Raw genomic sequence first — 257,587 nt, 5'->3', positions numbered from 1 at the left:
GAAGTAGCGCGAACTTGTGCTTGCCCTATGCCCCAACGATGGGTCGTGACAGGATGAAAGAAGAAGATCTGACAGGCTGCAGATTTTTAACGACACGGTGAATGTAGAGTGAAGCTCTTTCTAAAATCGCTGTAATACTGATAATTTGTGGCTAGTATTTCATCATTATTCAAACAGATGTCACTGTGTGTTTAATATTTTAGATTATACAATACAATATTATTATTGACAGTGGTTAGTAACGAAAATTGTATGTGCGGCCTGTCAATCACGGCCCTGGTTAATAAATATAACTAATAAAATACTATTTATATCATCCTACCTGTATTTATTATGTTGCCCTTAATAAATATGTATAGATCATTATCTTAATATGATGTTAATTCATTGCGACTATTCTATAAGTATATTTGAGGGATTTTGTTTTAATTTTATTGAACTATTGTTGATTTCAGTTAGTATTTGCGTTTTGGCAGCATTAATCTTATAGGTATACAATATAGTAAGTAAGTAATGAAAAAATAACATTAAATTCATTTTCAAAAAAACATAAACATGTATGCTTTCTTAATACCGAAAATAGTAGTGTTTTTTGATTTTTGAAATCGGTATTTCGGTAACGATTTATAATTGAATAGCGGTTTTGCAATCCCTAGTTATGTCAACATAATATTCTAATAATAATAGCCTGTATGTAATATTGTATTTAGTGGCCATACAGGACGCCGAAAACTGGTGTGATTGAAGAACAGGCAAGCCAGGTTAAAGTTCTCTACTGGCATCCACAGCACGTGGCCGAGCCAGGTCTAGTGTCGCCTCTTCATTCTCAGGGTGACGAGAGGCTGCTTGGTTTACTCTCTTATCTCCTTGTTATTCCTAAAGTCATACCAACGCAAACATCTGTTCTCGATTACTCTGACCCTTGGTAAGGAGCCATGATTCGGTATCGTAACAGGCGCTATTTGGTCTCAATCCCAGACACTCGACGTATAGTTGAATGTTGCTCCAGCCATTCCCATTTGAATAGTGAGCTCTCTGCAGTCGCAGGACAGATAAACAATAGAGCTGTGATTATATCAATACTTTTGGACCTGACCATTAATCGATATTACGCAGGTACTTTTTTTCTTAAAGCCGTGTTGCCACGATCCGAGTTCACTAAGACCGAGCGCACTCGTACGAGACATCTTCATACTAATTACTCACATCCAAGCTACTCGGACCGCGTCCTTCTCATCCGAGTTAGCTTGGATAGAAGTAATTAGTATGAAGATGTATCGTACGAGTGCTCTCGAATGGCACTCGGATCGTACTTGGATCGTGGCAACGCGGCCAGTATGTACGTAATAGTACGCCCAAAATACTATAATTTTGAATATCGTACTATAATTTAATATAAAAGTACTATAATTTCGCATTTGCCATTTCGCAATCGAGTCGTTTCTGAAAATTTGAAAATCTGCGGCCCGCAGCAAAATTTTTTTCTCCAAAAAAACGAGCTGACCATGAAAAATAGGGAACCTGCGGCCCGCGGCGAAATATTTTATCTAAAAAAAACGAGCCGACTATTGTCGGCAGCGGTGAAATATTTATAAATCCTATTAAATTCTCCGTTAATTTTTTTCTGAGAAACAAAAACCCTATACATTTTCAACAGATGACAACGCGTACTATATTTTATCCCCAAATACTATAGTTTTGGAGGCTCTGTACTATAATTCCACTTTCAAAATATGGCAACACTAGTCCTGCCATGTCATTTTCATTTCTTCCGTTAAATGATAATAAATTCCAGTCGCGGATTTCGGTAGTCTCCAGTGCATTTATTATTATATGTACGTTTGCATTGTTGGTTGATATATTGTGATTACTTGATTAGAGTGACCTATGTACCCACCTAATTAAATCCAATTCATTTGCACACTATTCGCCCATAATTATTATGTATATAAATCCAACAAAACAACACTCCGTATTCATTCATTCCTCTCGAGTTCTGGTAGAGTCCAGTGGCCAAGAGACTAATTTCAACCATCGGAAACCTGTTCCACATTAGGTAAGCAACAATATTTAGTTAAGTAATTATCTTTCAGCTAATTTGGTTTATTTTTCAGTAGGTTGTGTTGGGTTTTGGTTTTGTGTTATGTCTCAAAACACCTTAATCAAAATGGCAATATGGTGTATTATAATATTACCAATTTTCGTACTTCTTCATTCCGCTATATCAGGGATTCCCAATCATGTGGTCGCGGGCGCAGGTAAAGCACTTTTACGTGCGCCCATTGACTCATCTGTGCATTATTTATAAACAATAAAACCAAAATACAGATTGCGACTCAGTGACGATAGGTAATTCAATTCAATTTTTTTTTTTTTTTTTTACATATTGTGGACATTACAAATTATAAGTTTAAGACGTTCACAACATGACGTGAAACATTATTATAAAGAAGAAAGAAAAAGAAAAGTAATAAAAGGGAAATAATCTAACTGACTGTTTTAAAAATAGGAATATCCACATATATTCCTGACTACTATAGCGTAGTGGTAAAGTGGCGCAGGTTCAAATCCTGCTGGGTGTATTTTTTCAGCAATATTGGTGCACTATTTATGGCAGACACCATATCTTTGTATACCCACGATGCCCACGTGGCTTAAGGCTATACCTCAATTGAGGCATGGTCTAAAAAAATCGTCCTAGGCGAGTCGCGGATTGCGGGTCGCGGGTGCAAATGACGCATGCCGAACGAAATATAATTTGTCATATAAATCCAACATGCGTCCATTTAATGTTCTGTGTATTGTTCTATTATTAACAATAATAATATATTCATTGACATGTTTTCTTTTTAAAGTAAATGGGTAATGTTTTTAGTCATCTTTACACGATTTAAGAATTAATACTCCCGTCGCCATCACGAAACAAAATGACGTATTGACATCTCGACGTTCGCTCTGAGACTGCCAGCGAGTCCAAAATTTCGTCGCGCCTATAGTTGAAAATTATTTGCCGTTTCACTGAAGTATCACCTTAACCATAAGAATAATAAAACCGAAAATACAGATTGCGACTCACTGACGATAATTCATTTTTTTTTTTTTTTTTTTTACATATTGTGGACATTACAAATTATAAGTTGACAACATGGCGTGAAACATTATTATAAAGAAGAAAGAAAATTAAAAGTAATAAAAGGGAAATAATCTAAGTGACTGTTGTAAGAATAGGAATATCCACATATTATATTCCTGACTACTATAGCGTAGTGGTAAAGTGGTGCAGGTTCAAATCCTGCTGGGTGTATTTTTCAAAAAGATTAATGTGCACTATTTATGGCAGACACCATATTTTTGTACACCCACGATGGCCGCGGGGCTAAAGCGCCGGTCTATAGTGTCGATGGTCCCAGGTTCGAATCCTGGGTCTGGCAAGTACACATTTTGTTTTTCAATTTGTGTATGAGTCAGAGTATGTACCTAATAGGTTGAGCAAGTGGCTGACATCCATTTCTCGTAAAAATAAAATCTGTTAATACAAACCTCCACGCCCTTATGGTCCTATTTGGATCGGACATGGAATAATAATAATAAATATTTATGGCAGATCTTACAAGCCTACCTTCACCCTTCGCCACTGCTATTCACGATCGTGGGAGACAGTCAGGCCAGACGGTTGGCCTGAGAATCGGCTGATGTAATTTGAGCTTGCAATCTGTTAAAGATAACCGCATGCTATTATTGAATTGGTTTATTATATTATCTTTGAAATGACAAGCTAGTGTTTGTATATTTTCCGTTTTACAATCAAGAATAACTTTATTGAGGAAGTTGTTTGAATAAATGCTCTGAAGCTCATTGTCTGGAAGATGATAAACAAAATTGCATTGGATAAAATGTTTACTGACAGCTGATATTATTATAGTGGACAAAGATAAAGACATTATTTTTGTTGCCCAAATTAAAACACTGTAAGTGTACTTAACTGTATTGTATTGTTAGTTACATATCAGAGTCTTACAGTGGCGCACCCAGGGGGGGGGGGGCAAGGGGCCTTGGCCCCCCCCAAAAACATTGAAATTGAAAGCCAATAGTTAAGCCAAGCCAACAAATAAAAACACGGCAAAAAAATGATTTGAAATTCTCCAGCACCCTCTAGAAAAATTTCTTAGATTTTAATTTCTAACACAAAAATTTCGAAACACTAATGTTGGGTTTTTTTAGAAACTCAATCTCTAATGAAAATGTCAAAAAATTCTCGGTGTCCACTCGAATTTCGAAGTGGGCGCAAAATTAACATAAAAATATTAAGTATGATGAAAATATGATATACGTAACTACATGATAAATAATTCACGTGTATCATTTTATATTACAATTATTTTTAGTGTTTCTAGAAAAATAAAAATGGTTTTTTATCCAATATCCTGGCACCCCCCAAACATGAAAATTATCAGAATGATTTTAACCATTGAAATTGAAAGCCAATAAACCTTTGGGCTTAGACAAATAAAAACACTGGCAAAAAAATGATTTGTAATTCTCCAGCACCCTTTTTAGAACAATTTCTTAGATTTTAATTTCTAACACAAAAATTTCGAAACACTAATGTCAGGTTTTTTTAGAAACCCAATCCCTAATGGAACTGTCAAAAAATTCTCGGTGTCCACCTGAATTCCGGAGTGGTGTAGGTCATGGCTGAGGAGGGCTGACAGGGCTCTCGCCTGGGGGCCCGGGCTGTGAGGGGCCCGGCGTGTCGGGTCGACCAGATAAGTGAGATAAACACATCATAAATTAGCTTTAATAATAAAAAAGTCGCCTGCGGCGCTATTTAACTTCCTGGCCATGAACATTTTCAATAATTGTGCAATATATTTTTTTATTGTTATGTGTCGATACTCGACAGCTCAGTGGATGTATTGAAAATCGCCAATTTGAACTAAAGCACAATTTGAAAAACGTTAATGTAGTGTTTCACACTGCCTTTAATCTTAGCGGTAGGTAGGGGGCCCGTCAAATATCCTAGCCTGAGGGCCCGTTTCAGGATGTGGGGACCATGGTGTAGGTACACCTAGTGCAGGGGTCGGCAAACTCTTTTGCCAAAAGAGCCAAATATGATATCACAACGGTTAAATTTTTTTTCGAGAGCCATACATATATTTTTATAAATATGATTTATTTCAGTGAATGTTTAATTATCAAGTGAAGAAGATTTTGCGAATAAAACTAATGTAAATATAAGTTTTTTTATTGTTGAAATTATAAATATAATTTTTTCAGAAAATGAGTTACATACAATTTTCACTCATTCCTTAAAACTAATGTGAACAATGACATTCCTTGTATTTCTTTGGATTTCTCATCGGTTATTTAGCTTCTCTAAATATTGTTCATGTTGGAAAATGATTGTTCACATATATTATGTAGACTCGAATTCGGAAAGCTATACCATGTATTAAAAATCGTAATATTTACCATATTATGTGTTGTGGAATTAAATTGCATTTTTCTCTCTCTAAATACTCAATTTTGGTGGCAAGACCTACAAATTTGGAGCTACATAACTCTTTGCTTGTTAATCCATCAAAAAAAATCTATTTCAAAGTGCTTGTGTCAATATGAAAGGAGAAAAATTTAATTTGTCGACTTTTGCAATGGGCGGATTTAAAACGACAACAATTAAACCTTTTTCATAAAAAATGTGAATTGGGAATTTGGCAAAGAGCCACACGCTAATACCCAAAGAGCCGAATGTGGCTCGCGAGCCGCGGTTTGCCGACCCCTGACCCAGTGCAATAGACAACGAGAAATTAGGCTGTGAAGAAGAAAAAGAGCCTATGGGACTAATTTTCATTCTCCTCCTTGGCCCCCCCCCAATATTAAATCCTGGGTGCGCCACTGGAGTCTTATCTTAGTACTATACAATATCAATGCTTCAGCCACATAGTTAAGTACACTATGAAAATATTAGTACCTACCTAGCAGTGGCGAAGGGTGGAGGTAGGCTGTTAAGATCCGACATAAATAGTCCACAATAAACTTAGTCAGTCATACGTATTTATTTGTTTTCATTGAACTGAGTCTATAATTTACAGATGGCGTTAATTAGTTTTTTTTAATTCATAGTAATAGTAAAAAATAATCGTCTATCTATAAAATATCTAAAATTATGCAATTAAATCAATATTAATTTTGGATATTTTATAGATAGAAGAATATTTTTTTATCTACTGTGGTTTGGTTTATGCAGGGCTTGATGAATTTAAAAAAACTATCCAACAACGTGTATAATATGTATTCTTAATTTAACGAAAACAATTAATAAGGTTGACTGAAAAAGTGTGCACAATTTTGTCGAATTGCCCATAACATTTATTTTAAAAAACTAATCAAGACTATCTGCAAATTGTATTCTTAGTTCAATAAAAACAAATACGAACAACAGACAAAGTTTAATGTGCACTATTTATGTCGGATCTTTACAGCCCACCTTCACCCTTCGTCATTGCTAATTAGTATAATTAAAACAATATTTTATTGATCATTTTATACCCATTCTAAACATGTAGGTTATATTATACGTATATTTACTTTCATATAATACTTTTTTCTTTTCTTTTGACCATGTCTTAAGATCATATGGGCCTCCACAGAGTGGAGGTTTTGTATTATAAGATTATTGTTATTTTTACGAGAAATGGATGTTTGCCACTTGCTCAACCTATTAGGTCCATACTCTTGACTTAAACACAAATTGAAAAACAATATCTATATTTGCAAGACCGAGGATTCAAACCTGGGACCCATGACAATATAGGCCGACACTTAAGCTGCGCGGCCATCGTCCACAATAAGTTCAAGCATTTCAGTTTTTTTGCCGTTGACGAGCCTCATGATCCACTCTAATGCCGTGGGTCCCAGGTTCGAATCCTCAGTCTGATAAAAACACAATATATTGTTTTTCAGTTTGTGTTTTGGGTTAGAGTATGGACTTAATACGATGAGCAAGTGGCTAACATTCATTTCTCGTAAAAACAAAAATCTGTCAATACAAACCTCCACTCAGTGGAGGCCCTTATGATCATATTAGGATCGGACATGGTCAAAAGAAGAACAAAAGAAAAGAGTTTTTTAAATTATGTATTAACATATTATATTCGATATAGAGTAGGTATGTTATATTCTAAAATCTTTTGAATTATTCGTTGAATAAAAGAAATCGTTTATTATATAAGTAGACTCAGTACAAATTTATATGACGGTTTTGTGTAGCTTTTTGTGCTCAAAAATAATAGTTTAAACTAAAAGATTATAAATACAATAACATTTTAATAAAATAACTAATAATACTGACTATTTATATCGGCCAATGGGTAGCCATATAAAGCAAATTCTATTGGATAACAAATATTATTTTGTTGGTGATATTGACCATCTTAAATATTAAATTCACCTCTAAATAAATAATCATTGTGAAGTATAATTGAATCATGTTTACATTGTATTTATGTAATGGCCACCCTTATTAATTAAGCATATCTACTTACAACATCATTGTTGCAATCAATGTCATGAAAGCTATTATTTGTTTATCTTGAACAGGTTTTGAAACTAGAATACTCTTGATTCACTAATTATCATATTTAGTATAAAAATACAATACCTAATTACTGCCTGAGGCAATTCAATTGTCGTTTTGGAAAACATGCTTCCACTACCAATATTTAAATCAATATATTATTTATAACTAGCTGAAGTACCCGAGGTCGCTTCATTGATCGATTTACGTTTTATCTTATTTGACAAAACAATAATATAATTTGAAAAAAAATAGACACCGGACAGGACTAGAATCTGTATCCACTGGATTCACGCCTGTGTGATTTTATTAACCTACGGGCATCCTTCATTGGCATGTTCTCTTAATCTGTCTTAGTGTCTTATTCATTGAATAAAAGAAATCGTTTATTAAAACATTATGTTTTTCAATATTAAGATATCTATAACATACTAGGCAATACAACTCAGTGCCAAAGGATTGAGGTAAGGCTGTTAAGATCAGACATAAATAGTGCACACTAAACTTTGTCAGTCATACGTATTTGTTTTCACTGAACTAACAAATTCAGCATAATAGTAATTCCGATTTTATCAACTCAATAATACATCTATTTCTTGCATCTGACCATTTTAAATTCATCTGAGAAAATACTCGTTCGATATAGCATTAGATGTTGCTATACTTCAAATTAAATTAACTTCAAAACGTGTGAAATTGTGCATCCACCACATTTTTTTGTCTTAATCTAAACGTTTTATTTATATTTGAATAATCGTGAATTTAGCTAATATTCTAATAGCTAATTTCAACATCTGGTTAAAATTGATTGGGAAACACTGCTCTTATATCATCATTATTTTCTTGGTTTTCAGAAAATGAAGTACTTACTGTTGGCAGTGGATATAATGAAGAAGATACCATCGATGTCTTGAGATCTAGCATCTTGCTGGAAAGGAAATTGCGGGAGACCTTTCAAGGAGTCAAGATTACAAGACAAATTCTCGAAACTGAGGAATCCATCCAAAGAGCCTTTTCATATTATACTAATATTCAAATCATGGATGTCATCATTGCCGTAGGTGGTTTAGATTTCAGACTTGACCGTATTATCGTAGATGCTTTGAAAAATGCGAGGCCAAATCGTGTACCATCAGAAGTCTTTAATAGCATGCTGCCTAATATATATGTGTCGCTGAGTTTCAAAACCCGCTATAACACCTTTTTGAAATAATTGAGATATATATATCAATGGATTCGTAATTAAAATCTCTACATGAAGATTTTATTGTCTCTTTCAAAGTCCGCTACGATTGACTCATTTATGAAAGAAAATCAATGTGTCAATCAATTCACGCTATAACACTATGTGTTACTTTCAAAATCCACTATAACACAACTGACCAATAAGAAGCGAGAATCAGACGAAATGCAACATGTCTTAAAATGTGTGACGAACTTATAAATATGGTTAAATCTCCAGTTAATAAAGCTAGGAAGAGGTTGAGCCATCCAAAATCTTGGAAATTCAACGAAATACGCCGTAAACGGTAAGTTAAATTAGACATAAATGTGTTAAAAATGCGCGAGTCATCATCTGAATTTCCAGTGGCGTGTAACTCAATTATGAACTGGTTAAAACTGTTCTTTTCTATAATATATTTTTATAATTTATAATAATAAGTTTATTTTTCTGTATAAAACTCTATAAAAACCTTTTGATGGTTAAACGTTATCACCTTATCACATATTCACCAGTGGCAGTGTTATGTTATTTAGAATATTTTCAGTATGATTTTGTGAAAAAAACAGTTTGTTTGTCAAGCACGCCATTGTTTTAAAGAAAATAATTAGGTCTACAGTATTTATTATTCAAATGGTTGTTCTGATGTAAAATTTGATACTTTTCATAACATGTGAGCACCAAACCCCATACAACCGATTTATTGGTCAGGCACTATGCGCGATGATAAACCATGTAAATTATTATATTTTGGAGCATTTTTCAATTGCGCCATTCACAAACCGCACTTGTATGTTATCAATGTGTAGGTACTGTGAAATGTTTTATAATTTATTACTTATAATAACTTAGTTACTTCATTCAGTACAACAAAAACCTTTCGCATTCAAGTTCAAGTGGTGATGCTCTCGCTCAGTGCGGTGACAGATTATTTGACTCACTTATTTACATGTATTACTCAAGTAAAATATAAAATAAATAAATGAAACATGTTTGCAGTCAAATTATGAGAGTACCGCGTCACTCAAATTTTTTAAAACCAATGTACTTATATATTTTATTTTATATTATTTTTGTGAGAACGATAAAATATGCTATACATACAGTGTTTTTATATTGCAGTGTATTTTTATTGAATTATTTTTACAGGACAATGAAAAATTGTAATATTTTAAATAATTTTTAATGATTCCTAATTTTTAATTACCTATGTCTTTATATTAAAGTTTTCCTTAAATTTGTGTTTATGTAATATAGGAACAAAATTAGAATGTTTTTGTTCATTTTGAACTGCTATTTTAGAATATGTACCTACTTATAATACTAATTTTAAATGAATAAAACGTTTATTAAATAAAAATATATACCTCTTTTTCATCCTACCACGCGCCACCAATGGAAGATTCCAACTTTAAGTTGTCAAAAGTTTCCCTAACAAAATACGCTATAACCTTCAATGGGTATTTCAAAAACCGCTATAACACTATGTTACTTACAAAACCCGCTATAACCAAACATTTAAGTCTTTTATTTAATTAGTGGACTAGAATACAATATAAATAGATATGCAAAATATTTCCAAAAATGATCTATCATTGGGCAAAAAAAGAAAAACATCGATAATCCCTTTATCCATAAACTGAGTATTAAATCTTTGAATCGTGAGAAGGATGCTACTGTTAAAACTGTAAACCATGCTAAGAGCCAATCCAAAAGTAAAGTTGACGTCGGTCAAATGCAAAAGAGTTCACGTGATGACAAATTGGGACTCGAGGCAGATCTGAAGATCATTTTTGGAACATCGGATGATTTGAACCGCCAAATTGAATATTACTCCGTTGAAAATATTCTAGGAACCGTTTTGGCTAACGATATACCTGCGTTGGATGACGTGTCTTCAGTTCCGATATCCAAAGTCAATGGATTCGCTTACAAGACTACAGGAAAAAAATCTAAAGTTGAATGGCCTTTGATCGAATTGAATCCTGGCAAAGAGTGTCCTGCATCAGCATTTGTGAGTGTCAGCATAGGAGACACTATTCCTTTTGGCGCTGATGCTGTTATACCGGTAAGCAATAAATTAATAATAATTAATAGGTAACTACCGTATGACTCTGAAAACGGTAGATTATTTGGTTATAACATTAGAATAGCTCGCGATAGCCGTTATCGACGTGTCGGTTTATAAAGTTATGGGTTTCAGGCTCGAATTAAACAAAATTTATACGCAAAGTTGTACCCTGACTTACGCCAATTCGACTTCGTCGAATCCACCTATCGTGTAACTTATATTACTGTGTTACGCAAGTTCATGGATATTTATAGAATATTTGGATGAACAATCACAAATTCGTCTAACACGTCTAACGAAGACGGTGACTATAAACAAGCCAGCATGTATTATTTGATTAATTATTTGTTTAATTAAATTAAACACGGTTTTATAGTACTTCCAATTTTTTAATTAAATTTTGGACCGGCTTCGTCCTCTTCAAAGGAACATTATCAAAAATAAAATAAATCTATGCATTATATTTGTCGGATCTCCACCTGCGAATGTATAACATGTCCCAGCCACGTAAAACGCCTCTTCGTGATTACCTCAATCATCTCGATGATAATGTCCCTCAGCGCTCGAAATAGAAAAGTTAACGAACCGGAGCACTCGACAATTTTTTGAAGATATTAACATTACTCATAATTATCAAATTACATATAAATTAACTAGAGTATCTATTGTATAAAAAATAGTGTTCGATTTTTTTTGCTCTTTATCTAGCTCAGACCGTCAAATTATTTTTCCACGAGGCGGAGCGATAATTTTACCGATTTCACGAACCGGAACGGCGCTCCGGTGCGCTCCGGTCCATTTCGAACCCTGATGTCCCTTTGAGGAGGACGAAACCAGTCCAAAATTTAATTAAAAAAATGGAATAAGTACTATAAAATTGTGTTTTATTTAATTAATCAAATAATACAATACGGTTTCATCATGAATTGACAGTTAACACCATAAAAGAAAAAAAAGCCAGCATCTTTCAATTTCAATCTGCCAGTTTGCAAAATATTACTTTGCTCTGGTTACGAAATCAACCAAACTAAAAATGATCCAGCGGGTATATTCTATACACAAGGCTGCTTTCGTTCCGCTACGGCAGCTAAATAGAATAGGAAAGTATCGACTTATTAACACTTATTGTAACAATTACAATAATTTAGTTATAATTGTTACAATAAGTACTATTTTTTTCTTCTTTTATTTTGTTAACTCAATTCATGGTGGAACTGCATTGTTGTTAATTTAATAAAACGCATTTTTTTGTAGTAGATACTTGTTGAAATGTTGAAAATGTCCCTCTGAGGCGGACGAAACCGGTCTTAATTTATTGATTAAAAGTGGAATAAGTACTTACTACAAAAAAAATGCATTTTATTAAATTAAAACAACAATAAGTACTATGTTTCAACAGCACCTCTCGTGGCTGTGATAAATTTTAGAACGAGATTGACAGTTTTCACGGTTAACTTATTGTAATTGTTACAAGAAGTGTTAATAATTCAATACTTTGCTACCTTATTTAGCTGCCGTAGCGGACCAAAAGCAGGCTTGTATATAGAATAGTTCTGCTGAAATAATATCAAGTATTTTAATACTAAAAAATAAGTTTCCCTGTTGTTATCGTCGAACTATTATTTGACCTGCACTAATATGTATGTATCTTTACCCACTCTTTTTTTTCAGCGGAACGAATGTTCAATTTCAGGAAATAAGATAAAATGTGACTTCAGTGAAAAACATGCAGCTATTGTAGAAGCTTCAGGTATCGGCGGTCGGAAATACCAAAACATATTGTCCAAAGGCAGTTTGATTGGACCATTCGAAAAACTAAAAAGCTTTACTTGCCAATCTGGAGATGAAAGCCTTTTCTGTCTACTCAAAGCTAAAAGTCAATTTTCTCTCAATAGAAGGATGACAGCAGGGTGTAGTTGACTCACTGTTGAATTCTGCCACCAGCAGAGAAGTACTGCTCAGTTCACTCGGGTAAGTTTTCTTTCTTCTCTGTCATACATGACCGCCCCTACCCATCGCTAAGGTTAAGAGCAGTGTTCCCCAAATAGTAACCTTTAAAATCTATCTTAATTACACCTCCGCCCAGTAAGTGATTTTCACGCACCGGACGAAGGCCTTTACTCATAAATAATTTTTTACGTAGTTGAGCAAGGAATCAGATTAGATGTTTTATGAAGCCGTTTCTAGAGGTCAGGGTTACGTTTCGACTTATAACTACTAAATGATTATTTTACACCGGGAGAAGCCCGCCTGTAACAGGGGTGTATCAATTCTTTATATTGAACATACAAAATATATGTAATTTAAAAACTTAAAATCTTTTTTTTTATTAGCATTTCATGTAAAAACTACTAGTTAATTTCGATAATTTTCGATAATTAAATTAGATACTTTCAAATTATGTATGTTATAAGGAATGTTACATTCTCAAATCTTCTGAATTATTAATTGAATAAAAGAAATAGTTAATTAGTCGATTTTGGTTTATTGTATTTAATTCTATGTGTTTACTTAATGTCTCCCCCACCAAAAATTTATTGACACTTCTCACTAGGGTAGTTTTATTCAATATTATTATGTATTACAGGGAATTGAATATAATGATACAGGACATGGGCGTAATAGAACTGGATCCTGATCGAATTAAGACTATATTGGAGGAGGCCTTCAGAAAAAGTGATGTCATTATTGTAACCACACAGAAACTATGTTCACCGGACAAATATATTCTTGAATATGTCCTGCTTGAAGACTTCCAGGCTTCAATCCATTTTACCCGCTTGGAGATGAATCAAAATGCACCAACCATCTTTGCCACATGCATTTTTAACGGGAAACCCAAGTTGATATTCGGCCTTCCTGGAAACCCGGTGCTCGCATTTGTAACCTACAAACTGATTATACTGCCATCATTGGTGTCATTCATGGGTGTTAAACACGAACAATTGAATACAGATTACGTCACTCCAAACAATACTCTCCACACTCTTATATCTAACCAACTTGAAAATGCCATGACATCTACTAAAGACAGCAAGTGGGTTAAAGATGTTATCTCTTCCTGAAAAGTATTCCCCAATTGAGTAACTTAGTCGCCGAACCTGCTCTGGCCTATTTTTTGAATACAATTAGTTTTGAATGTATATACGTAGGTAGGTGCTACATCGATAGATCTATCAGCTTTCTAGGTGCAAGTATTAAATTCCATTCTGTTTGGTCAAAATATCAAAGTGAATATTGAGTCGAATCGCTAAATGCTCTCTACGGATACTCTTTAAACCACGATTTGTAGCATACATTCAAGTCGCTGTACAAACGTCACCCACGCGTGGTGATAATTGCTCATTTTTGGTCCGACTATTTGACCGATTTTATTAGTTAATAATGAATAGGTAGATACTTCTTCAGTTACTTTTATGAAATCTGAACCAAGAGATCCGAGGAAGTATTATTTGATGAATCCAGATCTGTGGAAATGTACCTGCCTGATTACGCAAAGACCAAAGAGAGATATATTATAGTTGAAAATTGCTATTCTAACCTGTCATTTTTACTGAATATTTTTTTTTTTTTAATAATCCAGTAGCGCCTTATATTAAATTTATTTTCGTGTGGCTTTTATGCGGTTAATATTAATTTTCACAGTTTTCGTGATAAAATAAACAATTATAAGATCCTCAAGTAGGCACAAGTTTTTAACATAATAACGTAATTTGAAATAATTCAGCAACACATGCTCGCAGTTTTTAAATTAATGTAGTCATTCAAATCAATATTTACCGGCGACGTGTACAAAAAAATATTTAATTCAGCTGTAGAAATTCTATCTTATAATCTACGCATAGTGCGAAGATGTAAGCGTGCTGAATGCTTACTGATTCGCACTTATGGTTCGTTTTGTGGAAAGTAGCAACAGTACTACATGTCTTTTTTTATCTCCTGTCAATTTTTTTTTACCAGCGAATCTGAGAAACTCTCGTCTCGTTTCGAGGACTCAATCTTTTACATATAGATAATACTTTATTTATAGCACAGTAATATAATTCAATCGTAATGAAGCAAATAATGTGAATCTGAAATTGATTACTGACATCTTCAATCAATTTGTCATCACAATCGTCGAGTTGGATCTGAATTACTTAAATATTTCTATTTCACTCACATTATGTCGTAAAATGTAAATATTCACAATGACTACGAAAATCCATTGACACGTTAGGCTGGCCTAAAGTTTTGCCATACTTAGTTTTTTAGTTATTATATTCCATATAAAAATTTTATGCACTACCAATACAAATAATGATGGTTTCTTTCATAGATGCATGCTCTGTTTATAAATCAACCAATAAATTAATCTGTGAAATAATTATTAACTTAGTTGAGTCGTCAATTTGTAATTGTTTCATATCGAGATATTGGCTTCAAAACGGTTATTATCTAATCTAATCTTGCTGTATGTTTTTAGTTATTAAGTTACCTGTTACATATTATTCTGTAAATGTTATGTTCCATCCAAATAATGACAATTGTTTCTTTTAAATTATGTGCATGCGGCGTTTATAAATAAATCAATAAATTACTTAATAAAATCATGTAAATTAATTAATAAGTGAAGGCCTATTACAATATAATTTTATTTTAAAACAGTTATTCAGTAATTCGATTTATTTTTGAGACCATCTATAATCTATACATAAATTCACTTGGTTTCATATGATTTTATTTTTTTAATTATTTACAGTTTAATATTACTTACAAATTTTATTCATTATTTAAAAATTAATTTGTTCATACATATGTAAGGTATATTAATAGTAAGGTATATTAATTAATACCAGTGGCATGTGGTTCATTATATGCTATTAATACAAGAATATGTCGGAGCCACAAAATAATCTGTAGTAAATAGTAGATATACTTGTATCTGTATCTTGTAACAGCTTTCCTACAAGCAAGTTACCCCACGCCACTGATTAATACTTTGAGAAGCTCGTGTGAAAAAGTTTCAATTTTCTGAATAACTCAGTTTACTTCTCAGGTTTGGACATAATATTATTCCATGTAACGTGTTGTAAGAGTAAAATTACCTGTGGCAGATATCACAGATGTGTGGTTTCAACCTCCTCAGTAGGCATCATCATAATATTACAATATCAATCGGTCCTTTTCGCCTGAAATTCTACTCTGCTGTACATTTAATTTCAATCTTAAAACTCGATTAAAACATTACTATTACTTATAATTCGCACTTACAACTGGTTACAATTATTAGGATGACAATATGTTTATCATTAAATAATTTTACACAAATGTTATTAATTTTTAATTATAAAGATTTTACAAAATTATGTTCGATCAATTTTATTTACCTAACAAGAGGTAATTTATTGATTTTAACAAGTATTGCAATAATCAGTTTCATTTGTTCATCTAAAAATATATTTTAAAAATGATGTTCTTGATACCGCTCACAGAACATAGCACAAATAGATTTATCACTTTCAACTGTCTGCCAGAATTACTACCAGCTTCACCAAGTTTTTGTTTCTTAATTGGTGCAGTCGTTTTTTGTGGGTAGAAATGAAATTGTTAATGTATTACGTAATTAGTTTGGTTCTTTACGCAGAAATTGACACCAGAATTGCTACCATCAGATGAGGAATTCTCGCTACAGTGGTCTCGAGCATTGTAAATCGATCAAATTGAGAGGTTCGCGGCGCGGCATTCCCGCCACCTTATGAGGTCAGTGCGATAATATTATACGAGACACATAAAGTCTAAGGACCGACCTATGCAATTATTTATATTTAAATTGAATGTAATGCTAATTTTTATACAATGCGTGCTGTCATTTATTATTATAGGTATTTTTTCTCTTTAAAGAGTGCCATGCAAGATCATCTCACGTACCAATGATTCGCCACCTCTGGTCTAGAGTCTAGACGAAACCATCACAGTTTTTTTCCCCGATTGTGGGGAATTTACAATTACAGCTGGTCGAATGTGGATATTAGGAAAAATATCCATAAGGCATATCCTTCAATTGCCATACACCAGATGGAAATTTCGCGAGCTAGATGTCTATTCAAAAATATTAGATCTGGTAACAGTTGCCAACTCAAAATTTAAAATATCAGTAGATTTTGGAAAATCCAATAGGTAAATTAGATAATATGATTTAAAAATGACTTTGATGCACTTCAGAATTTATGGTCGTATAGTAATTGAACCACTGATAACTAAAAGCACTTAAAAGTCACAAAATTCTTTTTGAAAAATATATTTTAAGCCACAAGAACTTTCTGCCAATTGATGCAAACTCTGAAAGCAATCGGCACTGTGTCACCGGCATACCGCAGGTATATTGCTAATAGGTTTCACATTAACCAAAATACCCGCATATTCACCTTCAAAATAGCTTCCGAGTAGGTACATGTTAAATAGCAGAAGTGACAATATACACCCCTGTCTCTTTTATGTCTCCACTGATTTCGTTTTCGATCTTAAAATTTTGCTGTTCGCCTTTTTTGGTAGAGTGATGAATGTAGATTTCAACCATTTTATTAAACAAATCAAGTAGAATTTTTAATACATCTATCATTTCATTGTAAATATTATCAGGGCCGACAGCTTTACCACTTTTAGAGTTTTGTATTGCGTTTATTATTTCTGCTCTATTTATGGCTGGGGCTCGTTCACGCTCATCAAAAGTATAGCCGATGGGTCCCCATCATCATCCAACAGTTTTTCAATATATTCGTATATAGACGTTCGACTTAATTCGTTTGATTACTAAAGAACATTGACTCATAGAGTAATAATATACTATATAGTCCAGTGGTCCGCAACCGGTCACATTAAAGGAATCGTATTTTCGTTGGAGATTTTGAATTTCTTTGCATTGGTCGGACATCCGTTCTTCTTCAGCTGTACAAATAATTCTTTGGATGGTGCTATGCAGTGGCGCACCCAGGGGGGGGGGGCAAGGGGCCTTGCCCCCCCCCAAAAACATTGAAATTGAAAGCCAATAGATTAGACAAATAAAAACACGGCAAAAAATGATTTGAAATTCTCCAGCACCCTCTTTAATAAAATTTCTTAGATTTTAATTTCTGACACAAAAATTTCGAAACACTAATGTCGGGTTTTTTTAGAAACTCAATCTCTAATGGAAATGTCAAAAAATTCTCGGTGTCCACCCAAATTCCGGAGTGGTGTACACCAGTGGCGCACCCAAGGGGGGGGGCAAGGGGCCTTGACACCCCCCAAACATGAAAATTATCAGAATGATTTTAAACATTGACATTGAAAGCCAATAAACTATACCTTTGGGCTTAGACAAATAAAAACACGGCGCACCGGTGGCGCACCCAGGGGGGGAGCCAAGGGGCCCTGCCACCCCCCAAACATGAAAATTATCAGAATGATTTTAAACGTTGAAACTGAAAGCCCTATACCTTTGGGCTTAGACAAATAAAAACACGGCAAAAAAATGATTTGTAATAATTCTCCAGCACCCTTTTTAGAAAAATTTCTTAGATTTGAATTTCTAACACAAAAATTTCGAAACACTTATGACAGGTTTTTTTAGAAACCCAATACCTAAGGGGACTGTTAAAGTCTACCCGAATTCCGGAGTGGTGTAGGTCATGGCTGGGGAAGGCTGACAGGGCTCTAGCCTGGGGGCCCGGGCTGTGGGGGGCCCGGCGTGTCGAGTTGACCAGATAATAGAGATAAACACACATCATAAATTAGCTTTAATAGTAAAAAAATTGCCTGCGGCGCTATTACACATCATAGCCATGAACATTTTCAATTACTTATATAATTATGCAATATATTTTTTGATTATTATGTGTCGATACTCGATAGCTCCATTATTAAAGTATTGAAAATTACCAATAATTCACTGTATAACTAACCTTAATTTGAACTAAAATACAATTTGAAAACGTTAATGTAGTGTTTCACACTGCATTTAATCTTAGCGGTAGGTAGGGGGCCCGCCAAATATCCTAGCCTGAGGGCCCGTTTCAGGATGTGGGGACCATGGTATAGGTACACCGAGTGCAATAGACAAAAGACCGATAAACGAGAAATTAAGCTGTGAAGAAGAAAAAGAGCCTATGGGACTAATTTACATTCTCCTCCTTGGGCCCCCCCCAAATATTAAATCCTGGGTGCGCCACTGGTGTTATGAATAAAATTCACCTGTATTGAGTTTCATTTTTATTTTGGTTGTTAGATGCAATGAAATAATCAACTGGGAAACGACAGAAAGTGAAGAAACGCAAGAAACTGACGTAGTATTCATCAAAATTAAGTAAATTTTCAAAATAGGTAAAACTAATGTTATTATTAATTATACTATAATTTTTGCTTGATAATAAAACCATAATATTACTAGTACATTTAAGTAAAAGGCTCTTGATTTTAAAATAAACAACTCCTACTTTGATTCTGGATATAATATCTGGAAACGCATTCAGAATAGATTCATTGACAGCTGTGAATTGTGTTAGAGAAACCCATAAACATCCCCTGCGCACACTGTCGGTGAATTCCCGATCCACGGACTTGCTGTATCTGACGAGATTCATCTATACCTACATAGTTTCATACTTTTCATTCATATGCTTGGGTAATTTCCATTATTTTGATTCCGTGTAGACTTGGTATTATGACGTTTGTGTAGACATAGACAATACAAGTCATAGACTAATAAGTTACCATATAATATTACTTTAGGAATTCGGTGAAAATAAAATAGGTATAGGTAATATAATAGGTCCATTTACCTGGATCACCCAATGTTAAAACTCCAATTTTTTTGGGTGCGTTTGTTTGTGCATCGTTAGTGCACGTTTGTGCACGATTTTTTTTCGTTTGTGCACCTATAATAACCGAAAAATTCCAATTTCAAATTGGGTGTTCCAGCTAAACGTTGGGTCACCCAATGTTGAAATTTCAACTTTTTTTGTGTGCATTCGTTTGTGCACGTTTGTGCACGCGTTTCTTTCGTTTGTGCACGCACATTAAGGGGGTTATTCGGATTTCAATTTGGGTGACCCAGCTAAATGCTGGATACTTGTGTCACTAAACTTTGATTTTTTTCAAAATTTAAATTGTAAACACTAGTGCGTTGGTAGTGAACGTTTGTGCACGATTCTTTTTTGCCTTTTCATCTGTATTCAGCGCGCTATTTAATTTTTAAGTTTGTATGCAAAACCTGACTGCGTGGGTTTAAAAATATTTTTTTAGTAAAATCTCTTGTCGCATAGCTAATGCGCAATTCTGCATACTTTTTTAATTTTTTTTCTCATATAGTGCGTGAGATATTTGATATGAAATATTTGATGAACGTTAAGTCGAACCACCCAACAAACTTTTTTAACTTTTTATTAGGTCATCAATTTGTCTATTATTGGCTTACGTTTGTGCACATGCTTTTTTGGTACTGTTCGGTTATACCGGAGGCAGCGGAAAACGCATTTTGAAAATAGCCGATAAACTGGATTATTTGTTAGTTTGGGTTAGTTTAGGTTCGGTTAGGTTGGGTTAGGTTAGGTTAGGTTAGGTTAGGTTTGGTTAGGTTAACCTAACAAATAATCCAGTTTATCGGCTATTTTCAAAATGCGTTTTCCGCTGCCTCCGGTATAACCGAACAGTACCGCTTTTTTTGATTTCGAGATTATATCTTGAGAGATATTTTTTTTTAAAATTTAGTGACTTGATACTTGAACCATTAAATTTACTTTAAAATTGTTTTGTTAAGTGCATACGATTACATATATTTTTTTAAACTTTTAACATGATTTTTCAATTTTTTATCTTTTACATTAAGCTATAAATTTGATTTTGAATGGCCGTCAAGTTTTAACATCAAACATTTTTTTTCCACATTTTTTAAATGCACAGCTTTCAGTAATTTAATTACATGATTTTTCATGTATTTTGTATTGTTTTTCCATGTAAATTACGCGAAAAATTCCCATTTTTCCATTTTCACTAAGTACCCCGTCAAAATATCCCGAACAAAAACAACCGCATCCGTTTGGAAGATCCAGTCAACAGAGTCTCGCAAAATAGCCAAAACGGTGTATGCTCTCTAAATATTTCGGTTTATAATAGATTACTTAAAAAATAATATTTTGTATACACAAAAGTGGCAAAATTTAAAAAAAATCATTATTAAACTTAAAATTTGTCTTTTTATTTATGATTTTGTTAATTTCATAAGCAAAAACGCAGTAAATAATAATTATACTTACCTTTTGTTTTTAACTTATGATCCGTAATAAAAAATAAATAAGTTATAATAGGTACAATAATTAGGTTGGTATGCATATTTTTGAAAAATGCAATGTATTTTTATGCAACGATATTTTCTTCAAAAGATAATATTGGAATGACATTCCGTCAATTAAATGCGCGGAACTTGACCAACTTCACAGAAGGAAGAAAAAACTGTTTTAAAATAAAACGGACTGGTTTAGGAAATTTGAAAAACACTTTTAGTATTTTAATGTTATAAATGAGTAAATCTGGTCATTTTTACAAAATATTTATTAACATAGAATATAGAGGAGTTACATGGTATGCTTTTGTTTTTTTTTTTTTGAGATTTGAGCTGGGAGTTACAATGTTTGAATTAAAATAAACAGCACCAAGTTTTACAGTAACAGTATCTATTGCTTGTCTACATTATGTTGGAAAATTCAATAAAATTGCATAAATAGGGGTAATAAGCATCACATAAATGAACGAAATAATATTTAATTCATTTTCATTTTCGAGTTAGCTTTCAACTGACAGATTATTATAAAATTACTGATAATCTGCCACCATACTTGTTTTAAAGAACTGAAGGTATTCTTACTTATTTTATTTTATTTCATGCCTTTCTTGATACAGTTGAGGGGAGGCTGCAAAGAATTTTGGTTGCATAATAGTACTTTAATTTATTCGTATAGGGAGCTCTTGCTATTCTTCACTAAAACGCAGTTTGAAATTAATATTTCCATTTATTAGATCCATTATATTGCAGTGCTCGAATATAAGTCATTAGTTTTCTTCCTGGTCGTACCTATGGATTTGTAAAATCTAATACCAATATTTTTTTTATTAAAATGATGGCATAAATATGTGACATGGTATGGCTTAGGGTTTTCCTGGGTTCTTTAAACGCAGTTACATAATCAGCATGAACACGTTTTTTTTATTTCTCAACCTCATTTCAATTACAGAGCGAATCGTTCAACCTCAATTTGAGTGTGGTCCTTCTACTTTTTTTACTGTACATTGGTGCACTGCACGTGGCATTGCAATTTAAATTTAATAAAGCATTGGTGAGTACTAAATTTTTTAATGGTTTTTTTCCCTGCTCCATCACTATACAGAATAGTGGTTTTATAGTCGTCGTAGAAAGAGGCAGAAGAGGAAGAGTAAATTATTGACATATTACACTGGAAAGCTAATTTGCAGTAAGCCCACTTTCGACTTCAATCAAAACATTGCAAAGACCATCAATCGTTTTTGGTTGCAGAGAGTAAAATTATGAATGGCAAGTTTTGTTTTAAAATATGCGCTGGACACATTAGATTTTGGATATATCAAAACGCATCGTAGGTCTATTGTAAACACATATTTTTCAGTAATTTTGTCAGATTCCTTTCACTTCTGGCGTAGGTATTTTTTCTTTTCTTGCTGAACAAGGTATTTTAGCCATCTAAATTATTTGATTGACTGAAATAGTTTTCAATTCAGGTATTCAAATTTCGGACTTAAACTTCCATACTATGTTTAAAATGTTCATTTGTCCCTTAAAATGGTCGAAATCAGTGTTTCTAAACCTTTTTACAGCTGCGGATTACTGAAATTATTAGAAACGTATTACGCACCGCTAACGTATAAGGAAAACATATTATATATAATATATTATAATAACGTATGATAGCAGTTAATTTCGTCACGTAAAACAATTAATATATTTTAAGGACAAAAACACAATGCTCAAATACTTACAGTTGCACAGGTTTTTAAAAATTTTAGCATAAACATTTGGATGCCAAAAAATCGCGGACCCCCAGAAAACTTTCTGAGGACTACTGGTCTAAATTATACATTGGCATCATTAAATATACAACCAAACCAGGGCTCGAAATAGACCGGAACGCGCCGGAGCGCCGTTCCTTTTCGTGAAATTCTAAAAGATATCGTTCCGGCTCGTGGATTCTTTGAAAATTGCGTTCCGTTTCATGTTATTGAGATAATATTGCATGTAGGTACGAGTATATAGTTTTTAAAGTTGTAAGAACTGATTCGTGAGAATATGTTATGTTATTTATTAACGATTAGTCATAAAAGGTCTATAATATAATATAGGCTGTTCGGATTTCAGATGTGTTCCAAATTTGTAATTATTTACTCTTACAAGCAGGGCTGAATTTACAAAAAGGGCTACAGGTCCGGGACCCAAAATTAGTAGGTCTACAGAACCCGAAAAATAACTCCACAATATTGAAACAAGTTATAAATTTTGGCGGTGTCTTCACAGCCTTTCTAGTGTTTATCATATTGAAGTTTTCGTATTTTTCTTCACCAATAACTTTTGTAAGAAAATCACAGGGAATAATTTTGGTTCAAGTTGTTCTGTGTGAAAATGGAGACCAAGCTATACATACAGTAGCGCACCCAGGGGGGGGGGCAGGGGGCCTTGGCCCCCCCCAAAATATGAAAATCATCAGAATGATTTTACATATTGAAATCGAAAGCCAATAAACTATACCTTGGGCTTAGACAAACAACACGGCAAAAAATGATTTGTAATTCTCCAGTACCCTTTTTAGTAATATTTCTTAGATTTTAATTTCTAATACAAAAATTTCGAAACACTAATGTCAGGTTTTTTTAGAAACCCGTTCCCTAATGAAATTCTCGGTGTCCACCCGAATTCCGGAGTGGTATAGGTCATGGCTGGGGAGGGTTGACAGGTCTAGCCTGGGGGCCCGGGCTGTGGGGGGCCCAGCGTGTCGGGTTGACCAGATAAGTGAGATAAACACATATCATAAATATATGTATCAATAAGGTTGACATATCAATAGTAAAAAAAGTCGCCTGCGGCGCTATTATACTTCATGACTATGAACATTTTAATTTATATAAATGTCCAATATATTTTCTGATTATTATGTGTCGACAGCTCCATTATTAAAGTATATGACGTACTGAAAATCGCCAATAATTCACTGTATAAGTACCCTCAATTTGAACTAAAACACAATTTGAAAAACGTTAATGTAGTGTTTCACACTGCCTTTAATCTAAGCGGTGGATAGGGGGCCCGTCAAATACCCTAGCCCAGTGGTCGGCAAACTCATTAGTCAATAGAGCCAAATATCAACAGTACAACGATTGAGATTTCTTTTGAGAGCCAAATTTCTTAAACTTAAATTATATACGTAGATAGTTTAGTTAAAGTCCTAATTAAATTATAGGTAGGTACACTGAATAAAACTGAATATCATACGTAATAATGATCTTATTTATTAATAAAAATTAAATTGTAAGTAAGGTATCCATACAATTGAATCGTGACAATGACTGACAATTTCAATGTGAATAATGGCCTTGCATCTCCTTGTAAAGTTTGGGTAAGTCAGGTTCGTATGTTGTTGATTTAATTTTAAGCACGATTCCAGGTTCTCATCAATAAATCGATTTCTCAATTTACTCTTGATTTCCTCTCTTGGAAATCTTTTTACTAACCACAAAACTTGCAATATTAACATTGTTGAAAGATTTTATTCAGTACCTAATTAAATACAGAACTTTATTTTTCTTGACTCTTCTCCTCAGCTGCTTTCTTCCTTGCATCATCGACAGAATATTTAGCGCAAAATTACTAGTTTTTAGTTGTAGTATCTCTCTAAATTTGAATGCGTCAATTTTTCCCGACACATAAATACAGGTCGGGAAGCCATTTAAGTTTTGATTAAATGCGAAGTCTCGGTCTACTCAATATTACATTTACGGTTATCCTCTTCCATTTTCTTTGCTTCTTCTTTGTAGTCATGTCAAATATGACAGAGAGCATCTGTGGCAGAGCCGCACTCAAAGGGCCAAAGAGCCGCAGTTTGCCGACCACTGCCCTAGCCTGAGGGCCCGTTTCAGGATGTGGGGGCCATGGTGTAGGTATACCGAGTGCAATAGACAAAAGACCGATAAACGAGATATAAGGCTGTGTTGTATTGAGTAGGTTGTGTATAATTTAAAGGCAATAATACTTTTTTTGTCCATTTTCAATTAATATGTTGGATATACTGGTGAATACTAAAGATAGATTAGATAAACTTAACCAAAGTGGAATTTATCTATTAAGTTGTGACTCTTGTGATGCCAAATATGTTGGACAAACGGGACGATCCTTTAATACTAGGATCAAAGAACATTTAGCCTGTGCCAAAAATGGTAATGAATCTTCAGCTTTTGGAAATCATTTAAGTTTAAATAATCACTCTTTTAATATCAGTAAAAAGTTTAAAATCCTGCATTTGAATGAGAAATCTATAAAATTGGATAAACAGGAAATCCTAGAAATTAATAGGTATAAATTTTTGCCAAATTCTAATTTGTTAAATGATCAATTATATTTTGTGTCTTCTCCATTATTGTACCCTATTTAATATTTGGGATTGTCATAACATAACTTTATATATTGTACATTATTTATTATTTTTATTGAATTGTGACTCATATTTTGGTTGTATTTGTTTTTTATTTCATCTCACTTCAATTGATAATTTTATTTTATTTTTTATAAAAAAAAAAAAATATTGTTAATTTTGACTAATTAGAATTATTTGTTGATATTAATGTTATTGTAAGTGTAGATTGTTTCATATTTTGTGGTTTGCTAATATTTTAAATAATTTGTTTAATGCCCCTGACGTAGTATGAAATATTAATGTCCAACCTCATTAGTTTTAAATTAGTCTGTTATTGGGAAGGTATTATTGGACGGATAATTATTATGTACCTATTGTTATATTATTTCTATCGCTTTGAATTTTGTTTGATTAATATTATTTTAAAATAAAAAAAATGGTACTGTTCGGTTATACCGGAGGCAGCGGAAAACGCATTTTGAAAATAGTCGATAAACTGGATTATTTGTTAGTTTGGGTTAGTTTAGGTTCGGTTAGGTTGGGTTAGGTTAGGTTAGGTTAGGTTAGGTTTGGTTAGGTTAACCTAACAAATAATCCAGTTTATCGGCTATTTTCAAAATGCGTTTTCCGCTGCCTCCGGTATAACCGAACAGTACCAAAAAAATGTATTCAGTTGAAAATGTCCCACTGAGGCGGACGAAACCGGTCCTAATATATTAATTAAAAGTGGAATAAGTAGGTACTATAAAAAATTGCGTTTTATTAAATAAAAACAACAATAATATGTTGGAACCTAAATATTAAAATACCAAAAATCTGCAACATTCTGCGAAAAGAACGACTACACCCACTACGGTGGTGATGTAAATCAAAAGAACATTTTTTTCGGTGGAATTCGGAATAAATATTGTATTGTTGTTTTAATTTAATAAAACGTAATTTTTTTTTTAGTACTTATTCCACTTTTATTAAATAGATTAGGACCGGTTTCGTCCGCCTCAGAGGGACATTTTCAACTAGTTGAAAATGCCCCTATGTATATCGCCATGTATTGTGAAAATATGTAAAAATATTTATATGAAGAAGAAAAAGAGCCTATGGGACTAATTTACATTCTCCTTCTTGGGCCCCCCCCAATAATAATTCCTGGGTGCGCCACTGTATACATATATCAACAGACGACGTAATAAAATAATTACTGACACCTTATTTTATCAACTAAAAGTTGAAACGGCCAACTACTATACTACGGCCAATTTTCATATATAAAAGTCACCCTATCTATGTATTAATTAAATACTTATAAAAGAAATATGTACATATTATACATATTCGGCGTAAAAACCTCAAAAATGATAATCATGCACGACTATTGTCACTCGATTACTAATGGTAGGTAGGTACCTACCTATCATATATTTTTTTAACTTCAATGTGACTAATCGCTGGCAAGCTATATTATTTCGTCTAGGTATATTATAGGTTCGAAATGCTTGGGTGACTAGGTACAATGAAAAAATGGCGTTGCAAAAACCTTTATAACAATTTGTAGTCATGGGACATCTCTCAACAGCAGCCTCAAAATGATTGATTCCTTGCTATAATTAGAAAAGAGACGATCTTCTTGGTTTTTTTATCTTCACAGAATTATTAAACTCATTATTTCGTTCTTCCAGTCAGCTTTGGCTGGGTACCTAACTTGCCGACAACACCGAGTTGAGTCCTCCTTTCAGCGATTAGGAATGCAGTATATGTATGGATAGAATAGTTATCTACCTATATTATAATATAAGTACTCATATTTAATTTGATTTATTACGGCGTATTGAAAACCTGTGTTGCTACGACAATTTTAAATACCTATTAAAAGTTATATTTCTCCTGAAATGTCATAGTTCTGTTTATCGCTGCTCTGTTTTGTCACCGTTTTTTTTCTTAAGTTCTGTTTATTCATGGAACCATTTAAGAGTGGTCTCTTCGGCATGAATGTTGTTTGAGTTTATCATAAAATATAATATAAGAAAGCAGATAACGTCAAATGTTTGTTTCGCGCCGATCAGTTGGTAATATTTTTGAAGTCACGCTTGAGAGCGAAAAAGGCATAAAACGTGCTAATCAACCATTTAATAGACTCTTCTTTACTCCTACCTACCTATGTGTTTTGTATGAAACGCAAATGCCGCAATCTAGAATTACATCCAAAGAATCATTTTTCTCGTGTTCTTGAAAATGAAGTGAATATTATTGTTCACACTAGATAGGTACCTACCTACTCATATTCCTCATGTCCCAATTTAGTAAAAAATGTAGGTCGGTACCTATCTTCATTAAATTTCTTTGATTAGATTTCTATAAACGTCATATTGTGACCAGTTGAGATACGTATCTTTTGATATGAAGTCTTGATGCTTAAACGTACTTGTAATGTCATCGGGCAAATATCGAATAGTAGGGCTTGTTTCCTTCTACAATGAGAAAATAGTGTAATGAAATAGATAAGTAGTTATTAAATATTTGCAGAAATTGGAGCTTTGTCAATTTTATTAACTGCTGTTTTTGAGCCTCGTCCATTTAACCTGAGTTTTTAATCTAGCGGTGTTTCTTCTTGTAGTATTCTGTAAAAAACAGAGTCATTTTTCCCATGATAATACCATTATTATCTCACGACTGTTAAAAAAAATGCACACATTTTTTAGGCATATCAACGTCACTAGAGTTGCATGGGATGTTGCAGTTTGTGTAAAAAGATAAACAATCAGTAAGCTACATAATATCGTTGTTAGGTAAAAAATACAGCAAATCATTAATAATTAATAATATTATTATGCTGTGTTATAATATAAATCATTATTTTTAACTGTTTATGTGATAGCAGATCGTAAAAACTATAACGAAGTGATCGTATACTATTTTAAGCCTTTAATCTCCAAGTCGTATTTTTAATACAAATTTTATAAGCCCCACATGCCTATACGCTGAAATGATTCATTATTTTTCTATGTTGCTTAGAGAAGCTTCATACATCGATTGGCGTACGCCGTAGCGTATCGTTATACCTTATAATAGACAAAGGGTTAAGTTGACGATTATTCCGTATAAGAAAATATAGTATATTATGAATTCTGCAGCAATGTGAAAATAGATTACGGCAAAGCAATAATTCCTTACGGGGCATCCCAAGTTTTGTTTTCTCAATGCAGCTCGAAGACGGTGAATTCCCATAACACGGGTAAGTACTGAACTCGCCATTATTTTTTACTCTAGTAGTCTAGTATGCTTAAAATTTAATGACGTCATTCTTTAGTTTCTCATACCTACTGCTTGTGGTTGGTCATGCGACTTCGAAACATTTTGATTTTTGATAATAGCGTAAAGATAAACCTTCAACATCTCTTATTTCATAACAATGTAGCGTTTTGACTGTTTAGTTTCGTTATAATTATTACATTGAACTAGCAAAAGTTTTGTGATGTGATTTTACTTCATTTTATGACATATGATTAACGTAACCAATGTCGTTATTGCCTAATCTAAATTATTTTTAGGTGATCAAGTTGTATCCCGAACATTTATTACCTACCGCATGAGATGAAAAAAATACTCATTCTTCGCCTAGAGAGAGTAAGTAGTAAATACTTTTTTACATTTTTTAAATAGATTTTACTAGAATGTCACCATCAATTTCCTAGGGAAAACAGTCTATTGTAGAGAAAAAAACTATCAATTATAATCGGGATGGCGAACCCTTTTGAGTAGGTATATTAATATTATACTAAATAACTAAATGAATACTTTTTAATCAATTTTTATGGGTAATGATACTCTCTGGTGTTTGCTTTTCTCCATCGCCAACCACCACGTCTCGACACACATAGTCGAGCGTATACCATGGTGTACCGAACGTTGGGCGTTTTTCATAGCTGTGCTAAGAGTGACACCTGTAGAATCTTCCCGATATCTCGATTGGCGTGCAAGAATGCATGATTTCTAGTCCAATTTAATCTATTATGGTCATGCCTCAATAAAAAAAGACCTTGCTCATCATATGACGTTTCAAACTTTTTGAAAGAAATAGTGCCCCATAGAAACCAAGTTACAATAACCGAGCGGGTATTAAAACTTACTCGTTTGTATACATTGATATAAGTACCATGATAATACACTTTTTCATACAAAATCACAATATTAAAGTGGGCAAGTTTTGCAGAATAGGTCAAAGACAAAAAATCTCGAATAATCCTTTTTTTGCAACGTGGGTAAAGTTAATATTTAACTACTTGCTACAATATAATATAATATATATATTAGCATTTTGGAAAGAAATGTTGTACAACAATAACCCTTATTGCGATGTAAGCAGGGTTAATTTTTCAACCACATTTATCCACATTTTTATGTCCAGAGAGAATGATATTTGAATGAATGGATGGGACCTGTCGGATCTTGATTTCTATTAGCATCGTTTGCGAGGGTCCTTTCAATTTTTCAAATTGCGTATTCTCATATAAATGTTTGTATTCTATACAGGTGCCGTACGTAAACAAAAAGAACTGATGACTTCATTAAAATCTTGGATGCGGGCCGCACCGCGGCCAACATCGATTATTCTAACTCGGAGAAAGATCAGATGCGGTGCCTGGACATGCTCGCCACATACTGCGTGCAGGAAGCTAACCATGAAAAGAATATAAACATGAAACGGGATCTGTTCACCAAAGCCATAAACCTATACACCACTGCCGACAAAATCATCATGTATGATCATGTAAGACGATACCTACCCACTTTCATTACCTATTTTATTCAACCTAGTCAAATTTTGTTCAAATTTCTTTATATATAATAATATGAAGTGAACTTTACAATTTACAAGTTCAATCCATTCACAACATGACTTGGAAAAACAAAATGAAAACAACTGATTTTTCATTATACAACAGCCGAATTTACTTTACCGGCGAAAATGCTGTACATCTGTATTTTTTTTTTTTTTGCAGAATCTTTTGGGCCGAGCATACTTGTGCTTGTTGGAGGGTGATAAAGTGGTGGACAGTGGATGCGCAATTCGATTTTGTGGTGAATCAATCTTCCAACAACATCCCCTCGCTGTTCTGGAAAGTGTGCATCGCTTTCAATAAAAAAGACTACCGCAGCGCTCTCGGCTTCTACAGGGAAACTCTGAGAACCAACCCCAACCGCCTGGCTGTTCTCCGTCTCCGTTTCGGCATGGGCCATTGCTTTATGAAGCTAAATAATCAGGATAAAGCAAGGTTTGGGATACTTACATTGTTTTAAATATTTTTCACAGCAAACGTCAATCTGTGAAATGAGAATATACTCATCTCTCATTTAAAATAGTTCAATATAATAGTTTAAATATTCAGTTAAAATGAATATCTAGAATTTTTCAAAATTGAGTTTGCATATTTCATCAAAGATCCATTAATTCTCATGTTTTTTTAAGTTTTGTTGATTTACGGATGAATGCCATGTGCCAAGTGCAATTTTGCATTATCTATCTTATATTCAAATTCTAAATAGTCATGACTCATGACTCTGGATCCAATTGGTAATGCAAGTGGCTAAACATCCATTTCTCATAAAAAAAATATTTTATATTTAAAATATTTTTTCCAATGAAAAACCATTATAGTGTAACAATAATTTAACCCTGATCATCCACAGATACGATTTCTAGTGCGCATGAATTACACAACTGATAAACATTCTACGAATAATGTTTGCTTTATAATAATTATTGACCTAAGAATAAGGTAGTATTATTTTGAAATACGCCATTTCTATTGGCATTTCCCAGTGGCTAAGCCACAACATACGACCGTAGCCATAACCATAATCTAACCTAACCGAAAAAAATATTTTTTTAAATCGGTACATGTTCAAACACGGGCATTACCATGATCTTACTCCCTACTTCATTTATCATTTGTCAATTTATGGCTACGGCCGTATGTTGTAGCTTAACCACTGGGAAATGCCAATAAATATGGCGTATTTCAAAAAATAGTACCTTATTCTTAGGTCAATAATTATTATAAAGCAAACATTATTCGTAGAATGTTTATCACATTTGAATGGTCAAAGACATAGCTTATAATTAGTATCTTTAGAATTATCTTCAAATGTGTTAATCGTGCCAATTTTTTAATAATAAAATGCCTAATTTTTGTTAAATTTGGGATCACAAAGATTATTAAATATAATTTTTTATCGTAAATATGTCACTATATAATGTTAACATTAATTTTACTAATGGTTTTAGTAAATGCGTTTATAAATTAATGAATCTAAAAAATATTAATACCACTGCACATGGATGTACCGAAATATGACTATATTCTAAAACATTAGAGCGAAAAGTTTAAAAAAATACTATTTTATGTAATAAAAATACTTTATGCAGTCATCAAATGTTTAAAATAAATATAAAAGATAGATTATCTAAAACGTTTAAGGAATGTCCAGGATTATGCTCTGAATATACCTAATAGGTTGAGCAAATGGCTGACATCCATTTCTCCTAAAAACAAAATCTGTCAATACAAACCTCTACTCTGTGGAGGCCCATATGATCCTACTAGGATCGGACATGGTCGAAAGAAAAAAGAAAAAGAATACCATAAAAGCTCCATTTTTACCTACGCTGAGCATGTGGGCCGTTAAGTCTCTGTAAAGAAAACATGAAGAAATTATATGAACCTATAATTATGTCTGATTAATAAAATTACATACTTAATGTAAATATTATGATATAAATTTCATATATCACATGAGTATGAAATGAAATTTATGAGGAAAAGAATAAAATCCTTTCTACATAAATTTTAAAAAGATCTCATTGCTCCATCTATCTAGTAATCATAATAGTAATTCAAGAACCTTGTCTATCCGCTTAATTCAGCAGGGTGAAAATTTTTCTCAGTTCAGTTCATTCAGTTGTCTTGTAATTTGTTTTCAGGATTACAATCCAAGTCCAATAACAACACAGAGAATCAGGGGTTGTGTGCGGAGAACTGTTACTAACTTGCACGAGAAACCGCGACCAGGCTACGCAGTTTGCACTTTCTGCATTTGTCCTGCCGCACTTTGGCCTCGAGCAGATGTATATCATTTTATCAAGGGGATTCAGAGAATGTATGTATATTTTATATCATATTTGTATAGGCGTACAGTTAAAAATATATTTTTTACTGGCCCTACAATCCGATGTGGATCTCGGCTGCCTCATGAAGAGGTCTCATAACAGATATTTTTTACAAGAAATAGATGATGGTTTGCTCAACCTATTGGGTCCACAGTTTAACAGTTGATATTCCTAAATAATACACGTGATTTAAGAATGTAACAGTCTTCATTGAAAATATGTAACTTGGAACAGCCTCAGTAAAATACCCATTCGAAAAATCTTGGATCTTCTCAAGCTGACTCAGCTGGCATGCGATAAATCTAGGGTTGATTCCCATGTCATGTTCTAACATTTTTATCAATTAGGTTTGTTTCTGAACCTGTTTCGAAGATTGATGAATGTTTCATTGTTAAATCTTGTGTAACATCTTGAAGAATCTATAATTTAATTTAAACTATTAAAAAGTACTAGTATGTCAGTACAAAAATTCGAAGAGATCCTTATGCTATCTATGAATCAAAATTTGTATATAATAGAATATGACCTGGCATTCACCACTTAAGAAAATTGCTTTACAATAATTGTTTTGTTCACCCATACGCACTTGCGGCAGGCCGCATCGCGGTTAGCCGGCATACAAAAAACGATATGCGGCAGGCCGCTGCGGCTAGCCGCGATGCGGCCTGCCGCAAGTGCGTATGGGCACTAAGCTTTTTATCAAGTCATCATCATCAGCCGGGGTCGATCTACAGTTGGATGAAGGCCTCCCTTAGCTTCCTCCTTTTTTCTCGGTCCATAATTCTTTACTGCCACATACATCCTTCTTCTTGGTCGTTCACTCATGGCTGAGGATCGTGACCACTTTTTAATTTTGCCATCCAACTTTATTGCTGAGTTTTTTATTATTTTTTTATCAAGTATGAGGACTGAAATTTATGTTCTAGTCTATATTATTATAATGTTGTAATTATTATTGTTAATACTGTATGGTGGGCGAATTTAAATAATTCATGCAAAGCCAATGTATAAATATATTAAGTTGTTTTATTGTATTCAACAATTATTCCTTCACTGGGCCTCCCAATGTTTCAAAAATGTCATAAAGGTTCAACGTCTACGAGATAATAAAAATTCTTGGATCACTATACGCTAAATCTACCTTTCAATCTTAACGAGATGTAGCTCGTGCACATCTCAAGAAAGTCACCGATCAATTCCCAGATGACATCGAAGCTTGGATTTAATTAGAGCAGTCTGATTTGCAGTTCTATCATCCCATTTTTTATTAATATACAAGACATAAACTTTCATTTTTAAAGATATAATAATTATGTATAACCATCTTATTCATTTTGTCATGTGTCTTTCTTTCATCGTTGATACTAGATAGATCAATATACACTTCAGAGAAGAGGTGTTTATTGTCTGCATTGTGAAACTTGTAAAACAGTTTAGAGATTCACACAATTCACCAAGCATGTCTTTATAGCGAGCAGCAGCCATATTGTAGATCCAATTCATGGTCCGAAATATGTGTATCTATATGACAAGGGTGATCGACTAAATTTCATGGAGCAATTTGGGATAAAAAAGTGTATTCCAAAAAAGTCTATGTGGATGTTAATCTGTAAAAGACTTGTTTTCGCAGGGTTTAATTGAATTTTAAAAACTAACCCAACACCATCTGTAAGTTGTCTTATTTCAATGAAAAAAATATGCATGACTGACAAAGTTTAATGTGCACTATTTATGGCAGTTCTTAACAGCCTACCTCCACCCTTCACCACTGCTCTCTATGCCCCAAGGCTTTCTATGCAATGTGCTGCTCACCCATCTAATGGTTAAACAATCAATGAAATGTAAAACAATAAATTGTTGACTACGTAGTATACGTTTATACAGCAAATACTTTAAGTAATATTCTGTATAAAATCTATATCACGTTTGCTTAATCTTATCAATGCTTTTTTGTTTGCAGTATGAGAATTGTTTAAACAAATTCCACGCTCACCATAATGTGGATGATTTGATTTATATGGCCCGAGCTGTGTCGTATGCGAATCGACTCCAGGAAGCCAATATAGCTTTGCTACGAGCCAGATGAGTTGGCCCGTGTAACGGCTCTCTACTCTACACCATGGTGCTCATCCTGAGAAGAATGTCCGCCCACGTTTTGATTGGTCACAGAAGTTTATTACTTTTAATACTTACCTATGTAACTACCTACCCACATTGATTTTTTCATTTATAACATTGATGATTCATTGTAATAATATATTTAGACCAAGCAAAGAAATTACATGTTACACCTCCTTACATTTTTAAGTTTAAGTCGACCACCCAGTTAAGTACCTCTTGGATTGATGATTTTTAATAGATAGGTAGTTTTAAGTATTTTAATAAATAATTGATGTTTTATGATAAATGTAATTTCATTTTTTCACCCTTTCCTTTGCTCAGCTGTTAAGTTATAAAATATTATTATATTCGCAGAAAGCATTATATTACTAATTACACTGCTCTAAAGGGATCTTATAGAATATACTATATCACAATATTTGTGAGGGTGACATTCTTAATGAACATACACAATTTTAAAACATATCTGCTCGAATAATGGAACCACTGGAAGCTGTGTCCCATTGTATTCTGACCAAGCCGCAAAGGTCAATAATACTAGCATAATTTGTAAAAAGCTTCAGTCACATTACGGCTAGTTATGCCGTAATTGGATATAATACTAGTGACTAAATTGGTAAAGCACGTCGGCCAGAATTCGATGTATACAGGTTCGAATCCTGTCAGGTGTCATATTTTTTCAAGTACCAATGTTTCTGAGGTGTTTTCAAACAGTGCAGGTAGGTAGGTATGTTGTTCTTGTCGGTTTATAGGAAGCCAGCGGCAAACAAATTTTGAAAATAGCTGATATAGGTACCTACTGGATTATTTGTTAGGTTAGGTTTTCATTTTTTTATTCATGAATTTTGCCAAAATCACCAATGAAAATTGGCGCGGTTCCCGCCTGGCTTCCTGTAAACCGACTTGCACCGATACCGGTTATTACATACGTGAATCAGTGCCCCGCAACCTTTTCTCACCCACGACACGCCACAGGTCTTCGCAGAAGACAGTGACACACATGTAAAACAATTTATACACCAAAACATGGACCCCACATCCTGAAGGGGGACCACAGACTAGGATATTTGCCCCTCCTACCTATCGCTAAGGTTAAAGACAGTGTGATATTCTAAAATAGAGTTTTTAAAATGGTGTTTGAGGTAAAATTAATGGTATTGAATGTTTGTATTTATTAATACATCCACTTGAATTATGGTTAGTTGTCTGGTTAAGAATATTTGTTTGTCGAATATTGACACAATAATAATAAATAATTATTGTAACCTACGATCGAATGTTTTAAATTATTAATACCAGCGTAGTAAAATAGCGCTGCAGTCGACTATTTTTAATATGTGAGCAAATTAGTAATTTGTGTTTATCTTACTTATCTGGTTGACCTGCCACGCAGTCCCACCCCTGAGCCTGGTCCCCCAGGCTAGAGGCCTATCAGTCCCCCACCCTGTGTATTTTTTGACTTGATGTTTGAAAGAACAACCCGAAGTTCTTGGTTATACTACATTCTCGAAATTTTTAATTATAACTTGAGTTGAAAAACTTTTGCACACATATATCGTAGATACGGTAGCTGAACTGCAATAGCCTAGTCGGAAATCCAAAAGGGGGGACATGCTCGTCGAAGGTCAAAATTGAGTTTTTATTGTATTTTCAAACCATGATCCTGGACACTCCTTAAACATTGTAAATAATCTATTTATATAATTTTGAAGCCTTATTATCCTTTATAGTTATTTTAAACATTTGATGACTGCATAAAGTATTTTTGTTACATAAAATAGTATTCTTTTAAACCTCTCGCTCTAATGTTTTAGAATATAGTCATATTTCGGTACATAACTGTGCAGTGGTGTTAAGATTTTTTACGTTTATTAATTTTTAAACGCATTTATGAAACCATTAGTATAATTTATTACGAGATAATTTTTGTAAAATATTTACGATAAAAAATTATATTGATAATCTCTGTGATCCCAAATTTGACAAGAAGTAGGCATTTTATTATTCAAAAAATCGGCAAAATTAACACATTTGAAGATTATGTCTTTGACCATTCAAGTGTGATAAACATCTTATGAATAATGATTGCTTTATAATACTTATTGACCTAAGAATAAGGTAGTGTTTTTTCGAAATACGCCATTTCTTTTGTCATTCCCTAGTAGTTAAGCTACAACATACGGCCGTAGCCATAAATTGACAAACTATAATTAAAATAGGGAGTAAAATTATGTTAACGCGCGTGTTTGAACATGTACCTAACCGAATTTTTTTTTATTTTTTTTTAAACGGTACATGTTCAAACACGCGCGTCAATATAATTTTACTCCCTACTTCAATTATAGTTTGTCAATTTATAGCTACGGCCGTATGTTGTAGCTTAACCACTGGGGAATGACAAAAGAAATGGCGTATTTCAAAAAAACACTACCTTATACTTAGGTCAATAATTATTATAAAGCAATCATTATTCATAAGATGTTTATCACACTTGAATGGTCAAAGACATAGCTTATAATAAGTATCTTTAGAATTATCTTCAAATGTGTTAATCTTGCCGATTTTTTGAATAATAAAATGCCTAATTCTTGTTAAATTTGCGATCACAGAGATTATCAATATAATTTTTTATCGTGAATATTTTACAAAAATTATCTCATAATAAATTATACTAATGGTTTCATAAATGCGTTTAAAAATTAATAAACGTAAAAAATCTTAACACCACTGCACAGTTATGTACCGAAATATGACTATATTCTAAAACATTAGAGCGAGAGGTTTAAAAGAATACTATTTTATGTAACAAAAATACTTTATGCAGTCATCAAATGTTTAAAATAACTATAAAGGATAATAAGGCTTCAAAATTATATAAATAGATTATCTACAACGTTTAAGGAGTGTCCAGGATCATGGTTTGAAAATACAATAAAAACTCAATTTTAACCTTCGACGAGCATGTACCCCCTTAACCAAAATCCAGAAAATAGCCAATGGAACATCGGCAAAATAAAGTTTTTAGAGTCCCATCGTTTCTCAATTCAACTAATTCCTCTCAAATTTATAGAGAAAGCGGTTCTATAGAATTTTCGGCATTGGTTGCGAAAGGGTTTCGAATCCAGTCGTATTGGTTGTATGAATGTAATGATGAAATTTCTTTTGCAGCAAAGTTAATTGTTTTTAAGACGGATCCAAAATTAATTGCTTGTTTTTAATGGTGGTCTGGTAGGTCCTTTGATACATTTGTAGAGATCCGTGTCTTAACTCCTTCTAGTTTATCAGAGCACGTCAATATATTATTTTCATTCTGACTTTGCATTGTTTTATTAAATAGTATTTCCAGTACCCTAAACAAACATGAAAGGCGCATCTCATGTGACAGAAGATTTTGACGTATGATAGGCATCGACAACAAACTTAATATACTTATATTCATAGACAATATTTGACAAAATACTATTATTCGAATTTGACTTTGAAGTCCTTGAGATAGGGTTTGCTCTTTCTTCTTCGCGTGAGGATATATTCTACTAATTTATTTTTCTTTTTCTTGTCGTTGGTCATTTCTCCGTTTTCATTTACTGGTCATACCCGCGCGTCTGTTTTTTATGTATAAAGTTTGGCATCACTTTGTTCACATTATGGATTTGACTTCTTACTTTGTTTACGTGTTGCTTCTGACAGTTCATTCTAACTATCAAAATAATTATCTTGGACGAACGTTAAGTGATAGTTAAGTGAACGTTAAGTGATCAGTGATTATGGCGCAACATCTGAATGACCGTGAGGAGGATATTCTAAAAGCAATGGACACCAGACGGCGCAGCAGAACTGCTACAGGAGGAAAAGTTCAACGTACCAGCGTCGATTAAGATGCTGATGTTTGAGGTATCCTCGTTACGTACCTTATTTCAGCAGGGGGACCGGCAAGGAGTGGCACAACGCCCAAAAAACAATTCTTGGCGGCCCCTACGGTCGTAGAGTTAGGTCTAAATGACAAGTTGCGTCGGTGCGACCACTCGTGATCAGCTAACCATCTGACGAAAAGGACCATCGCGGCCCTCCAGAATGCGATTTTTTCCCAACGGGACAGCTTCTGAAAGGGTATGCAAGGGTTAGTGGATTGGGCAACTAATCCTCAAAACAATTGGTAAAAATAATAGCCGTAGCCCGCATACCTTTTGTGCGGATACCACCATTGGTAAGTCCTTCTTTACTTTTACGGAAAGATTTTCAAACGCAACAATCAGCAGCGGTCACTCTCCAGATCGAGGACTTAAAGAACTCAGGGGTTCTAGAAGAAGCGGGTCAAACCCCTGGTTTTTCTCTTTACCCTGTTTCTGATCAAGAAAGAAGACGGGGCCCTATGCCCTGTTTTCAACCGAAAGCGTTTGAATGCGTTCCTACAGCGAAGGCCATTCAAACTAATTCACCATTACGAGGTTCCAGCCGTCTTACAAACAGAAGACTGGCTAGTAATAATAGATCTAAGCCAGGCGTCCCTCCAGGTACCAATGGCTTCTCAACATCGTCGATTCGTTCGACTACCCTACCAAGGGGAGCTCCTACGATTCACGTGACTCCCGTTCGTGCTGCCAACCGCTCCAATTATGTTGGCATCCCTGACCGATTGGGTCGCCGAACGCCTACGAAAGAATGGCTGAGAATATTCACTTACCTAGACGACTTCTTAGTAGCCAACCAATCCGAGAAACAGTCTCGATTCAGGTGGAATACAGGATAACCTTCCTACAGTCTTTAGGATGGTTTATAAATATTAAAAGATCCTGTCTGAACCCAAGCCAACAATGAGGGTCCCTGGACATCACGTAGGACACACACAACAAGCGGGGGTTTCTGTCGCCGGAGAAGTGTGTAGCACTCCGTCACCATCAGCTGCTAATGCAGGTACAAAAAGGCAGTTGGTCCCCCAAACAGGCACATATCCAATCCCTTCTGGGGCGACTCAACCTCACATCCTACCTCCATGAGGAAGGTTGCATTGCCGACGGCTACAACGCTCCAGTCATCAATATGGTCGAGGTCCCATCCTCGCCAATTGATGACGATCCCACCACAGGCCCAACGGGACATCATGTGGTGGCTGTAGGCGATAGGATCCTCAAAGTTGACATAACGCAGGAAAAGGCAGTTGGTCCCTCAGACAGGCACATATCCAATCCCTTCTGGGGCGACTCAACTTTACATCCTACCTCCACGAGGAAGGTTGTATTGCCGACGGCTACAAAGCTCCAGTCATCAATATGGCCGAGGTCCCATCCTCGCTAATTGATGACAATCCCACCACAGGCCCAACGGGACATCTTGTGGTGGCCCTAGGCGATAGGATCCTCAGATTTGACACAACGCAGTTACAAAAAGGCAGTTGGTCCCTCAGGTAGGCACATGTTCAATCCCTTCTGGGGCGACTTAACTTCGCATCCTACCTCCACGAGGAAGATTGCATTGCCGACGGCTACAAAGCTCCAGTCATCAAAATTGTCGAGGTCCCATTCTCGCCAATAGACGACAATCCCACCACAGGCCTAACAGGACATCATGTGGTGGCTCCAGGTGATAGGCTCCTCAGAGTTGACACACATCAATCACCTCCTGACGACAGACGCGTCTGACACAGGCTAGGTAGCCCAACTGAATGAACACACCTATCAGGTACGTGGAAACAAGACCAGTTAGCATGGCATGGCATTCCAACAGGAAGGAGATGTTTGCAATTCAATCTCAGATACAATCAATCATAGGATCAGATCTGCTTCTGCAGACAGACAACAAAACAGTGGTGGCATACATCAACAACGAGGGCGGCACAAAATCTGTCACCCTCCCAAACCTATGCCGACAGATACTAGTATTTACCAGTCGAACCAACATCACGTTTACTGCACAATACTTCCGCAGAAATTACAACTGCGTGGCAGATCATCTCTCCCGCAGACAACTCATTCCCGAATGGCACCTCATCAACACCGCAACCACCCCCCTGTTTCAAAGATGGGGTGTTCCCGATGTGGATTTTTTCGCAAGCGAAACAGCACATGTCATTGCAACGTATGTGTCACGAGACGTTACAGACAGTGGCGCGCTGTTTCACGACGCCTTCAGCCGAGTGTAGGACTTTAGATTGGCGTGGATATTTCCCCCACCAAACATCCTTTCACGAGTCCTAGCGCACCTGAACTCAGCAAGAGGGAAGTACTCACTAGTGGCACCAAGCTGGAAACAATGCTTATACAATGCCTCACCTACATACGACACTAGTTGGTATGGAGACCAACGGTCCACCTCCAAGGACCCGGGACCTGTCCCTTTAACTATGGATAATTTCGGGTGGGGTGGAAATAACATCAAATTGAATGGTGGAAGAAAGGGCACTTCTTACTTCCAGATGGCGGCCTTCGACTCTAAAAATAAACCAGCTTGGAACAAATGGAAGACAATGACATGGGTAACATGAACCTAATGGATCATAATAGCCCTCAACCAATGGAATTGGCCAGATACCTAGGCTACATGCACAACATGGAGGGTTTGTCGTACATAACCATCCTGGTGCATAAGTCAGCCATAGCCACATTTTGCAAACCGATTATCATTGTAGATATCAGCATCAACGTGGTAGTACAACACAATATGTTACAGGAAATTTCGGTTATGATAACTGAAAATATGAAACCCATCAAACCACCGGTTTGGGATCCAGGACGAGTGGTAGATCATCTTAGGAAAACAACACCGGTGGAGTACAACCTATTCGAAACCTCTCGCAGGACAGCCACCTACTCGGCTGCTTCTCGCATCGGGACGAAGGGTTCATGACCTCACACTACTCAGTAATAGTAGACAATGGATTAGTGGAAAAAAGTGGCCACAAATTGTATGGCCAATGTTTGGCTCAAATACAGATACCGCCAAGCATCGTCAATCGGAATGGAAGCTAAGCGCTTCCACGTGTCAAAACATCGACCCAGTATTCTGGTTACGGAAACTCGTCTGCATGTCAAACCCAGGGGTCGAAATGGACCGGAACGCACCGGAGCGCCGTTCCGGTTCGTGAAATCTGTAAAGTTATCGCCCCGTCTCGTGGACAAAATAATTTGACCGTCCGAGCTAGATATGCCATATAATAAAAAAAAAAAAAAAAAAAAAATCTAGCACACTTATGTTTATAAAATACACATAAAATTTGATAACCATGTTAATTTTCGAGCGCTCCGGTTTGTAATCTTTTCCATTTCGAGCGCTGGTCAAACCTAAAGAGAGGGGAAGGTCGGTATATTTCGGAATTATTTATATCTTCAAGAGGATCACCAAAACCAACCACCAGGACAGTTATAGGGAATTGGATATGGTCAGTACTGTTGGAAGCAGGGGTACAAGAACCACCAGGTAGTGTCCGCTTAGTAGTGGCTTCCTTAAACTGTAAATATACCCAATAGATGATATTTTAAAGAGAGGTAACTGGCGTAGTGAGTCGACATTTCACGACAACTACCAGAGAACGATGGATACACCACCATCAGAAGGGGAAAAGAACCCATTAACTTCTCTATTCAACATATACATGGAAAGTCACGATGGTCTATACCTCGTCAATGAATCATTGTCACATACAGGAATTTGGCATACCCAACACCAGGTGATAACAAACAGATATCTCAAGGACTTCAAAGTCAAATTCGAATAATGAAAGGAGTTTTACCTACCAATAAAACTCTTATTATTCATGTTGACTTTGAAGTCCAGGTAACTTCTACCTGGTTCCTTGAGTCATATCATAATGAACAAAGTGATGCCAAACTTTATACATAAAAAACAGACGCGCGGGTATGACCAGTAAATGAAAACGGAGAAATGACCAACGACAAGAAAAAGAAAAATAAATTAGTAGAATATATCCTCACGCGAAGAAGAAAGAGCAAACCCTATCTCAAGGACTTCAAAGTCAACATGAATAATAAGAGTTTTATTGGTAGGTAAAACTCCTTTCAATATTAAATTTAATAATTAATAATAATTATACATGATTCTTATGCTGTCATTCGAAACGATAAGGTGGATAATAACTACTTATAATTTTGTTTATTGGTTGTCTTATTATTAAAGGTACTTAAAATTGGGATTTTTAAAGTACCTAACTAGCGTTGGATATAAAGCTTGCTCGTCATAAATTAATGCATAACGAAACATTTATGAACGCACGAGGTCTAAAGATACAGTGAAAGCCATCAATAATTTGTAAGATAAATAATATAATATTGTGACATTGGAGTGGTGAAAACAGTTTTTGGTGACAGCTATGACTGTTGCGAATGGCTTCGCAAAGTATATTTTGACGACGCACCAATAAAAATATATACAGGTGCTTTCCAAATTGAAGCACGAAGATGTTGATTACCATGGATTATGTATAAATGGAAAACAGATAGAAGCCGTATTGGCTGTTTTGCGAACGCTTTTGACCAGACCATCCATGCGGATGCGGTTGTTTTTGTTCGGGATTTTTTGACGGGGTACTTAGTGAAAATGGAAAAATGGGAATTTTTCGCGTAATTTACATGAAAAAACAATACAAAATACATGAAAAATCATGTAATTAAAAATTAAATTACTCAAAGCTGTGCATTTAAAAATGTGAAAAAAAAATGTTTGATGTTAAAACTTGACGGCCATTCAAAATCAAATTTATAGCTTAATGTAAAAGATAAAAAATTGAAAAATCATGTTAAAAGTTTAAAAAAATATATGTAATCGTATGCATTTAACAAAACAATTTTAAGGTAAATTTAATGGTTCAAGTATCAAGTCACTAAATTTAAAAAAATAATATCTCTCAAGATATAATCTCGAAATCAAAAAAAGCACGTGCACAAACGTAAGCCAATAATAGACAAATTGATGACCTAATAAAAAGTTAAAAAAGTTTGTTGGGTGGTTCAACTTAACGTTCATCAAATATTTCATATCAAATATCTCACGCACTATATGAAAATTTTTTTTTAAAAAGTATGCAGAATTGCGCATTAGCTATGCGAAAAGAGATTTTACTAAAAAAATATTTTTAAACCCACGCAGTCAGGTTTTGCATACAAACTTAAAAAATAAATAGCGTGCTGAATACAGATGAAAAGGCAAAAAAGAATCGTGCACGAACGTTCACTACCAACGCACTAGTGTTTACAATTTAAATTTTGAAAAAAATCAAAGTTTAGTGACACAAGTATCCAGCATTTAGCTGGGTCACCCAAATTGAAATCCGAATAACCCCCTTAATGTGCGTGCACAAACGAAAGAAACGCGTGCACAAACGTGCACAAACGAATGCACACAAAAAAAGTTGAAATTTCAACATTGGTGACCCAACGTTTAGCTGGAACACCCAATTTGAAATTGGAATTTTTCGGTTATTATAGGTGCACAAACGAAAAAAAATCGTGCACAAACGTGCACTAACGATGCACAAACAAACGCACCCAAAAAATTTTGGAGTCTTAACATTGGGTGATCCAGGTAAATGGACCTGTTAAAGTGTCTAGAAATAAACCAGCGGCACTCCTTTATTCTAGTTTTTATTGATATGGGGCTATTAAAACGTCAATTATTCTATCTTATATCATACTTTATTATTTGACAGATGAAACATGACGTCTCGCGCAATGATGTGATCATAGCCGACCATAGTGACCATAGAATAATGAGTATGGATTATTTTGCTTGGTGAAAAATATTCTTTCGCGTTGTGAATTGTACCTACTCCTTTTTATATGTGATTAGCTGTCAAAATTAAGCTTAAGATTTTTAAGTGTGATAGGTACGTTACTTTTGTTTGGTATTAAATATTTAGTTTATTTGAAAACTATTTTCCAACTGTTTGAATAGTTTTGGTTGATGTGAATTTTGACTAACGCGGAGTGCGATTATTTTATTTTGTTATGCTAAAGAAGTATAACTTCTAACGTGCGTACATAAGTACACACACTTATTTTTTTTTAGTATACTTTACTCTAGTTATGTGAAAACGCTGGCAACCTTTTTGATTGCAACACTTATATTTACGGTTATCTGCCTACGTATCTTGGGAAAATCCCGACATCCTAGTATTACCAGAATTATAATACAAGTACTATAATAATTCTAGGTTTGGATAGGTACGTGGGTATTTAGTGTATTTACGGATAATGTTAAACGTAACATTTTGAACCATTTGACATAAAGTCAAAAGCAGTACTTATAAAATTAATTTTTTTCACGAAAACGGTGGTTATTCTAAACAAGAAGACAGTAGTTATAGGTACCTACCTAAAGAGATTCTTAAGTAAAAACACAGCATCAATTTAATATTATAACATACTGGTGTTTGCTATTTGTTACCTACCTTCCATAAATCAAAAGATTCATCCAGATTATTGAAAATTTTCTTAAGAAAAGTTGACAAAACGTGAATGTGTCAATATCTCATAATGTGACTTTGGCAAATACCTAGCTGTCTTTTTGCTTTTTGGGACAGTATACCTAGTACCTGTACAAAAAATACAATAATAATTATTTCACTATATTGGTAGGTACTATTAATTATTCCTAGATATTATCCAGATTATGTAGTAACATTAATTTTGATATTGGAGCCAGAAGAGCTGAACAAACTGTCGACCCTGATACAGGATACTGGATATTAAAAAAAAATCTGAGTTATAAAAATAATCGGAACAAGTAAAAGGTATATCTAGACCAGTGTTTCTTACATTGGGCAATTCAGGGGGTAGAAGAAGGGGAAGCTGTGGTAATTACGAATACCTATGGGATATTGTGCGCTTTTTAGACGGAGCGACATTATCAAGAAAGCAACTGAATAAACAATAATAATTATTAAAGCAATAAGATTAGCACAGGATCGCTCCAGACGGAGGGAGATTGTTTTGCAATATTTGTAAATTCAATGATCACTATCCTCTCTAATGAGAGCATGAAGTTTTATTCACTTTTCCGTGTTTAATGCGAATGTTTGTAGGATTGTTGATTTTAATAAATAGGTATGTTTATAATTCGGGCATTTTATTTACAAATCTTTCCTTACTATTCGTGGGTATAAATAGAGATACATTAAACAATGTAAGTAGCTACCTACCTAGATCTACACGGAGGCGTTAAGTATTTTTTTCTGAAAGGGGACAGTGTCTGAATACGTTTGAGAATCTCTGCAATCTTGACTTTGATTCTGGGTGGAATGTATTATTAAATATATATTTTTTGCTTTTCAACCGAAGACAACGTGTACTATAACTGTGGTGAAATACCTACTATAATTTTAAATATGTACTATAGTTCGATGATTAAAAAGATGGCAACACTGTTACCGCCGGTCTTTCGATATTCCCCTGATTCCTGTCTCAGGATTCAGGAGCCGGCGATTTTCTTTCCTGACCTCATTCATTCCTCAATCTTCCTTTGTTGTGCATGTCCTTTGTGTAGTTGCGTCCTGTGAATTCTCCAATTTCATTTAAATTCATTTCAATATTCGTAAATATATTCATTCATTCGCCCAAATACCCACCGAACCTATCCTTTTGAAAATTTTCTCGTGTTGTGGATTCAGTGAACAAGAAGATTAATAAATCGGCAAACCGTAAGTTTACATGTCTGCATACCTATTTTTTTGTGGCAGTGATGTATCTACTGCCGTATCATTATTGATTACAGTCCTCCACTGATTGATGAAGCCCTCCACGTAGGTGTTTCGCTCACCGATCCAGCGGGCCCCTGGTTGCTCTGCACCTTTACCCGCATCTTATTATTCTTTTGAATGTAGAGTAGGTAGGTAGGTACTTAAACATTTTATAACTTTGCACGTATTAGGTACTACACTTGCCGGATTACCTCGTATAAAATTTAAACGTTTATGGGTAATTCAGGCGGGAATTCCGCTAATTTTCATAGCCGATTACGATTATAGACAAAATTCATGAATTCAAGAATAAAAACTTAACAAAACAAAATTATCAAGTATAATATAGGCTATTTTCAAAATTTGTTCGATTTGATTTTGTTTCCTTAAAAATTATTAAATTGAGATAAACTCCATACTGGTTTTATGGCCGAGTTCTTTTGAGACCAAAAATCAAACTGCAATCTGCTGTAACACAAAAACATAAACCTAAGTACCTACCAAGATTGTTTTGGATGCATTAATGTATCCATAAATATAGTAAATAAATAGACGGAGTGTGTATATACAAATATTTAAAAAATAGTTGGGTATGAAATTTAAGCTAGTCCAAGAGTCATCGCTGAGAATATCTGAACACATCATAACGGTAGTTGCTCACTAATATGTTACCCCATTTTCAATCATTTCCGTGCTTGACTGCCTCCTTACCCAATTATGTTTGTTGCCTAATCTTGGCTTATCCATGAGCTCTTTCAAGCATTTTCCTTTTCTCTTGAACTGACATTTTTTTTTTGTTTTGTTGAGACATTTTAACTTGTGTAGGTAAAGAAAAATACCAGTACAAAACATTGAAATCACGAAAAAAATTCGAAGGTATTGTACTGCTCAAGTATGCAGTTCCTTCTATAGTCGACTTTAGTGCTATTGTATGTACTTTTGTAAATCATAAAAATACATTATTAATTTTATTTAGGTTGAAATGTTGAATTCCCGAGATTTTGAGTATTACAAAATCCAGCATGACCGCAAACCCTAATTCCCATTTTACTCTATCCATTATAATAACCTTATAATTATATATTTGTCTTGAAGTATCTGTAACCCATGAGAGTAAATATTATGTATGTACCTAAATGTGTAGGAGAAGACATCTTTACTGGGGTAGGTGAAAAAAAGATACATTATGTCAACTTAAATTCTAAATTTGAAACATAAACTGACGCGAGAATAAAGGAATCGTTTATTTCGATCGAGTTTTGAAAGAAAACGAATTCTAGGATACTCTCATAATAGTTTGACGGTTACTAAACTAAGTCGCTTCCAAGACTTGACAGGTGGCGCTATTATGTGGTAATAGTTTCTAGTTGTAAATAATTATTGGTCTCTCATTTTCAGAATATGAAGTGCTTAGTCTTGGCGTTGAAAAATGACGAGGACAAAAAAGGTATCATGGAGTCGGTCACGTTTCTGGAAACCAGTCTGCAAGAGACATTTCTGACGCAAGGAGCTGAAATTAACATTATGACCATTGTCAAGGATGAAGAACTCTTTCGAAAAACGCTTATATGTTCTTCAAATACTCTAATGATTGATTTCATCATTACCGTAGGTGGTTTTGATTTAGAATCAGAGTGTACTGCTATGGAGGCTATGCAAGGAGTCATCAAACAACCTAATGATATTCTCTTTCAATGTTTGGGTGCTTTGCTACCTGATACATGTCATGGATTTAACTACGGTATCCTAGATGGCACACTTATCTTCAACTTTCCTGGTCGTCTTGATTTTGTAACTGAATATTATACTGTGTGTAAAGCAGTGTTGCCACAATTACTCACATTAGTGAAGAAATCATTGAAGATTACCCAAGATTTGGCCACGGATGAAGAAGAAACTATGAACCACGATCGGAATCAATTAAAAAGTAAAGTTGATATTAGTAAAATCAAAAACAGTACACTTGATGATAAATTGGGACTCAAGACTGCATTGAAAGTCATATTTGAAATGTCATATGACTTGAACCTCCAAATCGAAAATTGTTCGATTGAAGATATTTTAGGATCAGTATTGGCTAATAATGTAATTGCACCGGATGATATTCTCTCAGTTCTGATATCCGATGTTGATGGATTTGCTTTTATTGCTATTGATAGAGATATAAAAGTAAAGTGGCCTTTGATCGAATTGGAACCTGGCAAAGAGTGTCCTGCATCAACGTTTGTGAGTGTCAGTATCGGAGACACAATTCCTTCTGGTGCCAACAGAGTTATAACGGTGAGTACCTCAAAAATTAAGGTTATACCGAAATGATATAATTATTGTGATATAGCCAACATTTGCACTTTTGCACAGCTGCATTTGCACTTTTGATCTATGCATGTTTTGCCTATCTCAGCAATAACAATTCCAAGTTTTTCATTGCATACTATGTAAAACGTTTTATGTCCACACATTTGGAGTGAACCTATTTAGTTTACAATTTTCTATGGATGTATTTGTGTCTATAGAAGCAAAAAATTGGGAGAAAAAAAATCTTTTGAAGGAGGTCGACCACCTTTCAGATTTATAGGAAGGACGCAATCAACTTTTTGTTTTAATAATGGGCCACAAGAATCGTTGCCAACTTCACGTTTTTTTTGCAAGACTAAGGCATAATTTTCAAAATATGTACCTATCTGGCATAATATGGCATGTAAACCGCATTCAGTTTGAAATTTCTCATAAAAGGCTGTAATATTACACCAGATTTGCTTGGAAATCAACATGCTCCCCTTTTATAACTTATTTCTTAGAATAATAATAAATGTAACATTACCTGATTCGAAGAATTTGGAATATAAATATGAGTGTGATAAGATAATTCTGTTTTGCCATTGAAATTATTCAGAAAACGCAAGTTAGAAAACTCCACAAAAAGTATCAAAATGGCTGCCATTATTAATGTTCATTGTGATTACTTATCCGACTGCAGTTGTTATAAATAGTTTTACTATAATATTACAGGATTTTTTAATTAAATAATAGTGCCGAAGTATAAAATTATTGGTTGCCTGTCTACTCATTGTGAAGGATTGATTGTCTTTTTTCTACCCCCTGAAAATTGGCAAATAAATGTCATAGTAGAAGTTCTCTTCAAATGAGCCTGAATTGCAAAGTCATTTGTAGCTAATTTCATATGTGGATCGGTGCTTCTTTTTTGTTTCAATTTCATACGTAAAGGCTCCATCTCTATAGAACGACCTTTGGTCTGATCACATTTCATACCTACATTATTTTTAGTTGTATGACTTAGGTACCTACTTATTATTTGTGAACTGAGTACTTCTTTAATCTAATAGCGCCTGTACACGTGCATGAATTTACTGCCAACAGTATCGTGTAAATCAAACTATCGCGACAAACACAAAAGTGCTGACAATCTCATTCATCAAGCGTTGTTGTTGTGTGGTGCTATTTGACAGGTACAGGTGAAAATCGGTAAACATCTAAAAGTTCTGCGCAGTTTGTATTTTTTCCGTCAGGTCCGCCACTATATTTCTACTGCGCATGCGCAGATATCATTCTATTTGTAACTATAGCGTGAGAATTCTATGGCCACTGAATTTTTTTGATCCATGCATGCAGTTTTGCAACATACACGATACTACGTATTTACACTTGCATTTTCTTGTTATTGCCACGATCATATGTACTGGATAGCAGGCTAATGGACTATTCAGCTCATGGCTCTGCTGGAGAAGACATCGAAGGTTGTGAATTTGGTCACCACACGTTCGTCCAGGTATGCACCCGGCCTGGTTTTTCCTGAGGACTTGCATTATTGGGTCCCTTATTCTCATCATGAGGATGTTTGCCAAAATCTTTCCCGGAACGCTGTGTAGCGTAATGCCTCGCTAATTGTCGCAGCTAAGAGCATGAATACTTACAATAACCATTTATTTTGTTTTACTTACTATAACTCCCCCCCACCCCTCTTTTTCAGAAGGAATATTGTAATATAAATGATAATCACATAACATGTAGATGTGTTCATGAAACCTACTATTATTTAAAGAACAATAAAAAGAATGCAGGTGTAAATTAATTGAGCTTTGGCGTCTTCCCTCATCAGGCATATTCTCCTGACCCTTATATTTGCCGATAACTAACGGAATACACCACTTTCATGAATACTTACAATAACTCGTAGTATATAACTTACAATAACTATTTGTTTTGCTTACTATAACCCCCCTCCCCTCTTTTTCAGAAGGAACATTGTACTATAAATGGTAATCTTATAACATGTAATTATGTTCATACTGATTACAATATGGGTTATCATATAAAGAATGCAGGTATTCGGAAAAATCAAATCATTATATCCAAAGGCACTTTGATGGGACCATTTGAAAAGGGATTACTCGCCCATCTGAAGATACAATTACTTCCTGTCTACTCCAAGCCAAGAGTCTCTTTTCTTTCAATAGAACGATGCCAAGAGGGGGTTGAAGTTGAATCTTTGTTGGATTCCAATAACATCCACAGAGAAAAGCAACTTAGTTTACTTGGGTAAGTGAATAAAATTAATTTCTAAAATCTTCCTCTATATTGCATATTCTTCCTCCATCTTTCCTCGATGTTAATGATTACAGAGGCCAATTTCAAAACATAATGTATTGAAGTGTGCTGTAAGGTTTTTGAATGCAAACGTCGTTCTGAGCGTGTCGAAAATAATGCTGTGTATCATGCAATAATTGAGTCGTATAGTTCCTATATACGATAAGTCCACTTTGATATAATGTTGGCAAACTAAATATTTTCATTTAAAACTACTTATGAAAACCTATGATTGAATTTATATTATGGTGGTGTGTTGTTTTTATACAAATATTCACAATAAAATTAATCATTTTTGTAGCAGTAAAGGAGAAATTGAGAAAACAGTGATGGACTTATCGGCATTTGGAACTAACTGTCAAATTTATCGTATTTAGGAATCCAGTAGGTGTGACTTATCGGTCTTTGTTTCTCAACGCTAACGATATGTGGTTGACAAGTAAAGGGTAAATAAAAAAAAAAAAATATTTCAATAAACACAAAAATAATTTGTAAGAATGATTTCATTCATTGGTGATGTGAGAATTTTCGTCAGTTAAATAAAACTCGTATTTTTTTTAAATTTATTTATTATCATAAAACCTAATATATTAGAACGAATCGAAAATAAGTTTTGTCTTCTCTTCATCTAATAGACAAATGATTAGTAAAATAAAATCAAAAAAAATATAACATGGTTAGTAACAACACCCCCTCAACGATACGCCACTGCGCACTTCGTTGATGAATTTTTCTAGCTCAGTCGGTGAGGGGTTATTAATAATAACGCTGTTTCCTTTTTGAAAAAGTCGGTAATGACTTGGTTTTATTTTCTTGTATGTAGCGTCTAGTAAATAATATTTTTTCACAGGCCAAATGTAGGTGAAGGCGGCAGACAGGAATACGTGACGACCGATGACTGCGAACGCGAGAGATGTTTCCCACCCGTAGGTAAACGGGATGTGAAACTCTCCCCGGGGAGTACTTCGGCGTTCAAGAAGCGAAGAGATGCGCGGCGAAAACTGGTGAGACTGGTCCAGAGTGTTTGAAGAGAGGCTGCTAGTAGAGATGAGACTTGTTCCCGAGGGAGGATCCGGTAGACTGATAAAAATCTCTCGGATGCGCCCTCTTTTATAGCAGCCTCCCTTATTCTAATTGGTCCAAAGAGTTTGAGAAGGGGTGACCAAAGATTTTACTATGTCCGTTAATTCGTACTACGTAATATCTCTTGTTTATTTAATATGAATTTACTGGAGTGTCAGAAGGACCAAGTATCAAGAGATAATATATTCTGTGCACGTGGATGGTTATATTGACGTTATAAAATATCGTCTATCTAATTCTATGGATTTTATATGAATTTATTTAGAGCATTTAAATAGCTATCTCCGGCATAAACTCGCGGTTTTAGTCTTATACCAGGAGTAAACACACGATTTGATTAGCGTTTAAATTACATGCATTTACAACTACTTACTAGGTACCTATTGACATAATAATAGGCCCTGTAATTGACATCCACCGACCTTCACATAAACATTTGTGATTTTACGATGTAAACTTGTCTGTTGCCTTTACCCTTTACAAATACATATTAATCCTATATTCATATAATCAGATATAATTATTATGAACACAAAAATCGAATAATATTTCCTAAAAGTTGAATTTAAGGAACTCTATGATGCTATGATTTGTTTTCGCGCGCTTAATTCTTTTCTAGCGGAAATATTTTTGCGTACGTACACCGATGCACACATATACCAATGCATCGGCCGGCCGTTGGTGCGTCGCTATGCCCGTTTATCTGCGATACGGACATGTCCCGACATGTTTGGCTTTCTGTTACTATGCGCGAGACATTTTTGCGTACACACCGACGCACACACACCAACGCGCTGGCTGGTGTTGCCATGTTATACATTGATTCTATAATTATTAATTTAATATTAACGATTTTACGGATTGAAATATTATTCGATTGGTGTGTCCCACAAGACATATTAATTATTTATATACACTTTTAATACTAATCACTCGCTACCGCGTTCTTCTTCTTTATGTTAACAGTTATTCTTTTTCTTTCATACTATTACATAATATATTCTATATTTTACACTCTTATAATAATCTCTCGCTACTGCATTCGTCTCTTTATATTTAACAATCATTCTTCCCCTTTTATACTAATATACAGTTACATAATACATTTATATCTAACACTTTATAATAACATAGTCACAGGTTTTTATTTTATGGAACAAGGCAATTAACATACATCATTCTTGCATACCATATTACCTTGTTCGTAGCTATCGACGCCCCGTTCGATATGTTTACATACCGAACGGGTAGCGTAAAACCTGTGAACAGATAAACAATTATATATGATTAGACAAGGAAGCGTTTTAGGCGTTTTACTAAGCCGTATAGTTAGAGATCAGGTTTACATGTCGGCTTATTACTAATTAATTTATTAAGCGAAGAAACCTACCTACAGGTAGGTGGTGACATTAGGTAACTAGATTTTTTAAAGAAAGAAAAAAGATTTTTTAGTTAAGTGATAGTAGAAAAAGATACACAAATGTAATTACCGTCTTCGCTCCTAAGCAGAGCATATGAACCTTCACAGAGTGAAGGTTATATTAACAGACCCTTTTTTTTTGAGGAATGGTTGGCCATTCGCCCAACCCATTGGGTCCTTGCACTGGATCAAGCATATATTGAAAAACAACATGCACTTTTAAACAAATGTACCTATTATGTATAATTTTGACACTTTTTTACTATCAATAATGTAATCACAATATTTTTTTTTTAAAAATAAACGTATTCCGAGTAATTTTTAACAGAAAAAAATGTTATAAAGAAATCTTATTAAAAAACCATTATTTGAAACGAGGGAAGTTTACATTCACACAGATTTTATTTTGTGCAGGTAGAACAATTACAAAAAAGTACGGAAATAACTAAAATAAAAACAATTGTTTAATTCGAGAGAAATTCTCAATCACCCAGTATTTACCAACATTTAATGCAAAATAGTCGTATTTTAAATACCTTTACCGATGATCCACGTTCTTTTTCCATAATTCCTAATTGATGAATCGTTTCCTTGATGTATTTCCTTCCACTTTTGCAACATTTTGGGTAAGATCAGACATTATTTTGTTGTATTTCTACTAAAAACTTGAGAAACTTTTCATAACGCGAACTGCTACAACGGCCATGTTGATTTTAGCAAATGCTCGATGCTAATTGGCTGTCTACAAGGTTGCATGGACTTATCGGCCTTTGGAACCAACCGCACCGTGGATTTATCGCTGATAGGAATTCATCGTGATTTTGAAACTCTTTTCATATGAATTTATAGCCTTTAGGAACCGATCAACTGAACCAAATTGTGGTGCGCTGGCGGTAGAAAAAAATGTCATCATTATCTCTAATTTTGACCAAAAGTGCACTTATCGTATATAGGAACTATATGACTCAATTAACCTATTTGATTGCCCGTAATGGTTGATATTATATTTTTCATGAATTGTCCGATATTTGTAGGTGTGCAAATAGGATATATTTTATAATTACTTTCATTAATTTAATTTCCTATAAAATTATAATATTAACATAAAACTATTGATATAGTAGATTTCCCCAAGTATATAAAATAGCGACTGCATTTCCTCTTTGGATTCCTATGCTTATTCGCTGTCTCAGATACTCTGTTGGACGGCAGTTTCCTGTGTTATAAAATTACTTGTATAGGTGTTTCGATGTTTTACTGCAAAGATATTGTATGCAACGTTCCCTCTAACTTTTCGTTTGTGTGCGGATTATCAACACATATAAGCAGTGGCGCAACTAGGGTTAGTATCTCCTGGTGCGGTAAATTCACACCCCCCCCCACACAAACACACATACAATTTTTCATTAATACTTATATTTTTAAGGTGTTTATTAATTTTAGTGATTTTATATACCTTATAATAACACTGACAATGATAATTTTTGAAGTAAAGAAAAAGAAGTATTCGTTGATAAAATATAATTTTGACAAAAACTGGACATTCAATATTTGCACTAAGCCATCGGTTTGTTGTCATAGGTAAAAGTATTTTGTTTTTTAAATATTTCATGTTATTATGTATTGGCTACTGCAATCATATAATACTGTTTTTCTAATAAAAATAGTAAACCCTAAAACGACTATCTAGTTCTGAAATATTTGTATCATTAAGAATGCGCGATTTTAAGCTAAACCCAAAAGAAGGTGCACTTACCTGTTAGCAGCCTGTTCATAAATGATACAGGACTTATAAAATGTTCGATAGTTATAATACCCTTTACGACGTATTTAAAAGGTACTGTAGCTGATGATTTGTATCATTTCGCCAATCAAGCTTTGAAGATACAAAAAGCAATAGTAGTCCGTAGTCAACCATCTTTGTTAGTGTATAAAACTAGTCAATTTTGAAGATACATGATTTGAAAACACCTCGGGTACATATTGCATTAATTTTGGCTTGTCGAGGTATCAATTGAGTGCCCTAATTACTAATCGCGACACCCGGACCATTCCAAATTTTAGTTATAAGGTACATGCACTTGCTAATAATTTAAGAAACTATTTCTTTTAGTCAACGAATAATTCATAAGTTTTGAGAATGTAACATTCTTTATATTGAACATACAAAATGTGTAATTTAAAAACTCAAATCTTTTTTTTATTAGCATTTCATGTAAAAACTACTAGTTAATTTCGTCGTAATTAGATACCTGAGCTGTTTTCAAATTATGTATGATATAAGGAATGTTACATTCTCAAATCTTCTGAATTATTAATTGAATAAAAGAAATAGTTAATTAGTCGATTTTGGTTTATTGTATTTAATTCTATGTGTTTACTTAATGTCTCCCCCACCAAAAATTTATTGACACTTCTCACTAGGGTAGTTTTATTCAATATTATTATGTATTACAGGGAATTGAATATAATGATACAGGACATGGGCGTAATAGAACTGGATCCTGATCGAATTAAGACTACATTGGAGGAGGCCTTCAGAAAAAGTGATGTCATTATTGTAACCACACAGAAACTATGTTCACCGGACAAATATATTCTTGAATATGTCCTGCTTGAAGACTTCCAGGCTTCAATCCATTTTACCCGCTTGAAGATTAGTGATGATGTACCAACCATCTTTGCCACATGCATTTTTAACGGGAAACCCAAGTTCGTATTCGGCCTTCCTGGAGACCCGTTGCTCGCATTTATAACCTGCAAACTGATTATACTGCCATCCTTGATGTCATTCATAGGTGCTAAACACGAACAATTGAATACGGATTTCATCACTTCGATCAATACTTTCAACAATCTTATGTCTAACCAACATGAAAATGTGATGACATCTATTAAAAACAGCAAACGGTTTAAAGATATTATCTCCTAATTATTCCCCAATTGAGTGACTTAGTCGCCGAACCTGCTCTGGCCTATTTTTTGAATACAATTAGTTTTGAATGTATATACGTAGGTAGGTGCTACACCGATAGATCTATCAGATTTCTAGGTGCAAGTATTAAATTCCATTCTGTTTGGTCAAAATATCAAAGTGAATATTGAGTCGAATCGCTATATGCTCTCTACGGATACTCTTTAAACCACGATTTGTAGCATACATTCAAATCGCTATACAAACGTCACCCACGCGTGGTGATAAATGCTCATTTTTTGGTCCGACTATTTGACTGATTTTATTAGTTAATAATGAATAGGCAGATACTTCTTCAGTTACTTTGATAAATCTGAACCAAGAGATTCGAGGAAGTATTATTTCAATAAAAAACTTTGTAAAATCATGTAAATTAACTAATAAGTTAAGGCATATTACAATGTAATTTTAAAACAGCTATTCAGTAATTCGATTTATTGGTGAGACCATCTATATCTATCTATACCTACATAAATAAATTCACTTGGTTCTATACAATTTTATTTTTTTAATTATTTACAGTTTAATATTACTTACAAATTTTATTCATTATTTTTAAATTAATTTGTTCATACATATGTTAGAAGTAAGGTATATTAATTAATACCAGTGGCGTGTGGTTCATATATGCTGAAGATGCGGAGTATCCCCAAGAATATGTCGGAGCCACGAAATAATCTGTAGTAAATAGTAGATATACTTGTATATCTGTATCTTGTAACAGCTTTCCTACAAGCAAGTTACCCCACGCCACTGATTAATACTTTGAGAAGCTCGTGTGAAAAAGTTGCAATTTTCTGAATAACTCAGTTCACTTCTCAGGTTTGGACATAATATTATTCCATGTAACGTGTGTAAGAGTAAAATTACCTGTGGCAGATATCACAGATGTGTGGTTTCGGCCTCCTCAGTAAGCATCATCATATTACTATATCAATCGGCTCAAGTCCTTTCCGCCTGACATTCTACTCTGCCGTACATTTAATTTCAATCTCCAAACCCAATTAAGTCATTACTATTACTACTACTACTTATAATTTGCACTTACAACAGGTTATAATTGGGATGACAATATGTTTATCATTAAAGAATTTTACACAAATGTTATTAATTTTTATAAAGCTTTTACATCTTTGCTATTTTCATTAATATTTTTTTTTAACCATGTCCAATCCTAATAGGATCATATGGGCCTCCACGGAGTGGAGGTTTGTATTAACAGATTACGTTTTTACGAGAAATGGATGTCAGCCACTTGCTCAACCTATTAAGTCCATACTCTGACTCATACACAAATTGAAAAACAATAGGTGTAATTGCCAGACCCAGGATTCGAACCTGGGACCCACGATACTATAGGCCAACCGCGCGGCCATCGATCAGATTACTAATAAATCTAAGATATTATCTTACAATTAATATTGTATTATTCATTATGTAAGTATGTATCTAGTTATTAATAACACAATAATTTTATGTGCCTTTGATATTGTCTAAATACATTTTATATTTTCTTGAAACATATTTGTTTTTTTTAATCATTTCCCAGCAGATTTTCAATGTCATAAAGACGAAATGAATTAATCACATATAGGTATCTGTGCGTTACGTAGTCACAATCGTTTTAGACCGTGCCTCAGCTGAAGTATAGCCATAAGGCTCGATTTAAGAATATATTTCTCCAACGCCATCACAAAACAAATTGACGTGCTCACATGTCGACTATCGCTCTCTGACTGGCAACGCGGCACATACTGTTGAAATTATTTGCCGTTTCACTTATGTAGATTTTCAAGATATAGCTAAAATTAATGTTAAGTACATAATATATTATTAATTATTATAAGTACTATAATTTTTGCTTGATAATTAAAACACCATATATCCACTACATTTAAAAGGCTTTGTCTGGCTTATTTTAAATAAACATTTTTTTATATTCGTGCATGGCGTGAATATATTTTGGTTTTCAGTGGTAAATCGGATTTGATGTTTTTGTGTTTTAGTTAGTTAAGAATTTGAATCCTCTAATAAACTTTTCGTATGAAAATAATTAATTTCAATGGGATTAGAAGTAAATAAATTCAAAATAACATTTATGAATAAGTACTTTTATTTTGATATCAAGTTTTATAAGAAGGTACTTACATAATATAATAGTATGTAAAATAAACTTCATTGAATACTGAAAATGAAAGCATATCCATGAGTTTTAAGCTAGTACAATATAAATCATATTATTAAATTTGTTGAAATAATAACATTTTGTACTTTAATAGAACAGGTCCATCAACAATCATTAATTGAACTAAAATCGAATTTAAACGATACTTTTAAATAAGATATTTGAATTTGTTAATTAGCTTATTTTTTTAATAATCTCAGGGCTCGAAATGGAACGGAACGCACCGGAGCGCCGTTCCGGCTCGTGAAATTTGTAAAATTATCGCTCCGTCTCGTGGAAAAATTATGTTGACCGTCTGAGCTAGATAGGCCATAGAATAGAAAATCTGACACACTTATTTTCATAAAATACACATACGATTTGATGACTATGTAAATATCTTCAGAAAATTTGTCGAGCGCTCCGGTTCGTAAACTTTTCCATTTCGAGCGCTGAATAATCTGCTTGGTTTTCTGGATTGTCTGTAGCTAAATCATGCATCGTTAAATTAAAAGACCATAATTATTGTCTTTTATAAAAATATACCTACCGATGTCTTCAAATACGGGTTGGCAAGCATTGTTGCAGGTCAAATGCATACATATGAAAACCCGGGTTAGTGTAGTGACATAATTCAGTTGCCGAAAACAATAAACGAAAGCTTGAATGGTAATGCAGTTTACTGCATTTTCATTTATTTTAAAAACAAAAAATGTTGTGTAGCTTTCACTTATTATTTTCATTTGTTTTCACTTTTTCCTTTTGATTACATCATTAAACATTTCAACAATTTTCAACAATTAGTGACCTTAAAAAGTGGATATACAGCCTTTACATAACAAATTTGATAATAAAGTGCAAATATAAAAAGGTGTTATAATCATATATATTATGGTCGACATTTATTATACAAGCGATCTGACTGATATAATTAGCTCAATCAAATAAATAATAAATACCTACATTTTGCATTTAATAAATATTTGTTTAAATTTTAACGCATGCAATAATATCTCAACAATGCAACATGTCGTTTATGTCCACAAAATAATTGACGTTCTGGATAATGAGTCCATCAGCGCGGTTTATCCAAGAGGAAACTCGATTTAAATTAAAATCTGTTTAAACTTAATCGACAAAGAATGAATACATATCGATCGTTGTAGAAATTCATCATCATTTCCCGAAGAAACTATGTGGATACCACGTAACTTCAACTCTCAGCACACCGGCAGGAGACCAGCACCTTCAGAAGCAACAAGCACCGGATTTTCATTCATTTATAATTCTCATCCATTTGATACCTACTAATCGTCAAACACAAATATACGTACAATTAAATAGTGTTTTTGGGTCTTGTGACTGGCCGCGCAGTGTTGTCAACCGAACTATAATTATAGTACATTTTGGTCCGCGTATTATTAAAAAAAGTATAGTACGTCAAAAATACCACAATTTTGGAAAATGAAATTAATTGAATTCGCCGGTTAGGTTATCATAATAACGTGAAGCGAGGGATGTAGTAAGTATATCAGTCTATGAACGTAGTCTTGCGTTCATGGCCCCCACATCCTGAAGCGGGCCCCAGGCTAGGATCTTTGACGGGCCCCCTACCTATCGCAAAATATAAAGGCAGTGTGACGCTCTATATCACTCCCCTCCATTTTGCGTGTGAATTTCAACTGTCACTTTGTGTTTTGTTATGGTTTTTTCGTCTGGATTCGGGATGGAAGGTGGATAATTAAGGCACCGGAATTGTGCATAGAAGCGGCGAGTTTATTTAACGTTAATATTATAATCGTTACATTTTTAATAATTTAATTCTACGGAGGACGAAATCGGCGTGTTGGCGGTTTAGCTGTTTGTAGCGATCTGCGCGCCATCTTGTGATTTTTTCAACGAAAGCCGTCGTCGAAAAGAAAGCGACGTTGCAAATCTCCAACGGTTATATTATAATCTACTCTACGGCATTGCCGGCTCGGCTCTGTTATTATTATTTAATTATTTTCGCAATCAGCCGTTATTATTTGTTGGCTTCGATACCGATTCGGGCCTCTCAAGATACACAAAGACATCCCCAAATGGGGACCATACGGGGGTGTCACATCTACCACTGCGTTTTCCAAATGTTGTAACGCGGTAAAATTAATTTATACCTATATTTAGGGTTTTTTGTATATTTGAATTATGGAGTTGTTGAGTATCGATACACAATTAAAAATTGTATCGTACAACCACATAATTTTAAATAAGTAATAGTAATATTAAAGATAAATAACTTTTTTTTATTATTCGGGAGAATTTGTGATGTGTTTAAAACACTTATCTGGTCGATTCGCCACACCGGGCCCCCAGGCTAGAGCTCTGTCAGCCCCCCCTTTGTGGGGGCCATGCTTGCATTGTATACTCTAAAAAACTAACGTGACAGTTAATGCCAGCGGCCGGCGGCGTACCGCCGGATAGCATTTTACGGTCGTAAGGCGTTTAAATAAAGCAGGGCATCGGAATTTATCGAATTCTCCGTTATGTCTATGTGACAAACAAAAATCTTTACGTCCTATAGTTTTTGCCGAAAATGTCTTGGACCGCGTAGGTACTATAATTCGATGACAAAAAGATAGCTGAATTCAACAATGGCGACTGACAGATAAAGACGGCGGACGACCAGTCACAAGCACCGTATTTTTTTCCATTTTTTCAAAAGTGTAATCAATTTGGAGGATCTGCGATTCTGTCAGAACATAAGAACAAATCTGAAAAAGGTGAAACAATGATTATTAATGAAACATTACTTAACATAACTGACTACAGATAGACCATAGACTAGACCATAATGTAGTGGAATTTTGTACCATAAACTATGAATCCCAAGATTCTCGTGCTTTTTGTACAACATAAAATGTTATTTACAATACTCCAAACGATGATCAAATGTTGTTCAATCTCAAAACTTGATTTGCGTACGGTAAGATTTTATTTATTTTTGAAAAGATCATTACATTTCTATTATTCCCTTGTATGTTTGCTAATTTTTTTTTTGACATCGGGCAGCACAGATTGCAGGGGTGAACTTTTTATTTGGCAACGTTGTTCTTTTCTTATTTCTGCCAACCGTAGTGCAGCCATAGTTTTTGTACTAGGTATAATAATTTTGCTCGCGTACTATGTAATAAGTAGGATAAAAATATGCATAGTATGCCTAAAACAGAATATGTTTTGTTATTAAATTTCAACAACGTCACCTTGAAATTGCGCAAATTTGGATTTCTCCTAGTGCGCATGAATTATATAAGGTAAATTTAATTATTGTTAAAATTATAATTTCCGTCTGCTTTCACATGAAGCCTATTGCATCGTGTTCTCTCGCTCGGCGTCGCCCTAATTAATCCATACCTATTTTCAAAACTATCGAACTTCACGCTTATGTCATATGTTTATAGAAAATTGTTTTTAAAGAAATCTCACTTTGCACTTGCAAAAGCGGTTTATTAATAGGAAGGTAGGTACCTAGTATGGCACTGAAGAGAGATAATATTTAATTACTTACAAGTACCTACTAATTTACGCCAGTTGTATTTATGATATAAAATAAATAATAATAATTATAAGTTCCATTATATGTTCAAGTTAAGTTACTCCATGTTGCCAAAGGCAAAGGTTATTATTCTACGGCATTTTTCGAAAATTCAATTAGACCTTCATCCAACAATGACCTTAAAATTTAATCTACACTGATAGATCGAATAATTCCATCTGTAGTTATTTAGGTGCCATTATTACATCAACTAGTTGAGACTGAAATGCTAATTTGAGTGTGATTTCATGATTTTCTAAGACGGAGAACCTTTTATTGTTTTCTATAATCCATATTTCTTTGATCCTATCTGGATCGGACATGTTCGAAAAAAAAATTTACAATATGTAAAATATATGTGTCGCTGAGTTTCAAAACCCCCTATAACACCTTTTCATTTTGTTAAGAAAATCAATAAAAACTTCTCAGTTTATGGATAAAGGGATTATCGATGTTTTTCTTTTCTTGCCCAATGATAGATCATTTTTGGAAATATTTTGTATATCTATTTATATTGTATTCTAGTCCACTGATTAAATAAAAGACTTAAATGTTTGGTTATAGCGGCTTTTGTAAGTTACATAGTGTTATAGCGGTTTTTGAAATACCCATTGAAGGTTTTTGACCTTTTTTGGGAAATTTTTAACAACTTAATGTCGGAATCTTCCATTGGTGGCGCGTGGTAGGATGAAAAAGAGTTACATATTTTTATTTAATAAACGTTTTATTCATTTAAAATTAGTATTATAAGTAGGTACATATTCTAAAATAGATCTTTTTAATGATGAGTATGTTGAGAAATGATTTTCGGCACACAGGTATAACATCACCACTGTTGGATATCCGCACAAAGTATTTAATTGAAATATTTTTACGTGCACTGTCGGTCACTCTTCTTTTTTTAACCTCGGAACTTTTGCAAAATTTTAGTATGAAAGAATCCTGCTGGAGTTTTCAAACAGCTTCAAAAAACAATCGCACGTCTTGATTGCTGATTTCCATGCATTTAAATGCTTTTGTCGCATGTCCACAAGTAGGAAATTTAGGCAAACTCTTCGATTCATATATGAAATTTAATGAAACAGTTAATTAGCTAAAATTTGCAGAGAACGTATTTAGTAACTTTTTATATTAATTTGTATCTGGGTATCTGTAATATGGGTATCAATATTTAGCATTAGAACGAGAATTTTAAATGATTTCGTGACAATTTATTCTTTGTAAAAAATATATTAGAGAAAAGAACAGTTTTAACCAGTTCATAATTGAGTTACACGCCACTGGAAATTCAGATGAATACCCGCGCATTTTTAACACATTTATGTCTAATTTAACTTACCGTTTACGGCGTATTTCGTTGACTTTCCAAGATTTTGGTTGGCTCAACCTCTTCCTAGCTTTATTAACTGGAGATTTAACCATATTTATAAGTTCGTCACACATTTTAAGACTATAAATCGAAAGAATATCAAATCAACAAAACAGCACTCCTACCGCAACTCACAACATAAATGTACTGGCGGCCGTGTTGCATTTCGTCTGATTCTCGCTTCTTATTGGTCAGTTGTGTTATAGTGGATTTTGAATGTAATACATAGTGTTATAGCGTGAATTGATTGACACATTGATTTTCTTTCATAAATGACAGGCAATCGTAGCGGACTTTGAAAGAGACAATAAAATTTTCATGTAGAGATTTTAATAACGAATCCATTGATATATATATCTCAATTATTTCAAAAAGGTGTTATAGGGGGTTTTGAAACTCAGCAACACATATAACAGCTGCGTACTCTTCATATGATTCGCATACTTATATCATCCGGTGTCTGTCTGTTTTATAAGGTTTTGGAGTAAACCTACCACAATGAACCTTTTCCTGCCAAATAATTCGTTTTAATACTCATTATATCTCTGGCATACTTTTGTCTATGCTAGTGTCGGCTCTGTGTTTTATTAATTTTCGTTGGGTAATCCTAGTATTCCTAGTTCAGGGCATGTATCAAATGATAACATCACGTCAATACGATTTGTCTTCAAGTAGGTACGCATTACACTTGCTTTTCCCTCCACCACCCGCCACGTCTCCACACCCGTTATACAGGCGTATACCGTGGCGTAACGAACGATAGGCGCTGTTCAAATTTGTGCCGAAAGTGTCCCAGGAGCAACTTCCCAAGACCTTGGTTGGCGTGCACTAGAGTGTGCGTGATCCCTACTTCCATATAATGTATTACGGTCAATTCTCGATGTGAAAAGACCTTCTCGCTCGCCATATAATGCCGCAAACTTTTTAAAAGCTGAGAAATTTTCCCTCGTAGATACCAAGTCGCAATGGCCGACCGGTCCAACTGAGGGTCAGACCGATTTGAGAAGCTCTTCCCTTTCAACCGACATATCCTCCCAGAGGATGTGATCGGCATCCTGCAATTCGCCACATAAGCAAGTCGGAGATTCTATTAGGCCAAGCTGACAGAGCTTGGAGGCAAAACCACCGTGTCCGGTTAAGAACTGAGAAGTCCAATGGTCTGGAGTCAATCTGGTTATCTCCATGCGCCATTTTATACATTTTATACGCATTACACTATAATTTTATTTTGATATTATATACCTATACATCATAATGTTATATTATTTTGAACACACATCACAAATGCGTCTGCATTAGGTTACATTTTTAACAATGATCTCCGATGCAAAAGCGTTACGATAAATAGACTTATAATACCTATGAACCCAGCCCGGGCCGATTATTTTCATTTTACGTTTCGTTCGTCTGTTATTATTACTTTAGTTTTATTATTGTAATTACATAATTTTCTACACATATTACTACATTGATATTGATATTCTCGATAGGTATTTGGATCAAAATATTATTCTAAACTCAATAAAACAAGACACGAAGAAGCAGGTGTAATTTGTATACTATCTAGGTAGGTATTCTTAGCAGCTTCTTAGAGCAAAGAAAATATTATTTCAAAAAACTTGGTGATGGTTTCTTAAACTTTGACGGCTAAAATTATTAAACATCGATACATGCTTTGCCTACTGATTCCCTAAATGCTGGTTGTCCAAATTCGAAGAAAAAATATTTGTCAACCTAATATATTTTAATATATATTAACCGAATCCCAAGGATTCAAACAATTGCACTTTTCTGAAAATTAAAATTTATGAACTCATATACCTAGTAATGTTGGTGCGTAAGTATTTTCTATACATAATCATTAGAAGTAATGGTCAATATGGGTTTATGATAGCTGAAATAAGTTATGTAATTTTTGGAATGAATTTTGTCGATGTGGCGAGCGAAGATCAAATCGATGCACGACCCACCACGAGTAGTTGAGATAGCTGGATTCGTTGCAGAAGTCCGAACGTTTTTTCCATGAAAGTGATGAATTAATGTTGATTTTCTTTTTTCACTTTTTACTGCACAGATACGCCTCTTCGACTGATTACATCGCATTAAATTAGATCAAAAATGATATTCACTTGTATTAATAAAATAATATGTAGTAATAAATAAAGGGGAATATATATTCGCACAATTGAATAGACTGTTTTCACAAAGCGCTGACAACATTTAAAAAGATGTTCGTCACATCGGAAATGGATGATATTCAAAAATCAACTACAACACTCAAATGATCGATTTGCAATAAGGAAAAAGTAGTCTTCACGTATCAATATACTATTGTAACCAATTAATCGTAAAAGAATACAAACACTAAGAAAATTAGGTTTAATGATTTTAAACAATATTTTAGCAAGACATAAGTATGTATTAGGTACCTACTTTCAGATTCAAATAATACTATAAGTAGATACCTATTTAAAAAGCGACGTTAATTAAAACTTACGTAACTGTGCCGCAGATGCCGTCATGAGCTTTTATGATTTTTTTTACGAAAACAATTTATTCCATGTAGACAATTATTATAATAAATATCTTTTTCTGTCGGCGCATAGGTTTTTCGATCCAATAATTGTTAATAATTTAAAATGCTCATAGATTTTGATGCATCATTATCACAAACTAAGATTATATTAGGTAATATTAGGTTGAGGTAGTGACATGGCCCGGCTCACGGCTAGCTCAATAATGCTACCGGGCCGTCACTGAGGAGACTAGTGATGAACTAGGAGAGGTGGATCTCCTTTGTAGTATCACAACTTTTGAATTCCCGAATAAAACTCTCAGCTGGTGTGGTGCCGAATTTATTCAGGTACTAGAGTTCACGGTCACACAATAAGGTTAACTGTCATTGTTCCCGTAATTAAATCTCATTAAAATATCAGCAAACTATTTATCTGTTCACTATAGGATCTCTGTGAAATCTTTCACAAGTTCCCAAAAAGTCACACCTAATTCAGAGAATGTATACGCAGATATTCTTTGGATATTTTTGATTCATGAAATATTTTCCCATAAGAAAGAAAATATGAATTATTCTTTGGTCACACAGTATTAGGTTTATAAAAGAATAGAATTATTTTATTGTTGTTTATAAAGTTTATTTATGTTCACAGTGTATTTACAAATATTTATTTGTGTTTACAGACTTGTTTACAAAAGGTTTGCTTAATGTTTACAAATTTATTTACTAAAATTTGTTTTTATGTTTATGAATTTGTTTACTAAAATCTATTTTATGATTATGTTTACTTAATAAAGTTTCAAAAATTTATTTTATAATCCCGAAAAGATTTGTAAAATTTATTATTACAGACTGAGTTTATTAATTTGTTTTTATAAAACAAATCCGATCGCGTAATTTATCCCGATTACGTCACCTCGTAGGATGAGTAATGAAAAATAAAATTACTCCACGTGTACGTCACTACCGGCAGATACGTGCTATTCGCGCTGCGTTTTAGCGGCCGACGTCACTACCGACAGATACGTGTTATTCGCGCTACGTTTTGCCCGTCGAAGGGGACTTACTGGTACGTATGAATCGCGAATGTACTGAGAACCATGTCTCACAAGCTTGCAGTGAGGACTGCTGCTTGTTGAAGATCGCTGGTGAAGAGTGTAGAAACTAATGATTTTACGGGAAAAGTGGTCGCCTTTTATACCCTTCGGATAGAGGTTTAACAGGAAACAGTCCGTAAGGGATAGCAGATGTATATCTTTCTCTCACGGGATGAATTTACGTATATCTCCCGTTCCTGGCAACTTTTTAATAGAGATATCTTCTACTTTAGTCGGGTTAAATTTACTCTACTTTATTTCCGCAAAATTAAGACTCAATAGGGGTGTTTTAAGCACCCTCTAGAACATGTCCCTTAAATGCGCAGTTGGGATGACGTAACAAAATAGTTGATTTTATATGATTTTTCGTGTTCAAACGAAGGGGAAAGTTTCTAGCTTTCCAACGAGGTATCGGAATAAGTATTCGGGTACTAAATAAGGGAATGGCAGTCTTTAAATTTAAAATGTCAAAATGAAAGGTTGACACCCACGTACTAGTCCTTTCCACCACTCTTGGCCTTTTTAGGCCAATAGAATTTTACTAAGTTTTAATAAAACTGTTTGAAGCCGCAGAAATTTTCTCATTCGATATCTACCTTTTGGGGCGAATATTATTACGAGAAAATACTATAATATTATACTTAACATTTCAACTTAAATATATAAATGCTTAATCCTAACAAGATGTTATACATAAGTAGTTACTAACTTATTTAATCTTGCATAGTGACTTTTATATAGTAATATGGATGTAACCTTGAATCTATTTTTACCTCGCGAGCTAGCACAGCCGGGCCGTAAATTCTAGTCGGACAGAATTCAGTTAAAGTTCAAGGTCACACGCCAATTTGTATTTTTAGTTACAGTATTTAATTCTTTTATTTACCCAAGATGCGATTAAGATTTATTATTATTTATGGGTAGAAACCCATCTATGCCAGAATCTTAAGTTTTTCCAATTGTTACTTTTACAATATTCGTTATAGTCAGTAAGTTATAGCATTAACAAAATCTATAATTATAATTACGCGTCTATAAGTATAGGTACGCGTTTACAATATTTTTATAACGGTAGTTAGCTTCTACCTTGTATTGATAAAATTAGTATAAAAATTCTTTATTCACAATTATACAATATATAAATTCATAAATATTCAATTTTCTTTTCCAATTTTCATACACTTCCATTATTGCTATAAAAGTTATTGAAGCATGTACTTGCTAAATTTTACGTAAACAATCTCTTCCATAACTTATTTTCTAAGTTTAATGGAGATTTCCCGGAAATTATTTTCAAAAAATACATCGCGCTAATCTACGCGACGTGTCATCTCGAGGCCTGTGGTCACAGCGCTCCGATTACACTGGAGCACTCTTGATTTTCGGAGGCGAAAATTTTTTACGTAAAATTTTATTACATTTACAAAGAAAAGGTTAACAACATACATTTTACTTCCTAATACTAAACGATTACGCTAGTGGTTACCTGTTCATGGTCTTTTTGACCATTTCATTCTTGATTCTTCCATAGTTTAGAACCATGGGACTTATATATCCTGTCTGAACCGTGTCGTGAGGTTGTCGCAAGGCTATTGAGAAGTAGAATTGACTACAAGGCTAGATTTGTATAGTTATGTCGTTAAACCATACTCTGCCATAAACACTAACTGAAGGTCGGCGTTTCTGCTCGTGTCAGTAGGTTAGGTCAGGTTAGGTTGGGTTAGGTTGGGTTAATAACAACTCCCCCTTCAGCGAAACGCGGTTGCGTAGTTCGTTGAATTGTCTTAGCTCAGTCGGTGAGGGGTTATTAATAATAAAGATGTTTCCTTTTTGAATGAGAGTACGGTTATGACTCTGTTTATTATTTTCTCTGCAAATATACACGTTCGGTTTTCCAATTACAGCGTACAATACTTCGGCAATGTAGGTGAAGGCGACAGACACGTGGGTTTTTCGGACGAAGCGCGAGAAATTTTCCTACCCGTAGGTAAACGGGATAAGATATTTCGCCGGGTAGTACTTCAGCGTTCAAGAGTATGAAGAGATGCGCGGCGAGACTGATGAGACTGGTCCAGAGTGTTTGAAGAGAGGCTGCTAGTAGAGAAGATGTTGTTCCCGAGGGATGATCCGGTAGACTGGTAAAAATCTGTTGTTGTTGTTGTGGTATGTTTGGCGTGTAGGGCACCGGGGCAAGCCCCATATCCCTTTCATCTGTATGATGGCGTGTGATGGAAGTCTCCTCCCTTGCGGGTTTTTCTGTATTGTCTGCATCTTGGCTTGTTGGTTAGGATTAAAATTGTGTTTCTTTTTCTTCTTTCTTCACTCTTGTCGGCGCTCGTTCGTTTCTATCTGTACTTTGGTGTGGATCTAGGTCCTTTTGCTGGTTAGTCTTTTCATGAGTTCGTTGGCGATATTGATGGCGTTCTTGAGCGCCATCAGCGCTTCATTGATTTGGTCTGGCTCCGTGGTTCTGTTGGTTGTGTTCATCCAAGCTGGTTTGAATGTGTTTTGCGGTTCTTCGCGTTGTCTGGGCTGTTGTTGAAATTGCTTGTCGGCGTTTGTAAACGCATATCTGGCGTGTTTGGGGTGCCTTGGGCAACCTCTGTAGTTGGCCGGGTGAGGGCCACCACAGTTGGCGCATTTGGCGGGATCGGTCGTATTCTTCTTCTTGCAATCCGAGGTGAGGTGTTCGCCAGCACATCGGACGCACATCGGAGTAGCGTGGCAGCAGGAGGCGGAGTGGGCAAAGCCCTGGCAGCGATGACACTGTCCATCCGCCGTTCTTCTGCGTAGCGGCTCCACTTGGATGGATAATCCGAAGATGGAGGTGAGCTTGTATATATTCTTGGCCTCGCCGCTCTTCTCGACGTCGAGGAGAATCAGCGGGATCTGTGTCTTCTGGCTCCCTTGGGTCATCCTGAAGGCGTTCCTGATCGGGTATCCCAGTGAAATGAGTTCACTGCGAATTTCTTCAGCAGTCGTCTCTTCAGGGATACCTCTGATCACTATCTTTAATGGTTTTTCCTCTTGGAGGTTATATGAATGGTATTCAGTCTTGTCTGTGTCCATAATCCGAACTGCCAGCCTGTAAGAGTCTGGGTCTGGCAGGGTGAGTAATATTCCTGTTTTGATATTTTTCGCGTCAGAAATAGTGACACCAGCGTCTTTCAGCTTGGCCATTGTATTCCTGAATGCTTTTTTATCATGCAGAATAATCGGTGGGGTTTTGGGCGGTCTGTCTGCTTTTTTGTCCTTCGTTGGTACTGTCATTTTGGGGGTTGGCATGTCTGGCTTTTTCGGTGTCTGTGTAGCTGGTTTTTTGGCAATTTTGAGATCGGGGCTTTTTGTGGCTGGGCGTTTGCTTGCTCTTTTGATCTTTTTTCTTTCTATTTCTTCGTCTTCTTCGAGGTTGAGGCGATCGTTAACGGCTCTTATTTTTTTGAGGAATTCATCATCACTCATTGTGGTCATGGCTGAGGCTGCATTTGATTTGGCTGCGGCTGCGTACGTTTTTGATTTGTCTGATTTTATGCTGGGAGATGATGGCACCGCTGGAGTGGTGTCCATCATTTCGGGGCTGGTCTTGGTTTGGGCGGTGGATGTTGAGGGGCCGCCTGGGGCCTGGGCTTTGGCAGTGGCCAAAGTGGGGGCCTGAGCGGGTTTATCAGCTTCCATGGTTTGTGAGTCGTCGTCAAAGTAGTCAGAATCATCGATGTCCAGGTCCTCGTAGTCAGCGTCGTCCTCCTCCGTGTCGGCTTGATTAGGGGTCACCAGCTTGATGGCATCGATTTCTTCTGGGACTCTCTGCATGTTGGATTTTGTTTTCTTTTTGCTCTCAGGCTTGTCTCTCTGTTTTTGGAGATCTGGCAGTGTCTCGTGTGGCGGAATCCCATAAGCGATGCAGAGAAAGCCGTAGATGTAGGCAAAATCTGCCGCTCTCAGCTTCCTCTTCAGCTCATGGATCTGCGTCAGGTCGGTTTGGATGTTATCGTCGATCTGCGCATGTGAGTCCGGATTCAGCAAACCGGTAAGCGAAGGAATCTTGCTCATCTTGGCTCGCTTAGTCGAACTGTAACGCAGTATCGGTAACAATATCTGAATGTGTCTGTTCTGTTAGCCGCTATGAAGGCTTCAGAGAAGTTCCAATTCACTCGGCCGTCGATAATTATCTCAAGAAAGACAATCAGAGGCGGCAGAAATTCATTAGATGTCCTCCAGATGGGCGATGATAACGGCGCTGCAGCATCCAAAGGTGGCGGACTGGATCGGCGATAGTGGCGGAATTATTTCAACGAAGGTAAAAATCTCTCGGATGCGTCCTCTTTTATAGCAGCATCCCTTATTCTAATTGGTCCAAAGAGATAATGAGAAGGGGTGACCAAAGATTCTACTATTATCGTTAGCTCGTACTACATGTTACCTCTTGTTTATTTAATAAGAATTTACTGGATTGTCAGAAGGACCAAGTATCAAGAGATAATATATTCTGTGCACGTGGATGGATATATTGACGTTATAAAATATCGTCTATCTAATTCTATGGATTTTATATGAATTTATCTAGAGCATTTAAATAGCTATCTCCCGCATAAACTCGCGGTTTTAGTCTTATGCCAGGAGTAAACACACGATTCTATTAGCGTTTAAATTATATGCATTTACAACTACTTACTAGGTACCTATTGACATAATAATAGGCCCTGTAATTATCATCCATCGACCTTCACATAAATATTTGTGATTTTACGACGTAAACCTGTCTGTTGCCTTTACCTTTAACAATTATACATTTATGATAATAACAATTTAGTCTTAAAACTACGTCTTATATAGTAATATGAAATAATATTTTACTATTTCCCAAAAATAGCAAAATATTACTTCTTCAAAGAGGCAATTCGCAATGCAATGTGCAAGGCCATACCGATCGGCGGCATGTTCCCCGCATTGCCCCGCTTTATATCGCTGTCTCTTTCCCGCGCAGCTATATAAAGGTCATGATTTTAATTTATTTTGTTAGAAATCGGCGGAGCTTCCGTCGGTTGTCATCAAGAATTTATTCTTTCTTAAATATGCGAATTTCCTTATGATTTTTATTACAGACGACAGATACAAATATGATGAACACAAAAATCGAATAATATTTCATAAAAATTAAATTTAAAAGACTCTAATGAAGTGATAAGTTTTTCTTTTCGCGCGCGAAACATTTTTGCGTACGCACACCAATGCATCGGCCGGCCGTTGATGCCCGTTTATCTGCGATACGAACATGTCTCGACATGTTCGCCTTGGCACCTCTGTTACTAGGCGCCTCGTTATAATTTTAAGTATGGCCATTCGCAGCATTCTCACATACTTACACCGACGCGCACACAAACCCACGCGTTGGCTGGTGTTGCCATGTTATAAATTAATTCTATAATTATTAGTTTACTATTAACGAGTTTACGGATTGAAATATTATTCGATTAGTGTATCCCACAAGACATATTAATTATTTACATACACTTTTAATACGTATCACTCGCTACCGCGTTCTTCTTCTTTATGTTAGCAGTTATTCTTCTTCTTTCCAACTATTACATAATATATTAATTATATTTTACACTCTTATAATAATCTCTCGCTACTGCATTCGTCTCTTTATATTTTGACAATCATTCTTCCCCATTTATACTAATATACCATTACATAATAAACTTATATCTAACATTTTATATTACATAATCACAGGTTTTATCTTATGGAACAAGGCAATTAGCATACATCATCTGTCATTCGGTATTACCTTGTCCGTTTCAAATTGTGTCCCGTCCGATATATTTACATACCGAACGGTGACGTAAACCTGTGAACAAATAAAACAATTATATATGATTAGACAAGGAAGCGTTTTAGGCGTTTTACTAAGCCGTATAGTTAGAGATCAGGTTTACACGTCGGCTTATTCTAATTAATTTATCAAGCGAAGACACCTACCTACAGGTAGGTGGTGACATTAAGTTAGATTAGGTTAGTAACAACACCCCCTCAACGATACGCCACTGCGCACTTCGTTGATGAATTTTTCTAGCTCAGTCGGTGAGGGGTTATTAATAATAACGCTGTTTCCTTTTGAAAAAGTCGGTAATGACTCGGTTTATTTTCAGTATGTAGCGTCCAGTAGATAATATTTTTACAGGCCAATGTAGGTGAAGACGGCAGACAAGTAAACGTGACGCCTGATTACAGCGAACGCGAGAGATATTTCACACCCGTAGGTAAACGGGATGTGAAACTCTCACCGGGGAGTACTTTGGCGTTCAAGAAGCGAAGAGATGCGCGGCAAAACTGGTGAGACTGGTCCAGAGTGTTTGAAGAGGGGCTGCTAGTAGAGAAGATGTTGTTCCTGAGAGAAGATCCGGTAGACTGATAAAAATCTCTCGGATGCGCCCTCTTTTATAGCAGCCTCCCTTATTCTAATTGGTCCAAAGAGTTTGAGAAGGGGTGACCAAAGATTCTACTATGTCCGTTAATTTCGTACTGCGTAATATCTCTTGTTTATTTAATAGGAATTTACTGGATTGTCAGAAGGACCAAGTATCAAGAGATAATATATTCTGTGCACGTGGATGGATATATTGACGTTATAAAATATCGTCTATCTAATTCTATGGATTTTATATGAATTTATTTAGAGCATTTAAATAGCTATCTCCGGCATAAACTCGCGGTTTTAGTCTTATGCCAGGAGTAAACACACGATTTGATTAGCGTTTAAATTACATGCATTTACAACTACTTACTAGGTACCTATTGACATAATAATAGGCCCTGTAATTATCATCCATCAACCCTCACATAAATATCTGTGATTTTATGACGTAAACCTGCCTGTTGCCTTTACCTTTTACAATTTTACATTTTTAATGATAACAATTTATTCTTAAAACTACGTCTTATATAGTAATACGAAATAATATTTTACTTTTTCCAAAAAATAGCAAAATACTACTTCTGGCAAAGGAAATCCGGTGTCAATGTGCAAGAGTATATCGACCGGCGATATGCCCCCACTTTGCCCGATTTATATCGCTGTCTCTTTTCCCGCGCAGCTATATAAGGTCATGATTTTAATTTATTTGATCAGAAATTGGCGAAGCTCACGCTAGTTGCCATCAAGAATTTATTCGTTCTTAAATATGCGAATTTCCTCATGCTTTATATTACAGACGATAAATATACTAATTATGAACACAAAAATTGAACAATATTTCATAAAAATTAAATTTAAGCGATTCTACTGAAGTTATTGCGTAGGCCCGCCGATGCACACACACCAATGCATCGGCCGGTCGTTGGTGCGTTGCTATGCCCGTTTATCTACGATACGAACATGTCCCGACATGTTTGGCTTTCCGTTGCTATGCGCTTTGTTGGTGTTGCCACGTTATAATTGTAAGTATGGCCATTTGCAGCATTCTTACATACTTACACCGACGCGCACACATACCCGCGCGTTGGCTGGTGTTGCCATGTTATACATTAATTCTATGATTATTAGTTTAATTATTAACGAGTTTATAGATGGAAATATCATTCGATTAGTGTGTTCCACATAACATTTTATACATCTTATTATAACCTCTCGCTACTGCATTCGTCTCTTTATTTTGACAATCATTCTGGCCCATTTATACTAATATACAATTACATAATAAACTTATATCTAACATTTTATATTACATAATCACAGGTTTTATCTTATGGAACAAGGCAATTAACATACATCATTCTTGCATACTATATTACCTTGTTCGTAGCTATCGACGCCCCGTTCGATATGTTTATATACCGAACGGGTAATACAAAACCTGCGAACAGACAAACAATTATATATGATTAGACAAGGAAGCGTTTTAGGCGTTTTACTAAGCCGTATAGTTAGAGATCAGGTTTACACGTCGGCTTATTACTAATCAATTTATTAGGCGAAGACACCTACCTACAGGTAGGTGGTGACATTAGCTTACGTTAGATTAGGTTAGTGTTACCACCTACCTGTAGGTAGGTGTCTTCGCTTAATAAATTAATTAGTAATAAGCCGACATGTAAACCTGATCTCTAACTATACGGCTTAGTAAAACGCCCAAAAACGCTTCCTTGTCTAATCATATATAATTGTTTTATTTGTTCACAGGTTTACGTCACCGTTCAGTATGTAAATATATCGGACGGGACACAATTTGAAACGGACAAGGTAATACCGAATGACAGATGATGTATGCTAATTTGCCTTGTTCCATAAGATAAAACCTGTGATTATGTAATATAAAATGTTAGATATAAGTTTATTATGTAATTGTATATTAGTATAAATGGGGAAGAATGATTGTCCAAATAAAGAGATGAACGCAGTAGCGAGAGGTTATAATAAGATGTATAAAATGTTATGTGGAACACACTAATCGAATGATATTTCCATCTATAAACTCCTAAAGATAAACTGAATAATCTAACGCAAACAGCGTAGCATCAGCCAAACGGCCAGCCGGTGCATTAATAGGTACAGGAGGACCTCAACTTTCGCACATAATTGGTTCCTGAAAAGGTGTGCGAATGTTGAATGTTCGAAAGTAGAGGGAAGTAAAAAAAAATTAAATTGTGTGTATTTTGAAATATGTATTTATCAAGTAAATATAAGATGTTTAAGAGGCATGTTTAAGTGGGGTTTGCGGATGTTTCCCTTAAAAAGTTATCAAGAGTTAACTGTTTGCCACTCTTCTTTTTCTTATTTTAAATGGTAAATTATTAACTTTACAATATTGCTTAACTGCTGGCACTAAATGTAAAGTGAACCAATCTTTTAATATTAACGCAGTAAACCCAGTTTTTTTTTTATCTTTATTTGATTACTGGAAGCAATTCTTTATCCTTCCCTTTCAATGCCCTGGGATTTTCTGGTTGATAAATTAACATTGGCATCAATTTTAAATCACCAGCCAAGTCTCCACCAAGAAGCAATGTCAATCGGTTTTTAGAAGGTATATGCCAAGGGGCAACTGATTCTTCCTTAGATAAGAATGTACGACTAGGCATTTTTTTTCCAAAATAAACCTGTGTCATCTACATTAAATATTTGACTAGAAGAATATTCTACATCTTCAATAATTTTGGATAATGAGGAAATAAATTCTCCGCGAAAATCAGCCGATTCTCCAGTGAATTTAATATAAACCAATCGTTACTTACTTGAAAAATCGTGTTAGAATCTTCTTTTAATCTAGCCTTCCAATCTTTGTGCAAACTAAGAGCCTTCGCTTGAATAATTGAAATATTCAGAGGGACATCTTTTTGATGTTGGTCGTCGATCCATGATGACAAATATTTTTCCATTTCATCCATAACTATGCCGTGTCTTTTGGAAACAACCTTTAAAGATATATTTCCACAATTTTGAACGTATTCCTTAATTTTATTTTTATTTTTCAAAATTGAACATATCGTAGTAGACCTGTTTGTATCATACGAACGTCCGATTGAAGAAAAAGATTCACCGCAATCAGAACGTTGTGTGAAGTTTATAAGTCCTTGATTTCTCTTTGTTCGTATCAACACTGCAGTTTTTCTGTTTCTCACTCTTGTTTATAAATCTTTAGGGTGAAATATTTCAAATGAATAAAATTAGCAAAACGCACAACATAACACACCCGCACGCGCTCCTGCGCAAGACAAAACCTATCCTAGCTAGCTCACAAGCAAAGTGACGAGTGCGAGCAGGATGCAAGTGACGCAAGAAATGCACTTGCTTGTGAGCGAGCAAGAAGGGGATATCTTAACCCCACGGCCAACGCGACGTTTTAAAAAAACGATTTTTTTTGAAATGTGCGAAATAGCGAATTGTGCGAAAGTCGAACGTTCGTAAGTCGAGGTCCGCCTGTATATGCATCGGCGTGCCTACGCAGAAATATTTCCCGCTACGCGAGAACTAAGAACGCGGGGAAAAAAAACAACTTATAACTTCATTAGAGCCTTTTAAATTTAATTTTTATGAAATATTATTCGATTTTTGTGTTCATAATTAGTGTATTTATCGTCTGTAATATAAAGCATGAGGAAATTCGCATATTTAAAATAATAATAAATTCTGGTAACAACCGGCGCGGGTTTCGCCAATTTCTGATCAAATGGATTAAACTCACGACCTTTATGCAGCTGTGCGGTGTAGAAACAGCGGCTAAAAATAAGGCAATGCGGGGGAAATATCGTCGATCGATATACTCTTGAACATTGAAACCGAATTTCCTTTACGAGAGGTAGTATTTTGCTATTTTTTGGAAATAGTAAAATATTATTTCATATTGCTATATAAGACGTAGTTTTAAGACTAAATTGTTATTATCATAAATGTATAATTGTTAAAGGTAAAGGCAACAGACAGGTTTACGTCGTAAAATCACAAATATTTATGTGAAGGTCGATGGATGATAATTACAGGGCCTATTATTATGTCAATAGGTACCTAGTAAGTAGTTGTAAATGCATATAATTTAAACGCTAATAGAATCGTGTGTTTACTCCTGGCATAAGACTAAAACCGCGAGTTTATGCGGGAGATAGCTATTTAAATGCTCTAGATAAATTCATATAAAATCCACAGAATTAGATAGACGATATTTTATAACGTCAATATAGCCATTCACGTGCACAGAATATATTATCTCTTGATACTTGGTCCTTCTGACAAACCAGTAAATTCTTATTAAATAAACAAGAGGTAACATGTAGTACGAGCTAACGATAATAGTAGAATCTTTGGTCACCCCTTCTCATTATCTCTTTGGACCAATTAGAATAAGGGATGCTGCTATAAAAGAGGACGCATCCGAGAGATTTTTACCAGTCTACCGGATCATCCCTCGGGAACAACATCTTCTCTACTAGCAGCCTCTCTTCAAACACTCTGACTTCAAACATATGACTATATTCTAAAACATTCGAGCGAGAGGTTTAAAAGAATACTATTTTATGTAACAAAAATACTTTATGCAGTCATCAAATGTTTAAAATAACTATAAAGGATAATAAGGCTTCAAAATTATATAAATAGATTATCTACAACGTTTAAGGAGTGTCCAGGATCAAGGTTTGAAAATACAATAAAAACTCAATTTTGACCTTCGACGAGCATGTCCCCCCTTTAATTGAAGGATTGTTTTCCTCATCTCCGAGCAAATCATTAATAAAGTCTTGCATATTATCTTCGCTTTCGTCACTTGATGTCCATGACAAATCTTCTTCCGATGACATAGGTTCGTATTTTTTTTTTGTTTTGGTGTACTTTAATATTTTATATTATATATTTTTTATATTATATTTTCAAATATGTAATATGCAAATACACCAAAGATCAGCTTTAAATCGAAATACCTACACATCATAGATTTGTTATCAATTGTTTGTAGGTGACATTGAGAAGTTACTAACACTAATATAATATTATTTTCGCCTTACCTATATAAAATTTTGGTGAAAATCTACCTACTTTATTGACTTAAAGGAAATGAACCGGGTTTCGCCTTCCGGCATCTTCAGGCGCTGTGTATACTCACCAAAGGTAAACACACACTGACAACGAACACTCTTAATCAGTGCTGCCATATTTTGAAAGTGGAATTATAGTACAGAGCCTCCAAAACTATAGTATTTGGGGATAAAATATAGTACGCGTTGTCATCTGTTGAAAATGTATAGGTTTTTTGTTTCTCGGAAAAAATATAACGGAGAATTTAATAGGATTTATAAATATTTTACCGCGGGCCGCAGGCTCGTTTTTTTGGATAAAAAAATTTTGCCGCGGGCCGCAGATTTTCAGAAACGACTCGAATGCAAAATGGCAAATGCGAAATTATAGTACTTTTGTATTAAATTATAGTACGATATTCAAAATTATAGTATTTTGGGCGTACTATACTTATTTTATATCGTACATAGTACGTGGACCAAAATTATAGTACAAATACTATAATTATAGTACGGTTGGCAACACTGCTCTTAACTCTAGCTTATATCCCTATCGTATTAATAACAATACACTCGATAGCATATTATAATAAATTGTCAAAACCTAATAATAGATCATTATTCTTTATAAACAATAAAAATACTACACTCAAGAGGACAAATCTTTATCTATATATATAATCTTTATATCTATAAATCTTTATCTATATATAATAATATATTTATGGACATATTATTATGCGATGTGATAGAAGTCTCTAAGCGGATGAAATGGCAATAGGCTAGAAATGTCGCGTGGAGAGTACCTTGACATCACTGCTGGACAAATTCCGTCATACAGTGGTACCCAAGGGTACCCAACGCCGTAAAATCCGCTAAGTAGACGTACTTATAAAGTTTGGTGGTTGTACGTGGCAGTAAATAGCTATGGACCCGGGACCGAGAAGGGTGGAAGGAGCTAGGCCTTCATCGAGCAGTGGATCGATCCCGGCTGATGAAGATGGTACGGCAATATAATATGCGAAGAATTACATAGGTACCTACATCGAATAATAAAGAACTAGTTTAATACGATAGGTATTAGGTAAGTACTTACCTATATCAAAATATTATTCTAAACCCAATAAAACAGGACACGAAGAATCAGGTGTAATTTACACACTATCTAACTACTCTTAAAAAATATTATTTCAAATACTATCCAAACAGTAATTTAATATTTATTCATTTTAATCGGTCCATATCGTTAGGGGTGCCATAGACTGCGGTAATATGGATAGTCTATTACCAACCTACTTGAAATCAAATCGTATTGAAGTGAACTAATTATTTTTAAATTACCATTGTCTATTAAGCCGCGTTGACACGGTCCAAGTACGATCCAAGTAGACTTGGATAGGAATAATTAGTATGAAGATGTCTCATCCAAGTGACAGCTTCATACTATTTATTCATATCCAAGTGCACTCGTATGTGACATCTTCATACTAATTATTCCTATCAAGCTACTTGGACCGCGTCCTACTCATCCAAGTTAACTTGGATAGGAATAAATAGTATGGAGCTGTCACTTGGATAGGAATAAATAGTATGAAGCTGTCACTTCGATGAGACATCTTCATACTAATTATTCCTATCCAAGTCTACTTGGATCGTACATGGACCGTGTCAACGCGGCTTTAGTTTAGGCAACGTTCTTCAAAAATCGAATGTCATCAAACGTCATTTCGCATTCTGTAATCTGCACGTCTGCGGCGCGCCGTGTTGTCCATTTTTTTATTTCTTAATATTCAATATTCATACTCAACACCATAGTTTATTAAGTCAAGTCTATGATATTCATAATTTCGGCTTTTTGGATACATCGAATTATTGCACTATCCATCCAGTGGACAAGAATATCAACCTCGACCAGTAAGTTTATTGTTTTTCTCATCCCTTTTCCATGGTATTTTATAATTTAATACCTTAGTACACATACCTACCGATTTACTTATTGTTAATAAAAAAAAAAACTAATTAAGTCTTCATCGCTTCCAAACGACTGTAGTATTGTTGCATATGCGGATGATGCGCTTCTCGTTGTGAGTGCGAACGGCCGCAATGGTCTTGAGCTGGCTGCTAACGAACGAGGCTTTGGAAACCATAATGACCTGCGGGTCTATTCTATACAAAAGGCTGCTTTCGTCCGCTAAAACCGCTAGCTAGGGTATGTTTGTATCAAATTATTAACACGTATTGTAACAATTACAATTAGCTGGTATGAATTGTTGCAATAAATGCTATATTTTAACGGCATGCCCCCTGCCTGTGCTGAAATTTAGAGCATGAGCGAGAGAGAGACAGTTTCGACTGATTAACTGATCACAATACAATTACAATTATAATATTTCAATATAAAATGTATGTAATAAATACTAACACATTATCACGTTAACGGTTGATAGTCGCCTTTGTATAGAATAGACCCGTGAGGTCTTAATAACAAACTTACGTTTGCTCTGCATAAAACAGAATCTATCATCTTCAAGCAGTACCTATTGCCAACCGTACTATAATTATAGTATTTGTACTATAATTTTGGTCCGCGCACTATGTATGATATAAAACTGGTATAGTACACCCAAAATACTATAATTTTATATATCAGAAAAAATATTTAAAAAGTACTAAAATTTCGATATTTCCGTGCGATAAATTGATGCAAAGTACTATAATTTCGCAATATAAGAAGATTTGGAGAACTTGGAAAAAAATTGCTCGAAAAACGTAAAAAAATCCCTTGACTTTGGTTTAAAATGAAATTTCTTGAATTCTTCGGTTAGTATTTTTGGTCGGAAGAGGTACCTAAATAAAAAGGGGTCTCGGAGTAAAACCTATATATTTTCAACAGATGACAACGCGTACTATATTTTTTTCCCAAATACTATAATTTCGGAGGCTCTGTACTACAATTCCACTTTGAAAAGATAGCAACACTGTCCTCAAGGGAGCAGCCAACCTCAGTTCAAGTCCACCCACCATCCGTATGAGTAGTACCTATTATAGAGTCGAAGATAAGGTCACGTATCTAGGCATTTTACTGGATGACAAATTAACATTTCTGCACCACGTCATCACGTCGATAGCTGAAGCCAAAGCAGCTTACCATCAGGTCTCCTGGCTCAGTGCTAGTAATTGAGGCCTTAATTTCAGATCTCTTAGAATAGCTTACGATGTCATTATTATCAGTATTCCTAGTTTGATTTAATTAATAATTTTTATTTTCATGAAACTAATTTGCAATGACTGAACAGCAGGCCGATGTTAGAACTTGCGAGTCGTGTGGTCGACAACCGTGTGGGATGACAAGTTAATATCGCCCGTTTCATACCGTATACCATAAGTTCGTATCATTGAACCTGAACTGAACGAATCAAATGGTACCGTTGGATTTATTTGATTTGGAACCGTTTGGTAGAATGTCCACGGAAACGCTTTTCTGACAACTAATTAGTGTTGCTAGTACTTAAAATTAATTCATAATATATTAGTCTCTAAAACAGAAACATATATTTTATAGAAACGTCAACTTGTTATGAAATTCTAACCTCCTATCGTGGTCTACAATAATACAAATTTGACAAACTGTCGTATTCATTCATTTTAAATACACAAAATATAAAGAATGCTTCATAAATAGGTAGCCATTTAGTTAATTTATAAGATTTATAGGTATGACGAGTTTTTAAAAATTACTTTTGATTAGAGCTTTTCATAATTGACGACTTGTTCATGTCGACAGTATGATATTGTGACTTAGACGACAATCGAACAAATATTAAATTCGTTAGGTTATTAGATTATTTAGTTAAATAATAAAGATCATTCCGGGTTGATTTAACACAGTTTGTAGTTTAGAATCTCCGTTACAAAATATAAATAAAATGAAAATAAATTCTTTGTCTGACATAATAATTATAGTAATGATATTAAATCGAACTCTTTGCATAGAAAATATGGCTGGATTTTGAGATAATAAGACCAAAAGCGGCGTCTTGTTAGCGTATGGTTACTTATGAATAATAGGTATTAATTATTAATCTACAATATACATAATTCAAGTGAACTCCTATGGTGTAAATATCTAACATATTAATATGAACACCTCACGATATATAAATGCCGAATAACACTTTGACAGATTGCCATTAGTCTATGGATCGTCCGAATTGGTTTGACGTTTCATGTCAAACCATTTCTGATGGTCCGAGAACGGTTTGATTTTCAATGATACACTGAACCAAACGTCAAATCTCAAACCATTTCCGTTCAACTACAATTTGTATGTATATTGTCTATGGTTTAATTTGATTTGTTTCGTTCAGGTTGAAAGAAACGAACCTCATACTACCTATTTTTGAAGCCACTCGCTACGGACTATTTTAACTCGCGAGTGACCAGTTGGCAACATCGCCAAAACCGAGAAAATCGGTGTCTATGGTACGAGATGAAACGTCAAAAATGAAATGTCAAACGAAATCATTATTTTTGTTGGTTATGTTTGTGTATAATTCCTATAATATTCGATTGATGTAGTATAATATGATATAGATATATGTACGTAGAATATAACCTTACATAAATGCGAAACCATATAATATTATTACACTGTAAAACAAGATTTAACAAAATAAACACAGTGTCTTCAAAAACATTTATTTATTCATTACAAACCATTATAAAACATTAACATAATTAATTGAACTCAAGATAACAGAGTATTTAGTAACACTGTGAATAATATAATAATTTGGCATCTTTATTGTTTATAAATTGGTAATGCCGTGTTCTTTCCGTCAGCGAACTCGAAATATCAAAATAAACATGGAAATCGGGTAATAGGTACATGAATTCACGTCCTTCGTCGTGCAAAAGTAGCAAAAGAATGGAGAGGTTTCAATTAAGTGATCTTAATTGAAATGAGGTAGGTAAGGTTATGTCCGTCTCAACATTATACCTACCTACGACTTTTTAATTCTCCATGGATATAATATTATAAACGTAATAATGTGTCAAAATATAACATACATCTTCTATGTCTTTGATTAATTTTAATCTATACAACCATATTCATTTTTTCGCATTGTAAACTCTTCACGCTTGTAGGTAGGTAGTAACATTAAACTTAAGATACCTAATAAACCTATATGGCGTGAGAATTTGTAAAATATATCTCACAAGCTCTTTGTTTAACCGAAAATTACATATAAATATTGCATCACTGAGTGAAAAAGCATTTTGACATACCTAAGTTAACATAATTATTTGATCTGTTTCGCGGATGATTACGTGATCCTAAAAGTGCAGCAAAAGTAACTATTTATGGGATTGACATATTTTACAATAATTGGGTGAACGATACAAATCTATAGCAATGCTTTGGCGAAATATAAAATAATAATATGTAGGTAATTATTCTCGCGAGCCCAATAATAAAATACTATCTTTTCGCAACCTAACCTTTCACTTTTATTAAATTTGACAGTTCAAAACTAAACTGCGTTATCGGCGCGAGACATCAGTGCGCATGCTCACATACTCAACTCGTATGGGGGACTATGGTCACGAGTGCCCTTTGGTATGGGTAATAATGTCGACACGGATTATGACTAATTCAGGTAGTGATAAGTTTCGACATGCCATATTTCGATAACCTACGTTACTTTCGCGAATAACTACGATGTTTCACACGACTCGCAAGTTCTAACATAAGGCCCCAGATTATGACTAATTCAGGTGGTGATAAGTTTCGACATGCCATATTTCGATAACCTACGTCACTTTCGCGAATAACTACGATGTTTCACACGACTCGCAAGTTCTAACATCGGCCTGCAGCTCAACTGAGGGTCGGATGTACTCGAGAAGCTCTTTGTTTCAACATCATTGGTTTCAACCAACATAATTTATTATGGGGACTGCAATTGGCATGCTCTAATCCAGCGAGTTCCAAACTGGGAAGCGCGCCTCCCTGGGGAGTCGCGGAGTGTTGCAAAGGGAGGGGCAAAATGTTTAACATAATATAATTAATATAGCCACAGGTTTGCAGTTTGCAAATGCAAGGTTTATAAAACGAAAACAGTCCTATAAAAGATTGTTTTCAAACCTGTCTGAAAATATGGAGACTAATTTTATAATACCCCACATCTATACTATTGTGAAGCGCGCTGGCTATCTCGTGAAAAATCAAATAAAAGGGTCAATTCATGATGTTGAAATTTGAGGCAAATTTGTTTAGGAACGATAATTTTGTTGTTAAACTTGTCTATTTGGTTGAAATTAAAAAAAAAAATGAGTGATTAAATCAATGGGAGGACCACTAATGCATTCACTGATTTAAAAAGACAAAGTGAAGGCATTCATAAAAAAATTGGAGCTTTGGAAATCAAAATTACAAAAAAAATAAGTTAGCCATGTTTACTTTTAAATTTCTGCGCCAGGTATATTGAAGTAAACGAAAATCTATTTACTCAGTTCTTGGTTAGTTTGCTAATGCAATTTTCACATTATTTTTTTAATAGAAAAAAAGTTTTTTTTGCCTTTACCTTTTTCATTTTTGTATGAGTACATTTTTGACTATTTAAAAAGGTGTCTGTATTATTCAATGAAATAAAGGGGGGGGGGGGAAGCGCCAAGATTATATTTTTTTCAAAGGGAGTCGTAGTAACATACAGTTTAGAAACCACTGCTCTAATCAGTCTAATCCTAATGGCATCTCATACGCGGAGTTTAGAAAAAACCACTGACTAATATTACAACATTGTAATATTGTTTCATTGTTGTTCTTTTTAATTTTCAGAAAATGAAGTGCTTAGTATTATTGCTATTGAAAAATGTCAAGGATGAAATTGACATCATGGAATCAGTCACTTATCTAGAAACCAGTTTACGGGACACCTTTCGAGGAGCTGAGATTAACACTCTAAACATTGTCGAAGATGTGGAACTCATTCAAAAAACACTTCAATTTTTTTCAAATACTTTAAAGATAGATTTCATCATTACTGTAGGTGGTTTCTGTGTAGGATCAGAGTGTACTGCTATGGAGGCCATGCGAGGAGTCACCAAACAACCAAATGATACTCTCACACTATTTTTGGATGTTTTCCTACCTGACACATGTCATCGATTTAACCACGGTATCCTACATAATACACTTATATTCAACTTTCCTGGTAGTCTTGAGCATGTAACTGAATATTATACTGCGTGTAAAACAGTGTTGCCACAGTTACTCAGATTATCGAAAGAATTGAAAATGACCCAAGAATTATTGGAACAGAATAACGATGAATTTCAGAGCCAATCTAAAAGTAAAGTTGATGTCGGCCAAATCCAAAAGAGTTTATTTTGTGTTGAAATGGAGCCCAAAGCAGCTTTGAACATCATATTTGGAGCATCGCATGACTTGAACCACCAAATAGAATATTGCTCCATTGAAAATATTTTAGGATGGGTTCTTGCTAATGATATAACTGCATCAAATGATATTGCTTTAGTTCCGATATCCAAAGTAAATGGATTTGCTTACAAGGTTACTGAGGATTGTGACGGGTGCTATGTAAAATGGCCTTTGATCGAATTGAATCATGATGTGAAAGAGTGTCCCACAAAATCATTTGTCAGTGTCGTCATCGGTGAAACCATTCCTCCTGGCGCTGACTGTGTTGTAAAGGTTAGCACTTAATGATTTTTTTAAAGAGATGTATTGACTTGTCAATGACCAACTTTCTTATATATTTAATCATACAGTGGAAATGAGTAACTTCCCGGAAACATGGAAGATGTCAAAAGTTACTCCTAGTGGAAAAATACAGAAACCAATGGTAGCTGTTATGCATAACATGATTTCTCAAAAATTGAGTCATTTATAATGAATTCACAGCATGGGTTTAGATTAGGCTGATCAACGGAAACTTACCTGGTGGAATTTATCGATTATGTATCGTCAGCACTAAATGGAGACCATCAGGTTGACCGTTCATACAATGACTTCTCAAAAGCATTTGACAGAGTCGATCACTTGGATTGTTATTTCAGGAATCGTCAACATTTGCCATTTGGCTACCATTTGTAAAAATGCACTTCAAATGTTGGGCTTTGCCTTGTGTACTTCCCGGGTCTTTTCGGATGTTGCTGTATTAAAAGTTCTTTATAACTCCTTAGTTTGAAGCAGGCTTGAATATTGGTTAATTGTTTAGGCTCCGCATCGGTTGAAGTTCGGCCTTATAGTGGAGAGGATTCATGAGAAAATTTTGAGATGTTACCGTGGCTTTATCCGTGCTATACTGTGGTCTATACACTTGAAAATCTGATGTATGTAATGAGGTTTAGGCAGAGTTTCATTGAACTTTAAATACTAACCAGCACCATCTGCAATTTGTATTCTTAGTTCAATAAAAACAAATAACTATGACTGACAAAGTTTAGTCTGCACTATTTGTGTCGGATCTTAACAGCCTACCTCCACCCTTCACCACTGTAAACTATAGTGTATAACTACTATCGTTTGACTACTTTGACGTCATATCAATTATACATAATAGGCACCTATATGACCTATAGTCAATACAATACCGACCATTCATAACAATGATGCTTTAGTGCTAAACATTGTTAATTTGAAATTGATGACTCGTGCTGCCAACCGTACTACGATTATAGTAAAGTTATAGTATTGTACTATAATTTTAGTCCTACGTAGTATACGTATGAAAATTAAATAAATTATACTTTTGCACCTCACGTCACAATATTATTATTGAAATAATAAAATCCTTTATTTTAAACTTAATTAGGTAGCTATATATTTTAATTATTAAATTCATTATATTATTAAATATGTCCAGACAATAATATTCCTAACATCAATAAGAAAAAAAGTTATATTATTATAATAGTTTTATCCAACCAAAAATAACACCGAATAGATCGCATTTTTCAATAAGATAAGTTTCCAGTGCACCGTCAGAAATTTTCAATTAAAAAAAATCACCAGTTGCAGCCATAGTTGAGTATTATCATATTATGTTTCACCATTTGATAGAAAGCATGTACATTTTGTCAAGAGCTTCTGGAACGCACCGTTTTTGTGAATTCTTAAATTAAGTAATGTCTTTTCTCTGCTTTCTTTTTCAGATTAATGATTGTAAAATATCTGATGATTACATAGATGTTTGTGTTAGGGTATCAAATAATATGTATAATATCAACAAAATAGGTCTAGGTGCTGTTAAAAATCAAAACATACTATCCAAAGGCACTTTGGTCGGACCATTGGAAAGGGGGTTACTAACCAATCTAAAGATGAAAGTTCTTCCGGTCTACTCCAAGCCAACAGTCTCTTTTATTTCAATAGAAGAGGGTGAAGAAGACTCTTTGTTGAATTCTGTTACCACCAGAGAGATGTTACTCGGTTTCTTAGGGTAAGTAAATAATATGAATTTCTAAATGCTTTGCCTACTTTATGTAAAGAATATTGAATATTTATTCGCTTTATGACTTGACTTGGTAGATTAAAAGTTACTCATTAGCGACGTTGTCAGTCCAGACAATCCTCATTGTACCCTGATAGTGCCACATCTCAATAGCCTGCACTCTATTATTTGGTACTTCTGTGATATTTCCAGGCATTAACAACTGAAAATGCGTCACATCAAAACTTGCACAAAAATTGAACATTTGGGTCGCATGTGGCCCACAGATCGCTGGTGGCTGACCAATGTTTTAGAGCAGGGTTTCCCAAATTATGTTCCGCGGAACACCAGTGTTCCGCCGAAGTTGAATAGGTGTTCCGCGACAATTTGGAAAGGTTTTATACACTTTTGAATTATTTTCTGAAAACTAGTAAGGACGTTTCCTGGGTTCAGAATCCATTTTCCGTTTCCTATGAAAATCTTATTGATTTAATTAGTGACTCTGATTTGAAGATCAGCTTTTAAATGATTTCTGGGCGAGTCTGTCAGAAGAGTACCCCAATTTTTCAAAACAAGCTATTATTAATTGTTTTCATGGCCCCCACAAGGGGGGGCTGACAGGGCTTAACCTGAGGGCACAGGCTCTGGGTGGGCCCGGCGTGCCGGGTGATCAGATAACTGAGATAAATACACAGCACAAATTTGCTTTAATAGTACAAAAAAAAAAAAGTCGCAACTCGCAATCGACAACTCCGTGATGAAAGTAGATGTATTAAAAATAGAAGAAAATAGTTAATAATACAAAAATAGAAAATTTTACGAACCGGAGCGCTTGATAATTTTACGAAAATATTAACACTGTTACCTATCTAATTCTATACATATATGTATTTAAAAAAACGATTGTGTTAGATGTTTTTATAATATGACATATCTCGCTCAGACGGTCAAATTAATATTTACACGAGGCTTTTGTTATCTTCCAATGTATTTTTGCTTTACAGGGAATTGAAAATATTACCGCATAATTTGGGTATGATTGAACCGGATCCTGATCAAATTAAAGCTGCATTGGAGAACGCTTTCAGAAGAAGTGACATAGTTATTGTAGCCACTCAGAAACTACAATCGCCCGACAAATATATTCTTGAATACGTGTTGCACGAAGATTTCCAAACTTCAATTTATTTTACCGGGTTAAAGATGAATTCAAATGTACCAACCATCTTTGCCACATGCATTATTGACGGAAAAACCAAGTATGTTTTGGCCCTTCCTGGAAACCTGTTGTTGACGATTGTAACATACAAACTGATGGTTCTACCATTGTTGTATTGGTTGATGGGTGTTAAACACAATGAAATTAAAACTAAAGATTTCATCAGCTGTGACAACACTCTTCACACTATACTATCTGAGCATATTATGAGAACTATTCCCGATTTAAAATGGTTTCAAGATGTGATATCTTCCTGCAAATCTTTCCATGATTCTTTTGTATAAAATAAAAGCAAACCATTATGTTCTCAATGAAAACAATTGTATTACAACTGAACGTATACGCTTTTTACATTTTCACAACTTTTTTTACAATTTTTGCAGGCCATCGACAAAAATATATTGACACATTGAACATATTGTCTGGTCTATGTTATTGCTATATGTTTTTAGTTATTAAGTTACCTTAGTTGTTAGATATTCTGTAAATTTTATGCTAATTGTTTCTTTCATAGGTGCATGTGGCGTTTATAAATAAACCAATAAATTACTTTGTAAAATCATGTAAATTAATTAGTAAGTTAAGGCCTATTAGCTTAATTGACTTTTAAATTTATTGGTGAGGCCATTGTTACATCGATTCACTAAGTTTTATACGATTTTATGTTTTTAATTATTTACGGTTTAATATTATTTACAAACTTTATTCATTATTTTAATACTAATTTGTTCATACATCTGTTAGAAGTAAGGTACCTATATTAATATCAGTGGCGTGTGGTCCATATATTGTCGGTGTTTTGTAAAAAGGGCGAATTAACCAAAATGCTATTTTACAGGAGGATTTTTAACTTTTAACATTTATTTGTTAATTACCGGTGGATGATTATAAATATCTTACTAGTTTATAATAAAGCTTAGAAAGAATACTGTCATTATAATAGGCACTATTATATAATATTTTAAAATGCCTAATATGTCACATTCGCTTTTTATTTGTAATACTAAATGGATATTCGCCCTTACGATTATCGTTTTTAAGTACTTTCCTGTGGAGATACAAATTCGCCGTTTTTACACAACAACGCTAGTGGGGTACATTAAAATCTCGATTTCGCCAAAATGGTTGAATCGCCCTTTTTACAAAACACCGACGATATGCTGTAGTGCGGAGTATCCCCGGAGGATATATCGGAGGGCACTTTAAATTAATTTTGTAATTATCGTGTTAATTTGCATTTGAAAAGCAATTAGCAAAAACACAATTTTGTGCAGCCCGTAAGCATTGGGATAAGAAGTACGATAGTATATCGGAGCCATGAATCCTACAATGCCACATAACATACCTACTACATGATGTGATTGAATTGGTCTTTTAACTCTTAGCAGATAATCTGCAGTAAATAGTAGATAATATACTTGTATCTGTATTTTGTATGTAATGTAACAGCTTTCCTACAAACTTGCAAAGTGCAATTTTAGAATAACTAAAGTTAATAATATTATTCCATGTAACGTGTTGTAAGACTAAAATTATCTGTGGCAGATATCACAAATGTGTGGTTTCGGCCTCCTCAGTAGGCATCATCATATTACTTGTATATCAATCGGTATAAGTCCTTTCCACCTGAAATTGTACTATGCCGTACCTACATTTATTTTCAATCTTCAAACTCAATTAAATCATTACTATTACTACTTATAATTTGCACTTACAACAGGTTACAATTGGGATGACAATATGTTTATCATTAAATAATTTTACACGAATGTTATTAATTTCTATAAAGCTTTTACATAGCTATTTTCATTAATAGATTACTAAATCTAAGATTATCTTAAATTAATATTTTACTATTCATTATTGTATGTATATAGCTATTAATAACATACAATAATTTTATGTGCCTTTGATATCGTCTAAATACATTTAATATTTTCTATGAAATATATTTGTGTTTTTTTTTTAATCTTTCCTGGCAGGTTTTCGATGGCAAAAAGATGAAATGAATTAATCACATATCGCTGGTTTGAAGATAAAACTCATTATGTAGGTACCTAACATTTCGATAGTCCTGAAATAATGGGGTTTGAACATATTTTTTGCAATAACAATTTCATTTTCAAATTAAAATTTTCTCCCTTATTCACATAATATATGAAATATATTTGTTTTTTTAATCATTCCCAGCAGATTTTCTACGGCAAAAAGATGAACTAAATAATTAATCACATATCGCTGTTATGAAGATAAAACTCGTTATGTAATATTATGTAACATATTTTTTGAAATAACATTTTTATTTTCAACTTTACATTTTCTCCCTTATTCGCATAAAATGTACAATAAATCAGAGAATACAAAGAATATAATCAGATTTTGTAAAAAATAATTGGAACACAATGATCTTTACCTGGCACAATATGTTTGTTAGTAAAGCGATGGTATTTCTATAATTTGGTAAGGGTTTTTGCAATATTTGACCTAATAATTAAATTTTAACTAGTTAGTTAATTAATAATTAACTAAATCAGTGGTTTCCAAACTTTATGTTACTACGCCTCCCTTTAAAAAATATATAATCTTGGCGCCTCCCCCCCTTTATTTCATTAAATAATACAGACACCCTTTTAAATAGTCAACAATGTACTAATACAAAAATGAAAAAAAAAATATAAAAATCAGTGGCGGCCGATGGTCTTCAAAATAGCATTTTCTGGTAGTGCGCAATGGTTTACCTTCTATAAAGAGAAGATCTTTTTTCACCCTGTCACGACCCAGCATAGGGCAAGCACAAGTTCACACCACTTCCCTCGGTCCATCGCCAACTCTTCATCAACATTTAAACAACACATTTCAACAAGGTCAACATTTATTATGTCAATACAAAATTCTTGTGTTTAGCCAGCGTTTAGTATAGTAATAGAGTAGGCTGTGGTTCGGCTTTATCCGCTCGTGTTCGGTCTTATTTGCTCGGGTAATATGATTATAACATGTATGAATTTGACCGACAGGTCTACCAATAATTAAAGTTAGCCGTTGGTAACTGTTTTAACACGTTTAGTGTAAAGAATTCCTAACGTGGTAATTTTGACCAGTGATAATAACGAAGTGCTAAAGTGATAACTGTTAAGAATAGACCTGTGGAAACAGCGATTATTATGTATTGTGTACCGCAGAAATTTAATTAGAAGGCGAAAATATTGGATTCATCCGTCAATTAGGCATATATCGATGCATAGTGCATCATTTATTGCAGCAGAACTCATCCAGCACCCAGATGGATTCTAAAATTGCATTATAATGAGTCCGGACTGTTTTAAGGTAGATACTGTTGAAGTTAGTTGAACCAAAAATGACACATTTTAAGAAAGCCATCAAACCAGAAGAAAACCTGATGATTACCTTAAGGTAAGCTGATCTATATTATGTGTAACCAACAGATTGGGTTTTAGATAAAGAATAAATGACATTTTATTATAGTGACACCTACAATAATTACCTACTGCACCATGTTTATAAGTACTTAGGTATCTCGTAACCTACTCTGTTTAGTATTATTTATTGAATGTCAAGCACATCCTGATATATTTACTGTAGGTACTATGAAAAAATTACATATTTTTATGAAAATATAATAAGATTAAAAATTAATATAAAGACGACAGTATTGTGATCATTGTTAAGGATTGCACCAATTAAATTTGGGAATGCCTTCAACCGGAATATATGCCAATTCCCAACAGAGGAATGTGGAAAAACCATTGCCAAGCGTTACTATGAGCTGTGGGATTTACCCAATTGCATCAGTTCAGTGGATGGCAAACATGTTCGTATTAAAAAAAATTAGGCGGGTCCAGCAATTTTAATCATAAGGGATATTTATCTGTCGTCCTGATGACCAGTGCCGATGCAGACAATTTATTTATAACTATTGATGTAGGAGACATTGGACGGAACAGTGATAGTGCAGTATTTCGGTCATCCCAACTCAGTACATGGTTGGACATACCGAATGCCACACAATTACCAAATGGTAATCCGGAAAATCCCTTTCCATATTATTTTGTAGCGGATGAGGCATACCCTTTAAAAGAGAACATCATGAGGCCATTCCCTCAAAGGGTCCTAACGAATGAACATTTAACTATAAATTGTCTCGAGGGAGAAAAAGTGTAGAATGTGCATTTTACTTTGTGTGTACTAAATTTTCAATTTTGGATATACATACCAATAAGGGGTCAGGAGATAGTTGTTGTTTCTATAATTAAAGCTGCGTGTGTTCTGCACAATTTTATTAGAATTAATGAAGGCAAATTCACAACACCTGCGGTGTTCAAATCTACCTGTGTCGATGTGCCAGTAATCAATGCAGTGCATCTATTCTATACACAAGACTACTTTCAACCGCCTCAGCAGCTATCTAAGGTAGGTTTGTATTGAAGTACACCCGATCCTCTTTTTTTGCACGGTTTCGAAATAACACAGTTTAAAAAAAGTAGTGATTATTTTTTATTTACACTGTTTTTTTTGCTTTAACATGGTTTAAAAAAACTAAAAAGAATAAAAATACTTATATATGTACATATTTATCAAAAAATTGCGTTGTAATGGACCGCACGCCACTGATGCATACATATGTTGTCACCGGATTCCGCCCAAATATACAGATGTACATACATGGCCCCACTAGTCAGTCACTTTGGTTTCGATACGAGAGACGCGCCGAGTGCTTCGGCGTTAGCGTCATTAAATATTTCCAGCGATGAGTGATTTTTCGCCGGCGAAAAACAGCGGTAAACGGGCACGTTTATTGTCAAGTAGTGACACTGAATAAATATATTTTTCTATGCTAAATTTAATTTAAATCGAAAACTATGTATTTATACGTAAGTATAAATATTAAATAATATATTCGATTTATTTTTGAGTTCAAGGATTTCATATTTTGAGTTGATTTTAAGTAATGGAACCTATCTACCATTTTTGTATGGGTACCTTATCTTTTTTTACACGGTTTTGTTTTGCTCGGTAGTCTTTGAAATGTATCCCCCGTGCAAAAAGAGGATCGGGTGTATTAGCACTTATTATAATGTTTACAATAAGTTAGCCATCTAAACAGTTAAAACTGCCTATCTCGCTCTAAAATTTAGCATAGCCGAGAGAGGTGCTGTTAAAACAAAGCGCTTATTGTAACAATTACAACTAACTTATTGTAATTGTTACAATAAGTGCTAATACTTCGATCCAAACCTACCCTAGATAGCTGCCGTAGCGGCCGAAAGCAGTCTTGTGTATAGAATAGATGCGCAGAAGTAGTTATTAATAAAACTGCTTATGCTTTAATAGATGAACTGCAAACACATTTCATGAACAATCCGTGTAATCACTGTTCGCCTTTATGAATTATTGAAATGGCGGACTGTTACCTGCCACCGAATCAAGTTATCATCTACAAAATAATGTATCTCTATCTGTGGTAATACAAATGTTGTTCGCCAAACCTATTCCATGTAATTTTCTATCGAATTCAACCAAAAAGTTATATTAATTAAGATATGTCATTTAAAACACTTCATAAATGTATATTGTTAAGCTATTCATATTAATGTAATGAAATTCTGTGTAACTTATTTACCAATAACTGCCTACTATTTACTCTTATAATTGTTTTTATATTTATCATCTGTCATTTATCATCTATAATTCACACCTAATTTTGGAATGAAATAGCCAATATATTCTTTGTAAAAAGTAATATTATTTATTGTTTTTTTTTATAACAGTGATGGACAAAAAGTTTAAATACATCTTCACAAATAAAAATCACATAGTATTGCCCATTTTTTTAATAATAAAATGCCTAATTCTTGTCTAATTTGGGATCACTGAGATTATCAATATAATTTTTTATTGTAAATATTTCACTATTATAATGTCAACGTAAATTTTACTAATGGTTTTATAAATGCTTTTAAAAATTAATAAATATAAAAAATCTTAACACCACTTCACATGGACGTACTGAAATATGACTATATTCTAAAACATTAGAGCGAGAGGTTTAAAAGAATACTCGCAACCGGCACGACAAACAGGGCGCCGCGAATCTGTCAGTTGGATATGGATGGGCGCGAAAAGCTCTCTCTTACATCGGACGCCGAACGAGAAGCATCAAGCATCTCCAGATTCTCCAGCCAAGCCGCAAGCCCCGATCCTCTATCGCAATGGACGCCGAAGAGCATTAAGCATCGCCTCGGACGCGGAGCAACAAGCATCCTAAGCTAAAAGCATTCCGGAGTATTCCGGACAGCCCAGCCAGCATTTCCCGCCAAAAAGACTGCATCGCCACGCCGCAAGCACTGACCCTCGCCTCGGATGCCAAGCATCAGCAGCCCAGCCGCGACACCACGTTTGCAGCCCGCCAAAGCGCCAATTACCAACCGACCGCCAACGACAATACCCTGTATCAACAACTTAAAATAAACCAGCCTCGACACCATACACCGTGCGTTTCTGTCTCCCACCCCCGCTTTGGCCTTGACATTATCACGGCCTGCTATCTCCGCTTAAGAGCGCGCAGAAGGCCGGTGATAGCGTGTATTGGTGGATAAGACGGCGCTTCCATCGCATACGAGTCATCAACAGCAGCCGCAACCAATGCCTGAAACTGTTGCCTTTGGAATGGCAACATGGCTACCATATCTGGTTGAAAACTAACCAAGAAACTAGCGTGTGCGTCCAGTGCCACCTTTTCTGGACTAGATTTTCGGCCTTGCCTTTCTATATAGGCCAAAAAACTCTCATCAACCCGTTGTGACAGCGTCAATGTCCTTTTCGGATGCTTGGCTGGGAGTGGTTGGCTTGTGTAGTCTGTTGCGGCATCGTTTGTGCGCCTAATCACCCCAGGTGAAGCAGTCACGGATACAAGTGGTTCTGGGGCAGTAGAGCACGAAGACCAGTTCCCTTTGCCAATCTCAACGAGAGGCTCTGCATCTTTTCTGAATTTGTACATGTGTCTTTCACAGGGGTTATGTCTTGTCGATCACTCAGAAGTGCTCCAAGTGGTCGTAGACATTTGCCTGCATTATCTTCCTCACAATTCGAACCTACTGAGTGAGACGATACCATGTTGTTCATGAGTAACGTCTTATACGCGGCTTCAAATCCTGAGCAAGTCGGCATAATATTACGCACCCCCTGACTTCGAATAGATCCTCCATAAGTTCTCCAGGGAGTCTTGGTTAAAATGCCGAAGGAGCAATGATTTGAAACCGCGACCATTATATCTCCATATATCTCGTAATGCCTTAATAGTAAAAATCCAGTTCCCCAAGGAAGGTGGCTTACTACATTTACCATTGTCATCAACAAAATCCATAGAGCTGAGTATGGCGATAGCCTCTGACTAAAATTTCAAATGGTTTGACGTTTCAGTCAGGGCTGCCCGTAATTCTTTACCTTTGACGGCAATTGCGAAACTACTGTTGACAGAGCCAAAGAGTTTATCAAAGAAAAGTAAAATTCGAGCTGTTTCGCGTGCTTCGCTCGGGATATAGTTGACATCTGAAAATAAATAAAGTCAATTAGACATAGGTAATAATATTGTTATTAGGTATCTACTCGTTTCACTATACAAGTATGTCGCATTCGATTATATTGTTATAATGAATTATTAGTTATGAAAATATTTTAATTAGCTTAGTTATTTTAAATTTTCAGATGTTTACATTCATAATATGAGTACCAAATTATTTACCGAGAGTACACTGCAGGGAAACGTCAGATTTTTTTAGTCAACACTTGAAAGCGTCTAAGCGACACTTTTTGAGCATAGACAATCATGGAAAAATTGCTATTATATGGCTAAATCGCTATTATAAGCGTAGACAATAAGTACAAATATAAAAATCTTTTACAATGAATAAAATTAAAACATTTTCAATTACCTAATAAAATTCGCCGTTTTCAAAAATCAGTATAGCGTATTAGAGTTCGCCAATGCATTTCATAAAATTTAAATAATTATAAAGTAACCTTTGACACAAAGACACTCGTACTTAAACCTTCGTAGCGTTTTTGCCATATAATAGCGGTTTTTTCCATGATTATCTATGCTCGAAAAATCTCGCTTAGATGCTATTGTATTATATAAGTATTGAGATAAGAAATCTGACGTTTATCCAGGGTGAGCGGTCGTAATATATAGCCATCAACTGAAATGGCATAGGTATGCGAAAATCTTTTACATGTAGGTAATCAAACAAAGTTAATCTGGGAAATCAGAAAGCACAATTCAATTTCAAACATCATTCAGTAATAGGCAAATAGGTGCATACCGGCAAAATGTAGCATTATCGCACCCACCGTGTGACTAAAAATCTCACTGGCAAATTTGACTTTCATTTTGGGAACCTTATCATGCTCTACATGATAATCTGTCAATTTTGGTAACACCCTCATATCGTTTTTTGTAACATCACAATGATATACTTGCTGTAGGTGTTCCCATGTTCCAACTAAACTTTGTCCCTCAATTTTGCACCTTATAGATTTACCAATAAATTATTTCTCATTCCTTTAAGTAAATGAGGAGGATCAAATAATGGTATTACTTTTTTCCCCTCAACCTCAAAGAAACTATTCTCTTCCTTCCATAGCGATTTACGGTTTTCATCGCTTAAATACGATCTTTTTGTCTGCTGGATGAGTTGCTTAATGGCAGACTCATTACTCTTGCCTTGATCGCAAACTGTTGCGATAACTCTCAGTCCAGTTGAGTTGACAGCTTTAATAACGGCTCTCAACTGTAACATGAGTTCATGTGTTTTTGTTGACCCTGTACAAAATGTGTAGGCAACAGGTTGTTTAAATTTACGGCGTATGCCCTTTATCATGAAAACAAGAACATGATCAGCAATTTGATTGCTCCTTCGATTATTGCCAAAGTCTTCGAAGCCTTCGATTCTGTCCTTCCTTTCATCATATAGTAAACGGGGACTCAGACTTATTTCATCAAAGAGCAATGTGCAATATCGATGGTGCGGTGGTATTCTACGCACCATCTGTTTGAGGTGGGAAAATAATTGATCATTTATGCCAGTGGAGATTGGTACTATGTTAAGAACTTTCAGCAATGTTCGTGTGGCAGGCAACACAAATATCTTGGATAAAAATCTGTATGGTTTGGGCTTTGCTTATAGATTGACAGTGAAAGTATTTTTTCGTAGAAGCTGTCATATTCTCCGTAACCTGCATAAATGCTGTGTTTTTCCCTATTACTTTCGCTGCATGGAGTCTACTTCTAAAACTCTTATTTTTTTTTAGTGCCCTCAACATCTGCCTTCGAAAATCTGTTGCTGTTTTATGGAGTACTCTTTCCTTGGGGGTGAGTTGATTAGTGCGAGACACTCCGACACGTGCCAAGAGACTATCATATGTTTTACCTGGAATATTAAAAATAAAAAAATATTTATTTACTTATTTAATGAGAAGTCTGTAAGTTTTAAATTTTATATAGTGAGCCTTTAACCATTGACAAAAAAACTAGAGATATCAGTTAGTAGGTAGGTAAGTACCTATACCTAGAATGTTTTCCAGAATTTCTTATAGGTACCTAATCCTTCTCACACAATGTCTCTAACATATTTTTGAATCTAATGAATACAGAAAATTGTATCATCTTCACTTGGGGATAGAAATTACAGCATCCTGGCACCCAGAATGCAACATTGGCATTCATGATAATCTGTTTCCGTTATTTTAAATTTTGTTAACTATCTACCTACCTATATAATAAGTGTTTTTTCAGTGGGCCTTTTATCTGATATTATGAATGTATGTCGCATCTTTTTTTTAAGAGATATGGATTTTAATCACTTGCTGAACCTATTAGGTTCATACATAGATAGGTACATTGAATAATAAATGTGAATTTTCCAAACTTGGGATTCAAATCAAAGATATTATGCTTATAAATAGGTACATGTCAGTATTTATTTAGCGCTGATAAGGTTAGGGTTAGAATCACAAAATCTTACTTACGTTTCTTGTCCAGTTTATTCGAAGTGGTAGACCTCTTCACTAGCGGTACCGGTTGTTGATGGGCCAAAAACAATGGTGTGGATTCCAGACGTTCAACTGAAATCATAACATAATTACTATTATTAGTAGGAAAAAATAGGAATTATTTCAATTCGATTACGACTCTGGGGAACGACTCAAAATTGAGTTATCAACAAAGGTTGGAGTGAGCTCGGAGCGGTGGAGCAATGGGGTTTTACCCGGATCACCGAAAATTTGTAGTGCCCACTGCTCCGGAAGCTTTTTTTATTATTAGGTAAATGGGGTATGGGTGTTTATTTGCATAATTAAATAGACAGTTTTCACAGTCCCGACAACATTCGAAAAGGTTAAATTCACATAAAAAATGGTTTCACAACTCTACTGTCAAATTCCACACTACTGTCAAATTTTTTTATAGTACTTAGATTTTAACTATGAAAACAAATAGTCACTATTGTCAATAGACTATTGTAATAGGTAGGTATATCCTTTGTAGGATATAAACACATATATCTTGATAATGGTCTCTGCAACGAGCCGAAAACGTTGAGGAAACAAGGAAGAAGGTAGAAGTACACGCGGTGGAAACCCACGATTATATTATGTTTAAAAACAACCGTGCAAGTCTCAAACATTATCTATCTATATATATAAAACAAAGTCGGGTTAGTTACACCATTTATAACTCAAGAACAGCTGGAACGATTTTCATGATCTTTGATTTGTTGGATTTGTCGGATTTGTCTCCGCCCCGAACAGCAGAATAACTATTAAAACATCGGATAAATCACGGAAAAAATAAATTATGAAGAAAATTCATTTTCTCATACATTTCGTATGGAACGGCTTTTTTGATGATATTCCGAGAACTGATTGACTGATTTCGATAATTTTTTTTTGTTTTTTTCGGCCTCGAGAAGTTTTCTCGCGCATTGGGAAAGTAAGAAAATCACAAAAAAATTGAAATCCGTGTACAACGCCATCTCTGATACATGAGTATTGCAATTCAGTCAAGTCCATCAAATACATCTGCAAATATGTCACTAAAGGCAGCGATATGGCGGTTTTTGGCATTCAAACTCCCAATACCAACGATGAAATCACGCATTATCAAGTTGGTCGATATGTGAGCTGCAATGAAGCAATTTGGCGTATTTTCTCATTCCTCAATCATGAAAGTCACCCCACTACTGTACATTTGGCGGTGCATCTGGAGAATGATCAACGAGTTTATTTCAACGCATCGAATGTTGCTCAACGTGCTGAAACACTCCAGCGATAACATTGACCAGTTTCTTTTCGATTTGCCAAAGCGATCCGTTTGCACGAACGTTGCTCTACTCTGAGATGCCACGTTATTACACTTGGTACGCTTCATCGAAGAAATTTCAACGCCGAAAGCAAGGCGATGCGGTTCCTGATCATCCGGATGTGCGTTCTACTGGTGCTCTTGGTCACATTTACACAGTTCATCCAAAGAATGATGAATGCTTCTACTTGCGGTTGATGCTGGTGAATGTTCGTGGGCTGACATCATTTGAATCACTTCGAACTGTCAATGGCTAACAGTTGTGTCAACAATGTCGATAGCTCAATTTGCTTGAAAACGATACTCATTGGAACATGACAATCGCTGAAGCAATTGTTTCTGCATCTCCAAGGCGGATACGCACATTATTTGCTATCATTAATTCGACATGCTTCCCATCGAATCCACCTGAATTGTGGAACAAGTGCAAGGATGACATGTCAGAAGACATTTTACATCGAATTCGTGTCAGTTCAGGGAATCTGAATTTGATTTGATTTTTGCACATTTATTGCACTCAATTCATTTTGAGTATTCATTTTAACTTAATAATAAACTGAATTTAATTCAGCTAATACACAAGATTTATTGATTCTGAGGCGGTACGAAGTTCGCCGGGTCAGCTGGTATTTAATAAAATATTGAAAAATGGACTTACATATTCATTGTTATTCGAACTAGCCTTCAATAATCCGGATAGTATTCTGTTTGGAAAGACGACATTTGTTTTTGAATCGTAAACGTTAACCGTCTTCGGAGATTTTAATTTAATAAGAAAATGTTAATTTAATAATGAATAATCTGGAAATTGTACAATCAAAAGGCTATAATATTACACAGGTATTTAAAGTAAACAACACCTACTTTTATTCCAGATATATCTGTGAACGCATTTAGAATAGTAATGACAGCTGTGAATTGTGTTGGAGAAACCAATAAACATCCCCTGCACACATTGTCAGTGAATTCCCGTTCCATGAACTTGGTATATCTGGCGAAATTCATCTATAGCTTCATACTTTTCATTCATATGGTTGGATAATTTTCATTATTTTGATACCGTATAGACTTTGGTATCGAGTATCGACTGATGATATAAAAATGACTGAAACGACAGTTGGTACATTTTATATTTATGTAGACATAGACAATACAATTCAAGTCAAGGCTGTGTAAATTATTTACTATAGTCTATAGAATAATAAGTAACGTTGAGGACACAAACAAATGCACCCAAAAAAAGTTGAAATTTTAAAATTGGGTGATCTAGGTAAATGATCCTGTTGAGGGATTATTTCTAGGTAACGCGTTATTTTGATCTAATATAAATGATACTTCATCCAATAATGAACTAGGTATGCATATTTGGATTTTAATTCTATAATCTATGGTAGTATGTTTGTTCCATTCAAAATACGTCAAAATAAAGTAGTCGCCTATTTAAACGTCAAAATGTTTAATCACAGAAACGAAGTCAAAAAGTACAAAATAAAATGACGCTCTTTAGCGATACGGCATCTTTGAAACTCGAATTTAGGGATAATGTCTGTCGAGGGTGTTTGGTTGTTTCACCTAATAAGTTATCGCAAATCGACGATAGACTAGCGTACTCCTTCACAGACTTATCCAGAATATTTGTAAGTGAAAATATTCGATGACTTCGTTGTCAGTTTTGTAACGCTGTAATTGAAATAACTATTATTATACTGTATTGTATAATTTACAGATATCAAATGGAACCAATTTGCCACACAGACTATGTGGCGAGTGTTTAAAATCTCTGACACAATGTTTAAATTTCAAAACTAAATGCCTACATGCCAATAGAATTTTATCGGAATTATTACAGAACAGTACCAACAACGATGGCCAGGTATGTATATGCTGATGTATTTGAACTAAAACGAAACACAGGGCTTGGATACAAGAATACAAGACCAAGAAATGTTTCCATACTTTTGTATCAATCACAGACAGACTTGCACAAAAAAAATGTTTAGATTGGTCCATTTCGATAAAATACATATCCGTAATAATTTATTTGGTGCTTTTTACTGGTTCTCCGTCATCGTAATCTGTCAGTCGCCATTTTGAATTTTAGCTATCTTTTTGTCATCGAATTATAGTACGCGGTCCAAGCCATTATAGTATTTCGGCAAAAATTATAGAACGTGTAGAAAATGAAAGTTTTTTGTTTGTCACATAAACATAACGGAGAATTCGAGAAATTCCGATGCCCTGCTTAATTATAACACTTCTTACGACCGAAAAATGCTAACACCGGCCGCTGTCATTAACTGTCACGTTAGTTTTTTAGAGTAGGTATACAACGCAAAACCACGTACATGTACTAATATCGCACACTGAGATCTTATATTATTTATATTATACACCGTCCCTCGCTTCACACCCCTAACCAAACCGGCGAATTCAATTAATAAAAATTTTCAAAATTGTGGTATTTTTGACGTGCTATACTTTTTTAATAGTACGCGGACGAAAATGTAACTTTTCGAATAGTACGCGAACCAAAATGTACTATAATTACAGTTCGGTTGGCGGTGGCGGAGAACCAGTAAAAAGACCCATTTATTTAAGTATTGGTTCTTAATGCAGCAGGAGGGTGAGGTTAATAAAATTCAGTGGGTCCCACTGACTTAATTTGACCGAAACCCACTTACCTACTAGTTTCAACCGTGTTGGTTATTTTTTTTAATTCAAATTACCCCTCCCTAACCAAACCATAATAGATAAAAAATATTCGGGTCTTGTTACTAGTTGTACGCCCTCGCACGCTGCCATCTGTCAGTGAACGCAGTGTTACCAACCGAACTATAATTATAGTAACCCCTCTTTAGCAATCGAGACCTTAACCTATGTCTGAAACTGGGTATGGTACGTTATGTTCTCTCAATTCTTTTTTATGGTATGGAAGTATGGACGCTAAACCAAGAGATGTCACGGTGACTTGAAGCTTTCGAGATGTGGCTGTATAGACGCATCCTCAAAATTCCTTGGACTGACCGGGTGACATATGTTGAAGTTCTCAATCGAATGGGGAAGGACCGAGAAGTTCTACGTAGTATCAAAACCAGGAAACTACAGTACCTCGGCCACGTTGTGAGAGGACAAAAGTACAGTATTCCCCAACTTCGTCATTCAAGGAAAGATCAATGGTAAGCGTAGCAGAGGACGGCGCCGCATTTAGTGCCTTAAGAACCTCCGTGATTGGTACGAGTGCAGCTCCACTGAACTGTTCCGGGTAGCAGACGACAAATCCAAGATCGCTTTGATGGTGGCTGACCTCCTCTAGGGGATGGCACAATAAGAAGAAGTACTATCATTTTGGTCCGTGTACTGTTAAAAAAGTATAGTTTGTCAAAAATACCACAATTTTGAAAAATGGAATTAATTGAATTCGCCGGTTAGCATTTTTCGGTCGTAAGAGGTGTTTAAATAACAAAGAGCATCGGAATTTCTCGAATTCTCCGTTTTCCTAATTTTTCTATCTATAAAATATCTAAAATTATATATGATTTAATGGCATAATTTAAAATATTTTATAGATGGATGAATATTTTTTTGACTATTATCTATTATGGCTTGGGTTACGCAGGGTTTAATTGAATTTTAATAGCTAACCAACACTATATCGTCGGTGTTTTGTAAAAAGGGCGAATCAACCATTTTGGCGAAATCGAGATTTTAATGAAAATACAATATGTACTTCACTAGCTTTGTTGTGTAAAAACGGCGAATTTTTATCTCCACAGAAAAGTACTTAAAAACGATAATCAACTAAAATTAAATTAATTAAAATTACGAAATAAAAAGAAAATGTGACATATTAGGCCTTTTAAAATATTATATAATAATACCTATTATAATGACAGTATTCTTTCTAAGCTTTATTATAAACTTGTTAGATATTTATAATCATCTACAGGTAAAAAACAAATAAATGTCGAAAGTTAAAAATCCTCCTCCTGTAAAGTAGCATTTTGGTTAATTCGCCCTTTTTACAAAACACCGACGATATGTATGCAATTTGTAGTCATAGTTCAATGAAATCAAATACGTATGACTGGCAAAGATTAGTGCACACTATTTATGTCGAGTCTTAACAGTAACGTCCCGTTGGGCTTGGCGGGTCATGTGTTGCTTATGGGTGGCAAGTGAAGTAACAAATATAATCATTACAACTTTTGAAACCAGTGGTGGTTTTCTATGAAGCAGACGATGCTGTCAATTCATTAGAAAGTACTGACATATCAATTTTTAAAATTCTTAATGGGTCCTCCAAACTGTCAGCGCTTCAGACCTCTACATACCTAAAACCACTGCTGTTTTAGAGTAAGTTTCGTGAAAATGCTCTAATCCTCAGTAGTAAACTTTCGGTTTATTGCGAAGAAGAAAACGAGTCGCATCTAAAAAGAGAGCCGATGCATTATTTAAACACGCCTGCCGTGCAAACATTGCCGCCATGACAGGTACGTCACTGAGAAGTCTTCTATATGCGACTACAGTGACCTTTTGTTATCGCCGATTTCTTGTTGTCGGACTATAAGTATGCAGATATTTTGAGATGGCATTCTAAGTCTGCCTAAGGGCGGCGCTTTGCCTAGGGACGTCACTGGATCTAAAGGCCGGTTCAAATTAGTCGAATAGTTTAGTCAAGTGAAGAGTAATTTGGTAACTAAACGTGTATGAATAGACAAATTTAGTCGAGTCAGTCCATTTTGTTCTAATTTTTCGGTCGAGCAGCGGCCCCCACCACCTCTCACTTAATACCAAACAAGTTGCAAGACGAGTCTGAATACGTTATCTTTAGTCTAGTACATGGTTTCCCAAACTATGGGTCGCGACCCACCAGTGGGTCGCAAGCGAATATTGAGTGGGCCCTCGCCACTGTATACATGAATTAAAAAAAATAGGAAGTGATAAATTTGATATTTCATTCAGCTATTTATAATTCCTAAAAATTGAAATAAACTTAAGTTACGGAAAATATTGTGATAACAATAAGGTGTAGGTATTTAAGTAATAATTTTTATTTATTTAAGTTGTGTTTCTTATTTCAACAGTCTTTCATTCATATTTGGTAACACTTATAAAAAATATTTTTTTTATTTCAATTAGAACAAATGAGACAGCATTAAGTAGTTCCACGACTCGCCACTAGGGAATCTGAACATTACCAATATTTATGCCCTCTTTTCTCTAAGACAGCTAAGAGGTGGGTCCCAAGATTAGAATTTTTGAACATACCAACAGAAAAAATCTTTTTTTTGAAAAAAAACACCCATAAAAATCTTATCTAATTGCAACGAATTTTAACTAATGGTTCATACAATACTCTCTGAAGCGGGGACGTAGGTTCGAATCCTGCTGGGTATTGTATTTTTTTTTAAATTATGTGTGTTCAATAAAAAGATTGTTGATACTGTTCGGTTATACGGAATACAGTGGAAAACACATTTTGAAAATAGCCGATAAACTGGATTATTTGTTAGGTTAACCTAATGTCACGCACTGATTTTTCCGCCCCTGTGGGGGGCGCTCCCATAGGGAGTAGTGCCTCCCAACCGCTCGGTCTGACCCTGGTAGTCAATGTGCCACCGGTGGAATGATTACGACCCTCGACAAAGTCGAACCAAAACAGGCGATATTCATATATGTACAAGTCCCGCAGTTTGCTCTGGCAGGTCCCACTACTTCTCAGGGTGAACTGCGGATGAATAAGTCGGTCACAGACCATGTATAATAAGGTAATAGAATTAAATTTGGATTAAATATATATTGGATAAAGGGGTTAATTAAGTTAGATTAGATGTAATATAAAATTTCATTTGTAATTATAATATGTATTGTAAATTGTAAATTGATATGTAATGCAAGGGTTAACGAGGTAATAAAGGGGGACTTATGGATGGGCGTTAGTAGTATATAGTAGTTAAAATAATTAAGATAATTAAGGAATTAATGTAATTTAAGTAATATTAATATTAATCATATTATGTACATCGATATCGCTATATGTTTGGTTGATAGTCTGACATCCGTCAACCTTATATAAATGTGTAGCATATGGCGGTATCGGTGATCGGTGTGAATTTGTAAGAAATACAACCACCCCTAACGGATAAAAAGGCAAGATTATTAAATCCAAAATCAGTCTGTTTTGTGGGTTCCGGGCGACGCCTTGTTGCCTCGGGACCCTTACGATCTCGTCTGCATAACTAATTAGAAATAATTAGTTAATAATAATCAAGTTAATTTTAAAATAATTAAACAATAATATTCGAATTAATTTTTAACTAATCAGTAATAAATGTGGTTATTTTTGTGACTTCGGATATTAGTTGACTCTTGTTTATTGAGACTTTGAACTGTGAACTTCGAATATTAATTGATTTGACTTTTTTTCTTTTTTTTACTAATTGTGGTGTATGGATAATAACAATAAATCGAGTTTCTTTTAATTATTATAACCTTTGGGACTTTCGATACCAATGTGAATGATACCTTTGGACTATAATCCTTGATGAAGGAATGCCATAAGGCCAAACATATTCTAATAACAATAAAATACGAGTTCTGAAGATTTCATCTGGTGTTTAATTGACTTTGTGTCCCGTGACTTTTTGGTTACTCCACGTCTATGAGATTCCTGCCTGTTCCTCCACATTAATGAACCTCCACTTCCAAGTGCCTGAGCTAGTCAGGAAGTCGGAGGCCTTCACTAACCTAACCTAACCCAAACTAACAAATAATCCAGTATATCTGGTATTTTCAAAATGTGTTTTCCGCTGTATTCTGTATAACCGAATAGTACCAGATTGTTACATGCTTTAATCCTGTGAATTATTGATTGAAAAAAAAATAGTTAATTATTCATCTTTTGCTTTGTTACGTTGCGCTCTGTTCATTTAGTGGTAACTAAATCATTCGCCACTCAACTAAACTACTACACTCATCTGAACCGGCCTTTAATAGTCTACCTACACAATTCGCCACTGATTTGTATACGTAAATAAATGATATAACATTTTCACTCAAGTTTCCTTTTATAAATAATTTAAATATTATTTTTATTTTCAGTTTGATTTGAACAATTTAAGAAAAGAAAGTAAAAAGCTTCTCAATGACTACGTTTCTTGCGGAGATTTTCAAACTTATTTCGGCATTGACAAAGATTTCCACCAGTCCAAGTCAAATCCTATATATGGTCTAAATGCCGAATACCAGAGACCATCCGTTCATTACGATAATACAACTGAATATTGTAACAATGAATTTCCGAATCCGGAGCAGATTTATAAGACTATTTCAAGCAATTTTTATGTAATCGATTCATTTGACGATCATTTAAATGATGAATCGAAAGCGGAAGATTCAGGAATCATCGAACACGATTCAGAACCGTTTGAAAATGATTTCGATGAATCTATCTCAAACGAGACGCATCATGATAATGTATCAAATAAAATAAACATTGATATAGCGAATGAAATAGTTGTTGAAATACAAGAAGGCGATTGTAATAATATATCGGATGATACGAAACATTTAAAGTTAAAACATTTAAAGAAACGAAAGAATAAATCCGTTAAATCAGAAATTCAAAGAGCCCTCGAGAAAAGTCTGCAAAGAAGAACTTTGCGGAATAATATGAAAGCCGTGAGAGCTTCTATTACCGGCTCGAAGAAATCAAATAGTAAGCGGACCAATTCTGACGTCTATTGCCCGTTTGATGAAGGGAGTGTTAACATTGTTAAGCTAACGTTGGCGGAACAGATCGGTGAACTGGAAGCTGCCAGGGCTTCAAAGCATTACATCGGGTCTCCGTATAAATGTGAAATGTGCGCTAAAGGTTTCGTGCATGAGCTCACTTTGCAGAATCATCTAGTGAAACACAATGAGGTTAGTTAAAATGTTTCTTTCAATTAACGCTCTAATTTGTTATCTTTCTGTTAAAATTGAGTTATTCATTTATCAAAATTAACTACATGGGGTATGAATGAACCCCAATGCCGACTATAGTCAGACTGGGGCACTGAATTGCGAGGTACGATGGTGGTACTAGTTATTTATTATCTTCTTCACTTTATTCACAGTTAATGAAGATACTCGTTTCAATATTTTGTTCAAATTAATCAACGTATTACCATTTTATAATAAGCAACAACTTACACTATAATTGAAACTCACAGCTTCGTGCTGCGGCCTTGAATAAACCCATCAGCTATGTCATCATCATGATCTGGAACGCGACAACCCGAGGTGGGTCCTTGCTTCCTCCAATAATCCTGTCCACCTACCCTAAGTATATGGCAGTCATTAGTAGCCGGATTTGGATTGCTGGTTCATATTCATTGACGTCCTAGCCAGACAGACATTACCTACCCTTATTTATTTCAGATCTTCAAACCATTTGATCTTATCCATACAATTTTATTAAAAGCATGTTGGAAACCAGGTGCAATCGTGAGATAGGTGCTGTTCAAAAATAATTTTATATTGTGAAACGAAGCATTGGAGGTCACAAACTAGTGCAGCAAACAGCTTGCAAGGACTTAGGGTTTTAGTCGTAGTGCACAATTTGGTCTAAGGGATCTTGTCTTGCATTTCAGTCAGCCGGATCGTTTGTGTGTGGCATTTGCCAGTTGCGCTACGTGTCGCTTCACAGTCTTCGCAATCACCATTTGGCCGTACACGAAGAGAGGCTAGAGTGCAAACAGTGCGAGAAAGTGCTCTCTGGGAGATCATCAATGGCGCAGCACGTGGCCAAGCATAGAGGCCTGAATCGTTTCCCGGCTTGTAAGATTTGTGGAAAAGTTAGCAAGTAAGAACTATTCACTCGTAACAAAATCTACTGTGGGGCCCGTCAGACCATCCAACGTGGTTGCGACAAAGGCCAATTGTACTGCAAATTTATAGCATCATACCAGTGTCAAAGGGTGGAGGTAGGCTGTGGAGATTCGACATAAATAGTGTACAATAAACGTCAGTCATACTTATTTGTTTTCATTGAACTAAGATTACAAATTTCAGATGGTATTGAATAATTTTTTTAATTCAATTAAACGCTGCCTAAACCAAGCTACAATCTTATATTTATATAATATCTGAAATTATGTATGATTTAATGGGATAATTTTAGATAATAATTTATAGATAGACGAATATGTTTTGACTATTATTATCTATTATGGTTTAGTTAGGCAGGGTTTACTTTAATTTTAAAAATTAACCAATTCCATCTGCAATTTGTATTCTTAGTACAATGAAAACAAATAAGTATGACTGACAAAGTTTAGTGCACACTATGTATGCCGGATTTTAACAGCCTTCCTTCACCCTTCGCCACTGACGATTATATTGCACTGATTGTGTGCTGTGTGGTTCCTTAAAATAATGGGAGATGTAATGCAAACCATGAAAAACATATTGGAAGGTTTTAAAAGACGTCTGACCACTTTTTGGTGGGATGATGAAAAAATTGAATGTTTATGGTATTAGGTACCAACTTTATAGGAGGACTTTTGTTAATCTTTTTCTGTTATTTTAGATTTGGCACGTTTCTAAATTATAGATGCCAGCATAATGTTTCTATTAATAATTAACAAGAATTTAGATATTATTTTGTTCATCCTTGAATGAACTTTTCATCTAGTCCAGGGGTCGGCAAACCGCGGCTCTTTGGATATTGGCGTGCGGCTCTTTGCCAAAATCCCAATTCACATTTTTTACAAAAAAGGTATAATTGTTGTCGTTTTAAATCCGCCCATTGTAAAAGTCGACAAATTAAATTTTTCTCCATTTCATATTGACATGAGCACTTTTGAAATAGATTTTTTTGGTGGATTTAACAAGCAAAGAGTTATTTTGCTCCAAATTTGTAGCCACCAAAATTGAGGATTTGAAGAGAGAAAAATTTAATTTCACAACACAGCGGAGCGCTCTAAAAGATCTACATAATAAGATAGATACTACGATTTTTAATACATGGTATAGCTTTCCGAACTCATATTCGAGACTACATAATATGTATGTGAATAATCATTTTCAAACATGAACAATATAAATAGCATTTAGAGAAGCCAAATAACCGATGAGAATTTGGAGTCGCGCCTAAAATTGAATATTACAAGTTAAATACCAAACATACAGACACTCTCCAAAGAAATGAAAGGAAGTTCATTGTTCACATTAGTTTTAAGGAATGCGTGAAAATTGTATGTTACTCATTTTATGTAAAAAATATATTTATAATTTCAACAATAAAAAAACTTATATTTGCGTTAGTTTTATTCGCAAAATCTTCTTCACTTGATAAATAAACAATAACATTCACTGAAATAAATCATATTTATAAAAATATATGTATGGCTCTCGAAAAAAAATTTAACCGTTGTGATACTCATATTTGGCTCTTTTGGTCCAAGAGTTTGCCGACCCCTGATCTAGTCGATAAATAAATGTTTCTAGAAAAATGCATTGTTTATAATTCTATACCATTTGAATGTGTTTGTTGTGTTGTCAGCTCTCCGACGTCACACTACCGCCATCTTAGAAGTCACAAACCTGTCCCGTACAAGTGCCCCCAATGCCCTAGAGTCTTCAAAGACAAATCCAATCTCCTCGATCATTCCACGTAAGTATTCTAAATCACACTGGTTTAAATAAATAAATTTTTCATAAATATGAATATAACCTTTGAGAACTTTGAGGAACTGAAATGTGCCCTGGTATCAGGAAGGACGGAAGAGCTCGGTAAATCGACGTAAGAGCCTAGACAATGGATTGTCACTCAGTGGAGAAAAGACGATATGACGCGGGCCACCGTGAAAGCCTCAATTAATATTATTAAAAAAAAAGAATGTGTTAAAAATATCACTAAGTTGACATTCCCAATTTCCTAATGCAAGCAATGCCTGTCACTTTTTGATATGCATTTTTTTTAAACTACAGGCGGCGTTCGACTTTTGAACATTCCACTTTTACATAATCCGCTATTTCGTACATTAGATTTTTGTTGATAATGCAAAAACTGTGCGCCTCCATGCAGTCGCTCCTCTCACCTCCGATCCCCGTCACCATCCCAAATACGTAAAAGGGTGGTATTCAATTATCCCTTGACAAGTTTATAAAGAAAACACCTGATTGCTAATACGTCTCCTTAACTTTATTATACCCATTGATAAAAAAATATTTTAAAGTACACTTTTTGATGTTTATTTTACATCCCTCTACTTTCGAACGTTCAACATTCGAACGCATTTTTAAGAACCAATTGCATGCAAAAGTTGAGGGCGTATTTCTTTCTTTCTTTCTATCGACCATGTCCGATCCTAATAGGATCATATGGGCCTCCACAGAGTAGAGGTTTGTATTGACAGATTTTGTTTTTTACGAGAAATGAATGTCAGCCACTTGCTCAACCTACTAGGTCCATACCCTGACACACACAAATTGAAAAACAATATGTGTACTTGCCAGACCCAGGATTCGAACCTGGGACCCACGGCTTTATAGTCCAACGCTTAAGCCGCACGGCCACCTTGGGTGTTATTTACTGATTAATGGTGAACTATGCATATATACTGAGTATGTATATACTTAGTAATATCGATATCTTTGCATTTAGTTGTAAATAACTTCCCCTTAGTGATCGTCACCGCCGTCTTCTCTACATTGTTAACTTGTCAATAGTAATTATGCTTGTAATAATCCAGATTAAATTGAGATTAGATAAATATCATAAATGAATGTCGAGCACTAAAAACATTTCACTCAAGGTACAGCCTCCGCTTCACCATTAGTCGTTGTGATAAATTTAAGAGTTTGTATTTTTTTTTGCAGCCGTGTTCATTCCGGAGTGAAGCATTTCGAATGTGAAATATGCCACTACAGTTTCGCGACCAAGACCGGCCTGAAGGCGCACTCCGTGAAACATTCCAACCGGCGGGACTTCTACTGCGTCGAGTGTGACATTAGATTCAAGACGCAGGCCTCGCTCACGCACCACCTGAACGCCTCTGCCAAGCATGCCAACCCCGATTACTTGAAGTAATTATTACCAATCATCAAACATTATTTTGTGAAATGAATTCTTCTCGCTTAGATTAGTAGAAATTTCTTATCATCTATTTCGGCTATTTTTCAGATTTCAATGTGACCAATGCGAAAAACGCTACGACACGGCGCTGAAACTCAAACTGCATGTGGAGTGTTCGCATCTTCATATCTACAAGTATCCCTGTGAAAAGTGCCCGTCCAAGTTTCAAACATCCGGTGCCTTAAAGCATCATAGGCAAAGAACGCACGAAGGCAAAGTGTTGCCAAAAAAACATGTGTGTAACCTTTGCGATAAGGCATTTACGGTAAATATCCTCATTTTTTGTCTTCCTCAGATACTTAACAAGCAAATTGTCATCGGAATCGTGTTTATTGCACGTTTATCGCCCTCCGAGCTGTTTAATAACCAACACTTTTCAATTTTCGTACATACATGGACATAAAGTGAAACCCCGATTTTAGGTTTTTTGAAGGGAATGCTTAAGTATTTAAATTTAGAAAAGATGGTACTTTATCAAAGATGTTGAAATCCTCCTTCTATAGAGATGTCTAAATGTATGAAATTGAAGTAAAAAAAGGACTATTGGTCCACATATGAAACTAGCTACACGTGACTTTGCATAGCAAGCTCATTTGAAGAGAACTTCACACTTCTAACAATAATATAACATTTATTTGCCAATTTGCAGGACATACAAAAAGACAATATGTCACAATGAGTAGACTAGCAGTTAGTAATAATGCACTTCGGCACTATTATTTAGTTGAAAAGACCTAACGGCACGTCGTGGGTCCCAAGTTCGAAACCTGGGTCTGGCAAATACACATATTGTTTTTCCGTGTGTGTATGGAGTCAGGTAGGTCCACTAATAGGTTGAGCAAGTGGCCAACATCCATTTCTCGTAAAAAAAAAACAAACATCTGCTAATACCTCCACTCTGTGAAAAAGGCCCATATGATCTTGGTAAGATCGGACATGGTCATGGAAAATTTTTTTGTAAAACCGTTTACAACTGCACTCGAGTACGTAATCACAATATAAAAGTGACTGCCATATTAAGTGAATAAGAAAATCGGAATGGGAACTGAGCGATATTCATATTTGTGGAGTTTACCAACTTAACCATGCTTCATACGCTTGCTAAATAATTTCAAATGTCATAACAGAAATTACATTTAAGGCTCCCCCTATTTATCATCAAATTTTTTTGTACTTTAGGACGGCCGTCCATAGATGACGTCACATGATTTTGGCTAAAAAGCGAAAAATGTTTTTTTTTTTAATACATATCCTTAAATCCCCAATCGACGATATACATAATATTTGTTTTCAGATCCTTTTCTATTTTTTGTTTACTTTGTGACATCACATTTCCTTTGACCCTCCCCCCCTAAGTGTGATGTCATATATGGACAGCCCCTAATCCTTTTCGGTAAATTTACAATTAACTATTGTCTAAGAAATAAGTAATTATTTGGTTTTTTATATCTGACATGCTTTTTTCATATGCATTCTTTCAAGAATTCATTCTTAGAAGACTGTCCGCCATCCCTGATATAAGGTCTATCTCAGTGGTGTACAACCTATTTGACAGGAGGGTCGTAGTGGGTGCAAGTGTTGAAAAATAATGATAATATATTATACTACACTAGACACGCATTTTAATTATTTTTAATTTAATAGTTAGTTGTAGTAGATAGTTAATAGACTCATACTGAACATATTTTATATGTTTCTTATTTATTTTAGTATCGGACAACCTTGATGAATCACATTCTTATCCACACCGGGGAGCAGCCTCATGTGTGTGACATCTGCAGTCGGCCGTTCCGCCAAAAGGCCGCCATGCAGACACACATCAAGTTGGTGCACCTGAAAATCAAACGGCATGTCGCCAAGAGAAAAGGCGCCAAGACTGCGATTTTAAACAATGAAAAAGAATAAATTATTTTCAATAGAAATTTCATTTATTTCAGGTGGTGCATATGAACACCACGCGGCTTTCAAATTAACACTTACCCACTCCTGTAAGTTACCGTTACGAACCACACATGCTACTGTGATGGTTTTAGATAAATTTTCCAGGCATAATATATTCAATATGCCAGTGGCGAAGGGTGGAGGTAGGCTGTTAAGATCCGCCATAAATAGTGCACATTAAACTTCGTCAGTCGTACGTATTTGTTTTTATTGAAATAAGACTACAATTTACTGATGGTGTTAGTTATTTTTGGAAATTCAATCAAGCGCTGCGAAAACCAAGTCGTAATAGATAATAGTCAAAAAATACTCATCTATCTATAAAATATCTAAAATTATGCAATTAAATCATACAACTTTGGATATTTTATAGATAGAATAATATTTTTTGTCTATTATGTCTGTTTTAGGCAGGGCTTAATGAATTTATAAAAATGAACCAACAATTCTAACGAAAACAAATAAGTATGCACAATTTTGTCGTATCGCCCAAAATATACCAAAACTATTATGGTTTGGTTTAGGCAGGGTTTAATTGCTTTTTAAAAACTTACCAGCATCATCTGTAAATTGTTCTTTTAGTTCAATACAGTAGGCTCCGATGTCGAAGCCGAAAACCTTTGCGCATAACATTATTCTCTATGACTGCAGCTTTGTCCAAAATAATTAATAATTAGATAATTTAAAAAAAATAATTTCTATATACTTAAATAAAAACTGATTTTATGGAATGACTTTTAATGTGTATAAATGTTTAGGAAAATACATAATTTAAACTCGTCGCTCAATTTTATGTTGTCAGTGAGCTATTAATATTTCATCGTATTAGTGTATACCTATTCATCAGTAGTAATATCGTATTATCTTATTTCCTGTAAGTATACCTGACAAGTATGCTCTTTTTCTCTGATCTCCACAGCCTACCTCTTTTTAAAAGTCACCCTTCGCCACTGGTTCCTTGGTTTGGTTTCCATTCCTTGAGATTAAGCGGTTGTCCCAATTAACTGGTGGCCCAAATAAGCAGAATCTGTATTTTAAAATTGACATCTCATAATATTATCTCTTAAAAATGGTCTCACGCATTAACATAGGATTAGCATAATATTTGGCCAGTATATTGAACAAGTTTTCATATCAGAAATTACCATGTGATATTATTTTTAATGTACATAATTCATTTTGTGATAGTCTGATTTATTTTAGTTTTAAGGTATTATCTACTTGTAAAATACAAACCAAATAGATATTATTCGATTTTGAGTTTGAAATCTTTGATTTTTCGTTTTGTTACTTCTTAAAATACTACACTCGTTATTATCAGACTTTTTTACAATAAGACAGTCTTCTTAGAACAGAACAAGCCTAACTGATTTTGGACATTTTACAGGAGAGCACTTTTAAACTTTTTTTGTCATTAATCTGAAAACTGTAAATATAAGAATATTGATTTACATATATCGTCGGTGTTTTGTAGAAAGGGCGAATCAACCATTTTGGCGAAATCGAGATTTTAATGAAAATACAATATGTACCCCACTAGCTTTGTTGTGTAAAAACAGCGAATTTTTATCTCCACAGGAAAGTACTTAAAAACGATAATCGACTAAAATTTAATTAATTAAAATTACGAAATAAAAAGCAAATGTGACATATTAGGCCTTTTAAAATATTATATAATAATACCTATTATAATGACAGTATTCTTTCTAAGCTTTATTATAAACTTGTTAGATATTTATAATCATCTACAGGTAAAAAACAAATAAATGTCAAAAGTTAAAAATCCTCCTCCTGTAAAGTAGCATTTTGATTAATTCGCCCTTTTTACAAAACACCGACGAATGATAATGCATTAGTTAAAAGCTTTGCATATGTGAAAAAAAAACATTAAAAAGTATAATGTTACATATTTCGTCAATTTTGTCCCAAAATGTTTTTAAGATTGAAGTTAAGCTTGAAATGATCTAATTCTAAGCTGGTAACCTTTTTTATGTTCATAATTCAGATACAGTCCTACAAACTTATCTGATGAACGGTCAATAATGGAACTACAAACTACCATGTCGACCGTGTTTAGGAAAATGGGCGTAACCCTCACAGAACAAATTTTACATTAGGGGCAAAAAACGTTTTTTGAATGATTTTGGTTTAATATTTAAAAAAAAATAGTCACATACACTGGGTGCATGATGATTGATGATTTGGTGTAATATCTTTTCGATCTAACAATAATTAAAGAAGTTATTACAGAAAAATTATTAAAATTGAGTGTAAATGCTTTTTTCCCTAAACTAAAACTTAATTAAAGCTCAATTAAAACCTGAATTTAGATAATAATTTGCCATTTGCGGTTTATTTCCTTTTTACAGAACGTGTATTTAGTTGTATACATTGTTAATATCTAATAAAACCACTTTTCGAAAAATCGAGGATTACGCCCTTTTTCCTAAACACAGTCGATATGGACGCCACATTGAAAATCTCATTCGAATTTCAGATTCTGTCCAGTTGCGAGTCTTGATTGGGTAATTTTCGACCGTGGCTCCCCCATCAATTCTTTAGATAGGTTTGTAGGTCTGTACGCTTGTTCTAATTCCATATAGAGAATCAAAAAAGGATTTTTTTAGTACAATAAAAGTATTTTCACAAAAAATCAGTTAGGCTTGTTCTGTTCTAAGGGGACGAAGTGGTCAGACAATAGTCCAACCTATTGTATACAAAATTAATGGGAAATGCGTTACTCTCTTATGTGATTGTTGTATTTGAATAAAATACCAAACTTTAAAGGCTAAACTATATCAGTTTCACGAAAATAACCCTTTTTTTTTACAAATGTATAACGTGGCCCAATTTTGTAGTCTGAAGCCAATAAAACAATGACATTCGATATAAGTATAGTGAGTTCTCGACTTACGAAACGGTTTCGTTCCGCCGTCTAGGTCATAAGTCGAATTTCATTATAACAGGCGAGTGCTTACTGACTTGAGTTGGTGTACCTTCGAAGATCTATTGGTGTCTGAGTCCGAATTGTCAATTTTTTTAATTGCATCATTGATATAGCTAAAAGCTGCAGCCATGTCTTTTAGCACAATATTTTTGGATTGTTCTTCGAGTTCATCTAATTCTTTTAGTGCTACATAGTATTACATTCTGAAAGAATATTTCCTTACTTCTGGAATAAAACAGTTCAACAGTGTCAAACCAGTCTTGAAAAAGGCATTGCGTGACCCATGCCGTTTTATTCCAACGATAATGTAGCGGTAAAGTAGACTTATCGATTCCCTTGAAAGCTCTTGTATTTTACAACATTTTAATTAGGTCGTATTCTTATTTGTCCGGTGGTTGTTTATCCGGTACAAATCTTGCAATCGATTGTTAACTAACTTCCCGACTAGCTAGACATTTGAAGCTTTTAGAATATATCAGAACACGATGCCAATGCATTTTTTTAATACTTTTAGCCATCTTTAAGTAGAATTGAATTCATCTTCAGTTAATTCTGTTTTGTATGAAAAGTTATTTCGGAAGAAATCCGTAATCCAATCTAAAATGACATTTCAGTAGTATTTTTATCAAGTACAAATTTTTTTGCTAGTCAAGTCAAGTTTATATAATTCCACAGAAAATTTTAAACGTTGTATATAAAAAGTTCTTTTTATCTTGTAATTATTTAGAATGATAAATCAAAAATGGCTTCTGTTTATAACCAGGATATTTCCACTCAACAAAAGCGTTACACAATCTTTACATGCTTTAAAACCTGGCTCGCACTTTACTTTATTTAAACCGCGAATAAATAATCGCACAAAGGGTGACTAACAACACATTTTAAAAATTATAGATGACGCAATCGATTGCTATATCTTTTATCCGAATATCTATCGTAAGTCCAAATGGTCATAAGTCGAGAACTCAATGTATGTATAAAGTTTTTTCATATCAAGTTAATGTTAAATTTAATGTACATAATATGTTCCTTTTGTATAATTGAATGTAAAAATATGTGTTGTGTTTAGTATACATCAATATTTTAAAATTTTGTTTTGACATTCGAAAGGTGTGACAGGTCTTGTATGAAATCGTCTAAATAAACAAATAATTTAAAGTAAAAACAATGTCTTTTAATTATTGTCTACCTTCCAAAACCTTTTCATATATTATGACTTCAACTGCTGCTTTAGATGTCTTGTACAGCCAAGGAATCTCCAGGGGCTATATAAACGTACGGAATAATGTATATAGTGATGGAACATCTAGCGGAAAAATTCATAAGCCGTCGTGCGGGTTTGTTATTTGCAAAGGTATCCAGGAAGGCGACATGATCTCATCCAAACTATTCACCGCTACTCAGGAAGATCTATTCAAGCAACATAGCTTTAATTAGAAAGCATCGTGTCCTGATGGTCTTTTGGGTCTTTCACAAAGACAATGTCAGTGACTAATTCGCTGATGATGGCGATTCTTCCATTGGTAGAACCGTTGTTCTCCTCTTGAAGTAGCTTGCAAATGAAAGTCGTAAAGTAGGTTTAAAGATAAATGTTTTGAAGACAAAAATAAACTGTTTTGCTGTACTATAAACGATCCTCATCAATGGCACTCAAATCGAGCGGGTCTATCTTAGCAACAAATGTCAATTGACCGTGGTATGTATGATATGAGATTGCTCGCAGAACCAAACTGGCATGGATTGCATTTGGGCACTTGATTACTTATCTTCAAGTGACCTCTCATTGTGCCTAAACGGTTCAACCAATGAGTGCTACCAGTGCTCATTGAAAAGAGATCTGAAAACTACAAATGTATGTATGTATGTAATAGTGCTGACCTACGAATAAAAAAAAGAAGGAATGATCATATGTACAAATCACGGCAATCAGAAAGGACGACATTGCGTAATACACAAAATTACAAACACATACGAAGTTAATACACACACACGTACAGACGATGTGATATTTGTTTACGCAAAATCGTCGTTTTTGTACTGCAATGAATCAGTATGTTCCTTCCTTTCTTTTTTTATTCGTTGTTGCTGACTGTCTGGCCAATGTCATTCTTCAAGCATATACGAGACGCATTGTTGTCATTGTATGGTGCTATTTGATGGGTTGTGAAAATCAGTAAAGGTCAAAATGCGCTGCACGGTGTAATTTGTATTTTTTCCGGCAGGTCCGCCACTATAATGCAAGTTCCAACTATCGTGTGAAAATTCAGAAGCATCTGAACATTTTTGATCCATGCACGCAGTCTTGCAACTTGTACAATCATACAATACACACATCAAAGACATTGCACGGTGCCTGGAGTCTAATCTCTTTGATACACGTGCATTTTCTTGTTATGGCCACGATAATACATACTGTCAGCGGTAAATCCATGCATGTGTAAACAGGGTATTACTTATAATAAGTGTTCGCATTAGCGATTCTGAGAGTGTATTAGGAACCAATCAAATCAAGCGTCAACACGATTGAGTTGGTAGCTGAATCGTTCCGTGTAATTCCATGTAACCTAGAGAGTGCCATGAACGAGTTATCTCGCCAAAGTTTGTATGTACTGTCAAGCTTCAAGCGAGATAACTCACCACTTCATTGCTTCAAAACTAAAGAATCAAGCGTTTTTCATATTTATTTTTAAATTAATTATTTTATTCCAAAAATAGCTGGCCGAGTGTCCACAGCATAACCCCCACAAGGGGGAGGGCTGACAGGGCTCTAGCCTAGGGGCCCGGCGTGGCGGGTCAATCACATATTTAAGATAAACACGCATCAAAAATTTGCTCTAATTGTAGGTAAAAAAAGTCAACATTTCACGAGAGAGAATTTTACATTTAAAAAATGAGATCGTTAGATGCATTTTGATTGTTTTGTGTTAATACTTGACAACTACATAATTCAAGTAGATGTATTAAAACTACAAAAATCCCTAAAAATAAACCGAAGGCCCTTACTTTTACCTCTAAAACAATTTTGAAAACGCTTCTATTGTGCGTCACATTAAACTTAGCGATAGGTAGGGGGGCCCGCCAAAGATCCTGACCGGGGGGCCCGTTTTAGGATGTGGGGGCCATGCTCCACAGTGTCAAAGGGTAGACGGAGGCTGTTAAAATTCGACATTTATTGTATAATATAGCGCACACTAAACTTTGTCAGTCAAATGTATTTATTTTCATTGAACTAAGAATACAAATAATTGCAAATAGTGTTAGTCAGTTTTAAAATTTCAATTAAACCCTGTGTAAACCTAGTCATAATAGATAATAGTCAAAAAATATTCGAGATGGTGTCAGTTTTCCTTTTTCATTACCAAACCAAAATCGATAAAAAACATTCGTCTATCTATAAAAATAAATGTCTAAAATTATGTCATCAAACCATCTATAATTTAAGACATTTTATAGATAGGAGAATATTTTTTATCGATTATGGTTTGGTAGGAGGGCTTAATGAAAAAGGAAAACTGACAACATCAAAAAGTAGGTAGGTACCTACTTATGTATTTTAAATTTAATAAATAATTAGGATTGAAAATGTGTCCACAATCTTTGTGGGATCACCCATAGCATAGTAAAATAATTATTAGGTATGGTTTGGTTAGCAGGGTTTAATTGAATTAAAAAAAACTGATTTATGTTGAATCTTAACAGCCTACCTCCACCCCTCGCCACTGAATCTCCGTCTAGTAAAATTTTCTTGGTAGAGAAAAGGTGAAAGTCGACGATCGTTGAGTCTGTAAGCCTGCTGCTGTAATAAGTCTTTATCATCGCAAAAATAAACTAAAATTTCTTTGTCTCTATCATTATGGTTTTTTGTAATTACATATTCGATATTAATATTTATTATCTATGGTAGTAGAATATTTATTCTGGCAATGTTTTTATCAACTGTCACCGTGAGTAATCTCCGCTTTCGCTATCTGTCAACTTATCCTGGGTAGGTGTGGTTCTCGCAGTTTTAATCATCCCAAACTGAAATGTCGGCAACTCTGAAGCCGTACCTGAATGCGGTGAGGCATACGCTCGCCGCCGCCATGTGCCTCGACCACTTCTCTTCCCGGGTCGTCGAACGGTACAACAAACCGGAGATTGAGGTTAGGTCCAGCCGCGAACTCGTTCTCAACCCGGTCGTGATCTCGCGAAACGCCAACGAGAAGGTGCTCATAGAGGCGTCCATCAACTCCATCAGGGTCAGCATCATGGTGAAGCAGGCGGACGAGATCGAGAAGATTCTGTGCAAGAAGTTCATGAGGTTCATGATGATGCGAGCGGAGAATTTCGTCGTGTTGCGAAGAAAGCCCATCGACGGGTACAACATCAGTTTTCTCATCACGAATTTCCACACGGAGCAGATGTACAAGCACAAACTTGTGGACTTTGTGATTTATTTCATGGAAGAAATTGATAAGGAGATCAGTGAAATGAAACTGGCGGTTAACGCGCGGGCGAGAATCTGCTCAGAGGAATTCCTCAGGCGATTCTAACACATCCTAGCCGCATAGACTATTTCTTACACATTGTGATCAACATTTACATTCAAAATTTGCAAGCTGTCATCAAAATTTCATTGACAACACGCATGTACAGTTCTGCCAAAGAGAGTTCAATGTGACAGGACTCGCAAAAGATATATATATATATCATCACCACGACTAGATAACTTCCTACGATGCATATAATTATATAGCTATGTCTACATTCGTGCATTTTTTTGGTTTGTTAGATGAACACGTTGCATGGCATGCGTGAGTGTGCACATAGGCTTGTCTCAAACCAGTTTTAAGATCGCCGATGAAAGTGGTGGCGCACGTGGTTCCACCACCATTGGATTTCTGTTCAACATCATGACTCAGTGTTGCCAACCGAATGATTCTGCTAAAAATTTATAATAGGTTATACAGTAGGCGCTCGCTAATCCAGCGTTCACCAATCCGGCACGTCCAATAGTCCGACTCAGCTCTCCTGCTCTATAATCCGGCAGGTTTCACATTAAACTGCCGGATTACAGAGCGGAGAGCCGTTCGCTCAGCAGTTCGGTGCCAGACCTTGACAGATTATTTATTATTTCCTATAGAAATCCAATAATCCGGCATTTCTGATAATCCGACATAGGTGAAAAAATACGAGTGTCAGATTACCGAGCGCCTACCGTACTATAATTTTACGCCAAGTAAGCCGAAATGACTAAGTATAATTTTGAAGGATTCAAAATGCTAGATATTCTGTGTACTATATTTTTTTTCAGAAATATATATTATAATTTTTATATCTTTTTATTATAATCGGCATCGTATAAAAAGATGGCAACACTGCTTCTCTTAAAAAATTGAAAACCAGTTGACGTACAAATATAGTTGTAGGAATGCATGCAACCAATGTTTTCTTATATCACTGCATATTGTTATCATTTAAATATTTTTTAAATGTTTGTTTGACAATCAAATCTGCGTGACGAGGTAAAAGTTTGTCATTGTGAAAAACGACACGATAAAATAATGTTATTTGTAACAAAGTACTTAATCATAACTTGAAAATAATAAATAATCTGTTCTGGTTATCATAATATTGATAATTCACTTACTGTCACTGTTTGGTATTCAATAATGTAGACTCTACATTATAGAATACCAAACAGTGTAGAGAGTATCGAAGGTCTCCAAGATACGTTAAAATAATCCGTTTTTATTGAAAACAATAAGAAATGCTTCAACAAGCGCACACGTCACTATAGGATATCCATAGACAGTAGCGGAAGGGGCACTGGAAGTAGGACCAATTGTTATCAGCAAGTTTACATAAACTTTGGCTTGTATCTCTAGAAGGCAGTGGTCCAACACATTCAATCTAAGGCATGCCCAAAACTACTTGCGTGTTAAAAAAACAGAATTACAAATTGAAGGGAACTCGAAGATATGTTGACATAGTTTATAAAATTAGTTTTCATGTCATTTCATCGTGGCAATATTCAGTTACATTGTAAATGTCACAAAGTAAACCACAACTGAATATTTATTTAATAGTGTTAACTGTCAATTCTTGGTGGAAAGACATATTAATTACAATAATATGTCAGTGGCGAAGAGTGGAGGTAGGCTGATAAGATACAACATAAATTTTGCACACTAAACTTTGTCAGTCATACTTATTTGTTTTCATTTAACTTAGTTTTTAAAATTCAATCAATCCCTGCCTAAACCAAACCAGAATAGTGTAGGTGTGCTATGGGCGAGCCAACAAAAATCGTGCACACTTTTTCAGTCATATTTATTTATTTTCGTTGAGTTAAGAATAGATAATTATTATTTTTAAATTCATTAAGCTCTGCCTAAACCAAACCATAATAGATAAAATAATATCGTCGGTATAGTGGCAAAAGGCGTTAAGTCAAAAAACCTTGTTTTGAGATAATCGTCTTTTTCTAAATTCAAGAAATTGAAACCTTTCTATTTAAATAGTTTAAACATTTTTACCTAAACTTGCTACTTTATGATATTCGGTAATCATTTATGAATTCGATTTGAGTATTGTCAAGTCTTTTTTATAGTAATAATAATTAATTTTTTGAGTTTATTTACAAAAAGGTGAATTAACGTTTTTTGCCACAACGATTTTTGAGTTAATAGAATAGTCAAACATAAAATGTTGTAGTTGAGTAGTAATACATTGGACTCTAATAATAATAGAAACTGGCCAATTTAAAATAAAATTAAAATTAAAACAGAAATAATATTAGGTTGGTGGATACTATTAGGTAATAATATTAGGTAGGTATAGAAGTAATTTGATATTTTTGTATGTAAGATTAGTAATAATCTTATTTCAAATTATGATACTTTTCATCTTTATTAAATTATTAAACATAAATTTGTGTAGCTAAGTACTAGGTAAAAATAATAAAAAAAAATACATTTTTATATAATTTATTTATCAGAACATTGGATAAGAGGTGGATAAACGGTATGGGGATGATGATTACACAAAAATAATTTATGAAAACAATTAAAATTAACAATCACTCTATAAAATTAATTAAGAAAACTTATAATATAATTAAGAGATCATTTCCGCTTCATCATAGCCAACCTCGAAGGGTTCGAGAACAGTATTTAATTTATTTATTAGAAACATCGGATAACAGGTGGGTAAACGGTATGGAGATTTAAGAAAGAAATTTGGCAAATACTTTCTTTTAATTCATTTTGATAAAATTGGTATGATTTTGAGTCCTTGCGCAGTTTGCCGTCAGCAATTTGTACCCTTTGGGGTTTTGGAGCAGCACTGTCTGCATCCCTAAAATAAAATCCTCTTTGCGCTCGAAGCTCTGTCTTCGTCTTCTTTGGCCATATCCGCCCCTTAATTGGAGCATATGGACACCACGCGGCGCCTCCAAGAATCCTTGTCGCTCGCCAGTCTTTTTGCTCCATTCCAGATCAAACCAGCATCCAGTAGCTCCGCCGTAAACACTCTATAGATAGTATTTAGCGGCCTTCCAGGACGCCGGAGTCAGGTCGGCTTGAAGAACAGGCAAGCCAAGTTGAGGTTCTCTTCTAGCATCCGCAGCACGTGGCCGAGCCAGTTCTAACGTCGCCTCTTCACTCTCAGCGTGATGAGAAGCTGTTTGGTGCATTCTCTTATCTCCTCGATCCTAAAGTCATACCACCGCACACCCAGTATTCATCGCAAACATCTGTTTTCGAAGCTCAGTATACGGTTGCCATGAGCCTTCGTAAGGTGCCATGATTCGCTACCGTAAAGCAACACCATAAGAACGCAAGCGTCAAATAGGCGGCATTTGGTTTTGACCGAGTACAATTGTGAGTCCCAGACATTATTAATATTGTCTCCATCTACAACATTACTTTGGTGTGCATCATCTAAAATATAAATAATACATATGCGTTAGTAAGGATGTCTTTCCGATTAAATAAAAATACGCCATAGAAACGTGATATCAGTACACAAATAATCAATAATTGTAGAGCAAACTTCATTTTGAGGTTATGTTGAATTAAGTTGCTTACCTTTTACATGCTCCCTTATTTTATTCTGTTGCCCATACAGAAACATAATATTTTCCAATCTTAAATTATACTCGTCGATAAAAACGATTATACAATAGATTACAAGCACAATTGTAGAAAATATGTGATATATAAATACGCGCAAAATATCAACATTCAGAACCAACTGTCAAATGGTTGCAAGCTGTGTGTGGCATAGACAATAAGTCAATATAAATAACGGACAAGTGACTAGAAGCTTGAAGCCAAATAACGTTAAGTCATCTTATTGTTATTTGCCACTATGAAGTATGAAAGAAAGTGACTTAATACGTATTGAATTCTTTAAATTATGTCAAAACTACATGGACTTTGGCGGAGCTTGTTTTTTCAGACGATAGAGCGTGTTAAGCTTTATCATTCTGCATTCATAACTCAAATCAGCCAATTTTTGACTTATCGTCTTCTGCCACTATACCGACGATATATTCTTCTATCTTATTAATGGCTTGAATTATAACAATTAACCAACACTATCTGCAATTTTGTGGTTTATTTCAATGAAAACAAATACGTATGACTAACAAAGTTTAGTGTGCAGTATTCATGTCAGATCTTAATAGCCTATCTCTACCATTCGAAGATGCAATATGTTGTACTTATTCCGCTTCAATGGGACATACAACTTATGAATTTGACAATAATGATCAGTTGACAATGCCCCTTTGAAGAAGATGTAATTGAACCTGATTATTATTAAACTATGTGGAATACGTACTAATTATTGTGTTTTAACAACTAAATATTTCAAAATGTTATCAGTAGGTAACTGTAGATGCCCAGTTCTATGAGTGATCAGTTATCTGCTCGTTGCATTAAATAAAAAAAGACAGTGAAATCCCGATTTTACGTTATTGTCTGAAGCGACTGAAAAAACAAATGTTTTTAAAAAAATTATTGAAAATCATACAAATTGGTTTCGAATATATTATGTCAATGTGTTCTTTCACTTTTTCAAGAATGTTCTTTTCTTTTAAACCGACAATGCTTTTATTTTCATCCGTCACCCTCAAATCGTAGAGTTTCACTTGTTCACTGTTTAAATTTGGATCTAACCTTATTACATTATAAAAAATACTGAATAATATTCCAAATTTACGCATGTAGCGCTCTCACACACTGGATACCAGTGATGAAGGGTGGAGGTAGGCTGTTAAGATCAGCCATAAATAGTGCACACTAGACTTTGTTAGTCATACGTATTTGTTTTCATTGAAATAAAACTACAATTTACAGACGGTATTGGTTAGTTTTTCAATATCAATTAAACAATACGAAACCAAGCCACGCTAAGATAGCTTAGATAGATTTGGATAGAATAATATTTTTTTTATCTATTATGGTTTGGTTAGATAGGCTGAACCAACAATATGTGTAATAAATGTATTCTTAATCCAACAAAAACAAATAAGTATGAATGAAAAAGTGTGCATAATTTTTTCTGTAATTTCTTTAATCCGTAAATTGTGGTCTTAATTTTATAAAAACAAATACGTATGACTAACAAAGTTTAATGTGCACTATTTATAGGGGATCTTAGCAGTCTACCTCCACCCTTCGCTACTGCCGTATACCTTACCTTGATAGATTTGTAATGTCTAGTTTATAAACACCTAAAAATCTTCATAATATATCGGTTTTTAACTTATTACACATCAATTTTCAATAAAAACTCTCTTTGCCAGAACTATTAATAGACAAAATATTTTAAGTCTAAGTTTAACTCCTATCTTCTTCTTAAGACTTAGTTTTTATTATCTCTTCTATGTTGTAAGATTATTTGGACTATGCATTCGTAGGTCAAGTGACATTACAGAACAACCTGGGGGTGAACCCTGGCTTTCTCCAATCGTCGTCCCCGGTCCGGTCTTTCCTTTACAGTCCTTCAATTCAGAATTCTGATCGCTCACGTATTCGATCTCGCACTATCCAACCACCAAGATTAATTCCCAAAACTCCTCCGCCTAGACGGCTTTGCATTCTAAAACGTCACAACCCCATTTTAGTCGAGAAAATTTGCTGCTTTTTTTAATTTACGTAATTTATTCCTTGTTGACTGTGGTTGTGACATATGCGGCACACTCTTTCTTCTTGGCTCCAAATATCGTTTGTAGAATCTTTCTTTCGAATATCAGAAGACCGTTTTCAGACTTGATACTGATAACCCAACATTCTGAAACATAAGTGAGGACTAACCTTAATTTTCGTATTCCAAGATATCAATTTTAATTTCAGATGTTTATGATTCCAAAGAAGCATGTTTGTATTTGTCTTCGGATTTTTGTTATCAAAAAATTTTTAGCGGTGAGTCCAGATTAGGGATTGCAATACCGGTATTTCAAAACCTGTATCAAAGTATTTTTCGATATCGAAATACCGGTTGTAAAAATCAGACAATATCGATATATTCAGTACCAATAGTGGAAACAAAGTATATTAACCCAATGCTTACGGGCCCTTTTAATTAATTTTGTAATTAACGTGTTATTTGCATTTGAAAAGCAATTAGCAAAAACACAATTTTGTGCGGCCCGTAAACAAATTGTTAATTAAAATAAAAGGTTTAACATGACAGTATTCTTTGTTGAATTACGTGGTGTCTGGTTTATTTCCGTTACCCTTCAACGCCCTTGGAGACCTGCAGTGCCACGTGCTATAAAATAATAATATTTTAAAGACCTTTTCTATATATATTTATTAGGAGACACTAATGTTTTTTCCCCCATATATTTCAAAATACCAGTATACGATACGAAATACCGGTATTAGTATTTTCATTCGGTATTGCAATCCGTAGTCGAGATAGCTGAAATGGTAATTTTTCTCGAATGAATTATTTCCAATGGTTATATTATTATCATGTAACTGCACGAGGTGATTGGTTTCGGAAGATACTATCATTATGTATTTGGTCTTTGTGGGATTAATTTTAAGGTTAACTTTTTTTTGTTACATGCCAACACTAAACAGCCTATTATATCCAGGTCATCCGTCATGGAAAATGGTACCATTAAATTCAATTTTTAAAGTAGATTCCATAAAATATTAACCTTTCAAAACCAATTATCTCATTAGTTTGAACAGTCGTTTTCGTGGTAGAACTCTATTATGATGGATTTAAACTTTTATTAATTCTACGAGCATTTGAATCAGTGATGGTAACAGCTATTTCGGGTTACAAACCCATCCTTAAAACAATCTCATTATCATCATCAGCCAGGTCGATCCACTACCCTAACAGTATCTTATTATTAAGTCACTTGATCTATGAATTATTGTCAATCATTTTCTAACTTGCTGTAAGGGAAAAATTAGTGTGTCTGGTATATACTTTATTTTATCACAGAATTATTCACTTTACGGTAAGTTAAAATTGCAGTGACAAAATGCATAATATAAGTCAATTTGTACCTATCGATTGTAAAGGATTCCTATATTATATTCATTTTTCCAATTAGTTTAATTTATATGGAAGAAAGTATAATAGTAAATTTTACTCTGAACCATAGCGTATGGGCCTCTATATCCGAGATGTGGTTATATTAATTGAATTATTTTACAAGGAATGGTTGTTGGCTCCGAATCAAAAACACGCTTTGAGAAAGCACAATGTCAATTTTACAGTCTCAGAAGTTGACACTGCCACTACTTGTGCGTAAATTATGGAGTAAATGACTCAAATGTCTTGATACTTAAAGAAGAGATATTTAAATGTATATCTGCGTGAAAAAAGAAAAGGGAGATAAGTCCGAAAATGAGTTGAATATGCCAAATTAATCATAATGCATATTATAATATTATGTGTAAAGATGAAAAGGACAAGTCGAATCAACGCCGCTCAATTAGTAAATAATATATCCCATAGGAACATAGAAGTCCTCACTCAAAGTTGTCGAAAACTCAATCTACTTTTGGGTCTCCTGAAAAGTAGTGACTTTAGACTTATGTCCTTTTTCCTATTGCACGTGAATGTTACAAAGGACAATTTTGCCTGAGGAGTACACACTTATCTTATTTTTCGAAGCTACTAAAAGCAAATGTACAAAATGTATTGTATAATTATAATACATGACGTATTGTATGATTATAATACATGTATTGTATAATTCGAATACATGTATTGTATGATTAGAATATGTGTATTGTATGATTTATTTACCCACATTTAATTTAAATATTATTATAAGATATGTTTAAAAATAATCACCTTTTTTCGCCTATTTAAGTATTATGTTATGTCACATTTTTTAATGTAAAAAATAACCCGAGAATTCATATTAATTATATTACATATTTCAAGAATATTATATTAATTTGTATAAATAAGATGTCTTTTTTTTCTTTCTGCATATCCTTTCCCTCGGCAACTATCAACTTTTTTTGTCATGTTGCAGGCATGTCAATCGTGGAATAGATTTTGGTCGATTCTACCGTAGGCTCTTAAGAATTGAATCATGAAAATGTTCAAAGCGTTAACATTCAGTTGTAATATAAAATGATTTCATTGAGATTTTGAATGGGAAGCATTCACATGTAGACAGATTAGAATTTAACTCTATATACAGCAGCGTGACTTCGAAAAGAGACCCATTGACGACGCCGCAAGCACTATGTAGACGGATTAGGATTTTACTCTATGTTGACTCCGTAATTGATATCTCTCAGTCTTACAGCCAGTCAGTTTAGTCTGATTAGCTCTGACCCTTTTGATCATACAGGTCCTCTATTTTGAGACTAAGCACCTTACACTATTGAGATTCGTTTCTAGTGATAAGTTTGGTATCTAATTGTCAAAAGTGATACCTACCTGAACTGAACTAATCCTTTGGAAAGTTCATCTGGTTATTTGGTCAAGCGAGTCATCTTATCTTGTTACAACAGGACCGATTGTCTCCAATGGATTAATAAAAATGATAAAAAATGTAAATAAAAACCACAAATTTTAGACGTCATTAATAAATGACATTTTAATAATATATTATTAGTTACTACAACATAAATTTAATAGTGTCAAGTAAAAATTTTCTCCCTCGTCTCGCATGGATATAAAAATAATTCGTGTAGACAATACCGTATTGACTCGAACACCCGTCGAGACTAAGAAAATCGACACCATAAATATAAACAAATAATAAAAAAATAAACACCCGTAAATATAGATCCATATTCCATCGAGAGTGAAAAGTCAGCCGTTTCAATTTTCACCATATGTTTAAATTCTTTGGCATTGCTTCACAGTACAGACGATTCCAATAAATCAGCGCAAATGAGAATTCTCAGGGCTCATCACAATTTCAATGATCCAATAAGCTAAGAGAACTTATAGCTACATTCAAACGCAGACAAGGCCATATTTCCGAGAAGTCATATTATTTATTACGACTCAAAATGCAGGGAAAGGTAGATGGCAGCAGTTGTGTATGTAGAATAATATTCTCTTTGCCATGCAATCTTCGTAAGTAACTCAATGTCTAGGATACGGAGATTTACTTTAGTCGCCAATCTTCTATGATGTCGCATGACCTTTTGAAACTACTAATGCAGTCCAATTGACGTTATGTTTTAAGAGCTTTCGAGATCAGAGAGAATATTATTGACTCCAGCCCAATTCATGTCTGTTCTGTGAAACTTTCTGCCATCCAGTGTGCTTAACCAGAGGTCATATCATGATTAGAAACACTGTTCATAGTGAATTACTGACTTCTATGCTGTACATTACAAAGGTCATCTAGTGTTCGAATCGATACGGTATTAAAATTTTGTTTTATAATAAATAAATTAGACTAAACGTTGTTGACTTTCGCTTTGCGCAGCGTGAACCCTTCGCCTTTGAAGGCTTCGAACTGGTCGGGAACTTCTTTATCATCCTTCGCAGAATTGCTGGGCCGGGAGTTTCGTAAGAATCTGAGGCTGGACACGTCGTAATCGTAATCTGGAATGCCTCGAACATACACCTGTAAAAAAATATGTGTGAATATTCAACGATTTAAAAATGTAAATTTTTCAAATATCAAGTGACATAAGTAATATTAACAAATTATGGTTCTGACATTTTCATGTCTATATATAACAGTTTGGGGCCAAAAACACTGGTTAGCAATGATTGTTAAAAGTTAACCAATAAAAACATTCTAGCCAGCTATTTTTTTTAACATAAATAGCTTCACGTGTTGCCCGCGAAATTTAAATTAACCTGACACATGTGACTTATTATGTTTTAAATTGATTGTTTAAACCTTATAATTAAAATATTACATGCTAAAATAACATTTTTTATCTGAGGTAGATACATTTCATAAAAAGACAATAAATCCATGAATTTCTACGCATAAGTACCAATGGTTACCTGTCTAGATTTAGTGTCGTCCTCTTGCGCGGAGTCCTGCCGGAGTTTTTTCTTCTTGCCGTCGAGTCTGTTGCCCTCACCCTTGAAGGCGATAAATCCACGCGGCTCGGGCATCAGCGCCGCCATGTCCGCTTCGGCGCCCCCGTCTTGTGACGTCCCCGCACCCCCGCTGGCACCCGGCGTGAACTCCTTCTCTTTGTAGCCCACCGGCGGTGCAAACTCCACCTGTCCATTACAGCAAACAATATAAACTTAATTCACAATTTGATTCGCGAGCATTAAAAAGCATTGTTTGAGGATAGATCGTCTTTTTCGTTAATGTCGGTGATACGACTGACTTGATTTCTTTGATGATTTGATTCTACATGCACATTTTAATGGATCCAAATCCGTTTGAAATTATTTTGTACAGTTGCCCTATTCATTAGCAACATCCAAGAAATTTAATCATTAGCTTTAATAACCCCTTTTACCAAATACATAATTTTAGATATTTTATAGATAGAAGAATATTTGAATATACATAATTTGAAAACATCTCATGACTTATATATGTTACACCGAATGTGCGAAATTGACTATTACATGAAATGGGCAAAATTTTGGCTAATTCATGTAATAGTCAAGCCTGTTGCCTTATTCATGAATTAGGTAATTTTTCTGCTGAGTACATGAATTCGCCACGGTATGGAATTCTTGAACTGTCAACATGACAGAAGAAAAAGTAAATTTAATACGGATGGTTTTATTAGTTATAATTGGACATAATATAATATTATTATTATTAGGTTAGGTTAGATTTTGTAATTCTGAATTAAATTATTCAACTGAATGTCCATTTTGAGGTTAGCTATCAAGTGTCAACAAACTATCACAAACATTCAATCGACCATTGCACAATTGATACCCAAGCACGAATCAAATCGCGAAAATACTTTTCAATAAAATTCTTCCGTTATCATATTATAGTTCTAGAATTTTTTTGCGCATAGTAAATGGATATGAATGTCATTGTAGTTATTGATTGGTATATTTTTATATTATAATCAATGACATTTGACACATTTATTTAGTTGCAAAAATCACCACGGAGCGCGATCATCTATTTTGACGATAGATAATATAAATGTACATTTTGACCAATCCATGAGCATTTGATACATTTAGTTTAGTTGCAAAAAATACTACCGTAGCGCTACTATCTAATTTGTCCAAGACATGAAGTAGGCAGAAAAATTACTGCCGATTTCACGCACTCTCCAGATATTTTGTCTAATTCATGAATAAGGCAACGGGCTTGCATTTTTCATGATTTAGGCAAAATTTTGCCCATTTCATGTAATATTCAATTTCGCATATTCGGCGTAACATATATACCAGAAAAAATCATTTTGTAGAAAAAAATACGACACCCGACAGAACTTGAACCTGTACCTAGTCTGCTGGATTCGCGCCAGTATGTTTTACCAATTAAACTACGGGCGCCTTAGATAATTACGACGATTTTAACTAGTAGTTGTTACATAAAATGCTTATCGAATTGCGTTATAAGGTAGGTTATCAGTTTTAGTATATTAAACTAAGGTAGGTATCAATTAATTCCTGAATAACTATTTTTTTTCTACAAAACAATTTTTTCTAGTGTATATATGCATGAGATGTTTTCAAATTATGTATATTCAGTATATAGAATGTTACATTCTGAAATCTTCTGTCTTATTCGTTGAATAAAAAGAAATAGTTTATTAGAAGAATATTTGGTTTGCTTTAGGCAGGGTTTCATTGAATTTTAAAAACTAACCAGCACCATCTGCAAATTGTATTCTTGGTTCAATGAAAACCGATAAATTTAATATGACTGACAAAGTTCAGTGTGCACTCTTTATGTCGGATCTTAACAGCCAAAATTTAAAAAAAAACTAACCAACACCATCTATAATTATGTATACTTAATTCAATGAAAATAAATATGTAAGTATAAACGAAAAAGTGTCAGACAAAGGATCAGACATGGTTTAAAAAAAAAAATTGTCAGATCACCCATAGCATACCTAAACTATTATATTTTGGTTAAGCGGGGTTTAATTGAATTTTAAAAACTAATCGACACCATCAGCAATTTGTATTCTTTGTTCAATGAAAACAAATAAGTATGACTGACGAAGTTTAGTGAGCACTATTTATGTCGCATCACCACAGCTTACCTCCACCATTTGCTACTGATATGCTGTAAATACTTAGGGTGGTTAGTTTTAATTAGTCACATCTAACACAAAAGTGACCATTTCTCTGATTATGGTCTGTGTGGACTGGCTGCTTTCTGCATAAATATGTTCATCTTTAATTAGCCCCTTTTTCTATCTAGCTGCTAAAATGTAAATGCAACTCACATTCATGTCACACTCGATGATGGTGACGGCGTTCCCTGGTTTGGTCTCCAGCACGCACATCTCGTACACCTTTGAGTTGTATTTGATGGCGATCACGTCGCCCGTCGTTAAACACGCAAAACTACGGAGACCATTTTCTAAAACTGTAAAACAAAACGATTGATAAATTAAACTAATGATCAATTCATAACGTCGCAGCTTTCTGACAAAACTATTGAACCTCACGGTAGAGTATCCTCCAGATAACCTTGCCATTGTAAACATTGACAAGGATTTGTGTGTATATGCAACCGTATAATTGTATTAGTAAAAGCCAGGCACTTGATTGATTTACTCACGTACGCCGTATAATTGTATTAGTAAATTCCAAGCACTTGATTGGTTTACTCACGTTTTAATTCAAAAAAATCTATTCCAAATGGCAAGGTTAGGTGGCGGCCACTATACTGTGGGTTGTTTATACCACTTATATTTCTTTGCAAATATTTTAATGCAAACTTTTGATATTTGATAACTAAACGAAATTTAGAAAAACACAGAAACACCAATTTTACATTTTTGAAGGTACTGACAAAAAAATTTTTCATCAAAAAACCAAACAATCTAGTTTGGAGCATAATATTATGGCAACGTGTTCTTTCACCTTTTTGATAATTACCCTTTTCTCGTGAACTGACATTATTTGAATGAGTGTAAACAAAAAATTACTTAGCCGTAACACTTAGCCACTAGAGATACTTCTATAAATAGAACACACACATGTGTCTGGAATCCATTTCAATGGTTACCGTGCATTGAAGATATTGAATGTGATTTTTAATACACAGTTTTCATTGAATTTTGAACATTTCAGTCTTAAATTGCGGGAAATAAATAGTATTATGTAAAGCTGGTAATTCAATGTACTATAATGAAACTGAACTGCAGAAATTACATAAAAATAGCAGGTGAACATAAATTCCGGGCATGCAAAATCAGGGTTCCACTGTAGTTATAATTCACATAAATACACCAAATATTTCAAACGATATATAATTTGTTTTATTCATTAGATGTTTGCTATGCGAAAACGTCGAAACCCTTCAGTTTTCTGCATTTTACTGAAATATCCACATAAATCAACACGATACAATGTGCGAAGAAAAATCCTCTTCCTTCATAAAGCTTTTTGAAAACGTATTTTATAAGCATCTAGCTTACCCAGTTCAGTACATCAGCCTTGCTTGATACTTCGATTACAACCCAAGACTTCTCAATATAAATAAAGGACGGATGACTACAACTACTGGGGGTACGGACCCGTATAGTTTTTATTGATTTTTTTAATGTGATGAGAGGCATACCTGCTTTAGGATTAGTAATGTCAAGGAAGTCTTCAGACAGCGGTTGAAATCGGGAGAAAGTGGCGACGCTTAGTGAGACACTTTCGATATATACATTGGCCCCTTCTTCTAATACCAAATTATGCATCATCTGAAATAAATAATAAATATCAGAAAGGTTCATTAATTTCCTATTACCTATTTTAAAATTAATTATATTGTATATAATTATATATAATAAATCTAATTTATCTCATATATTCAAGATATCCTTAATATAATATGTACTCCGACATATATTATGCAGATTAAGTTTAGTCTGGGATGCAGAGAACGTCGAGTTACGTTAAATCAAAATAATGTAACGTAAATATAATAAAATACAATTACATCATCATGTTCGATCCTAAGAGGATGACATGGGCCTCCAGAGTGGAGATTGCATTAACCGGTTCTATGCCTTCAGCGAGTTTTCTCGCTCTATTCGGCCGTGAACAACAGGCCAGGCCACACATACAAATTTCACGAGATATCTCGTCCGACTTTAAACACAAATCACTAGCCACTGTCGATTGATTTGCATAATCTAAAAAATTAAACACACAGCGACATCTAATAATTATGAAGTACTAAGCCACAAATTATCGATATTACAGCGATTTTAGTAGGAGCTTCGCTCTACATTCAACATGTGTCGTTAAAAATCTGCGGCCTGTCAGATACTGCCATAGTAATATCGTGAGGCATAGAAAAGGTTAAAAGATTTTTATTTTTACGAGAAATAGATGTTAGTTGCTTGCTCAACCTATTAGGTCCATTGAAAAATAACACGTGAATTTGCCAGACCCGGGACCTACAACATTTTTAAAATTAAGATTTCCTGATGGCCGAGCAGTTATGCATTATGCTTATGATGTCGTTGGTCCTGGGATCGAATCACGGATCTGACAAAAATTCACATGTTGCTTTTCAATATGTGTTTGGAACTAGAGTATGGACTTAATAGGTCGAGCGAACAGATAACATCCATTTCTCATAAAAACAAAAATCTGTTAATACAACCTCCACTCTGTGGAAGCCATAATGATCGTCTCGGGATTGAACATGATTGCTGTATCAGTGGTTAACTGAATCAATTCACCCATCATGGATACAGTATACCAGTGGCGAAGGGTGGAGGTAGGCTGTTAAGATCCGCCATAAATAGTGCACATTAAACTTTTTCAGACATACATATTTTTTTTCATTGAAATAAGACTACAATTCACAGAAAGTGTTGGTTAGTTTTTAAAATTAAATTAAACCCTGAGAAACCAAGCGATATTAGATAATAGTCAAAAAATACATGTCTATCTATAAAATATCTAAAATTATGCAATTAAATCATACATAACTTTGAATATTTTATAGATAGAATAATATTTTTTATTTATTATAGTTTGGTTTAGGCAGGACTTAATGAAATAAAAAAAATGAACCAACAATATGTGTAATATGTATTTTTAATCCAACGAAAACAAATAACTATGAATGAAAAAGTGTGCACAATTTTGTCGTATCGCCCTAATTAGGCCAAAACTATTATGGTTTCGTTTGGGCAGGGTTTAATTGATTTTCAAAAACTAACTAACACCATCTGTAAATTGTAGTCTTAGTTCAATAAAAACAAATACATATGACTAACAAAGTTTAGTGTGCACTATTTATAGCGAATCTTAACAGCCTACCTCCACCCTTCGCCACTGCAGTATACCTAGTAAGGTATACTAGATTCGAATATTTTTTTTATTGACATGGCAAGAATCTTATATTGTGTCTATACAAAAGTAAATGTTATCATTTTCGATAACACAATGTATTTAAAACTGATAGCCATTCGCAATTACGTATTTAATCAATGTTAAGAATATTTCAAATGTCTTTTTGGTTGTTGTTTGCAGGAATAATCGTAAGTCGCGAATAACAGATGTCACCAGTCATATGCGCATCTTCTTCCACCAACCATATTTGTTTACATTTTTTTTCAATATCCGTTAAATAGTCGATACATGCCAAAATAGCATTTAGCAATTCGTGACAAGATATAAAACTATATCGCTTGAGATTTTAACGGCTAGATGTTATTGTATTTGTTTTTTTGGTCCATGTCACCATGTATTCATCCTCGGCCCTCTTTCTCTTTCTTCGACCTAAGATTACAGTATGAAATATAAATGACGCACCCAATGGGGTAGATATACGTTCCCTTCATCTGCAACGAACTCCAGGACACCGCAGTGCGTGATTCTTTTGTGCCGTTTGTTGGTCAGTCTGAATAGCATGGGGTATTCTATATTGCGGCGGGTCAATTGTTCTAGGGCTGAGGGGGGCATGATAACTGAAAAATACGCAACAACATCATACATATTAAACGCATTATTTTGATATCCTCATTTTAGACAATATATTAAAAAAAAAACATACATCCCATCTATACATAGTCGCTCGTTGTTTCAATTATATTTTAATTCGGTACTACGTATAACTACTAATTTTAGTTTTTATATGGATACATATTTTATTAACAAACATGGAAATGTTTTTTATGGTTGTTAATTCGTTCGAGGGGATTACATTTATAATTTATTCGTTTAACTACCAGGGTCACCATTTATTGTTATTCTACAATATATAATTATTTACATCGCTTTTGGATGGATATGTTAGTTTATGTCAACTGTTGTGTGACGAGTGCTCCATTATCGACTGATTCAGTTAATCATCTTTTTTCGATAATTGTTACTATACTTTTAACTAACTACGTGTGTATATCAATTTATTCTCTAATGTCAGAAAGTGTCATTTTTAAGACATATATTCTTATTTATTTATTGATTGCTACAAACTTTAACCTTTTCCACTCGAAATTTTTTTTATAGGTACATCATACCACCCACTCGAGACTTTTTTCCGTAAAAAGCAAAATTTCAATATAAAACATTTAATTGGTGAAAAAAATGTAAAAAAAATTTTTTTTTATTATTTCTGTAAAATAGATTTATAATGAATATACTGTACTTATTTTTAGTTTATTTATAATTCTTCATTGTGTGGTACTTCACAAAGCAATCTCCAATATGTAATCCTGGCTTATCACAGAATCGTAATGAAATAGCAGTATGTAGAGAAGTGGCTATAAAGTGTAAATCGTCCATACATATAGTTATGACTGTAAATATGATCCAAATGAAATGCCTTCAAATACACTTGTAATATAAGCGGCCGTCTCGTAAATTTCCTAAATTAGTTACGGGCTCATAACAACTCATTCCCAGTGCGGTACACATTATCAAAAGATTTCTCAAAAAATAATAAATCGATACGTAATAATTTTCATTTGACTCATTAGAGTATTTCGCATTATATTTGTAAGGTTCCGAATCGGCATAATATACTAGTAAGTATTGTCATCAAAAACAGTCTATTCAAATATAAAACTGTAAACTATACGAGACGCCCCTGAGCAAGCGAGAACCAATAAAAAATATAAACACACATCAAAATCATGCGTGACAAACACTTCAGTTCACTCTAGTCTGGGAACGTTCAATAAATAAAATTTATGTGACAAAAAAACATTGCTTGCAAGCGACGACCTACGAATAAAAAAAGAGAAGATTCCGATAAAAATACTATGTTGAAATTACGCACGCAGTATTCTTTTGCTGACTTCTTTCGCAGATAAATGTAATAACCTATTATTATTCATTCTAACTTGATTGAAATCGCATTATAAAAATTTCTGAAAATATTACAAAAAATTACTTTATAGGCGTGCCGCCGCTACGGCGGCACTCGAGTAATACGGGAAACTTCTAATGCCGCCGATATGGCGGCACTCGAGTGTTAAGGGTTAAAACCTATCAGAACAACATGGTGGGGTGAGAAATTATGGTAAATTTTCATTCAGTTTTCCGAACAAAAAATTATTGCATATCTAACAAAATTGCATGTAGAGTGAGTAAGGTAAACAAGCTACTTCAAAGAAATTCAAATGCACTACAGCAACATATGCAATGATTGGACCTACCTGCAGGCATGTGATGGTATTATTGGTTTTGCAGAATAACTTGGGTGCTATAGGAAAAATTTGAATGTATTTTCTGTCGACTTACGATACATTTTTATTCAGCTTTTCGGCCAGCATCGGATTGCCATCTAACAAAATTTCGTGTGAAGTCGGCAAGCTTAAATATTATTAACTCATTTACATATTAATTACCTATATTATTCCATTTTTATGTAATATTAAAACCAACATTTGAATTTTTCACTGTAGCGATGTTATTTTTCACTATCAATTAGCAGATCTCAAACCCCACCGCATTTGCTCCCATATAGAGTTCTCCGGGAAGCTAGTATTACTATCATTTACTCTGTTCAGTGGTTATAGCTCAATACGCAAGTCCAATATCAAAATAATAAATGTAGTTAGTTAACATCATACAGTATACACAAAAAAAATAACACGCGAAACATTGTACATATAAGTACTGCAATGTCAATCAGCATTAAATGTAGGTTATATCAGTAAACATGTTATTGTTAATGAATGCAATGGTGACACCAACGTGATTACAACTAGTGTGCACAATATTTGACAAGAACTTTTGAAAAGAATTTTCGAGCATCCATTTCAATGTTTCCTAAAAAAATGTTAGATTTATATAGTTGACAAGAAAAACTGAAGTATCTTTTTGAGATGCCCGGGGTTCCAGCGGCTAGCTCAGGTGTCCATCGAACCCCGGATTCACAAAAAAAATATAAAAAAGGATTTATATATGTTGGTAAAATTAAATAAAACACTAAGTCTTTCTCGTGCGGTCTTAGCGTTATATATTTTAATATTTGGTTGGACAACGTTACTTTATAGTCCATTACATATTTTGTTTTTACAATTAGTTACGCAGGTCCGTACACGGTTTACAAAGGACGCTTACTGACTTTTTTTTTTCTTTTTCAAATTCCCCGTACCCACGCCGTCCAGCAAAAAGGACTCTTGTGATTGGCCAAATTTTATCGCGTGATGCTTTTGATTTGACGAATCACGAGGACCACCCCGGCGCAGGCGCGTGGAGATTTTAAAGTTGCCGGCAAGCGCGGCAAAATTTATTATATATGAATACTTATATTTAGTCTTAAAATTATCTCTCTCATCCATCATCATTTATACTTTAAAATCTATCTTAATTACACCTCCGCCCAGTAAGTGATTTTCACGCACCGGACGAAGGCCTTTACTCATGAATAAAAAAAATAAAATTACGTAGTTGAGCAAGGAATCAGATTAGTTGTTTTATGAAACCGTTTCTAGAGGTCAGGGTTACGTTTCGACTTATGACTACTAAATGATTATTTTACACCGGGAGAAGCCCGCCTGTAACAGGGGTGTATCATTTTCTATGACAGAAATATCATGGATAGATCCAATGTTGGTGAAGTACTCACTTTTTCCACCTCTCTCTACATCTTGACGTTCGTTGCCAGGCAACATGGACACTGAGTAACAACGGCAGGTGATCTCGAACGGCCGTGCTATTTCGTGGAACATGTTGAACCCAAACTGAAATAAAAAAGTTTAAAAATTCATAAATATTGGCATCTTAGACCTTTTCCAGATGGTGCGTGTCCCACCGCGCTTTCATTTAATGTAATTCATTTTTGAATCGGCAAGAAAAGCGGCGAATGCGAGAAGAAAAACCAACAACTCAACCATGACACAGGGTTCATTTGAGATTTTATGTCGCGATATCTAGCAAGATGTATTGCATTGTACAAACTAGGACCTGGTGACGTAATTTATTTTAAAATGATTATAAAATTGTCATTTTCAGAACAAAACGGTTGTAATTCATTTTGGAATGGCCATAAAAACGTCGCAACGTTGTCGAGAGTCCGGCGATCACTTGCGCTTGTCACCGTGAGCGCAAGTGGACGGCTCATCGTGCCATCTGGACAAGGCCTTAATAAATGAAGTCGTCGCAGAGAGTCAGGATGGCTTGCTAATACTCCGGTAATACGATGGTTGGGTACCTACTAAAAATTTCGCTCTAAGTAAAATAAAAACCGTGATTCATTTTCCCATTATTACTTTGAAATTGAGCTGACTAATCGCTTCTGTTTCAAATCAAAAATTAAGTTCACCTTTTTTATAATATTCACTTGATTTAAAAGTATTGTGTAACATAATATTGATGAGAAATATGCGCACTCTGGTCCAAATAAAAAACCTGGGTCGTCCCAGCCCACTACACCATGAGATATCAACTTTTGTATGCCATCATGTGAAGCAATATTTCTGGAAAACAAGGCCCTGACTGAAAAATCTCAGAGAATGATTTAAGCTTAGCACAATATTCCTGTTCAGAGCAGCGGCGGATATGGCACAGTAATAAGAAGATTTTCAACTGCCCACCATTGACTTACCAACGGATATAGTATTTATGAAGAATAAAAGGGAATAAAGAATGTTATAAGCCTGGCTATTGTCTGCTCACACAAATTTCATACAGTTGTTTTCAAAACTGAGGAGTATACACCACTTTTTATGGCCATCACTGTTTCGGTTGGTTGCTGGTAATATTTCAAGATCAAGGATTCCCTTGGAATTCGCACAAATCGCACAAAATCGAATCTCAATATTAGGAAATAATGTATTAATTTTGGATCATTCTAAATTTGACGTCATTTTCCTTATATTAGTCAATACGTAGTAAAGTTATCATTACATTAAATTTATAATTAAAAATGTTAGGTTATGTCATATTTATTTTGGGTATATACTTGCAAATCGGACTGGAAAAAGAAAATTATTGATCCGCAAGTTAAATTTAGAGTTATTGGACGCTGTTTAATCAAATAGTTGAAACATTACAATCGGTAAACGTAATAAAATCATACGATTATGTTGCACAAATTGGGAATCATAACAATGCACAATATCCTTAAATTTCTAAATCATCGGTATCCCTGAGATGCAAAAAGCAACAATTCCTCTAAAATAATTGATATACTGATTGTCACAGCGAAGATAAAAACACATTAATTCGTACCATTTTCAAAATTTTCTACGAATTTTCTTGGTGAAACAATGGATGCTGACTTCGACTTTTACAAATTTTTTGACGTATACCAATAGACAATAATATTATGAACAACACGTCAAATAGCTCTGTTGTGACCAGTACCGAGATTGAATTTATTTGACTAAATTCTTCAAAATGTTTTTTTTCCAATGACAGCAATAATCGGTATGGTTCGTTATTATAAATTAATTAGAAAATTTAATAAGTACCATATATAATAATTTATTAAACCTTTCATAATTTTATGAAAATGAAAAAAATGACCTACAATGAAAATTGAAAAAGTACCAACCTACCTAAGTCCTACCTAGTTACATACCCATAGTAATTTGAATGAATTAATTTCTCTAATTTATGTTATTAAAATTAGATAAACCATTTTGTTGTAAAATATCACCTGTTTACAGCATTATTTTTGGTTTCAAATAAATTTTATAATCTATCTGGCTGTACACACAGTAATTTATGGCTAAAATTGTCAATAAGCGCTTCAGTTTCTGACTGTGTATGTGGCATCCGCCAGGAAGAATCATTTCTTTTGTAATTGGGTGTCGTGCGGGCGGCTGCGAACGCTCTAATTTAGTACATGTCGAAAAATAATTTAAGTCGAAAAGTATCCGGAACACAGTCTAAAAAAATCAATACAATCCAGGCAGCCGAAAATTATTTACGTCAGGGGACTATTTTCTTTTAAGTGATGTGCGCCATGTTGGGTGGTCACTCGCATTTGTGTGAAGTTTGTTAAGTGATTTGACAGTTTTTGTGTATATTTTGTTTTCGGACAAAGGATATTATTATTTGAGACGATCGGAGCATTCATCATCGGAACTGGGACAGTATTTTAAGAAATCACCATGACGCAAATATTACCAATCCGGTTTCAGGAGCATTTACAGGTAACGTAATGTCGAGAACTGCCTACAAACGCCGCTTCGATATCTGCTTAAATAGATAATTGATCGAACGGTGGACGTGCAACGGCCCTATTCGCATTTTATTGCTTTATATTTTTGGTTATTTTGTTAATTTGATGACAGTATAACGCGCAGGACCGGCTAGAAATCTGCCATTGCGCAATCCTCGCATCGAGTTTTCATTGACAGATGGGAACCACCCCCTACTAGCGGTCAGCTTTTACGTTCGCATTTCGGGAGTATTGATTTGTTCCATATTCTCATTATCCCAACATCTGTTTTTTGACATGTCCACAACCGTCATTGTTCGTAGCCCTTATCGAACTCATTCAAGAATCCGTTAATTTGTTTTGCTGTTGCGAAATTATTCATCATGTCGACATTTCCTGGCGTTGTTTGCTCCCTCGACCGTAAAAAGTTTATGCTCCACGGATCGGAATGACTTTTTGTGTGTCACAGTGCATAAAATGAGCACCGAAATGCGCTTACTCCAGCATTATAATAATATGAACACCATTTTAATTTCACTTACAACCATTCCATAATACAAAATTGGAAATAGAAATCGCCGACAGCCAATTTACAACAAAATTCTGTTCCATATTTAAATTTTCACCGACAATAATAAATCTTTTATTATCAAGTATACCTATTCCGATAAAAAAAAAATAGTATTGTTCCATAACTTTTTTATTAACGAAACTAGGTGACTCATAGCCATAGAGATTCTTTCTATTGAAAATTGATTAAATAATGAAGCAAGACAAGTATCAAAGTACATCGGTATCTAGTACACATTTTTGTGAGGTCATTTATTTAATAATCATCGATTAAACTAAATTCAATAAGAATCATGGATTTGGTTAAATAGTATTCATCATTATTGTACTATTCAATTATTCTAAACGTAATTATAATGATGTTTTGAATAAGAACCAAGATTTCTTTATGGTAGTTACTTACTTGATTCTGCTGGGTAATTAGTGATTTCATGCCATTGTACATTTATAATAATATTGTAGATAAGTAATATTTAATTAATAATGTGTATGTACCTAAGTACATATATAATTCTAATTAAGTACATACCTATATTCTTTTGGTAAATGTGCCACAGATGCTGTTATGAGATTTTATAACTTTCTTTTTAGACCAAACCTAAGCTAAGCTAACATAACCTAACCTACCCCAACCTAATATTACCTAATATAATCTTAGTTTGTGATAATGATGCATCAAAATGTATGACAATTTCAAATTTTAAATTAACAATTACTGGATCTAAAAGCCTATGCACCGACAGAAAAGGGTATTTATTATAATTGTCTACATGGAATAAACTGTTTTCGTAAAAAAATTTTATATAAAAGGTCATGATGGCATCTGCGGCACAACTAAGTACCATTCTTTTTAACACTACAACAGGCAGTGAGGCTCAATGACAGTAGTGTAGTTAGTAATAAAAGTAAAACAATCACAAACACCCAACCCAGAATTTGAGATAATCACACAAATATATTGTGACCTCACCGCAAATCAAACCTGTAGCCTCCCGGATGAGAGGCCAGCGCCTTATGCAGTAGAAGACTCCAAGAGCCGTCTAAGTCACCATTGCTGTTACAGATGCAGCATACAAACCTCACAATCTGGAGATATCTATCCGTAACAGATTTTTACGGCTACAGTTGTTAGCCATTGGCTCAGATCCTTTAAATCCAAATTGGTACATAGTTGATTGTAAAAAACAACATACGAATATCGATCATTCTTCTGTCTGAAATCGAACCTGGACTATTCGTATCGTCATTTGGGGTACCTACGTATAAATTTAATAATAGTATTATTTGAGCGTAGTTATACACAAAGCAGCAAAGCCACAATTTTGAAAAAAATGAGTTATTGTGATTTCCATAATCTCACACGTTTGTTTTACATTCTGCACAAATCAGCCAAGCTGCTGTCATACAAAAATCTCATATAAATGCGTTTTTAAGATTTTACAAATCGCAGAATATGACATTTTCGATTTGTATAAACCAACCAAGCTGCTGTCATACAAAAATGTCATATAAGTGTGTACCTAATTATTAAAGTACTGACTGTAAGGTGTGTTTTTCTACATTCTATTAATAAACATTATTTTCTCAATTACATTATATGTTTTTCATTTTATTATATATAATATCCGTGGTCAAAAGGAGAAGAGGTACATGTCACAAAAGTGTTATTTTGCAGGAGAATTATTTTAAACTTAAAAGTTGAATATCAAATCAGTTATTTATATTTTTAATGGAATTTTTGTTTTATACATAAGTATTATAAAAAAATAATGTTTATGTAATCTGCATATTTTTTGCATTTTTATTAGTAATTTGTCTAAAAATTGACATATACCTATTCTCCTGAATGAAATTCGAGCACTTAGCTGACATAATACTATTATTATCAAGTTTTTTTCATAATTTGGTATGGACTAGGACTTAAATAAATGTGAAATAGATAGTTTATAAGAAGATAATTATGTTTCATTGAAGTTTTAATTTATTCGTGAAGTAACAATGCAATATCCTAAGTAAAACAAAAAATTAGATTATTACATCTTACAGCTACAGTTTTTATATGACTGAAAATAATGAAACCTGAAATGATATTTTATATTTTACTGTTTTACACATTTGAAATATTCAGAAGAAATATAAAATTGAATACTATAAAGTACCTACATATCCACTACATAATATCCATCCGTTTTACCTTAATTTTATCGTAAAATTAAATCTTATTAATCTAGAGGCTTCTTTTGAAAAATCTGGATCGAATATAACTATTTTTTCTAAATACAGTTTCCGTATTCTTATTTGTTTTAAAATAAATCATTCCAAATTCTTTTCTGTATTGAAACCATTTCGTTAGCTGAATGGGAACTATTTTAACTCACATTTGAAATATTTTACAAGAGTAGTTTTTGAAACATCCTATTTATGTTATTTATTATTTATATACCTAGAGACACTATACATCATCATGTCAGAAAAAAATATCAGTGAATACAAATTTAATGTAGATGTATAGTATTGTTTAAAAAATGAAACAAACAGGTCCAATTTACCCTCCATGAATACCCATCATCATAATCGTATATGGTTCATTTGAATGTACAAAGTAAGTGTTTATAGAAGGCAACATTAAATGCTAACATCAGGGTTGGTAGGCACTGCCAGAGATCTAATAAAAAAAACCTTTTGGTTGGATCCAACTTGGCTTCCTCTTTATCTTACTTTTTTGTATCATAAGCAACTTGAGCGGATTCTTGAGGTTTTTTAATTCTGCTAAAAATGAAGACCTTTATTTTTACCTTTTTGTATATTAATCATTGCAATAATTTACTATTACAAATGTCAATAACATGTTGACGTAAAGTAGAATGCACGCTTATTATGATACGTTTTCTGTGTTTAAATATCACTCAACAGTCATAATTTATGATTTTACCGGAAAAAACATTGACGTCACAAAGAAAGAGAATATGTCCAAGTGTATATAATTTCATTGTAATAGAGTTTTGTTTGACAAATGTCCATCAGACTGGCATTTTTATGCTTTCTCTAAGTCTGCTGTCCAACCTATTTGGGTATATGTCGCTGATTCAAACAGCACTGCAGTATTAATTCATGCTACAGCGAATTGGGAGTAGAGGTATAAGTCACATAACACTGTTTTCTTAACAGCTTTCTATATATTTCTGTACATATACCATATTAAAATATCGAAAAAGGGTATAAGCAATCTTTTTCATGGCTTGTGTTTATTCTCATGCATAGAATGATCGAAATTTTAGACATCTGCATACTTAACTCATTTTCGGATTTTTGATGACATATACCACTTCTCCTGTTTGCCCCGGATATAATAAACGGATTTTTCATATAAAAAATAGTGCCAGGCAGCTAAATATTAATGTACAATTTACAAGTTTTTCGAATTATTTTCAGAATTTTGAAATTCCCATAATACAAAATAGATGCAAAAATGCATTCAAGAATGAACATTCTAAAAAACCCGTTTTGCACAAAACCGCCTGGATTGCTAAAACACGAAAATTTCATAGATTTTATGCTTTTATCTCTTTATAAGTTACACAAAATCATATAAATATATAATATCTATCGTTCAAAAGGTATAAATAGTATACAGAGGCTTTGTGGATTTAAAGAAATACACTTTACATAAAAGTGCTTCTATCTCTGTTTGAGGTTTGTGTGGTGATTTATCAATGGGTATAATAAAGTTAACGAGGCGTATTAGCAATCAGGTGTTTTCTTTATAAACTTGTCAAGAGATAGTTGAATACATACCACCCTTTTACGTATTTGAGGTGACAGGGAGCGGAGGAGAGAGGAGCGACTGCATGGAAATGCACAGTTTTTGCGTTATCAACAAAAATCAAAATTTTAAGAGATCTACGAAATAGCGAATTGTGCAAAAGTAGAACGTTTGAAAGTTAAGGGCCGCCTGTAGAGTAATTCATTTGGCAACACTTAAGACCCAGTTCCGCCAGAAATGCACAATTTGACGATTACAAGCTTGACCAAAGGTTTTAGCTCAATTGAAAGAGGCTTAAAAATTCAGACAACATAGAGTCCGACGAAGAGTGTGTTATAATAGCTACAAAGCAAGGAATAAAAAAAACATTAGCTTGCTTTGAAGAAATTCTGCTTGAAAAAAGAAGGTATTGTGTTGTAAGATGAATTTGTTAGGTTTTATGAAGTCATCGACATTGAAATAACTTTTTTACATAACTCATTGTAGGCTCTAAGAATGTATAGAAATTAGGTTAGGTTAGGTAATTAGGATTTAGGCTGTTAAGATACGAAAAAATAGTGCACACTATACTTTGCCAGTCAAACGTATTTGTTTCCATTGAAATAAGACTAGATACAATTTACAGGTTGTGTTGGTTAATTTTTTAAATTCAATTACAACCTGCCTAAACCGTGCCTTAATAGATATGAGTCAAAAAAATATCTATCTATAAAATATCTAAAATTATGCAATTAAATCATACATAACTTTGGATATTTTGTAGATGGAATAATATTTTTGGCTCTATGTTACGACGCTACTCCCTGGGTAAACGTCAGATTTTTTTATTCAATATTTGAAAGCATCTAAGTGACACTTTTTGAGCATAGACAATCTTTGAAAAAATGCTATTATATGGGTAACACGCTATTATAAGTACATATATAAAAATCTTTTACAATGAAAAATAGATTACAAAAATCAGTATAGCATATTAGACTTCGCCAATGCATTTCATAAAATTTAAATAATTATAAAGTAACCTTCGACACAAAGACACTCGTGCTTAAACCTTCATATAAAAACGCTTCAAATAGGTAGGTAAGTATGCGAAAATAAGGAAAATTTTTCAAAATAACGTTATAGATAATTTAGCCGTGTTAACTAAACGATATTGTTATTATTTCAGATTATTCCGACTCAAATTTAATCAATAAAATAAGAAATACGAGTGAGATGAAAATGAGCCATTGAATGGCATTTATTTACCTTTTGATTAGTGATTGTTTTTATAAGATAATAATATGTATCCATAGTCAGTATTCCGTATTTGTATTCATTTAATTAAATGTATAATAAATAAAACAGGCTCCAGTTTATGAGCCCCAAAAACATTTCGCCTCCACAAACAAATGGCCCGGTCAAATAGCCTCGATAAAACGGCTCGCACTGATTGAAATTAAACGTCACTGGTTTTCATTAAAATGCCACTTTTCCTACTTAAAACTTACCTTTCGGCATAATATACCTATCATAAATATTCATGAAGCGTGTTTTCATATTACATATACCAAACTAACCTCGTAATTTTTTTAAATCTTAATTTTCTCGGTTATGCTTTCAACCTAGGGGTAGACTACAACTTAATATATTATAACTACTATCTTATTACTTGTCTTGAAGGCCGACGAAAAAACTTTGGAATATGTAAATAAGTGTTTTATGAAACGTATCTGCATTGCAACCGCGCTTATCGTCGGCTTTCGTGGACGACATTAATTATTATTGTTTCAAAATTAGCCATTTACAAGGTTGAAAAAGACGTAGCTTTATTTTAAAAGAAAAAAAAGCCAAAATATAATCAACGCTTGAAAGAAATAGGAACTTCCATATTTCATTACGCTTCGACATGATAACAAAATATTACTATATTATTATTGAAACGATCAATCGATAATAATCGGCCGTGGCCGGCGAAGGGATACATTTATATATTATAATATTCTGCCGATAACTTCACGTCGTGGCGGAGGCCAACCTTAGTCTATGGGCCAACCTATCAATATTGAACAGTATTGCAAGCTGTCAAAAATGGCAACTTATCGGCAGAATAATAATAAGTATACAATGCCGGGTTATGAGTACCAATTTCAGTTAATAACTATCAATCCAACCATCTCCAGAGAGAGAGAGAATTCTCGTGAACGGGATTCAATAAGGTAAGAGAAATAATTTATCTATGATATTGTATGTTTATTGATGGTTTCTGGTAATTTAAATTCATTTTACCTCTTTCTCCATGGATGTCAGATAACTGTCAAAATATCCGAATGCATTGCTTGAAAGTTCTCATTATATGCCAATTACTTCATAATGTGCCGATATATTATTTTATAAGCCTAGAATATTGAATAATTGTAACTATTTCATACAATAATTATGTATGTATAATAAGTCACGTATTTTTTCTACATCCAAAAATAACGATTTATTTTTGTTTCAGCTGTCACAAACCAATCAATATTATCCGGATAATCGACTAATATATACGTCACAAGGTAATAATTTAATCACCAAATATAATTTATATAAGTTAATCGAACGTTTTGACAATGCCCGTGTTTCCCGAGGATTAAATTCAGTTTACTAAAGTGGAATATTGTTTTGATTCCAGCCTGTTTTCACGCTGAAATGGAGGCCTTTGGAACAGATGATCAGAGCAGGATTACGCATTCGTATGGACTCGGGTGTCGACACGCCCGAGGACCCACTTCCTGGTCCATCTCGGACACAAAGGAGGTCAAGGGAGTGACCGGTGTGGAAGAAGAAGTAGGTGAGGTCGTTCGTGGTAGGCGAGGACATGCAAGGCGTACCTAGTGCTCGTGTGACTGAATCGTGGTCAACAGCAGAATAAACTCCAGCACCTGGGCAGTTTACAGTAGTGTCGGGTTGGCTGGTGAAAAACATTAGTCTGTGGGACTATTCGCAAAAATAGAGGTCTTCAACTTGAGTCAGTCTTTGAACGGAAGGGCGAGTTGGTTATCTGTATAAAAGGAGATATTAGGTATCTTACATTCTTGGAGAGATAAGCCCATAGTGAGGATATCATCTATCCATTTCAGCGACATGATGAATTTGGGCCTCAATTACAGAAATAAGTGTGTAACGAAGCCTGAGTCTGTTGTTACTACATTACTGTCCTCTGGTAACGATGTCTCGTCTTCTCAGGCTACGAGGCGTAATGTGATGCTGGATTTGCCTGTCGGATTATCTAAGCATACCTTACAGACGATTCCAGCAACGCACACCCGTCAAGAGTATGTAAGGAATGTGCCAAGGTGAAGAGAGGCGAGACTCAGTACACGTGTAAAGTTCCTCTGCACTATTAAACGGTTTTCTATTCTTCTTGAAAGTTTCATTTAAATATTCCCATAAATAACCCAATAAACTAAGAATACATTATTTACCATAAAAAAACCAATTTCATCCAAAGATGGGAATAAAATCCGGGAATACGGCTAGATTTATAAAAATCTGCCGGGGCTGGAAGTGTTGTCGGAGGGAAAAGAGAGAAAGAAAGATTTATTTTTTATTTTTTATTCTTATCATAAAATCCGGCAATTCGATGAGCTCTTGCCAGAAGAATCTGCCAAAGAAACTGGCAGGCCACTATAATACACCATACATACAAATATATTTAATTAATTAATTCTTATTTGTAACATTATCAAACTATATTATAATTTATACATGGAAACGAATTAGACGGTAGCAAAATCTGTACCACCATACATACAAATATATTCAATTAATTAATTCTTATTAACATTAACAAACTATATTATAATTTATACATGGAAACTTAGGTACATAATGGATTTAGACAGCAGCAAAATATTTGAAACCTCCTTGGCGGTGATCACGACGGAAGGAATAGGGGTGTCTAGCCATGCAGTAAAGGCTGGTTGTCGATCTCAATGATTTAATTAAAATAAAATATTGTATCTAGTAATTATCAAATGGTTTAAGTATTACACATTCTTTTATTTTAATTAAATCATTGGGATGTTTGCGATCCTCGGTCATCAGTCTCTGTAAAGAAAATTATTATTTATTATTTTTTTTATTGAATATGAAGTTACTAATTCATATTGTTAGTGTTAAAAGAAAACAAAACACATTGTTATTGTTTCATCGAACGCTGTTTTGGTATCTGACCAATTGTATAGCATCAATAACGTTGGGCTATACCATTATATCATTAATGTATTTAGCAGGTAGATTTATTTTATAGTTCTGGTAGAACACACTTTAATCCTAGAACTGTCAGTTTGTTGAAAACGATGATGTCTGATCAATGTACTCACCCTGTGCTATGGAGAATGCGGCAGTTTCAAGAATTGATACATTTCACCTTGCCTTTCCCAGCATACTGAACAATCAAAACATAAAATTAGTTTACATGTCGCCTCGATAATGAATAGAACTATTCCATACAAATGTGAAAACATTTATTTGAACAAACGATAAAATTCTTCAAATACCAAAATTTATGGTTGTGGGGTAACCAAGATATGATCGCAGAATGGTTCTATTAAAAGTAATAAAGGTGTATATACAAAAATATATAGTGTTTAGTCTTATAGTTATTAATATAAGACTTGGAATTTTAAAATGCCTATATCTCTGAATTTTGTGGATGTGGAACACGTCTCTTCACTACCGAGACAACGATAATACAATACACGAATAGGAAGGCTAATTTTTCAATATGGCTTTAGAGACTACCGATGGTTCTTCATTAAACCTATGTGATAACTGGCTTATGCAGGATAACATAAATATTATTTGGAGAAACAAAAAGTTGATGGGGATATGGGCCTAGAAATGAAAACGAAAAAACCAAGTGAACAAGCCAGTAAACAGGGCAAAGAAATCAAACGCAGAATCTGAATTGCCTGCGGTCCGGTACATAATAATTAATAAGTGCTTCCGCAGTCTACTGAAACAAATTAAATCAAAACAAATATGCAACAACGATGCGCTAGAAGACAATAGCCCTAGTGGATGCACTGGAATAACACAATAAATAAATTATTAAGAAGGTACTTCAGTGAAACGGCAAATAATTTTCAACTATAGGTGCGATGAAATTTCGGACCGGCTGAAAATCAGAACGAAAGTCGAGCTGTGAAAACGTCAATTTGTTTTGTGATGGTGACGGGGGAATTAATTCTTAAATCGTGTAAAGATGACAGAAAACGTTACCCATTTACTTGAAAAAGAAAACTTGTCAATATATTATTATTAGTAATAGAACAATAAACATAACATTAAATGTACACATTATGTTTTGTTCTGCACGCGTCATTTGCACAATCTTCGCGTCGCATAGTCACGATCGTTTGAGACCGTGCCCCAGCTGAAGTATAGCCTTAAATAGAACAGGTAGGTTCGTCGATAGTCAGGATGCCTGAATCCGGTTCATAATAGATAATACGTGCTACCGCAGTCTACTGAAACAAATATCCATTCAACAAAAATACGGCGCGGATTCCGCCCGATTGTCAAAAACTGGTGACAATAAATATGCATGCCCCGAAGGAGAGTTCACACAGCCAGATGGAAAACGATGCGCTAGAAGACAATAAATAGGCCTGGTGGCTGCACGGGAATTACACCATAAATAAATTATTAAATATAACATGTAGGTTAGTCGATAGTTAAGGACGCCTGAATCCGGTTCATAATAACCAATAAGTGCTGCCGCAGTCTACTGAAACAAATTAAATCAGAACAAATATCCATTAAGCCGCGTTGACACGGTCCAAGTACGATCCAAGTACACTTGGATCGAGTGCCACCCAAGTGACAGCTTCATACTAATTATTCCTATCCAAGTTAACTTGGATGAGTAGGACGCGGTCCAAGTAGCTTGGATAGGAATAATTAGTATGAAGATGTCTCATAGGAGTGCACTTGGATGGCACTCGATCCAAGTGTACCTGGATCGTACGTGGACCGTGTCAACGCGGCTTTAGTCGAGGACCTCTGAATCCGGTTGACTTGAAGAACAGGCAAGCCAGGTTGAGGTTCTCATGTCACAACATACCATTCACTGATATGCAACAATATATTATTGAATGCATCCGTGTTGGTTTTGGCAAATCTCTTCCGCCACGTGAACTCATCCAAGTAAGATGGCAACGACGATTCAGGGATACCATACAATGCCTTTAACCTTTGTTTAGCATGCGCCCAAGTTCCCTCAATCATATTAGTATGAACCCCAGTTTCAGGATTCACGAAACTTTGACTATGGTTTACTGTCATGTGCTCGTAAGCAGGTTCTACAGGTATTTGCGGAATTCCATTATAGGAGCGCCATTGGTCAGAATAAATTATTGACCCGGGAGCAATATTGCCTGCAATGAGTGGCAGAAGAGTCGCAGCCTTACGGTCAGGTACCGCAGTTAAAAATACCTGTTTGTTAGATCTAGAAACACCACCGAAAACCCATTTCTCCTTTCGGTACCGTCCACGGTGGTTTTTGCGCCTAGCGAATACCGATTGATCAATCTCTACCACTTCCCCGTCACCACCGATTTTGTATGGATTCTTTTCAAAATAATTTGAGCAGACATCCCTGAAATATTGGTTCCATACCGCAATAGTCTTGGGGGAAACCGACGCTATCTCCGAAGTGGTCACGCCAGAGAATTGGTATGACCAACAGGCGAGGAGTTTGATGATGGTACCAAACGATAATTTAGATTGCTCCCATAAGGTACCGGATTTTGGGGACTTAGAAAAACTTTTGTGCGTTGGGCATCGCCACATGTGTCCAGGCCCATGTCGCACCCACGTCGTGATTCTGTTGCAAGTACCGCAGAGAGGTGCTTGCAGCCTCGCACACTTTCTCTCCTGTAAAAAACTAAGTGCGGCCTCTTCGGTACTGCTAAGAAGGTAAATTTTTTCAATTGTCAGTACAAACCGTGACATGATGGATGCGTATTAAGTACCTACTTATCTAACCATAAACGTTATGAGAAACACGTGATAAATGCGTATTAAGTACCTACTTATATAACCTATAAACGTTATAAGAAAATACTTCAAAGTACTTCAAAATACTTCACTAGTACGTACGTGTGTGGAAGCTCAGCAATGCAGCGAAACTTACTCGTGCTCGAAGAATGAATGGTGAATAATTCCGATGATCAGCTCAGCTAGCACGTGGTGTATCGGTCGAGATGAGCCAAGAGAATGAACGAAGAACATAATATATCCGATATAGAAAAATGTAAACGACAAGTATTGTAGCCAACGTAATAATAATTGTATTGTTAATTAGGTATTAAGTTAATTAATATTTCACTGTTCTCTGTGACCGTAATTATTGTCTTCGCTTATAATAGCGGTTATTTTTATTGTCTACGATTATAATAGCTGGATAGCCATGGTTGTCTATGCTCAAAAAATGGCATTTAGATACTTTCAAGTGTAGAGTAAAAAAATCTGACGTTTACCCAGGGAGTAGCGTCGTAACATAGAGCCATATTTTTTATCTATTGTAGTTTGGTTTAGGCAGGGCTTAATGAAATTAAAAAAAATGAACCAACAATATGTGTAATAGGTATGTATTCTTAATCCAATGAAAATAAAATTAGCATGAATGAAAAAGTGTGCACAATTTTTATAACTAGCTCAACACCATCTGTAAATTGTAGTCTTAGTTCAATAAAAACAAATACGTATGACTAACAAAGTTTAATGTGCACTTATTATGGTCTTAACAGCCTACCTCCACCCTACGCTTCTGATAGAAATACTCGTATGATTATAATTAAGTTTTGATGTCTTTTCGATCATTTTATAGACTAAACAAAGAGTAAATAAGGTTGATGAAACCTTATAAAGACTTATTTCTGTTGCCAAAATAAGCATTTAACTTTTAACTACTGTAATATTGTAATACTGTAATCTTGCATGGTAACCCATTGTGACATTACCGGAACGGACAGCGTCATAAAGTTAAAATGATGGTTACTGGCTTTAAAACCAATAGCCTCAATATAAGGAATAAAAAATATATTTAGGCAATATTTGTACATAGAATCATGTAGATGTGTATAGATATGTAATTAAATAATCGGGTGAATCGTTAAATTATAGTGGAATGCCATTGAACTGTGAAGTTCGTCAAGTAAAACTACAATGCGAAGTCACTTGTAGCTAATTAATAGATTACATGTCTTTTGCTTCAATTTTACACTTTTAACATTTATGTTGTGATTATATTATGCTGCACGTCGCGTACTATCACTTAACATCACAGTAAGCTGCCGCTATGGGGAAAAGACTGTAATGCCGTTTTTCTTCGTGCTTAAAATGTTTTCCGATTGATGCTCCCATCCCGTAGCACATTTTGAACCTTTAAACGAACATTGTCGTTAGCATAATCTGCCGAAATCACCAAAAGAAGAATGAGGTCATCTCATTTTTTACCGCACTGCATCGACACCTGCATGACTCAATTAAGGTTTTTTTATCATTTTCTACATGCCTACACATTTTCGACTCGTGTCAAAATCGCATGTTTTTTGTTTAGTGGTTGGCACTAAGTATGTGTTTTTCTATAAGAATGTTGTCTATTATCTATGGTCTGCAGGTTGGGTTCTGTTCAAAATATTATCTATGGATGTAATATCGGAAATAATTTTAACGTACGCACATGTAGAAACTGAAAATTAATTGAATTTAGCATGAATAATTCAAAATGCATTACATTAGAGTTGGCACTCTCCATCATAGAATTTACAGAGATGGTGATTGTTCAAAATAATCTGTTAAAATAAAAACCATAGACTAAATTTGTCGCCGTGACTACGCGACGTGCATCTCAATATAATCACAACTTTAGACTCCATCTATGTTTAAATAATATCGATCAACGTTTCAACCCATTCAACCATAACTCATTCATTCCATTTGGATGATCATGTTCTATTGAGAGTAATAACTATATAATTTCTAATCACTATTGCATTTCTTTGATAAGGGTATTCGTTGTGTACGCGTCAATACATCCGTGCAATGACGTCCTGTCTCCAAGTATTTTTTTTTTCATTCAACATTTATCACATTGTCATCTGCGCTGGCCGTTTATATTATCTTGCTCATTATATATTATTAGTATATAATATTTAAATGATAATTTTTCATGGGTCGCGTCCACTGAAATTCAATATTTTGGTAATTGAGTTGTTATCAATATAATAATATTTTTTTTTTGGGTGGGACATGAGCTGAATTTTGATTGTTTAATGGCTATCGGAAATTGCTATCTCTAAACATTTGGCCTGCCCCAAATCTTTTCATGCGTTTAGAGAATTCCTTCAATTTGTGTTTGAATTCAAATTTATTTATTTTACATATAGTGAACTTTTTATAAATTCTAGACATTCACATGACATGACATGGGAATAATATGTAACATTATTAATGATATACAATACAGAAAAAAGGATAATTAGAATAGTACAGGCAGCCTTTGACTTTCGTACAATTCGCTATTTCGTGCGCTTCCATGTAGTCACAATTGATAAAGACACAGCATCTTATAGAACTCTCATCAAGAAAAAGGGTGATGTTAAATTAACTCTTGAAAAGTTTATAAAGAAAAAACCTGATTGCTAATATGCCTCGTTAACTTTATTATACCCATTGATAAATAAATATTTAAAAGTACACTTTTTGATGTTTTTTACTTTCTACTGTCAAACATTTAACATTCATACACATTCTCACAAACCAATTACGTCCGAAAGCCGAGGGCCGCCTATAAGCAGAAATATAAAAAAAGCACATGGAAGTACACGAATGAGATCCTACTTTAAGAATTTATAAGACAACATTCACGTAAACTCATTCTCATACAAGTGGAATATATCGATATCCGAAGCGATTTGATTGAACACGGTTACTGTCGTCCCAATTGGTTGCCAATGGCAGGTTAGTTATGCATATCGGACGAACATACAACCGATGCTCCCGATTTCTAAGGTAGTTTTCAGGCACACACAGATCAATACTACTTACTAAGAACAGCAGAGTTCTCATTTACACCGTGTATTATTCAAATAACATATTTAGCCTAATATAGATATCTTCTAGCGTTTAGACTACAGTTTGTAAGCGTACTTAGGGGAATGTCAGTCGGATAAAGTCACAGATAGTATCCATACAGGAGGTGAAGGAGTCTCAAAAATATCTTCTGAACCTTTTTTACCCTAAGAGGTCGTATTTCAACTGATGCTGGGCCGAAGCCATGGATCCAAGGAACTGAAGAATTAGAAAGATCTCATTGAGCCGTCCACATGCACTCACAACAAGTCACCTCTTGCGCGCGGTCGATTTACAGGTGACTTCATTGAGTCATCCACATCCACTCGCGGCGAGACACGCTTCATCTGGACAAACTCTTAGTGAAGCGTCGCATGTCTTATGAATCTGACACACGATTGGACAATATTTGTCTCGCGGAGTAATATTTTAAACCAAAATAGTCCCGGTATGTGCAATAATTTATCTTGGAACAATCGTATTTCAAAGTAAATCAAAAAAACAAAACAACTTAATCGAATCTAACATTCTTGACTTCATGTTTACTCAGTATTGAATAAAAAAAATAAAAAATTTCATTATTCGTAAATATAAGAACGCTGATAACCAAATTTGATTAGCATCAAACGTCTGTTACAATTAAGTTAGTTATGTCATTTGCCTTAATTGATCATAAAGCATATTGCCTTCTGATTGGTGGATTTTGAAATACCTAAGTTTAAACGTAAATACACGAAATAATTTGCTTGAATCATAGACAGATCGATAGCGTAGAAGGCAAAGCACTCACCTGAAAAGTGAGACTTGAGTTTGAGTCCCACTTGGTTCAACATTTTTTCTAATATGTATGTTTGAGGTATTTCAAAATTGTGTTATGATTTCAAAACTCTATTCTTGCCTTAGAAAATAAATCAATCTAGTTACATATTATCGAGGGTATACAGACAGAATGCATTATTTCAGTTTTTGCTGTTTTTCTGTTTTAAATGCCAAAATGTACACAATTGTACGCTCTACGTCGTGGTAAAACGCACAAAGGCATAGGATATAATGGTGAGAAAATAGAAACATTATTAAATCATATTGTAATTTTTTTATTCTGATAGAAAGCATGATAATGATCTAATGCGTTCTGCGTATACAAAGTACAGGACTTGTAACATGTCGTATATTGTGTTTGCCATAAAGGTTAGTCTTTATAATGTAGAAAAAATGTTTTTAGATCATAAAAAAAAATTACGTGGGAGAACGCTTTGAAAAAAAAATAAAGTCCTTTTTGCGATTATCTCAGAACTTGTTTTACTGAGTTAATGCTTTCTGTCAGTATACCCTCGTTATTATGTAAACCTTAAAAAAATGTAAAAGGTAATATGCTAATGTTTACAAATACCTAGTAGTTAAACTATTGTCACTTCTTCGAATGATCTTCCAATGACCCACTAGTAATTCCACCTACTGTTGTTTTAGTTTATTGAATTTCCGAATTCATTCCGAATGAAATAAGACACAATTTTGCTCATTTTTTTCATCAACAAAATAAAATTTCTCCATTATTGTATAAGCTACTCTTCAGTAGATAAACATGAAAAAAATTAGGCACGGGCAAGTCCATTATAGTGTATATGTAACTATTATTTGATCATTACGTATTCGCCACTAGGGCTGAGGTTACTCATGATTAGGGAATCCAATCCCGGGATCCCGGACAATTTTCGATACCTATGAATCCCGGGACTAGTAAGCATAATCATCCCGAAAATAATCAATTAGTATATGTACAAAATTATGTTAGTGAAGTGTATGTACCTGCACATCGTCGCTGTAGGAATGGTTTCCCGAATAGACCAAATGTTCAGGAGACAAAAAACAAATTTCATAATCCTATATTTAAATACATGGAGATATTTAAATTGTTATTTTTAGAGCATATGAATGATGTATTCATTACCATTACAAAGTAATTTAAAGAAAGGGATGGTTCTCGTCCAATTAGATACAAAAAAACATTCTGCATTAAGAGGTCGATTTCGACAAAAACGGATATTCGGGAAACCAATCCTATAGCGACGACATGTCACAGGGAGAATCGCCGGATGCTCACGGATAATAAATAACCATTTTTTTGTTGTCATACGCAATCGTAAGAACATCAGAAAAATAATAAATTCGTTCATTTAACCAGCTAGATGCCACTGAAGTTTTAGCATGCGAACGGCGTCTAACCGCCAGTGCCACGAACGTGCAGGCAGACACTTGTTTCTTATTCTTCTTCTTATCTTCTATCTTTTTTATGAATGTTATCTATTCTTAAATAGGTAAATAAAAAAAACTTTTTTACTTTCACATTATTATCTATACTCGAACATCTTCTTGGCTACGTGTTAAAACTGAACTAAAAAGATCCTCCCATTTTTAACCGCAGCTCCATTAAAAACTAACAAGCTACTCCCATTTAGTCGACTACAGCCCCTTCCGGCTTTGCCTAAATCTTGGTGGAGAGTATATTACAATATTATTTACTCCATTAAACCCATGTATTTCCAAGATTGAGCACAATATTAACATTAAATGTCTTAAATACTATACATTATACTAGATATTTTTGACCGATTCTATCAATGCTATTAAATTTGTATAAATAAAAAAAAAAATTATCTATCGAAAAAAACACCAATCCCAGGACCAGTCCCAGGATCTCGGGATCGTCAAATTGTAATCCCGAAATCCTGGGATCAAAATTTTAGCTCGGGATTGGATTCCCTACTCGTGATTATACTAATACACCTGACAACTTCTAAATCCCGCAAACTGGCAAAACATTTGGATAAATTTAAAATTGGACCTACCTATAATGTAAATCTACACGTGTCATTGCTGGTCCACCAAGGCCGTCAAAGGGCAACGGAAGTAAACCAGACATTGCATAACTCGAAAAAAAAATTACAGTCATCTTAAACCTTTTATGTTAATTAATACAATTTGTTTCGTCTTTCAATACAGAATATATCGGTATAGTCTGATTTTTAGAACTGGTATTTCGGTATTGAAAAATACTGGGATACCGGTATTGTAATTCCTAGATATAGGCTGTTGCCAAGTAATTGTTGTCATGAATGTCCGGATGATATGGCATTTGTCCAGGAGAACTGATTTTGGATTGCTCCCAGTAGGTAAATAATTCTTTGCTATTTCTAATGTGCGTGGCATTATGCCGGTAGTTGAAATCACACAAATAGCCTTGTAAATATTTACCTTTTTCAATTGCCATATTTTTTTCATCTGTCGCCTCTGCATTTGTTTTTACGAAGTGTATTGCAGCTCAATGGTACGGCAACGTTGACAAGCTCGGCCGTTTTAGCATTTTTGTCCATTAACGACAACGGTATCACTATCCATTTGTAACTAGCTATCGACAAAGAAATAAACGCTTCCTATTGCATAATTCCACAAAACGAAATCAAATGGCACGATCTTGATGGCCAATTAAAGTCGCTGTCTTCGCGAGCTGTATAGCATGCATCCCGTTGGTACCACGTGTTTTCCAAATCGAAATCTTCCAATTCTAGCCACAAAAAGTCAGTTATCATTTGCTTATAGCGGATGCTATTTACTGTAACAGTATGACTCTATGACACCTCCAGCCCAAAAATCGCACCAAACAGTAACTTTAGCCTCTCTTGAATCCTTTGTGGGTTTTTCTTGCCCCGAATAAGGCAGTTTTGCATAATAACGTACCCATTGAGGTGAATAAGTCCTCATCACTGAAGATGATTAGCATTGGTTGCTTACTCTTCCATGATCCAATCGGAAAATCTGCGATGCTGCCCGTGGCCGTTAGCTGAAGTTCTTGTGTGTGCTGGATCTTATACGGGTGTAGGTATTTATGCAAAATTCACCATAAAGAGTTGTATGAGCCGAATCGACATTTCTGGCTCTACGGCCACACTTCATTTCACGTACAGCAGCATTGTTTTCGCCTGAACGGGCTGGATGAACATGTACAGGAGTCAGGTGATCCAAAACACTACCAGTCTCAAATTTTTTAATCAACCTGCGAAGACAACCTTCAGTTGGGGAATTTTTTGTCAGTCCTTTCAAAAATATAAACTGAGGATTTAGCTATTTATTATGTTAACATAATCTTCTGGTTTCAGAATTACTCAAAGTATTGTTACCCCAGCAGTGTTTGTATAAAAAGATATACTTTTAAATCAGGGTTGGTGCTATAAACCTACTCATAATTCTTGGTATTTTATTTTAAAATTAACCTTGAATTCTTTATCTTATCTCCAAATAGAAAATCGAACAATATCTTCTGAATCATTCGCGGTACACCTGTTTGAAACTCTGATATTGGTGCAATGCACATTGAAATTAGACTCGACAATATCAGAGTAGAAATATCCAAATTCAACTGCCAAATATTCAAGCCGGATAAACATCGTTAAAGTCGAACTTGCTTGAAAACCGACTCAAGCGCCATGAATAGTATGGATTATGTGTGGTGGCGGCGAGTTTTTGAACTATACACATCAGCAATATTGATGCCAAGCGCTTCCAACCAACAATGTTGACATGTTCTAGTCCTGTGAAGTTAGTATAAATGCAACCCACTTACAGTGTCAACTCAGAATCACGTCTATATAGCTTAGCACAGAAAGGGTGTAATGTATTATTGTTTTGTATTTCAGCTGACGAGCGTGGGCATCACGCAGGCGTCGGTGTCATTCAACACGCTGACGATGGAATCGGACAAGTTCATCTGCGTGCGGGAGAAGGTGGGAGAGACTGCCGAGGTGATCATCATCGACATGGCCGATCCCACTAACCCCCTGCGCCGTCCAATCTCCGCAGACTCTGCCATCATGAACCCCGCCAGCAAGGTGATCGCTCTCAAAGGGAAGGCCGGCGCCGAAGGTACACCTACCTACTCTTTCTAATTAAAGTTAATTGGCACAGATTAGGCTTCACCTGCCACCTTTGCGTTTATAGACTGATGAAAATTGTCTCCGTGGTGAAATGTTAATGTTAGAAAAAATCTTGAAAATAATATATCTCCATACAGGACTCACCACCTGTGTCCTACCTAGCATGTTCAATAAAGAATATTAATTTCTACGTCGAATAAAAGAAATGGTTTATGGAGGTAGGATGATAAGATTTGACATAAATAGTTCACATTAAACTTTGTCAGTCATACTTATTTGTTTTCATTAAACTAAGAATATAATTTGCAGATGTTGCTGGTTAGTTTTTAAAATTCAATTAAACCCTGCCCTGCCTAAATACTAAACCATAATAGTTTAGGTATGCTATGGGCGATCTGACAAAATTTATTTTTAAATTCTTTAAGCCCTCCCTAAACCGAACCAATCAACAAAAATATTCTTCTATCTATATAATACATAGAATTATGTATGGCTTAGATATGTTATAGATAAACAAATATTTTTTGACTATTATCAACTATGGTTTGAATTAGGCAGGATTTAATAAAATTTTACTACACCGTAGTCTTACTTCAATGAAAACTAACTGACTAAGTGTAGTGTGCACTATTTATGTCAGATCTTAACAGCATACCTCCACCCTTCGCCACTAACATTTATAGGGTAATAGCGCCAGTACACATGCATGGATTTACTGCCAGCAATAGCGTATAAATTAAACTATCATAACAATAATTACTGCTTACACTCTAAAGTGCTAACTATCTCGCCAATCTCATTCTTCATGCGTAAGCGAGACGCGTTGTTGTCATTTTGTGTTGCTATTTTTTGACAGGTTGTGAAAATGGCAAACTTCAAAATGCTCTGTGTGGTTCATATTTTCTCCGGCAGGTTTGCCACTATCATTCTACTGCACAGCGCATATTATGTCATGTAAGTTGCAACAATCATGTGAAAATTCGGAAACTTTTGATCCATGCATGCAGTCTTGCAACTTTCACAATAATACGTGTTTACATTTGCATTTTATTGTTATGGTCGCGACAATACATACTGCCACCAGTAAATCCATGTGTAAGCGGACTATTATCTTGAATACAGAAAAATTGTTATGGTGCTGTGTACTAGGAATAGATGCATAATGATTTATATTAAAACAGAAATACTTTTGCAGCTCAAAAAACCCTGCAGATCTTCAACATCGAAATGAAGTCGAAGATGAAGGCGCACACGATGGTGGAGGACGTCCTCTTCTGGAAGTGGATTTCCCTCAACACGTTGGCGTTGGTCACCAAGACCTCCGTCTTTCACTGGTCCATGGAGGGGGATTCCACGCCAGTCAAGATGTTCGACCGACACCCTTCACTCGCAGACTGTCAGATCATCAACTACAGAACAGACCCCAAGCAAACCTGGCTGTTGCTAGTCGGTAAGATAACTAAAGATATTGAATAAAATTTGAATGGAGGTAATAATGAACTTGTTACCATGTGTATAATTGTGTAGCTTAGTCGCCATACCCGTTCTGGGCAATTTTTCAATAAAATTAGTTTTGAATGTACGTATGTGCTATATCGATAGATCCCCCGGTCTCGTCAAAAAATCGCTATAAAAACATCATCACTACTAGCATCAACATTGACATTGTCTTAAATGCACAAAACAGTTTTTCGTGAGTTACTCGAAACTCAAAAACCCTCCAGAGCGGGTTTAGCGACTAAGCGATTCAATTGTTCAATTTGAAAATTGAACCGGCTTCAAAATTCATAATATGAAATGTGTCATGTATAGGAGGACACAATATTATGTCCCTTCATATAATGTAATATGTTATTTATACGTAGTCTCCATATCTTATAAATTTCATCATTATCGTTCGTTCCTCCGTTGAATCTCTTGTTCATTGCTGCCATGCACTTTTTACTAATCCGGTTTCCGAAGAAGATCATATGGGTGGGTTGTGGGCGAAGTGGTGGTTGTATTTACAGATTTTTTTGTTTTTACGAGAAATGGATGTTGACCACTTGCTCAACCTATTAGGTCCATACTCTGTGTCCAAACACACATTGAAAAACAATATGTGAATTTGGCCAGATCTAGGATTCGAACCTGGAACCTAGTTCCCTTTTGGTGTCAATGTGTGACTGCATTTGTCCAGCAGTTATCAAGGCGGTGGACCTACCTGTCCGGCCCATTATGTTGTGAGGTAAAGAGTGTTGATGGTTGTTTTCAGGTATATCTGCCCTCCAGAACCGTGTGGTGGGCGCTATGCAGCTGTATTCAGTTGAACGGAAATGTTCGCAGCCAATCGAAGGTCATGCGGCCTCCTTCGCCACGTTCAAGCAGGAAGGCAACCCGGAGACCTCAACGCTTTTCTGCTTCGCTGTCAGGACTGTGCAGGGTGGCAAACTACACATTATCGGTGAGTTGCATATTGTCATTTAATTCGACAGATAGGTGTACCTGTCATGCCGAATATAATTTGCAAAAAAAAATTGTGACAATTTTAATTACATTAAAAGTTAATCATAATTAACTCACCAATGTTGTATCTGAAAAACAGTTCTTCTTGAAAAAAATGTATTTGGGATAGATTTGGATAAATGAGTCGTATAGAATCATATGTAGAACTGTGCACTATTCATCGTTTCGAGAAAATGACGAAAAACGCTTTGTTGGATTTTTGAGTTTTATAAAAGCATAAAATATTTTTCTACTTTTATAAATTAGAAATACACAACAGAATTTACGTATGTCAGAATTCTGATTGTTGTAAATAATTAAATATACATGTTTTAAAAGTGAAGAGTGCTACATTTGATACTCACATAGTATACAGTTCTGTCTTTGTTACCAAGGTTGTGTAACGTTCTGTATTTGATCCCAAACAATTGTGGATGACGTCACTAAGAAGTAATTCAAATTTACCAGTGCAGTACATCATTATAATAAAAATAATGTATTTTTTTATTTATTGATTTCAATTTTAATAGGTACCTACATAAAATTTATAAAACTTTAATTTTAAATTGATTAAATATTGTGGGTATTAAAAGAATAACATGAAACCATAAACATACAGGGAGACAGAGATATTATTGTATGACATATTTTATAATAAAGAAAATAGGACATATTTTCCAATGTATTAGGTATTAATAATAATAACGGAATAAAATCTATACTTTAAGTTCATTTAGAATGTCATCCGGGAGTTATTTTCATCACATGTTTTTTTTTTTATAGAATTGGAGAGTACCTAGGTAAAGTTTACCATTGTGGCCCATAATGCTTAGTTAATAATTTATTCAAAAACTTCTTTCACTTGGCAACCTTTTTGCAACTGTAAATGGACGAATCGTATCAATGTTATTATTTTTCTTGTATAATATTCTTTAGTTTCCCGTAATCTGATCGATATAAATTCTCTACCTAGACTAAAACATTCCCCTAACGTTTTGAACGCTTCATATTTCTTTTGGACTCAGAAAACTTAATATGTCATCGATAAGAAAAAAGGAATGAAATAAGCAGTTCACAGAAAATAAATAAGATTTAAGAACACAAACAAAAAGTGAACAAAAACAATCCAAATAATTATAGAAACTATTCTTGTTGGCGGAGAGGGGGGATTGGTAGAGAGGGGGGGGGTTTTAATCTAGTTTTAATAATATAAATAAAATTTCATAAAAACAATTGTACTAAAATCCACTTTATTTAATGAATCAGGAGCGGTTTATCCTTATAGGAAAATTTTCAACTGAGGTTTCATTCGTCCGAGGATGAAAAAGAATTAGCACTATGTTTTTGAAATAGTTGAAACTTGGATAAATAAAATTAAATTAAAATATTTAAAAAGTAATATTTTCAAAACATTTGATGTAGGTACGCCTATGGATTTTACACGCACTGACCTGCCAACTTTGTCGATTTTTGCCTGTCATTTTTCAGGATTTCTGCTTCTCTTGCGACCTTTGTTTATTATTACTGGTGTTGGTTGGTACTCCATGAGGGGACTAGCTATCAGTATTTATATGTTTTGGTAAAAAAAAAACATAAAAAACTCAACTTTAAACACGGCATGTCAACAGTCACAACTGAACGATATGTATGAGCGGGCATATTGTGACGTCACTTAGAGCAACTCTGTGATTGGTCGAAACCGAACAGTTCTACTTGTGTTTCCAAAGACGTGAACAGTTCTAACTTTGATACCAAGCCCTATTTTCTTTCACGATTTTATATCACACAGATATGATTTTAATTCGAATATTATATTGCTAGTCATACATTATGATCCGAAGAATAATGTGGCATACTTAGTTCAATTTCGACATATATGCGACAGTTCTACTTTTGATACTATACGACTCAAATGTCAGTTTTTGTCCTATTTTAAAATTATATGATTAGATGGAATAATTAGGTAATCCAACAGGATGTTCCGTCTCTGGCAGTGATCCGTCCTGTTAATTAGCGAAGATCGCTATAAATCTAAATTTTTGAAAATCATAGAAAAGTCAATGGTTCAAAATTGTAATACGATTAATGAATATAAAAAAATGATACACCAGAGAACACAAAAATAAGTGAACTGGGTGTCAGTGTAAGAAGGTACGATTCTCGGGTAGAGAAACATGGGATATATTTGAATGTGTATTAAGGAATATGTTATTTTCAATGCATGTGTCAAAATATGTCACGTAAACTAGACTCACATTCACTGTTGGTAATATTTGAGAATCTTCCGGACGCTTTGTATTTCTTGCGTTTAATGGCCTGACTCATTAAGATGAAACGAAAACTTTTTCAAAGTCTTGTTATATGGCGATTGGCTTTCACTCGCACGTTCTGTGGTCAGAGTTATACAAAAATCACTGAGTAAAAATTTTGAATTCAACAAAAATGTTAATTGTATTATTTGCTCATAAGATTAAGTTGAATAAACAGATGTATTGTTTCTACACAAAAAGACTATAATATAGTGTGCTAGAGAATTTTTGCCGACTCTGTGAATTGTCTGATACCTCTACCTACTATTATATTTTTTCATAACTGACAATAACATCCTCCGTCTCTGCCAGTCAGTGTAAATGGCATACTAAAGGTTAGCTCATTTTCAATAGATCTCTGCTCCCGACTTGGCAATGGCTATAAATTATGGATTACAATATTTTGCCATCTGTGGAATAATAAACACTGACTACCCTAATGTGAGTCAGTATTTTTTCTGAGAATTTTCTTTATTAGATATTCATCATTCATATATCATCAAATTAATTAGTTTCTCAGAAAAATATATTCATAATTTAGATTTAATGCGAATTTCGAAATAATTGTATTCATATTAATGGGGTTTTACTGTGCTAGCAGATATTCAGTTATGAAATACCTTTTTATTTCTTGTCTTTCAGAGGTGGGACAGCCGCACGCTGGAAATCAACCGTTCCCGAAGAAGGCGGTTGACGTGTTCTTCCCGCCCGAGGCGCAGAACGACTTCCCGGTAGCCATGCAGGTATCACCCAAGTACGACGTCATCTACCTCATCACCAAATACGGCTACATCCACATGTACGATATCGAGTCAGGCACCTGCATCTACATGAACAGGATTTCTTCAGACACTATTTTTGTGACTGCGCCGCACGAGGCTTCAGGCGGTATCATCGGTGAGACTATATTTGTATTTTTTAAATAGTTTAACATAAGCTTTCCATATGGTGCTGATTTCGTTTTTTTATTGCACCAATTACAGGTGTAAACAGGAAAGGTCAAGTGCTATCCGTGTCAGTGGAAGAGGAGAATATAATACCGTATATCAACACGGTGCTACAGAATCCCGACCTGGCCCTGCGCATGGCCGTGCGGAACAACTTAGGCGGAGCGGAAGACCTCTTCGTCAGAAAGTTCAACATGTTCTTCCAGAATGGACAGTACAGTGAAGCCGCCAAGGTAAGCAACGCTGTCTTGTATGTATTTTTCAATCAAACATAATCTTTTCTTGGACCCAACCGGCACCAATTTGGTGCTGTTACAGGATACAGGCCATGGTGAAAATCAAACACTTTTAATCATATTTAGTTGATTATGCCCGTAGCTTAATCCGCGAAAAGGTGCTAATCCAGTGGTTGTAGGTTGAAGTCCCGTCGAGTGTCATATTTTTTTTTTGAAAAAAGATTTTTTCTAGTGGGACATGTGGTGTTTTCAAATTATGTATATTCAAATGGCTCAGTTCCATAGTACGATAAGTCAAAAATTTCGAGTTTTGAGTTATGTTAGCAATGTCGCTCCTCACGGTTCCTCAAAATTATAAAAAATTACTGGTTGTCCTCATAGAGCCGATGTTTTTGTCACTTTTCCACAAGTCAGTATAGGTGAGTCAAAACTTTGATCAGCCATTACTCAAAACTACTAATTCCTATTTGTAGCACTATGGAACTGAGCCATTGAAATATTGCTTTGGCTTATATGCTTATGACAAAACCTTATCTTCTTATCATGCCATCTCCTATCCGAGGTTGGCCACTATCAGGGCAATCTTTGCTCTTTCATCTGCTACCCAGAACGGTTCGGTGAAGCTGCACTCGTACCGATCACAGAGGGTCTGAAGCCACAAAATGCGGCATCGTCCTTTGCTATGTTTACCATTGGATAATGAGTTTTTTTTATTATAGGTGGCAGCACATGCCCCCAAAGGTATTTTGCGAACACCGGCAACCATCCAGCGATTCCAGCAAGTGCCCACGCCCGCCGGCCAGACCTCCCCACTGCTGCAGTACTTCGGCATACTCCTCGACCAAACACAGCTCAACAAACACGAGTCTCTTGAGCTATGCCGGCCTGTTCTTGTACAAGGTAGGGTGGTTGTTTATAATATTACGTCTTGAATTTATATATTTGAGTTGTACAGTTCGCCTTACTGTATAGATTGATTGGCTTAATTGAAATTTAAAAACTAACCAACACCATATACTAATTGTATTCTTAATTTAATGAAAACAAATATGTATGACTGACAAAGTTTTTTTTTTTTTAGTGTGCATTATTTATATTGGATCTCCACATTGCCACTGGTGTTTATAGATGTTTTGGATGCAGCGCATTCTTAAATTATTCTGAGACAGCCATATAAGATATAATTATTTTTTTGTGCGGTTTGTAATTATTTTTGTGTTGGCAGGACGCAAACAGCTGCTAGAAAAATGGCTGAAGGAGGACAAGCTGGAGTGCTCCGAAGAGTTGGGAGATCTGGTGAAGCAGGCTGACCCCACCCTGGCCCTTTCCGTCTACCTGAGGGCTAATGTTGCCAGCAAAGTCATTCAGTGCTTCGCCGAGACTGGCCAGTTCCAAAAGATTGTTCTCTACGCCAAAAAGGTTTGTAGACAACAGTGACTTCATTGGTTATTTGACATGCTGAAGATTAAACAAGTAAAAGTGACATGTAATTTAAAGAATGATTAAAACATTCAATTGTTGCGATTAGATATGAAATCAATGCAATTAAGTTTACAGGCAATAAAAAATGGTGCATGTTTTATATACATAAATATATAACATACTTCTGAAATCAATTCATCAGTGACCTTAAAAAAGCAAATATTTGTTCACATACCAATGTGTTTTTGTTTATAATTATTTGGGTCCCTGAAAGTGCAAAATTGTAATGCGCTTAACAATTCTGGATATATTTTTATTTTACCACTAGACAGTGCTGGCGTTTTTCATACTTTTTATGATGAGGATTACAGTCGAATAAATACATGGAAAACACCTGTTCATTCCGTATTGGAAAGTAGTTAATAAATCTCTCTACAATTAAAGGTAAATAATCATTTAGTATCGAGTCTTCGTCACTGATATACATGGTCACATTCTGTAAAGCTAACTGTACGTTGTGAAGGTCTATATGCTCTACCTATATGAAGTGTAAATATTCAGATTTTTTTGGTATTGCCGGACAAAAACTTATTGTCCACGTGTTAAAACTGTGAACTAACAATCCTCTCCGGTGTAGGTAATCAATCACACTTCCATATGCAGATGAGGAACGCCTCCATATTTATCATTTCATTTTATGTTCCCGTGGTGTACGGATCTGTCAGTTTACGTAATTTGAAGCTTTTTATAATAAATATATGTCTAAAACGCTCAGGGATGATGTTAGAATTAGTATTAGTAAACTTTTGGTTTATTGCGAAGAAGAAAAAGAGTCACATCTAATAATATAGCCGATTATTTAAACACGTCTCTAACATGTGTTGCCGCCATAACAGGGTACATTACTGAACAGTCTTCTCGTCTCTAGCAACTGTTATCGCCGATTTCTTGTTGTCGGACAGTAGTAGATATAAATGACCAGTGATATAATAAAATAATTTCACTGTAATTTGTTTCTCAGGTAGGACACATGCCGGACTACATCTTCCTGCTGCGATCGGTGATGCGTACGAGCCCCGAGCAGGGTGCGGGCTTTGCCGGGATGCTGGTAGCGGACGAGGAGCCTCTGGCTGACATCCACCAGATCGTGGACGTCTTCATGGAGCAGAACATGGTCCAGCAGTGCACCGCCTTCCTGCTCGACGCCCTCAAGAACAACAGACCTGAGGAGGGACCTCTTCAGACAAGGTATGCACAATTTACCCTTTATATCAGCCCTGAGCAGTGGTGCAAAAACCGTTATGGAATCCCAGGGATCTGCATAACAGCCAGACTATCTAAAGTGTCATATTTTTTTCAATCAATAAAGTCAATGAAATATACATAAAGCAAAAAAAAAATTTTGAACACAAACACCCGGGGGGTATCAGATTTTAGCACGTACAGTATACAGGTTGGTACGGTACTCAAAAATGCATGTTTTTTTTTTCAATATGTGTTTGATCCAGTGCAAAATCCAAGACCATCGGGCCATAGCACGAAACTGAACTTTACGATATGGTAATATGTTTGTAGAAAGTGATAATAAAAATGATTAATACATACATTAATTAATAATATGAACAATGTATTATGTAATTTAAATCTCCGTATTATTCTGCGAGTAGGTTACTGCATTGGATTCGAATTTAAGCAATAACTAGCATTACACAATTTAGTGCCGCTGCCTGACTAGACAGTCTTAGAATTTTCTCAATATTTTCGGCAAATGTCTAATAACCATTCCTTGTAAAAAGTAACCTCCATGTGAGGCCCCATAAGCTCAATAATTAAATAATAAGCTCAATATCTGATGATGTCGAACTACACTATGATTAAAATTGAACCCTGTTTTGTTTTGGCAGACTGCTGGAGATGAACCTGATGTCAGCGCCGCAAGTGGCGGACGCCATCCTTGGCAACACAATGTTCACGCACTACGACCGCCCGCATGTGGCACAGCTCTGCGAGAAGGCTGGTCTTCTGCAGAGGGCCCTGGAGCACTACACCGACCTCTACGACATCAAACGGGCTGTGGTAAGATTATTTTTACATTACTATAATATCGTCTGTCTCTGTAAAACAGTATACGTTATAATTTTTGTTTTATACAGATTTTAAACGAATTATACAAAATGACAATCATTCTTGGTATTTACAGTTTGCAAATTTTTCCTTTGTATGGAAACAGTGATTTTTGAAATGATTAGACGTATTATGGATCCAAGAATCGTACACATATAATACTAGCATATTTAATAATTCCTTAGTTCGAAACAGGCTTGAGATTGGGTCTATTTTCTGGGCCTTGCATCAGTTGAAGTAAGGCCTTATGGTGAAAAGAATTCAAAGGTAATTGTTGAGTCTCCTTTTCTCTTACGTTCTCTTAAGTATTTTTACATACAGTAGTCTAAAATTTAGAAAAGATTGATAATTAAATGGTATATACCAAGAGGGCAATAACTGTGCTCAATCAAACCTGATATATTTCACTTGCGTGAGAGGAGTTAGGTGGATGTTGTTTCATATATTTGTTTAAATCAGGTCTACTTGGTTCACTCGGTGTACATCCATGTACCGCTACTCTTTTTATAACCATGCCTTCTGTTTAAATATCGATAACACTTGTTTTCTTTGTTTTTACGTCATGTTCTGAATGCCTTCATTCTGATATTCTCCCACCCTCAACTGTGTCTTGTACTATTAATTGGAACAGATCATAAAATAGTGTGCGAAATGAATTTCAGGTGCACACCCATCTGCTTGCCGCCGACTGGCTGGTGAACTTCTTCGGCACCCTGTCGGTGGAGGACTCCCTGGAATGCCTGAAGGCTATGCTGACGGCCAACATGCGCCAGAACCTGCAGATCTGCGTCCAGATCGCAACCAAGTACCACGAGCAGCTCACCACCAAAGCTCTCATCGACCTCTTCGAGAGCTTCAAGACCTACGAAGGTCTCTTCTACTTCCTTGGCTCCATCGTTAACTTCAGCCAGGACCAGGAGGTCCACTTCAAGTACATTCAGGTATGGGTTTATTTTCGGTGAAGCTTTCTTTCAGTGACCTACATATTTGCATTTAGGCAAAATGATCTTTGTTACAGAATATTTATGTTATTTGAATAATTCGACAGAAGATAGATTAATAGGGTTTCGATACCTTCATACGACACATTCATATAACACATTCCATTTTTCAATTCTAATCCAGACAAACAAGCGAAACCATATGGTCTATAATCGGACTGTAATAAAAGGTACCTACTGCCAATGGATAACTATTTAGTTTATATTAAAAGGTTACATGTAAATTGTATGTATTACATTTTGTCATATCACAGTTCACCATGACACCATATTTCACTGCTATATGGCATATTCACATTACCAGAAAGAGATGGCCATATAGCAGTGAAATCAAAAAATTACACATTGTTAGTTACTTAGTATTGCAGATGTTCCAATTTTATTAGATTCAATAAGAATATTAATTTGATATCGATTGGTATTATTAATAATTTATAGTATATATAATAGTATTATAAATTTTATATAAATATATACAATATGTATTTCGGTGGTTTTTATTACATATTTTTTAACCGATTTAATTCGATTTCAATCCTATATAACCAGCTGCATACGTACAAATTTAATGATATTAATAGATTTATTTGTCTGTGTTTAGGCGGCATGCAAGACAGGCCAGATCAAGGAGGTGGAGCGCATCTGCCGAGAGTCGAACTGCTACAATGCGGAGCGCGTGAAGAACTTCCTAAAGGAGGCCAAGCTGCCCGACCAGCTGCCCCTCATCATCGTGTGCGACCGCTTTGACTTTGTGCACGACCTCGTGCTCTACCTCTACCGTAACAGTCTGCAGAAGTACATTGAGATCTATGTCCAGAAGGTATGTCCCTTTGACCACCCGCTGCCATAAGAATGAATTGATTGCCATGGTGTAATGGTTAGTCACCGAAATAACAGTTAAAACAAAGACGTTTAATAAAAAATTCTTTTATAGACAGAGCATTAATCTAAGATGCAAAACTAAATAATTGATTGTTTGCGTTTCTAGGTGAATCCGTCTCGTCTGCCAGTGGTGGTGGGAGGATTATTGGATGTAGACTGCTCAGAAGACATCATCAAGAACCTGATATTGGTAGTGCGAGGGCAGTTCTCCACCGACGAACTGGTTGCTGAAGTAGAAAAGAGAAACAGGTATTTATCCTGCAGTTGTCTTTTATAGAAGCAATTTTGCTGCGCTTACCTGGCCAATACAACAGTTTCTTTCACATCGGTGATGGTATGATGAGAAGGTCCTTTCTCAAATATCTCCAGCGACGTGTTGAATGAAAGATGTCGAAAAAACCTTCTCTTCTGGACTGCGCCTAAATAATAATATATAAAACAATTAAAAAAAACCTTCTATGGAGGAGATAGAGCCTAAATGTGTGAAGTTGAAGAAAGAAAAGTACATCTGGTCGACTCAGTTAGCTGACTTCATATTGCATGTTCATTTGAAGAGAACTTCACACCTATGTACTATGACATTCCGCTATTATTTTAGATTCACCCAATTAGCTAACGACATTTATATGTACATGATTCTATGTGCTGATTTTGCTAAGATAAGCTTAGGCTTAGGATAGTCATAGGATTAGACAGTGTATAATTAAATTTGACATTTTGGCATCAAAACAAATCATTGAACTATACAATAATGAAATGTAAAAAAGCCACCAAAAATAGCCATGATATAAACAGGATTGTGTATCTGCTATTTTCAAATTTGCCAATTAAGTTTGTTATAGCTACTAATTCAACTACACTAAAAAAACACCGACAATGGCCAAGCCATTAACGCGTCACGCATAACGTCATGTTTATATTGTTGTCAGTCCCGGGTCTTGTAAATTCACATGTTGTTTGGACCCGCAGTATGGGCTTAATAGGTTGAGCATGTGAGTGGCTAACATCCATTTATTGTTAAAACAAAAATCTATTAATACAACCTCCATGAAGGCCCATATGATCGTAGGATTGAACAAAAAACAAGTTTCTGAATCAGCTTAATGTGTTGTAATACTAAAAACTAACGATTGACTCCCTATAATTGTAATCAAAACTTTTTGGTTAAATGAATTATTTTGTTGTATCCAGATTGAAGCTACTTTTGCCATGGCTGGAGTCGAGGGTGCACGAGGGCTGCGTGGAGCCAGCCACCCACAACGCTCTTGCCAAGATCTACATCGACTCCAACAACAACCCTGAGCGATTCCTCAAAGAGAACCAATGGTAAGTTATCTTTCTTTTTCATTTTCTCGCCGGATACTCTTGATATTCGGACCGCACCCATTGCACAATAGTCGATAATTGAGTTGCTGAGGATTCCACAAATACAGGTGCACCAGTGACGAAGTTGAGTAAATTCATGTTAAGTTTAAAATAGACAATTGTAAATTCTACGCCATGATGGCCAAGCAGGTGACGTGTCGGCTTATAATGTCATGGGTCCCAGTGTGTTTGGACCCGGAGTATGGACCTATTAGGTTGAGCAAGTGGCCAACATCCATTTCTCGTAAAAACAAAAATCTGTTAACAAACCTCCAATCTGTGTAGGCCCATATGAACTTCTTGGGATTAAACCTTTATCCCGTTGTCCAACCAATTGTTGTGGAATGCAGGTACGACTCGCGAGTGGTGGGCCGTTACTGCGAGAAGCGCGATCCACATCTGTCGTGCGTAGCGTACGAGCGCGGCCAATGCGACCGAGAACTCATCGCCGTGTGCAACGACAACTCACTGTTCAAGTCCCAGGCCAGATACCTCGTCAGGAGGCGTGACCCTGACCTCTGGGTTGAAGTGCTTGCCGATCCTAATCCATTCAAGAGGCAGCTCATCGATCAGGTATATACATAGCATCTTTTTATCATGTTCCCCGCTGATTGATTACAATAGAAAACATAAATTTATTTTACCTGATCAACAGCCAGTTGAGAATCCCTGACCTAGGCGATTGATTATTCATTGTACTAAATACGGTATCTAGATAGATTCTTTAAGTGGCCAGTAAGGTTTTCGTAATTTCTAAAATAGTTTCAAAATTTAACTGTACATGGATTTAGAATTAACAGGGTAAATACTAATTGGCTTTTTATAATGTGCACAGGTGGTACAGACTGCTCTGTCGGAGACTCAAGATCCCGAAGATATCTCGGTGACAGTGAAAGCCTTCATGACGGCGGACCTTCCCAATGAACTCATCGAACTTCTCGAGAAAATCGTCCTCGACAGCTCTGTCTTCTCCGATCACCGCAACCTTCAGAACTTGCTCATCTTGACAGGTAACACTATCATTTAATGTCCTTCCTCCTGTATTGTGTCATAATATGCTTTAAAGTTTGTCACGTAAACACCCATTCAATATTGGCGATATTGAGGACATTCAAGGGGCATTTTATTCCGTGCGTTTAATGCCCTGACCGTTCCGTCATGAACCAACTGCCTTTAAAGTATTGTTTTATGGTGACTGGCTTTAGCATTTCTATCTTATTAATCTGTTCTGTGTGTTAATAGTATAACAATAATTATAGAATGAGCTGCTAAGCGTTGGTGAGTAGTGCCATCGCTCAACAGACAATGTATAGTGAAGGATGTTGTAAAAATATGTGAATTTCGCAGCGATCAAGGCGGACCGGACTCGTGTGATGGAATACATTAACCGCCTGGACAACTACGACGCCCCCGACATCGCCAATATCGCCATCAACAATCAACTCTACGAGGAGGCGTTCGCCATCTACAAGAAATTCGACGTCAACACCTCTGCCATTCAGGTAGGCGCATTTCACTCATTTTTTTAAATATATTTTTATTTTCTATATACATACAGTAAAACCCTGTTAGTTTGAAATTGTCAGGATCGAAATTCGAATAACGAATTACAAATACCCTATCCATGGAATAAGTCAAACCGAATCGTTTATTACCCTCCAAACTTACGCTGTTTCCGTTAACAACCATTTACTAACTTGTCGAGTGTTCATGGAAGTGCTTGCGAAACTGTATACAGACATCGCTTTGTGTTCCGTTATGCTTCACTCAAATCATAGTGTTCGGGTATGCTCGCATATTTGGATAAGTATTCATTCTACCAAAATCAGAAGAATATATTTCTCTATAGTCACTTTTTAATAAGTTTGATGGCTATGGACGCTTAAACGTCAAACAAAAACGACACAGGACGTAATTTTTGCATTTTGCCGCGAGATACCGCTAGTAGTAATACAATGCCAATATTGAAAATGAAAGATGTTAAAATCGCTACGTCATTTACATACTCATTATTTCTTATATTACATTATGGCCGGATAATCCGAATGCCGAATAAACGTTATTGAATAAATATAATCATTATAGCATCATCATAATCAAATATAATACTCTTGAGAAGTAAGTACATGATTACTATCGCGGAAGGTAGGTACCTATCTAAACAAATAAAAGTAAATGCTGATGGTGATAGTATACCATGTATTATGTATAAATCGTTTCCAGCACAATTATAATATGAATTGAGTTATTAATATATATATATATATTAATTAGATTTACTAACGAAACTTTTGAATCCGAAAGCCATTATCGCTTTTAGGAAATTTACGGCGTTGTAGATTAGTTTCATCCACGAAAGCAAAGTTTAGTAATAAAGAAAGCAATCATGATTGAATAAAATGAAGCACCAATTATAGGATCAATTGTAAAATAGATAATACCATTAGACAATAATCAAAATAATTCACTGAATCGTAATGAAATACGGAAGAAAACAAGTGCGTATGACAATTATTATCAACAAACGCGGGCTGTCAGTTGCAATCTGTCAAACATCGACTCTGCCATATTTACCAATCGGTTCGCTAAACTTATGGTAGAGGGGCATTAGGTGTTCGGGTTCGGTGAGATGCTTATATACAAAATCTGGATGAACGCAATTATACGTTTTGCACGCCATCTGGCGTAAAATCGCATTCGAAAATATTGCATGAACAGGGTCAAAATGTATCGCAAAAATACAGTTAAACTGTATTTTGCAATTTTGTATCATTGGTTTCTGGTATAATTTCTTTCAGATTAATAATTCAGTGGTGACTATTATAGTTCATTGGTGTTCATATTAACGGGGCTTTACTGTACTCACAATAAATTATAATTCTATAAACAATATGAAGTTAGTCGATTGTTGTTTCGATTTTCACACCATTATCAAGACAAACAATTTGTAATTACTGATCTGAATTACTACTATCGGACTGTGAGACATACTCGAGGAATACTTTGATTTAATAATATTCACTTCACACACAGCAAAAGAGACTCACTAATTTCATACTAATCATAGTTTGTGCACTTGTCTTTACAAAGGAATTTACCGGAAAATCGAAAGCCCGTTCGAGATGCGGTAAGGGTTTGATGGAAGCGTTATTCGGTTCGCCAAATCTGTACACATGGATGTTATCCGTCACCTACTTAATGTTGCACATGGAAATTTAATACTAGAACAGATTGATTTCATTAAACCATGTTTGTCCATGAAATTCCATCAAATTTAATTTATTCAACTTGTACTTCCATTTTCTATGAAGTTTACAATTAACTCTTTAAATCGCCAGATCACTGTAATTGGCATAACGATTTACTTTTGAAATTGTCAGGTGTTGATCGACCAAGTGACGGACTTAGACCGAGCGTACGAATTTGCTGAACGCTGCAACGAGCCGGGCGTTTGGTCCCAGCTGGCCAAGGCGCAGCTGCAGAAGGGGCTGGTGAAGGAGGCCATTGACTCGTACATCAAAGCCGACGACCCTAGTGCATACATGGACGTCGTGGCCACTGCTACTGCCAACGACTCCTGGGAGGACCTTGTCAGATATCTCCAGGTAACTTTGTCAATATTGTTCCTTGTAGCAATAGTCTAATGGGTGTTTCACACTCTAGGCTCCGAGGCATTTTGTTTTGTGCTTAAATCACTCTTGTAGCATGGTATTGCTGCAGAACCAAGGAAGGTTGTCCCTTAAAAGCATGGATTGTCACACTGTCAGATGGCATCAAGAATAAATGTCCAAGCACCCTTTTGTGATTTATATCATATTAGTACCAATGTATTCTTCAGATTTGCGACTTCCATGAGCTCTGGGCTGGTTGAATACCAACCCTGAATAAATGAAAAAAATTACATCATATTTTTGTGTGTTTAATAGATGGCCCGCAAGAAGGCACGTGAATCGTACATCGAGTCAGAACTTATCTACGCATACGCACGCACGTCTCGCCTGGCTGACCTAGAAGAGTTTGTGTCTGGACCGAATCACGCGGACATCCAAAAGATTGGGGACCGCTGCTTCGGTGACGGCATGTACGATGCGGCCAAGCTACTCTACAACAACGTCAGCAATTTTGCCCGCCTCGCCATCACCCTTGTGCACCTCAAGGAATTCCAGGGTCAGTACACGCCCTAGGGTTACTTATCGTTCTTTCTATGTGATTGTTTCTGGAGTTGTGTCTTGTACACAAATTGTACTTTGACCACTATTGATTTGGTCATGTATGAAGTAAGCTGCAGGCCAATGAGCCGTGCTCTCAGGAAATATTCAAATCAGTGTCAGTCAGTATTCAAAGTATCGGTGGTCCTTGCTCAATTTATGATAGGTGCAAAAATGGTAATTTTTGAATAGATGTTGTTTACTAGTGAGCTTCAATATTTCGTCACCGTTCAGGCAAAAGTCCCAACCCTGAAAATGGCAGTTTTGATTTGAGTATGTCACACGAAGCGTAAAATTATGTTCTTTAAGATGCAAAAGTCACCACGGTACATTAGTTAGTAAAATGTTGCTTAAACCCGAATTATTTGTTTTACACTAAATGACTTTCGATAAAATCTTAACAAGCAAAAGTCTTTATAGGTGAATAGACATTATTGACTCTAAAAAAACAAATCCTTCGTTATAAATATACAAGCAAAAGTCATGGATGGTGAGTTTTACTGATTTGTCATTTAAAAACTTCTAACACTTGTCTGAAATACGCAAAAATAACCAAACAGGAATAATTTACCTTAGCTTGTTATAATAAGATCGCTGTGGTCAGATTATTAACAAGCAAAAGTCACTAAACCATAATTGAGCTACCTTACCTCCTTCAAAACGTTCCAGATGTTTTAATTAGCATCAAAAAGTAAAAGTACCTTAACCTTTTCGTCGCGCCAATGGTCGCCCCAATGTATATCATTTGTCAGCGGCGTGATTTTTACGAATCATAAATCATATCATAACTCGTTAAAAACTGTCATTAAAAATCCGAGAAGCAGTAGAACCGATAAATATACATTCCTAATAATTTTACGACATCTAAAAATAAACAAATACGACTTAAATGGGGCGATATAGCTTGAACAAACACGTCCCATAGTAAAAAAACCATGCATAGGTACATACCAGGCGGCCACTGTCGTACTTCAAGTGGCATGGACACTTGCGCCGATGACAAGTTTATTAGGGCACGATACGTGGGAACCCCACTTCAAACACAGAACACATTAATATTTTACAGAGCACATAAAAAATATTACGAAATCACTTTATTTATTATTGAGGGGTTATTTCAAAACACTTAACATAAAATTTTATCGGACAAGAATTTAAAATTTAATAGTTTCATGGTAATCGTAAAAACAGGGCTGAGGGCACAAAGCTACATCACATTCTCGACACATAATATTTGTCATTTTTCTTTTTGTATTTTTAATGGTAGATTGGGAACATACCCGACACCGCCTAAATGCTTTGACTTTTTTCTCAGTTGGGGGAACTTGACGTGGCAAATGTTTTAAAAGTTCGGTTTTTAACATTCTTTTTGGATTATTACTGGAAGAAGGTATATTTAATGATGTTTTGAGGCACTACCATATTTTTCTATTAATTGACGAATTACTTTAATCTGAAAATCGGCCAAAGAAGTTTTTTTACCGGTTATGACTGTGTAAATAATACTAGCATTTAATAAAAATAAATCAATGATGTGGAAACCAACTTATTTGTACCACTTAATTGTTTTTCGCATGCACGACAGACTACTCAACATCATGTCAACTTTATCGACAGAGCCCATGTTTTTGTTGTAATCAACAACGCACTTCGGTTTTATAATGGGTAGTCCCGTGGCTCTATTGGTTTTATGTGTGGGCACCATTGAGTCGTCGTGCATGGTAGTTATCATGTGTACCTCCCTTTTGTCATGCCATTTCAACACAAGCAAAGGGTGTCGGTTTAAAGATTTTATTTCACCCTTTTTTAATTTTTGAATTTTCGGCATTTGCTTCCGATTGCTGCGAACTGTCCCGCACGCATTTGTTTTTTGTTTAAACAAATGTTCAAATAATTCTGGGCTGCTGTACCAATTGTCGCAAAAAAGTTTATGGCCTTTGCCAAAATAATCCCTCATCAATGTGGTCACAACAGCCCCAGAGACACCCAACTTTTCACTATCGGTAATTTCAGTTCCGTCGCCACAATAAATTATAAAATCTAAAATATATCCAGTTTCAACATCACAAATAACAAATAACTTAATCCCAAACCTATGTCTTTTTGAAGGTATAAACTGCTTAAATATAAGTCGTCCTTTAAATACTATAATACTTTCATCTATACAGAGGTTTTCATTCGGCAACATCGAGTCTTTGAACAAATTTCTGCAGTGGTCGAGAAGTGTTCTGATTTTGTAAAGTCTATCACCGGCAGGGGTTTCACTGTCAGAGTAGTGAAGCATTTGCAAAATTAGCTCATAACGATCTCTGACCATCGTTTGGCTAAAAAATTTTGCATTTAACAAAGGGTCGGTACTCCAGTGTTCCTCTATTGTAAGACGGCGGTTTCTCGTCATCAATAGGGTAACAGCGTAAAATATGTACAATTCGCTTATGGAAGTATCATACCAGTTATGAATTCGGGCGTTAGGTGTGTGGACTTGTGTGTTGGTCAGATGATCGTGATAGCCGTTGGTAAAGTTCACTATTTTACCCATTATATCTTCATTTAAAAAGTGTGTGAAAAACTCCATTTCACTTGAATTCTCATTCAAGCCTACACTTGGATTAACACCAGTGTTAAAACTGTCAAAGTCATACACAATTGGCACAAATGGTCCCGCGGTCCACGGTTGACGTGGAGCCTCTGGTGCTTCATGTCCAGAGGTGGAAGTGGAAGCCTCTGGTGCTTCATGTCCAGAGGTGGAAGTGGAAGCCTCTCCCACATTATGGTCAACATCAGAAGGGTCGTCAATATTGTGTGGTTCTGCCAGCCCTGTTTCTCCTTCATCATCAGTTTCCATTTCATAATCGGAATCCAAGTATTCAATGGATTCTTGGGCTTCCTCATCGGATACACAATCACGCGCAGACATTTTGATCGCAATGTACAAAAATTAACTTTAAATATTTCACTACACAATGTACCTACACGAACTTATTGTCACTATTAAAAATGTATATAAAAATATATATGAAGAATCTGTGAACTCGAAATTATATTATTGAAATTTAAAATACTACTTTTACACACATTTTCCACTAATTTCAATGGGTAAAATGTATGAAATCTCCAATATTATGATTAAAATAATTACACTTAATCACAGAATCGCGTATTCAAAGTAATTTTATAAATGCCGAAACTGAATGGTATCGATAACCGTACGAAACCAGACACACACTGTTGAAATAGTATCACCGCACTATTCCAAACAAAGCCGAAGTCGGAAATGACATCACACGCCTGCGCATATTGCGCAACCAACTAGCGGAGATATTTGAATCGACAAAACTGATTATTTGTATTTTGAAGGAAGTCGATATGGGTCGAGTCTTTGCTATATTACGAACTATTTCATAATGTTTGGATGACAAAAATCAACAGATGTCAGTAGAATAATAATGAAGCAAGTTCGTAAAACAAATTTCGTCTCTGTTGCTTACCAAATAACGAAAATACAGCAGTAGAAACTTACTGTCACCTCTAGGCGACGCTCGCGGCTCACATATACGGCGATCACCGGCATCTCTACATGACGCGCGCGAGGAATAGGTTAAAGAAATTATTCAGAAGACATGAGAAAATAATGTAATGTAGATAAAACCTTAAAAACATTTAAATCTGATTTTTCCTGCATTTTCAAACTTTCAAATTGCGATATCTCAAAACTATGTTTCTAGGGTTGGTGACTTTTGCCTGAACGGTGACGATTTGGTCAATCCAAACTATTTCGCATTACCGTAAGATTTGATAGTTTGGGTGGGGCACCAAGAGAGAAGGCGAAACACAATCAACGATAGCAACTGTGGACAATAATCGTATTAGCCCTGCCTACTTCCTGCAAATAAGAGTTGTTAAGCTTTATGACATACCATTGCAGTTCTATTTCCCCGTTCAAATGGAGAAATAACAGGTTTAAACTCTCAGAATGAAATGTGTTATGTGGATAAACATAGATTTTAAATGGAAAACTAATCGATTCTGTATAAAACATGCATGTTAACGATAAAACAAATTTGGTACTATACAAAACCCAGTTTCAATTGAATATCGTAATAATCATCAACCTGGATCAATCCATTGCTGGATGAATGCCTGCCCCTCCATGTGGATTCTGTAATCTAATGTTTTTTCTTAAACTCTGAGTACCACTTAACCCATTCCAGACAGAATTAATTTTTCAGGATCACTTAAAAAGGCACACTGATTACTAAAATTGATATAACTCATGTATTATTCATTCAATTCAAATAAATCTTTTAAATATTTATTGGTTTTGAATTTTTCTATTAAGTATTTACATTTTAAGTAAACTTTGTGTACGCCCACGGTGGCCGCGCGGCATAAGCGTTGGACTACAAAGCCGTGGGTTCCAGGTTCGAATCCTGGGTCTGGCAAGTACACAAATTGTTTTTCAATTTGTGTGGTTGAGCAAGTGGCTGACATCCATTTCTCGTAAAAAAACAAAATCTGTCAATACAAACCTCCACTCTGTGGAGGCCCATATGATCCTATCAGGATCGGACATGGTCGGAAAAAAAAATAAGTTTAATGAAAAAAAACATGTCAAATATAGTTTTTTGGGTTTTTTTAACCTTTTTTTATACAACATGACATAGATAAAAAGTCCATGATAGAAGTAAATAATAAAAGGAAGATATACTAAAACTGGAGCAAAATATAATACTCTTCAAGATATTTAGAAGATGGAGGACCATTTTATGTTTATTACTGTCTCCAACATCTCATACCTAGCAAACTGATCATTATTTTGAGAAATTTAAATAAAAATAGATTTTATAAATCAAATATCTCTTAAAAAATATACTGGACTGTATATAACTAACATCATAAAATGATAGCTACATATATTATTAAATAATTTCAACTTGAAAAAAAATCAAAATATGACTAAATTTTTTTGATTTTCTTCATGTCCTGCATCCTGTAACACCGGCGCCAATTTGGCGATAGGGCGCGATGGGTTAAGGCCGACTATAGACAGACTGGGGCACTGAATCGCAAGTTACGAAAGTAGTGCTAGTTATTGAATATTTTCGAAAGCAATTAGGTAATCTGTTCTCAATAAATGAACATTTTATATTTCGTTCAAATCAATGATTGACATATTATGTACCATGAAACGATCATCATTTTCTACAAACAGTTTACCATATTGCACTCGTTCGAGCAATAACTAGCACTGATCAAAGTTTACAGTTTTGTGTCACTGTCTGACTAGTGGGCCTTGGGTACCACTGTACGACTAGATTTGTCCTGAAAGATATTTATGGCAAAAATCAATTGATTACTCAATAACCAACTGTTTGATTATCCATAGGCTGATTTTTTACCTGTGTACTTGTTTTAGGCGCCGTGGACGGGGCCCGCAAAGCGAACTCGACCCGGACATGGAAGGAGGTGTGCTTTGCCTGCGTGGACGCGGGAGAGTACCGGCTGGCACAGATGTGCGGTCTACACATCGTCGTGCATGCAGATGAGCTAGAGGACCTGATAAACTACTACCAGGAGCGTGGTCATTTTGACGAGCTCATCGGGCTGCTGGAGGCGGCGCTGGGCCTGGAGAGGGCTCACATGGGGATGTTCACCGAACTGGCCATCCTCTACTCCAAGTATAAGCCCGCCAAGATGAGGGAGCATCTCGAGCTATTCTGGTCCAGGGTCAACATTCCTAAGGTGGGCATTTATCTTATTCCTTGTACATGTCTTTTCCTTATCGTTCACCGGTCTTCATCCCAGGTTATGTTAGCATTCCATCAGATATACCTTTCTTCATCCTGTAGACTTACACTGTTAATAAATTGGGCCTTTTATATCTTCTTCTATTGTGTCCAATCATGTAACTTCCGCATCCAACTCAGTCTGGCAGTTCTTCTGCATCATCTATCTGTCTAGTACGAAGTCTTCCAATACAGTAGAACCTTGATTATTTGGATTTATATATGATCATCAGTTTCGTAGGATTATAAGAAAAATGTATCATTTAAAAAAATATGTCTAGTGTCCCGGTTCAAGTCTGTCCGTGGCAAGCCTCGGCACTGTCAACACAGTCACAAGTTGTCCTGCCTTGTAATGGACACTTTCATAAATTAACAACTATAATCACATTAAATAAACGGATATTAAAAGTGTTCAGACGTGTTTCACTGGTCAACTACAAATTAATCCCACATATATAATGAAAAATTGTGTTATTAAAAAAATATTTTTGTACTAGTTTTCAATTATCCAGATAATCGAGGTTTTACTGCAGACATATAGACACCTCGAGAGAACCATAATCATTTAATATATCACAATGGGAAGTGGAGGTAATTGACTTTGAACCCAGTAGCCTCTTTTGAAGACATTGAGAAATGGGCCATTTAATTATATTCTTTTAAAAGACAAGTTTAATAAAATAAATGATATGTTTAGGTTCTACGCGCGGCCGAGCAAGCTCATCTGTGGGCAGAGTTAGTTTTCCTGTACGACAAATATGAAGAATATGACAATGCAGTGCAGACTATGATGAACCATCCCGGAGAGGCATGGCGCGAGGGACACTTCAAAGACATCATCACAAAGGTATTTTTTTGTTGTTCATCTCTTATTATATTATTTACTTATGTCTGTGTCATTGCAACCTTGTTTTTTATGAACACAGTAAATCTTAACAACTCGCAGACTTCCACCAATAGTTGTGAGCTAACGTAAATAACTGTTACTCACAAAGATTCAGATACATAAACGGAATTTCTTGACACTTGTGTGAATGGCTGATGACATGTTGTGTTTATATATACAAAAAGTATCTTTTGATTAGTTCGGTGGCTACATTAAATTGTGTTGTTACTCTGTATTTTCTTCCTTAATATCACTGCAAACCATCGGAGATTGTGTTTGAATTTGTAACAAGCTACCGATTGCATCGTTTCATATTATTGTCGCCTTATTATGCGATAAAACATCAACATTGTAGCAGTGCCGCTGTAATATCCTGTGGCAATATACCGCAACACCTTCATAGTCGATTGTTAACTGAATCGTCGAGTCGGATCTGACAAAAACTTCTATTTCACTCCTGACTGTCCAAACAGATTCAAAGTGACATTTTTATGATGTCGACACATAGGTACATACCAGTGGGGAGGGGTGCAGGTAGGCTGTTAGGGTTCGACATAAATAGTGCACACAAAATTTTGTCAGTCATACTTATTTGTTTTCATTGAACTAACAATACAATTTGCAGATGGTGCTGGTTAGTTTTAAAATTTCAATTATATACGTTTGACCAATGACATTATTAATGGACAACGCACTCAATACAGTAGCTAGCAAGTAAATTCGTGCATAGCGTCATTCGCACATGTATAGGTAGACATCACGCAATTTCCATTATGCGATATCACGCATCGGGAATTTATAGCAATATCAGCTTTATTGTAATGGCGTTAGAATAGTGTTTCTAGTGTCAATGTTCAATTGAGCGAACCCGTTCGAACCGAACCATTCGGCAGACCCGAGAAAAAGCATCGGGGGTTTATAGCAATATCACCTTTATTGTAATGGCGTTGGAACAGATTATGCCATTCGGCAGACCCAACAAAAAAGTGGGTCATTTTTTTCCAGATACTTAGTCCATATTAATGTCATTGCGTTTGAATGACAAATTTCATTGTGCACTATTTATGTCAGATCTTAACAACCTACCTCCGCCCTTCACTACTGATACATACATATTTTTTTTAACATTACAAACCGTGATGCCCAATGACAGTAGTGTACTTAGTAATATAAGAGAAACAATCACAAATATGCAGGTTATGAGAAAATCACAAAAATATTGTGACCTCACCGAAAATCGAACCTTGAGTCCCCAAATGAAAAGGTAGCGCCTTACGCACTGGACTACGAGGACATGTGCTAGTTTGCAATTTAGTTCAGCCTGCAAAACTCAACTTGTGCGTTTATCTCAAAACTATGTTATCCTGTGCTCCTGTGATCCTAAACCCCCGTATTGACGATAATGTAGTAGAACGATAATGCTATAGTTCATGTTTGTAGGTTGCAAATATGGAGCTGTACTACAAAGCGATCCAGTTCTACTTGGACTACAAGCCGCTGCTTTTGAATGATATGTTGCTGGTGCTGGCACCGCGCATGGATCACACCCGCTCTGTCAACTTCTTCAGCAAGACGGGTCACTTACAGCTGGTAAAGGCATACCTGCGCTCCGTGCAGTCACTCAACAACAAGGCCATCAATGAGGCCCTCAACGGCCTGCTCATCGACGAAGAAGACTATCAGGTCAGCATTGCATTGGTTAACCGGTTCTATGCCTTCAATGAGTTTTCTCGCTCTATGAGGCCGTGATCGATAGGCCGCATATACAAATTTCTTGAGTTATCTCATCCGACTTTAAACTGATATCAGTAGCCACTGTCGATTGATTAGCATAATCTAAAAATTAAATACACAGTGACATCTGTTTGAATAATTATGAAGTACTAAGCCACAAATTTTCGGTATTACAGCGATTTTGTGAGTTATTTTCGCACTTTACACTCAAATTACTAGCCAGTTTTTTTGTTAAGATCCAAATTTAAATTAACCTTAATCGGTTCTATATGTGCCTTCAGCGAGTTATCTCTAGTTCTAAGAGGATGTTCGACTTTCAATATTGAATGGGGCTAAATTTTCCATTGTTGTCGTGACTCGTTCCCGGTGGAATTAGACCACTGCATAAGTACTAGCTTCTGTTCTAAAAGCATGTTTCCCGATATAAAATACTCACTGACAACCAATGACATATTAAATGGACGACTCACTTCATACCCGGCGCGCACGAGAAATTGTGCATGAAAGTCATTTACAGATGTATAGGTAGATGTCACGTGACTATTGACGTATCCGTTTCCATTATGCGATACAAGCTTCGAGAATTTATAGTAATATAACCTTTATTGTAATGGCGTATTAGTGTCATGACTCATTGCGTTAGAAACAGATTCTCGGTTACTTACGACTTCTCGGAGATTAGACGCAAGTGAGCGCAGCGAATCACAGGCGACTGACTGTCCAATGGTTCCTGTCATTCAATTGCATTGAATAAACATTCATAAATATCTTTAAATGGCATTTTATAAATAATAAATAATACTAACACATGCAAAGTGATATCCCATCTTTCTTGGAGTGTTTAGTAGATTTTTTTACAATTTTTAACTAGGCACATTGGCATTTTGTAACACAATAATAACGGTGGAGTCGAAACCTGACAGTCAGAAATTTTGTATGGGCAGACCCAGCGGTGTCGCCAGACCGCTTGCAAGCAGAATGTTCATTTGAGCGTAGGATACCGATATTAAAATATGAATTTCGCCATCCGGCAGACCCGACACAAAGTGAGTGTCATTTTATTTTCTAGATGCTTCGTCCATATTAATGTCATTGCTGACAACTGTTTAAATTTTTTCCAGGGTCTCCGCACGTCAATTGACGCGTTCGACAACTTCGACACGATAGCTCTGGCGCAGAAATTAGAAAAACACGAATTGACCGAATTCAGACGCATAGCCGCATATTTATACAAAGGTAATCTCTTCAATACTTTACCATTCAACATACAGGTGAACCTCGATTATCCGATTTTCGTTATGAGCATCAGAAAGAGACGTGGATGGGGTGTTCAATTTTCAATTAATGAATAACCAAAGAAACAGAAATTTCCAACTAAACATATTGACAGTTTGTAATCAGACAACTTCATTCCATCGTTATTTTTCTGTAAAAAAAAAAACCATTGCAATTTATTTATTTACATTATGAGTGACGCATGTCTATACCTTCTGGACTCATGCCATCAATGGAAGTATATTCCGCATCAGTACAATGACACTTGATTCTCATTTCGCAGTGTGGATTAGATATCTTTGTCTATTTGAAGGTTTACTAGTAGGATGCTTGTCATTACTCGATTTATAAATGCATAATTTGTTTATTACCTTCTTTTCTACACCCTAATTTCAGGTGTAGACTGTAGTATAACGAGTATGAGGCTCAGCCCTATAAGACAAGTTGGCATCCAAATGTAGACGTATTAATAACATTATTGTGGTTTGTAGGCAACAACAGATGGAAACAGTCTGTGGAACTGTGCAAGAAGGACCGACTCTTCAAAGACGCGATGGAGTATGCGGCCGAGTCCAGGCAGCAGGATGTCGCAGAAGAACTCCTCGGCTGGTTCCTGCAGAGAGGCAACCATGACTGTTTTGCCGCCTGCCTCTTCCAGGTGCGTTTATGTTACTCGTAGAATAATTAGCTATTGCGTATGGATCGGTCTGTCATTGTCCACAGATGATATAAAAGGGAAGAGCATCGCAAATAACTTTGCCCCTGGATCAATCTACCCGCGACATTACGGACAACCAATGTCATGAAACAATAGATTATTATAGTTACAATAAAATACACTTTAAATTATTAATTCTCCCCTCTAGTAGCCAAATGATTCCCCAAAGATTTTTACGGTTCGGCGAGGCTTCCTTTTAAAAGCATATTTTTAGCTTATGCCGTTGAAGTATCTGGTTGTTAAAATTAAATTGTGTCATCACTTTTGAAGATCAGTTAAATACGATTATTTGTATATGACATTAGGAATCTGATTCCACCAATCTATTTGCTAGTAATATTAATAATGTGTTCTCTTTTTTGCAGTGTTATGACCTCCTAAGACCAGACGTAATTCTTGAGTTAGCGTGGAGACACAACATTATGGATTTTGCTATGCCCTTCCTAATTCAAGTGAGTTGACAACTTCTTGATCAAGTCCTGATCACTTTTTTTTATCATACTTTGCACATGAGGTACTTGATTTCCCGATTATTAAAATATTTTTTAACCGTCTTGTATATCGCGGGTATACTGATAAAACGCATTATTTCAGTTTTTGCTGTTTTTCTGTTTTAAATGCCAAAATGTATACAATTTTACGCTCTACGTCTTGGTAAAACGCACAAAGGCATAGGATATAATTGTGAGAAAATAGAAACATATTGCTATTTTTTTATTCTGATAGAAAGCGTGATAATGACCTAATGCTTTCTGCGTATACAAAATACACGACTTGTAACATGTCGTATATTGTGTTTGCCATAAAGGTTAGTCTTTATAATGTAGAAAAAATGTTTTAAAACCATAAAAAAATCTACGTGGGAGAACGCTTTGAAAAAATAATTAAAGTCCTTTTTGCGATTATCTCAGAACTTGTTTTAATGAGTTAATGCTTTCTATCAGTATACCCTCGTTATAATGAAAAGTATGCAAATGGCACAATATAAATTCAATGAATATAAATTATAGTCATAGTAAATAATTTAATAATCGCTTTATGATAATTAACCCACGCATTGCGGCTACAGTATACCCAGTAAGATAAAGTTATACTGCATCTGAATATTTTCTTTTTTTATTAATATGGCAATAAAATTCGTACATTTTCAAATGGCCTTTTTCTTATGTGTTTGATGTCACAGTGGAAATAATGCAATATAATAATGCTGGCTCTTCACAATGGCCCGCCAGGCAAGTGTTAGTGGTCATGTGGTGCTCACCATTACAAAATGGGTGATATATATATTGACCGACAACTTTGCTGCATATAAACACTGTGTCAATTAACACGCATCAGTCTTTTGTCTAACTCAGGCCATTGTAAAGAGGTGCCATTAGACCTGTTTAATACTGCCAGTGTTTCGCTCACGCCCACGATGACCAAGCGGTAACGTGTCTGCTTATAATGTCGTCCCGGGTTCGTATCCCAGGTCTGGCAAATTCATATATTTTTTTTGAATGTGTGTTTGGACCCAAAGTAAGAACCTAATAAGTTGAACAAGTGGCTAACATACATTTCTCATAAAAACAAAAATCTGTTGATGCAACCTCCACTCTGTGGAAGCCCATATTATGATCCTCTTAACTATTTATTTTAATTTCTGTTTAAAAAATGATACGTCAGATTTTTTAAATGCAAATGTCACTATGTAGTCTAATGTGTGAATGATCTCTTTACATTTTTTTCACCATTCGTTAATCAGCCGATACACGGCTGAATAGCTAACAATACATAACATTCCAATTACATGCGCTGTGGTAACAATATCATTTTATACACAGGGGTAATGTAATCCAACATCAGGATCGATATGATTATAACTTTTCACACAAAACAGTTACATGTTTGAATCCCTATTTCACGCATTAATGTTACATAGTTATGTGCATCTCAATTGCCTCGCTTCTGGTCCTGCGAGTATAACGAAATAAAATTAACGAATGACAATTTGTGTTGCAGGTAATCCGGGAGTATTCTAGTAAAGTGGACAGACTGGAGGCGGCAGAGGGACGAAGAGTGCAGGAGGGCGCCGAGGCGGAACACAAACCAATCCTCCTGGCGGAACCTCAGCTCATGCTCACAGCTGGTACGTTTATCGTCCCTTACACTGTTACATGCAATTCCATAAATTATTAGGTTACTGCAGCTGACTCTTTCTACAAGGAAAATAGTTCTTAGATATTTACACAGCCCGCTGGGTGCTTGATTTGGGTAGAAATAAACAACATGTAAATTTTCATTAAAATCAGTTCAAAAACTGAAATAAACCACGACAACCGTAACGGAACACATCATCCAGCAGAGCTATTCCAAATATGTAACACCATAACACTGTTTCATTATATTTCAGAATTCGAGATATCCCTATTGCGTTACAGAGGTATCTTGTGTGCTAGACAGTTATCTAACTAACTTGTAGCATGGCAATTACATGAGTGTGAAGTCACGCACCTTCTTAGTGGAAAGTTTTGCGATATAGACAGATCATGGGCTTATCTAATTAATGTTGCCTGCAGAGGCGACGTTGCCAAATGTAATTTTTGATATTTCATGTCCCAACACTATTTTTCATTACTACCCACATAATTTTCTTATTTTACCAACACTATGGAACTTATATAGATTTTAATATGTCTAATTGTTTTGTTTTTTTGAGCAGGTCCATCGATGGGCTACACGGGAGTCCCTGGACAGCAGCCTTCCCCGTATGGGGGCGCGCCCTACGGCTACGGAATGTAAATTTGTTTGGTCCCAAACCCAAAGACAATTACATCGCTAGTGTCTCCCAGTGGCTCAGTGAACCGAAATATTACTCGCACCAAGTTTACCCACTATCTAATTAGCATTATGGACTTTCCGGATGGTCCGCAAACGAATCGTGTTATCCGTGTTCCCGGCATCGGTTTTATCATTTAAATCATTTGATTCACTCGTAGTGGCAAGTTGTCAATGAAATAAAATACTGATTGAAAAAAGATGAAATCACATGTTGTTTCTTATCGTGTGTAATATTTTTATTTCCACTGCCATTAATGGGCAATTTACAAATCTTCAGTCCAATAACTCTTGCAGTGCTTTCTTTGAGTTTCTCTCGATAACCTATACGGTATCGTAACAAACTCCTCAAATCTTGTATACTGATCTACCGGTATAAGTTGTCTCGTGAGTGATGGCGCTGCATGCTAATATTTGGCATATTATCATTCGGTATTTGTTATACCGTGATGAGCCTAGTTCCGAGTTATAATACCGGACATTTACATCGGTATATCTGTAGTAGTAATCAATATAATTTGACCTGCGGCCACTATTAAGAGTGATCTTTCCGGCACAATGGCCGTTCGTCGAATCATAAATTCACCGTGCACATTATTCGGCGGTATGAGCATTTTTAGTGTGGTCGCGGTTTGCGTCGGGAACACGCGTCCACTGTGAGAAGTTTGCATGTACGTTTTATTAATGCGGCGATTCAATGAAGATACCTTATTAAATTTGGCTACTTTTTGTCCTTACAATTCAGCCGAGAACACAATTTAAAAATATCTTAGTAGCGTTTTCATCAACAATGTATAGAGATTATTATTAAATTTATATTTACATTTTATATTATTATTAAATATTAATTATTATATCTTAGTGTTTTTTGATTAATTTTCATTTAGCGCCTTAAGACGAACGGTCTGATTAATAATGTAATACCTTGTTATTATTATTATATTTTAAAAACGGGAAGCGTAAACGTTTCCGCTGCGTGCGCACGCAAACCAAACTATTAACTAATTAACGCGTGTTTTATTTTTTGTCTTTCGTTAGTGCTTTATAAAAAAAATCTTCATTTCTCTACTTCAATATAACAAGGTCGTATGTAATATTAAAAAAATGTTGTATTAATGCTTCACGATACATACTAAAGCACCGTTTCACAAACTCGATCGCTCGATTTCCAATCAAAAAAAATGGGATATGACAATAAAATTAGTCTTTGAAGCGGTACTAACGTATTGTAAGTTTGGAAAACTCATGCACTTTTTATGATGCATTATTAAAAAGTTGTTAATTTTTTGATGTCAATTTCTCAACATTTTCTCTAAAACGGTAACATATAACCTTGTAATATTGACATTCATACATCTCACCGTATAATGGAGTTGTGTAGTTTATTCGACTACTAAATGTGGTAACTGATATTACACACTTTTATTGTCAACGATTGACGTGTCTTAAAGATAATTTGCATCCACACCTTGCTGACATAGTTGCCAATCAATAAACTGATCAAAATATTGATTACATGTTGGTACAATGCTGACTTATCTAAAGACCATTAATGAAACCATGACAGCAAAAGGGGGCCTAATGCTTTGAAAGTAAACAATATCATTAGCTATTAACCTACTTGAGTTATATTGATAACACGGCAGTATAAATTTTGCCTTTGATTTTCGTATTAAATTCAATTTAACATTAGACCGTAGTTAATGAATGCTGTTTTAGACTTTTCTGCTACGGATAAATATTACGGAGGTACCTAATATTTTTATGGATAGTAATAATTTGTTTATACTGCAATTCTCTACTGCAATATTACAAGGTTACTACTGTCCGACAAGAAGATCTAGGCAATAACCGGAAGTCGCTAGTGCGGTTAAAAATGGGAGAAGCTTGTTAGTTCACAGTTTTAACACGTAGGCCAAGAAGATCTTGTTGGACAGTATATGTATCATTTTTCTGTTGCTAGTGTTTGTTTCATGGATACATATTAATACAGTCAGACCTTGGGTTGTGAGTCTAATATATATTTACAATCCAAAGCACTCGTATATCAATGCGAATTCATCCGTAAGAAATGATGGAAACTTAAGACGATTCGTTCCAAAACTCAAAATGATTAATATGAAATACCTATTTCTATTATTTAAATTAAATATATAGAAATCGATTTATTAATTTGTGTGTAGGACGACTCTCACTGTCGCTAACGGAACGGAATCACTGTTGTCTGTCGGCTCACTGGAATCTTTTTCTTTTTGTGTGACTTTAACAAGGAACCTATCCAATGATACTTGCCTTTGCCTCTTTTGAGGATTTCTCAGCGAGAGAGGGAGAGAGATCACGTGACGCTCGGCAGACAAAAAAAATTGTCTTGCAAGAACACTCGCGGTGTAAAGTTTTACTGTATGTCATTTAAAGTATAATATGACCTTACCTGACACAACACTAACAAATTTAACGATGCATAAGCCCTTTTCAATATCGTTTTGAAATGTAATGTACTTACTACCTTGTAATACTGAAGCAGTGTATTGTCTATTATCGGATAACGTTCAAGGAAAGCATTGTTGAAATCTATATCGCAAAATTTACATAAGTATTTTTCTACACATGCGTAAAATCGGGTGTGATTTGAATTCGTGAGACGTTTGAAAAAACACAGGGAATATTTGCGGATGAGATGGAGTTTTTGATACGGCTAAATGAACCATGCGACACTGCGGCGGAGCGAGCAAATTTCTACGAAATGGCAAAAAAAATATATATTTTTCTTGTGGTTTTTTGTTTGTAATATTTGTTAGAGTTCAATGTTGATTAGTCAAAGATTAAAAAAGTGTAAATGCAAAAAACTGTAGATATAAAAATTTAATTAGACATATTTTTAAAAAAATTGAACGAGAAAACGTAAAAAAAAAAAAACAAATTCCGCGAGACGGCTTTCATTTTAATAGACAAATCGCCGCAGCGTTATAAAAAGTAAACTATTAAAATATATAATTAAACAAACAAATCCTATTCATATTGAAGTTAATATAGCTGTACCTCTCCCAGCGGGAGTCTCAAGATACGCCACGATTGAAATTCAATAAATGAAACGTATTAATGCATTGTATCTTTTACACGCACATTGCCGTGAAGATGGAATATCACTGGCCTGCCTATTTCTAATACCATGTAACGTTTTAGTAACATCACTAAGGGCGAGATGCATAGACGATCACTAAACACTAATTAGTCGGATACTCAATGTTTAAAAAGTGACAGCTGTATTCCGGTTGTGTTTGTTGAATTTTAATTGCAGTGTTTGTCAAAATTTCCGCCAGTACGACAGTATTTATAATAATTATTATTTTTGGTAAAAATTCTTTATGTTTTGTTTATATAGAAGTATATTATTTTACTGTCGAGCCCTTAGTAAAATTGTTCCCCAAACATATATATATAAATACTGTAAGAAAAATATGTATATAAAGAAACATATTGTAATAATAATCTGATGCTGTGATGATACGACTGCATTCTATATTCAATTAGCTAACACTGTTGAGAAGCGCTGGATGATATACAGCATGGTAGACTTTTGCAAGTAACCGACTGAATTTATTTCTGACTTTTAATTACGCTAAAATTTAAGTTGCCTACAGGAGGGTGTTGGTAAGATTTTCCTATCGATCTGAATTTGTCTGAAATGTTAAAAAATATTTCGTCGATGTACTTTCCGAGATAATGAAAGACAGACATTTCACTATTCGGATACTAACAAAAGCAGTTCTGAACCATCTGCGCTCAGAAAAATTTTATAAACCTCTTGCAAATTACACACAGCCACCTGTGGGCTCTCTCACATAAGGTCACCATGTAAAATTCCATTCTTGTTATCATCACGTGTTTTTCGGTAGCGTTTGTCTATTAATTATTGCGTAAAATTTTGAGCCGATTACGCTTCACTGCGTTGATCTATTGCGTGCAGATGTTGCGTTGAATATTACACACACATCTTGCACCGAATTGGCTGTCGTTATTTTTCATGTGAAAGCCAAATGGGCAGGCATTGTTGACAGTCTTGAGGCATTCTAAACCTTGTATACAATCTTATGTTGTCGTTCTTAATCACTGCAAGTATCTGTTACTACATAACAGTGGCAGTTTGAACAGAGTTGAATAATCACAGTGCAATGATTAATGTATATTACTAATGCCAAGTGACATGCAGAAATTTTATCCTATCATATTTAGATTAATTCAGAAATTTTAAAAATACATCATATTTCTCCAAAGTGTGTTCACCAATCACTTATATTAATAACAGTTTATAGTATTTAAATATGTCACAAGTTTCTCACGTTACAAGTGGATTTAATCAATTCTCGCTGTCTGACAATTCGAAGATTCAGCAGAATCTCACTATTCCGACATTTTATAGGTCTGCCACGATCTGAAGACATTTTGGTTTCGTTAAACAAGCGTCGAGTGTCATCGATAAGAGATTATTTTAGTAAACAACAGAAAAACATTATAATATTTTACTACTATATATATACCCATAAAACTTGACTGATTTTTTAAAATAATTCATACATAAGAATCATCATTTTCACGTTTATTATTTACCCGTTTTCAACTCTACAGTAAGTGCCGGATTAGTGAGGTTCTACTGTAGGTATTATAATTTGAATATTTCTCATGCGTAAATTATTTTTACGAGTTGCGTACAGCTCAGTCTCAGATGTCCTGCATTGAATTTAATCTTTATCTGCCTACTCCCATTTGGTTATCGAGCTCTCTTGCGAAGTGCGTGTGTACTCCCGGATATCTAAACATAACAACACTAACTTTGGTTTGAGTCACATCATTCGGCGCGTAATAGATCAACGCGTCACTACATAGAAATGGACTGCGCTAGTGCAGCGGGCCTAGTATAATAATGATATTTGTCCAAATAGGGAGCTTGAAGCTATCTCAACATGACACCGGTGGACCAATTAAATCCACCGGACTATGATAATATAATAATATTGTAAAAGTTGTACTATACGTAATGTTAATCGAAGTTAATGCGTCATTCAAGAAATGTTTTTACGTTGATTATTACCATATTCATCGACCGTTACCGTAGTGTGTTTTAGACGAGCCGATTGATTTATAAAAATACTACCCGCTTGTTTTTTTTAAGTCGTGTCTTGTGATTCAAAAGTCCTGTGTTATTTAGCCTTTTCGTTGCTCATCTAGATGGGTCTAAATAAATAAATAACGTCTACGTTCATGTTTGTGTTTATAGAGCAGGTTTTTGTAGCTTGTAATTTAAATTTTGTAACATCTGACGTTCAAACAACTAATTAAAGGTTAAATCTAGAAGTTTCAACATTCATTATAATCGGCTTTATATCTAACACAGTCGATCATTGTTTGGGTATGGTAGTATTTGTATAAATTGAACTTGAAATATTACAAAACCCCAATTGCAATGTTCTACTAAATTTGTTATTCTCAATATATACCTAATTATTATCGTTACTGGCACCTCTATATTTTTAATTTTATTTTACTGGCAATCATTTTTGTAAGGTGGATAAATTTGCAAACTGTTTTTAAATATTGTATTATTAATTTAACACGTGATACGTTTGAATAACTGTTTCCTGCTGTATGAATTTCTTTTTTCACAATTTGTTTATAAATATAATTGACATTAATTATGTCAAAATTTACTATAGCAATTAATAAGACTTAAAAAAAATCTAACTGGATGTATTGTATATAAAAAAATAATATAGATTTGAAAATAATTACGTTATACCTTCTTTTATTCAATAAAAATAACTGCGAGGGAATGGCCACACTGAGTGGGAATTGCAGAAGCGAAAAATACTACACTACGTCTAAGGCAGTGTTGTGCACCATTTTTTGACCGCTTATTTTAGATATGGGCGTCTGTACAGTAGAACAATGAACTTGCAAGGAAAAAATGGACTACGCCACGGAAAACATTTTGACGTTTACAAATTTTCACAACTGGTCAAATAGCGCCATACAATGACAACATTGCGTGTCACTTAAGCTGGAAGAATGAGATTGGTGAGACAATACTTTTACGTGTAAACAGTTATTATCGTGATAGCTTAAAATACACACTATTGGTGCCAGTAAATCCATGCACGTATACATGAGTTATTAACTCAGTAAGTGCTCTTCACACTTCGACGCCAGTGTCTCGCAGCCTTTCATTTGAATTATACACCATATAAGGGGCAGCACTCCATTCTACTAATAAAAATTTGTTGTTGGTAGCTTGTATTTACCAAGAACGGTAAGGCTTTAAATGAACCGAAATGCGAGTGTTTTTAGAAGCGTTTACTTGACAAATAATGAATACTTATGTCTGCAAAAACGTTAAGTAGGGAATGGTGACTGGTGCGGTTCAAGATGAAACGACGGCAGAATCTCGTAACTCGGAACATTATGTTAATCTTATGAGTAATTACGAAATAGTGAAAGAGATGTTGGCAAAATTCCATTCTGCACTGCTCAGTGTGGACAAGACCTTAAAAGATGACATTCATTTTTCTGTGTTTATCTTCACACTACTAATATAAATGCCTTTAATTAATTAATTACAATATTGAGTTAGGCTAATTTTTATTATATTAAAAATGTCTAGGTAAAGTTATTACAATAGTTGATAACATACATTTCGAGTACAAGAATTCAAATGTTCAATGTTGTAAGTAAAAAGGGGTGTCGAATATCAGACTGCTGTCTCGCTGTTCTATAATGTTAGCTTTTTTTTTGCTCTGTAACACGAATATCGTTAAGTAAATTAATTACTAGAATCACTATTATGCGTTAGTATTAAATTGATCGATTTTTGAGTTACGCTAGTGCGAGTTACGGCCGAATGAAATCTAAACGGTACGTCACGCGACAAACAATATTATCGTTTTCATAGTAAGCTATATATTATTATCTTTGTGACTGATTTCCTTTCAGATAGCATTCATTACTATATTAATAATAAATCGATAGGTAATCAAATGCTTGATGTTTTTCTTTTATTATATATATTTCGGTTACAAATTACTGTAAATCCTGGTAACTTTATCCATCGGTCTAACTTTGGCTCGAGATGTTTTGTTTTTTGACACGTGTGGATATTACACAGGTGAATGTATGACTTATACATGTCTTTGGATCTGTTAGCAAACTGCTAACAACCCATCTGTGAAGACAGACACCTTAGATGTTTACATACATTGCAATTGGTCATATTATCTGCTTTATAAACCTGTTGCCATAAAAATGTATATAATTTTTATCTTATCAGAACAATTGGCTTATCTGTGTAATTTTCCATATTATTTGTATTTTAAATAATTTATAAGAATTCTTTTGGCTTAATTTTAATGATAAAATCGGTTCTTTATCGGCAAATAAGCCGTATTGCCAGAATGCCCGATATGGACGTCTTCTTTTAGACAGGGTTTGTTTATGGTATTTTTGATTTAATATTGTGTTAAAAAAACAAATATTCTGATAGGTAAATATGGAAAACATTTTTAAATAACATTGACCAAAGTTTAACTGAGAGGGTCAGTTACCAGCATAAAAAGATAAATAATTATTGATTTTGTTTCTATGGTATTTTCGTGCAATGAAGAGGCTGAAATGCATTATGTAAAAGAAAAAAAAGAAAAATATTTTATAGAAATCTTATGAATTTTTTCATGCGTACATAATAAATTTATTATGTAACTTTCAGTTGTCTTATAAAAAAAATGTGTTACGTTTTCTTTTAACCCTTATTATATTTTTTCAAATATTATTGTTTATAGTGATTGATTTCTTTAAAAATATATATATATAAATAACTACTATGCGCTTAGATCATTCCTTATTTTTTTTTTCAAAGTTAGATTGGTAATATTATTATTTGAAGTAGGAGGAAACTAGATTATACTAGTATTGTATTTATTCCTGTAAAAATGTGCTTTCTTGAATTTATAATAAAGTATCATTATATTATGAACATTAAAATATTTATTTAATTTATGGTTGACAAGAAATATCAAACCCACTGTTAATATTCTACTCCTTTCCATTGTGACACTTTTCCATGCAATAGCGAAGGGTGGACGTAGGCTGTTAGATCCGACAGTAATTGTGCACGCTAAACTTTTTCAGTCATACGTATTTCTACTGCAATGTGCAGACACTGTTAGTTAGTTTTAAAAATTCCATTGAACCAAACCATAATAGTTTTGTTATGTTATTGGCGATCTGCCAAAAATAGTGCACGCTTTTTCAGTCATTCTTATTTGTTTCCATTGAATTATGAATATATTATAGATGGTGTTGGTTAGTTTTTTAAAATTCATTAAGGAGGGACATGCTCGTCGAAGGTCAAAATTGAGTTTTTATTGTATATTCAAACCATGATCCTGGACGCTCCTTAAACGTTGTAGATGATCTATTTAAATAATTTTGAAGCCTTATTATCCTTTATAGTTATTTTAAACATTTGATGACTGCATGAAGTATTTTTGTTACATAAAATAGTATTCTTTTAAACCTCTCGCTCTAATGTTTTAGAATATAGTCATATTTCGGTACATAACTGTGCAGTGGTGTTAAGATTTTTTACATTTATTAATTTTTAAACGCATTTATAAAACCATTAGCATAATTTATTACGAGATAATTTTTGTAAAATATTCACGATAAAAAATTATATTGATAATCTCTGTGATCCCAAATTTGACAAGAATTAGGCATTTTATTATTCAAAAAATCGGCAAGATTAACACATTTCAAGATGATTCTAAAGATATTTATTATAAGCTAAGTCTTTGACCATTCAAGTGTGATAAACAACTTATGAATAATGATTGCTTTATAATAATTATTGACCTAAGAATAAGGTAGTGTTTTTTTGAAATACGCCATTTCTTTTGTCATTCCCTAGTGGTTAAGCTACAACATACGGCCGTAGCCATAAATTGACAAACTATAATTGAAGTAGGGAGTAAAATGATATTGACGCGCGTGTTTGAACATGTACCGTTTAAAAAAAAATCGGTTAGGTACATGTTCAAACACGCGCGTTAACATAATTTTACTCCCTACTTTAATTATAGTTTGTCATTTTATGGCTACGGCCGTATGTTGTAGCTTAATCACTAGGGAATGACAAAAGAAATGGCGTATTTTAAAAAAACACTACCTTCTTCTTAGGTCAATAATTATTATAAAGCAATCATTATTCATAAGATTTTTATCACACTTGAATGGTCAAAGACATAGCTTATAATAAATATCTTTAGAATCATCTTCAAATGTGTTAATCTTGCCGATTTTTTGAATAATAAAATGCCTAATTTTTGTCAAATTTGGGATCACAGAGATTATCAAAATAATTTTTTATCGTGAATATTTTACAAAAATTATCTCGTAATAAATTATACTAATGGTTTTATAAATGCGTTTAAAAATTAATAAATGTAAAAAATCTTAACACCACTGCACAGTTCTGTACCGAAATATGACTATATTCTAAAACATTAGAGCGAGAGGTTTAAAAGAATACTATTTTATGTAACAAAAATACTTCATGCAGTCATCAAATGTTTAAAATAACTATAAAGGATAATAAGGCTTCAAAATTATTTAAATAGATCATCTACAACGTTTAAGGAGTGTCCAGGATCATGGTTTGAAAATACAATAAAAACTCAATTTTGACCTTCGACGAGCATGTCCCCCCTTAAACCCTGGACACCAAACCATAATATATAAAAAATATTCTTCTATCTATAAAATATCCAAAATTATGTATGATTTAAAGGTTTTTTTTTTACTATTATCTATTATGGCTTGGTTACGCAGGGTTTAATTGAATTTTAAAAACTAACCTACACATTGTAGTCTTAGTACAATGAAAACAAATACGTTTGACTGACAAAGTTTAGTGTGCACTATTTATGTTGAATCTTAGCAGCCTACCTCCGCCACTGGTTCCATGTAAATATTTGAAAATACATAACGCCGGATCGGCCACGTTCATAGATATACCTGCAGGGCGGCAAGAGCCGAACCGACGAGGCCGAGGGCAAGAGAATGTGTGGACAGCCGAAATTGAGATGGCTAGACTGCGCCACAGGAGATTTAAGAATGCTCAGTCAAAGTAATTTAAAAATGCCGACACTGGATTGTCGAAGTTTTTGTAGAAGGCGAAGACCAACCAAGGGCTACAAATAATGCCATAAATAATAATGATGACATAACTTGGATGGATATAGGGAAATCTGACACCACTGATGAGAAATTATACAATAATTTATTCAAGGTTAAAGCTATGTATTCACTAGGGGACAAAATGTCTCAACATGGAGTCTACGTGACGCGGGGCATGTATGCTTTTGGTCCGCGTCAGATGTTGGCGAGTGTAGACGGGTGTCGCTCATCGGAATGTTCATTCTTCTTTGTAGTTGTTGCGCACCCACCACCTCTTCTTCCTCTTTCATTTCGATAAATTACTCATTAGAATAATTAATATGTACGCAGCCCAATGTCATGTCTAGCCACTAATGACACGTCTACACGCCTGAGATTACTCTAATTTTACCTATTAAACATACGCGCCGATGGCTTCACAAATAATATTCAATAGTGTATAGGTGAACTAGCGTATTTTTGACAAGCTTACCAGAAAAATAAAACTACGTTTAAAAAGATAATAATCTACCAGTGGCGGTTTTATCTTTCTGCTATTTGGTTTGTTTATGTAACTGTATCTGTCTTGTTTAAATATATATAAATTACAACACTCTCTGTGGCCGAATTGGTAGAGCGGCCATCAGTGGCGAAGGGTGGAGGTAGGCTGTTAAGATTCGCTATAAATAGTGCACACTAAACTTTGTTAGTCATATGTATTTGTTTTTATTGAACTAAGACTACAATTTACAGATGGTATTAGTTAGTTTTTAAAAATCAATTAAACCCTGCCTAAACGAAACCATAATAGATTTGGTCTAATTTGGGCAATACGACAAAATTGTGTACAATTTTTGATTCATAGTTATTTGTTTTCGTTGGATTAAAACTACATATTACACATATTTTTGGTTCATTTTTTTGATTCATTAAGCCCTGCGTAAACCAAACTATAATAAATAAAAATATTATTCTATCTATAAAATACTCAAAAGTTATGTATGATTTAATTGCATAATTTTAGATATTTTATAGATAGACATGTATTTTTTGACTAAAATCTATTATGGCTTGGTTTCTCAGGGTTTAATTGAATTTTAAAATCTAACCTACACTATCTGTAAATTGTAGTCTTATTTCAATGAAAACAAATATGTATGTCTGAAAAAGTTTAATGTGCACTATTTATGGCGGATCTTAACAGCCTACCTCCACCCTTCGCCACTGGCGGCCATCTATGAAGCCGTAGGATCCCGTAAAAGTAAAATAAAAGTACGTATTCTGTTTGTCACTAAAATACTGAAGATGAAATAAAATTCAGCCTCTGAGTCATGCAGGTATGATTGTCCTGACTCTTATTTTTGGTGACTGCGCCTATCTCCCTCCAATAGGCACTCTTCGCCACTGATAAATACCAATATAATTTTGGGACATGATGTATAATTTACAAGGTAAATAAATAAAACACAATTTAAAATAAATTCTATTTAATTTACATGAATAAATAATACGACTCAAATCCGGTCTCACAAGCAATAAACTGTCTCCTTTTAAACATATACAATTTGGAAGCCATACCAAAGCAGGCTTCTTGATCTAAATTCTAAACCAAACAATGAATTTTGAGTTAATGAGTTAAATTTTCATGAAATTAAATAGTTTTGAAGAATAATGAAATAACTGCTGTATTAAGTTAATATATAATAGTGTAACATGGAGATTTTGAAATTAACTTAATCGAAGGTATGTGTATGAAATCATGGCTTTTAATTTATCTAAGCACACGATGAATTAAATTTTTGAATAATTTGACAGCATTTTTAAGATGGAAGAAAATTAGGTAGGTACTATCAACTTATGATTAATTTGAGTTTAAAGTTGGAAGAGATGACTCGAAATACGTGTTTGCGGCCTGTCGATATAACTCACTGAAGCCATAGAACCGGTTAAGGTTAATTTCTTAATAAAGTAAACTACTGGGTGGATAATATATACATTTTTATTATTTATTAATTGTCTATTGATAATTGCTATCATTCATTTTCAATCATTATTGGGAACCTAACCATCGACATATTGAAAAATGTGCTTCAAGAAAATTGAGGCCGTAGGATGGTGACAGGAATTTTTAAAAACAGTGACCCAGGACTACTTTAATTAGCCTTACTCCATTGATTATGATATATTATGTGAAATTATACATATATACCTATCAGTGGCGAGGGGTGAAGGTAGGCTGTTAAGATTCGACATAAATAGTGCACACTAAACTCTGTCAGTCATAGTTATTTGTTTTCGTTGAACAAAGAATACAATTTGCAGATGGTCTGGTTAGTTTTTAAAATTCAATTAAACCCTGCCTACACCAAATCATAATAGTTTAGGTATGCTTTGGGCGATCCGACAAAAATAGTGTACACTTTTTCAGTCGAACTTATTTGTTTTCGTTGAATTAAGAATACATAATTATTAGGAAGGTGTTGGTTATTTAAAATTCATCAAGCCCTGCCTAAACCAAACTATAATCGATAAAAATTTTCTTCAATCTATAATATGTATATCTAAAATTATGTACTGCGTATGGCATAATTTTAGATATTTTATAGATAAACTAATGTTTTTTTACTATTATCTACTATGGCTTAGATTAGGTAGGGTTTAATTGAATTTTAAAAACTAACAAACACTATCAACACACTGTAGTCTTAAGCCTCAATTACATTGAGCTTCTTTAGAGCTGTTTATTGGCGAATTTAAAAGCGGGCGATTCAGCTACTGCGATTTGATGATTACACACAAAACTTTCCATTCGCTGAGAAGCCACAAGCCAGTGACTATTTTGACAGAACGTAGTTCGTTTTTTTACCGGGAGGTTGGTACAGCGCAGACGCAGTAGGCCGGCGTGTAGCGTGTAAAGTTGACCGGCTTTCAACTTTTCTCGGTAGAGTGTTTACAACCTACTTATTAGCTTATTCAATGATTACACTGGGCGACTTTACAGGCAGATTGTAAATTCACCAATAAACAGCTCGTAAAGAAGCTCAATGTAATTGAGGCTTTAGTTCAATGAAAATAAATGCGTTTGACTGGCAAAGTTTAGTGTGTCGGATCTTAACAGCCTACATCCACCCTTCGTATGTCGTGTCAATCAATATGCTAAACTTAATAATAAGTAAAAATATGTTACCCTTAGTCTATGGTCATATATTATTATAGTCTTGAGTAAAAAAATATGCTTAAGATAAACTTTAATTAATAAGTAAATTTATTAATCTTTAGCGTCTGCGATGCCTCCATTTGTGATGGCAAACGTAGCTTCGTTCTCTGGCAGGTCGGGAGAGTCGTAAATCTTGGCGATTCTGTTCTCCCCTCGTCCCTTTTTGAGAGACACCCGCGTGGTTGACGCATGCGCGAGGATATTCCCCCCAATGGGCTTCTTGGGGTCGGCCTGGAAGGACAGAGTGGCTCCGGGATCCGACGTCATCTGGTTCGTGATGAACACGCTCACGTTGTACTCTTCGGACAGCTGGGAATATAAAATTTATAACGTATGGCATATATAATATGAATAACTTGAAATTCGCTGATACTACACTAATCATTAGTGATGAAAGAGAACTGACAGAGCTGCTACACCGGGTCACAAATATAGCCTCCTTATTAATAAGAATAAGACCAAGTTATTGGTTATCGGTTGGGTTAACCTTCTACTTTGACTTGTATGTAAACAAATGTATGATGTGTCACTTGAACTGATTTACCGAAAGCTAATTGTTTACACGTACATGGATTTACTGCTGACAGTACATATTATCGCGGCTATAACAAGAAAATGCATGTGCAAATATATACTATCCTGCAAATTGCAAGATTGCATGCATGAAACAAAAAAGTTTGAAAGCTTCTGAATTTTCACGTGACATCTGCGCTTTCCGATATCTGAGCCTGCGCAGTAGAACGATAGTGGCGAACCTGCCAGGAAAAAAATAAACTACACCATGCAGAGGCTTATTTTGAGGTTAACCGATTTTCACAATTGTCAAATAGTACCATAGAATGACAACATCGCGTCTCGCTTACTCTTGAAGAATAAGATTGACGAGACAGTCAGCACTTTTACGTATAAACGTTATTATCACGACAGTTTAAAACGTGTTCGGAAATTTGTACGTATGCAGTTAGCCGTATCACACTTCACAGTGAAATGTTTATCGGAAATATATGGTCGTATATTAGAGACCGTCCAACTTCTTTGGGTCGTATAGTACTTAGATAAAATTCATGTCTAAATAAAACACGGTTCTTGTCGGTTTACAGGAAGCCACGGCAAACAAATTTTGAAAATAGCAAAAATACTGTATCATTTGTTGGGTTAAGTAAGATTAGTTTAGGTTAGATTAGCTTAGGTTAGGCTAGGTTAGGTTTTCATCCTTGAATTCATGAATTTTTCCAAAATCAGAGATGACAGTATAGTATACGGTCATCTCTTTCCGATAAGAAAGCTTTCGGTGAAATGTAATGCATACAAGAATAAAAGCTCCATTTTGACCCACGCTGAGCACGTCCGCCCTTAATAAAGTCTTTATGACATATGTAGGTACCTACTTTTAATATATTTCCGAAAAAATAGGTTCATAAAGTATATTTCGTGGCCCGCCAGGTACCGCCATGCTAATACCTACTGACATTTTAATGGGTTAATGGCCCTACCAAACCACACCCATTCTTAATCGGGCATATCACAGGACATTACATTTGATGTGTAGTATGTATATATTTTACGAATGGCAATATCTCAGGTGCAGTTACCCAAGTACTGAGGTCGCCACACACTCAAGTGTGCTTTTACTGATTCTACAGTGACTTTTTAATAAAAGTGCCCATGGGAGAGAAGAACACGGCGAATTAACAAAAAGAATTAGTCTAGTTAATAAATATTAAGTAGGTATACAAAAACAATAGCTCATAATATCAAATAGACAGTGCGAACCTTCTGCAGACGAGAAAGGACCTGAGCCAGCTTTTGTTGCCTCTCGGCCAGTTCCCCGCGCCCCGAGAAGTCCACCCGGAACAGCGCCATTATGGAGTCTACGATCAGCAACTTAAACACCCCCGCTTCCTCGTGGAATTTGCCTGCCACGTAATCCAACAGCTCTGCCTGAAATTATTAACGAAAATAGCGTTTACTTACAATCTACTTACAGCCACCGATGATAGCCATATATTGCGGACCACACAGTCGACAATTTGTTTTCTTAGTACAATGAAAATAAATAAGTATGACTAACAAAGTTTAGTGTGCACTAGTTATGTCGGATCTTAACTGCCCATCTCCACCTTTCGCCACTGGGCCCAATCATAGTAATGTAGGGAAACAATAGTGTAGTAATATAAGTGAAACAATCACAAATACCCAGGCTTTGAGAAAATTATATAAATGTATTGCTACCTCACCAGGAATAAAACCTCGAGCCACCTGATGAGAAGCCATTACTTTACTATGATTGCAGCTAATATAAACAATAGTTTCTTTCAACTTCATATATTTAGGTACCATTTAATGGAGAAGGTTAACAACTTTGGGTGTGATTTTTAAACAATCAAATTATCTTCTTCTTACCAGATGCTCAGAGGTGTATCCACGAGCATAGAGGACATTGTCGAGGACTGCATTCTGATCCAAGTTGAATCTGTCGGCGATTGGACGAAGTCTGTCTGGACGGCTGAACACAACATTTTAGGAACAATATTTAGAGGGCTCAAAAACAGGTACAAAATTTCTGGGAAAAGGGGTCAACAAGGAAGACATGGTGTTAGTTCAGTATATGTATATCTCTTATTTGCTAACCCTATAGCTATAAGTGCTCGTAAATTAATGCCCTTATACTCAATATAAAGAACAGAAAAGTAAGACCAAAGGGTTTGGACTATAATTACTACAGGCATATTTTACATGGCCAGAATTCACATTTTCCTGCTATTTGCCATTAGTTTCTACCGTTCCAGTTAAATGAATTCCAGACACATGTGTGCATTTATAGTCATGTCTGTAGTACCAAAGACCAAGGTTACATAATGCGATTGTATAAAGTTTTTGATGTTGTTTTTTTTTTGTTTACGCCCGATCAATGTCTCGGCAAAGAAATACGTTGCCGGTTTAAGAAAAAAGGGAACATTCTCGTAAAGGTGATGGAACATGTTGACATAACATTGTTGTCCCTTCAAAAATATTAAATCGGGGTTTCTCTGTAGTATGTGATTTTACCGCAATTCCACATTTTAGTGTGCTGAAATTGGTAGTCAAAGACTAATAATAAATTATTAACATTCTGTTTGTTGGTGGATTGAAAAATGGCGAAGTATTCTGACCACAGAACAGATAATAAATAGAATACCGATAGGCAATATTCAATACGCTGCATGGTGAAGCAGGCTTTTGAATGTGTGAGTGTCCTACGAAAATGAAGCACGCATTATGCACGTGCAATAGTGTGTGTAATACACCAACATTAAATGAGCGTAAATGCATAAACCGAGAGCAGTTTTTAGTATTCGACGTAAAACGTATTCTTAACACGTGTGTAAGTTTAACCCGGATTCTTCCTTACTCGAGTCGGTTACCTGCTATTGCCTTACCGGTTGTGTATTTCAGTTCCCATTATTTCTGAGTTCCCTGATTCTGACGTTGATTTTATACACCTAAGGCGATATTTTTAATTTATTAATTTTATTTATTTCAAATAAAGATAACAACTAACGCCAACTTTGATTCCTACGGTTGAGGTTATTTACATAATAATATGTACTTTATTTTAATATCTTATTTATCCTCAACCATTTATAAAATAATTAGTATGTATTTATGAATGTGCCCACAATGCGCGAGAGGCTACGTATCTACTTGTGAAGTCGTTGGTCTTGAGTCCCGGGTCTGGAAAATTCACATGTTGTTTTTTATTACGTTTGGATCCAGAGTATAGACTTAGTAGGTAGAGTGAATGGCTAACATCTATTTCTCATGAAGAAACTACTTCGTGAGGCAGCCACGATCCACATCTGATCGCAGAGACAAAGATGTAAATAAAATAATCTTGATGCTAATACATATAATATTCTTATTTCCCCTCTTGCCAAGGAGTCATATAAAGCACCGTTCTGGAAGTTACCTTTTTATGAAAAATAACGTGGAATTTATACATGCGGTTGACTTGTGCCATGAAATATGATATCTTTCTGGCAGGCATGTTAGGATCGGGTGGTTGTATAGATGTATGGAAAGGATACAAGGTGTGTTCGGTGTCGAGGAAGATGACCTTCCCTCCGGTGTAGCCATTAGCCCGGGGTAGTTGCGAGGTGACGCAGAGCGTGTGCGACAGCTGCGTCTTGCCAGTGCGGAACTCACCAAACACCTCAGTGATGGCCATCGACTCCACGCCTCCGCCCATCAGGTTGCTGAAACATACCCCAGCACAAATTCTTATTACACCAATGTTTTACAAATGGGTTCCACAAAGAATTTTAAAAAAAAAACATTAAAATCCACATGACATTTTTGTCAGGTACTACAAGATTCGAACATTTTTCGCTACACTGATGGAAACACTTATGGAAACTTTAAAGATATAAAACCTAGCTGATCAACACCTCATTGGTTACGAACAGGGAATGCAAAAATAATGAGAGGCACATTACTTGAATACGTGTATTAATTAAGGCGCTAAGTACCAAAAAAATAAAAACTGACATTTTTATAGAAAAATGTTCTACATACCAACGCCAATAACTTCAACTATAGTCTAAGTGCCTCAAGCAAGTCAAAAAAATACAGCAAAATAATTAAACCTGTCGACGGTGTAAGTCCGTTGGCGTGTTTTATTTATAATGGTGTAAGTAGCACTGCAGTGGTCAATGGCATTCAATATTAAATAGCTGACGATGGTGTGTTGACACTTGCGAGTTCTTAATACCTAAAATTATAGAAGCTGCCGTGATTGCTTCACACTGTAAAACTACATATTACAAAAGGTCTGCTTCATGAAATTTTACTGCAATGACTCGGTATTTTGTAACTACAGGCAATACTATTTTTTGATACTTAGAGCCTTATTTAATACACGTATTCACTTTTGGGCAGTCGCGAAGGGTGGAGGTATGCTGTTAAGATCCGCCATAAATAGTGGACACTAAACTATGTCAGTCATACTTATTTGTTTTCATTTGAAATATGACTACAATTTACAGATAGTGTTGGTTAGTTTTTAAAATTCAATTAAACCCTGCAAAAACCAAGCCATAATGGATAATAGTTTAAAAAAATACCCGTCTATCTATAAAATATCTAAAATTATGTAATTAAATCATACATAATTTTGGATATTTTATAAATAGAATATTTTTTTATATATCATAGTTTGGTTTAGGAAGGGGCGGCTTAATGAAATTAAAAAATGCACCAACAATATGTGTAATAGTATGTATTCTTAATCCAATGAAAACAAATAAGTATGAATGAAAAAGTGTGCACAATTTTATCGTATCGCCCAAAGCATACTAAGACTATTATGGTTTCGTTTAGGCAGAGTTTAATTGATTTTTAAAAACTAACCTATACCATATGTAAATTGCAGTCTTAGTTCAATAAAAACAAATACGTAGGTATGACTAACAAAGTTTAATGTGTACTATATATGGCGAATCTTAGCAGCCTACCTCCACCTGTCGCTACTGCTTTTAGGTGTGATAGTAAGACTCCCACGATGGCTTAAGCGTCAAGCTATAGCGTCGTGGGTCCCAGGTTCGAATCCTGGGTCTGGCAAGTACACATATTGTTTTTCAATTTGTGTATGAGTCACGAGTATGGACCTAATAGGTTGAGCAAGTGGCTGACATCCATTTCTCGTAAAAACAAAATCTGTCAATACAATCCCCCACTCTGTGGAGGCCCATATGATCCTATTAGGATCGGACATGGTCGAAAGAAGTAAGAAGGTACAATTCTTGAGTGTAGAGAAATATGGGATAAACTTAAGGGGGTACATGCTCAGCGTAGGTCAGAATGGAACTTTTATTGCATTTTCAAAGGATGATCCTGGACATTCCTTAAACGTTGTAGATAATCTATTTATATAATTTTGAAGCCTTATTATCCTTTATATTTATTTTAAACATTTGATGACTGCATAAAGTATTTTTATTACATAAAATAGTGTTCTTTTAAACCTCTCGCTCTAATGTTTTAGAATATAGTCATATTTCAGTACAACCGAAAAAAAAATATTTTTTGAAACGGTACATGTTCAAACACGCGCGTTAACATGATCTTACTCCCTACTTCAGTTTTAGTTTGTCAATTTATGGCTACGGCCGTATGTTGTAGCTTAACCACTGGGGAATTCCAGAAGAAATGGTGTATTTAAAAAAAACACTACCTTATTCTTAGGTCAATAATTATTATAAAGCAATCATTATTCGTAGGATGTTTATCACATTTGAATGGTCAAAGACATAGCTTATAATTATCTTCAAATGTGTTAATCTTGCCCATTTTTTTAATAATAAAATGGCTGATTCTTGTCAAATTTGGGATCACAGATATTATCAATATAATTTTTTATCGTAAATATTTCACTATAATAATGTCGACATAAACAATACTAATGGTTTTATAAATGCGTTTAAAAATTAATAAATTTAAAAAATCTTAACACCACTGCACATGGATGTACTGAAATATGACTATATTCTAAAATATTAGAGCGAGAGGTTTAAAAGAATACTATTTTATGTAATAAAAATACTTTATGCAGTCATTAAATATTTAAAATAAATATAAAGGATAATAATGCTTCAAAATTATATAAATAGATTATCTACAACGTTTAAGGAATGTCCTGGATCATGCTTTGAAAATGCAATAAAAGTTCCATTTTGACCTACGCTGAGCATGTCCGCCCTTAAGCAGGGTATAAGAATATGTTATTTTCAATAGTTAGGTTACATCTGTCTCGTAATATGCATTAAGGTTTGTCACGTAAACAAAACACGCATTCAATATTGGTAAATATTTGGGGATTTTTTAACTGTCCATTGAAGAAATTTAATAGACTTTTCATCATTTTGTGGCACACTTTGTCGTAGGTACAAAGAATTATATTTTTGAAGAGACGTTATATTACTATGCTATAAAACTGGCCCATCTATTGAGAGTTTGAAAGAATACTTTTCTGATTTTTTTTTTCGATTTGTCGTCATATAGTTCGGCAGAAGTCAACGTACGTAGGTACTTCATATATTATATTATAAATCTAATTAAATATGTAGTATTTTTTTGTTTTACCGCCCTCTGATTTCTGCCGCCCGGGTGTTTTTCACTTTTAGCACCCCCCGCTTGGCGCGTCCCTAACTACAACAGGCCATGGAAACCCTATTACAGTAGTAGCAATAGAGCAGTCAGTAATTTAGGTGAAACAATCACAAAAACACCCAGGATTAACAAAATCACATTAGTCGTGATGTTTGTCTTCTGTTTATACAGCGCATGAAAAAAGTTCGAAAATCAAATATGGCGCCCACTTTCATGTCAAAAAAAAATATAGCAGCTATTTCCATAGCTAATCCACCAAAATGCAAATAAGCCAACAATGGATTAAAACAAACAATTTTTACGAAGCAGTTATTAACTGCGTAGGTATCTAGGCCCCAGGCTTTTATGCTTTATAGTAATAGCCATTGCATGGCCATTGCTGAACTTAATATTATTAACATCAGACGAATATTCTATTCGTTTGATATCCCACACGCAATGACAGGAAAAAAGTGACAGCAACGATACCGATGTTATTCAAATAGACATTTATTTTTTCACTGAAAGAATCGTTAATGACTTACTCGAGTTCTTGGCTACCGGTGCTGATGCGGAAGACATTCTTCCGGCAATCGCTCACTTCTAAAGCAGTCATGAATCCGACAGAATGTATTTTCTGGCAAGCTTCTTTGATTTTGTCAACTTTCGCGTCGGAAAATCCCTTAATATTGCTCAACTTTTTCTTTGTGGTCATCTGAATACCTTTGATGGTGCATATCCCTGACGCCTTTAATTTTTTTATGTCTGCGACGTTTATCCCATGTTGTTGTAAGATGTCTACATCTTTAAAGAAACTTTCTTCGTCGTCAACTTCAATTAATTGGTCATCCAAATGCTTGCCGTCCATTTCCCTGTGTTTATCTTTTTCTTTTACCGCTGAAAATTAAGAGACAATAATTTTCATCGCGCGATGACCACAGACAATGAGCTCTGTTTTAATGCAGGCGCTCCATTGCCGAGCGAAAAGCCCGAGGAAGCTCGCCAATGGAGCGCTGGCATTAAACTATCGATTTCAAAAAATATACCTAGGTACCAGTGGCGCACCCGGGGGGGGAGGTGGGCAAGGGGTCCTGGCACCCCCCCAACATGAAAATTTTCAGAATGATTTTAAACATTGAAATTGAAAGGCAATAAACTATACATTGGGCTTAGAGTTTAGACAAACAAAAACACGGCAAAAAATGATTTGTAATTATTCTCCAGCAACCTTTTTAAAAAAAATCAGAGATTTTAATTTCTAACACAAAAATTTCGAAACACTAATATCGGGTTTTTTTAGAAACCCAATCCCTAATGGAATTGTCAAAAAAATCTCGGTGTCCACCCGATTTCCGGAGTGGTGTAGGTCATAGCTAGCGAGGGCTGACAGGACTCTAGCCCGGGGGTCCGGGCTGTGAGGGGCTCGGGTTGTGGGGGGCCCGGCGTGTCGGGTTGACCTGATAAGTGAGATAAACACACATCATAAATTAGCTTTAATAGTACAAAAAAGTCGCCTGCGGTGCTATTATACTTAATGGCCATGAACATTTTAAATTATATAATTGTGCAATATATTTTCTGATTATTATATTATGTCGATATGTACTCGACAGCTCCATTATTAAAGTAGATGTATTAAAAATCGCCAATAATTCACTGTATAAGTAGATACCCCTAATTTGAACTAAAACACAATTCAAAAACGTTAAAGCTATACCTCAGTTGAGGCACGGTCTAAAAAGATCGTGGCTAGGCGATGCGTGGATTGCGGGTCGCGGGTGCAAATGACGATGTCAAATGAAATATAATGTGTCATATAAATCCAACATGTGTTAATTTAATGTTCTGTTTATTGTTCTATCAGTAACAATAATAATATATTCATTGACATGTTTTCTTTTTAAAGTAAATGGGTAACGTTTTTAGTAATCTTTACATGATTTAAGAATTGATACGCCCGTCGCCATCACGAAAAAAATTGACGTGTTTCCAGCTCGACGTTCTCTCTCCGAATGGCAGCGAGTCCAAAATTTCGTCGCACCTGTAGTTGAAAATTATTTGCCGTTTCACTAATCTTAGCGGTAGGTAGGGGGGCCGCCAAATATCCTAGCCTGAGGGCCCGTTTCAAGATGTGCATAAATTAGGTACCTACTTACAGGGACGGCTCTTGTATAGGAGCAAATGTGCACTGATCTCCTAAATTATTATCTAATAATATGTACGTATTCAAATAACTACATTTATTCTAATAATTAATTATTGTAAAATATCTTTAATTTGTCGCCCGTCCGCTAAGCGCATCCACGTAAGTATTTCTGACGTATTTTTAACCAGCCGCTGAGCTGGAGATGTGTATACATGTACGTCTTTCATAGTATTTGTTGAATGTTCGAAAGACGACCTGTACTACCCGAGTGGCCGACCGTAGACGATTTTTTTGCATGCTGCCGAAATGTAACCTCACTGAACGTACAATTTTTACCTTGCTTTGAGCAATGTCCTCCCTCCTAGTGCTTCAAGTATAACCGATAGATGTCGCGATTGACTGGCGCGTTTATAATAATATTATTGTACGTATGAAGTAGGTAAAAGGTTCCCGCGCAGTATTTAAAAATACTAGGTATATTATTATTTCATACGTTATGACATTATGAGGTAAATGCTCTGTTGTTTGATGTGCCATATTAATATTGAATCAATCAACATATCGATTAGAGTAATATTGTGATAATTAAGTTACGTACAGCCATCTCACCATACAAATACGATTTTATAATTATTTTACATTTCAAAATTAAACACTAAATAATTTTAATATAAATAAATCTACAGAAAAGTAAGTCAGTAACATAATACATACAATATACCTACTTATACTTACTATTATTTTTGATGTTGAATGTCTTTCAAATAAGTCCCATTGTAGTGCAATTTTGGAGTCGAGGTGTACAAAAGTGGCAAATTTTTAATACAAGTGATATCCCGTTGGAAAATTAATGATCCATGCCCAGTATTTATAAAAATGATACAACGCGCATATGAGAATGATGTGGGATGACAAATGAGGATTTTACGGCTTTTTCTCAATGACACACGTCTAAAATACTTACATCAGTTACGATTTATGGAAGTTACGAGTGACAAACATGGTAACTATGTCAGCACATATGAAATGTAATTAGGTACAATAAAAATCGAAAAATGTGTGTACCTATTGCCTTTTGCATCATACTTATCATACCAGAGGCTTGAACTTTGTAACTTTGACGACAAATAAATGCTGTTCGTGAATGTAAGCGTCGTTTAGCATACGCCTACCTCCACCACGAAGGCTATTGCAGATTTTTTTTCAATACCATGAAAAGAACAATGCATGTCTATATTTGCACTCCCTAATTTTATTATCACCGGCCGCCACTGCCTACTTATATAAAATGTATTTATTATATTTGCGCATTCTTACAAAAGTGTTAATGGCGATCATTGTCATTTTATATTTTGACATTAGTACCTAGATTTTAAAATTATTGTTGCAGAATCTACATGAATAATATGTTGTCGATCGTTGGTGTTTTGACTGCGAGAATAACAGCAAGCGAAGAAAATTTATAATGAAACAATATGAAATAAGAAGTCAGCAATCTGACAGGAAGTGGTGACAAATAATTTCCATGGTGGGAGTGCGTTACTATTATTATTATTATTACATAATTATGTCCTCATAAATTTATGTTGTTATTAATAATTTGTCAATATTATTAGCATTGCAATACAGTGTACCTATCTGAACTGATATATCGACTTTTATTCATTTTTGTCACAATTTCGTTTTTATAATTATAAATACTTTTATGGGTTCAGATCTATGGTTCTGTCATAGTAAAAACTTCTAGTCACGCCAATAGATGGTGTCAATTATTATAGGGGGCATCTTCTTGTATAGAACTTACGAATCTATATATATATATACGTCTGTTATCTATGGACTACACCCACTACAGTCGGTGATGGTGTAAATCAAAAGATCATTTTTTTCAGTGGAATTCGGCATAAATATTGTAGCTCTCTGGACCAAGCGGGTAGCATAGCCGATATTATTTGAGTAATGTTTTAGCATACTAGGCGCACATTTCCAGCATGGTCGCTGTTAGTCACTTCCAATCCGCCAGTCGCTGATGACACGCTCAACGGTTACCTACCGTCACTATGCCTCCAATTAAAAAAAAAAAACTAGGAGAAACTGTAAAAATATTCCGCCGTGTATTGTGAAAATATGTAAAAATAATTATATGAAGGAAAAAGAGCCTATGGGACTAATTTATATTCTCCTTGGGCCCCCAATATTAAATCCTGAGTGCTCTTCTGCTAGATACCTACCTAATTTAGTAGTTTTTTTTAAAAATTTTATATTTAAGTAGTAAGCAGGTACCAAATATATTTTATAGTACTTACCGATTCTATATTGCCAAGATAACTCTTATTGAGAACAGACTAAGTACAGTATAACCTCGTTTTTACGTGCCCGGAATTCACGTTTTCCCGGCAATTGCGTGTAATTTGTTCAGTCCTGAAGTATTTCAGTACATTTAATACTCGCATTTACGTTTTTCTTTCCAGCGATTTACGTCGGAAATATTCAAAATATGTAAGTTATAATATACGCGCACTTGACAATGATTGGGTCGTGACATTCGAACGGCGTAAGGTGAGAATTACATAACAAAAATGCAACATACTAATATACATGATTTTTTTAATAAAAAATAAAAAAAAATTCAATAAAAATTTTAATTTAATGTTGTTTTTTAATAAAACGTTATTTTATTAGAAACATAAAATTTAAATGTTCTTTTTTTCAATACCCCCTTTTACATTTCCCCCCCAATCAGGTTTTTTTTCTTCAGTCCCTTAAAAAACGTAAAATAGGGGTTATACTGTATTCCCAAAATTCTTCTCGTACATCTTTTGCATCAAGGAATAATTAATTATTACTCCCTTGCTGTTCTAGAGGTAATAGATTATGACGTGTTAATTCCTCATTTTGCTAGCTTCCATTTCTTCACCTGTTTCGATAGGTATTCTCTTTATCGAAAAATATTGATACAACACTGATACAACGTTTTCAGAAAAGTAGGTACTATACGAATTAAGTGGCCGATTAAGTTACAATGCCATAATATGTAAACACCGCATATATTTATTCCAAATGTTAGCTTTGAATAAAGTGTAAAGAGTGTAAAGACTTTATTTCAATGAGAAGTATACGGGAATTCATGTTAGATCCATGCAGATCAGTGCTCGAAATGGAAAATTTCACGAACAGGAACGCTCGACAATTTTCCAAAAATGTGTGATATTAGATATAATAATATCTGTAATATAAAAATATCTTTTACTTTTACATGATGTACTTTTTTTATCATCATCTTCGCCCAATACGCTATCGGCTATAACAATTAGCGGTAACATACAAATACAGAGTCATTTTAGTTTACGAAATCGTTTTCTAAAAAATACATTAATAATTATACAAATATAAATAACTAAACGTATATGAATCTAATTGGAGTGGGAAACATTATTAAAATACACGAAACAATAGACAAACTAATTACAATTTCCCATTGGTTTCGTTAGTAGTTTGAATAAAAATATGCAACTAAGAGTGGATAGAAATATGAGTGAAGATACTTCGGTTTAAACAAAATACATGCCGCTTGTTTCAAAGCTCTGATTTTTCGTAAATTCGAAATATTTTGATTATGGTAAACTATTTTTTAATCAAATCAAAATCCATCGTATACGAAAAAGCAAGGGCATGGTTTTTAATAAATTAATTAAAAAAGTATGTAATACGCAAGATTTACAAATGTAGCATTATTTATTAAATATGAATCATTTTAAACAACCTCAGAAGTGTAGGTACATATTATTAGAAAAAAAATATTTACATCATGTGGACATGTAGGATAATTTATTCTAATAGGTTTCCAATGTTATAGAAATTGTTATATACAGAGAAATTTTTCATATATTTATCCTATTGGATTCTGATTGATTTATTTTAATATTTTTATTTCGTATTGTACCTTAAACAATACATTTTTTTTAACATGCATACGATGTTCACGAATATGTATCTATATTAATTATGGAATTATTTGATTTAAGTTATTAAGTCTATTATAATATTAGTTTAACCATCAAAAACACAGTTCATTCAACCCGAAAAATATCCATATAAAATTAAAACAATAAAAATATATGATAGAAGATAAAAAACACAACTTAAAATTATTAAATTTGGAAAAATAAGGAGTCTAATTTTGTCGCTTCCTCTGATGAAAACGCTTATCATTGGCTGCATACAACTTAATATTGATAAACGACCAATGAACGACCTCGATTGCATTATGAAATACAAAAACTATGAACGCGTCAAACCCATGTAAATTTCGCTAACATAATAATATGATAAATGGACAATTCGGCCAATTATGGTTGTCTCGATACAAAATTTAAAGTTTCATTACAAAAAACAATTGCCTACCACTGCAGTAAAGATAATATATGTATTGAATGTGTTTCATTTAAAAATTTAAAAGTTCCAGTGTGCATTATAACTATTACGTTATTAACTCACTATATTTAGGCATGTAACTTAACCTTAACTGTATTAAAATAATATGTTTGAACTTGCAAAAAAGTAAGTGTCTCGTTTTATAAATTAATAATACAGTAAATCTACATTCCAATGTAAAATAGCTTCCAACATTTCCTTACAATCATAAAAACCTTTTTTTTCAAAATACATTATTGTCCCATACGACAATGCAATAAATCTTACTTACCCCAGTGCATTTCTTTGTATACAATTTTATTGTTTTATCACCATTGACGCAAAAGAGTAATATGTCTATTGGTGCATTCAAGGCCAAATTCGTTGAAAAAAGTATTGTCTTGAAAAAAGGTTATTTCTCAAATACGCTGTCTTACACTTACTCTATCACTATTTCAAAAAAACTTAAGTAAATTATGTACGGGTCATAGAAAATCCAGTGGTTCTAAACCAGTAAAATATTTTTTTAATAAAAAAAATATTTATGTTTTTGTACCTTTGTACATATCAATTCATTTTCGTAAATTTTAAATCTAACCCGGAACGTAATAATATTAAGTATGACGCTTGAGGATTTTACTAGACGACTCGCTGTCCGTCGGATATTTAACGAACCGGTACGCCATTTTCGAGGTTTTAACGAACAGGAACGCCATCCTTAAGAATCCCACGAACAGGAACGGCGCTCCGGGGCGTTCCGCTCCATTCCGAGCGCTGATGCAGATGTAAACAGTAAGTAAAGTATGACGGTATAAGTGTAAAAATACACATAGTAAAGTGTAAAACGTATACGTAGCATTAGATAATATAAAATCTGAACATTCCTGGTTGATTTAACACAGTTTTTAGTTTAGAATCTCCGTTACAAAATAGACATACCTAAATAAAATGAAAATAAATTGTCAGTTTGCATGATATTATAGGTAGGTACCTACCTAATAATATTAAATCGAACTCTTTGTATAGAAAATATGGCTGGAATTTTGAGAAAATAAGATCAAAAGCGGTTTCTTGTTCGCGTATGGTTTCTTATGAATAATAGGTAGGTATTGATTAGATATAATATACTTAATTCAACGGAACTCCTGTGGTGTAACTGTCTTAAATATAAATATGTAAATCTCACGATATATAAATGCTGACATCTTAATTTTTCTTAATCCTTATAATATTATAATGTTCATAGGAAACGCAATAAGTACATCGAGAAAATGACAGATACGGAATAAAATAAAAATGACTATAATTTTTAGATTAGGTCCTTCTTGGCCGTTATTATTGACAGATCGTCAGAAGTGGTTTGACGTTTCATACCAAACCATTCGACGATCAGAGAATGGTTTAAAATCGCTGGAATAGTAAATAAAACGTCAAATCTTAAACTGTTTCCGGTTTACTTTCTACGCATGCGCTGCGCCAATTTGTACGTATATTATCTATGCTCAAACGGTTATAAATCACTGGAACGCACTTTTTATTAGTCTATGGTTGTCACTCACTTGCAGTGTTGCCAACCGTACTATAATTATAGTATTATTTGTTCTATAATTTTGGTCAGCGTACTATATACGATATAATATAACAGGTATAGTACGGCCAAAATACTATACTTTTGAATATCGGAAAAAATATGTAAAAAGTAAGGTGAGTCGGGGTAAGTGTAGCTACTAATCTCAGTATCTACTACAATTTGGATGATGCCATCTATTGAAGGGTGATAGCAAAGTCACCGATTTATAAAAATAATCAGAAATGGTGTCGATACAATGTTTTTTGAGGTGACTACATGGATTATTCACCAGACGACATTTTTAAGTCGACGAGTGAGATGGTGGCTGTTACTAACTATTTTTTAAAACACGGAAATCTGCACATTATGGTTGTAAAATTTGGTGAGTATAAGTGTTTTTAAACCCTGCCTCACGCGTTGTTATCGTTTTACTTATTGATAAGCATTTTAAAGCTTTAATCGAGTAGACACACTTTCCCCACGAAAGTAAACGCGTGGGGTAAGTGTGCCTTTGTTTTGTGTCACACTTCCCTCATATATTTTCTATGTATTCGCATAGTCATTATTTTATCTAGTGATGCGACACGACGCATTATTTATATCGATCGAAAAAATGTTCGCAATTGAAATAAAATGTTTATAATAATATTATTGTTATAGTTTTATGTTAGCCAAGTAGGTAGGTACTCGGAAGAGTGCATGCGTTTCAATTGAATATAAGTACAAGTTTTTAAAATAAGTGCCTATCTTACATGTGATAATAATAAATGTGCATTTTTCCACATGTAAATATAAACGAAAGACAGATAAAGAAGCTTACGACCAAGGAAAATAATTACAAAAAACAATTGAATGTGTAAAAAAAACAGGATATGTCATATGCAGTGGCGGCCGGTGGTTACCAAAATTGCTTTCATAGGGGGTGCACTAAAAACTTTCTTACCTTATTTAAAAAGAAGATCAATTCGGCGTTGTTTCTGCTTAGCGAACACCTCAATCACTTTCGCATTAAAGTCTGGAACTGATTGTAAAAGTTTTTTCTCGATGCTTAACACAGATAGACAATTAAGTCTGTCCTGGTCCATGGTATTTCTTAAAAACGATTTAATTTTTTTAAGGGTTGAAAAACACCGTTCTCTTTCTACAGATGTCATCGGAATTGTACAAATGATTTTTAAAAGTTTGGTACATTGGGAAAATGATGTCATTAAATTATTATTATAAAACAATTGTAAAACAGCTATAGCACCATCCACGTTTTTAAAATCATCCCTATTGTAAATGACTGATAATTCGTGTTTAAGTTTAAATTTATCCACAAAGTTATATGATTCCAGGGTAATTTTAAAATCATTCTCAGGAAAATTTTAAAACACACACACTTCACTGATTAAACAATCATATATTATTCATAATTTCTTTTTACGAAGAAAATTATCGAAATAAAGTGATAAACAGAACGTGGCTTTAGTTGCGGCAGCAGAAACTAAACTGAACAGTGAACTGCAATAATTTTTCAAAAAAATATAAAAAAAATAATAAATACAATATAACTATCGTTTGTTTTGAATACGTATTTTTTGACGCAGGATATTGAATTATTGACGACAAGGTGCCAGACCCTTCGTCTACAAAATAAAATAAAGTCTAAAAATTTGCGTCGGCAATAAAACTTCGCGCGAGTCAAGTATTTATTGTTAAGCATATGACATTATGTTCCCTCACTTGCTAAAAGAACATGGAAATACAGAGATATTATTTTTTTATAAATTATATTCAAATATTTGCAAATATATAACGATTTAAGGATCGTAACCATAATGTTTATGTTGATAGTCAATTTGTATTCAATATCAGCCTATTTCCAATGAATTTATATGAGATTTAAATAAAAAGTCTATTTTTTATCAATCCTGCTAAATCTCAGTTACTACATTCTACCGCGTATTCCTACTGTTTTTTTTTCTGTGTCGAATTTTGTGAACTGGTCGGCGTCCCAGAAAGCAATAAAATCTTGTGTTTTTATGACATGTTTATTAGTTTCACGTATTGGGTTGAACTGTTATTACCCAATGTAATATGAACGGCAAACTAAGATCCATATTTGTGCGTTCACCACGAGCGCTCGATTTCGTTGTCTGTTCACTGAGTACATGCTTTTGGTATAAATTTACATGGATTAAATTGCGATAAACGAGTGATGACTTATGAATAGCATTGTTGCACATTGAGTGATTTTTAGAAAAAAGAAGTGCAGCGCACATGCATGGTGTTAGAGGAGCCGCCGCTAGTCATATGGATATGTATAATCATGTTCACGAAAGAAGAGAAGACAGTTTTAGCAGAAGTACAATATTACTGAAAGCGAGTGAGATATATTTTGCAGAAAATTTTCATACGTTGGAAAAGCATGTCTCACAAAAAAGTAGTCCTCGAATCAATTGGACAGTATATTAAAGAAAATAATATTAACACACCGTTTTAAAACGAAGTACCTGGACACAATTGGTTTATAGGTTTTATTAAAAGAAATAAGTTATTATTTAAAGATGGTGGTTACTTAAGCACTAACGGCTAAAATTATTAAACATGGAACATGCTTTGCCCATTGACTCTCTGAATGCTAGTTGCCCAAATTCTAAGGATTCCCGAAGCGCCATTTGCGGCCGACTGAAGCTACTCCATCCCGTGCCGCGCTACTTTTGTGACTTTATTTTTTGTTTTCGTTACCGCTGCCTGTGTGATGTTTTTGTAACGAATTCGGCCTGGTGGTTAAGATAAAAGCATGTTCCTTGCTAAAAACCGCAAGCCGCAGAATATGTTTGAAAATAAGTTTGCGATCCTTTTGTAATCAATTAGTACTATAACTTGTCTTATTAAACAGTACAATCATCAACCTGAATTTAAAGGATTGTCCACAATGGATATTTATAATGTTGACTGTCAACTTGACAAAACAAGTTTTTCCCATGATCCTTCAAAAAGTAAACTCGTTAGTGTCATCGGATTTCAGTCAACTACCTACGTTAATTAATAAAAAATACGTCGTTTTTCTTTCGGGACATCACATTAGTATGACACACTTACCCCAAAAAAAATGTTTTAGTCCATTTTGTTGAAATTCTATACTGTAGTTTTTTAACTCAAGACTCAATATCCATTAAATGAAATATTACCTTTCTATGCATATAATACATTATGGTTTTGAAGTACTTTTGGAATAAAGATGAATTTAGTTACACTTACCCCAATATTGGGGTAAGTGTAACAAACTGACTAGTGATCAAAAAATATTAAAATGTCGTATTATAGTAAGATATACAGTAGATTCCTTTTGTTTATATTAATTGTAAAGTTTTTGTAGATCTTACGGTAAAGTTTTCAACTCTTTAAAACACACATATTCATTATGAACCACGTTGAAATTCATCTCATTGAATTACCCTGACTCACCTTACTAAAATTTCGTTATTTCCGTTCGATAAATTGGTGCAAAGTACTATAATTTCGCAGCATAAGAAGATTAGGAGAAAAAATTGCTCGAAAAATGTAAACAAATCCCTTGACTTTAGTTTAAAATGAAATTTCTTGAATTCTTCGGTAAGCATTTTTGATCGGAAGAGGTACCAAAATAAAAAAGGGTCTCGGAGTTTCTCAAATTTTACGTTATTTTTTTCCTGACAAACAAAAAACCTTTACATTTTCAACAGATGACAACGCGTTCAATATTTTTTTCCCCAAATACTATAATTTTGTAAGCTCTGTACTATAATTCCACTTTGAAAATATGGCAACACTGCCACGTGTGCTGATTTTTACGTCAAATATTTAGTTTTATTTTTGTAATATCCATAACATCTCAATGTGTCACAAATCACAATATTAGTGTCAAAGTTTTGTAAAGAACGGATGTTGAATGTACAGGAGGTAGATTGAATCGAGGGTTTTACAATATTTCGTTTGGACATGTACGTGTTTAATTAATATATAGAACTTATTCTAGTTATATTATATTTTTTAAAGCTGGTTGAGGTTAAACCGAACATTTATTATTGACATCGTCTTCGTTGAGGTAGGGGGTCTGAAATTCGGACGAAAAGTCGCGTGGGGTCTTTTATGACGCTATTAACTTTCTTATTTCGTGTTTTGTAATACGTGGCTTGTAATAATTAAATTAGGAGGTAGACTAACATTATTTGACGTCTCAAGTTAAAGCTGAACCTACCTTCAGTCCTTCAGTCAAATAACAACTGATTTGGACAAAGTTTGGTCAAGCCAACCAGATCAGAGTGTCAGTAGGGGCTTTTAGTCATCATACATTCTTGAAATACTATGTTCGGTCCTTAGAGCATATGTACATCACACCGCCTCCAAGAAACCCTGCCACTCGCCAATCTTCTTGCATCTTCCCAGGTCATGCTAGCTATAGAAACCAAAGCATTGTACCGATATCTTACGGTGCAATGTAGAAGTATCAAAAATTTATCGACTGACCAAATAAAAAATCTGTCATTCAGCTGATCTGCGTCAGCTCTATACACAAGTCCAATAAAATGTATTTAACATCATAATAGATTTTTGGGCTGTGACCGCCCGTTCTTCCTCTTTCTTTCCTCAACATTTTGGGCTCGTTGCATATGCCATTCTCAGCAGATAATGTATCAGGGTGTACCGTTGTATGTGTCGATAAGGGGTCTGTTAAACAAGGAGAAAAAACATGCAAGTGACGACCAAAAAATCTATTATGAAAACAAACATCTGTGAATAATTCAAACAGTTAACATCTTTCAATTCTAATAAAAACAATCTTTGGTAGAGTTCGGTTATGAGGAATACAGCGGCAAACACATTTTGAAAATAGCCTATATCGTTGCTTAAGAAACAACACCGCGTAAGTCCCCATTTGGCGGTTTTGAGTTTTGAATAACATTCGGTAGGTAAAAAAATCCTACACCGTGTTCCTTCTATGGAAAAAATTTTTTTGAATGAAAAAATGTTTTTTTAACTAAACACAAAAAAATAAGCTAAAAGGTATCAATTTTCAATTTTTTGAGACGTTTTTTGTTTCCCCTGAAAGTTTTAATTAATTGACTTCCGCGGTGTTGTTTCTTAAGCGACGATATACTGGATTATTTTTTAGGTTAACCTAACCAAACATAACCTAACCTAACCCAACCTAAACTAACCTAAACTAACCCAACCTAAACTAACCTAAACTAACCCAAACTAACAAATAATCCAGTATATCAGGTATTTTCAAAATGTGTTTTCCGCTGTATTCCTGATAACCGAACTGTACCCAATCTTTTTCTCGACCCCACACAACAGAGTAGGTACACAAGAATGTCCATCGACATTAAATATAAGATCGATAATAGTTAGTCTGACAACTTGGAGTTTTTAACATAAAAATAATAGGTAGGTATTATTTCCATTATTGGCTACCGTAAAGCAACACTACCAGAATGCAAGTGTCGAACAGATGGCAAGGCTGAAATACTGCTATAATAGTAAGATTTCTCCAATTCTCAAATATCATTAACATTAATACTTTGGACGCGGAAGACGCACACGGTGCGTAATGACCAAGCGGCCGATCGATGTAATTAACGTGCATTTTAAAGGGGGCAATTAAAATCTCATTATCTATTCAGCAGCGAAAGCGAACATTAAAATATCATTCGCTGTAGCCTTTGACGTTTGTTGCACGTCAAAGGCTACAGCGAATCAACCATTGAAAACTTTTAAAACTCTTTGATTGTGCTAATGCCAATCAAAACTCAAGATATAAGATGAATATCAACAGTTTACCAGAAAAAATGTTGTCGGAAATATTCTCCTACCTGCCGTATGAATCAATCGTTCGAGTAGAACAAGTGTGCAAGAAATGGAATGAGATCTCTCTTAGTCCTATAATTTGTAATCGAATTGCAATTTCTTACAATCAAGGATGTGATTACTGTTTACAGACATTTATAAATGACTATAGCAGCCACTTTAAGCTTGTCAGACTCATTAAATTCCCAAGCCTTACGAATGCTAAACACATGGAATCCATTTTAGATAGATGTCCTAAAATTAATAAACTTGATATAAGAGACTGCAGAATCGATTTAGAAAAATTGAGACGTAGGTATAGAGTCTCTTTGCTCTCTGGAAGTGTTGGTTATTTCAGATACAATACTAAGCGATGAACATTTGTTGGATCCACTGTATGATATTGATTTCAGTTGTCTTCCGTTATTAAAAAAGTTGGAATGTGATGTCGGACTGAGTGTCCACAATATTGAACAGCTTCTTTTGTGTCACGACCTTGCGCATTTAATTTTTTGGGAAAGACATCATATACAGATACCTGAAGGTATCATAAAAATAGTAGCACAACAGAAAGAAAAATTAAAATCTTTGTGTTTTTATTATACTTTACCAGTACACGATGATACCTTATTGGAATGTATTTCAAAATGTCCGAATATTTCCATAAAGCAACGTTATCAGAATGCAAGTGTCAAACAGGTGGCAAGTGTGAAATACCGCTACAATATAATAATTAATTGCAGTTTTCTTTTACTCCTTTCAGATTCTCCAATTCTCAAATATCATTAACTGCAACAAGCGTCAAAGGCTACAGTGTATCAACCATTGAAAACTTTTAAAACACCATAATTAATTGATTGTGCTAATACCAATCAAAACTCAGATATACCATGAATATCAACGACGACAGATTCCCAGAAGAAATGTTGTTGAAAATATTCTCCTACCTGCCATATGAATCAATTGTTCGAGTAGAACAAGTGTGCAAGCGATGGAATGAGATCTCTCTTAGTCCTATAATTTGGAATCAAATTGCAATTTCTTACAAAGGTGAAAATATATGCAGTGATCTTAATCTCGGTTTACAGAAATTTATAAATAACTATAGCAGCCACTTTCAGCATGTCAGACTCATTAAATTCCGAAACATTATAATTCCTGAACACATGAAATATATTTTAGATAAATGTCCTAGAATTAATAAACTTGTTATGACAAGCAGCGGAATCAATTTAGCAATATTCAAACATATAGAGTCTCATCGCACTCTGAAAGAGTTGGTTATTTCAGATACACTAGTACGAAGCGACCAACATGATGTGTCTGAGCCCCAGTATAATATTGATTTCAGTTGTCTTCCGTTATTACAAAAGTTGGAATGTGATGTCGGACTGAGTGTCCAAAATATTGAACAGCTTCTTTTGTGTCACGACCTTGCGCATTTAATTATTTGGGAAAGATATTGTGTTATACCTGAAAGTATCATAAAAATAATAATACAACAAAAAATGAAATTAAAATCTTTGTGTTTCAATAGCTTTTCAACAGTAAACGATGATACCTTATTGGAATGTATTTCAGAATGTCCGAATATCTCCAATCTTGTACTCGACTGCACGAATATGACGAATTCTGGTCTAAAATGTTTAAATAAATTACATAAGATGCGGTCTTTGGAATTGAGTTCCAATGACATATTTACCTCAGAATATTTAATTGAATTATTTTCAAATATGACCACATTAGTGTCAATTAAATTGGAGCTTATTAAAAATTTCAACGTAGAAGTATTGGATTGTATCGCACAACAGTGTCTTCATATTAAAAACATAAATATTAGGCTTTGTCCATTAATACGCTGCGATGAAAATACAATAAGAGAAAAATTTTCAAATAAAATTTCGCTAACTTTTACGGCAGACTCCGAATATGATGATGGTGATTATCGTGAAATGCATCTTTGTGTAAGAAAATTTTTTAAAAGTTTTTAAAAAACAACTTAAACTAGCTAGATCTACAATATACCCTAACTTTAAAGATTCAAATCGTTATTACAAGTCCATTGCTTATCACGGCACTATTTCAGACAAAATTTATCAAGAAATTAAACATAGCGTCAACGTAGCATTCAAAGCTAATATGCTATAATAATCTAGCTAGCTAATCTAAACTTAAAAAATAGTAAAGATAAAATCAACAACCTGGAGAAAAGCGGAGTTTATAAAATAACATGTAGCACGTGTAGTTTATGCTACATTGGTCAATCTGGCAGGCCTATAAAAACTCGTTTCGAAGAACACCTCCGGTCTTTCAGGAATAGTAAAACAGATTCTCATTTCGCTAAACATTTGATATCAATTCGAATGGCATCAGTAATAACATAACGCCAGAATGTTTGCATATTTATGTAACAAAGGTTTAAAATTAAATTTACTAGAACAGTTGGAAATTAATCGCGAATTATCCAAAAGTAATCACATAATTATTAATGAAAATTTGGTAATGCATTCGTCACCACTATTAAATATAATTTAAGCACATGATTAACACAATTATACTAATAATATTTTAATTGATTATTAATGTCAAGAAATAACCAAAGCACTCGAACATTGTAACTTGGATAAATTTTGTAAATTTTGATATCCATTAAAAACACACTTAGGGTTTGCAAAGTATTGATGTTACACAGTCATAATATTGTTGGAACGAATAAGAAAATGTATTCTGTCTCTATCTATACGTATAGTATTTAAGCAAAGGCAAACGGCCTATCTGAATAGTCTGGATAATGGTGTTACAACCGAAATAGCTATCGACAAAACTTTTTTTAAAAAACCTGTAGTATTAATATTATTTATATTTTCATTTCTTGTAAATTTCTACCAAGTAAATGCTAACTCAATTAATAGGCATGATAGTTATTAAGATGGTGGAGGAACAGATGACCATGGAAATCTTGACAGTGTAACACCAGCAGCTCTATTCACACCTGCCGCGAGTGTTCCAAAACATGGTTGTATCCACGATAAATGATATCACCATTCAGCCTATGTTCGAGTTTCCAAAGTGTCTCGTGGATGATTCTCATTGTGATATCTCTATTCTAGCCGTATCGACTGATATTGCCAAATTTGAATTTATTCATGAACGTTTTACTGTCAAATAGCATCTAGAAAAATAGTATTAATTACATTTTAAATAACATTTTTATAAGATACTTACGATTCCATACGAATAGTTTCATAAAGGTGTCGTATAGAATTGTGTAGTTTAGGTAATTTTTGTTCGTTTCAAAATTGACAAATAAAGTCAAATGGTTCAAGCAAGTTCTTTGATTTTAAGACAATAACAGTAAATATCATTTTAATTATACAAATATATTCGTTGTGAATGGGATCCTAAAACCTAAATAATTTGTTATAATACGCATATGCGAGGGACATTGTGCAACTAATTTGGCTGGTTGCGCGATCCAAGTGATAGATTACTGCACTGAGGATTTAAGTTGCACTGAGTGACGAAGGTGATAACACCTTGCTAATCCAGGGCTCGATGAACCGTAGCGCCGTTACTGTTCGTGTAATCGGTAAAATTATCGCTCCGTCTTGTGGAAAAAATAATTTGACCGTCCGAGTTAGATAGGCCATATAATAGAAAATCTAACATACTTATTTTTATGAAATACACATAATTTGATAACTATGTAAATATCTTCAGAAAACTGTCAAGCGCTCCGGTTCGTAAACTTTTTCATTTCGAGCACTGCGCTAATCCCAGTGCGGTTGATTCAACATGCGGCAGGTACACTGAATAGAGCTGCAGGGAGAAGAAATCGGATGGGTGGATGGTTTACAGATAGCTAGAAAGTTTATTTCAACGTCATATATTATTTTATCCCAATAATATACATATATTTTTATTAGTCTGACAATTTTATGGTATAATTTTATAATTGAAAAGTTTACTATTTCAGAAATATAAAAAAGAGTGACCTGAGGTCAGTCGATTTGCTTTTGGTGTCGCCATGCCTCGAGGGCAAGTATTGGACATTAAACGTGTGAAATAAATAGTGCAGTCACTATTAATATTAATTCCTACTGAGCAACACTGCACTATGAAAAAAATACATTCAACGGACGAAAAAGAATTTAAAGGCCTTGATTTTTTTTAACAATTTATAATATTTACTAGTGGGGTTCCACCCCCCATCACGATACTGTGCCCCGTGCCTTTAACCATTCTTTTTTTTTTTTTTTTTCGACCATGTCCGATCCTGATAGAATCATATGGGCCTCCACAGAGTGGAGGTTTGTATTAAAAGATTTTGTTTTTTACGAGAAATGGATGTCAGCCACTTGCTCAACCTATTAGGTCCATACCCTGACACACACAAATTGAAAAACAATATGTGTACTTGCCAGACCCAGGATTAGAACCTGGGACCCACGGCTTTATAGTCCAACGCTTATGCCGCGCGGCCACCGTGGGCGAGACTATTCTACTGAAATGTTTTTAATAATGTCTGCAATAATTTTATTGTAGATAAAACAATTATGTGATGTAATACAATATAGATTAACAAAATGTAGCTGTGATGTAATGTGTAAATAAAAGATTTAAAAAAAAAAATGTTTTTGTTTCATTAAGTTTTGTTTCCTTTCATTCTATTCATCATTTATGGCACTAAAGCCCTTGGTGGGTCTTGGCCTCCTTCAGAAACTTCCTCCATCCGGGACGTTCCAGCGCCGACACTTCAATTTCTTTGACCATTTTTAAATCTCCCGTGGCACAGTCCAGCCATCTCTAGGTATTTTCTTGCCATTGGGGATTGATTGCGTACATAGCCCACCTCGCCGGTATATCCTCTGGTATTCTATGCACGTGGCCGATTCAGCGCAGTCTCTGCATTTTCATAATATGCAATGTAATATTTTCACTCCCATAAAGTGTGTATAGCTCCTCATTATACCTTGACCTCCAAATGCCACTTTTCCGTATTCCGATTCCGATTTCCATAACTATTTCATGATTCCCAGCAATCTCTCTTATCATTAATAATAATGATTGGACGATCAATGCCTTTATTTGGTCATCATCAACCTGAAATAAAATGCAATTTATTCTTGCCGGACCTAATATTATATTAATCTCAAGGTCCATCCTTACCCTTAAAAGATATGTCATGCAGTCCCTGCCAAATGCTCCATATAAACTGACACCCCATTGGCTACATACTAACAAACCACCCTTTAGCTCTGAACGAATCGCAGGTGAGATATGTGGAATGTTTTTGGTGGGTTGTTTCAAAACACTGATTATGCAAACGGATTTATTGAGGCACAGTACATATTACAAGATACTTATTATATGTTTGAGAGAAGTATTTAGTTAAGAACGCATCTTCTTGGTTCAACAGGAACGTCGGAACTGAATTAAAAAACACCACTGAAAGTTCAAATGAGAGTGAATGAATCCAGAGTAAGCGTAAACTGAATGTGTGGTGAATTGGTTTGATTACTGATAGTGTGAGGGGAGCGTCCAGATGGGTGCTGTCACAAAGAGAGGGTGTTAATACCTACCAGCCAATGAACGGTCTCGATTGCCTGATGAAATGTTAGTAACTATTAGTGCCTGTTAGTACACATGCATGGATTTACTTGCACCGATGGTGTGTATTTTAGACTATCACAATGATAGCTGTTTACACGTAAAAATGCTGCCTGTCTCTCCAATCTCATTCTTCAAGGGTAAGCGAGACGTGATGTTGTTATTGTATGGTGCTATTTGACAGATTCGTAGATAATCGGTAAATGTCAAAATGTTCTGTGCGATGTAGTTCATATTTCTTCCAGCAGGTTCGCCACTATCGTTCTATTGCGCATGGGCGGCCGCCATCGAAATACCAATTATTGCATGAAAATTCAGAAGCTTCTAAACTTTTTTGATCCATGCATGCAATCTTGGAGCTTGCATGGTAATACATGTTTACACATGCATTTTCTTATTATGGCCGCGGTAATACGTACTATCAGCAATGAATCCATGCACATGTAAACGGGGTATATGAACGTGACAAACCTATGCAAATTAAACTAATACTTACCCTACCTATCTTATACGGTAAATCAATGTGTAATGAGGGGTGAAAGGACTACATAGAATTAGTTGTAAACAATGATAAAGAAAATCTTCTCGTGTATACAAGATCTCTATAGGTGGAAGTAAAACATTATAATATGAAAGTGATGGCAAAAAAAGAGAACCAGAATCATCAATTTTCATTCAAACTCTGATGAGATAGAGGGTAAGTAGGTACTTATTTATTACTGCATAGAAAAATAGCACTTAGGTAGGTAAGTCAAAGTGAAATTGCCTTCAGAATTTTTGACAGAGGAATTATAAAAGGCTCCATCTGGTAAGAAGATTCAAGATCTTAGTTTTACGTAAGCTTGTATTTGTTATTCTACATGTGAATGTAGTTAAAGTATCCCCATATTCACCGAGCTGGCTGAGGAACTACCCAGGTAGGTACCATTTTAAAAAATCCCACCATAATGACGTAATGCCAACCGTACAACCTACTTATATTATTACAGACCTACAAACTTATCTGAAGAATGGCCAAAAGTGGAACTATGAATTACCATAGGACGCCATTTTGAAAATGCCATTCGAATGTCAGATTTTGTGCAGTTACGAGACGTGATTGGGTAGTTTTCGACAATGGCTCCCCCATCTCATTCTTCAGATAAGTTTGTAGGTCTGTAATTCTGAAGGGAATATTTTCTGAAAGTGGTATAGGTTAACAAAAGATGGCAGCATTTAGCGTACGTATTTATTTTTAAAATTAAATATTTTTTCTAAATTCTTTACATGCGTCTCTCTTTGAGCCATATTATAAATTAAAATTGGTATGGTTACATTACGAGCGAATAACTGCAAGCGCACAGACAAAAAGTAGAGTCGTGAACTTAATTTGTAATTCATAGACAAAAACAAAAATGACACAACTCTACGCCAACAACGGCCATATTGGCTTTGCTCGGCGCGAATACTGATATTATTGTTGCCGCTGCAAACGTCGATCGGTTTTTCTAAAATAATATTCATCGTATTTTTTTATTTTTGTACCAGAATCAACTTGCAGCATTATGTAAAGTGTAAACGGGTGAAAACAGCCGTCAAAATCATTATTGGCTATCGCATAATAATAAAATGAAAATAGGATTCTGACTTTTAGACGAAGCTATTTGCATGCAAAATGTCGAAAGTTGCCTATGACTTGGACAACTCTGGGGGGCTTATGCCCGTAAGTTTTTACTACTATTTCACTAGTATATTATTTAAGTTTGATTATATCTATGTAACAGATCTTTTGGTGTGTTATTATTCCAGTTATAATCTAAAATACCCATCCACACAAATGTCAAATTTAACAAAGATGGCCGCCTAGAATGTTTAAGATTTTGTTCGTTATATGCCGATAAATCAATTTTTATTCAATTTATAGTGTCATAGAACCATGGAATAAATTCAAAGTCATGTTTAACTATATATGTGCATACTTTCTGCCAGTTTCAAGTGTTTTATGAAACGTAAACACTATTATTTGCATTCATTAATATCTTCATGTAGTTGTACATTTGTGATTTTCAGTGCTACTGTAGTCTGGGTGTTTATTTATTATTGCATTGATAGCAGTATTAATAGTAATACTAATGTAATTGGGGATAGTAGCCTATAGTAATGTCTTAGAGAAGAATTGGAACTGTTTATCGAAGGTTATCATGGCATGTACAAATGTTTATGAGTGCTTCCAATGAGGCTTGATTTTTCGCTGGGCTCATACAGACGTTCTTTACAAATGAAAATCGTACATTGACAACAGTTTTGGCAAACCCGATATAAAATCTCATTGGCTGAAACACACTCAATACTAATCATTCGATTCCTTATTGCAGTGGTTCTTAACCGGTGCACCGCGGAGCACTGGTGCACCGTTAGCATGTTGCAAGTGCACAGCGAAAAAATGATAAAAACAGAAAAATCCGCGAAATAGAGAAAACCGAAAAAGTCCTTCGCGAAATTATGAAAGCCGACAAAAGATGTAATGTGATTTCGATTTTGCCGAATCGGCTTTAACGAAAACATTGCCGAGGGAATTATTTCCGACAGAACATTTAACGGTTCTAGTCGGTTATGTGGAATACAGCGGCAAACACATTTTGAAAATACCCTATATACTGGATTATTTGTCAGTTAGGGTTAGTTTAGGTTAGGTTTGGTTAGATTTGGTTAGGTTAATCTAACAAATAATCCAGTATATCGGCTATTTTCAAAATGTGTTTGCCGCTGCATTCCACATAACCGACTTGTACCCATTTAACTTTATTGGAAGAAAATATTGCATTTACAACATATTATAGAAAATTATTACTGGATATGAAATCCATTTGCTACGACTGATACATCGAGTTGTGAATTTTCGTACCAAGAATGAGAAGAATTGGTCACATTGTCAATGGATCGTACTCTAAAAATTTAATTTTCTGGAGGAATTTTGGATTTCTTTCCAAAACAAATATCCAGCTCTACATAAGGGCACTGAAAATCTTGTTACAGTTTTCAACATTATATTTGTGTGAACTCGGTTTCTCAACAATAACTAATATAAAAACTAAACGAGAAAAACTTACGAATGTGTAACCTTTTCTTTAACTGTTATGTAATCTGTTTAATTTGTAATAAAAGTTATGTCTGCATTGTTTCTGACCGTTTGATTTTGGTGCACCGCAATTTTTTCTTATGACCTAAAGTGCACTGTGACTTTGAAAAGGTTAAGAACCACTGCCTTATTGGCTGCATATCATTTAATACCAATACGCCGACCAATGAATGGTTTATGAAGTATCTCAAAATGTGTATGCATAAAATCCATCTGAATTTCACCAAAGATCTATCCTACATGGGTGTTTTCCGAGGCACCCGGCTGGGTTTCAGATTCCGATAGTTCACTCTGTATTTAACCTGTTTTATTGTGAGTTTTTTTGATGTGTTGCAGCTGATACGAGCGCTGATAAAGCCCCCAGACGAGGAGGCGAATCAATCGAAGCCTAAGAAGTCGCAGCACCCTTACTACAAACGGCCCGGGAAGGGTCACAACCGAGATTGCTGTGATGCATGCGACGAGGGCGGTGACCTCATCTGTTGTGACCGCTGTCCAGCCAGCTTCCACCTTGCCTGCCAGTAATAACCATTCACCATTTATCTCGTTTATAATGAGATGTATATTTCAAAAAACTGATCCACATATCATCGCCGTAGATGTCAAGGGAGTCAGGCCTCAAATTTGACAAAGATGAGAAGTATACAAAAGCATTTTAAAACCATCAAAGATGCCGCGGTCAATGGATTTGACCCACAAAACTCTTTTGACTACCACGCAAGTGTGCCAACTGTACATTTCAATATTCAATGGTCAAGAGATATAACACACAAAACTTCTAAAACACTATTTTTCATAGTTATTCATTTAATTAATAAAAAGATAACATTACACAGTATATTCTATGTTCAGTTTCACCGTTCTATTTTTAAAAACAAAATTCATTCAAAAATACAATGCGCACCGATCTCTCAGCTTTATGATTTTGAGGACTGGCTCCCTTGCCATCTACGGCAACGATATATGGTTGATATGTGACAAAAAATACTATAGTAAAACTCCAATTTTACACTTTTAAAGGGACTGCTTTGAGTTACCCCATCTCCACTCGGCATGTATATGCAGCCGCAGTTTGTGCACGGCTGCCTTCCGTGACGCTATAAACGTGTCAGAATGAAAAGATTTTAATGCCACACATCCTTGTCCCGAAGCGATGCTGCACGGGACTGATGTAGCAGCCATGGGCTGTCAAAAATAAATAATATATTGGGGGTATTGAAAAATGTGTCCAGAAATTTGTACGTATGTGGTTGGCCGTAGCACACTTCACTGTGAGATATAACGGAAATCGATGGCTGTATAGATAGAACAGATTAATGAATAAAATTCTATACTATATTCTATGCTATACTGCCCCCATAAGCAAAAAGGCAGCTTTTCGCCAAAGTCACATTTTGAGAAAATGAGACATTAACGTTTTTTCAACTTTTCTTAATAAATTTTTAAATAATTTGTATGAATCATTTGATATATGGTATAAGCAAAAATCAGTATATTTTTAATCGATGCTGTGTTTTTGGTTATGAAACTCGTTATGTCGTTTTGTTTAGAATAACTACCGTTTTTGTGAAAAAAACCGAATAACAATATGTCGATTATTATACTGAAATAAATTTTATACCGCTTTTGACTTTGTGTCAAATGGTTCAAAATTTCACGTACAGCATTATCTGTACACTAACTCAATTTGTTATTTTTGTCGAAAAGCTGCCCTTTTCCTTATGAGGGCAGTATATCCCAATACACTACATTTTGATGCAGGGTTTTGAATGTGTAAGTATCCTACGAAAATGAACCACATTATAGACATGTTATAGTGTGTGTTACAACCCTCAAATACACTAATATTGAATAAGCGTCAATGCATAAACCGAGAGCAGTTGTCAGAATGAAGGACACTCTTAGAATGACGTATTCTTCTATATTCCAGATCGGTTGCCTGTTACTCCACACCCGTTAGGTATTTCAGTTCCCATTATTTGTAAGTTCCCTTGCTGTATAGCAGTGGCGAAGGGTGGAGGTAGGCTGTTAAGATCCTCCATAAATAGTGCACATTAAACTTTTTCAGACATACATATTTGTTTTCATTGAAATAAGACTACAATTTACAGAAAGTGTTGGTTAGTTTTTAAAATTCAATTAAACCCTGAGAAACCAAGCCATAATAGATAATAGTCAAAAAATACATATCTATCTATAAAATATCTAAAATTATGCAATTAAATCATACATAACTTTGAATATTTTATAGACAGAATAATATTTTTTATTTATTATAGTTTGGCTTAGGCAGGGCTTAATGAAATAAAAAAATTAACCAACAATATGTGTAATATGTATTTTTAATCCAACGAAAACAAATAACTATGAATGAAAAAGTGTGCACAATTTTGTCGTATCGCCCAAATTAGACCAAAACTATTATGGTTTCGTTTAGGCAGGGTTTAATTGATTTTTAAAAACTAACTAACACGATCTGTAAATTGTAGTCTTAGTTCAATAAAAACAAATACATATGACTAACAAAGTTTAGTGTGCACTATTTATAGCGAATCTTAACAGCCTACCTCCACCCTTCGCCACTGCTGTATAGTATTCATGTCTAATGGTACGTTTACATCTGACACTTATACCATTATACTTATTTTATGTGTCGGACATAAAATTTCATTTACTGTTTACACCTGCATGGATCTGACATAAAATTCTGGTATACTTCTCGTTGAAATAAAGTCTCGACACTTTATTCAATGGCAACATTGGAATAAATATATGCGGTGTTTACATATGATATTGTAATTTATTCGGACACTTATTTTGTATACTTCTCAAAAACGTTATGTCAGTTGTCAATATGGGAATGTTAAAAAAGAAAGCAGCGAGTGTTATTATTTTAAGTCTTTTGGCAACAAAAAGGAGGAAAAAATGGTCTAGATGGGTGCGGGAATGGATTCAGCGACGAGAAGAACTAGGTGCCTTCCGTTTAATGTCAGAGCTTAAAATCGAAGATCCAACTCAATTTGTGAACTTTAGTTTGCAAGATTGGACCTTTTGCCAAAAAACAAGACACACAATTCAGAAATGCGTAGAAGAACGATTAACAGTAACATTGCGATATCTAGCACTTGATCGTCATTGCATATTCAATATAATATTATCATACCTAATACGAGTGCAGGTGTGGGCCAAAATGAATTAGGTAATACCATTTGAAGCGCATTTTTTCTTCACAGAGTGCATCAGAATTAATCGTATGTGCCGAGAACAAGCGATATTTTATTTTCGAACAAAATCCATAGAACACGGCACATCCGATTTATTTCTCATTGTCTATGATTTTTGACAGATCGCTACAGTACATTTATTAACGTAAACGTTGGGCATACATTCATGGTGTACCTATGATTATTGATTGTCCGTTGTTTTAGAAATATACATATGCAATTCACTAGGTACCTGTCAAACTACGAATATTGTGTCAGGTACTTGACATAAAAGTAGACGGTGGTCCAACTTCGGTGATATATCGCTCCAAGTTCGAACTTGTCGAATACGCGGTGTTTACATTTGCGTATATAAGTAGATTGAATAAGTGGTAGGTGAGAGTCGACACACGCAAAATAAGTGGCAGATACAAATATACTTACTGTTTACACTTAAGTGAATATGGTGTCATACATAAATATGACGATATTAGTGTCAAATGTAAACGTACCATAACCACCGGAATACAAGGGAAAGACATAATAAAATAGGTATGTAAGTAAATTAGATATGCAATTATATTAAATTCTGAATGATTCGAAAGTAGGTTAGCAAGTAGAAAAATCTGATAATAATGACAGCGTTATTAACAGATATTTGATACCATTCGATATCAAATTAATGTTCTTATCGAATCTAATGAAATTGGAACATTACTGTCTGCAATGCTCCACGAACGACACATATTTTTTTATATTAATGCTATTCGTCCATCTCTTTCCAGTAACACAGCTCACTGTGAATTGTGCTATGGAGAAATATATGCCGGCTCTCACATTAAAACTCGTGTCGCCTGTAACATGTCGATGTGACGTCATCGTTATTCACAAAACACACGTTGCCAAACGGAGCTCCGCAGATTGGTCAAATGCGACTTTTCTCTTCTCGGGCAGCGAGTCGAAGACGCCAGGACACATTACGAACACCTACAAATTGGTCATTCCTATACCGGCTAGCCGATCGCCGCATCCAAATATTTATATGTGTCAGAGGCTACGGAGAACTGTCGCTAGGTAGATGCGTGGTCTTCAGATGCAACACCGGCGTTGTTTGAAGGTTTGATTTTTATGGATGTGCGGCAAACGAAGCGAGTTTAGATGTGAGAGCCGGCTAATGCGTACAATTTACCCAGATGTAATGAAAAAAAAATTGTTTGGTTTTGATCATATCGTCGGTCCCTATTAAAAAAGTCGGATCTGAAATTTTGTCATTTTCGGATTATTACGTAAAAGTTATTTAAACACTTTAAACATTTATACCACAATCACAGTTTTTTTTGTTTGTTTGAAAAAATTCGAGATACTCAAGTTAAAAATGACAGATCTACCGATAGTGTCCGAATAACAATGTCGGTTCTTACCAACCGACATTGTTGGCTGGGCGTGGGTGAGCAAGATGCGTCGGATCTGACAGTTGATGCTATGTTCACCGGACAGACGGATGTTTTTATAAACATTTCTATAACCCGTATTTTTATTCATTATGGCAAGCAATAGGTCACAAAGGATATTTGATGAAACATCTTTGATTGCTCGTACTGAAAAATAGCATTTTGCAGATCCGCCTTTATTAAGGGACCGACGATATTATGTCATATTATGTGTTCTTTCATCTTTTCAAGAGTGTTCCTTTTTAGTTGAGTCGTATTAAGGTTTTTTATTACCTGGAAATACTTCCCTTAAAGGGTGAGTGCATATGAGTAGGTTAAAAGCAAAAGGGCTACTCTCTATCACCCAAATCATTGGGGTGGGTATGTAAGCTGATGAAAACGATTACACAGTTTTGAGGAGGATTATAGCTACATTATAAAATATATTATACTACTTACTAGAATCGTGTCAGGAAACCTGTGTATTCATGTCTAAATATCAGTGGCGAAGGGTGGAGGTAGGCTGTTAAGATTCGCTATAAATAGTGCACACTAAACTTTTTTAGTCATATGTATTTGTTTTTATTGAACTAAGACTACAATTTACAGATGGTGTTAGTTAGTTTTTAAAAATCAATTAAACCATGCCTAAACGAAACCATAATAGTTTTGGTCTAATTTGGGGAATACGACAAAATTGTGGGTACTTTTTCATTCATAGTTATTTGTTTTCGTTGGATTAAATATACATATTACACATATTGTTGGTTAATTTTTTTAATTCATTAAGCCCTGACTAAACCAAACTATAATAAATAAAAAATATTATTCTATTTATAAAATATTCAAAGTTATGTATGATTTAATTGTATAATTTTAGATATTTTATAGATACACATGTATTTTTTGGACTATTATCTATTATGGCTTGGTTTCTCAGGGTTTAATTGAATTTTAAAAACTAACCAACACTATCTGTAAATTGTAGTCTTAGTTCAATGAAAACAAATATGTATGTCTGAAAAAGTTTAATGTGCACTATTTATGGCGGATCTTAACAGCCTACCTCCACCCTTCGCCACTGCTAAATATAACATGGTTCTTGTCGGTTTACACTTGACAGGAAGCCAGCAGCAAACAAATTTTGAAAATAGCCGATATACTGGATTATTTGTTAGGTTAGGCTAAGTTAGGTTAGGCAATGTTAGGTTAGGTTAGGTTAGGTTTTCATTCTTGAATTTTGCCAAAATCAGCTATGAAAATTGAATTAATCTTCATATTGAATCTAATAAAATTTGAGACCGAATAGAATACGGTCATTTCTTTCCGATAGAAAGCTCACCGCGAATTGTACCAAGGTGAAATGTTTTACGTACAATTTACTTATAACCTACTAGAATATTATACTGAAAACTTCAACCATTGTGTAAATTAAACATAACGTTATTTGCTTTGATTTGAACATTGTGCATTTAAAAAATGAAATTACCCAATAACGTCTCGTTATTTCTTGCTTATTTTATGAAGACATACATATTTATGCAACTAATTTTGCCTGTTGCGCAAGGTTACATGTAGATTGTACGTAAAACATTTCACCGTGGCACAGTTCGCCGTGAGCTTTCTATCGGAAAGAGATGACCATATACTACACGGTTTCCAATTTTGTTAGACTCAATATGAAAATTAATTCAATTTTCATGGCCGATTTGGCAAATGAATGTATCATGAATTCACGAATGAAAACCTAACCTGACCTAACCTAACAAATAATCAGTTATTTTCAAAATTTGGTTTCCGCTGGAATCCTGTAAACTGACAAGAACCGTGTTTTATTTAGACATGAATTTTATTTCAGTACTATACGACCCAAAGAGGTTGGACAGTCTTTAATATACGACCATATATTTCCGATACGACATTTCACGGTGAAATGTGATACGGCGAACTGCATACGTACAAATCTTTGGACACGGTTGCACAATCGGTAGATCTTCGTGTGATAGATTACTGTACCATAGATTTGAGTTGTGTGGAGTAACCAAAATGATAAACATAATGTTCATACATCGAATAAAGCTGATGATATGGTACACAAAAATAAAACAAGTCATGATAATCGAACAACAGCGAATGTGTTTTGAATGAGATAATTTTGTCTTCCGAACTTAAAAAGTAACGGTTTTCCTTTCGGTCCCAGTGCGGTCCCGTGTGTTGGTGTCTGTGATATCGGTACATTTGTTGTTTCTTTCAGTGATCCTCCTTTAGAGGAAGCCGACATACCTCTGGGCCAGTGGCTGTGTCTGGAGTGCAGGTCTGCCGGCGAAAAACCTCGGCCCATCTCTCCATCCACTAGCCACCGAAGTTTTGAAAGTGACAAAAAGTCCAGGTGAGAATCCATCGTCATTCTTCCGATTCATGTAGATTCATGAACATAGCCAGTTTTATTACCATGTACCCTAAAGCCTTGTTAACCCCTAGTTATCCTCATCGCAGATCTGTTGTTAAATATATACTGGTCTTTTAACGTGCCGATTGTTCGATAATAATAAATGTATTTTGTGTTTAGCAGATATCTAAAGATATTTTTGTAAATGCATTCAAACCCTTTAAAAAACCAATAAATGCAATTGAGTGGTTTGGTATTGAAGTCGGGCAGACAACACTTCACACTGAATTCATGTTTTAATTGATTATGTTGGTTCAAGTGATGTCACAGTCGTTTTCATATAGTTTTTTCAGTTTAATGTTCGTATATAATATCAAAAACAGACACTTGACACAAAGTCAGTTTTGTTGTTGACCAATCGCTGAGCTAGATTCTACTTAAAATATAATGGCAGACGGTCTTGCAGCTATGTGCTAACGTCGTTCTAAAATAAAGAATTTCCGTTTTTTTTTCCATAATAAAGGTGTTTTCCGATTGTTTTGAAGGAAATGTATTAATTACAATGAACTCGAGTAATAATTTATATTAATACTATCGGCCGAAGGTACGTGATGGAATTTGAATTTAAATTCTACTGGATATAAGTTTTGTACTATTCCATTTGAGTCGTTTTTTGCTACCCGGGTTTCGCCTTTCGGCATCTTCAGGCACTGTGTGCACTCACCAAAAGGCAAATACACACTGACAACGAATACCGTTAAGAGCGTACATAAGTGAAACGACAAATAATTTTCAACTATAGGTGCGACGAAATTTTGGACTCGCTGGCAATCGGAGAGCGAAAGTCGAGCTGTGAACACGTCAATTTGTTTCGTGATGGCGACGGGGGTATTAATTCTTAAATCGTGTAAAAATGACTAAAAACCGTTACCCATTCATTTGAAAAAGAAAACATGTCAATGAATATATTATTATTGTTACTAATAGAACAATACACAGAACATTAAATGGACGCATGTTGAATTTTTATGACAAATTATGTTTTGTTCTGCAGGCGTCGTTTGCACAATCTTCGTTTTAGACTGTACCCAGCTGTAGTATAGCCTTAACTCTACTTATATAACAAACAAACGATGGCAGCGCGGCTTAAGCGTCAGCCTATGACGTCGTGGGTCCCACATTCGAATCCTGGGTCTGCCAAGTACACATTGTTTTTCAATTTGTATATGACATCCATTTCTCGTAAAAAAAAAAAAACAAAATCTGTAAATACAAATCTCCACTCCGTGTAGGCCCATATGATTCTATTAGGATCGGACATGGTCGGAATGAATGAATATAACAAATTAATACAATAAAGTAGGTAAAAACTTTTATCACCTACTTATTAAGTCAACGATCACAATAAAAATTATAACAAACAAATTATGAATCAGGGTGCTTGTAAAAAACCCATACCTTATCAAAAAATTAATACTACTTACTGAGGGCACTTGATAGAATTTCAATTTAATTCCAATTGATTTAAGTTTTGTACTACATATTCCATTTCAGTCGCTTTTGCGACCTGGGTTTCACCTTTTGGTATTTTCAGGTACTATGCGTACTCATCACACGCAGTGTGCGTAATAAAATAGTACAAAACTTAAATTAATTAGAATTTAAATTATTTGATATTCATTGAGATGGCAAACTACATTGGCGATGCATTAATTTTGTCAGATCGCTCCGAGTGAACCGCTCAAACTCTTGCGTCAGCTCCACCAGCAGTTCCAGCCGCAAGAATGACAAAGACAGAGACTCCAATGAGAAGGATGGCGCTAGCATAGAATGTAAAGACAAGGAGAAGACCGCTATGACCATGGAGACGGCACTGCCTGTCAAAGAACCCCCTGTTGAAGATAAAGACCTCACCCCCATGGAGTTGTTAGTGAAGGCCGCCAAGGTGATGAACCCCCGCCAATTCGAGCTGCCTCGGGAGATGAGGGTGCACTGCCCCTTCCCGGGCACCGAGAAAGACGTTGTGGTGAGTGCCGCCAAGGCGGTCGCCTACACCAGAGACTCAGCGGGCTGCGTGCCGCTTCCTGCCAAGCTGTGCTTTAACTGCCGCACCAGTTGCAGAACTGCTCCCCTGCTGCAATGCGATTATTGCTCCCTGCTTTATCATCAGGTATATTTTTTATTGTCTTCATTTATAATTTTGTAACTATGTAATGTGTTGGGAGGACAAACATTCTTCTATGCAGATCGTCTTAGCGAACAATATCGATATTGGTTAATTTATTGTTAACGTCAAGCACGCGCGAGAGGAGTAAAACTTTTAGTTTCGCTCTCCATTAATTATAAGTAACACCCATAGTAAATTACATATAATTGGATTTTTATTCAATGTTTTATTCACTTAATAGAAAAAATCATTTTCTATTTTGACAACTGACATGAATCAAATATAATTTTCTGAACAAAAAAATAAACATTCTTATGTTGCCATCTGTGAATACTAACACAAACTAGTACTTTTTATGAAAATTTATAATTTATTGGTTTGCGTCAACAATAATAGTTTCGGTACAGTTCGGTTATGAGGAATACAGCGGAAAACACATTTTGAAAATACTCGATATACTGGATTATTTGTTAGTTTGGTTTAGTTTAGGTTAGGTTTGGTTAGGTACCATAGTTTCTTCTATATATAACCATTATATACATTAAAAAAAAATTATTCACCCGATGCCTGCAATGGCGCAATCGCGCTTGCTAAGTGCGAGGTCTATGGATGGATCCCACACGCTGATATAGTGTGAAATAGGCGGCGGCTTGGAGAACTAGATCCCCATCTCGCGTTTCAGTACTTACGCCAGCCACCAGGTCTCACGTTAATTATTGTTAATTAATTTTTTGTATTGGTTAATTTTTTTTATTCAGCTTTTCCTACCGAACCATAATCCATAAAAAATATTATTTTATCTAGCATAATTTTAGATATTTTAGAGATAGACGAATATTTTTTGACTATTATCTATTATGGCTCGTTTTACGCAGACTTCAATTGAATTTTAAAAACTAACCAACACTGTCTGCAAACAAATATGTATGACCGACAAAAATCAGTGTGTACTATTTCTGTTGGATCTTAACAGCCTTCCTCCACCTTTCGCCACTGGTGTACGATGATGTCTTCAAATGTTTGTTTAAAAACTGTGGTACTATATGAATGTATGTGTTTTCAGGACTGCTTGGATCCCCCACTTACTGCTCTTCCAGTCGGAAGGTGGATGTGTCCGAATCACGTGGAACAGTTCATTGTGAGTGAGAATTTGATTAAAAATTTCATTCCTATCTCTGGAAGCATCTACTGTGGTCTAGTAGAATGTCTTCTCTGATGCTTGTGTGTTTGATCCTGTGCAAGGACCCGATTGGTGAAACGGATGGTTCACATTCATGTCATAAAAAAAAGTTTGTTAATATATTATATCCTCTACTCCGACCCTTATGAGGCTATTCGTTTCAAAGTCGGTAACCTATCTCATTCTATTCTCATTTTGTAAGTACTTTTGTATTGTATGTATACTCAAAATATTAAATATAGCTATGTTTATTAGTTGTAATAGAATTAATCCGTAGGTTATCAAAAAGTTATTTATATTGATCAGCCGTCATTTTTTATATTTTACTACTAACTTTAAACATCATTTTTTATAATCGTTTACTATAAACATACCACATAAGCGTGAAGTTCGATAGTTTTGATAGAAAATATGATGTAGTTAGAGCAACACTTAGCGAGAGAAAACGATGCAATAGGCTTCATGTAGAGCCGGGTACTCATTAACGAGTCCTAACTGTAAACACCTCTAAATATGGTCATGACGTCAGTGGTCTGCATGTAACCGATGGCGCGCCGTCATATCAGCAGTATTCGTTCTGAGCTGAAACATGTATGAATTGATAGCTAGTGCAGCATATATTTTTATAGACTAATTCATAAAGACAAACGTTGTCGACAACGTTGGTGGAGTCACGACATGTATAAAAGAGGAAGCAGTTTACTTACTGTTTTAAAATATTAATATATCAGTGGTAATTACAAGAACTTTACACATTCTGAGGAATCTGCAAAATCAACCCGTTTTTCAATTCCTGCGGTGAATGCTTGCAATGAACCCATGTCGTCATGAATTTTTTGACAGTCTGATTGTCATAATGTTTACATTTTTGCGCTATCCATTAAACAGCTGATACATGGCGAAAATATGTAGTTTATTACTTTTATTACATTTTTATTATTTATGGCCCACGGTGGCCGCGCGGCTTAAGCGTTGGATTATCACGCCGTGGGTCTCAGGTTCGAATCCTGGGTCTGGCAAGCACACATATTGTTTTTCAATTTGTGTGTGAGTCAGGGTATGGACCTAATAGGTTGAGCAAGTGGCTGACATCCATTTCTCGTAAAAAACAAAATCTGTTAATACAAACCTCTACCCTGTGGAGGCCCATATGATCCTATTAGGATCGGACATGGTCGAAAAAAAAAATGTATTTATTGGAGAAAATGTTTCATATAATGAGTAGATTAATAGTAATTTTCTCTTGTAAAAATCCACTAAAATTCTGCCGATGGAAAAATGCTTTGAATCACCTTCTGTCGCCGTTTTATTTTATTTTCCAAACCAATATTAACCAATACGAATATCCAATATTAGAAACATTCCTATAATCGATACAGTTTATGGAAATTAAATCAATTTATACTATTTGCAGCGATTACATTCTCTTTCACAAATTCACATAATTAAATTATTTTTTAACAAGACGAGGCAGATGTTAATAATCGCTTATCGCAAACTGTTATGGAATTAATTAACGCACGGAAAAATGTGAAACTGTCTGAAAGGCTTCATCATAGTGACGCTGTGCATGCGTGGTTGTCAGGATTGGCAGCTGGTGAACTCGATATCGGCGAGTGAGCGGGTGGCGCTCTGGCAGAAGCTGAGCGGGCCGGTGGATGAGGACGCCGTGCGGCTGGAGTTCATTCGAAAAGCGCGGCGCCGGCACCCGCCTTTCCGCCTCCGCCTGCCGCGCGCGCCCACCCGCGGGCGCATGCAGGTGCCGCCCATGGTCTGCTACCACTACAAACACCCGCCTTCTCTGTTGCCCTCCAGGAGGGAGACCGTGCGCTGCCAAGCAGGTACATAATATTCTCATTTCTCAATCTTACGAACCCGATTCCATACCTTTAAACTTGTTGCCCATTTTGTTTTCTATACACTAGTTGCGAAATGAACCGTAATCCACCAGCAACCAAAACGTATGGCTGTAAAATGTACCTTTGGTGCACTGATTAAGTTAGCCACATGTGACTTCGCATTGCAGGCTCTTTTGTAGAGAACTGCACACACTGCTTTGACATTTATTAGGCAATTTGCAGGAAATCTTAAATATATAAATAACCAATAATATCACACATCGACACCCCCCTCAGTACTCAGTGTCAGTAAATATAGTAGTCGCAACGTCATTACATATACTGTAGGCACCAAAAATGTTGAAAAAACATGGGAGATGGAGCCTAAGTGTATGAAATTTAAGCAAAAAAAGATCCTCTGGTCCACTGATTAAGTTAGCTACAAATGATTGCATTGCAGGAGGTTTATTTTCAGAGAACTTCACACTACTGCTGTTCGTTTGCCAATTTGCAGGGTATATAAAGAAAGACAATCCGTCATGATGAGTAGATAAGCAACCAATAATACTAGATTTCAGCATTATTATTTAGTTGAAAAATCCTGTAAAATTTGTGTAAAATCGTTAATAACTGCACTCGAGCAAATAATCACAATGAACATACAGTCGAACTTGGTTATTACTATCACGAGCAAAACTGTTAATGTGTCAATCATTTCAAAACAACATTTTCTACCCTAAGCAATAAAATCCGACCGGGCAGTTAAACAGACCGATTCCGCCGGGATCGCATTACGTTTATGACACTAGTCAAGTGTCTAAGTACCTAATTGGTGTTTTCGCCGACAACATTGAAAAAGTGTCCACGCATATGGTTGAAATTGCATGTAAAAAATCCAAGCTTTGTGAAGTCAGTAGGTACCTACCAGCGCCGGCGGCTCAGAACTTCATTACAATAAACAACTTCTTTTGTAGTTTATGAATGCCATGCTTGTTTCGGGGATTTTTACAATGGTTTTCAGATTTTTTATGTTCTATGCTTAAATGGATCGTGGCGCGAAAAATGTTATATAACGATATAACAAGCAAATTCAGGCGGTCCCGTCTTCCTCGTAATAACCAAGTTCGACTGTAATTTTAAATTGGCAGCCATTGCAGTTATATCAACTTAGTCATGCTTCATGCGTTTGCTAAATAATTTCAAATGTCATAACAGAAAATAAAAGCTCCTATAAACATAATTAAATTTCCAAATAATTCATTGATACATACAAAGAATTATCTCTAGTATTAAGAAATATTGCTTGCTTGTGATTCAACAGATATATTGTATGTAATATTTTTTTGTTTTTAGTACTGAAGACGTCTCGTAATTTTGAAATGGCGATGACAGACGAAGATGAGAGTGAAGCTAAACAAACGATCTGCATGAACCTGCACTGTCCACGGTATCTCGAGAAGAACTCCGTCTGTGAACATCCTCTGTCCGATTCGGAAGACGAACGAGAGGCCGACGCGGCCGAGGACCTCGAAGCTATCGCCGCCGTACGAACAGAAAGAAAAGACACTCTGGCGCGCTCTAGAGAACCCGACAGAACCACCCCCGATGTGATGAGTCACAAGAGAAAAAAAACAGACCTCGATGATAAAATGGACACCGGGAAAACAAAAAAGGAAAATATCTCTGTAGCATCTTTAGACGAATCGGATATAACTTTCAGTCTAGAACATAAAGACCCGAAAGAAACAAGAGAAATTATGATAAAAGTAGAAGAACGGCTTAAAAGGCTTGACGGAAGATTAGTGAAAATACTTGCGTACGAACGCTTGGAACAGATCGTGGACGACGGGATGACAGAGTTGGTCACCGACAACATCGATCGCGCCAATCTGGCTCGGTACGGATTCCAGTACGTGTCGCTTCCCAGCCAGCTGCTCAGCGTCGAGGACATGGAACGGATAGGGAGAGAGGCGGCCGGTGCGGTCGCCCCCAGAGAGGAGGTGCTCCGCCTCCGCAGGACGCAGAACGCCCGCCAGCTGCCGCCCCCGGCCCCATGCCGTGTCTCGCCCACCGCTCCCGTGTCTTCCCTCACCGCCATGCCCATTAGGGCCACTCTCTGCCCTGTAGAGAGACCTGCCAGGTATTACATGTCACATTTATTTGCATTGCTGTCAAATACTTTCACAGTATCGATATGAACCTTCGCTAGAATTATAAACTTTAGTTTATTATAGTTAGATACTTAGATATTTAATATTTGACTTGCTTGTCTACTTGTTGGTTTAAATCGTAATGTTCGTGTAGTTCTTTCGCATATTTCGTTAATTTGCGCCGGATGTCCGTCTTCCAGTCATCCCAGCGTACTGGACCAATATTGATGAAACTTTTACAGCTTATAGACTACACTGTTGGTACAAATTTAGTAGTTTCAATTCGTTCTCTCAAAAAGTTCCGAATTTACAAGATAAAACTTTCACACTTGCAACAATTTTCGATGAGTAGGTAAAGTGGCCATATAGCAGCGGTGAAGTGGTGAGATGTGGGTAGAGGGCTGCATGCCTAGATCCAACCGTTGTCTATATATGGATGAATTACATTTAAATTGAAACAATCTTATTTCTTCTATTTTGTGGACGAAGTTGTGAGCTTATCACTATTTCTATATGTTATATAATATAGTTTAGCGCATCAATGCTGTAGACAGGACTGCTATCGGCGGTAGTTGTATCATATTTATGTATTGAGGCGGTTAATTGTTACAATAAGTTAACTGTCTGAACTGTCAAAAAGTGCTATGTTTTAAGAGCACCCCTCTTGGCTGTGTCAACTTTTAGAGCGAGATAGACAGTTTAGATGTCTAACTTATTGTAATATCTCATAATATCTCGATACATAAATATGATAAACTACCCTCGATAGCCGCCGATTGCATCCTTGTGTATAGAATAGATGTGCAGGAGGTTAACAAGAAAGTGCGTGACACACGTTGGTTATAGCAACTACATGAAATATAAAATTAGGCCTTATTACTATAGTATAGTCACATTTCACATATTTTGTTGGTGTCGTTATAATTATTGTTATTGAGCTTAATATATCCATGAATTGTTATGGTTTGATTACAGGAAAGGCTTGGGAGACGGTCTGGGCAGACCGGTGCCGATGAGGCTGTCTCGACTTAGTATAGGACTGGGAGGCTGCGACCTCTCCTTAGACAATTACGGATCCTGTCGATTCGTCTCCGATCGTCACGCCGTCATTTTCTTCGACCGGGTCAGTGCTCTCCGATATAACATTGACATAGCTATGAGATGTTCGGTGTTGGATTCTCCATTTACTTAGGCTGTGCCAACCTGGCGGCGGATTGACCGTGATGAACGGAAAGGCTTTAAAAGGCCTCGGGCGTCCCTAATTCGCGGAAAGCGACTTCGGACAAACCCAGATCGGAGCAGATACTAGAGTAGGCCCAAGACCCACATAGGGTTGCATACCAAGAAGAAGAAGAAATTTTAAAATAAAATTACTAACTTAACTGTAACTGACGTCCGGTGCTATCCAAATTTTATTATTGAAGTTCTTGTACTTATGAATTATGTTTGTTTTGTTAATATTTCCACGTGATTTCATTATTCGGAAGGCCGTATGTAACGGAGGCGAGGGGTGGAGGTAGGCTGTTAAGATTCAACGTACGTAGTGCACACTAAACTCTTGTCAGTCATGTTTATTTGTTTTCATTGAACTAAGAATACAATTTGCAGATGTTGCTGGTTAGTTTTTAAAATTCAATTATACCTTGCCTAAGCCAAACTATAATAGTTTAGGTATGCTATGGTTGATCCGACAAAAATAATACACACTTTATCAGTCATACTTATTTGTTTCCATAATCAATTGAAAATATTCTTCTATCTATAATAATATATCTAAAATTATGTACCTATGGTTTAATGGCATAATTATGGATATTATATAGATAAACGAATATATTTTGACTATTATCTACTATGGCTTGGATTAGGCAGGGTTTACTTGAATTTTAAAAACTAACAAACACTATAATAGACGTATTGTAGTCTTAGTTGAATGAAAATAAATACGATTGACTGACGAAGTTTAGGGTGCACTACGTATTTATGTCAGATCATGCATACCTCCTCCACCCTTCACGACTGATGTGTAATCAGAGAAATAAAAACAAAAATTGGCATACACATCATGAGCATTCCGATAGCCTTCTGCACCTTTTAATTTAAGGGAAGATCTCCGATAAGCAAGACTTTGGTAGAGGAAAAACATCCTGGCACAAGAATTTCAGCGACTGTTTTGAGCTTAGCAATTCCATCATTTTCATCTATTTACAGCACATTCCTGCCGAGACACCGAGTCAACTCATAGCTGATGTCCGATAACAAAAAAACATAAGTACAAAAAAAAGAGGTGTGCAGTTGTTGCTCCTCTGTTTAGACAGTATGATGGTATTTCTACATTACTTATCTAATCGCCGATTGCTATTTAGTGGGTTGGAGAGTCTATCACATGTTTGTCATGAAATCGCTTTCGAACATCCATACCCATGAGGTAACCTCAACTTATTCGTTGTCTTTTCACAGGTGACACACCACTTTGAGCTGTTGAACTATTCAGAGTTCGGTACGTGCGTCAACGGTCAATTGTATTCCTGCGATTTCACCGAGAGAAAGAGACAGGAGGAAGACGGGGGCACAGGCGCCGAAGAGAAGGCTTCCGCTCTCAGAGCCATCGCTGCCAAACGGCAAGGAAGGCCCCACGTTAACACTAATCTTAGGTATGGATTTCAACAATTTGTTATATTATGAATTTTAAGGGTGCATCCAAAAAGTTTGACCGTACAAAATAGGCTTATGAAATTTGACTAATGAAACACTTAATTTAGTTTTTAGTGTCATAAATTTGGTAGCCATAATTAATGTTTTGTAAGTTGGCGGCGTTAATTAATTAATTATTGTAGAAAACACTACAACATGCCATGAGACGCAATAGATATACCATCATAAATCGTCAGATGTTCGAATTTAGAACTAAGCTCGTCTCAGTATAGAAAGTATGAAATGATATGTCAAATGTTAGCATGTGGTGCCCTCACTCAGCAGACTAGTGTAGTTAGTAATAGAAGTGAAACAATCACAGACACCTTGCCAATTGAACTTGAAGCCCCCGGACGAAAGGCACTGACTACGAGGGCCGCATGGAGAGGTGTATGTTTAGGCACAAAAAGGACACAAAAAGACACAAAAAGGAATCCTTAGCAAACGAGAGTGTGTGATGTAATGACGTATGCCGATACCAGGGCTGTCCTTACACAGGCCGCGGCAGTTCTAATGGTAGTGCTAGATATTGCATAACCTCGAATGTTCCTAGTAAATGAATTAATTTTTTAATCATTTTACAATATTGCTTTCAAAGTATAAGCAATAATTAGCACTGCGATCGAAATTCACAGTTTCGTGTCGCGGTCTGAATATAGTGGCCATTTAACTTGTCGACAGGATGGCTACTCCAGCGAATGTTATAATTCAGTGTTACCCGAGGGATTTAAAACAACCAAAAGTCCACCCAAGGTACATTGGATTGAAGAATTTTTAAGGTTCAGCATAATTTTATGACAGTGAAGAACAAGGAACCGAGGATAGTGGAGAAAACTTGAGTAGGCCTTCATCAAGCAGTAGATTTAATATAGGCTGATATGTAACCTACATAATTGAGTGTTTCTAATTATGTAGTATGTAATTTGTTGTAATGTTTTGCAGTATGAGTCCTGCCCGGCCGCATGGCGTGTGCCTATGTCCAGAGGGTGGCAACACGAGAGAGCCCTTGGTGGCGGGATGGGAGGGCTCAGCGGTGCTGCAGCACGGTGCCCTGCTGCAGTTCGGCTGCCTCATGTTCGTGTTTGCCATCACTGACGCGCCTCACTCCCATCACACCTCACCTGTCACTCATTAGCCGGTTCACTTTCACGGTGAGAAAACAATGACTGTTTAAGATTCAAATGAAATTGAAGCAATAAGAAGACGTTTACTGTGCGGCAAGTTTAATGTGAAGCGTGGCCGTTTCGAGAACTACAATATTGACATAGATCGCAGCGCCACGACGGCGGCCATGACACTTCAACTTATCATTTTCGCACTGTAGTCTACTGATTAAGTAGCTACAATTGATTTTGCATTATAGGTTCATTTGAAAAGAACACTTTTATGACATTCCACAATAATTTTAGATTCACCCAATTCGTTAATTACGTATGTGCAAATATTGCCAAAATTCATCTTGAATATTTAAATTGATAGGATTGGATAGTGTACAATATTAATTTAGACTTTTTGATATTTCACGCATCTCACATACTATTGCCGTATCAAATGCAGAATATAAAATTTACTTATAAACACTTATGGAAAGATTCTCCCGTGTCAATTTTATGAAGGCAGCCAAAAGCAATACATTGATCATCATTTATAAGATAAGCAATCACATAAAAAACCGAGAAATGTGTACATGCGTTATGTAAACTAATAATAATTTGAAAATCGAACTGTTTTCAAAATTCCTAATACGGAATTCGTGAGTCCTTCTATTGAGAGTCCAATTCTTTTGAGGTTCTATTATCTACATCGTTGGTAATTTTCTACAAACACGTATCTCAAAAAACAACTTTTCAGGATAGACAAATGACAACTTTATTCTCTCAGTTTTTAATTTAGAAATAAATTTTCTTCTATGAAATATCCATTTAGTATAGTTACACATATTTTCATGAAAAAAATGTTATGTTTCTTCAATTTATCGCACTATGCTTTCAACCAATCAGTCATATTGTCGAAGATACGAGAATGCTTTGCAACTTTACTGTGAATATTACTGCAGCAAACACGTATCTTGACTTACGAGAAAGAACTTCAGTATAATCATCTGTTGGAGTTCAGTATTCTGTATACTTACTTACAAACACGTAACTCAAGATACGGGTTTATAATATTTATAGAAGTTTTTTTTATTGTGATAAGAGTTTTTTGTTATTGCTTAAATCTACTAAAAAAAAGTCCCTTGAACATTATTTTCATATAAAACCATACCTTTAATTCGAATTTCGTAATTCGAAATGATTTCACAGTCCTGGCATATAAAAATATTCAATAAATCGTAATAAAGTACACTATTTCATGAGCCATTCATTGAAAATTGTGACAGAATTTTCATAAAATATCAAAAATTACTCATTTTATGAAGGTAATAAAAATAATCCTGACATTTTATGACCCATTAACACACATAGAATCAGAAATTTAGTAGGCACATCTATGATCGTAAATGAAATTAATGAAAAACAAAAATTTAATAAAATTTATTTAAAAAAAAATTTTTTTCACAATTTTAATATTTTTTTCAAAATACATTTCATATTTCGTATTTCTTTCGATTTTCGGTCCAGTGGAATTCATATTAACGAGGTTCTACTGTACATAACATCATTCAAGCCTAAAACTTACTTTAAAAAAATTTACCCTTCGCTTTTCCAACATGCAATCGTTGCCACTGACCTATATGTTACATACCCAATGTAATTAATTCTTTTTGTCTTGCAGAATCATCATCATCATCGTCAATACCACCGTCATGTTGTCATGAAGAGAGTGATATAACAATAATAATAATTTAGTGCAACGTTCGGTTAGTTAGTTTTATTATGTTAATAATAAAAGATCAATAATTTGTTCAAAATGACTTGAATTAGTCTCTTTTATAACGACCATTGTTAAAAATGCCTCGTGGATTGTGATTAATAATAAAATTCACCGATCGATATTAACCGAAAGGAACCTGTATTCACCGAGCAACCAGTTGCAACAACTCTACGCATAGATGTACTGTTCTACGTTTGCATCGCATCTGCCTCGTTGTAGGATGTGACTGTGACACTAACCTTTGCAGTGACTCAATGGTTTTTTTTTTACCAATTATCACAGTTTTTACTCTCTGTATCCGTTCCCTGGCAGAATGTATTTTCGTGGTAATTTACTGCATTATGTGTTTATAGATCATAACGTTGTAGTGAAACTAAAATGATTGGTTTCAAGTTGTCTTTCCATAATATGAGGCTTTTATGTATGTATATACTATCGAACACGACCAAGTCGATTAATATTTTTTAACGCTATGGTAAGATTATAAATAAAATCATTAATAATTTAATTTAATTCAACTCTTAGAGACTTGGGTTAGCAAAGAAATACATTTAAATATATGACTTACTGTCAATCTAACAGTGCCGATGACGCATTAGTTATTAAATTTTGATAATATTTTTATTACTCTTCGTAAATTACACAATTATGTTTTAAAAGGGTCTGTCGCAATGGGGAATGGGACAACTGGGCGCTGCACTGTCAAATGAAATAAATAGACGTTCGTTACGATTTTATACAGAAAGTAGACGAGGAATTTTAATCAGTTTCTATCTACTATTTAGCCAGCTCGCACATCTAAATTGCCTCGTCTGTCTAG

General features: G+C 34.9%; 7 protein-coding genes and 2 long non-coding RNA genes across 11 annotated transcripts; 6 read left to right on the top strand and 3 right to left on the bottom strand.

The window, feature by feature from the left end:
- The first annotated feature begins 83,231 nt into the window (after positions 1-83,231).
- LOC147069705 (gephyrin-like) lies at positions 83,232-89,889 on the top strand. Of its 3 annotated transcripts, none has more exons than XM_085950684.1 (4): positions 83,232-83,292; positions 85,652-86,527; positions 87,991-88,277; positions 89,273-89,889. In XM_085950684.1, the coding sequence occupies exons 1-4, from the start codon at positions 83,290-83,292 to the stop codon at positions 89,769-89,771; spliced, it is 1,665 nt and encodes a 554-aa protein (XP_085806810.1). In that variant the 5' UTR covers positions 83,232-83,289; the 3' UTR covers positions 89,772-89,889. The 3 variants fall into 3 exon arrangements, with proteins under 3 accessions (XP_085806810.1, XP_085806811.1, XP_085806809.1); XM_085950685.1 differs by having other exon boundaries at positions 83,278-83,409; XM_085950683.1 differs by lacking the exon at positions 83,232-83,292 and adding an exon at positions 83,304-83,357.
- A 5,345-nt stretch (positions 89,890-95,234) lies between these two features.
- Positions 95,235-99,646, bottom strand: LOC147069704 (uncharacterized). Its single transcript, XR_015071168.1, has 3 exons — positions 99,532-99,646; positions 97,827-98,933; positions 95,235-97,053 (listed from the first exon to the last, which is right to left on the bottom strand). It is a non-coding gene; the product is annotated as an uncharacterized LOC147069704 (long non-coding RNA).
- A 2,619-nt stretch (positions 99,647-102,265) lies between these two features.
- Positions 102,266-115,582, top strand: LOC147069703 (uncharacterized). The gene is made up of 8 exons (XM_085950676.1): positions 102,266-102,498; positions 102,588-102,734; positions 107,963-108,784; positions 109,495-109,706; positions 111,408-111,518; positions 112,727-112,933; positions 113,031-113,247; positions 114,693-115,582. The coding sequence occupies exons 1-8, from the start codon at positions 102,355-102,357 to the stop codon at positions 114,885-114,887; spliced, it is 2,055 nt and encodes a 684-aa protein (XP_085806802.1). The 5' UTR covers positions 102,266-102,354; the 3' UTR covers positions 114,888-115,582.
- A 6,230-nt stretch (positions 115,583-121,812) lies between these two features.
- Positions 121,813-122,544, top strand: Arpc4 (Actin-related protein 2/3 complex, subunit 4). Its single transcript, XM_085950704.1, has one exon. The coding sequence runs from the start codon at positions 121,896-121,898 to the stop codon at positions 122,400-122,402; it is 507 nt and encodes a 168-aa protein (XP_085806830.1). The 5' UTR covers positions 121,813-121,895; the 3' UTR covers positions 122,403-122,544.
- Positions 122,545-130,918: 8,374 nt separating this feature from the next.
- Ufd1 (ubiquitin fusion-degradation 1-like) lies at positions 130,919-143,205 on the bottom strand. Its single transcript, XM_085950696.1, has 7 exons — positions 143,128-143,205; positions 141,524-141,638; positions 138,259-138,413; positions 136,058-136,187; positions 134,715-134,857; positions 132,325-132,549; positions 130,919-131,932 (listed from the first exon to the last, which is right to left on the bottom strand). Exons 1-7 carry the CDS (start codon positions 143,128-143,130, stop codon positions 131,762-131,764), a joined length of 942 nt encoding a protein of 313 aa, XP_085806822.1. The 5' UTR covers positions 143,131-143,205; the 3' UTR covers positions 130,919-131,761.
- Positions 143,206-143,640: 435 nt separating this feature from the next.
- On the top strand, positions 143,641-194,383 carry Chc (clathrin heavy chain). Its single transcript, XM_085950665.1, has 27 exons — positions 143,641-144,056; positions 163,193-163,418; positions 164,625-164,879; positions 165,684-165,872; positions 168,865-169,119; positions 169,206-169,402; positions 170,125-170,305; positions 170,631-170,824; positions 171,849-172,075; positions 172,732-172,903; positions 173,614-173,892; positions 174,554-174,772; positions 174,941-175,083; positions 176,026-176,160; positions 176,550-176,772; positions 177,035-177,209; positions 177,547-177,701; positions 179,580-179,804; positions 180,126-180,366; positions 185,824-186,149; positions 186,891-187,040; positions 188,520-188,762; positions 189,935-190,049; positions 190,580-190,746; positions 191,172-191,258; positions 192,808-192,934; positions 193,508-194,383. The coding sequence occupies exons 1-27, from the start codon at positions 144,015-144,017 to the stop codon at positions 193,585-193,587; spliced, it is 5,028 nt and encodes a 1,675-aa protein (XP_085806791.1). The 5' UTR covers positions 143,641-144,014; the 3' UTR covers positions 193,588-194,383.
- LOC147069700 (uncharacterized) lies at positions 150,456-151,782 on the top strand. The gene is made up of 3 exons (XR_015071200.1): positions 150,456-150,595; positions 150,880-150,934; positions 151,051-151,782. It is a non-coding gene; the product is annotated as an uncharacterized LOC147069700 (long non-coding RNA).
- A 12,711-nt stretch (positions 194,384-207,094) lies between the features above and the next one.
- LOC147069698 (meiotic recombination protein DMC1 homolog) lies at positions 207,095-215,036 on the bottom strand. The gene is made up of 5 exons (XM_085950697.1): positions 214,714-215,036; positions 211,111-211,278; positions 209,447-209,549; positions 208,817-208,984; positions 207,095-207,352 (listed from the first exon to the last, which is right to left on the bottom strand). The coding sequence occupies exons 1-5, from the start codon at positions 215,034-215,036 to the stop codon at positions 207,095-207,097; spliced, it is 1,020 nt and encodes a 339-aa protein (XP_085806823.1).
- Positions 215,037-235,146: 20,110 nt separating this feature from the next.
- Positions 235,147-257,306, top strand: LOC147069697 (PHD finger protein 12). Its single transcript, XM_085950669.1, has 11 exons — positions 235,147-235,426; positions 237,179-237,363; positions 243,730-243,864; positions 245,587-246,034; positions 247,095-247,169; positions 248,797-249,052; positions 250,403-251,189; positions 252,175-252,322; positions 253,660-253,853; positions 254,836-255,044; positions 256,669-257,306. The coding sequence occupies exons 1-10, from the start codon at positions 235,379-235,381 to the stop codon at positions 255,026-255,028; spliced, it is 2,469 nt and encodes an 822-aa protein (XP_085806795.1). The 5' UTR covers positions 235,147-235,378; the 3' UTR covers positions 255,029-255,044; positions 256,669-257,306.
- Positions 257,307-257,587: the final 281 nt, after the last annotated feature.

This window comes from Rhyacophila brunnea, unplaced genomic scaffold (assembly GCF_057557595.1).
Source record: "Rhyacophila brunnea isolate RB1 unplaced genomic scaffold, BYU_Rbru_1.0 scaffold_23, whole genome shotgun sequence".
Classification (NCBI taxonomy): domain Eukaryota; kingdom Metazoa; phylum Arthropoda; class Insecta; order Trichoptera; family Rhyacophilidae; genus Rhyacophila; species Rhyacophila brunnea.
The sequence above is the reverse complement of the archived record's forward strand: the minus strand, read 5'-3'. Positions and strand labels throughout refer to the sequence as shown.

Coding starts and splice junctions, on each gene's coding strand:
- LOC147069705 (XM_085950683.1), top strand. CDS start 83,319: ATGTCAAACGAAATCATTATTTTTGTTGGTTATGTTTGT. Junction 83,358..85,651: donor TTTTTGTTGGTTATGTTTGT/GTATAATTCCTA, acceptor TTTAATTTTCAG/AAAATGAAGTGCTTAGTATT. Junction 86,528..87,990: donor GCGCTGACTGTGTTGTAAAG/GTTAGCACTTAA, acceptor TTTCTTTTTCAG/ATTAATGATTGTAAAATATC.
- LOC147069703 (XM_085950676.1), top strand. CDS start 102,355: ATGACGCTCTTTAGCGATACGGCATCTTTGAAACTCGAATTTAGGGAT. Junction 108,785..109,494: donor ATCTAGTGAAACACAATGAG/GTTAGTTAAAAT, acceptor CTTGCATTTCAG/TCAGCCGGATCGTTTGTGTG. Junction 112,934..113,030: donor GCCAACCCCGATTACTTGAA/GTAATTATTACC, acceptor GCTATTTTTCAG/ATTTCAATGTGACCAATGCG.
- Arpc4 (XM_085950704.1), top strand. CDS start 121,896: ATGTCGGCAACTCTGAAGCCGTACCTGAATGCGGTGAGGCATACGCTC.
- Ufd1 (XM_085950696.1), bottom strand. Junction 138,414..141,523: donor TGTAGAGAGAGGTGGAAAAA/GTGAGTACTTCA, acceptor CGTATTTTTCAG/TTATCATGCCCCCCTCAGCC. Junction 131,933..132,324: donor ACGACACTAAATCTAGACAG/GTAACCATTGGT, acceptor ATTTTTTTACAG/GTGTATGTTCGAGGCATTCC.
- Chc (XM_085950665.1), top strand. CDS start 144,015: ATGACGCAAATATTACCAATCCGGTTTCAGGAGCATTTACAG. Junction 164,880..165,683: donor AACCTGGCTGTTGCTAGTCG/GTAAGATAACTA, acceptor GGTTGTTTTCAG/GTATATCTGCCCTCCAGAAC. Junction 191,259..192,807: donor CTATGCCCTTCCTAATTCAA/GTGAGTTGACAA, acceptor TTTGTGTTGCAG/GTAATCCGGGAGTATTCTAG.
- LOC147069698 (XM_085950697.1), bottom strand. CDS start 215,036: ATGGACGGCAAGCATTTGGATGACCAATTAATTGAAGTTGACGACGAA. Junction 209,550..211,110: donor CTCGACACCGAACACACCTT/GTATCCTTTCCA, acceptor TGTTGTGTTCAG/CCGTCCAGACAGACTTCGTC. Junction 207,353..208,816: donor TCCTTTCTCGTCTGCAGAAG/GTTCGCACTGTC, acceptor TTATATTCCCAG/CTGTCCGAAGAGTACAACGT.
- LOC147069697 (XM_085950669.1), top strand. CDS start 235,379: ATGTCGAAAGTTGCCTATGACTTGGACAACTCTGGGGGGCTTATGCCC. Junction 237,364..243,729: donor AGCTTCCACCTTGCCTGCCA/GTAATAACCATT, acceptor TGTTTCTTTCAG/TGATCCTCCTTTAGAGGAAG. Junction 247,170..248,796: donor ATCACGTGGAACAGTTCATT/GTGAGTGAGAAT, acceptor CGTGGTTGTCAG/GATTGGCAGCTGGTGAACTC.